Consider the following 243002-nt stretch of genomic DNA (forward strand, 5'->3'; position numbering starts at 1 on the left):
AAACGCAAACGCACAAAAAACGCATACAAACGCGCAAAAACGCTGCGTTTTTTTCCTGCATGCGCATTAAAATGCTGGAAAAAAACGCAGCGTTTGTATGCATTTGTATGCGTTTTTTTAATGCGTTTTTTTGCGGGAAAAACGCGCTGCAAAAAAAAGCAAGTGTGAAACTAGCCTGACACTTGTGCCCTGATTTTTTCCAGTGTATATTTGCTGAGCAGGACTGTGGCCCGCACCCTTGTCAGCCACTGCAGCATATGGACTAGGCTCAGCTGTAGGTACCGGAGACTGACTGCTGCCGCCAGAAGACGAGGCATTGATGCCCACAGGACCCCGTTGGAAAAGATATCGCGCCAACCGTTGCCGGCGCCATTAACTTCCCAGCAGGAAGCTTCACAGGAACCGCTGTTACCTGATCCTTTATTTTTTAACTCTGCATATCCTTTTGCAATTTGCTGTTTATTAACCCTGTTTAACCCATTACCTCCCTGCATGGAGTGTTCCCTGTTCATTAAAAATTGTTAACCTTTGCTCCACCTCCTGTCCATCACTGCATCCTACAACCTGCTCACAAGTACACCGATCAGCAATTAATGGTATTGGGTGTGACTGACTTGTGTCAGGCAGTCTTACCATGGTACACCAATCATTAATTTGTAATATTGAAATCAAACAGTATTCTGACTAAGTCATGTTAAACAAATGTGTTAATATCCAGGCGTGACTGTAGGGTTACCTGTAATAATCCAGTCACCCTATCCACCAGGCTGGCAGCATCGTCATATCAGACCTCATTAATTTGATTTTAAAAAGTGAATTATTTATTAGATTTTAATCCTGCAGTCATTACTTTACAGCCTATTGGGTTAATTGGAAGAAAAGCTGAAATGAAAGTATAACTCCTGATGTTAACTACTATATAGATTATAACTGGTAGGTTGCCGGAGGTCTGACCACTTGGACACTCAATGATTGACAGTCAAAGGTGGAGACAGGAGAGTAGAGTCTACTATATAGAATATATTTCCATGTACATCAGCTTTTGCATTTTCACCTACATTTAGACATAGGGATGGGAAAAAATTGCCCATTTGGCTTAGATCTCACTTTCAAGGTATGTAAACAATCCCTGTGACCACTGATAAAGAAGCTGCTGGGCTTAATGCATGCCAGATGTAGGTGACACTAGACAGACAAGAGACCAGGACAGCTTTATATGACAAGACAAAGAGAACTATTCGAGCTGACAGCTGCACCTCTATGCACTTTATACCACGCTGCTTCTCCTAATTAGAGGAAAAGTCATTGATCCTATAGAAAAATGCTGGCATTAGGATTATATAGTGCTGCTTAGTACATAGACTGTAGCACAAAGGCTTACAATCTAATTTCATGAAAAGGGTTTGACATTGATGGATTCTGCCTAGGTTAGGTCATCAATAACAGATTGGTGGGGGTTCTACACTCGATCATCTTTAGCAACTCCCACTGTGGTCACAAGTGCACCATGTACAATGCCAGAACAGCACAGCTCCATACATTATGTAGTGGCCATTAATGGGTACTGCAACGTAGCTCCTATTGAAGTGAATAGGAAATGAGCTACATAACCCATAACAGCCTCTATACAATGTGTAGAGTGGTAGTCAACCAATAACAAAACAATGGGAGTGCTGAATTCAGATATATAATCAGTTAGACATAATTTATTAATCACAAAAATAGACTTAAAAAAAAGTTTATTTAATGTGTACTGTAAACATAAAGAGGAACATATAGACGTAGGAGAAATTTCTTGGGCAAAAAGTTCTCAGATTCCAAAATATAAATCAAAACTTTCATCACATGACATAAGGAATCGAAAGATAGTTCAATATACCTGATGGTTAGAATTACTAACCTTATTAAATCTGTGAAGATATCTGCTATATAGAAGAATTAAAGTGCATGCACATCTAGCATGGCTCATGTCATGTATATCACATAATGTTTACTAATTGGTCACATAAATTGTATCCCAGCAACGTACAAGTATACATGGAGGTCATGATTAATGAGACTTACCCATATTAAAGTGCTAATGCGAGTTTAATCTCCCAGGGGTCCGCCTCGACGCGCGTTTCGCATTCAATTTCTCACAGAGGTCAGGAGCTTTTTCTAACGTGATCCATGAATTTAATATAAATATTTTCAACCTGTATAATTAATTTCTCTGTGAATTTCTTAATGTATAGAGCCATGCTGTTATGGCTTTGTACCCTGCCCTAAATGTCTGACCATTGATCTGATATTCATGACCTATCTTAAACATTTACTGTTGTTTTAATTCTTATTACAGAAATCAATACTGCACATGAAAATAAGAAACTTTGTAATACATGTTATCTGAGAAATCAGCTTCTTTCTCTTCCTGGACGGATTTTTCACACTCACGTCAAAATCTCAGCCAACTCCTTTATGGCCAATAAACATACTGAATTAGTAATTCCACAAATGATGGTTGGATAGCCAAGGGTCTGATTATGGGATGCCATCAAGCAGCAGAATCAAGGGGTATTAGATCCTTTTGACGAGCGCTACTCTTTGGACCCCAGTGATGCAAAAGTAACACACTTACTGATCTGTTTTAGTCCGAATGTTGGGATCTGCTGATCAGTGCAGGCCTTGGTGATCGGCTCAGCGCCGTCCGACAAGTTATCATTTTTCCTTGTGGATAAGTGATAAAGGGGTTGTCCAGTGCAAACTAGTTAAGTCCGTTTCAGTATATATATATATATATATATATATATATATATATATATAAAATAAGAAACGACAGCACAGGAAAAAGTAGGGTGCAAAGCCTCCCAGGCACATACCAGTCCTTATGAATAGAAAATCAAAAAAGATAGAGGCAGCACACCATATGAAATTTTAGAAAAAAGTGCTTTTTAATAGCCCATGTGGTGACGTTTCGGTCTCAAGTGCAGACCTTTCTCAAGCTTGAAAGGACCTCAGACCATCCTCATGGAGTCGGTTTCTAACCGTTTGTGCATACACATGCACATTTGTGGCCTGCTGGAGGTCATTTTGCAGGGCTCTGGCAGTGCTCCTCCTGTTCCTTCTTTCACAAAGGCGGAGGTAGCGGTACTGCTGCTGGTTTGTTGCCCTCCTATGGCCCCCTCCACATCTCCTGGTTTATCGGCCTGTCTCCTGGTAGCACCTCCAGCCTCTAGGCACTAATGAAAAGGAGAAAAGCGCTACCGTAAATATGCACACTACACCGTGATATGTGAAAATATGAATGAGCAACAGCTTTATTGGAACACAATGTAAATAAGTGCAAAATAAAACATAATTAAACACACAGACTCAATGCTGGGCACCTTCCAAAGCATGGGAAAAATGGAACATATATAAAAAATGTACCAAGTAATATAAAATAGATGATGAACAGTATCCAAAGTAATATATCATATGCGGTAAACCTAGAAAATAATGCTTGCAGGGGTTAAAAACATCCTATCACAAATGAGAGAAGCCCTATAGGTCATATGAGTGTATAACTCACAGTATAGGATCAATATAAGATAAATCATACATCAAGTCACATATAAATATAACTGAAGGGCTGCATAAGAGTCAAAAATAGTACCAAAATAACGGATGATAGTACATTAGGGCCAAAAAGGGTAATAAGTAGAGTTGAGCGAAACGGGTCGAAAAATTTCAAAAGTCGCCGACTTTTGGCAAAGTCGGGTTTCATGAAACGAAACCCGACCCTAGGATGAGGTCGGCCACGAGTTCGGCGACTTACGTGCCAAAGTCGCGTTTCAAAAGTTTGTTTAGCGCTCTTTTTCAGCCAATCAGGATCCACGGACACGGTGGGCAACGTGATGACATAGGCAGGGGTCACCACCATCTTTCAGAAGGGCATGCAAGTGATTGGCTTGCTTTGGTGGGTGTCACAGGGGGTATAAAAGGGCGTGCACTCCGACCGCCATGTTCCTCATGCTGATCTCAGAATAGGGAGAGCTGCTGCTGCTGCTGCTGCTGATTCTGTAGGGAGAGCGTTAGGCAGGTAAGAAGACACCAAAAACTGCTTCTGCTGCTAGCGATTTTGCCTGTACAACACACCAGTCACTGTGTGTGCAGTGCAAGGGGAGGCTATATTTTGCTGGATCAGCGGTGTTGGTTGTTAGGCTGCCTTCTAAAGCTTCCTGACGGCTGCATTGCTGTTTACCCACTGCTCTGCAAACTGCTTTTTTAAAAGCAATCCCAATTTTTTTTTTGTCCTGCTGAGGTACTGAGCGTGCATTTTTCAGTGAGTAACTAGTATTATGAAGTTAATTAAGGTTGACAAGCTTAAGTAAGAAGAATTGATGCTTTTGGCATTCAAATGAGCACTGTAGGTGTGTTTCCTGTCCTCTCACTGCCGACTTTTATTCCCCATTAACTTACATTGGGTTTCGTGTTTCGGGACGACCCCGACTTTTCCCTATAGTTGGCCGATCTTGCTCGACCCGACTTTTGGAAAAGTCGGGTTTCACGAAACGAAACTCGACCCTAAAAAACCAAAAGTCGCTCAACTCTAGTAATAAGGCCAAATATTACGATATATTAAAGGATAAACCCCAGCCCAAGGAGCAAGTGGACTCAATATAGCTCCCAAACAATAACCCCAAAGGTACAGAGCATGGTGTCAACCAAGAAAAAAAGAAGGTTTACCAAGATGAGCCCATCCATGCACAGTTGTAACAAGCAGGACCCAGAATAAGAGCCCAGATGAGTGGCCCCATGCGTATCGCTATAGCAAGTATGACTTTGTCAGGGGAAGTTGCTGCTAAATTTTTTATTCATTTGGCCCTAATGTACTATCATCCGTTATTTTGGTACTATTTTTGACTCTTATGCAGCCCTTCAGTTATATTTATATGTGACTTGAAGTATGATTTATCTTATATTGATCCTATACTGTGAGTTATACACTCATATGACCTATAGGGCTTCTCTCATTTGTGATAGGATGTTTTTAACCCCTGCAGGCATTATTTTCTAGGTTTACCGCATATGATATTGGATATTGTTCATCATCTGTCTTATATTACCTGGTACATTTTTTATATATGTTCCATATTTCCCATGCTTTGACAGGTACCCAGCATTGAGTCTGTGTTTCTAATTATGTTTTATTTTGCACTTATTTACATTGTGTGCCAATAAAGCTGTTGCTCATTCATGTTTTCACATATCATGGTGTAGTGTGCATATTTACGGTATCGCTTTTCTCCTTTCCATTATTGCATTCTTTGCTACTGGTTTTGCACCTCCCGTTATGATTATGATATTTGGTGTGCCCTAATCCTCACATTATTGCTCCAGCCTCTAGACACTACGCTGACAGACACAGCAAACCTTCTTGTCACAGCTCGCATTGATGTGCCATCCTGGATGAGCTGTACTACCTGAGCCACTTGTGTGGTTGTAGAGTCCATCTCATGCTACCACGAGTGTGAAAGCACAACCAACATTCAAAAGTGACCAAAACATCAGCCAGAAAGCATTGGTACTGAGATGTGGTCTGTGTTCCCCACCTGCAGAACGACTCCTTTATTGAGGGTGTCTTGATAATTGCCAATAATTTCCATCTGATGTCTATTCCATTTGCACAACATTATGTGAAATTGATTGTCAATCAGTGTTGCTTCCCATGTGGACAGTTTGATTTCACAGAAGTTTTATTTACTTGGAGTTATATTCTGTTATTTAAATGTTCCCTTTATTTTTTTTGAGCAGTGTAGGTCTCTATGGGTATTTTTGATATGGTGAACTGCTTAGACATATGTGTTGATAAGGCTATATAATGGTACCGATTTGTCTTCCCCATATGAATATTTTTTTCTTTAACTGCAGCAATACTTTGGGTACTGTATATTATGGCACTTGGTAAATAGTGATATGTCCTGTACACAGTCATTATCATAAGGGTATAATCAGTGGCTTGATAAACCGTAAGCACGTCCTGAGGATCTTTTCTAGAGGATCTATACTCACTAGTTGTCCTGGTCATATAGATTATATCCTCTATCAGAAACTACAAGCTCTTAGTCTACTGGGTCATGTGCAATAGGACCTTAGCCACTGTCAGTAGTTTATAACCCCCTTCCCCTTTGTTTCTTGTTTGTTGGTTTAGGGTCTCCCCTCCTTCACCGAGGTTCCCGTCCCTTGTTTATACACGTCAGTACATATTTTTACCAATACCTAATAAAGGTTAAGTTTTAATATGTCCACTTGCTACTCACATAAGATTGAATTTGTCCCTTTTGTGTTCTAACACCAGTCTATTGTAGCAGTCATTCACTTTTTACTTTACGTTGTATTACAGTAATTAACTAGAATTAGACCAATATGGTCTAGCCTTTTCTTTCCATTCCCCATTGGTGCCCACACTGGTTCGCCAGTTGTCCTTTCTTGGACCACCTTCACTAAGTACTTACGATTGTGTTATACACCTGTCTGGCTCCGTTCCCTTCCCCTAAGGCCACCACCCTTTGATGTGCTCCACATCAGGTTTTCCAAGTTGTCCAGCATCATCATCATTTTACAAGCTGTGACATCATCTTCCTAGGCCTCTTAAAGCCAGTTAGAGACACACCTGTGTCTTAGTATTGAGACTCACTGGAGTTCATTTGTTTGGAGTGCTCCACAATCCATTCATCTTGCAATTCTCCTGTGTTTCCTGCATACCCTCAATCTTGTCGGATAACTATCTGCTAGTCATCCACTGGATTAACCCATTGTTTGCAGGAAGCCTTACAAACTGTAATTGGCCTTCTTTCATATCTTTGCAAAATTCTGGGGTTCCTCTGCCTTCCTCTGTTACGCCTCGGACTTGCTATGTTCCTCTGGTCTGTCCTCCTAACCCTGCTTCGAGTGTGTCCAAGTCTTCACTCTGCCATGTGCCCTCCAGTCGAAACCCTGGTTGTGTGTCCACCATGACCTGCCGTTCCATGAGCCCACCTCGCTAGGTGAACCGAACACACTGTATGTAGAGAACACCCTACAAGACCTGCTATTTTGCTACCAAGGTTTGGTCATTAGCAATGTTTTGATGGTCTTTTACGCCTGGGCATCTTTCCTGCTTCCAATATTTCAATTCCAAGAGCTGACCACCTGGTGACTGATATATCCCAACCCCATACAGGTGCCATTACAGTTCTGGAAATATAGTCAGAGGTGGGAATGTGAACCTTCAGTGCTCAGTGGTTACTGGTCTATTCCTTTTCTGACTTATAGTGGTAAATGAAACTTCTTGCGCTCGGTCTTTGGTCAACGGTGCACTAGACCCAGCGATTTAACACATGCCATGCTTTGGATGATGGTACAAAAAGTAATGTTCCTGCTTTAAAGCTATCCGCCTGTCCAATAAACCTATCATATAGTGTAAGCACAGACTGTACCTTAGCGAATATTGTGCAAAACCACATGTATGTTGCTGTACATTGCGTACCTACAGCATTCTTAAGCTGGATTTATGAAGAATAGAGGCGCGTGTGCCAGCATTTGTAGCAACCCATATGCCTTGATATATACATGACAGATAACACCATGGCCTGATGAATGTCTATAAATTGTAGGGGAGCCCTACGAGCCGCCTCCTACCTGCCAGCATCCCTGGTGCTTTTTTTGAATAGGAGGCTCGGACCCACATCATTTGTTCATCACACCTATGACATCACACAGCGCCTACTAATCAGAAGAGGCATTTCCAATGGTTGGCCTCGGCCCCCTAGTTCAAGTGAAGGGAAACCTTAATGGACAATTGTACCTTCCAGTTTTTTGGAAACAGTTTGGGGAAGAGCCTTTTTGGTTCCCCATGACTTTGTCCAAGGTCCATAAAGCCATGGTTGGAGGAGTTTAGTAGAGAAGAACATGACCGGCTACACAGAGCCCTGACCCCAAGCCCATCCAACACCTTTGGTATGACCTTGAATGGGAATTGTGAGTCCAGCCTCTCCTCCACCATCAAGATATGGCCTCACAAATGCTCTTCTGGATGAAGGGGGAAAAATTCCACATACTACAAAATCTTATAGAAAACTTTCCCAGTAGTGATGAAGCTGTTCTCGCTCCAAATGGACCAACTCTTTAAACTAAAATAATTGAGAATGGAGGGGGTCAGTAAAGCTCCTGTGGGTGTAATGTGTAAGTGTCTAAGGCTACTTTCACACTAGTGTTTCCTGGAGCTGCGGAGGGATGCACAAGGCCGAAGCGAAGCTCTGCCCATGGCCGCACCTCCTCCGGTCAGCTCCGCCTATTGGCGCATGACGCTGCATGCGACCTGCCTACCCTATCTTTAGCATTGGGTACGTAGGCCGTGCGCAGGTATGCGTTTGACGGTGCATGCGTCCTTTTGACGGACAGACTCCGCAGCTCCACACAGCAGCTGCTCGACTTCGCAAACAGGCCCGGGTACCTTCACTTTCTTCCTTTAGCTAATTAACGTCCCTCGCGGCTCTTCCACTGTGGTTGCCCTAGGCCTACTACCACAGCGTTTTACCAGTCCGAGTCCATTCGTCTTATGGTACCCCAGTCTGTCTCTGTCTGCGGCCCCTCCTGTCAGGGCCACCCCCCGTGACCTGTTTCCACTGTCAGTCCCCTCCGGAGCTTCTTTTCTGTCCTCTCTCCTCAGCAGACCTTCCTGTCTCCTGCGCTCCTCTCACTGACTGACTCTTCCAGAACCTTCTCTCAGCCTTTTATCCGTCCCGTTCTGGTAACCCCGCCCCCCATGACTTGACATGTTCTGTAGCCAATGGCAGTTGTTCAGTCCCATCCTCACACTCTCCACTGCCCTCTAATGGTCAAACTCCAATATTACACTCTTCCTCTTTATCTGTTTCCCATCTTTCTCTCTAACAGTCCACACACAATACAGTACACCTCTGCCTTCCCTCTGCAAACAGGTCCGCCCGTCAATCCACCTTCCCTACACCAGGACATTTCCTCTGTTTAACGATCTCAACTAAGAGGAAATCTGTCATTATTTTCATGCATGGTATTAAAAACAAGTTGTGTATGTGGATTAAATGTTCGCTAGATGGCTCTGTCAGATTCTCTCCTGCCGGCTTGGCTTTAAAGGCATTATAGAGGTGGAATATACAGCTCTGGCAAAAATTAAGAGACCATTGCAAAATATTCAGTTTATCTGATTTTTCACTTTATAGGTATATTTTTGAGTAAAATGTAAATTGCTATTTTATTCTATAAACTACTAACAACATGTCTTCGAATTTCCAAGCACTAAATTTTGTATTTATTTTCAGAACATGAGAAATGGTCAAAATAGCAAAAAAATGCAGACCTCAAATAATGCTAAGAGAACAAGTTCATAACCATTTAGAAACAACAATACTAATGTTTTAACTCAGGAAGAGTTCAGAAATCAATATTTTGTGGAATAACCATGGTTTTTGATCACAGCTCTCATGCGTCTTGGCATGCTTTCCACCAGTCTTTCACACTGCTTTTGGGTGACCTTCTGCCACCGTGGTACAAAAATGTAAATGTAAGGTGTTCTTCTTTGTTTGATGGCTTGTGACTATCCATCTTCCTCTTGATTACATTCCAGAGGTTTTCAATGGGGTTCAGGTCTGGAAATTGGGCTGGCCATGACAGGGATTTGATGTGGTGGTCTTTCATCCACACATTGATTGACCTAGCTATGTGGCAGGGCGAACTGTCCTGCTGGAAAAAACAGTACTCAGAGTTGAGGAACATTCCCTGAGCAGAAGGAATCAACTGTTTTTCCAGGATAACCTTGTATGCGACTTGATTCATACGTCCTTCGCAAAGATTACCCTGCCCAATTCCAGCCTTGCTGAAGCATCCCCAGATCATCCCTGATCCTCCACCAAATTTCACAGTGGGTGCAAGACACTGTGGCTTGTACGCCTCTCTGGGTCTCCGTCTAAACATTAGACGACCAGGTGTTAGGTAAAGCTGAAAATTAGACTCATCAGAGAAGATTACATTACTCCAGTACTCTATGGTCCAATCCTTATGGTCTTTGGCAAACTTCAGCCTGGCTCTCCTTTGCTTCTCATTGATGAAAGGCTTTTTTCTAGTTTTACATGACTTGAGCTCTGCCTCTAAGAGCCTGTTATGTTGCCATGCACTTCACCCCAGCTGCTATTTGCCATTCCTTTTGTAGGTCACTTGATGTCATCCTGTGATTGCTGAGTGACAATCGAATAAGATGACGGTCATCCCGGTCAGTGGAGAGTCGTTTTCCCCCTCTATAGCTTTGTTGTCCCCAATATCTGCTGCTTGACCTTGTTGTAATGGACTGCCGTCTTAGAAATTTTAAGGATGGAGGCAACATGACACTCACTGTATCCCTCTGCTAGTAAAGCCAGAATTGAGCCCTTCTTTTCCTCATTCAAGAGTTTTCATTTCAACTCCCTTGGCATGGTTAAAAGTTATTTTTTCATTCCTACTACTTTTGGGACATTACTAGCTTGTCCCATTGTAAGTGAATTGTGAACACCACAGCAGGGTTTTTTATGCTTTCCTTCTTTAAATAAGATTTGGTTCAGGTGATAACCTTATCAGAAACACATTAAGTAGAATGAGGTGTACTCTACTTGGAATTCACCTGACACTGGAATGGAATGGCTGTCAGACATGTAGAGAAGCTGATTTTTATAAAATTGTGCAGTGGTCTCTTAATTTTTGCCAGAGCTGTATATTGATGACCTAACAATTTCAGATTGATGGGAATCCAACACCTGGCACTTACCCTAAACAGCCATTATAAACTCCAGTGGTGGCTGGATGCAAACAGTTTGAGCAATGCTGCAAGGTGAAGCTCTATTTGATGTGTCACAGCCGCTGTTTGGTATTGTAGAACAGCTCCTATCAAAAGAAAATGGCGCCCAATGGCTGATCAGTGGAGGTGCTGCATTTTGGACCCCCCACTAATTTGCTATTGATCCTAACTAGAGTTGGACGGATCGAGTCATGGGACTCCAATACATCGCCCGCTAGACGAGAGCTGTGCGAATCTCTTACCATCCAGCATCACCAGTGCAGCTTTGTACTAGCTGGGCTGGTGTGATGTCATCGGTGCATCATATCACAATGATGATGTCATGGCAGCCCTGCTAATTGAAAACCATGGCAGCGATTCTGAAAGATAAGAAATTCTCAGGCCTCCCAATCCAGCAACCAGAGACTATTGATCTGGGGCCGATGGACCGGAGTCTCACGAATCGATCCACCCTACTCTAATCCTAAGGAAATATCATAAATATGGGGTGCCCAGAAGACCATTTTAATTCTAAGTCTAGAAGCCAGATGGAGAACCGCCCAGCAGACTCTTCCTCCTGTGCCGAACACACTCATACAATGTTTTCTTAGACTCACCATAAATCATAACTCTCTACCATGGAGGACAATGTTGGGATTTTATCGCAGCAGAAGATTCACATCCAGGATATATCCCTCCAATGGTGAAATGATATTAATGCAAGTCACCAGACTTGTGTCTTACACATGACAAGACCCAGCAGATCCGCTCCCGGAGCATCATTTACATTACAACTCCCCATTTGCTCTTTTGCCCTTTTACTAAATGCAAATACAAATAAATCACTATGGTCTGATTCAACAACATGAGGACTGCCAGTTTCGGGAGTATAAAGGGGGCTGGCAGAAACCTCATTGAAATCCTAATGACTCAACTTACAGGAATTTGGTGACACAATACCTTATGGCAGCTTTATCGTAAGTCTTTGCTTTGTAGTTAAGGTGCATCATTTATTCATAGATGGTGGTTCTCTCCGTAATGTCGAAAAGTGTTAGCGGTGTAAAAAGATTAAAGAGATATTAAAGGTGAAGCTTCCCTTTAAGATGCGTGACTGCACATATACTGTAAGTAGAGTTTTCCCTCTACATCGTCACACAAGTCTCATGGATCAGTGTGACATGCATTGCAATTAATTGATCACTATCTGAAAAGAGATACATGAAAACAAAAGGCGTAACATATTTTCTAGCACACAGTAATGTCATTGCCAAAGAATCTTCTTTACAGAGTGGTAAGAAATAATATGCAGTGATGACATATGAATGGATCAACTTGTAGAACCCAGTCCAGAACCACAGACAGGAGGGAGAACCACTTCCCACTTGCGCCAGCCTCTTTTGATTGACTGGTAACATGATCGTTGCAACATGAAGAACACACGAAGTTTCGCCAGGCTGGCTAAGTCGCAGATGCTGGCAGGTAGGAGTTGATTTTCAGCGCTCCTGTTCAGCGGCCATGGAGTAATGACCGTGCTAATAGACCAGACTCCTGCGAGTTTATTCGCTCATCTTCAGCAGTAATCTCTAAATAAGAATAATAAATATAGTGATAGCACAGCTCGTATAATGGTCAAAAGGAAGTGACATTACCGATTCATCATGATGGCACATTGCACTAGACTTGGGATCAGAATGCAGAAGGTGACGTCACAAAACAAAAATATCAAACCATGATGAGCAAACACGCTCGGATAAGTTGTCATCCGAGCACGCTTGGGTGCTAACAGTATCTTCTGCATGCTCGAATAGTATGTTTCAGTCTCCGCGGCTGTATTTTTTTCGGATGTCGAACAGCCGCAATACATGCAGCAGCGGGGATTCAAACATATTAAGAGATTAGAGTGGCTGCCGCTACTTGGACAACCTCTTTTCAATTGCCATATTCCCCTTTTAAAAACAAACTAACGAAAAAAAAAGCAGCCTGCACTCTCCTCGGGTGCTGGTGCTGTTCCAGCAATGGCTGAACTGGCGCTCACATGACCTTCTGTCCCGCAAGCACTGGAGCCAATCAGTGGCTGCGTCACTCTCCCTTCCTTCGAAAGAAACTGTTATTCTGAACATGTCGGAGCTGCTGCTCTCTGGCTTTCCTTGAATGTCAGCTACATTCGACAAAAAGGGAGAGTGAAGCTGCAGGAAACCCTGGGAGAGTCAGTGCAGTAGGGCCGGCGTTACCACCTGGGCAAGTGCCAGGGTCCTAAGCAAGCAGGGGGCGGTCCACTCGCCGTTGTGGACATCGGAACGCACTGTGCCCCCCCATGCTTTATACTGTTTGAAATACTTACCTCTCCTCGTTCCCCATTGGCTGTGGGTCCGGTCTCTTCAGCGTCTCATCTCTGCAACGTCTGAGGGCGCAATGACGTCACTACAGCATGCCCACTGCATTGGGCAGTGCAGAGAGACAGAAGAGGCTGAGGACACCGGAGCTGAGGAGTCCGACGCTGCAGCTAGCGAGGAACGAGGAGAGGTAAGTATTTGATTATTTATTTTTTTTAAATGTATGGAGCCCATTCTCTATGAAGCATTATATGGTGCCCATCATTCTATATGGAGTATTATATGGAGCCCATTATTCTGCATGGATTTTTCTCCCTGAATCCCAGGGACAATTCCAGGGCAGTGGATGCCTTCGCTCAGAAATGGACCTTTCGGTTGGCCTACGCCTTTCCGCCAATCCCAATGTTGGTGAAGACTCTTCAGAAGATCCGGGAGGATTGGGTCCCAACCATCCTGGGGCCCCAGTGTGGCAGAAGAGAAGTTGGTTCAACTGGTCGAGCTGCATATAGACGGCCCAGTTTACCTACCAGTGAAAGCCGACCTTCTTCTACATCTTCATCCAGAACCTCAAATATTGAATCTAGCCGCCTAGTTACTGAGTCCTAGGTGCTGAGAGCTATAGAGCTTTCAGACACAGTAATTTCTCCCTTACAGAAATCTAGGAAGCCAGTTATGAATGCTATATATAGTAAGGTATGGAAGAAGTTTTCATCCTTCTATCTCCCAAATCTGCCTGATCCATTCCATCCCAATATTCCGCAAGTATTGGATTTCCTACAGAAAGGGTTAGATCTTGGCCTTAAACCTAGCACTCTGACGGTTCAGGTATCTGCCCTATGTTCCATGTTCAATCAGGATTTGGCCAACCACCATTGGATTAAGGGATTCACGACTTCAGCTCTCAGATTGCATCCCAGAAGGCAGGCTGTTGTATCTCCTTGGGACTTAAATATAGTCCTCAAAGGACTCACAAGGCTTCCGTTTGAACCCCTGTCTTCCTGCACTCCTCAATTTCTTGCATACAAAGCTGCTTTTCTTGTCACTATTACCACAGCAAGGCGTGTAGGAGAGTTACAAGCCTTATCAATAAGCGAACCTTATTTAATAATAAGAGATGACTCTATAGTCCTTCATCTTGATCCATCCTTCCTTCCTAAAGTTGTGTCCTATTTTCACCAGTCTCAAGAAATTGTCCTCCCCTACTTTTGCCAAAATCTAGCCAATCTGAAAGAGGAGGAATTACATACCCTCGATGTTCGGAGTACCATCCTGTACTACCTAGAACAAACTAGTTCTTGGAGAATTGACCAAAATTTATTTGTACATCCATCGGGTCGCAATAAAGGGAGGAAGGTGGCAAAGAGCACCATCTCGAGCTGGATCAAAAAGGCCATATCTGAATCGTACCTGGCTCAGGACATGACACCCCCGGCTGGGGTCAAGGCCCACTCTACAAGATCCACATCGGTCTCCTGGGCAGAAAAAGCAGGCGCTTCCACCGAGCAGATCTGCAGGGCTGCGAAGTGGTCTTCACTACATACCTTCGCAAAACACTATAGATTGGACATATTGTCCAATAGGGATCTAGTCTTTGGCCGGAAAGTACTCCAGGCCGTGGTCCCCTACTAGTGCTGTATTAGTTGGTATTCCTCCTATGCTGTCATGGAAGGTGACTAGAGAACATAAAATTAGACTTACCGGTAATTCAGTTTTTAGGAACCTTCCACGACAGCACTAATTCCCTCCCTATGTTTCTTGGATAATGCCTGGGAGCCTAAAAGTTCCCCATCCTGACACAGAGTACCGGCGCTGCGACAGGCTGGTGCTGCAGGTGATCAGAAGGGCAGGGACTGCTGTGCTGAGGGAAGCAGTGTGCCCAGCAGTAATCCAGAGCAGAGCCTTGCAGAGCAGAGCTGTGTAGAGCCATGCACACCGAGCAGAGCTGAGCCGGTGATTGAAGCAGCCACAGAGAGTAATGCTCCTGCCGGGAGCACCAGTGCTGAGAAGATCAGCGTTGCCCGCCGCCAACAGCAGAGACCAGGGAGAACGGGACCTGCAGTGTGTGTCCAGTGACCACCTGAGAATCAGTTGCCGTGCACTACGTGACCGTGAGTACTGCACATGCGCTGCCCAAGAGGGACCGCATTTTAGACTGACACTTGCGCCCTGCTGTTGTCAGCAGATAGTTGCCCTGACAATTGTGACCTGACTGGACCAGTGAAGATAGTTTAGGAGTCATGTTGGACTCGTACAGGGCTGTGACCCATGACTTTGTTAGTCACCTGCAGTATGTGGCCTAGGGGCAGTGGAAGGTACCGGAGACCGACCACTGCCACCAGAAAACGGATCATGGTCTACAGCAGTGGTCCCCAACCTTTTTTGCACCGGGGACCGGTTTCAAGCAAGACCATTCTTCCATGGCCCGGCAGGGCGGGGATGGAGGTGTGGCAGGGGCGGGGCTTTGGTCATAAGGGGGCGGGGCTATGGACACGGTTGTAGTGTAGCAGTGCATACTTATAATTAAATAACATTTATAATGTGACTCAACTCACCATAGGTTTTGAATAAGTGCTCCATCACCCCCTTCTCCCCATCATTGCCTTCACCCCATCACTCCCTTCTCCCCATCATTGCCTTCTCCCCATCACTGCTGTCTCCCCATCATTGCCTTCACCCCATCATTCCCCTCTCCCCATCATTGCCTTCACCCCATCACTGCCATCTCTCCATCATTGCCTTCACCCCATCACTGCCATCTCTCCATCATTGCCTTCACCCCATCACTACTGTCTCCCCATCATTGCCTTCACCCCATCACTGCTGTCTCCCCATCATTGCCTTCACCCCATCACTGCTGTCTCTCCATCATTGCCTTCACCCCATCACTGCCATCTCCCCATCATTGCCTTCACCCCATCACTGCCATCTCCCCATCATTGCATTCACCCCATCACTGCCGTCTCCCCATCATTGCCATCACCCCATCACTGCCGTCTCTCCATCATTGCCTTCACCCCATCACTCCCTTCTCCCCATCATTGCTTTCACCCCATCACTCCCTTCTCCCCATCATTGCCTTCACCCCATCACTGCCGTCTCTCTATCATTGCCTTCACCCCATCACTCCCCTCTCCCCATCATTGCCTTCACCCCATCACTCCCTTCTCCCCATCATTGCCTTCACCCCATCACTCCCTTCTCCCCATCACTGCCTTCACCCCATCACTCCCCTCTCCCCATCATTGCCTTCACCCCATCACTCCCTTCTCCCCATCATTGCCTTCACCCCATCACTCCCTTCTCCCCATCACTGCCTTCACCCCATCACTCCCCTCTCCCCATCATTGCCTTCACCCCATCACTCCCCTCATGGCCTTCTCCTCATGTCCCCATCTCCTCCAGGGCCAGGCTACACAAACACAGACCAACACACACACAGACATACATGTACACACATTATACACACACACACAGACAGACATACATATACACACAGACACCACCTCTCTCCTCTCACCTGCCCGCCGCCCGCGCTTCCTCGCTCTGACACAGCAGCGGCCATGCTCTCCTCTCTGTGTCAGTCAGAGACAGGAAGCGCGGGCGGCGGGCAGGAAGCTGGACGGGTCCTTGCAGCTCCGCTCCTGCTATTCCCTCTTGCAGGCAGCGGAGCTGCTTGATCGCTCCCTGCCCGCCGCTAAGAACTGCTGCGCGCCGCCCCAGCCCCCGCTACGCCACTGACCGCCCCTGGCTCACCTTGTGTCCGCGGACCGGCAAGGGCACTGCAGCGGCCCGGTGCCGGGCCGCGGACCGGCGGTTGGGGACCCCTGGTCTACAGTATACTTCTGGAAAAGACACTGCGCCCTCCGTTGCCGGCACAATTGAGTACACAGCAAGAATTACAGTTTAAGGACTTCCTGATACAAGTGCTATCGAGCTGCCCATATCTGAACTGTTGTTCTTCATCTCACCATATATTTTGCCATTCATTCTGTTTAACCCTTTACCTCCCTGCAGAGTATTCCTCTGTAAATAAACCTGTTAACCCTTGCTCTGCCTCCCATCCATCACTGCATCCCATGTTCCTGCTTGAACCTTACACATGTCTCGTGGCTGTTCGACAGACACAAACATGCAGGGATTGTCTGTTAGGTAATCCCTGCATGTGTTGCTGCTGTAGAACAGAGATGAGAAATGCAGCCGCGGGGACTGGAACATATTAATAGAGCATGCTGAAGACACTCTATTGGCACCTGAGGATGCTCCAATAACCACACCTTTTCCAACCATGTTTGCTCATTGCTAGAGATGGGCAGACACCTGGCTGTTCGGGTCCAGCAGGTTTTTAAGCTGGGGGTCACTATCCATGGCCCCTTACCAGCCTGAGAATACCAGCCTCCAGCTGTCTGCTTAAGAAAGGCTGGTTGTCAAAAATGTAAAATTATTTAAATGAGGGTTGAAGCCCCCAGCTGTGAGTTTTGCCTAACTGGTTATCAAAAATACAGGGGAACCCACACCGTTTTTAAAAAAAAATTATTTATTTTCAGCACGGGAGCCAGCTAATGAATACTCCCATCCGCCGCTCCTGCTCGCTGTTATTAGCGGCAGCAGGTGTCGGATGATGTGAGCGGTAGTGCCATCCACTGACACCAGTGACTGGAGGTAAACTTTATACTTCCAATCACAGCTGAGTGCTCTCATGCTGCCTTTTGACAGCGTGGGAACCGCAGCTTTCTGACCGGCGGGGATGATTTCACTGCCGATCAGGAGCGGTGTTTGCTGCACTGCCATGCACATGACAACATGACAAATACCTGGTGTTCGGGGGGTCAAACCTGATACACGGACTTCCTGATGAAGCTCGTGTTCGGTGTCCACACTGCACTTTACTGTTCGGGTTCGCCCATCTCTACTCATTACTAGAAAGTTGTTAAAACTTGGCCTTTAATCATACAGGATAAAAAAAATTGGGAGAATATGCACAGATTAAAAAAGAAAACGCATAATACTTAAGCATTTCAGGTAGAAAAATCTTTAATCTATAGCTGTGATTGCCTGAAACGCATAAGCATTATGGGTTTTCTTCTGTGCACATTCTCCCAATTTATCCTTACATTATCTTGACCCAAAGGAGCTATTTGACCTGGAAGTCAGAGGAGTTCATTCCCCATGCACCCCACCCAGACCATAGACTGTCTACCCTCAAAGTTTTGGGTGATACTTCTTTCCAGCACAGGAGTGGGAAGCTCAATTGACACTTTTCTATTTGTAGCTTATTTTCTGCATTAAAAACCAGAGTGATGGCAGAAAAAATGCTGCTTAAAATATTTTTATATTTTTTTATGTGTCTTTATGTGCATTTTTACTTGTGTTTTTTTTCTTTAGGGTAAAAAACAATTAAATTAACTCACTGTAGATTTAAAAAAAATGATTTTATGGTTCAAATCCCTTAGTGAGTGCTATACCTAATATCCTTGTAGTTAGTTCCATGACTAAAACAGAGTGCTGATTTCTAACTAACTGAAAGCTCTCAGGGGCAAAAAATACTATATTTTTTTGTCTGCTCCAGCCAGGGAGCTCAGAATGGCCTTACTTCTAAACAGAAGTTTTCACTAAATATCATTTTTTCTGTAGAGGACTTGTATTTAATGAATGTATGGTTTAAAGGGAATCTGTCAGTAGGTTTTTGCAACAACATGTTGCAGAGGAGAGAAACTGATTCCAGCGATGTGTCACTTATTGTGCTGCTTGTTGTTGTTTCAATAAAATCAGTGTTTTATCAGCAGGAGATTATCACTGCAAGACTAACTGTCCTGTGGTATGTAGCCCTCTTGCTATGTGTAACCCTGCCCTACCTAGTGATTGGCAGCTTTCTGCCTATGCACAGTGTACACAAAAAGCTGTGAATCAGAGGTGTTGGCAGGGTTATACATAGCATACATGGGCGGCACGGTGGCTCAGTGGTTAGCTGCAGCGCTGGGGTCCTGGGTTCGAATCCCACCATCCCATCTGCAAGGAGTTTGTATGTTCTTCCCGTGTTTGCGTGGGTTTCCTCCGGGTACTCCGGTTTCCTCCCACATTCTAAAGACATACTGATAGGGAATTTAGATTGTGAGCCCCATCGGGGACAGTGATGACAATATGTGCAAACTGTAAAGCGCTGCGGAATATGTTAGCACTATATAAAAATAAAGATTATTAAAGATTATAGCTCAGTATTCAGAGAACTGGGAGATCTGCAGCAGAGGAAACAGAGGTTTTATCCAAACAGCAGCAATGTAAGTGATACATCGTTGGAATCAGGGTCTCTACCCCAATACTCTCAGATAACATAGCAAAAAATGGTGACCAATTCCCTTTTAAGAATTATTTACATTGACCTCAGTGCTAAAAATGCAACTAAAGGGAAAAAAAAAAAGCAGCACCACTGACCATTAAAGGGGGGTGCACACCTCATTGGTCTGTGCCATAATCCACAAGATTGAGATTATGGAGAGTGTAGCAGCACAGCCATTGCAATGAACGCGTTATTAACCCATGTGACAATTCAGCTTCAGCATGATAATAAGGCTTTCTTCACACATCAGTATTTATATTCCAACCAGAAGAGTCGCCAGAACACAGAACAGGTTTCAGTCTTTCTATTATACTTTTCCTCTGATTGTTCCTCTCCCAGTTTTGGCATACGAACACTGATGGAAAATACTGACCAAATACTGCCGTAAAATTCACAAGTGTCTTTTTCATTTTTTCATTTTCGTTTTTTCCTCCCCTTCTTCCAAGAGTCATACCACTTTTTTCATTTTTCCATTCACATATCTGTATGAGGCTTGTAATGTCATGCATGGGGGTCTTCAGCAGACCTCCGACTGACATGACATACCATCGCCACCCCAGGATCACGTCATGGCTGCGCCGATGAGCGAGTGGGATGACTCGCCTCCATGCCGCCACATGGAAAATGCCAGCGATTGGCAGTGACATTTAAAGGGAATCGGTCACCCCTTTTTAGAAACATCATATAATGATATCATTCAATTGTGTGTCACATAAGGATTCTCTTAGTACTTTTGCTTCCCCCTGACCCTGCATAAATACCTTTTTTATATCGGTTCAGATGTATGTAAATAGCAGCGGTCCGGTCCGATGGGCGGGGCTTATTCGCCTGCTCCCCCCCGTCTTGCTCTACACATTTCTTCTTTCTTCTTCCTGCGTTCACATAGTGGACAGCACTTGCACATTGCAAAGGCCTCTGGCGCTTGCGCAGTATGCTTTGCCAAACTGTGGGCAAAGCATATAATCATTACTGCGCATGCGCCGGTGTTTTTCAGCATGGTCTATGTTCGGCTTCCTCAGCTTTCCGGGTACACAGGGCTTTCCTAGGCAGCTGACGTCCAGGAAGTGCGTCCTGCATGTGAAGACTTCCGGGGCATAGACAGCGCTGAAAAATACCGGCGCATGCGCAGAAACGATTATATGCTTTGCCCACATTTTGGCAAAGCACACTGCGCAAGCTCCGGAGGCCTTTGCAATGCGCAAGCGCTGTCCACTACGTGAACGCAGGAAGAAGAAAGAAATACATAGAGCAAGACAGGAAGGGGGGAGCAGGCGAATAAGCCCCGCCCATCGGACCGGACCGTGGCAATTTACATACATCTGAACCGATATAAAAAGGTATTTATGCATGAAAGGTGCGGGGTCAGGGGGAAGCAAAAGAACTAAGAGAATCCTTATGTGACACACAATTGAATGATATCATTATATGATATCTCAAAAAAGGGGTGACAGATTCCATTTAACAAGTTAACAGCTGCAGGGCAAGCCCCCTATCAATAGCACAGGCATGGCTTTTGTCTTACATGTACGTCAAAGGTCGTGAAGGGGTTAGGGGGTAAGTAAAGAAGTAGGGCTCCATACTGACAAAGCTGTTATGCAATGTGACCACTAGATGTCAGTGGTAGGCAAATATATAAAAGCAGCAGCTCCCTTAAAGGGTATGTGCTTACTTAAAGGGAATGTGGATACAAATAAAATGTTAGGCAGAAAATAAGCTAGCTGCCTGTTTTTGCACAGTACATAGTACATGCAGAGGTGAGCGTCTATGGTCTACATCCCACCGACAAGGGCAAACCACACACACATTTGATTCAACTCTCAGACCCCAAAGATGGTGGGAGCAAGGGTGTAGTACTGAAGAATACCTGGGGGGGTGCATCACATTGGTGAACAGGTATTCCCCCAGATAACAGGGGTCCCCCTATTCTCTTTTTTTGGGGCACAAGGTCTGATTTACGTCAGACTAAAAAATAAAAACCGTAGAACCTTCAGTTATCTCGGACTGTCCACTTATGCATCGCTATGTGTATATAGACTATCCGGAGAAGCGTGGGCTGCCTTTAAGAGGGAAATGAAGCTTAACAGAGGAGATGGAGAATGATTGCTCAGAAGATATACACATTCCACAAAATTAATTTAATAATCAAAAGAATCTAGAAGATACAAAGTGAAATCATATCAAAGGAATACGATAAACGCCTTATGGATGGCGCTTTAGGATTCTTCATATGGACAGGTCTGAAAGAGCAACTCGAGGAGCCGTGGGGTTCAGTAGAAGATTTCAAACACATCCTAGGATGAGAGAAAAGGAGAAAAAAAATCATTATATAGGGACTGCTGCCATTTTTAGGATCATCTATCAGAAGGTAACCAAAATATATCAATGTTTAAAGAATGCAACAATTGTGTATATAAATGTAACAAATCTATCCACACACTGCTTTGCTGGTGTTTCCATACATCAGTGGATTACTTCTGAGCAGATCACGCTAGGAGTGCACAGCCGTCTACCCCCAGAAAGCGTGAAATCTGGGGGCAGAGGAGCGACATGCTCCTGATGAATGATCATCAGAATAACAGTTCAGTAGGAACCAATGACAAATGATAACCCAAAGCCATGACTAAGGAGAAACCGTCTGTCAGCCAGTCAGTAGTTCGGACACTTGGTGACAAGCCTTACACGGTCACATCTATTTTTTATTACTTTATATCTTAGGTTTCTTTTAGCTCGGATAGAAACATTACTGCACTGAAGAACAGTCACAATTTGCTTAATGCTTTCTTGGTGGTTGTGTGAGGATGTGACTTGTTTTTGGGTCTTTCAAGTGGAATAATGCAATCACGTCAGGAATTTGGATCGCTCGGTAAATCCTTTCCTTCAGTCTGAGATTTCTGTGCTTGATACTCAATGTATATGTCCCAGAACATTTAATGTAGTGAAGGTAAATGGACAGAGATGAGCAAATTGATTCGATGTTAATCAAATTCGTGATGAATTTGGGGAAATGAATTGGACCCAGCACATTTTGGCATCTTTCTGTTCAATTAGCACAAAAAAAAAAAATACCCGCTTGCATTTTACCCCTTGCAGAATTGACACATTTTGTTAAAGGGTCCACCGGCATGGAGTAAAGCACAGAGCAAGTGATGTAAAGGTTCAATAAAGTTTAAAGTGTCAAGATCATGGAAAGTTTAAGTATGTATATAATTTACTTAACTGGGCAGATTTGACCCAGAATTTCTAACCAGGGACAAATGCTGAGATTAATGAGCTTCTAATGGCAGCAGGGTGGCTCAGTGATTAGTACAGATGAGCGAACCTTTTAAGGTTCGGTACGTCTATGTTTGCCGAACAGATCGCCAAATATATTTCAACACCATACAAACTCAATGCAAGGCAAAACCAAATGCATAGCCAACACCTTCAGGGGTCCCAAAAAGCTGCCAAAACAGCTCAAATTACGGGCAGACACCAGGAAAAGTGGCATCAATTAACCCATCAATTGCGCTATAAATAATTTTAAAAAAATTGGTATTGGTTCCCCTGTATTTTTGATAACCAGCCAAGAGAAATTGACAACTGGGGGCTGCAACCCTCAGATAGCTGGTTACCAAGAATAGAGGGGTCTCCATGCTGTTGTTTTAATTTTATTTTAATAAATAATTTTTAAAAATGGTGTGCGACCCCCCCCCCCATTTTTTGACAACCAGCCAAGCCAAAGCTGGGGGCTGGTATTCTCAGGCTGGTAGGAAATCCCATGGAATCCCTCCCCAGCCTAAAAATAGCCATTAGTCAACCCAGAAAAGGCGCATCTATTAGATGTGCCAATTCTAATGCTTTGTCTGGCTCTTCCCACTTGCCCTAAAGTGGTGGCAAGTGCGGTTCATATTTGTGGGGTCGATGTGACCTTTGTATTGTCCGATGACATCAAGCCCATGGGTTTGTAATGGAGAGGCGTGTTTGTGTGGGTTTCCGCTGTGTTCTCCGGTTTCCTCCCATACTCCAAACACATACTGATAGGGAATCTAGATTGTGAGCCCCAATGGGGACAGTGATGATGACAGTGTCTATAAAGCACTGTGGAAATAATGGTGCTATATAAGTGAGTAAAATAAATAAAATAAATCAGTATTTTTATCATCCAAGTGGGTTCTACAGAAAGAAAAAAAACCGTAATGGAAACATTTACAATTCCTTATGTGGGTTCCATTCATTGTTTTGGCTTAACATGTTAACTTAGGTTCATATAGAATGAAAGAAAACTTTTTTCATTAATTAAATTGAAAAAAATTGCATTTTTAACCAAAACGAATGCTGAGAAATAATGATTCTCCTTTCATGCTATTTAGGTACAGATGTAGGGCGGCACGGTGGCTCAGTGGTTAGCGCTGCAGCCTTGCAGTGCTGGGGTCCTGGGTTCGAATCCCACCAAGGACAACATCTGCAAGGAGTTTGTATGTTCTCCCCGTGTTTGCGTGGGTTTCCTCCGGGTACTCCGGTTTCCTCCCACATTCCAAAGACATACTGATAGGGAATTTAGATTGTGAGCCCCATCGGGGACAGTGATGATGATGTGTGCAAACTGTAAAGCGCTGCGGAATATGTTAGCGCTATATAAAAATAAAAGATGTAGCATTTGCTACGTTATCTCATTCAATTTGGGTGCCACCACTCTGATCAAGTTGACGACTGCTACAAGGAGGGAATATTGGGAGAAGTAGAGCAAAATCCAAATGATTTGGGATCAGAATCACTGATTTAGTGAAATTTAAAAACTGCACAAATGTTGCGTTCATACACGTTACAGTATGACTATATGTATTAAAAATAAAGAATATTCTCTCAGGCTGCAGCCAAGTTTACCTCTACTAGTCATGAAGAAAATTCTCAGTCATGTGAAGTCTTCTCCACACTTTGTGTAACTCCTCTTAAGTCCCTTCCGGGAAATCCAGCCCAGTATTTAGTCCTATCCAGTCCCAGAGTGTCAGGCATCACAGTCTCTGTCCACAACAGTAGTGCTAGTCCCAAACCTCAGCTCAGCCAGTCCAAGCCTCCAGCACACAGCCCCCTGACCCTATAACCGAGGCGGCCACTCTACTCTTTCATGGTTAAGGATTTTTCTCCTTCCAGAGCACACATCTGCTGCTTAGCATGGAGTTCAGGAGAGTTAATCACTGCTTACAGAGGACCTGTACACTGCTGCTCCTCTCTATCTGTGCACATGGTAAGCCTATCATCACCCTAACAAGGTATTTTATTATTCCGTCTTATTCTATACCTGATGTGACCGTTAGAAACCCAACAGGTACCATCAAATAAATTTACAGATGTTGCGTGATGATAATGCAACAAGGTGGTTACAATTAGATACCACTTTGTGACATTGGTAACATTTTTTTATTTATGCAACTTTGGAAAACTATTTACAAATACTGAAACAAGTGCAACAATGTAACATTTTATATTTGCAAATATGGAAGAAATACTTACAAATGCTGAAACAAGTGCAACTTTTTTTTCCTGGTTTAATTCTTATCAAGAAATGATTTGATAGTTTAATTTATGTTGTTTGTTTTTTTGCCTTATTTTCTATGCCCGTCTCCCGCTTGTACGCGGAGCCTTCAGATTTTCACCATTGTCTGGTCTGTGATGGAGGCAGCAGGCGTTCTTTTGTCACCAGTAACCTTGGAAACTTTCTGAGCATGTGAAGTATCTATCAGCCACCAGGACTCCTTAGTCCCAGCACACAAAAGGAAAGTTTTCACTGAAGTGAATGTTTCTTACCCCTTTCCCCCAAAAAAAAAAAAACAGATGGGTGCACATTGGGTTTTGGTGATCATGTTGTTCTATTCATTAGGATTTCAGGATGCAGTGAGCGTCATCTCTGTGCTGTGACCCGTGATTACACATCTCGTCATATGTAGATAAACCGGGTACCACTGCCCTATCGGCGCTCGTCACCTCTGGTGCCATTTTCACTAAGATTATGGCAGCACTAGCCATAGACAAAACGATGATCATCAAAAAAGACAATGTTTCGGATGTGATCGAGACAGCAGAGACCTTATCAAGCGATCCTGATTTATTGTATCTTATTTTGCACCATTTATGCGCTACGCATCTACAATATGGCGCTATAGGTAATTGATACAGAATGGCTACTATATCTGTAGATAATTGTCAACCCTGGTCATGGGTTTGCCAAAAAACATCAGCGGCACTTTTAGGGTTCGTGCACTCAGGTCATTTCCACACAAGACGTAAAGACGGCTGTGAATTTGGCTGCCAATTATGATGCAGCAAAGCGGCACATTTTACTCTTTGCCTTTGCAAATTCATAAAGTTGCTACTGTCCATAAAAATGTGCTGCGTATTTGACCTTGTGCACATAACCTGATCATAGAGATGGAAATGAATAGAGAGATGTTAGACAAGGTGTTGCTACCATGTGCGTCACGCAACCGGTACAGCCGGTGATTTGTGGTTATGGCAATGTGCACGATGTCATTGCTGTAGGGCAAGTGAGGACCACCGGAATATCAGGGCTGGAGCGGTCCTGGATATTATGAGTAATGGTTGGTTTGTTATTTTATAATCTATTCTGCAGGTACTTTCATATATTATATTCATGGACCACCTCCTTTTAAAGGGGGTTTCCATTTTCAGAAAAACTGTCCTTTGCAGAAACCAAACTTTGCATCACCCATCGTCAGCAGGTTCAGCGCTGCTCCCAGTGCCTGTTATTGTCTGCAGCGCTGCACTCACACTGACAGCGCTTCATTCAATCAATTAACTCTGTGGCTCTGCCTGAGTTGACAACATGAGCCGCACAGCTCACTGATTGGCTGCAGTGCTTTTGACATGACATGTGTTGCTGACAATGGCAGGCAATAGGAGCAGCAATGGAAAAAGGATAAATGGGGTGATGGATAAAGTTGTTTTTTTAAAAATGAACAGCAGTAGAGAGACCCTTTTATTACAATGTTTATTGATTTAATAGAGTTTGATGCATTTCCATAGGCCATTGTGAGTAAGACAGCCTGAAAAAATGGGTTGCACCGCATCTTATTCTGGAAATGCTTCAGATTAGTAAGTGCCAGGAGATCTGGTAGATCTCTAGTGTGAGAATTAGCTGGCATACACAATCCATAATGATTGTCAATGAAAAGTCATTGTCCTGGCATTTTGTTAAGTTCTGCACCCATGCCCATGACTCTTTGTATGATCTATACCCTCTGACATTGAGCTCTTTCATGCTTATACTTGTCGACGATAAGGAATTAGATATATTGAAGAGGTCATGCTTTTCCATTTAGCTGCTGCAAAGCAAAAAATCAAAATGCACAAAATTCAGTGAAGCTCATGTAATCCAGCAAACCAAGCAAACACCAGAGACTAGCTGAAACAAAGTACTTGGTGGAATATTTTTTCACACTTATAAACAATATCTTAGCCAGTATAATTTACATATAATAAAGGACAGGTCATAACACAACATTGTACAATGAACCTGACCGGTCCGCCAAACGTGCTCCTCTATACCTATGCAGTTTGCCTTTCAGTTATATGGAAGGATCTCTCATGGTATACAGATAGTGGTGAACTATCATGTTTTGATTGGGTGCATTACTGAAATCTACCATGAAAGGGGTCCCCTCATTTGTGCCCCTTTGGGTAGATATACTCTCAGCTTTGTTTCAAATTTTGTCTCAGTCATTGAATGAAGAAAACCTGCAATAAATGGACAATTCTGCAGATCAATATCCAGCTCCGTGAGATTTGCAATACTCTCTGGACAGAAAATCCACAGGGATTTAAACTTTTGCTCCAAAATATTGTCACCTTTTGGTGTTCTAAAAACAGAAGTGCTTGCACACACTAATGAGCAGCTTATTAAGCAGCTATGTCCTTACAGAACCGCCACCATCACAACATTATACCTGGAGACTTGTCAGATTTGCACAGATTAGGGTCGTTCTCTCTGCTTCCATCTAATCTCGTTAGCAGGTCCGCATCACAGATGCTTAAGACCATGAGAGCCACAAACACATTCCACAACTTGAGGACATTTTTTCTAAGCTTTAGCTTTACATACAAGTTATAAAGAACAGCACAGCAACAAATGGTTAATATAGACATCAGCTAAATTTGTTTTAAGGAAGCAGGAGGTAAAGTCCTAAATGGCAGGTATGTGTCACTGAGGTGGTTGGCCTCGGGGATGTAAGTCCCAGAAGAGAATACACCAGTAACGGTAGGTTACTGAGAGGATTTTGAGACCGGGTTTTGGGTCCAGGATTTAGGTGTGACCAAAAGAGCCTAGGTGGGAAATGTTGATCCCATACTTCCAGTCCAAGGTTTGTAGGTCCTATAAAATGAAGCTGGATTGGCTCAGATGTGTGTCTGACATGTTGGAGCTGGAAAATGACCATTAATGGTGATCAGACTGAGCCTCACGAGTGCCTGTATTGCTGTATGTGTTAAAAAGACTGTGTTTGAACTGCTGTAGTTGCCTTTACCCAGGACATTCAGTCTTTCCACTTTAATCACCTGTGCTCTTTGCGTTTTAATGCCCGCATTCTCCACCAATTGTAGTGCTTCACAGTCTCTGGTAGGTGCTAAGGTACGTAAAGGCACAGACCTTTTAATATTAAAACAGAGTAAACTTTATTTTTCTTCATAAACTTAACCTGTTTTGATATTAAACCTCCGAGCCTGTAAGTACCTTAGCACCTACCAGAGAACATGAACACCTACACTGAGTACACCAACAGCCTTTATATTCCCTATCCATATTTATAAGTATGGAAACGAAATAGAGCACCAAGCTTGTAACATCCGATCTGTCATAAACAAATCACATTGTGGCTAACAAACGCTGGATAAATCCATAAAAAGTGGTCAATCTTTTGATGGAAAGTAATTCTGGACACTCTCATATTCTACATTACTTAATTTCAGTGCCCCTCCAGTCAGATTCATGTTGCATCTCTGAACAACATCATCAGCTTGTGCCCACCGCTTCAGATATCTGACAACTGGTGTCAGCACAGACTGCTGAGCCCATTCCAAAATGTGACCAGTCGGACAGGTCGTATTCTCAAGGCCGTCTGTCATCATCACCCCTCTCTGCCCCATGATTACGCTGCTTGAATTTAGATACTAGAAAAACCTTATAGGGGAAGGTTTGTCAGGATTTAATAGTTATTCAGCACTGTTGCCAAATCCAAAGTGACTGTTCACCTGTACAGAGCGGATCAAGTTGAGGGTTGTCGAAATGTATTATACCCAATGTTTTAGAGGCACAATCCAATTGACGTTGCCTTGGTCTGGCATCCATCTGGTCCTGTGGCAGCTGGTTTTCACTTCTGCACTCAGCATCCTTGCACTTACTAAGCCCTGTAATTTCATGACCTGTGTTGGGAAGCCTAGCACGATGCACTTAGGACTTAGAAGCATGTTGTGCAGAAGTGAAAACCAGCTGCCATGGAGGACTGGACTGGATGCCGGACCAGGTCAGCGTGGATTGAATTGCTCACTTCTACCCAGTATGTAAAAATTCTTTCATGGAAGAAGCTTTTCTGTTCTTCATGTTGGACAATTTCCTACCTGTTGGAAGGGTGCCATAACAATTAATTTATCAGAAAGGGTCTCCCTCTTAGAACCCCTCAGTGATATTTTTTGGAAACCTGTAAGGAAGTAAGTGTTCAATTTCCCTGCAGCACCACCACAGGGAAAATGAACCATTACATAATTTCTATTCAAATCAGTGGTTTGTCTGTGTGATTACAAAGCGAAACGGGGCCAATTTTCCATAGACTGAGACCCTCTTTATTACCAGGCTCTAAACTTGTGAAGAAATGCTGATTCTAAACTGAGAAATCCCCTCTAGTGTCAATTAATAAGTTTTATAAAACTGGGTGCTGAAAGGTGAAAGAAAGCCTGGTTATGTCTCTGTGAAGAGGTTGGGTAACAATTGTTTCATCATATTTTGGTTTATGGAAGCGAATGACTTATCACCATCTCCCAGAACCTCTGATACAAATATAATAAGCAAATCATTGATTGCACACAATGACCGTTTACTCCACTATGATCAGGGTGGTGATTGTGGGCAACTTTGTTGCTGTGTAAGTATGTCAAGGCCGCTGAGTAAGAACGTGCAGCCCTTGTGATTTTCATCATATCCTCACTATGTGTGATGAATGATGTGTCCGGATCCACAGTAACTGCAGCCTCATATAAAGACACACAGTTGTATCGTGCCCTCGTGTCCATATAATACATTTCTACTGAAAAGTTTTGGGGACTTTAAAAATTGACCTGTAATGCAATTCTTTATTCATTCCCCCCCAAAAAAGCACTTCGCTACTATTTAAAGGACATTGTTTGCAACCAGAGACTTCTGCAAGACTTTTCATACTGTTGTTAAGGTATACTCCCACGGTCAGTAAACGTTGCGGGTTGGACGCTCCATACATCCGCAGCGTCAAACCCGCAGCGGCCAGATGTTACAGCATAGTGGAGGGGATTTCAAGAAATCCCATGCCCCCTATGCATGCACGGCCGCCTCCGGCTTCCAGACCGCAGCACGTCAATTTATCTTGCGGAGACGTGAGTCTCCGCAAGATAAATATCACCAGTGCAATGTATAGGATGCGATGATTCCGCACAGTCACTGGCGTAGCGTGGGGGGGGCGGGGGGGGCGGTCCGCCCCAGGCGGCATGTGTGTGGGGGCGGCGCGGCAGCAGCAATTCCACCCTGCAGTGCAGTGCAGCGGCGGGCAGGGAGCGATGCGATCACGGCAGCTCCGCTGCCTGCAAGAGTGAATAGCAGGAGCGGAGCGGCAATGGTCCGTCCTGCTTCCTGCCCGGAGGCCGCGCTTCCTGTTTCACACAGAGGAGCGCCGCTGAGTGACGTCATCATTCAGCGGCCGCTGCTGTGTGAGGGAGGAAGCGCGGGCGATGCTGCGGACAGGTGAGAGGAGAGAGGTGGTGTCTTGTGTGTATGTATGTATGTATGTCTGTGTGTGTGTGTGTGTCTGTGTGTATGATGGAGCAGGCAATGATGGGAGTGATGGTCTAGAAGGCAATGATGGGGTGATGGAGCAGACAATGATGGGGTGATGGAGCAGGCAATGATGGGGTGATGGAGCAGGCAATGATGGGGTGATGGAGCAGACAATGATGGGGTGATGGAGCAGGCCATGATGGGGTGATGGAGCTGGCAATGATGGGGTGATGGAGCAGGCAGTGATGGAGCAGGCAATGATGGGGGTGATGGAGCAGGCAATGATGGGGTGATGGAGCAGGCAATGATGGGGTGATGGAGCAGGCAATGATGGGGTGATGGAGCAGGCAATGAGGGGAGTGATGGAGCAGACAATGATGGGGTGATGGAGCAGGCAATTATGGGGTGATGGAGCAGGCAATGATGGGGGTGATGGAGCAGGCAGTGATGGGGTGATGGAGCAGGCAATGAGGGGAGTGATGGGGGTGATGGAGCAGGCAGTGATGGGGTGATGGAGCAGGCAATGATGGGGGTGATGAAGCAGGCAATGATGGGGTGATGGAGCAGACAATGATGGGAGTGATGGGGTGATGGAGCAGGCAATGATGGGAGTTATGGGGAGAAGGCACAGTGATGGGGTGATGGAGAAGGCAGTGATGGGGAGAAGACAATGATGGGGTGATGGTCGAGAGGGCAATGATGGGGTGGTGGGTGAGAATGCAATGATGGTGGTGGTGGAAAGGGCAATAAATGGGGGTGGTGGAGGAGGAGGAAATGATGGAGGTGGTGGAATGGGCAATGATGGGAGTGGTGGGGGAGAAAGCAAAGATAGTGGTGGAGAAGAAAATGATGGAGGTGGGGGAGAGGACAATAATGGGATGCGAGGGGAGGAGGACAATGAGGGGTGTGGGGGATTGGGATGGGAGGAAGGGGGACTTATAATGGCCTTAGGAACAGGGGGAGGTGGAGGAAGACATTATCGTTTATTATGTCTAACACAGTCCCTTAGTATATAGTGTACTCACTAATTCTGTATAACACCATCCTTAGTTACATAGTTTCCTCTTTTATTATGTATAACACCGCCCCTTATTACCTACCATCCTCTCTAGTTATATATGGTGCCGTCCCTTATTATATAGCTTCCTCTGCTGTTATGTATAGTGCTGTCTCTTACATAGTGTATTTTTGTTATTTTTGTTATTCACAGCGCCCTCTTTTATTACATGGTCCCCTCTCTTGTTAGATATAAAATGACTGCTGATCGAGGAGCCGGTGACCAGACGACCAGTCCATCAGCTCCTCCATTAGAAAGGAAGCTTTCCCATGCTCCATCAGCCATCATTGCATTATACAGCTAACAAGACAGGACGGTATGTAATAAAAAACAGGGCTCTATATAATCCAATATGTAAGGGACAGAACTGTACATAACAAGAGAAGGCACTGTGTATGGGACAGCAATATACATAATAAAGGAGACTATGTAATATATACCTGTATGTGTGTGTGTGGCTATATAATATCAATAATCTATCTATCTATATATATATATACACACACACACGTAGCTTTGACGCCATAAAAGGAGGGGGGCCCGGACACATTTCTTGCACAGGGACCCCAAGCTGTCAGTGTCCGCCCCCTGTCCGCCAAAATAATTTGTACTTTCTGGTTTTTTTTCTGTCACATTATTAAAAATTATTATTAAAAAAAGCCATTAGGTCTTCATCCAGCATCATCAAGCTAATACATACATATATATAGAGAACTGCAAGAAGTTGAAAGTCTAGAAATTTAGAAATAATAGCAGAGTTAGTAGCAGACTAAAAATTAGATCTTTGAGTGTAGTGTGGGCTCTTCGGATGCTTCCGAATTATCAACGACCAAAGGGGCGGCAAATTTTTCGACCGCCCCGGGCGCCACAAACAGTTGCTACGCCACTGCGCACAGTTCAATGTTACCTGACCAGAATCACCGCATGTACAAAAGCAGCGCTATGGCCGCAGCGGACGTGTGCTGCGTTCAGAGAGCTGCCACTTACTGACCGTGTGGACATAGCCTTAGATCTGTATCCAGAACAGGCAATTCTAATATATGCCATGAGTGTCTGATCGGTGAGGGTCCATCTGCTGAAACAAAGCTCTTGTGGGGGTTTTTTTCCCAGGGTATTTTCAGAACAGACTTTTTGACCATGAAGTAAAAAAAAGCTGCATAAGGCTGGTTTCACATTTGCGTTAAAACAACGCTGCGCCCTGCGTCGTTAAGCCCCGCCCCGAGCCGTCTCCCTGCCCGCCCCATCCGGGATTACCGCCTACTTTCGCATTTGCACGCATGCGATCGGCGCACCCTATCTTTAGCATAGGGTGCGCAGATCATGCGCTGCCAGTGTGAAAGTAGCGTGCTGCGCACTTTTGACGGTGCGCCGTGCGCGCCGAAATGCAACATGCTGACGTGCAGTACCTGGAATTGACATTAGAGGGCAGGGAGGAGTGTGAGCATAGGACTTGACATCAGCTTAGGGCTAAGAAACCGTTGGTCATGGGGGGCGGAGTTACAGGGAACCGGGAAAGCTATAAATTTGACAGGAGGGTTCCAGAACATTCCAGTCCCCAGGGGGAGCTCAAGTGACGAGGAGACTGTGACAGTTGCTGCACTGTGAGGAAAAACCTAACCAGGGGACTGAGGAGAAAGGAAGTCAGGGGGGTGGTCCTGACATGAAGTACCGCAGTACAGACGAGGCCCCAGGGAAACACATACCGAGTTGAAGACGATACCTGACCAGAAAAATTACTGTTGGTGTACGGGCCTAAGGCGGCCACAGTGACCGAGCTGACAGGAACGTCGTTAAGCAAAAACGGACGGTACGTGTATTTACGTCCCTGGTGATAAGTACAGTGTGTGTGTAACGGGGCCTGGACACGGAGGGCCGTGAAGAGAATTTGCGGTGTATCGTGAGGGCCGTCAGTCGGACGGCGGGAAATAAACTTGGACCTGTTGCACTCGAAATCTGCCTCCATCTTTTGTCACTGCATGGTATACAGAGGGACCACCCCCCCAGCCCAGCCTACCAACCCTACATGCCCAACAGAAGGCATGACGTCACCAATACTTGCCCATTGAACATGTGCCCAGCAGAAGGCATGACGTCACAATACCTGCCCATGGAGCATGCACCTGTAGGAAAGGTGACCTGATGGACGGACGGACCTGTCAGTATAGAGACGGAAAGGTTTGCACAGTTCAGATAGTTGTCAGTTACTACAGTGGGGAAACAGCTAGGAAAGTGTAGTGGACGTACAGTACCTGGGTTGACCATTAGAGGGCAAGGAGGAGTATGAGCAAAGGACTTGACATCAGCTTAGGGCTTAGGAAACCGTTGGTCATGGGGGCGGAGTTACAGGGAACCAGGAGAGGTATAAATACTGAGGGAGCGTTCCAGAACGTTCCAGTCCCCAGGGGGAGCTCAGGTGACAGGAGGACTACGACAGTTTGTGCACTCTGAGGAGAACTGAACCAGGGGGACTGAGGAGAGAGAACGTCAGGGGGGTGGTCCTGACAGGAAAGTACCGCAGAAGAGACGAGACACCGGGTGTGGGACACCGTATTTGACACGACGCCTGACCAGTAAAATTGCTGTTGGTTTACGGGCCTAAGGCGGCCACAGTGACGGACATGTCAGGAGCATCAAACAGTGAAGAAGGGACGGTATGTGCATGTACGTCCCTAGTGTGAAGGTACGGTGTGTAAACGGGCCCTAGAAACGGAGGGACATGAGGTGAAGAGAAGTGCGGTGTACTGCAGAGGCCGTCAGGCGGACGGCGAGTGGAATAAACTTGGACCTGTTGCACCCAGAACCTGCCTCCATCTTGTCTCTGTTTTGTCTCTGCGCGGTCTATCGAGGGACCACCCCCCAGCTCGGCCCACCAACCCTACACGCCCAACAGAAGGCATGACGTCACCAATACCTTCCCATCGAGCATGCCCCCAACAGAAGGCATGACGTCACCAATAACTGTCCATCGAGCATGCGCCCAACAGAAGACACACATGACGTTACCACTCCTCACTCGATGCAGAACTAAACCATTTATACACGGGAGTTTACACCAGGAAAAGGTGCCCAACAGAAGGCATGATGTCACCAATACCTGCTCATCAAGCATGCGCCCAACAGAAGGCATGACGTCACCAATACCTGCTCATGGAGCATGCCCCCAACAGAAGACACACATGACGTCACCACTCCTCTCTCGATGCAGAACTAAACCTTTTATACACGGGAGTTTACACCAGGAAAAGGTGCAAATTTAGCAGTGGCACAGAAGGCCAAAGATGCAGCATCACTTCACTAAAGGGGTTGTCTACTACTATGGTACTGCTGAGCCATCGATAGGCTAGTTCATTGATATCAGATTGATGGTGGTCCGACACCGTTGTTCCCACTGATCAGTTGTTATTCAGGTAAATAGAAGCTGATCTGCACAGGGGCGGCCACTAAACTGTGCACAAATCTGTGCTGTTCAGCCCCGTACATAGTTTACATCCGGCTGCTGACTGCCGAAGCAGATAACAATTGCACAATGGTGGTGCCTGGTCCTGGACTCCACCGATCTGATATTAATGACTAGAGTTGAGCGACTTTTGGTTTTTTAGGGTCGCGTTTCGTTTCGTGAAACCCGACTTTTCCAAAAGTCGGGTCAAGCAAGATCGTCCGATTATAGGGAAAAGTCGGGGTCGTCCCGAAACACGAAACCCAATGTAAGTCAATGGGGAATAAAAGTCGGCAGTGAGAGGAGGACAGGAAACACACCTACAGTGCCCATTTGAATGCCAAAAGCATCAATTCTTCTTACTTAAGCTTGTCAACCTTAATTAACTTCATAATACAAGTTACGCACTGAAAAATGGGGGTTATTTGGCTAAAGTTGTGGGGGGGGAGGGCTGGCTGCAGGTTTTCATGTGCCCTGGGCGAAAGAGCGCCCCTTTAACACATACCACAACTCATCATGCTCCGATACGGCAGAGAAATAGCGGTATAGTACAATGAAAAATACCTCACTTTTTACATCTCATGACGAGGCCCATCTATTTCTCCATACAGAATCATTGGTCCCATATAATGTTTGAAACAGTATATGATGAGCTCCACATAATGCTACAGTATATGTTGGTCCCCATGGATGAAGCTCCACTGTCTTATGGGCCCAAATAATGCTCCAAACATAATGGGCCCCATTTCTAATGCTCTAGTGTATAATGGGCCCTGTAAATGCTGCTCCAGTGTCTGATGTCCACCTTTGGAATGTTCCAGTGTATGGTGGGCCCCATCTATCATTCTCCAGAGTATAGTGCTCCCCAAAAATTGCTGTCCCAACATTGAAAACAATCAAATAAGTCTCCTCGCTAGGGAATCCCTGTACTTGTCTGGACTCCTCGTCGTCCCCATCTTCCATCTCACTGCACAGTATTTCAACTTTGCAAGTGCTGTGATCCTGGGCATGCAGGGAGGGCCCCTTATAGTACGGTGGTGTGTCTGATGGCGGGTGGGCCGAACCTGCACTTTCATCTGCAGCTTCCTCTTTGTCACCGTGTAAGATGGAACTGTATATGGGAAGGGTAACCTGAGTTTCATCAGGGTCAGATTCAGGTCGTGTAGCGTGCGAGGGGAATGTAGTGGTCTGGGTCAATGTACCAGCAGATTCATCGAGCAGTGGCTGGGCATCAGTGCACTTGTGTCGCCCCCAGGAGTACGGTCGCCACAGTGGCATTACCTTCTTCCTAGGGAGTGTGATGTCATGCTTGGGAGCAACGAAGGATCTCTCTAGCAGGTTAACTGATTGGGCGGCGTTATTCCCACGAGTCATGACCCTCCAAACAGCATTCATGAAGGCAAAGTGTTTGTTTTACGTGGGCAGTATGGTTGCAAAGCTGAACCTTAAAGGAATGTCCAGAAGGGCACCACCAGGAGTGGAGCCTACGGTTAAATTCGACTCCACCTGGGAAACCTCAACCATGCCAGCTACAGAACAGATGCACACATTGCAAGCTTAATTCCGTTAACGAACGAGACTCCGTCATGCCCCGCGGTCCGAGTCCGGCTTACTAGAGGGACACGTGAGGCTCTGGCACATGAGATTGGCCAATAACTGGTGTGTCATGCCCTTACATGTCCGTGGCTGCATGTGCGCTACACTGAAAAGGCCAGCGTTTGTCGCTTACAGGTGCAGATAACCCGCTGAACAAAGTTAGTGATGGGGATCACTGATTACAATTATTACCCGCGAACAATGATTTCCCAGTAAGTGCAAGTCAACCACAGTTCCGGAATTAGGCCTAACCGTCATTCCTGAAAAAATGAAAAACTTACGTGTGCAAACCACAGGTGCTGTAGCTTGCTTAACAGCTCGCCAGCCGTTCTCACACCCAGTATGGATTACACGTGATTGCACAAAGGTGAGAAAGGGTACCGTATCCCCAGATAACATGTATGGATAGCGTACACATTCAAAATATATGTCTATACATCAGGAGGCAGGCTCAGACGGTGTTAGGCCCAGTATGGACTGCACGTGATTGCACAAAGGTTAGAAAGGGTACCGTTTCCCCGGATAACATGTATGGATAGCGTACACATTCAAAATATATGTCTATACATCAGGAGGCAGGCTCAGACGGTGTTAGGCCCAGTATGGATTGCACGTGATTGCACAAAGGTTAGAAAGGGTACCGTATCCCCAGATAACATGTATGGATAGCGTACACATTCAAAATATATGTCTCAGGAGGCAGGCTCAGACGGTGTTAGGCCCAGTATGGATTGCACGTGATTGCACAAAGGTTAGAAAGGGTACCGTATCCCCAGATAACATGTATGGATAGCGTACACATTCAAAATATATGTCTCAGGAGGCAGGCTCAGACGGTGTTAGGCCCAGTATGGATTGCACGTGATTGCACAAAGGTTAGAAAGGGTACCGTATCCCCAGATAACATGTATGGATTGCGTACACATTCAAAATATATGTCTCAGGAGGCAGGCTCAGACGGTGTTAGGCCCAGTATGGATTGCACGTGATTGCACAAAGGTTAGAAAGGGTACCGTTTCCCCGGATAACATGTATGGATAGCGTACACATTCAAAATATATGTCTATACATCAGGAGGCAGGCTCAGACGGTGTTAGGCCCAGTATGGATTGCACGTGATTGCACAAAGGTTAGAAAGGGTACCGTATCCCCAGATAACATGTATGGATAGTGTACACATTCAAAATATATGTCTCAGGAGGCAGGCTCAGACGGTGTTAGGCCCAGTATGGATTGCACGTGATTGCACAAAGGTTAGAAAGGGTACCGTATCCCCAGATAACATGTATGGATAGCGTACACATTCAAAATATATGTCTCAGGAGGCAGGCTCAGACGGTGTTAGGCCCAGTATGGATTGCACGTGATTGCACAAAGGTTAGAAAGGGTACCGTTTCCCCGGATAACATGTATGGATAGCGTACACATTCAAAATATATGTCTATACATCAGGAGGCAGGCTCAGACGGTGTTAGGCCCAGTATGGATTGCATGTGATTGCACAAAGGTTAGAAAGGGTACCGTATCCCCAGATAACATGTATGGATAGCGTACACATTCAAAATATATGTCTCAGGAGGCAGGCTCAGACGGTGTTAGGCCCAGTATGGATTGCACGTGATTGCACAAAGGTTAGAAAGGGTACCGTATCCCCAGATAACATGTATCGATAGCGTACACATTCAAAATATATGTCTCAGGAGGCAGGCTCAGACGGTGTTAGGCCCAGTATGGATTGCACGTGATTGCACAAAGGTTAGAAAGGGTACCGTTTCCCCGGATAACATGTATGGATAGCGTACACATTCAAAATATATGTCTATACATCAGGAGGCAGGCTCAGACGGTGTCAGGCACAGTATGGATTTGACGACCCAGATTACACAGCAGAGGAGCAGGGAGAGGTAAAGACTGCAAATGCTGGGGCCCTGCCCAAGCAAGGGGGGCCCACTCGTGGGCGTCGGTACTGGCACTGGGCCCCTCATAGTACAGCGGTGTGTCTGACGGCGAGTGTGCACCACCACCGTCAGAGACACTTGATTGCACTATGAGGGACCCTGTGCCAGTGCCCGCGCCCAAGAGTCGGCCTACCCACCTGTCCAGGGAAACGGCACTCGCACGGTGTCGTGCGCTAGGTGGTGACCCCGGCCATGGGGGGGGGAGGCAGCACAGTTAGGGAGTTTTAGAAAGTGGCATATGTTGATGTTGGACATTCAGCTGATGCAAAAGGCGAAATAGGTGAAGTCCCAGGAAGAGGTGGACCAAAGCAAGCCATTTTTCTGTCACCCTATGTGTCATCAGGGGAAGGTGGGACAAAATCCTTGGAAACCCATGCATGGTTCATTTTAATGAAGGTTAGATCATCCACATTTTGGGTTGACAGACGGGTCCTTTTTTCTGTCAGGATTGATCCAGCTGCACTGAAGACTCCGATAGCACACTTGCAGCTGGGCAAGCGAGCTCCTGTAAGGCATATTGGGCCAATTCAGGCCAGGTGTCCAGTTGAGCGGCCCAATAGTCAAAGGGGAATGACCTGTGTGGGAGAACATCGATATGGGAGGAAAAGTAGTTTGTAACCATAGTTGACAACTGCTGTCTCCTGTCACTTTCCATCGATGCAGTATTACCAGTTGTGTGAGCGGTATTTGAAAAATCAGTCCACAACATTGTCATGAAACCCCTGTCTCCAACGCCACTTCTGCTGTGTGCACCACGAACACCTCTGCCAAGCTGCCCCCGGCCCGTACGGCTCGTGTGAGAACAATCACCGCTGCTGTGTGCTGGGAATGCCTCAAGCAACCGATTTACCAGAGTTGCTTGTTTATTAGCCAATATTAGGTCAAGGTTCTCCTGTGGCATGATGTTTTGTAATTTGCCTTTATAGCGTGGATCCAGGATGCTGGCCAACCAGTAGTCGTCATCGTTCATCATTTTGGCAATGCGGGGGTCCCTTTTTAGGATCTGCAAGGCATAATCTGACATGTGGGCCAATGTTCCCGGTGTCAATGATGCACTGCGAGTGCTGGGTGGAGGAGCACTTTCTGGCAAATCCACATCCCTCCAGTCACGCACAAACCCTGTACCAGACCTTGCCACGCCAACATTTTCACTTGCCCCACGAGATGCATCCTCCTCCCCTAAGTAATCATCCCCATCATCATCCTCCTCCTCCTCTTCTTCCTCCACCTCGTCCAGGAGAGGTCCCTGAGCAGACAATGGCTGAATGTCATCAAGGATTCTCTCCTCCTCTTCCTCCTCATCAACATTGGCTGCAGACGCCTGCTCCTTAAGGTGCGTCAAAGTTTGCATGAGCAGACGCATAAGTGGGATGCTCATGCTTAGGATGGCGTCGTCTGCGCTTACCAGCCGTGTGCATTCCTCAAAACACTGAAGGACTTTACAGAGGTCTTTCAGCTTCGACCACTGCACACCTGTCAACTCCATGTCTGCTCTCAAAGTGCCTGGCCGTGTATCCTCCCACAAATGCATTATGGCCTGCCTCTGCTCGCACAGCCGCTCCACCATGTGCAGGGTGGAGTTCCACTTTGTTGCAATGTCGATAATGAGGCGGTGGTTGGGAAGGTGGAGCAATCGCTGCAGCTTCTGCATACGAACGGAGTGTACAGGCGACCGGCGGATGTGCGCGCACAGTCTTCGCACCTTCTGGAGCAGGGCTGTTAACTCCGGATAATTTTTGAGGAAGCACTGCACCACCAGGTTCAAGGTGTGAGCCAAGCAAGGTATGTGGCTGAGTTTTGAAAGGGCTATGGCTGCCACAAAATTACGGCCGTTATCACTAACTACCTTGCCTGCCTCAAGATGTACACTGCCCAGCCATGACTCAGTTTGTCGCTTCAAGTACTCGGCCAGCACCTCGGCGGTGTGTCTGTCGCCCAAACACATCATCTGCAACACAGCCTGCTGACGCTTTCCACTAGCTGCTCGATAGGGGGACACCTCGTGTGCAACAGTGGCAGCTGCAGATGGAGTGCTCGTACGACTGCGCTCTGTGGACGAGCTTTCGCTTCTGGAGGAGGAGGAGGAGGAGGGTCGAACTCCTACAGCCAACTGTTTCCTATACCGTGGGCTAGGCAGCACTGTCCCACCACCGCTGTCCCCTGTGGACCCTGCATCCACCACATTAACCCAGTGCGCAGTGATGGACACGTAACGGCCCTGGCCATGCCGACTGGACCATGCATCAGTTGTGAGGTGCACCTTTCCGCTCACTGACTGCTTGAGTGCATGGACAATGTGGTCTTTCACATGATGGTGGAAGGCTGGGATGGCTTTGCGAGAGAAGAAGTGGCGACTGGGTAGGTCATAGCGTGGTACTGCATAGGCCATGAGTTCGCGGAAAGCTGTGCTTTCCACCAACCGAAAGGGCATCATCTCAAACGAGATTAGTTTGGCAATGTGGGCGTTCAAACCCAGTGTACGCGGATGAGAGACTGAGTACTTTCTTGACCTACTCATAGTGTCTGGGAGGGTGAGCTGGACTTGAGAGCTGCATATGGTGGAAGTAGCGGTGGACAGGGCGGACTGAGAGAGGGTTGATGATGGTGATGGAGTTGGTGTTCTTTCTGATGGCCTAGAATCAGTCTTTCGTTGATATAACAGTGGGATTCCCTGACTGCTGTGGCCTTGCAACGACACCTCAACATTTGCTGCTGTGCTAACCGGTGGGCTTACAGTGGGGGAAACAATGTAGCGTTGCTGACTACCTTCGTTGTGATCAGTTGCACATGTGGCACTTGAGGTTTGGTGTTGTGTCCACGCTTGCAAGTGCATGCTGGTTAAATGTCTAAGCATGCAACTGGTATTCAAATTTTTCAGATTTTTCCCTCGGCTAAAGGTCTTTGCGCACTTCTTACAGATAACCTTGGCCTGATCATGAGGATTTTGGTCAAAAAAGTGCCACACTGCACTCTTCCTACTTTGGCAGACATTTTGCGGCCTAGCACGCTGTGATCTTTTGACCCTCTGGACAAGCTGTCCAGCAACTCTTTTGATGTTTGGAACCTGTCTTTGGAGTGCTCCGGGCCTGCCAGATAACAGCTGTTGCGATGTCGATGTCTGCTGTGGATGCTCCTCATCTGAGCTATTGGAAGCAGCACCCTCTTCCCCCCAATGGATGCCAATCTGGGTCAACAACTGGGTCATCCATCACCTCCTCTTCTATGTCATGTGCACCTTCCTCTGTGTCACCGTGTATGGTGGTATAGTGTGCGGGAAGGGGCACCTGAGTCTCATCAGGGTCAGAATCTGGCTCTGTACACTGCGAGGACAATGTAGTGCTCTGAGTGAATGTACCAGCAGAATCATCCATCAGCGGCTGTGCATTGATGCACTCCATGTCAGATTCATCTTGGCCTGGGTAATTCACCATTTCACTTGATAATCCAGGCATGGTATGTGAAAACAGCTCCATGGAGTAATCAGTAGTATGGCCTGCGTCATCCTTCAATCTTGGTTGGGGTGAAGGACACAAGGAAAGGTGTGGTTCATGAACATGAGCCTCCAATGACGACTCAGTGCTTTTACTTTTTACAACTGAAGAAGAGGAGGCGATAGAGCTGGAGGCTGAGTCAGCAATGTAAGACAAAACTTTTTCCTGATGCTCTGGCTTTAAAAGCGGTTTGCCAACTCCTAGATAACTAAGCGTTCGAGGCCTCATGTAGCCAGACGATGATGCAGGCTCAACACCTCCTGCATTCGGTCCTATTTTGCTCTTGCCACTACCATCAGATCCACCACCAACACCATCATTACCAGCTGCCAACCCCCGCCCAATTCCACGGCCTCTTCCACCAGCCTTCCTCATTTTTGGTAGAAATGTAGACAAAATCCAACAAACTATATAGTAATGTAAAACAAGGTACAAGGTGTCTATAGGACAGGGGAGATTTTGAATTTCTGCAGACACTTGTGGACACTGGACACTTTTGGATTGTGTGAGGCCCACTGATATCTGAGCGCTATGTCACAGGCTCGATGGCACAGCTGTGACCAAAGTGACTAGAGGATAAGGGAGATTTTGAATCTCTGCACACACTTTTGGACACTGGACACTTTTGGATTGTGTGAGGCCCAATGAATATCTGAGCGCTATGTGACAGGCTCGATGGCACAGCTGCTGTGACCAAAGTGACTAGAGGATAAGGGAGATTTTGAATCTCTGCACACACTTTTGGACACTGGACACTTTTGGATTGTGTGAGGCCCACTGATATCTGAGCGCTATGTCACAGGCTCGATGGCACAGCTGTGACCAAAGTGACTAGAGGATAAGGGAGATTTTGAATCTCTGCACACACTTTTGGACACTGGACACTTTTGGATTGTGTGAGGCCCAATGAATATCTGAGCGCTATGTGACAGGCTCGATGGCACAGCTGTGACCAAAGTGACTAGAGGATAAGGGAGATTTTGAATCTCTGCACACACTTTTGGACACTGGACACTTTTGGATTGTGTGAGGCCCACTGATATCTGAGCGCTATGTGACAGGCTCGATGGCACAGCTGTGACCAAAGTGACTAGAGGATAAGGGAGATTTTGAATCTCTGCACACACTTTTGGACACTGGACACTTTTGGATTGTGTGAGGCCCAATGAATATCTGAGCGCTATGTGACAGGCTCGATGGCACAGCTGTGACCAAAGTGACTAGAGGATAAGGGAGATTTTGAATCTCTGCACACACTTTTGGACACTGGACACTTTTGGATTGTGTGAGGACAATGAATATCTGAGCGCTATGTGACAGGCTCGATGGCACAGCTGTGACCAAAGTGACTAGAGGATAAGGGAGATTTTGAATCTCTGCACACACTTTTGGACACTGGACACTTTTGGATTGTGTGAGGCCCACTGATATCTGAGCGCTATGTCACAGGCTCGATGGCACAGCTGTGACCAAAGTGACTAGAGGATAAGGGAGATTTTGAATCTCTGCACACACTTTTAGACACTGGACACTTTTGGATTGTGTGAGGCCCAATGAATATCTGAGCGCTATGTGACAGGCTCGATGGCACAGCTGTGACCAAAGTGACTAGAGGATAAGGGAGATTTTGAATCTCTGCACACAATTTTGGACACTGGACACTTTTGGATTGTGTGAGGCCCAATGAATATCTGAGCGCTATGTGACAGGCTCGATGGCACAGCTGTGACCAAAGTGACTAGCGGATAAGGGAGATTTTGAATCTCTGCACACACTTTTGGACACTGGACACTTTTGGATTGTGTGAGGCCCAATGAATATCTGAGCGCTATGTGACAGGCTCGATGGCACAGCTGCTGTGACCAAAGTGACTAGAGGATAAGGGAGATTTTGAATCTCTGCACACACTTTTGGAAACTGGACACTTTTGGATTGTGTGAGGCCCACTGATATCTGAGCGCTATGTGACAGGCTCGATGGCACAGCTGCTGTGACCAAAGTGACTAGAGGATAAGGGAGATTTTGAATCTCTGCACACACTTTTGGACACTGGACACTTTTGGATTGTGTGAGGCCCAATGAATATCTGAGCGCTATGTGACAGGCTCGATGGCACAGCTGTGACCAAAGTGACTAGAGGATAAGGGAGATTTTGAATCTCTGCACACACTTTTGGACACTGGACACTTTTGGATTGTGTGAGGCCCAATGAATATCTGAGCGCTATGTGACAGGCTCGATGGCACAGCTGTGACCAAAGTGACTAGAGGATAAGGGAGATTTTGAATCTCTACACACACTTTTGGACACTGGACACTTTTGGATTGTGTGAGGCCCAATGAATATCTGAGCGCTATGTGACAGGCTCGATGGCACAGCTGTGACCAAAGTGACTAGAGGATAAGGGAGATTTTGAATCTCTGCACACACTTTTGGACACTGGACACTTTTGGATTGTGTGAGGCCCAATGAATATCTGAGCGCTATGTGACAGGCTCGATGGCACAGCTGTGACAAAAGTGACTAGAGGATAAGGGAGATTGGATTGCTTTTAAAAAAGCAGTTTGCGGAGCAGTGGGTAAACAGCAATGCCAGCCTGTCAGGAAGCCTTAAAAGGCAGCCCAACAACCAACACCACTGATACACCACAATATAGCCTCCCCTTGCACTGCACACACAGTGACTGGTGTGTTGTGCAGGCCAAATTGCTAGCAGCAGAAGCAGTTTTTTTTTCTTCTCAGCAGGACAAAAAAAAAAAATTGGGATTGCTTTTAAAAAAGCAGTTTGCGGAACAGTGGGTAAACAGCAATGCAGGAATGTCAGGAAGCCTTAGAAGGCAGCCCAACAACTAACACCACTGATACACCACTATATAGCCTCCCCTTGCACTGCACACACAGTGACTGGTGTGTTGTGCAGGCCAAATCGCTAGCAGCAGAAGCAGTTTTTTTGTCTTCTTCCCTGCCTAACGCTCTCCCTACAGAATCAGCAGCAACCTCTCCCTATACTGAGATCGGCAGAAGTAAGATGGCGGTCGGCGTGCACGCCCTTTTATACCCCCTGTGACGCCCACCAAAGCAAGCCAATCACTTGCATGCCCTTCTGAAAGATGGTGGTGACCCCTGCCTATGTCATCACGTTGCCCACAGTGTCCGTGGATCCTGATTGGCTGAAAAAGAGCGCAAAACAAACTTTTGAAACGCGACTTTGGCGCGTAAGTCGCCGACCTCGTGGCCGACCTCATCCTAGGGTCGGGTTTCGTTTCATGAAACCCGACTTTGCCAAAAGTCGGCGACTTTTGAAATTTTTCGACCCGTTTCGCTCAACTCTATTAATGACCTATCCAAAAGATATCATAGTAGTGGACATCCCATTTAATAGACCTGTAACAGGTTTGCATCTCTATGCCACCTTGCTTCCCTTTTCCTCCTCCTCCTCCTCCTCCTCAGTGAACACCTGCATAACTTCTATAGTCAGCACTGATGGCCCAGAGCCCAATGCGGCCATTGTGTGGTTACTAAACTGTGGGAGGCTCAGATAAGGGACAAGATGAGGTGTCAGAGACTGATGCAACATTCCAGCCAGGGGAGGAGGGGGCATGCAATCTGTGACTCAGGAGGGACACGAAAGGATTCATACCAAACAGCCACATTCACAGCCCCTGCATTCTAGGTCTCCTTCTAGTTATATGACGTTATCCCCTATTTGCGCTTATTTTCCATCGCTCTTCTTCACTCCCACATAATATCGTACTTTGTGTTATTTTTGCCATCAGTAGTTTGGAGCAACCGAGTGGATACTGTAACCTGTTATGTAAGTAAACTCAGAAGCCGCTCATTCCAATTGGCACTGCATGCAGGTGGTCAGATCGGCCTCCGACAGCAGTGTGGACACTGCCATTCTCCCATGTACTAAAGTCCACTTTGGACTATACTTTTTGTTAGATTGACCCCCAGGATCAAAGTGTCATGCTGCTTGGACCCCCAACTATCATGTTATTTGATCCTGGGAATTACAGTTTTCGGTGTTACTGCCTCTGGTTCACTTCTGTTGCAAAGCTCAGATTTAAAGGGAACCTGTTACGTGAAAAAACAGTATTAACCTGCAGATATATTTTTAATCTGCAGGTTCATAGCGTTCTGAACCTAAACGGCGTCCGAACTAAGAACCCCACTGCCGGGAGAAAATGGACTTTATTCTTTCGAGCAGCGTTCCATGTTCAGATAAAGAGGTCGTGCCAGCGTCCCCGGTACTGGCTGACATGTGATCCTAATGATGAGCCTTCTGTCAGTCAGTGCCGGGGACCACAGATACAGCCGCTGCTTTCTATACGCATAGTGGCGACTGAAACCGTGTCGGCGCCGCCTCTGTGACTGAACGCTGCCTGGGAGAAAAAGTTAATTTCATCTCAACAGCAGGGTTCTAAGTGCCAGTAGCAGCTTTAGAACACTATTAACCTGCAAACTTAATATAATTTTAAAAAAGTTGCACTCTGTAGTGCTAAAGTATGTCAATATGAAATATGAATACCAATACTGCTTCCTGATACTAGGAAAAAAATGAGACACTTAGCACATAATTTGGCCAATTCATGCATGCCTAGCAGCCATAAATTCAGTCTTTGAAGAGAGGTATTCACACCTACCCAGAAATTCCGACTTCAGTCTTAGGCCTCATACCCATTGGCGATTAAAAAAACGGTCCGATTTCTGGACTGGAAAAAAGGGTGGAGTGTTATGCCAGTGTCATGCGATTTCTATGCGATTTTTTAGTTTTCCATCCGTTTTTCATCCATTTTTTTTTCCCAGACACTCTTTTTCTACAGTCATTTACAGGACCATTTACAGTGTTCTATACCACAGAATGGTGATGTATCCGGTAAACATGGATGGAAAATGGATGGTCCATTTTTGGTCCGTTTTTTTAATCGCACCCATTGACTTCTATTGGGGAAAATCGCTGCACATCGCAGCATGCTGCAATTTTTTTTTCTCAGACCGATTTTGGCTGAGAAAAAAATCGCAAGTGACATGTCACCCATTCACTAACATGGGTCAGAGTGCAATCCGATTGAAAATCGGATTTCAATTGTCCGATTTTATCGCCAGTGAGTATGAGCCCTAAGAGAGGTATTCACACTAGACACGTAGGAGATGGCTGCTCCTAGTATGCACCTGTTCACATTAGCTTGTAAGTGCCAGTCTGTCTTTTGTCATTCATTAACCTGCAGATTTACCACATATCTGCAAATTAAGGCTAGTTTCACACTAGCGTTTTGGGCCGCAGCGCACAGCCGCCGCTAAGCCCCGCCCCCTGCCCGCCCCCTCCGGTCATCTCCGTCTAGTATCGCACACGGCTGCCTGCGATCTGCACACCCTATCTTTAGCATAGGGTGCGCAGACCGTGCGCTGACCATGCGCTAGTAGAATTTTGCATGCGCTGCGCCCTTTTGACGGTGCTCCGAGCGCACCAAAATGCAACATGGTGCATTCGGCGCACACCGGCGCACTGTCAAAAGGGCGCAGCACATGCAAAATTCTACTAGCGCAGGTCAGCGCACGGTCTGCGCACCCTATGCTAAAGATAGGGTGTGCAGATCGCATGCAGCCGTGTGCGATACTGGCATGATCTGAATTGATCTGACAGTTTTAAAAGCACTGTGTGAACTTTTTTTCCTTTTGGCAAGTTGCCAAGGTGACTTGACTGTCCCCGCTGGTGGTTAGTGGTATCACACCTTAGGTTTCAGTTAATGTGCACGTAATTAGGAATCAGGTGTGGGGCTCTATAAAGGAGTCTCAGGGTGTGCAATCACTGCTGGTGATACTGATTCATTTATTCTGAGTTTGTGAGAGCCTGGTGAAAGGATGGAGCTGAGGAGGAGTCCTGCGCAGCTTAGCCAGGGGGGACGTGTGTCAGCGATGGTGTCTGGATGAAGGGCTGGCATGGCGTGGTGGAGTCGCAGTGATGGTGTCAGCGGGAAGTGTCTGCATGGTCTGGTGGAGTGGCTACTATGGAGAGTGGCACTCACCATGTGGGACTTGGCTGCTGAGCTGGACTCAAGCATGCTTGACTTCGTGGCAGAAGCTGAACTCATCCTTGGGACTCTGTTATTAAGCTGCAGCAACTGGTGGTGGACTCTGCTCCTAGGCAGCACTATGGTGCAGGATCCTGTTATGGTGATGGATCCGGGTGGAGGAGAAGACGCACGCAGGAGGAGGGCTCTGTTGCAGGAGCATAAGCACAGAGCATAAAGCTAAGTGGTGTCCCCCTGTATTGTCTCTTTCCCTCATGTGTGTTATTAGTGCAGTGGTGGGATTAGTTTCCGCACCGACCTATTCCCTAGTGAGGGTTTAGGGTCAGGGCGAGCTAGGGCGTTGAGGTACGCGTGCGGCGCCCGGTGCGAAACCGGCATAGGGAATGTTAGGAGTGCAGGGACACTGGCTCAGGGGAGCTCAGGAGGTCTCCAATTCCCTTTTCCCTATCGCAGGGCCCACCACTGTTAATGTTTCCCAGGTCCCCCTTATTATTTAAATTCGCCGTACTGGAGGCGGGGTTTCCAGAATGTTTATTAACGTGTAATACCTAAATTCGCCTGGTGGAGGCGGTGTATCCATCTGCACGTATTATTATTTAAATTCGCCCCACTGGAGGCGCTGTATCCAGGGTCACGTGTGTGATGGGTTCGCCTTGCGGTAACACCTGCGCCCAGACACACAGTGACCATGACAGATACTAGGCGGAGATGATCAGAGGGGGCGGGCAGGGGGCGGGGCTTAGCGGTGGCCATGCGCTGCGGCCCAAAACGCTAGTGTGAAGCTAGCCTAATAGCTTTTATTCACATGACAGGTTCCCTTTAAGGTTCATTCATACATCTCTGTATCATGATCTGTGTTCGGACACATATAGGTTGTCAAGTTTGGGTCGGATGACCTGCTGCCAATCCATTAATCACGGTCCATACATAGACCATGATAACCGGACATCTGAATTGGGCTTAAGTCTACTTCTGCTAGTCATGTCCTTGACCCCATCTTCTTTGCAGACTATCCTACTATCTTACAATTTTGTTCCTGATATTTCCCTTTTGGTGCTGACCTGGTATTGTGACTATTCTCTGCCAGAGAGCTCCACCAACCAAAGGCTATTCTGCAGACTCAACCCATGGGTCCTTGTGTAAGTCCAGATTCCTCTACAGGGTCTCAATGATGAAAACCATGGTTTCCTGGGGACCTGCTACATGAAGTGGTTTGTGCAAAGCCTGTCCATGGAAGCTCTTTTTAGAGCTGCTAGCCACCCACTGACAGTGTTCTCTTACACCTATGTATGTAGTACAGAGGGGTTCCTGGGTCCTCCTAATATTTAACTATAAATTGCGTTTTCTAAATCTAACATGTATCAGTTTTCTTAACCTAGTTTTCAAATAACCTGCTTGGTACGTGTTAATTGGGTTTCCCTAGACGTTCATATTTTAATCAAAGGTCATTAGCAAAGTGAGTCTCTCTCCATGAAGACAGCATCTTCACAGAGGATGTGAACGGGGTCTCTAGGGCCACCTATTAGAAGTAGCAATCCTATAATTCGGTATGGACCATTTAGGGTCTGTCAGGACAGCATGACTGCTCAAACCGAATACAGTCTCTTGGTGCACCCTTGGCATGGTCAAACAGTTCAGTGCACCTTCCCACCTACTTGTTGTCCCTCTATTTCAAACCCCTTACTCTTCTTTGATTGACAGCTCTGGCTTGTTAGAGCCAGAGAAGAGTGGAGATAGATGGAAAACAAGAGGTGGGAAGTGGATCTAAACTGCTCAGCCACAATAAGGGTGCACCAAGCGCGTGTCCTTTGTTTGAACAGTCATTCATTAAAGAGCCTTCCACATGGCTCAGTATATAAAGCCCAACCATGGCATACAATTATTTTACACTGCTCAAAAAAATAAAGGGAACACTACAATACCACATCCTAGATATCACTGAATGGTATGAGAGCAATGACAAAATGCAAAAATGACCAAAACAACAGCCAAAAAGGATGAGAACAGAGAAATGGTTTGTGGTCACCCCCTGCAGTACCACTCTTTTATAGGGGTTGTGTTGCTAATGTCTATCGTTTCTACCTGTTGTCTGTTCCATTTGCACTACAGCAGGAGAAATTGATTTACAATTAGTGTTGCTTCATAACTGGACAGGTTGAGTTCACAGAAGTGTGATTGACTTGGAGTTGCAATGTGTTGTTTAAGGGTCCCGTTTCACATAGCGACGCACCAGCGATCCCGAAAACGATACGACCTGTAAGGATCGCTGGTGCGTTCCTAAATGGTCGCTAGTAAGCTGCCAAACAGGCAGATCTCTTCAACGACGCAGCAACCATACGGCGATCCATATAACGACCTCAGCGGTCGTTGGTACCTTGTCACACAACAGCGATTCTAACGACTCCCGCCTGCGTCCCGGAGTTCTGAGTCGCCAACGAGGTCACTCGTTGTTGTTACGGCGTCAAACACAGCGATGCATGCTGGCCAGAGGGTCACCAGTGATCAATAAATTGCCTAGGACATTTGAGCACAATCAGCGACATCGCAGCGGGGGCCTGGTCGCCGCTACGTGTCACGCTTCAGCGATCTCGCTAACGATCTCGCTATGTGAGACGGGGCCTTTAGTGTTCCCTTTATTTTTTTTGAGCAGTGTAGAATTCTTGCTTCTTTTCAGTGAACAATAGGATACTGGTTGAGTGGCCGTTGATGACTGCCAGGAAAGGAGACTGCCAACCTGGTGTATGGAGACTTATAATGTAGGCCATGCGATGCTCCTTGGGAAATAAAACATGGTGGGCTTCTTAAGGAATAACTTTATCCCTTAGATCTTGCTCTGCATGTAAAGCACATCTATTGGGAAATTAGTAATATTTAAACCCCATAAAGTGAAAATGAACTAAATACTTGTTGATGGTTTCCCCAACAAATCAACTTATCAGGGACCTTTAAAAAAAAAAAAACTCTTCAGGGAAAATAACCCCTTTAAACAAATCCCTATATTACTGGCCTGCATTATCTTAACTCATTCCTAATATGCTCTTTTGTGAACTACTTAGAGATGAGAAAGTAAATGAAGTGGTGAAAATTTCACTATTAGCCTCATGAACCTTTCTAAAGCCCCCCATACACTCTAGATGACTGCTGGCTGAATAATGGGTTGGCTGGAAACTATCCTGCCTATCTCTTTCATACACGGGAGCATGTATTCTGCCGAGCGCTTATATGTTCTCTATGAGAGAGCCGCTGCCAGACATCTCTAGTGGTAGCTTATCTCCAAAAAACAAAAAGATTGGCAGTCCAAAATTGAAGTCTGATCCTGCAATCTCCCAAAATCATCTATTGGGGGTCAATCAGGAGGCCTGCAAACACATTAGACCGTCGGCTAAACCCATCGATATTGGCAGGTTCGGGTGATGGCAGATTCAGGTGATGTTAGTTTCTATGTGTAGTCTTGTTGCAAGACTCGTTAAAGGGCTGATAATGACTTGTAGGGTTGCTTCTTCCCACAGGTGGCGCTACAGAGTTCAAGTCCTCTTCCTCTCTGAAAGCGCATATGAAATTTCCCACAGGAGCATTGCACGGTGATTAAGTTTCCTTACCTTAACAAGCCAGAGCCGGTATGCCACTATCCATAAGGAGAAATGTTACCCCATAGACTCTAGTCCAGAGCCTCTCAACTAGCCACATCAATTCTCATACTTTACACTGATGAGGAGCAATACCCCGAAACACCGTGTCTGCAAATTGAGATTCTGATTTGGCTTTTGTCCTAAGTCATATTGCAAGACTCGTTAAAGGGTCAATAGTGACTTGTAGTATTACTGCTTCCAACAGGTGGTGCTATAGAGTTCAAGTCCTCTTCCTCTCTAAAGAGGCAATTTGCATATGTGTGTGGGAACAAGCAGGAACCCGGGATGCAGTGACAAGCATGAGGCAGATCAAGTGTTAAATGGTGTTTAATAAAGGGAATAATCCACACAGGGAGAGAATAAGGGAGGGATGGAGGTTAAGGTTCAAAATGAGAATAAGTGTTCAATAAACGGGTAAACTTATCAGTCTGATGTTTCCAGAGGATGGAGACTTGAAGATCCCATGGTGGCGCCATAAGTGACGAGTGAAGTCTCTGGCCTGGTCCTGGAGGAATGTGAGGCACTGTCTCCTGACAGCTGCAACGTATCCTGGCTCTCCTAGGCGTTGCCTTGTAGTCCCGGTGCGAAGTGTCAGTGGAGAAGGCGTCTGTGACACCGGCTAGTCGACTCTGCGTGTTTCCCCCGGTCAGGTCTACTGCACGCATTGTCTACAGTCAGCGGAACAGTACGGGACGTCTCCCCAATATCGGAGGTAAGCGGGCCTACAGTCACACGCTGCTCAGTCTGTCTGTGCGTGTGGTGATAGTCGGCAATGCGGCCTGGTCTCCTGGCGTCGCACTGCGGAGAGCGAGTCAACCTTCTCCTGCTGGGCACTCTGTCTTCCCACGAAAGACCCTGCTTTCGCACGCTCCGTCCTTTTTATCTCTGAGCCGCCCCCTGCAGTCAGGTGCAAAGGTCTGTCCAGGTCAGAAAGTGCTCCCCCCGGCAACAATGGTGACAGCCCCAATAGTTCCGGCCCTGATGGGAAAGAGGTACCACTAGCCAAGTCCATCTCCCTACATGTGTGTGTGTTGCATGAAACCCTAAAACTTTTATGGCAGTAAATGAATTTATCGCCTATCGTGTAGGTATATAATCACTTGTTGGACAGGCCTGTGGGATCCTCACCGATCTCGAGTCTGCTACGGCAATATGCGCAGTATACTTCTATGAGACAGACAAAGTGACTTTTTCCATCTCATAAAGTAAATGTAGCTGTCCCAAAACTGCTTTACCCCCTGTGGTCATATACTTTTCACCTATATTATGATGTGATAAATGTGTAAGGTTGAAGTCTGTTAAGCTGGATGGGTTCTGAATAGGGGAAACAAGCCCAGCCGGCCAGGCAATCAGTCTCTGAATACTTGCAGTCACAGGTGATGGACCCCAGGGCTTCGGATCTTGGTGCTATGACCTCTGAGGGTGTTGTCCTATCTCTTTTAGACACGTATATTTTCAGAAGTTGTTTTTTCCACTATTATTACCCTGGATGAGATCACAAGTGAGAAATAGTGCAGAGTGCTATCTACAAAGTGGCATATACTCAGAGCGCAAGAAAAACATCCCTTTCAATGATGTGCTACACGCTCCATTGGCGTTGTGTGGGATAGAAGTCCTTGTTGACTTAATGATTCGGTGTGCATCGGATGGCACTTGTACAGAGGGTGAAATCATCAGCCACCCAAAATCCAAACGCGGTTTGTAGAAGTAATGTCCAGACTTTTATAACTAAACCCTTGTGTTGCACTTTTTCCCTTTTTGTGCCGACCCAGGCATTTTCCTTAAAAGTGGCTCTATTAAAAGGGCTATGTTGCATTAGAAACAACAAAAATAAAAACAATAATAAAAATATTTCATAATATACTGTCAGCATATCATGCAGCACTTATCACATCGTAATCAAAACAAATCAAATGAATAATAAGACAGGAAAAAAAGAAAGATCATTATCTATAAATGCTTAAAATCTAATTGAAAAGACCTAAATAATTTTAGCTAATTAGATATTGGTCTAAGCTAACTACCTAAAGGCCCCATATAATAAAGCAGTGTTGGGCCACCCCCTCCAATTTCATCCACACCTATTGACTATCCAATGTCTATGGGTCTCCCAACTCAACCTCTGATTGATCATGTTGGAGAAAAAAGACTTAGTATTGACTTTTATTGGCTCAATACATTTATTTACCTGGTGATAAATTACTGCCTGATATGTCTGGCAGCTCTTTTTTCTCTCTCTGCATACAGAACACCTGATGAAATGATGAAAAACTAAAAGTCCAACTATGATTGGCTTCATGTGCCTCAGACCAGGCTTACCCTAGATGGACGTAACTAAGCAGCTACCTGGTCTTCACTAGAGCCTCTGATGGTGAAGTTAGGCTTGAGCTGCAGGTAGCGACCAGGTTCCAGGACAGTCCCGGGTACTGCAGCATCTGACTCTGAGGGTCCAGAATGCAGGTTCATACCCGGAGTGTCAGGCAGGATGGGATCCGAGTCACAGGACAAACTCTCATACAGTGACGCAGGTATGACCTCGGAGTAGCAGGCAGGACTGGATCAGGATTACTGGCTATATGGATATTGGTGTTGGTCCAGACACAATGGCAGGTTTGACAGGACAGACTCGGGGTTTGGACAGGACAAGATCAGGATCACTGGACAGGTACTGGTGTGTGAGGGCGGCACAGAGCGGTAGTCGTGGCTGATAGCGTTTGCATTAGCACACCCTTCCCTCCCATCACATACACATACTGTCCATAGCTCTGCATACCTGTGGCTTCTTCACCGACACTGTCTGGGTCCTCTGAACATTTCTGAAGGCTTCCTCGGTCCGGTTCAGTACAAATTGAGCCACAGTCCAATTCAACTTTCAAACAGGTAACTTTACTGATTCTGGTACACAGCATATTTGTATTCTTTCCAGCATCAACATCAGGTTTCACAATGTGCAACTCCTCCTCTGTCCCTGAACTTCTCTCTCTGTCACTAAGCTCGCTTCCGGCACGAACCGTACTTTTCGATCCCTCAGCATCCTCTCTGTTCAGCCTTACTCTGTTTGGGGACTCCCTCAGCCATTTTGCCCCGATTCCCAGGGCATGAGCCCACCCAATAAGCTGCCCCGTGATGAGCAACCTACCCGTACTGCTTAGCATTCTCTAGCAACTGCAGTCCAACTAATAATGCATCGCTAGCACTGTTGCTGTTGCTCCTTCTGATGAGGTCCTGGCAATGGATACTATATGGCTGGGCCTTAAACTTCTTTAATGACCCCAACTGACACTATAAGGAAGTCCTCCCTGCCTTATCCACCATACCCCTCCTATATTAACTACTTACAATCCTAAATATGGAACTAGAACGTACGCCATCTAGTGGCTAAGTTTGGGTACTACTCTTTCTCTATGTACATCTTAGACCGAATAGCAGTAGTCAAAGGTATAACATTCCAATTTACATAAATATACACTATAATATATGGTACCAGGACGGACAAGGGCAAAACATACATTTATAAAAATACAAGTAAAAAGAGTGTTTACACAGTCCCGGTACATCCCTTACATTCACTCTTCCGACCAAGTAACACCTTATATACATTCAATACTCCATGCAGGGAGGTAAACGGTAAAGAGAGGTAGAACTAAATGAACTCAATGTGATCTGGATCTGTCCACTATAAAAATGTCCTTGTTACCAAGTATACAGTCCTTTAGAAGAAGGCGTCCCCCTTCCTTTGAATATGGTACTACAGTACCCATAGCCCTGCGACACAGTCCCAGAGCAACATCCTGCTTTCCAGCAGAAGGGGCGCAACAAGCACAACAAAAAGGGGAAAAAAATCAAAGAGTCCATGCTCTAAATGGGAACGACTGGTTTACAGTCCTCCAGGTAAACAATGCCAATTTTCCGAGGTATACTATATTTATCTAATAGATACACACATTTTTTTATTTAATTATTTTTTATAATGTCAACCTTTGGGGAGTGATCGGGTCTTCCCTCTGCCCTTAAGGACACAAAACAGTCCTTAAAGCAAATGTCTCCATACAACGAGCATAACTGTGTACAACAGAAAGTTGTTTTGCTTTTTTTTCCAATTTAACGGCGCACGTCCCGTGTCGCGTTGTTCCCTTCAGGACTCCATGCTCGGTTGCGGGCTGACGCTTCTGTAGCTGCAGGCATCGCTGGTTGCCAGGAGGTGGCAGAGGCAGTGTGGGACTGAGATGCAGAAGAGGCATAGGGCACCGAGCGTTCCTGACCCGGGCCCGCATGCAGTTCTTTTTCCTCCTGTGTACACAGGGTTACTGTCACCGCGAAGTAACCCCTGGGACAGTCCTCTTTGTAAAAGGAGACCCAGTCCCCATCCACCAGGAGTCTCCCAGATTTCATCAATGGTGGCGTTTACGTCTATTTTATCGTTTGTCCCAACTTCCCTTATGAAGCCGTACCCCTGGTCGACGTTGGTTTGAACCGTCTGTGAGGGCGGTGCCCTGCCATAGCATCTTCTCAATATTGCCCTCAACTGGGCCCAAATTTCCTTCTCCCGCTGCTTCTTCTTTTCTATTATGTCCGCAATCCAGGTGGACTGCCCGGGGGTTGGGAAAGGGCCCTCTGCTGAGTGATGGAAGCGTGAGGCCCCCAGGGACATGGCCTTGCTGACAATGGGCACATCCTCTGGGGTATGGGGTCGAGATGTAGGGCACTCATCAGGGGCAAGGGATTGGGCAACAGCTCCCGCAGTAGCGGCAGAGGCAGGGACCATCCATCTGGGGTCAAGGGCTCTGGTGCACTCACCCTCTCCTGCTTGCTGTCGCCAACCTCACTCGTCATGGCACATTGTATTCTTCTGTGATTGCGGCTGCGCACTCCAGTGGTGACTGATATAGCTCCGGCTCTGATCCCATCTCCATCTCAAGTTCCTCCGGGGCGGTCGCTACTTCCGGCTCTCACAGATACTATATGGCTGGACCTTAAACTTTAACATTACGTGGCACGGTGTTGCCCGGGGCTAGTTAGCCCAAGTGAGCTGAATGGGCGCCCTGGCACCAACTGACACTATAAGGAAGTCCTCCATGCCTTATCCACCGTACCCCTCCTATATTAACTACTTGCAATCCTAGGTATGGAACTAGAATGTACCCCATCTAGTGGCTAAGTTTGGGTACTACACTTTCTCTATGTACATCTTAGACACAAAAGCAGAAGTCAAAGGTATAACATTCCAATATACATAAATACACACTATAATATATGGTACTGGGATGGACAAGGGCAAAACATACATTTATACAAATACAAGTAAAAAGAGTTTTTATATGGTCCTGGTACATCCCTTACACAGGTAAAGAGATGCAGAACAGGTTCAGGACAGGGACCTAACAAGATGTAAGGAGTTACAATGTTTAGTGTACTTCCTTAAACCCTTAAGTGCAGTATTAATGTTTTCTTTGATGTGTGTGTGTATATATATATATATATATATATATATACTTATGTATGATGTGTAGTGTAATGCTATAATTCTTCTGCACAGTGTATTTAATAGGGACAGTGCAGTTTGTTGTATGGCTATTAGATGGGGCACACAGTTCAGTAGTATGTAGTATGTGCATAGTAGTGAGCAGGGTTGATATAGTTAATTGAAGGAGGGGTTAACTAAGGAGTAAGACAGGAAGGTCTTCCTGGTTATACTCAGTCAATGGGGTATACCCCTAGGTGCTCGGGTGGGCTATAGGCCCAGGCTGCCCAGTTCCCGCGTAACTTTGAAGCAAGTGCCCAGCCATCCAGGGTACACAGAGAAGAGCAAGGAACAGCAGATCTGTTGTGAGTTCATTTTCCCCTTCGTCACTGAGGTCTGGTGAACTCCCTATTCTGATGAAGGAAGGTAATGAGCCTGATTATCAGGCACCTGAACCTGATGAGGATGACTGGCTGAGTGGAGTCACGGACTGGATATAAGGCTGCCGACGCCCTTCTGCCCTGCGGGTGATTTCTCTGTGGACTTCTAGGACACCAGTCTGATTCCTGCTCCTCTAAGCTAAGTTTTTCTGCTTTGCCTGTTTGCTTTAGTGTTTTGTTTTTGTTTTCCTTGCTTTTCTGGATTCTGCCATTCCCTGCTGGGGTGAGCTGAATCTCCTTTTGCCTGTAGCTCTGTCTTCAGAATATTCCTGAGTACTGACATAGCTTTTTTGAAGCCTAGCGTCTTCAGGGCCTTTTTCACTGTCAGTCTGTTGGCTCTTATTTTCATAGGGTTTTTTCACGGATTGCAGACAGCAGCCTTCCTGTCCTTTTCTATCTAGCTAGATTGGGCCCCGTCTTTGCTCAGTCTATCTTTCTGCCTGTGTTAGTGTTTTCATCTTGCTTCACCGTCATTATATGTTGGGGGCTGCCTATTGCTTTGGGGTCTGCTCTGGGGCAGTTTAGTTTTCCCCTTTCTTTCTTTAGGCCTAGCTATTTCTCCGGCTGTGATCGAGGGGTCTAGGGCATCGTAGGAACCCCCCACGGCTACTGCTAGTTGTGTTGATAGGTTCAGGGGTCTGCAATCCGATAGCTGCCAACTTCTCTGGTTTTCTGGACTTAGCTAGCATTTCTGTTTTTGCCTCCTACGGTGACTCAATCATAACAGAATCACCCGCCATACTGCAGATCCTAGGGTACTCAATAGCAGGAAAGAATTGTGTTTAAAAAAAAAAAAAGGTGTGTGTATATTCTTTCCTCTATATCTCTGAGGCCGTAGGGGGAATTTTTTTTTTTCTCTCAATGGAGATAAAGCAATTGTCTGATCGTGTGGAGCAGCTCGCTGCAGAAGTGCGGGGAATTTCTGCCTACCTTGCTCGTTCGCATGCTGTTGAACCAAAGATCCCTGCACCTGATGTATTTTTTGGGGATCGATCTAAATTTTTGAGTTCCAAAAATAATTGTAAATTATTTTTTGCCTTGAAGCCTAACTCGTCAGGGAGCTCCGCGCAACAGGTTAAAATTGTCATCTCTTTGCTGCGTGGCGATCCCCAGGATTGGGCGTTTTCTTTGAAACCAGATGGTCCTATTCTGACTAATGTGAACGCATTCTTTCAAGCTTTGGGGTTGTTGTATGACGAACCTAATGCTATTGATCAGGCTGAAAAGACCCTGTTGGCATTGAACCAGGGTCGAGATTCTGCAGAGTTGTACTGTCAAAAGTTCCGAAAGTGGGCGGTCCTTACTACCTGGAATGATAATGCCTTGATTGCTCTCTTTCGGAAGGGTTTGTCAGAAGCCGTAAAAGATACTATGGTGGGATTTCATGTTCCCTCTGGTCTGGACGATTCTATGTCATTAGCCATTCAGGTTGATTGGCGTTTACGTGAACGCAGGATTGCACGAGAGGTGTTGCCACCGGTTGAACAGACGTCTGAACCTATGCAATGTGATAGAGTTTTGCCTAAGGCGCAACGTCAGGAGTTCAGAAGGCGTAATAAGCTGTGTTTTTTCTGTGGAGATGCCTCGCATATTATTTCTGTTTGTCCTAAATGAGAGAAACACTTTGCACACACGTTTTCTGTTGGTGGTGTTCAACCTAAGTTTCTTCTGGCAATTACTCTGATCTGCTCCCTGTCCACATTTTCCGCCAAGGCTTTTGTGGATTCGGGAGCAGCGCTAAACCTAATGGACTTGGATTTTGCTAAACGTTGTGACGTTGTGACGCCTATCCCTTTGAGGGGGATTGATGCTACTCCTTTGGCTAAAAATAAACCTCAGTTTTGGACCCAGGTGGTCATGCGGGTCGCCCCAGACCATCAAGAAAATTGCAGATTTTTGGTGTTGCATGGTCTGCATGATGCCGTTGTTCTGGGGTTTCCCTGGTTGCAAATTCATAATCCAGTTTTGGATTGGAAATCTGTGTCTGTGGTGAGTTGGGGTTGTCGGTGTACCTTTAGTGAGGCTCCGGTTTTTTCCACCTCTCCTCAGTCGCAAGATGTTCCTGACTATTTGGCGGACTTTTATGATGTATTTAGTGAGAATGAGTCTGCGTCCTTGCCTCCTCATAGGAGTTATGACTGTGCAATTGAACTAAGCCCGGGGTGTAAATTTCCCAAGGGTCGGCTCTTCAATTTATCTGTACCCGAGCACGAGGCTATGCGGTCCTATATTAAGGAGGCGTTGGAGAAGGGTCATATTAGACCATCCTCTTCACCCTTAGGTGCCGTTTTTTTTTTTTGTGGCCAAAAAGGATGGTTCTTTAAGGCCTTGTATTGATTATCGTGCCCTCAATAAAATTACTATTAAATATCAGTATCCGTTACCCCTGATTTCGGATCTATTCTCTAGAGTTAGAGGTGCTTGCTGGTTTACCAAGCTTGACCTCAGGGGGGCGTATAATCTTATCCGCATTAAGCAGGGGGATGAATGGAAGACGGCGTTTAATACTCCGGAGGGACATTTTGAGTACCTGGTGATGCCTTTTGAGCTCACTAATGCCCCTTCTGTCTTCCAGTGCTTCATGAACGATATTTTCCGAGACTTTGACGATAAATTTTTGATTATCTATCTGGATGATATTTTGATCTTCTCCAAGGATTGGGATTCTCATGTGGAACATATTCGGACTGTGTTCCGGATCTTGAGGGAGAATTCCCTGTATGTCAAAGGATCGAAATGCCTTTTTGGAGTACAGAGGATTTCATTTTTGGGATTTATTTTGTCTCCGTCAACTATTGAAATGGACCCGGCCAAGGTACAGGCCATTTATGATTGGGTTCAGCCCACTTCTTTGAAGGCCCTCCAGAAGTTTTTGGGTTTTGCTAATTTTTATCGGAAATTTATAGCAAAATTTTCTAGTATTGCCAAGCCATTGACTGATCTGACTAAGAAGGGTGCTGATGTGTTGAATTGGTCTCCGGAGGCTGTTGCTTCCTTTCAGGAGCTGAAGCGAAGATTTACCTCCGCCCCGGTTTTGTGGCAACCTGATGTCTCACTCCCATTCCAGGTAGAGGTGGATGCTTCTGAGATTGGTGCAGGAGCTGTTTTGTCCCAAAAGGATCCTGTAACAGCTAAAATGAATCCCTGTGCTTTCTTTTCCTGAAAGTTCTCTCCATCTGAACGTAACTATGATGTGAGGAATCGGGAATTGTTGGCCATGAAATGGGCATTTGAGGAGTGGAGACTTTGGTTGGAGGGAGCCAAACATCAAGTTGTGGTCCTCACTGACCACAAGAATTTGATTTATCTAGAGTCGGCTAAACGCTTGAACCCTAGACAGGCTAGGTGGGCCTTGTTTTTTACACGTTTTGATTTTGTGGTCTCTTTTCTTCCTGGAACTAAGAATGTCAAGGCAGACGCCCTCTCTAGGAGTTTCTTTGCTGATTCTCCTTTGGTGACCAAGCCTGCTACCATCTTAGGCGAAGGGGTAGTTCTTTCTGCCATCTCGCCCGATTTGAGACTTGCTCTGCAAGAGTTCCAGGAGGACAAACCTGAGCGTTGTCCCAGTGGAAAGTTGTATTTTCCTGACCAGTGGAAGAAGAGAGTGATGTCTGAAGTTCATTGCTCTGCATTGGCTGGCCATCCAGGTATTTTTGGTACTAGAGATCTGGTGAGTCGCTCTTTTTGGTGGCCCACCTTGTCTCATGATGTCAGGAATTTTGTGCAGTCCTGTGGGACTTGCTCCCGGTCTAAATCTTGTTCTCGCTCTAGTGGGTTGTTGATGCCTTTGCCTGTCCCCAGGAGGCCATGGACCCATATTTCAATGGATTTCATCTCTGATATGCCGGTCTCTCAAAGAATGACTGTTATTTGGGTGATTTGTGATAGGTTCTCTAAGATGGTTCATCTTGTACCACTCCCTAAGTTGCCATCTTCCTCTGAGTTGGTGCCCCTGTTTTTGCAACAGGTGGTTCGCTTACACGGGATTCCTGAGAACATTGTATTGACAGAGGAGTTCAGTTTGTGTCTAGATTTTGGAGGACTTTCTGTTCCAAGCTGGGAATTCAGTTGTCCTTCTCCTCTGCTTTTCACCCTCAGACCAATGGGCAGACAGAGAGAACAAACCAGACCTTGGAGTCGTATTTGAGATGTTTTATTTTCGCTGATCAGGATGATTGGGTTTCATTTTTGCCCTTGGCCGAATTTGCTTTAAATAATAGAGCTAGTTCTGCCACTTTGATGTCACCTTTTTTTTGTATCTTTGGGTTTCATCCTCGATTTTCTTCAGGGCAGGTGGAGCCTTCTGCCTGCCCAGGTGTTGACACTGTGGTGGAGAGAATGCACCAGATCTGGTACCAAGTGGTGGATAAGTTATCTCTCTCCCAGGAAAAGGCCCAGCGGTTTTCCAATCGACATAGGACCATTGGTCCTCAGTTTAAGATTGGTGATATGGTGTGGTTATCATCAAAAAATATTGCTATGAAGGTGGCTTCTCCTAAGTTTAAGCCTAGATTTATTGGACCTTACAAGATTTTGGAGATTATTAATCCGGTCTCTTTCCGTTTGGCTCTTCCTGTCACATTTAAAATCCATAATGTGTTCCATAAGTCCTTGTTGAAGAGGTTTGTTGAACCAGTTGTTCCTGGGGTGGCACCTCCGGACCCTGTATTGGTTGAAGGTAACATGGAATATGAGGTAGAGAAAATACTGGATTCCCGTCTGGCTAGACGGAGACTCCAGTATTTGGTTAAGTGGAAGGGTTATGGTCAGGAGGATAATTCCTGGGTCTCTGCCTCTGATATTCATGCCAAAAGATTGGTGCATGCCTTTCATCGGGCTCACCCTGATCGCCCTGGTGGTGTGGTTGAGGGTTCGGTGACCCCTCCTCAAGGGGGAGGTACTGTTGTGAGTTCATTTTCCCCTTCGTCACTGAGGTCTGGTGAACTCCCTATTCTGGTGAAGGAAGGTAATGAGCCTGATTATCAGGCACCTGAACCTGATGAGGATGACTGGCTGAGTGGAGTCACGGACTGGATATAAGGCTGCCGACGCCCTTCTGCCCTGCGGGTGATTTCTCTGTGGACTTCTAGGACACCAGTCTGATTCCTGCTCCTCTAAGCTAAGTTTTTCTGCTTTGCCTGTTTGCTTTAGTGTTTTGTTTTTGTTTTCCTTGCTTTTCTGGATTCTGCCATTCCCTGCTGGGGTGAGCTGAATCTCCTTTTGCCTGTAGCTCTGTCTTCAGAATATTCCTGAGTACTGACATAGCTTTTTTGAAGCCTAGCGTCTTCAGGGCCTTTTTCACTGTCAGTCTGTTGGCTCTTATTTTCATAGGGTTTTTTCACGGATTGCAGACAACAGCCTTCCTGTCCTTTTCTATCTAGCTAGATTGGGCCCCGTCTTTGCTCAGTCTATCTTTCTGCCTGTGTTAGTGTTTTCATCTTGCTTCACCGTCATTATATGTTGGGGGCTGCCTATTGCTTTGGGGTCTGCTCTGGGGCAGTTAAGTTTTCCCCTTTCTTTCTTTAGGCCTAGCTATTTCTCCGGCTGTGATCGAGGGGTCTAGGGCATCGTAGGAACCCCCCACGGCTACTGCTAGTTGTGTTGATAGGTTCAGGGGTCTGCAATGCGATAGCTGCCAACTTCTCTGGTTTTCTGGACTTAGCTAGCATTTCTGTTTTTGCCTCCTACGGTGACTCAATCATAACACAGATCCATCTGTAGAGAGAAAGCAGAGGAAGGCAATAGGTCTCCGTAAAAGTGTACGGGCAGGTCGCTCCAGAATGTGGTGGATAACTTTGGGGGCTGAATCTCTGATGTCTGGGGCAAAACAGATGAAAGAGCGCTTCACCATGGTGACGCTGTACAGGGAGGAAACTGAGGTGCTGTCTGAGACGATCTATCCTACGGAAACACTTAGTGACTATGGAAACAGTGAAGGGAACAATGAAGTGATATATCTACTGTGATGGGAATGCTGTAAACTACTTGGATGTGTTTGTTGTGTGGCTATTAGATGGGGCACACAGTTCAGTAGTATGTAGTATGTGCATAGTAGTGAGCAGGGTTGGATATAGTTAATTGAAGGAGGGGTTAGCTAAGGAGTAAGACAGGAAGGTCTTCCTGGTTATACTCAGTCAATGGGGTATACCCCTAGGTGCTCGGGTGGGCTATAGGCCCAGGCTGCCCAGTTCCCGCATAACTTTGAAGCGAGTGCCCAGCCATCCAGGGTACACAGAGAAGAGCAAGGAACAGCAGATCCATCTGTAGAGAGAGAGAGAAAGCAGAGGAAGGCAATAGGTCTCCGTAAAAGTGTACGGGCAGGTCGCTCCAGAATGTGGTGGATAACTTTGGGGGCTGAATCTCTGATGTCTGGGACGAAACAGATGAGAGAGCGCTTCACCGTGGTGACGCTGTACAGGGAGGAAACTGAGGTGCTGTCTGAGACGATCTATCCCACGGAAACACTTAGTGACTATGGAAACAATGGAAGTGATATATCTACTGTGATGGGAATGCTGGAAACTACTTGGATGTGCTGTGCCCTGAAGTGAATAAAATTGTTGGGTTAAGAGTTACCCTGGACTGTCTCTCTATTCTTTGGGATTCAGATGCCGCTTCATGCTAGCGCGGAAAAGGGGACACGGACAGCACAGTGAGTACTGATTGCAGAATAAGAGCACCTTTTTCATTTGGAAGGGAGGCCAGGGTATACAATGCCTGACAACCTCAGCCATGACTACTGCCCTGGCCGACCTTTACAATTGGCGTAGTTGGCAGGATGCCAACACCTTACAGTGCGGAGGAGCCATATGAAGAGTTGAAGATTTAAGTGTGACCAGTAAAAAGGTCAAAAAACATGCTGATTAAGAATTGGATGGGACAAATTTGACTCGAGGAGTACAGGTTGAAGAAACTGGAAATGGTAGTAAAATACCGGATGTGACTGAAGAACTAGATTTGACAAAGACTGTAATTGAGACGGACAGTGTGAGTGACAAGATGGTGACAATGAAGATGGAGGACTTTGGCGCCAAAAGGGACTGTAATGACACCCTTCATGGGCGTGATGGTGCAGCAATGGCACCAACAGTTTGCTGTCAACAACTCCTGGCCCGCCCATTGTGGGAACGCCAAAGAAAGGGAAGGACTCGCCCCGTGCAGCAATGACCAGAAAATGGGTGGAGCGGCTGGAAGCGACACCACCCTGGAACAGGTGGGGCACAGAAGAGAGGCCTGTGTACAGTGGCACACGACAATACGTACCGGAGGAGGTCAACAATCTGGAAGAGGGTGATCCGGAACGTCTTCTTCAGGAGCCGGAACATCAGCGGGGGTTGGAACTTCCTCCTACAGAGCCGAGGTTGCAATGTCATCCGGAGCACAGATCTCGTCGACGGGAGCCGCCACGCTGGGAGATGAGATCTTCCCATTGGAAGCCGGAACCAAGATGCTGGGAGTCATAGACCAAAGTGACCGGAAACTGCAACCGCCCCGGAGGAACCCGTGATGGAAGTGGGGGCTGAACCGGTACTACATCTTCGGAAGACAGACCGCACAGCTGTAGCTGTGGAGGAGTGCAGCAGTTGCGGGATGGGTGTGTACAGGATGCTGTATCAGGAAGTGGTGAATACACCTCGGCCTTTGTCCCTAGAAAATTGGCCTGTTCCTCAGTCGTGTGTTTCGGAAAGTGGGCCCCTTGTTCTGTCATCTGGCCCCCAGGTCCAGGAGACTGTACCCACAGCCAGCACTAGTGCAACATTGGGTGTCTTTATTCCGTACAGGCAGCAGAGAGCCCATTTCTTTCTACCTCTCAGTCTCACGCTGCCTCCGGTGCATCGTTGCAACCCATGGATTCTGCGGCTGCAGAGTCCTCCTCAGCCCACAAGCAGGCATGGAACCAGGATGAAAAGGAGGTACGGAAAGCGAGCCGCTGAAAAGATGTCTGTTCATTAAGTAAAAGAACTTGGTGCTTGTTGCACCTTAACTAAGGAGGGACTGTTCTGCATCCCCTCAGGCAAAGGAGCCCTGATGTGCTCTTGAGAAAAAGAGCAGTGCGGCCGGAATGGCCTAAAGTAATCGTTACTCTGTAAATATGTTTTGTTCCACCCGTTGTGCCCCTTTTGCTGAATAGCAGGACTTGGTTCAACGTAATTACGGGTTCATGGACTATGAAACCCAATGTCGCTGCAGACACAGACTGTATTTTATTATCAGGCGGCCTGCATTTGTAGCACAGGAACGTGCTATCCCCAAAGGGAGTGGGACGCCTCCCTGAAGGACAGAGTGCTTTTGCTCGTATAGTGTTGTTCCCAGACTGATGGTGCTTACAGAAGGACTGAATCCGCGCACCCGCTTCTATATTTCGTAAGAAGGTAGTGCTTCCCTCAGAGGAAGGAAGATCACCCTCAAGGATTGTAGGCCCAACACGGAGAGTCACTCATTTGTTACATTGATTCAATGGACACCACCTAGGACTGTCTATACAGACATCTGTCTTAAAGGAGAAGTGGACATTTACTTCATACAGACTTGGCTCACATTTTAGCCACTGTAGATATATGTTCTCCCTGCGTGGAGTATTCTTTGTAAAAAAAATAATAATAATAATTATTCAAGTTTTAGTAAGTGTAATATTGTAGCAATAGTTAAAGGAAGGAGAATGTAAGGGGTTACATTCCTTAACCCCTTAGTGTACTTCCTTAACCCCTTAAGTGCATTATTAATGTTTGCTTTGATGTATATCTAATATATAAAGCTCAAAGTGTGTATGTGTGTATGTGTGTGTGTGTGTGTGTGTGTGTGTGTATGTTTGTTTGTATGTCCGGGATAGGCATACGCACCGTCGCAGCTACAGCCACAAAATTTGGCACAGTCACACGTCTTGACCCCGAGAGCGTCCTAAGCTATGTTGTGAGGCGAAATTTTAACCCCGCGTGTTCCAATTCACCAAACAATTTTGCCCCTATCTACATACTGGGGGAAAAGTGTGTGCGCGTCAAGCCCCGCCCCTCATTGTGATGTCACAATGCCCCTATTTGCATACTGGGGAAGCAGTGTGTGTGTGCCAAGCCCCGCCCCTCATTATGATGTCACAATGGTTGCCATGGCGACGCTGAAGTCATCAAAGGTTGCAAGCCCCGCCGCCGCTCATTATGATGTCATAATGGTTGACTATGAGATGGAGGATGTGTGATGAGTATATGGGCACGGGACTATGGGATGGAGGATATGTATGATGGGTATATGGGAACGGCACTATGGGATGGAGGATATGTATATGGGCACGGGACTATGGGATGGAGGATATGTATGATGGGTATATGGGAACGGGACTATGGGATGGAGGATGTGTGATGGGTATATGGGCACTGGACTATGGAATGGAGGATATGTATGACGGGTATATGGGCACGGGACTATGGGATGGCGGATATGTATATGGGTACGGGACTATGGGATGGAAGATGTGTGATGGGTATACGGGCACTGGACTATGGAATAGAGGATATGTTTAACGGGTATATGGGCACGGGACTATGGGATGGTGGATATGTATATGGGCACGGGATTATGGGATGGAGGATGTGTGATGGGTATACGGGCACTGGACTATAGGATGGAGGATATGTATGACGGGTATATGGGCACGGGACTATGAGATGGCGGATATGTATGATGGGTATATGGGCACTCGACTATGGGATGGAGGATATGTATGATGGGTATATGGGCACGGGACTATGAGATGAAGGATGTGTGATGGGTATATGGGCACTCGACTATGGGATGGTGAATATGTATGATGGGTATATGGGCATGGGACTATGGGATGGAGAATATGTATGATGGGTATATGGGCATGGGACTATGGGATGGAGGATGTGTGCCCAGTACCCAGCCATCCAGGGTGCAAAGAGAACAGCAGATCCGTCCGTAGAGAGAAAGAGGAAGCAGAGGAAGGCAAGAGGTCAGAGGTCACCGTAAAAGTGTACAGGCAGGTCGCTCCAGAATGTGGCGGATAGCTTCGGGGGCTGAATATCTGATGTCTGGGGTGAAACGGACGGGAGAGCACTTCACCATGGTGACGCTGTACAGGGAGGACACTGAGGGGCTGTCTGATACGCTCCGTCCCGCGGAAATACTTAGTGACGAAGGAAACAGTGAAGGAAAAGATGAAGTGATGTGCTGTATCTACTGTGATGGGAATGCTGGAACTACTTGGATGTGCTGGGTCCTGAAGTGAATAAAATTGTTCCGTTAAAAGTTACCCTGGACTGTGTCTCTACTCTTTGGGATTCAGAAGCCGCTTCATGCCAGCGCGGAAAAGGGGACACTGACAGCACAGTGTGTAGTGATTGCAGAATGCAGAAAAAGAAGCACCTGTTTCATGTAGAGGGAGGCCAGGGTATACAATGCCTGACAACCTCAGCCACGACTACTGCCCTGGCCGACCTTTACAAAGGAACTAGTCAGTAGCAAACTAACTAGGTCTACTGTTGCTCAGCTATCTCCCTTCAAGGGAGAGTGCCTTAAATACATGATGCCTCCCAACTATAAGCTGGGGACACATATGGAGTGCGCACGCTGTCCTTTTAAGAAGCAGGGTGCATGCCCCCTAATCGCATAGTGGGGACTTGAGCAGCGTGTACAGGTTCAGGGACCTGGGAGCTGTGGAAGAAATTGGTGCTGGAGGCACAGCTGGGCAGTCGTGACAGTGAGCATGTCGGTGTTCCTGTCTGTGAGGGGGAGAGGAGCCATGCAGGGATGCCGGCGTTACTCCACCATTACAGGTCTAGTCATTGATCTTCTGACCTTAGCTTGACCACCTCATATATGCCAATGAGACTGTTGAGTTCAGGTCAGGAGATAAGTGGCCAATTGTAGATCGTGGTCCACATATGGACTGTGAAACGCGAACATTTGAAACCAGCCTAATCCTGTACATTATTTTTTACTTTAACCGGGAATTAAAAGGTGACAATAGATTGTTGGGCAGTGTCTGTATCTCTACCTGGATGGACAATAATCCACAATTGCCATTCCATCGCCTGGCATCCTCTACCATTATCTGGCATGTGCAATTGTAGATTGAGTTTTGCATGCTTCTCTGCATACTTTTAGTTGGTATTTGTTCTGTAACGATTGCAAAACATGAGTCTGGAGATACAGACAGCTTTTTTCTTAAGTTCTCAGAAGGTGTTTTCTTCCAGCTTTAGCCCACTGATAACCTCAGCCCCTGATTTCTTGGCAAAGAATGTTAAGTGAGGCTTTAGGTCCTCTTATCAGTAGAGCTGTCTGAGAAAGTTATATGGCAGGTACATCTCATGCATGGTTAATGTATGAGGTTGACATGAACATGCACACATCACACAGAACCTCCAATGAATCATCTCAAGAAGAAATAGCTCTTGAGAATTAGAGACCACTTTTGAGTAAATGGCATTAAATCCTAAATACAGCAAACTAATGATCTTCGCTGACTTATTTGGAGAACATTTTCCAGTCTTAACCTGCTCAGAAAATCTACAGGCTGCAATTAATTCCTTTTCATCATGGAGGAATATTAAGGGTCATATATGAAAGCGATGGTCCTACAAGAATCAAAGCAGGAGAAAATGGTGCAAACTATTTTTTCCCTGTCTAAGACAATGAAGAGAGGGTTATTGTAAGGATAGAGAAACAAACCAATGAATTTAGGGCCATCCTTATTTTACAGCCACAAAAGAGCATTTCTGAAATGGAAGACGCTTGAGGGGTACAAGAAATAGAACTTTCCGAGAATGTCAATCCGGGCAGTGACACTTGTGAGGGCTTTTTTATTTCAGTAACACTTTTAATCTCATTCTTAGCATCACTGTTTGAGGAGTATTGAGATCCCAACTATAGTAAAATTTCCTCAAGCTCTGCACTACAATGCCAGGGTCCTCCTCGTAGTCCTCCCAGATTGGCAACCGTCGGCTCCATCCGCAGCTCCCTCATGTCTTTTCTCAGCTACGATTTTATCCTCAGACCCGCTGATCCCAATCGACAGCAATGCATTGACCATTATAGAGCATCCATCTTCAGACAACGACCAGATGATACCGTGTCAGTGCCCGTATAAATCTAACCAACTCCAGCAAGGTGGCAAAGGCAGTCCCTTATATTAGGTTGGCCACATATTACGTCAATGCAATTGTACCCCCTATGAAACCCACAGATTCTGTTCCCCCTTCCGTCATGGCTCCTTGGGTCGTCTTCCCTTGTGCTATATGATTGAGACCGCTCAAAAATCAGTGTGTTTTCATAGATTCTACGCCAAGGTGACAAAATGTTTATTTTTATGGCAGCAAAGTAACAAGAAAAACAGCTCTCACCTATTTCTTCTTTCAAGATGTGGTTCTAATTTGTTACATGGGTGACATTAATATTTGTGGAGGTGCAGGTGGTCAGGCGAGTTTTTTCATGAAAAGTAAGACCTGGCTGCCGGACAGTTCTTACTTTTCATGAAAAATTCCCCTGACACCTGCACCTCAGCAAATATTAATGTCACCCATGTAACAAATTAAAACCACAACAGTGAGTGCTGTTTTTCTTGTTAATTTGCTGATACAATACATGCACCTTTATGCATGCTCCACCCATAAGAGTTCCGACGAGGCTATTTCTGAGAACTTAGGTTACAGCCACACACAGAATAACACGACTTGGTGCCCGGATTACCCCTTCTATCTTTGAATTAATGTTTATTTTTATATTCACATTATAGCTTATTTTTCTAGGATTCATTCAGACTCACTAGATGTAGTGACAAATCTTTACTACATTATGCAAATTTTGGTGCAGCTTTGCTTCTGAACCAATCAACATTAAAAAGAAAATAAATATATATATATTCTCTTCTCCTCTGGTACTTCCATGATTACACTAGTCCCCTGCCAGCGTTGTCACATGTGGCTTTACTGCCTGTTATTAGCAGATGGAATAAATACAGTGGGGAAAAAAAGTATTTAGTCAGTCAGCAATAGTGCAAGTTCCACCACTTAAAAAGATGAGAGGCGTCTGTAATTTACATCGTAGGTAGACCTCAACTATGGGAGACAAACTGAGAAAAAAAAATCCAGAAAATCACATTGTCTGTTTTTTTTTTTCATTTTATTTGCATATTATGGTGGAAAATAAGTATTTGGTCAGAAACAAAATTTCATCTCAATACTTTGTGATATATCCTTTGTTGGCAATGACAGAGGTCAAACGTTTTCTGTAAGTCTTCACAAGGTTGCCACACACTGTTGTTGGTATGTTGGCCCATTCCTCCATGCAGATCTCCTCTAGAGCAGTGATGTTTTTGGCTTTTCGCTTGGCAACACGGACTTTCAACTCCCTCCAAAGGTTTTCTATAGGGTTGAGATCTGGAGACTGGCTAGGCCACTCCAGGACCTTGAAATGCTTCTTACGAAGCCACTCCTTCGTTGCCCTGGCGGTGTGCTTTGGATCATTGTCATGTTGAAAGACCCAGCCACGTTTCATCTTCAATGCCCTTGTTGATGGAAGGAGGTTTGCACTCAAAATCTCACGATACATGGCCCCATTCATTCTTTCATGTACCCAGATCAGTCGTCCTGGCCCCTTTGCAGAGAAACAGCCCCAAAGCATGATGTTTCCACCACCATGCTTTACAGTAGGTATGGTGTTTGATGGATGCAACTCAGTATTCTTTTTCCTCCAAACACGACAAGTTGTGTTTCTACCAAACAGTTCCAGTTTGGTTTCATCAGACCATAGGACATTCTCCCAAAACTCCTCTGGATCATCCAAATGCTCTCTAGCAAACTTCAGACGGGCCCGGACATGTACAGGCTTAAGCAGTGGGACACGTCTGGCACTGCAGGATCTGAGTCCATGGTGGCGTAGTGTGTTACTTATGGTAGGCCTTGTTACATTGGTCCCAGCTCTCTGCAGTTCATTCAGTAGGTCCCCCCGCTTGGTTCTGGGATTTTTGCTCACCGTTCTTGTGATCATTCTGACCCCACGGGGTGGGATTTTGCGTGGAGCACCAGATCGAGGGAGATTATCAGTGGTCTTGTATGTCTTCCATTTTCTAATTATTGCTCCCACAGTTGATTTCTTCACTCCAAGCTGGTTGGCTATTGCAGATTCAGTCTTCCCAGCCTGGTGCAGGGCTACAATTTTGTTTCTGGTGTCCTTTGACAGCTCTTTGGTCTTCACCATAGTGGAGTTTGGAGTCAGACTGTTTGAGGGTGTGCACAGGTGTCTTTTTATACTGATAACAAGTTTAAACAGGTGCCATTACTACAGGTAATGAGTGGAGGAAAGAGGAGACTTTTAAAGAAGAAGTTACAGGCCTGTGAGAGCCAGAAATCTTGATTGCTTGTTTCTGACCAAATACTTATTTTCCACCATAATATGCAAATAAAATGAAAAAAAAACAGACAATGTGATTTTCTGGATTTTTTTTCTCAGTTTGTCTCCCATAGTTGAGGTCTACCTATGATGTAAATTACAGACGCCTCTCATCTTTTTAAGTGGTGGAACTTGCACTATTGCTGACTGACTAAATACTTTTTTTCCCCACTGTATGTGACTACATGTTGCAGGATGCCAGGTTCCCAGAGGCTGTCGAGGGACCACAGGAGTATTTCCATGGTACTGCCAGAGGAGGTCGCAATAGCGTTTTGTTTGTTTTTAAACTTTAATTAACTGTTTTTCCCCTAGACTTACAGTTATATACTCGAGTATAAGCCGACCCGAGTATAAGCCGACCCCGCTAATTTTGCCACAAAAAAACTGGGAAAACTTATTGACTCGAGTATAAGCCTAGGGTGGAAAATGCAGCAGCTACTGGTAAATTTCAAAAATAAAAATGGATACCAATAAAAGTAAAATTAATTGAGACATCAGTAGGATAAATGTTTTTGAATAGCCATATTGAATCAGGAGCCCCATATAATGCTCCATACAGTTGATGATGGGCCCCATAAGATGCTCCATACAAAATACACCCCATAAAATGCTGCACAAAGGTTAATAATGGCCCCATAAGATGCTCCCTAGAATAATATGCCCCATATGCTGCTCCATAAAGGTTATGGCCCCATAAGATGCTCCATAGATAATGCCCCATAAGCTGCCCCATAAGATGCTCCATAGAATATGCTGCCCCATAAGATGCTCCATAGATTATGCCCCCATATGCTGCCCCCATAAGATGCTCCATAGATTATGCCCCCATATGCTGCTCCATGGATTATGCCCCCATATGCTGCTCCCATATGCTGCTCCATGGATTATGCCCCCATAAGATGCTCCATATATTATGCCCCTATATGCTGCTCCATAGATTATGCCCCCATAAGATGCGCCATACATTATGACCCCATATGCTGCTCCATGGATTATGGCCCCATATGATGCGCCATATATTATGCCCCCATATGCTTCCCCCACAAGAAGCTCCATATATCATGCCCCCATATGCTGCCCCCATATGCTGCCCCCATAAGATGCTCCATACATTATGCCCCCATATGCTGCCACTGCTGCTGCTACAAATAAAAATAAAAAAAATGACATACTCACCTCTCCGTCGCTGGGCACCAGGTGTCAGTGTCGCTGCTGCCTCAGGACCTGGCACCTGAGACATTCACCTGTCCTGCGTCCATCGCTGCTCGCCGGCCGCCGCTGTCTGCCACGTCATCTGTCAGTGACGTTCAGGCAGCAGAGGGCAGAGCCCGCACTAACCATGTCACTGCGCCCTCTGCTGTCTGAATGTCACTGACAACTGACAAGAGGACACATCAGACAGCAGCAAGCATCGATGGACCGGGTACAGGTGAATATAGCCTATACTTACCCCATCCTGGCTCGGTCTCTGCAGTCCCGTTCTCCCATGATCTTCCTTTACTGCCTTGAGCGGTCATGTGGTACCACTCATTAAGCTCATAAATATGCGCATATTCATGAGGTTAATGAGCAGTACCATTTGACCGCTGAAGGCAGGAAGGGAGACCGTGGAGAAGCGGGGGGCCGCAGAGACCGATCCAGGACAGGGTAAGTATGATCTGTGACACCCCTGCTACCCCTCCCCCACCGACCCCCAGGTATATGACTCGAATATAAGCCGAGAAGGGGACTTTCAGCCCAAAAATATGTATACAGTATATACACTGCTCAGAAAAATAAAGCCCACATCTGTGGACAATGGGCACTCAGACCATCCTCATGGAGTCGGTTTCTAACCACTTGTGCAGACACATGCACATTTGTGGCCTGCTGGAGGTCATTTTGCAGGGCTCTGGCAGTGCTCCTCCTGTTCCTCCTTGCACAAAGGCGGAGGTAGCGGTCCTGCTGCTGGGTTGTTGCCCTCCTACGGCCCCCTCCATGTCTCCTGGTGTACTGGCCTGTCTCCTGGTAGCACCTCCAGCCTCTGGACACTAAGTTGACAGACACAGCAAACCTTCTTGCCACAGCTCGCATTGATGTGATATCCTGAATGAGCTGCACTACCTGAGCCACTTGTGTTGGTTGTAGAGTCCGTCTCATGCTACCTCGAGTGTGAAAGCACAACCAACATTCAAAAGTGACCAAAACATCAGCCAGAAAGCATTGGTACTGAGATGTGGTCTGTGGTCCCCACCTGCAGAACATAGTAACATAGTTTTGAAGACTGAAGGAAGACCTTATGTCCATCTAGTTCAGCCTGTTTTTAGTGCAGCTGTTCTGCATTGTTGATCCTGGGGAAGGCAAAAAACCCACAGAGTAGAAGCCAATTTTCTCCATAGGGAAAAAAATTCCTTCCCCTAAGCTGGGTCAACCATCTACCTATAATATTATGTTATTCGTAACCTTCTATACTGTTAGTCACAAGAAAAGCATCCATTCATTTCTTAAATTCATTCAGTGAGTTGGCCATCACCACTTCCTCAGGAAAGAATTCCAGAGCCTCACTGCTCTTACCGTGAAGAATCCTCTTCTATGCTGGTGCAGAAATTGTCTTTCCTCCAAACGAAGAGAATGCCCCCTTATTCTTGTCACAGTCCTTGGTACAAACAGTTCAATGGAGAGATCTCTGTATTGCCCTCTGATATACTTGTACATATATACAGTATTAGGTCTCCCCTAAGTCTTTTCTTTTCTAAAGTAAATAGACCTAATTTTGATAACCTTTCTGGGTATTGTAGTGAACCAACTCCATTTATCATTTTAGTAGCCCGCCTTTGAACCCTTTCAAGTTCAGTAATGTCTTTCTTGAGCACCGGCGTCCAAAATTGCACACAATTCTCCAAGTGTGGTCTGACGAGTGATTTGTACAGAGGGAGAATTATGTTTTCATCTCGTGTCCCGAGACCTCTTCTAATGCATCCCATGACCCTATTTGCTTTGGTGGCAGCTGCCTGACACTGGGCACTCCAATTTAGCTTCTTATTGACTAAGATGCCTTAGTCTTTTTCCATGTTTGACTTCCCCAGCAGTTTCCCATTTAGTAAGTAATTGTAGCATCTGTTTTTCCTTCCCATGTGCATAACCTTACACTTATCTGCGTTAAACCTCATTTGCCATTTTTCAGCCCAATTCTCCAATTTACTCAAATCTGTCTGTAGTTGCAAGCTGTACTCCTTTGTGTTAACTACCTTACATAGTTTTGTATCATCTGCAAATACAGATATTTTACTGTATAAGCCATCCACTAGATCATTAATAAATATATTAAATTGTAGGGGGCCCAATACAGAACCCTGTGGTACCCCACTAGTAACCCTGGCCCAATCTGAGTATGCCCCATTAATAACCACTCTTTGTTTTCTATCACTAAGCCAGCTACCTACCCATCTACACACATTTTCCCCTAGCCCAAGCTTTCCCATCTTACTTACCAATCTTTTATGTGGGACAGTGTCAAATGCTTTAGAGAAGTCGAGATAAATGACATCCAATGATTCTCCTTGGTCCATTTGAGAGCTTACATCCTCATAGAAGCTGATCAGGTTAGTTTGACAGGAGCAATCCTTCATAAATCCATGTTGATATGGAGTTAAACATTTATTAATATTGAGATATTCCTTAGAAACCCTTCAAAAATTTTACCCACAACAGATGTTAAGCTTACCGGCCTATAGTTTCCAGGTTCCCTTTTACACCCCTTTTTGAATATTGGTACCACATTTGCTTGCCGCCAATCAAAAGGAACAGACCCTGTTTCTATAGAGTCTTTAAATATAAGGAATAGAGGCCTGTTTATCACATTACTTAACTCCCTTAATACCCGAGGGTGAATGCCATCAGGGCCTGATGATTTTTCAAATTTAATCTTACTAAGGCAGTTCTGCACTTCTTCCTGAGTTAGGCAGGTAATACTTAATGGGGAGTTTACATTATCACTCTGCATTTCCCCTGGCAAATCCATTTTCCTGTGTGAACACAGTTGAGAAAACAGTATTTAAAACATTTGCTTTTCCCACATCGCTCTCTATGATTTCACCCTCATTGTTCTTTAAGGCTAAGTTCACACGTACCGGAACTCTCGCGGAAATTACCGCTAGAATTCCGGAATTCCATTCCGTGGGAAAATCGCATTTTAAATTCCCGCGATTTTCCCGCGGAAAAACTAGCATTTTGCAAGCGTACTTAGCTTGCAAAATGCTAGCGTTTTCCAAGCGATCTGTAGCATCGCTTGGAGAACTGATTGACAGGTTGGTCACACTCGTCAAACATAGTGTTTGACAAGTGTGACCAACTTTTCACTACTGAAGCCGCCTATGCAGCATCAGTAGTAAAAGATAAAATGTAAAAAAAAATAAAAAATTGTGTTATTCTTACCTTCCGACGTCCCGCGCAGCCCTTCCCAGTAATCCTTTGTGAAAATGCCCGCGATGACGTCCGTTCTCGCGGGATCGCGATGTCTCGCGGTCATTCGCGATGACGTCGCACGAATGACCGCGAGACTTCGCAATCCCACGAGAACGCACGCCATAGCGGGCATTTTCGCAAAGGATTACTGGGAACGAGAGCGTGGAGAGAAGCCGGAAGGCTGCGCGGGACGTCGGAAGGTAAGAATAACAATATTTTTTATTTTAAATTCTATTTTTTACAGGGATATGGTACCCAAAGCCTGGAGGACAGTCTGCTCTCCTCCGGACCGTGGGTACCATCCGCAAATGTTCTGCTTACTTTCCGCATGGTGTGCACAGCCACATGCGGGAAGTAAGCGGAACAATGCATTCCTATGGGTGCGGGATCGCCGCGATTCCGCAAAATTAATGAGCATGCTGCGGTTTTTACCGCGAAGCGATTCCGCCGCAGTATTAGCACAGCATTGCGGAATCCCATAGGAATGCATGGGATGCTTATTTTTCGCGTTTTCGGGGCAAAATCGCGCGGTTAAAACCGCCGCGGAAACGCGAAAAAAACGCCACGTGTGAACTCAGCCTAAAGGGCCGACACCATCAATTTTAATCATTTAACTGTTTATATCATTAAAGAATAGTTTGGGGTTTGTTTTATTTTCCTTAGCAATGAGTCTCTCAGTTTCCACTTTTGCTAAATGTATTTGTTTTTTACACATTTTATTTTTTCTCTATAACTTTTTAATGCTTCTTCATTGCCTTCTTGTTTTAGCTTCTTAAATGCCTTGTTCTTGATATTTATTGCCCTTTTTACATCCTTATTTAGCCACATTGGTGTTCTCCTGTTCCTAGCCCTTTTATTTCTGTACGGTATGGCTAGCTCGCAGTGGGTGTGTAAAACTGATTTAAATATTTCCCATTTATTTTCTGTGCTCCTATTTTTGAGGACATTGTCCCAATCAATTCGGCGAAGGTCCTCTCTAAGCTGATCAAACTTTGCTTTCCTGAAATTCAGCGTTTTTGTAACCCCCTTCCAGGGCACCTTACTGAAGGACAAGTGGAATTGTATTATATTGTGGTCACTGTTCCCTAGGTGCCCATCGACTCGTACTTCTGTTATTCTTTCTGGCCTGTTGCTTAAAATTAAGTCCAGAAGGCTGTCCCTCTAGTTGGGCCCTGCACAAGTTGTACAGATAAATATCCTTGGTCACTGACAGAAATTGGTTTCCTTTCTGAGAAACGCAGGTTTCAGTTTCCCAGTCTATGTCGGGGTAGTTGAAGTCCCCCATAATAATCACCTCATTGTGATTTGCTGCTTTGTCTATTTGTTTCAATAATACATTTTCAGTGGTTTCTGTTATATTTGGTGGCTTATAAAAAATCCCTATGAGGATTTTATTACTTTTCCCTCCTTGTATCTCTGTTGTGAGCTCATCTGTTCATTCATCTTTTGTGTCCGAGGATCTCCCTCTTCTGGTGAAGGAAGGTAATGAGGCTGATTTGGATGAAAGAAATCAAACACCTGATCAGGTGGATCGTGATTGGGTAATGGGAACTACAGACTGGATATAAGGCAGCCGATGCCCTTCTGAGTCGCTGGTGATTTCTCTGCTGGATTCTTGGAGACCAGTCTGATTCCTGCTTCCCAAAGATAAGTTTTTGCTCTGCTATTGAACTTATTAGTTTTGGTTTTGTTTACCTTGTTTTTTGAGTTCAGCCATCCCCGGACGGGGGTGTGCTGGATTCTTTTTCCTTGATCAGTGTTCTCTTTTGCTCTGCTTCCAGAATATTCTGAGTGCTGATATAGGGTTTGAAGTCTAGTGACTTCAGGGTCCTTTTTGCTTATCAGTTGTGTTGGTAGTATTTTTTGGCAGGGTTTTCTCGGATTGCAGACAGCAGCTTTTCTGTCCAGTCCTTTTTAGTTAGCTTGGGCCCCATCGTTTGCTCAACCTATCTTTCTATCTGCGTTAATGTTTTCATCTTGCTTCACCGTCATTATATGTTGGGGGCTGCCTATAGCTTTGGGGTCTCCTCTGGGGAAGTCAGTTTTTCTCTTTTCTCTCTTTAGGCTTGTGTAGATCTCCGGCTGTGATGAGGTGTCTAGGATCACCGTAGGAACACTCCACGGCTACTGCTAGTTGTGTGATAGGATCAGGGGTCTGCAATCCGCTAGTTTCCAACCTCTCTGATTTTCTGGGCTGAGCTTGTGTTTTGTTTTTTCCTCCTCGGTGACTCAATCATAACAGAATCACCAGCCATACTGCAGATTCTAGGGTACCCAAAAGCAGGAAGGAATTGTTTAAGAAAAAAAAAAAGAAAAAAAAAGGTGTCAGAATTTTTTTTTTTGTGTATATTTTTTCCTCTTTTTCTCTGAGGCCGTAGGAGGAATATTTTTTTTTCTGATGGAGTTTAAGCAATTGTCTGATCGTGTGGAGCAGCTTGCTGCTGAAGTGCGAGGAATTTCCGCCTATCTTGCTCATTCACACGCTGCTGAACCAAAAATCCCCACTCCCGATGTGTTTTTTGGGGATCGGTCTAAATTTTTGAATTTTAAGAATAATTGTAAATTATTTCTTGCCTTGAAGCCTAACTCAGCAGGGAGCTCTGTGCTGCAGGTTAAAATTGTCATCTCCTTGCTGCGCGGCGAACCCCAGGATTGGGCGTTTTCTTTAGTACCAGATGATCCTATTCTAGCTAATGTGGACGCATTTTTTCAGGCCTTGGGGTTGTTGTATGATGAACCTAATGCTATTGATCAAGCTGAAAAGACCCTGTTGGCATTGAGCCAGGGTCAAGATTCTGCAGAACTGTACTGTCAAAAATTCCGAAAGTGGGCGGTCCTCACCACTTGGAATGATGGTGCCTTGGCAGCTCTCTTTCGGAAGGGTTTGTTGGAAACTGTAAAAGATACTATGGTGGGATTTCCTGTTCCCTCTGGTCTTGACGATTCTATGTCATTAGCCATTCAGGTTGATCGGCGTTTACGTGAACGCAAAATTATACAGGAAACGCTGCCACCTGTTGAACAAATGTCTGAACCTATGCAATGTGATAGAGTTTTGTCTAGGGCGCAACGTCAGGAGTTCAGAAGGCGTAATAAGCTGTGTTTTTTCTGTGGAGATGCCTCTCACATTATTTCTGTCTGCCCTAAACGAGAGAAATGTTTTGCACACACATTTGCTGTAGGTGGTGTACAACCTAAGCTTCTTCTTGCAATTACTCTGATCTGCTCCCTGTCCACATTTTCTGCTAAAGCCTTTGTGGATTCAGGAGCGGCCTTGAACCTAATGGATTTAGATTTTGCTAAACGTTGTGGTTTCCCTATGACACCCCTGCGGACGCCTATTCCTTTGAGGGGTATTGATGCTACTCCTTTGGCGAAGAATAAACCTCAGTTTTGGACCCAGGTGGTAATGCGGGTCACCCCAGACCATCAAGAAAATTGCAGATTTTTGGTGTTGCATAATTTGCATGATACTATCGTGCTGGGTTTCCCCTGGTTGCAAATCCATAACCCAGTTTTGGATTGGAAATCTGTGTCTGTGGTGAGTTGGGGTTGTCGGTGTGCTCTTAGTGACACTCCTGTTTTCTCCACCTCTCCCCAGTCGCATGAGGTTCCTGACTATTTGGCTGATTTTTATCATGTGTTTAGTGAGAGTAAGTCTGCGTCTTTGCCTCCTCATAGGAGTTATGACTGTGCAATTTAGCTGAGTCCGGGGTGTAAATTTCCCAAGGGTCGACTTTTTAATTTATCTGTACCCGAACATGAGGCTATGCGTTCTTATATTAAGGAGTCGTTGGAGAAGGATCATATTAGACCATCCTCTTCACCCTTGGGTGCTGGGGGTTTTTTTGTGGCCAAGAAGGATGGTTCATTAAGGCCCTGTATTGACTATCGCTCCCTTAACAAAATTACTGTTAAATATCAGTATCCGTTACCCCTGATTTGACTTATTTTCTAGAGTTGCAGGTGCTTGCTGGTTTACCAAGCTTGACCTCAGGGGGGCGTATAATCTTATTTGCATTAAGCATGGGGATGAATGGAAGACAGCGTTTAATACTCCGGAGGGACATTTTGAATACCTGGTGATGCCTTTTGGGCTCACTAACGCCCCATCTGTCTTCCAGTGCTTCATGAATTATATTTTCTGGGACTTTGTGGATACGTTTCTGATCATCTATCTGGATGATATTTTGATCTTTTCCAGGGATTGGGACTCTCATGTGGAACATGTTCGGACTGTGTTCCGGATTTTGAGGGAAAACTCCCTGTATGTTAAGGGATCGAAATGTCTTTTTGGTGTACAGAGGATTTCATTTTTGGGATTTATTTTGTCTCCGTCAACTATTGAAATGGACCCGGCCAAGGTACAGGCCATTTATGATTGGGTGCAGCCCACTTCTTTGAAGGCTCTCCAGAAGTTTTTGGGTTTTGCTAATTTTTATCGTAAGTTTATAGCTAATTTTTCTGTTATTGCCAAACCATTGACTGATTTGACTAAGAAGGGCGCTGATTTGCTGAATTGGTCTCCAGAGGCTGTTTCTTCTTTTCAGGAGCCGAAGCGGAGGTTCACTTCTTCTCAGGTTTTGCGACAACCCAATGTCTCACTTCCATTTCAGGTGGAGGTGGATGCTTCAGAGACTGGTGCAGGAGCTGTTTTGTCCCAAAAAGATCCTGTAACATCTAAAATGAACCCCTGTGCTTTCTTTTCCCGAAAGTTCTCTCCTTCGGAACGCAACTATGATGTGGGGAATCGAGAACTGTTTGCCATGAAGTGGGCATTTGAGGAGTGGAGACATTGGTTGGAGGGAGCTAGACATCAAGTTGTGGTCCTCACTGACCACAAGAATTTGATCTACCTTGAGTCGGCTAAATGCTTGAATCCGAGACAGGCCAGGTGGGCCTTGTTTTTCACACGTTTTGATTTTGTGGTCTCCTTTCTTCCGGGCACTAAGAACGTTAAGGCTGATGCCTTCTCTAGGAGTTTTTTGGCCGATTCTCCTATTGTGACCAAGCCTGCTACCATCTTAGGTGAGGGGGTGGTTCTTTCTGCCATCTCGCCTGATTTGAGACGTGCTCTGGAGAAGTTTCAGGAGGATAAGCCTGAGCGTTGTCCCAGTGGTAGGTTATATGTTCCTGACCAGTGGAGGAGGAAAGTGATGTCTGAGGGTCATTGCTCCGCGTTGGCTGGTCATCCAGGTATTTTTGGTACTAGAGATTTGGTGAGTCGGTCTTTTTGGTGGCCTGCCTTGTCTTGTGATATCAGAAATTTTGTGCAGTCCTGTGGGACTTGCTACCGATCTAAGCCTTGTTCTCATTCTAGTGGGTTGTTGATGCATTTGCCGGTGCCCAGGAGGCCATGGACCCATATTTCAATGGATTTTATTTCTGATCTGCCTGTCTCTTAGAGGATGACTGTTATCTGGGTGATTTGTGATAGATTCTCTAAGATGGTCCATCATGTACCACTCCCTAAGTTGCCATCTTCCTCAGAGTTGGTGCCCTTGTTTTTGCAACAGGTGGTTCGCTTGCACAGGATTCCTGAGAACATTGTATCGGACAGAGGAGTTCAGTTTGTCTCTAGATTCTGGAGGACCTTTTGTTCCAAATTGGGAATTCAGTTGTCCTTCTCCTCTGCATTTCACCCTCAGACCAATGGGCAGACGGAGAGAACAAACCAGACTTTGGAGGCTTATTTGAGATGTTTTATATCTGCTGATCAGGATGATTGGGTCTCATTTTTACCCTTGGCCGAATTTGCTTTAAATAATAGAGCTAGTTCTGCCACTTTGATGTCACCCTTTTTCTGAAACTTTGGGTTTCATCCTCGATTCTCTTCAGGGCAGGTGGAGTCTTCTGCCTGTCCAGGGGTTGACACTGTGGTGGAAAGAATGCAGCAGATTTGGGACCAAGTGGTGGATAAGTTGTCTCTTTCCCAGGAAACGGCCCAGCGGTTTTCTAACCGGCATAGGACCATTGGTCCCCGGTTTAAGGTGGGTGATATGGTCTGGTTGTCATCAAAGAATATCTCTATGAAAGTGGCTTCTCCAAAGTTTAAACCTAGATTTATGGGACCTTACAAGATTTTGGAGATTATTAATCCTGTCTCTTTTCGGTTGGCTCTTCCTGTCACATTTAAGATTCATAATGTTTTTCATAAGTCCTTGTTGAAGAGGTTTGTTGAACCAGTGGTTCCTATGGCGGCACCTCCTGACCCTGTGTTGGTTGAAGGTAGCATGGAATATGAGGTAGAGAAGATACTGGATTCCCATCTGGCTAGACGGAGACTCCAGTATTTGGTTAAGTGGAAGGGTTATGGTTAGGAGGATAATTCCTGGGTCTCTGCCTCTGATATTCATGCCGAAAGATTGGTGCGTGCTTTTCATCGGGCTCATCCTGATCGGCCTGGGGGCTTGGATGAGGGTTCGGTGACCCCTCCTCAAGGGGGAGGTACTGTTGTGAGCTCATCTGTTCATTCATCTTTTGTGTCCGAGGATCTCCCTCTTCTGGTGAAGGAAGGTAGTGAGGCTGATTTGGATGAAAGAAACCAAACACCTGACCAGGTGGATCGTGACTGGGTAACGGGAACTGCAGACTGGATATAAGGCAGCCGACGCCCTTCTGAGTCGCTGGTGATTTCTTTGCTGGATTCTTGGAGACCAGTCTGATTCCTGCTTCCCAAAGATAAGTTTTTGCTCTGCTATTGAACTTGTTAATTTTGGTTTTGTTTACCTTGTTTTTTGAGTTCAGCCATCCCCGGACGGGGGTGTGCTGGATTCTTTTTCCTTGATCAGTGTTCTCTTTTGCTCTGCTTCCAGAATATTCTGAGTGCTGATATAAGGTTTGAAGTCTAGTGACTTCAGGGTCCTTTTTGCTTATCAGTTGTGTTGGTAGTATTTTTTGGCAGGGTTTTCTCGGATTGCAGACAGCAGCTTTTCTGTCCAGTCCTTTTTAGTTAGCTTGGGCCCCATCGTTTGCTCAACCTATCTTTCTATCTGCGTTAGTGTTTTCATCTTGCTTCACCGTCATTATATGTTGGGGGCTGCCTATTGCTTTGGGATCTGCTTTGGGGCAGTCAGTTTTTCTCTTTTCTCTCTTTAGGCTTGTGTAGATCTCTGGCTGTGGCGAGGTGTCTAGGATCACCGTAGGAATACTCCATGGCTACTGCTAGTTGTGTGATAGGATCAGGGGTCTGCAATCCGCTAGTTTCCAACCTCTCTGATTTTCTGGGCTGAGCTTGTGTTTTGTTTTTTCCTCCTCGGTGACTCAACCCATAACATATCTCCACCCATAGAGACTCCACCTCTTCATTTCCCTCTTGTATATCTTCACTTAGTGTGGGCTTTAAAGTGGACTTTATATATAGACAGACTCCACCCCCTTTCCTTTTTTTTACGATCCCTCCTAAACAAATCATATCCTTGCAAGTTAGCCGCCCAGTCATAGCTGTCGTCTAACCATGTCTCAGTTATTCCTACTTTGTCGTATTTTTCCTCATACATTACAAACTCCGGATCTATAATCTTATTGGTCAGGCTTCTTGCATTGGTCAGCATGCAGGAAAGAAGTTTTGCTTCCTTTTTCTTAGCTTCCTTCTGAGTCCTCTTTACCACATCTAGTATCCTTGATTAGTTTGTCCTTCAGCTGCATGTTCTTGTCTGCTGTTTTTCCTCCCATCCCCTCTTCTAGTTTAAAGCCCTCCTGATGAGTGTGGCCAGGGGCGTAACTAGAACTGATTGGGCCCCATAGCAAACTTTTAAAAGGGGCCCCTTCAAGACACACCCCCTTCAAGACACACCCCTTCAAGACACACCCCCTTACCGATAATGCATACTAGAGTCACATTAAGTAACAGAATTAGAAATAAAGTCAGATAGGGAGCCCGGCAGAGAGCACACAGCACCACCACACAGCCGGGCCAGCACTCTCCCGCACTGCAGGACAGCGGTAGTCGGGAGGCGGCAGAGCTGCATGACCGAGGAGGAGGACACTGGACGCACTGAGCAGGCTGCATGGCTGCAGGAGTCAGACAGGGAGCCCGGCAGAGAGTCTACCACTACAGTCCACCACCACACAGCCGGGCCGGCACTCTCCGGCACTGCAGGACAGTGGTAGTTGGGAGCCGGCAAAGTTGCATGACGGAGGAGGACACTGGACGCACTGAGCATGCCGCATGGCTGCAGGAGTCAGACAGGGAGCCCGGCAGAGAGTCCACCACCACCGTCCACCACCACCACACAGCTGGCAGAGCAGAGAGAGTCCCCCACCCACCACCACACAGACACAGCCATCAGCCGAGGACATTGGACTAGTCTGTGTCACTGTGTGACTGTCTCCCAGCCCAAGTGTCCCCTGCTGGACCCTTTCCCCTGCTATTTTATACATTGATCGACTGACTAGTCACTAGTGTGACTCACTCACTGGACCCGCTGACAGGAGGGCTCAGGGATGCGGTAACACTACAGTCAGACACAGGTGCGGAAGCAGCAGCAGGATGAGCGCCGACGACGTCCTCTGCTCTGTGTGCTGGCGCTGCTATTAGCCAGGCAGCAGCCAGCTACAGAAGAGGAACCGCCCACACGAACCACTGCAGACAGCACAGTAGGACCAGGTCACGCGGCGGTCAGGGCCCAGGAGAGTGACTCACCGTCACGTGACCAGACAACAAACAGTGAGTCAGGAGCCGCTGCCTCTGGAGACAGCCAGTCAGGGAGCCGCCACCCCACCGCGCGCACAACCTAAAGTAAAGTGCACGCGCGCTCTTTAATTTAAAGGGGCAGGAAATCTAAAGGGCCCCCCGCGACCCTCGGTGCTCACCGGCACTGGGCATTTACCCGGAAGCCCGCCAGGCCAGACCGAGCCTGCCCCTCAGCCTCCCTCCGTTATACTCAGTCACCTCTCTCTGTCTCTTGCAGCCCCCTGCCAGTGCTTGTTCCATCTTCTCATCTCAGCGCTGTTCACTTCTTCCTGCTTTCAGCATCCACGTGGTGCCACTCATTACATATGCACATATGTAATGAGCCGCTCATTACTTATGCGCATAGGTAATGAGCGGACGCTGAAAGCAGGAAGAAGTGAACAGGATAGTTGGTATCCTGTTGGCCACATCCTTGATTTTTACTCCTGGGGGTCAGCATACTTCTCGTGCGGCTATGTCCGGCCTGCAGATAGTTGACTCCGTGCCTCTTGGTAGTGAGTCGCCCATAACTACCACTCTTCTTTCCGGACGCACTGCTTGTTGCTCGTGAGTGTTTTTGAGTGTCATTTGTTCCGCTTTTGTTGACAGAGTAACTTCTTTTGTTGATAGTGTGTCTTCTCTTGTAGATACGGTATCAGCCTGAGCTGTGCCATTTTTCGTTCTCCAGCATGAGGGCTTCATATTGGTTGCTAAGCTGTGTGGGTGGTGATGACCACTTGATCCGTTTGCTTCTTTTCGTCACATGGCTCCACTTTTCAGCCTCTGTATGTGCTCTGAAGCTTTTCTCACTTTCCGTATCCTGAATGGTTGCTTCCGCTTCATCCAAGAAGTCCTCATGTTCTTTAATTACCTTCAATGTTGCTATTCTTTCTTCCAGTCCCTGCACCTTTTCCTCTAAGAGGGCAACAAGTTTGCACTTCTGACAGGTAAAGTTGAGTTTTTGGGCCGGAAGATCCATAAACATGTAGTATGTGTTGCAGGTGACCATGTGGATTTTCTTCTCATCCATATTGCTATTGCTGATGCAGTCTATGATGGGTTTTGCGATGTCCTCAAACAGCGAGATCCGGCAAGTCCCAGCGATCGATCAGCTTAAGGCGACTCTTCTCCTCTTCCCAGAATGCACCGGAAATATGCAGATGAGCTTCCTGCTTCTCCAATCTCCTTTATTGAGGGTGTCTTGATAATTGCCAATAATTTCCATCTGTTGTCTATTCCATTTGCACAACAGCATGTGAAATTGATTGGCAATCAGTGTTGCTTCCTAAGTGGAAAGTTTGATTTCACAGAAGTTTGATTTACTTGGAGTTATATTCTGTTGTTTAAGTGTCCCCTTTATTTTTTTGAGCAATGTATTTTGCCATGGATCTGGGAATAATCCGCCACAACAATTAGGGTTTGCTGCAGATTTTGATCTCTCTATTCAATTCAATGGGAAATATCTGCAAGTAAGGCTTCATTCACACTTCCGTATCTTGTTTTTTTTTTCATGCATTTAAAATGGACCATTATTCTTTCATATGTCGTCTGTATAACATCTGTATTGCTTCAGCAGTCTCTTTAGCTTGATTGATACCTCATGGTCTGATGTCCTTTCCTTGTCAAACAGACAGCGAGATATCAATCAAGCTAAAGAGGGTAGTGCTGGGCAAAGAAACAACCTCATTTGGCAGTGGCTTATTAAGTGCTCCATTACACACAGAGCACTTAACCCTTCATTTGCATATGGATTAAAACGCTGATTACTTGGGAATGTAGCTGTCATAGGTTTACTGCCACAGAGTGGAGTCAGAAGACCACAGCCTTTGATTTCTCTTACTCCTGCACTGATTTGAAGCACTTCATCTTCTTATTAAACAATGTAAATTTCTTTTAGCAGTGCAGGGGTTAATCTGCTCAGTTGAGAGCTCCTGCAGCCCTAAGGGTACCGTTACACTTAGCGACGCACCTGACTGGCCCCAGAGGCAGTAGGGTACTCGGTGCCCGGCCCGTTAATTTCAATGGGAGATGTCACAGTGGCAGTGACCCAGTCTGTGGCCTCAGGCAGTCAATGTAAAAGGGGTAGAGTGATGGGGATAAAGTTATTGAGATGATTCGTGATGCCACCTGTGGTTTCTGATCAATTTGACCAGCGCTGCATGGTTGCTTCTCTGGGACAGATGGTGTGGTGCAGTAATGATGTTGAAGCTCCCCACAGGTGGAGCTGTAGTCCCAGGGCAGTAAGAATAGGTGTTGAGATAGATGGTGTAGTGTTAGGCACAGAAACGTAGCAGTGCTGGATGAGTGGCGCAGGAATAAGTGGAGGACACAAGGGCTTGTAGTTCCAAGGCTTGACCACATATGGCGAGTCCAGTTTTCTCCTTTTTCCATTATCCAATCCTACCGACTACCTCCGATATCCCCACTCCTAAAATAACACACGCTACAACTTGAATTCTTTGGATAATTTTTGGCCACAGCGGCCAAGTTTATTAACAAACAATAACATTTTAACAATAAGCATTAATATATAGTCATAATGCAAAATATGAGGGGAGGGTTCTTGGAGCTAAAAGATCTGGCTAAAACCTTTTGGCCAAAAAGTCAATGGTAAAAACTCGACCATCATATTACCCTCAGCCGTCCATCCCCAGCTCAAGGGCACCGTATCTCCTGTTCCGGGAGACTAACCACCAGAGCTCCTGAGGTAAAACCCCGTCCAGAGCCCATAACCAAAAAGCCAGATCCCCCATACCATTTGAAAACTGCTGGGAATTTTACTTCCAAATCCTTCCCCGACCAATCATCGTCAACTCCAAGAACCCCACCCCCCGCCAACCACGAACAACCCTGACCACCTCAGGCTCGTGAGTGCCCCAAAGCCACCAAGGCCCTCTCTATCCCCTCCTGTATTGCCAATGCCCACAAATCAATTCCAATAGAATTTAAATGAACCCCGTCGTTCCACCAAAAATTACCGACACCCGATTCCAACTCAAAATGCCTAAGGCTGGTTTCACACTTGCGTTTTTTTGTGCTGGATTTTAGCGCTAAAAAACGCATGCGTTTTTTCCCCTATATTTTGCATGGGATGCGCTTATGTGCGCATACACATGCTTTTGTATGCGTTTTTCCGCGCATGCGTTTTTTTGCGGTATGCGCTCGGGCGCACAAAATGCATCCTGTTGCATTTTTTGGGCGTCCGACTTGCTTCAAAAAAGCATGCGTGCGCAATGCGTTTTTTTACAGCAAGACACCCATTATAAGGCTGGTTTCACACTTGCGTTTTTTTGCGCTGGATTTTAGCGCTAAAAAACGCATGCGTTTTTTTCCCTATATTTTGCATGGGATGCGCTTATGTGCACATACACATGCGTTTGTATGCGTTTTTCCGCGCATGCGTTTTTTTGCGGTATGCGCTCGGGCGCACAAAATGCATCCTGTTGCATTTTTTGGGCGTCCGACTTGCCTCAAAAAAACGCATGCGCGCGCAATGCGTTTTTTTACAGCAAGACACCCATTATAAGTCTATGGGTGTGCATATGTGCGCATTGGCATGCTTATGTATGCGTTTTTTTGCGCATGCGTTTTTTTTTTTACCATTAGTTAGACAATGGAATTTAGGGGTTTGGGTTAGAGTTAGGGTTAGTTAAGGTGGTTTAGGGTTAGGGTTAGGGTTAGCTAGGGTTTAGGGTTAGGGTTAGGGTTTGGGTTAGGGTTAGTAGGGTTTGGTTAAGGGTTAGGGTTAGGGTTAGTATGATTTGGTTAAGGGTTAGGGTCAGGGTCAGGGTTAGGGTCAGGGTTAGGGTTAGGGTTAGGGTTAGGATGAGGGCATGGTTTGGTTAAGGGTTAGGGTTAGGGTCAGGGTTAGGGTCAGGGTTAGGGTTAGGGTTAGTAAAGTAATGGTTTGGGTTAGTGTGAAGGGCCACCTAATGTTGGAAAAAAACGCAAACGCGGTAAAAACGCACTAAAAACGCATTCAAATGCATAAAAACGCTGCATTTTTTTCATGCATGCTCCTAAAAATGCTTGAAAAAAACGCAGCATTTGTATGCGTTTGTATGCGTTTTTTCAATGCGGTTTTTTGTGGGAAAAACGCGCTGCAAAAAAAAGCAAGTGTGAAAGTAGCCTAAGTCTATGGGTGCGCATATGTGCTCATTGACATGCTTATGTATGCGTTTTTTTGCACATGCGTTTTTTTTTTAACATTAGTTAGACAATGGAATTTAGGGGTTTGGGTTAGAGCTAGGGTTAGTTAAGGGGGTTTAGGGTTAGGGTTAGCTAGGGTTTAGGGTTAGGGTTAGGGTTTGGGTTAGGGTTAGTAGGGTTTGGTTAAGAGTTAGGGTTAGGGTTAGGGTCTGGGTTAGGGTTAGGGTTAGGGTTAGGATCAGGGTTAGGGTTAGGATCAGGGTATGGTTTGGTTAAGGGTTAGGGTTAGGGTCAGGGTTAGGGTCAGAGTTAGGGTTAGGGTTAGTAAAGTCATGGTTTGGGTTAGTTTAAGGGACCACCTAATGTAGGAAAAAAACGCAAACGCGGTAAAAACGCACTAAAAACGCATACAAACGCATAAAAACGCTGCATTTTTTTCATGCATGCTCATAAAAATGCTTGAAAAAAACGCAGCATTTGTATGCGTTTATATGCGTTTTTTCAATGCTTTTTTTGCGGGAAAAACGTGCTGCAAAAAAAAGCAAGTGTGAAAGTAGCCTAACACTAATGCCCCAATGCAGCGCTGGGGCCAGGCAGGATGTCCTCATACTGCCCCTCCTGCCCGCTGTGCCGTTCTGTCTGGTGCCTCGTCTGGCAGGCCCCCGGAGCGGACCTCCCCAGGAGCACCCGCTATGTAGCCCACCGTCGCCATCCTCACCGTCTCCGCCTCTGCCCGCTGTACGCCTCGCCGCTGCGACGCAGACCTGCCGCGGCCTGCTCCTGCGCCTAGGGGCCGGCCTGGTGCCGTCACGTCCCGAGATGCTTCGGCTCCAGCCCGCGACGTCCTCACTTCCTGCCTGGCCTGTGGTTCCGGCGCGGCTCCCGCCCTCTGTCTTCATGCGCCCGCAGGCCGGCTGGGCGGATTCCTGCCAAGATGAGCACTGAGGGGGGAAAATACCCCGATTCTCGCGCTGCCCGCAGGGTCCCTGGAGGGGCTTCGCAGCTGGCGCCTGCTGCGCACAGTCACCTCCGGTGACAACCTTTCAGGGGGCCTTGTCCTTCTGCCTCGCTGGCTGGTTCCCGGTGCGTCCGCCGCCCTGAGGAGAGAGGACAGCTGGGACTGAAGCCATCCTCCCCTCCTGGACTGGACCACGTCCTGGAGCCTGGACATGAGCACATCCACGGTCTCCATCCTTATATGTGCTGTCAGGTGGGTCTTCAGTTTTCTGGTCCCTGATGACGAATGCGGTTTTCCCGCACTTTCTCCCCACTACCCCCTGGCCGTCCCCACCCAGAACTCCTCCCATAACCCCATGCCAGCCATTCAGGTCACCGAGGCCCAAACAAGTTTGAAAAACTTGCCCGCCCATTGCAGTCATGGGGGGCTTCCTCTCAGTGTCATGATCCATGCTGGATCAGGAGGACTGATAAAAAGCACAGGTAACCTTTTTTTTTCATAAGCTGTGCTTAAGGTTGGTTTTTGCCCCCAGTGGCCATTAGGATTATTGCACTGTGGTGTCATTTGTTCAAGTTTGCCCCGGTGGTGGTGAGCGTCATTGCACTCTAGTTTCTTTAGTTAAGTGCACATGATTATAATGCAGGTGTGATTGCTGGCTCTGCTATAAAAGAGTCACAGGTGTTGCAATCAGTGTTGGTGATAGTGTTCATTTCAACCATCCTTGGTGGAGGAAGGAGCTGGAGAGCGTTCCTTGCAGCACTGTCTTAGCCCTGGTGTGGAAGGAGTCATAGGGGATTTCCTTGTAGCTCTGACAGAGCTTGGTGGCAGCGATTCAGGAGGAGAGCTGCATTCTGGTGGTGGACTCTGTTGCCAGGAGCAAGTGCAACAGAGTAAAGCTAAGTGGCGTTTCCCCGTTTGAGTTTTTCCTTAGTGTGTATTAGTACAGCAGTGGGACCAGTGCCTGCGCCACCCAGCTCCCTAGCAAGGGATAGTTGTAGGGTGTGCTAGGGCAACAGGTTCCTGATCGGCGCCTTGTGCGGAACCGGCATAGGGAACGTTAGGAGAGTTAGGGACACTGACTCAGGGGAGAGCAGGAGGTCTCCACGTCCCCTTACCCTATTGCAGGGCCCACCGTTTTAACTGTTTCCCTTTTCTCTGTCTTGTTGTTTTAGTTACTGTCCTGCAAGCCGTGTCACACAGGACAGTATCACGTGCTGTGTCTTGTTGTTGTAGTTACCGGCCTGCTGGTCGCGTCACACAGGACGGGTCCTTGTGACATTATCACCAACCAACAATTTTTTTTTCTGCTGAGCCATGGACCCAGTTCAGACCTTTGCCCAAATGCTGCAGACCCTTACTGATGAGATTAGGGGGCTGCGCGGTGCAGCAACTGCAGCAGTTGGTGGGCTTTGGGGGCTTGGTTCAGAGACAGGCTCAGCCAGAACCCAAGATATCCCTCCCTGACAGATTTTCTGGAGGGAGAGATCAATTCTTGGTGTTTCAACAAGCCTGTAAATTGTATTTCAGGCTGAGCCCTCGTTCATCAGGGAGTGAAGAGCAATGGGTGGGAATCATTATGTCCCTTCTTAAAGGGGATCCCCAATCTGTGACTTCTCCCTAACGGACGATTCTCCATCTTTAGAGTCCGTGGACAAGTTCTTTGCGGCTTTGGCGCTTGTGTATGTAGATCCTGATGGCGTCTGTTGTGAATTCATTTTCCCCTTCACCTTTGATGTCTGATGAACTCCCTCTGCTGGTGAAGAGAGGTAGTGAAATTGATTGGGATGGGAAGAACCTGTCATCTGAACAGGCGGCGTGTGATTGGACATCTGGAATTTCTGATTGGATATAAGGCAGCCAACGCCCTGCAGGGTTTGCTGGTGATCCTTTCTGCTCTGAGCTCTGGCATCCAGTTTTAGTTCCTGTCTACTAAAAGCTAAGTTTTTGCCCTGCTATTATTCCATGAGATTTTGTCTGGTTTCCTTAGTGTTTGTATTCAGCCAGTCCTGGTTGGGGCTGGCTGAATTCCATTTTTCTCTCTGATCAGTTGATCTCTTTGCTCTGTTTTCAGAATATACCTGAGTGCTGATATAGTGATTTTGAAGTCTAGCGACTTCAGGGCCTTTTTCCCTATCAGACGGTTGGGACATTTTTGGTAGGGTTTTTTGCGGATTGCAGCAAGCATCTTTTCTGTCCTGTCCTATCTAGTTAGTTGGGCCCCATCGTTTGCTTAGCCTGTCTTTCTGTCTGTGTTTGTGTTTTCATCTGTTTTTCACCGACAATACATGTTGGGGGCTGTCTATTGCTTTGGGGTCTGCTCTGGGGCAGTTTAGATTTCCCCTTTCTTTCTTTAGGCTTATGTAGTTCTCGGGCTGTGACGAGGGGTCTAGGGCACCGTAGGAACCCCCCACGGCTACTGTTAGTTGCGGTGAATAGGATCAGGGGTCTGCAATCCGATAGCTACCAACCTCTCCGGTTTTCTGGACTTAGCTTGTATTTTTGTTTTCTCCTCCTCCGGTGACTCATTCATAACAGAATCACCAGCCATACCGCAGATTCTAGGGTACTCAATAGCAGGAAAGAATTGTAAAACAAAAAAAAGTGTCAGAATTGTTTTGTGTGTATATTTTTTCCTCTATTTCTCTGAGGCCGTAGGAGGAATTTTTTCTCAATGGAGATTAAGCAATTGTCTGATCGTGTGAAGCAGCTTATTGCTGAAGTGCAGGGAATTTCCGCCTATCTTGCTCATTCACATGCTGCTGAACCAAAGATCCCTACTCCTGATGTGTTTTTTGGGGATCGGTCTAAATTTCTGAATTTTAACTCATCGGGGAGCTCCGCGCAGCAGGTAAAAATTTTCATCTCTTTGCTGCACGGCGATCCCCAGGATTAGCCGTTTTCTTTGAAACCTGATGATCCTATTCTGACTGATGTGAACGCATTTTTTCAGGCCTTGGGGTTGTTGTATGATGAACCTAATGCTACTGATCAGGCTGAAAAGGCCCTGCTGGCATTGAGCCAGGGTCAGGATTCTGCAGAGTTGTACTGTCAAAAATTCCGAAAGTGGGCGGTCCTTAATACCTGGAATGATGGTGCCTTGGCAGCTCTCTTTCGGAAGGGTTTGTCAGAAACCGTAAAAGATACTATGGTGGGATTTCCTGTTCCCTCTGGTCTTGACGATTCTATGTCATTAGCCATTCAAGTTGATCGGCGCTGGCGTGAACGCAAAACTGTACGAGAGGTGTTGCCACCTGTTGAACAAATGTCTGAACCTATGCAATGTGATAGAGTTTTGTCTAGGGCGCAACGTCAGGAGTTCAGAAGGCGTAATAAGCTGTGTTTTTTCTGTGGAGATGCCTCTCATATGATTTCTGTCTGCCCTAAACGAGAGAAACATTTTGCACACACATTTGCTGTGGGTGGTGTTCAACCTAAGTTTCTTCTGGCAATTACTCTGATCTGCTCCCTGTCCACATTTTCCGCTAAGGCTTTTGTGGATTCGGGAGCAGCTCTGAACCTGATGGACTTGGATTTTGCTAAACGTTGTGGGTTTCCTATGACACCTCTGCGGACACCTATCCCTTTGAGGGGTATTGATGCTACTCCTTTGGCGAAGAATAAACCTCAGTTTTGGACCCAGGTGGTAATGCGGGTCGCCCCAGACCATCAAGAAAATTGCAGATTTTTGGTGTTGCATAATTTGCATGATACCATCGTTCTGGGGTTTCCCTGGTTGCAAATCCATAATCCAGTTTTGGATTGGAAATCTGTGTCTGTGGTGAGTTGGGGTTGTCGTTGTGCCCTTAGTGACGCTCCTGTTTTCTCCACCTCTCCCCAGTCGCATGATGTTCCTGACTATTTGGCTGATTTTTATGATGTATTTAGTGAGAATGAGTCTGCGTCTTTGCCTCCTCATAGGAGTTATGACTGTGCAATTGAGCTGAGCCCTGCGTGTAAATTTCCCAAGGGTCGACTTTTCAATTTATCTGTACCCGAGCACGAGGCTATGCGATCCTATATTAAGGAGTCGTTGGAGAAGGGTCATATTAGACCATCCTCTTCACCCTTAGGTGCTGGGGTTTTTTTGTGGCCAAGAAAGATGGTTCATTAAAGCCTTGTATTGACTATCGTTCCCTCAACAAAATTACTGTTAAATATCAGTATCCGTTACCCCTGATTTCTGATCTATTCTCCAAAGTTAAAGGTGCTTGCTGGTTTACCAAGCTTGACCTCAGGGGGGCGTATAATCTTATTCGCATTAAGCAGGGGGATAAATGAAAGATGGCATTTAATACTCCGGAGGGACATTTTGAGTACCTGGTGATGCCTTTTGGGCTCACTAATGCCCCTTCTGTCTTCCAGTGCTTCATGAATGATATTTTCCGAGATTTTGTGGATACATTTTTGATCATCTATCTGGATGATATTTTGATCTTTTCCAAGGATTGGGACTCTCATGTGGAACATGTTCGGACTGTGTTCCGGATTTTGAGGGAGAATTCCCTGTATGTCAAGGGATCGAAATGCCTTTTTGGTGTACAGAGGATTTAATTTTTCGGATTTATTTTGTCTCCATCAACTATTGAAATGGACCCGGCCAAGGTACAGGCCATTTATGATTGGGTTCAGTCCACTTCTTTGAAGGCCCTCCAGAAGTTTTTGGGTTTTGCTAATTTTTATCGTAAATTTATAGCTAATTTTTCTAGTATTGCCAAACCATTGACTGATTTGACTAAGAAGGGTGCTGATGTGCTGAATTGGTCTCCGGAGGCTGTTTCTTCCTTTCAGGAGCTGAAGCGAAGGTTCACTTCTGCCCCGGTTTTGCGGCAACCTGATGTCTCACTCCCGTTTCATGTAGAGGTGGACGCTTCTGAGATTGGTGCAGGAGCTGTTTTGTCCCAAAAAGATCCTGTAACATCTAAAATGAATCCCTGTGCTTTCTTTTCCTGAAAGTTCTCCCCATCCGAACGTAACTATGATGTGGGTAATCGGGAACTGCTAGCCATGAAATGGGCATTTGAGGAGTGGAGACATTGGTTGGAGGGAGCTAAACATCAAGTCGTGGTCCTTACTGACCACAAGAATTTTATTTACCTGGAGTCGGCGAAACGCTTGAATCCTAGACAGGCTAGGTGGGCCTTGTTTTTCACACGTTTTGATTTTGTGGTCTCTTTTCTTCCGGGCACTAAGAATGTCAAGGCAGACGCCCTCTCTAGGAGTTTCTTTGCTGATTCTCCTATTGTGACCAAGCCTGCTACCATCTTAGGTGAGGGGGTAGTTCTTTCTGCCATCTCGCCGATTTGAGATGTGCTCTGGAAGAGTTTCAGGAGGACAAACCTGAGCGTTGTCCCATTGGAAAATTGTATGTTCCTGACCAGTGGAGGAAGAGAGTGATGTCTGAGGTTCATTGCTCCGCATTGGCTGGTCATCCAGGTATTTTTGGTACTAGAGGTTTGGTGAGTCGGTCTTTTTGGTGGCCCGCCTTGTCTCGTGATGTCAGGAATTTTGTGCAGTCCTGTGGGACTTGCTCCCGGTCTAAACCTTGTTCTCACTCTAGTGGGTTGCTGATGCCTTTGCTGGTGCCCAGGAGGCCATGGGCCCATATTTCAATGGATTTTATCTCTGATATGCCTGTTTCTCAGAGAATGACTGTTATTTGGGTGATTTGTGATAGATTCTCTAAGATGGTCCATCTTGTACCACTCCCTAAGTTGCCATCTTCCTCAGAGTTGGTGCCCTTGTTTTTGCAACAGGTGGTTCGCTTGCACGGGATTCCTGAGAACATTGTATCTGACAGAGGAGTTCAGTTTGTTTCTAGATTTTGGAGGACTTTCTGTTCCAAGCTGGGAATTCAGTTGTCCTTCTCTGCTTTTCACCCTCAGACCAATGGGCAGACGGAGAGAACAAACCAGACTTTGGAGTCGTATTTGAGATGTTTTATTTCTGCTGATCAGGATGATTAGGTTTCATTTTTGCCCTTGGCCAAATTTGCTTTAAATAATAGAGCTAGTTCTGCCACTTTGATGTCACCTTTTTTTTGTAACTTTGGGTTTCATCCTCGATTCTCTTCAGGGCAGGTGGAGTCTTCTGCCTGCCCAGGTGTTGACACTGTGGTGGAGAGAATGCACCAGATCTGGGACCAAGTGGTGGATAAGTTGTCTCTCTCCCAGGAAAAGGCCCAGCAGTTTTCCAACCGGAATAGGACCATTGGTCCCAGGTTTAAGGTGGGTGATATGGTTTGGATGTCATCAAAGAATATCTCTATGAAAGTGGCTTCTCCAAAGTTTAAACCTAGATTTATTGGACCTTACAAGATTTTGGAGATTCTTAATCCAGTCTCTTTTCGATTGGCTCTTCCTGTTCCTGTGGTGGCACCTCCTGACCCTGTATTGGTTGAAGGTAATGTGGAATATGAGGTTGAGAAGATACTGGATTCTCGTCTGGTTAGACGGAGACTCCAGTATTTGGTTAAATGGAAGGGTTATGGCCAGGAGGATAATTCTTGGGTCCCTGCATCCGATATTCATGCCGAAAGATTGGTTTGTGCTTTTCATCGGGCCCATCCTGATCGCCCTGGTGGCGTGGATGAGGGTTCGGTGACCCCTCCTCAAGGGGGAGGTACTGTTGTGAGTTCATTTTCCCCTTCACCTTTTAAGTCTGATGAACTCCCTCTGCTGGTGAAGAGAGGTAGTGTAATTGATTGGGATGGGAAGAACCTGTCATCTGAATAGGCGGAGTGTGATTGGACATCTGGAATTTCTGATTGGATATAAGGCAGCCGACGCCCTGCAGGGTTTGCTGGTGATCCTTTCTGCTCTGAGCTCTGACATCCAGTTTTAGTTCCTGTCTACTAAAAGCTAAGTTTTTGCCCTGCTATTATTCCATGAGATTTTGTCTGGTTTCCTTAGTGTTTGTATTCAGCCAGTCCTGGTTGGGACTGGCTGAATTCCATTTTTGTCTCTGATCAGTTGATCTCTTTGCTCTGTTTTCAGAATATACCTGAGTGCTGATATAGTGATTTTGAAGTCTAGCGACTTCAGGGCCTTTTTTCCTATCAGACGGTTGGGACATTTTTGTAGGGTTTTTTGCGGATTGCAGCTAGCATCTTTTCTGTCCTGTCCTATCTAGTTAGTTGGGCCCCATCATTTGCTTAGCCTGTCTTTCTGTCTGTGTTTGTGTTTTCATCTGTTTTTCACCGACAATACATGTTGGGGGCTGTCTATTGCTTTGGGGTCTGCTCTGGGGCAGTTTAGATTTCCCCTTTCTTTCTTTATGCTTATGTAGTTCTCCGGCTGTGACGAGGGGTCTAGGGCACCGTAGGAACCCCCCACGGCTACTGTTAGTTGTGGTGAATAGGATCAGGGGTCTGCAATCCGATAGCTACCAACCTCTCCGGTTTTCTGGACTTAGCTTGTATTTTTGTTTTCTCCTCCTCCGGTGACTCATTTATAACAAGCGTCGCCCTGGCGGAATCCAGAATCCGTAGGTGTAAACAGGGAGCCCGGGTCGCTGAGGAGTACAGCTCAGAGTTTAGGAGATGGGCCACTAATACTCAGTGGAATGACCCTGCACTTAGGAGTCAATTTGTGCAGGGTTTGTCTCCAAAGTTGCAGGATACTCTGGTGCAGTATGCCGCCCCCAGGTCGCTGGAGGCCGCCATGTCCCTTGCCATCCGGGTGGATAGACGCCTTAGGGAAAGACATACTGTATACAAAAAGTGCCCCCTGATGTCCTTGCTAGGGAGGAGGACCCACCAGTGCGGACGGAGGAACCCAGACAACCCAGTGTTGTTGATACAAAAAAGGGGGTGTTTGCGGCTCGTCGTGGTGGGGGGGTATGCTTTTCCTGTGGGAAGCCTGGCCATTTTATGAGAGCCTGCCCAGTTCATGCCAAGTCTCCTGTCGAACCTATGGAAGTAGGAGGAACTAGTTTGTTTTCGGAGCTGCCTACGGTTCGGGGAGTGGTGTCGGCATGTTTGTACTGTGGGCAGACTGGCCATGTCCTGAAGGCTTGCCCATTGCGCCCCAAATTATCTGTGCCATCTGAGAAGCTGCATTCCCCTGGTCGCTTGGAGGGAGGCGACCAGGGAGTATACATTTCCTCCATTTTGCCCTCCCAAAGTACCATGTCAGCAGAAGTCTTGGCTGGCGGGGTACCGGAGGTGATACCGGTGTTTGTGGACAGCGGAGCAGGAGTGAGTCAGGTGGATGCTCGCTTTGTCCAGACTCATGGTCTGAGGTATCGGACGCTAGCCCAGCCTATAAGCGTCCAGGCCATAAACTCTGTTCCACTGAGCCAGGGGAGCTTGACCAAGGGTGTAGAGAATATCCATCTGCGTATAGGACATCATGAGGAGTCCTTGTCATGCTACGTCTTGGAGGGAATGCCAGTACGTATTGTTTTAGGCCTCCCTTGGCTGAAGAGACACAACCCGGTAATAGATTGGCGGGCGAGGGAAGTGGTCAGCTGGGGGCACACGTGTGAGGGCTGCTGCCTAGGAACTACTGTCTCTGCCGTCTCTCTTCAACAGACCCCTTCCTCTCCGGTGAGGGCAGCAGATGTGCTGCAGGAGAGTAGGAGCAAGTCTCAACCCTCGCCATTGGCCAACCCTGGGAGGCGCAGACCTCGTGGTGGAAGGGATTGGAGGGTGGTGTACCCCTTGGTGAGGTGCGGGGGTGTGAGTGTGGGGACACAGGGGGACGCCTCTGTTGTCAATCCCAGAAAGAGTTCTCCAAGTGGTGACAAACGAACGAGTGGCAATAAACGTTCAGGTCCGGACCTGTGTGTGAACGAGCATGTATGGGTGGCCACCAAAAAGCATCCAGTGGAAGTGTGTTGTGGTGTGTTACTAGCTCATACCAAACATACACATACACAACCCGTTCCCCAGGTCAGCGCTTCGGAGATGTGTGCTGCCTCCAGAACATACGTTGCCAATACCAGCGGGCTCGTTTCTCATCAACCTGACATGCAGGTAGTTGCTGGGGTGAACTCTGGGTCTGGGTGTCCCCGCTGTAGGTGGTTCCCTGATGGGGAGCGGTCTTGAGGGTCCAGAGGCCACTCATTAAGGGGAGGGTACTATCATGATCCATGCTGGATCAGGACTGATAAAAAGCTCAGGTAACGTTTTTTTTTCCTAAGCTGTGCTTAAGGTTGGTTTTTGCCCCCGGTGGCCATTAGGATTATTGTACTGTGGTGTCGTTTGTTCAAGTTTGCCCCGGTGGTGGTGAGCGTCATTGCACTCTAGTTTCTTTAGTTAAGTGCACATGATTATAATGCAGGTGTGATTGCTGGCTCTGCTATAAAAGAGTCACAGGTGTTGCAATCAGTGTTGGTGATAGTGTTCATTTCAACCATCCTTGGTGGAGGAAGGAGCTGGAGAGCGTTCCTTGCAGCACTGCCTTAGCCCTGGTGTGGAAGGAGTCATAGGAGATTTCCTTGTAGCTCTGACAGAGCTTGGTGGCAGCGATTCAGGAGGAGAGCTGCATTCTGGTGGTGGACTCTGTTGCCAGGAGCAAGTGCAACAGAGTAAAGCTAAGTGGTGTTTCCCTGTTTGTGTTTTTCTTTAGTGTGTATTAGTACAGCGGTGGGGCCAGTGCCTGCGCCACCCAGCTCGCTAGAAAGGGATAGGTGTAGGGTGTGCTAGGGCGACAGGTTCCTGTTGCGGAACCAGCATAGGGAATGTTAGGAGCGTTAGGGACACTGGCTCATGGGAGTGCAGGAGGTCTCCACGTCTCCTTTCCCTATCGCAGGGCCCACTGTTGTAACTATTTCCCTTTTTCCCCGTGTCTTGTTTTAGTTACCGGACTGTGAGCCGTGTCACATAGGACAGTATCACGTGCCACGTCTTGTTATTGTAGTTACCGGCCTGCTGGTCTCGTTACACAGGACGGGCCCACGTGACACTCGGGCTGTGCCGCCCCCATCTTTACTCAGTCTGTTGCGCATACAGATGCCCGTTTCAGTACTGAGTCCTCCGGGAAAGGGGTCCAGATAGCTTCCAGATAGGATGCAATGCACCTTCCCAACCTTCCCTGTCAGTGTGTTCCTTTCCTGGCCGTCTCCAAACAATACGCTTGTTATACTCCTTCTTCCACTTCAGCGCCTCACAATTAGCAGTCCGGGCCAGCAACTGCGAGTCCTGTTCAGGCAATAGCTCACTGTTCCTGTGACTCTGTGTAGCCACCTTTCCGGTTAGACTAATGTGGATGGTGCCTGTGGCCCCTAAAGTGACCACAGCTGTCGGCTTTGCTAGTTAAGTCCTTAGTTCTCCTCCACTAGGCTAAGGGGCCGAGTCCCTTCTGCGACCAATGCAGCTTCTTCCTCCACCTAGCGATGGTCAGCGTGGAATGGGACCCACGGGATCACTTTCCAACCGTGGCCCTGGAAGAACCACTCTTCCTACTGAAGAATCTATTCCTTCGTCCAATCTGTCTGGCACTCCCCATGCAGTTGGGAGCTGCACAGACCATGTCCTTCTCCTTTCCTCCCTCTCAGGTGATCTGTCTCACCTCAGCCTAAGATTCTCCCTTCTTGCTACGCTCCGCCCACCTCCCAGCACACTTCGTGTTCTAAGCAGGGAGCCATGAAGGGTGCTCTGCTACACGACTGTGTGTGGAATGTGGGGTGTGAAGTCTGGTCAGGTGCATCCACCCTACCTGGTCGTGGGGTACCACACCTCTGGTTGAGGTGCAGTACCTCTGTGGCATCTGGACCCACAGGGGTGCCACACACCAGCTTACCCGACAACGATACGACCTGGTAAGGATCGCTGGTGCATCCCTAAATGGTCGTAAGCTGTCAAACAGTCAGATTTACCCAAGGACGCAGCAACGATCCAGCGATCCATATAACGACCTCGGCGGTCGTTAGGACCTTGTCACACAGCAGCGATTCTGACGACTCCCGCCTGCGTCCATGATTTCTGAGTCGCTAACGAGGTCGCTCGTCGGTGTCAAATACAGTGAAGTGCGCTGGCCAGCGGGACACCAGCGATCAAAAAATGGCCCAGGACATTCGAGCACGATCAGCGAGGGGGCTGGTCGCTACTAAGTGTCACACGTAACGAAATCGCAGGCGAGGTCGCTGTTGCGTCACAAAATCGGCTATGTGAGACAGGGCCTTTAGGCTCTGAGCTGTGCACTGTTAGCCACTCACATCTATATAATCTGGACCCTGGCTAGCGCTCATTGTCAGAGAAGCTTATGCTGCATGGCTAGAGGTTATTGGTGGTTATTGGGAAAGGAGTTTGGTGGATTTATCTCTGACTGTTGCTAGGTTTTGAGTATGTGACAATTCCCTTTCTTCTCCTACTTTGGTTTAACCCTATCTTACACTCCCCAATGCATTCCTCTGTTACATGTGTGAGTATATTTGTATGTTTGGTATTTTATATTATCCCTGTTTATATTACCTTGTTAGTCTAGTTGGTGAATTACGGTACACTACTACTCCCCTCTTCCCTGGGTGGAGGAAGGGTACAGACTGAGGGTGATTCAGGAGTTAAGGCTAGGTACGTGGCCCCGGCGTCTTCACCATCTGAAGTAATCTGAGGAACAGTGTAAGCCAGAGCGCCCCCTAGAGATAGGGAGAGGGAAGGGGCCCCTGGTCCAGGAACACCCGACAACAGAGTCGTGGATAGAAAATATAAAGGTGTCAATGGATTTAGCTTTTAAAGACCTGCATGCCTATATCTGCAGTTTGGAGATGTTGATCTTACTGACAGATTCCCTTTTATGCTAAAGATTACATAAAGGGGATAAATAATAGACTCTGACAGCAGATAAGAACAATCTCCTTCACTTCACAATCCCTTTTTATCCTTCATGCAAACTGTCAGACCTGATTTGACTTGACCTAATAGTTGCCCTAAATGCTCGGTGAACTTTATCACTCTTCTTTATGGGACTTTAACATCCCAACAATAACATATGGGATAGAACAACACTGAAAAGGAACTACAAAACCTTTTTCTCCGCTTGTTGCTTTTGTTTCACCTTTTAATGTTTTTTTCACGTGTTGGTGACGACCAAGTTCATTGTAACCCGCTCCTATATTAGGTTGTTGTCAACCTATAGACCAAGGAAGAAAAAAGATAAAGTTCTCCTCTGGAGAAAATTTACAAGAGATGGATACAAACTCCACTAAGGATCAAAAGCTCTACAAATCATCAAGTGGCTTTAGAAGATTATATGGTTAATCTAGACATGTCCTTTTAAGTTCTGTATAAGGTTTCATTGTAAAGTTTCTGGCCAGGAATATTGATCACCCAGATCACTGACCTTTTCAGGGTCTGTGATGACCATTATGGCACAAATACGTAAAATGGTGTTCTTAGAGTAGAAAATTAGGCCGTGTTCTGATCTGGTTTTGTACAGAGAGGGTTTTACCACATCTCTATACTGTACACCTCTTATGTCATCCATTACATGACCTATGTACACCACATAGTGCCATACAGATAGCACCCAATGGAGCCCATGCCACTGTGTGCAGTGAGGTGGCAGAGTATTTTTAGGCTATGTGCACATTGAGCTCTTTGGAGCAGGTCTGCTAAAAAAAAGGCATGAGAGACTCTTCCTATTTATTTCTATTGATTCGCTTTGCTAATATTAATATTTATCTTTGGAGAACCATTGATTCACTGGTGCTGTACATGAGAGGGTTTTTTTTAGTATTTTTCTCTACTTCTGGTTTTGAAAAACAACTAGTGAGGGGTATAGAATCATAGAATCATAGAATCATAGAATCGTAGAGTTGGAAGGGACCTCCTGGGCCATCTGGTCCAACCCCCTGCTCAAAGCAGGATTCGCTAAATCATCCCAGTCAGATGTCTGTCCAGCCTCTGTTTGAAGACTTCCATTGAAGGAGAACTCACCACTTCTCGTGGCAGCCTATTCCACTCATTGATCACTCTAACTGTCAAAAAGTTTTTTCTAATATCTAATCTGTGTCTCTTCCCATTCAGTTTCATCCCATTGCTTCTAGTCTTTCCTTGTGCAAATGAGAATAAAGTTGATCCTTCTACAATGTGACAGCCCTTTAGATATTTGTAGACAGCTATTAAGTCTCCTCTCAGTCTTCTCTTTTGCAAACTAAACATTCCCAAATCCTGCAACCTTTCCTCATAAGACAGGGTTTGCAGACCGGTCACAATTCTGGTCGCTCTTTTCTGAACTTGCTCCAGTTTGTTGATGTCTTTTTTAAAATGTGGTGCCCAAAACTGGACACAATATTCCAGATGAGGTCTGACCAAAGAGGAGTAGAGGGAAATAATGACTTCACGTGATCTAGACTGTATGCTTCTGTTAATACATCCTAGAATTGCATTTGCCTTTTTTGCTGCTGCATCACACTGTTGACTCATATTCAGTCTGTGATCTATTAGTATACCCAAGTCTTTTTCACATGTGCTGTCACTTAGCCCTATTCCTCCCATTCTATATATGCTTTTTTCATTTTTATTGCCCAGATGTAGTACTTTGCATTTCTCCCTGTTAAAACCCATTCTGTTAGTTGCTGCCCACTTCTCCAGTTTATTTAAATCTTTTTGAATCCTCTCTCTCTCCTCTCTAGTATTAGCTATCCCTCCTAGCTTTGTGTCATCAGCAAATTTAATCAGTTTACCCTCAATTCCTTCATCTAAATCATTGATAAAGATGTTGAACAATACAGGGCCCAGGACAGAGCCCTGTGGTACCCCACTTGAGACATTCTTCCAACTGGATGTGCAGCCATTTACGACCACTCTTTGGGTCCGATCACTAAGCCAGTTATGAATCCACCTAACAGTTGCCTTGTCCATTCCATACTTAGTCATTTTTTCAATAAGGATTGTATGAGAGACTTTGTCAAATGCTTTGCTGAAGTCAAGATATACTATATCTACAGCATTTCCTTGATCCACCCAATCAGTGATACCGTCATAGAAGGAAATTAAGTTAGTCTGACATGACTTATCAGTTACAAACCCATGCTGACTCTGTTTAATCACTTCATTCTTATCCAGGTATTGACATACATGTTGTTTAATAATTTGTTCAAAGATCTTTCCTGGTATAGAAGTCAGACTCACCGGCCTATAGTTGCCTGGGTCCACCTTCTTCCCCTTTTTGAAGATAGGAACAACATTTGCTCTTCTCCAGTCTTCTGGCACTTCTCCTGTTCTCCAAGAATTTTCAAAGATTATGGAGAGGGGTTCAAAAATTTCTTCTGCTATCTCCTTCAGTACTCTGGGGTGTAATTCATCTGGACCTGGAGACTTGAATTCATTTAGGTTAGCTAAGTGTTTCCTCACTATCTTTCTGTTTATAGATATCCTGGATTCTTCTATTCCCTTAATAGGACAGTGAATAACAGTTGATGTTGCATTTCCTTTCTGAGAGAAAACAGATGCAAAATAGGAATTTAAAAGTTCAGCCTTCTCAACATCCTGTCTTACCATTTCATCATTTTCATCCTGTAAAAATACTATAGCATCTTTGACTTTTCTTTTACTTTTGACATATCCCCAAAATCCTTTATTATTGCTTTTGACATCTCTTGCAAGCCTCAGTTCATTTTCAGCTTTAGATAATCTGATTTGTGCCCTGCAGGTTCTGCAGACAGCATTATATTCTTCTTTAGATATGCCTCCCTCTTTCCATTTTATAAACATTTTTTTCTTCCTTTTTAGCATGTGCTTAAGTTCTGTGTTCATCCATCCTGGTTTCCTTAAATGCTTCCTATTCTTCCCTCTTTTCGGAATTGTTAACAACTGTGCATTGAGAATTTCATTTTTCGAGATTTCCCATCCTTCCTGGACATTTTTGTCTTTAAGGATATCCAGCCATTGGATCCCTCCAATTCTCTTTCTGAATCCCTTAAAATCTGCCTTTCTGAAATCTAACCTTGACGTCTGAGTCTTCACAGGTCTTCCACCTCTAGTTATCCAAAATTCTAAAATAGCATGGTCGCTACCTCCTAGGGTCCCAGCCACTTTTACCTCCTCAACCATTTCCTCCCTGTTTATAAGGATTAGATCCAAGGTAGCAGTTCCCTTTGTTTTCTCCCTTACCTTTTGGAAGATAAAGTTGTCAGCAAGAGAGGATAAGAATTTCCTTGACCTGTTAGTTTTGCCTGAGAGAGATTCCCAACAAATGTCTGGATAGTTGAAATCTCCCATGACAACCATGTCATATTTTTTGGAGAACTTGGCCATCTGATGCATAAAGAGTTCATCTATATCTTCGGCTTGCACAGGCGGCCTGTAGTAAATGCCTACAATGGTGTCCTTTCCATTGTTCTGTCCTTGTATTCTTACCCAAACAGTTTCCACAGAACTCCCAGTCTCTGAAGCTTCAATCTCTGTGCAGATATACGCGTTTCGAACATACAATGCGACACCCCCTCCTCGTTTATCAAGTCTGTTTCTTGCAAATAAGTTGTATCCTTCTAGTCTTGTATTCCAATCATGTGTATTGTCCCACCTAGTTTCAGTGATTCCATAAAAAAGTTTCAGTGATTCCATAAAAAAAAAAAAAGAAAGAAAATGCATATGGCTTCTTGGGAGCAGTTGCTGATGGAATTCACTCCAAACTAGACATTGTCCAATGAGAAGGCTGCAAAAACCACGTCAGGGAAAAAAACTGTTCCAAAATAGCTTTATGAACCATTATAAAATCCCTTCTAAAAACTCTTCAAAAGAAGCAGAGTTTCCTGAAGCAGTTTTTATTAGAAAACTCCTAAGGACAGAGTTAATAAAAACTGTATAAAGGAAAATATGTCTTCTAGAGATGAGCGACTTTGACTTTTTTGGGTCGAGTCGGGTTTCATGAAACCAGACTTTCTCAAGAGTCGGGTCGAACGAAATCGGCCGATTATCGTGAAAAGTCGAAGGCCGACTGAAACATGAAACCCAATACAAGTCAATGGGGAAGAAAAGTTGGCAGTGAGTGGAGGACAGGAAACACACCTACAGTGCCCATTTTAATGCCAAAAACATCATTTCTTATCACTTAAGCTTGTCAACCTTAATTTACTTTATAATAATAGTTAGGCATTGAAAACTGGGGGTTATTTGGCTAAAGTTGTGGGGGGGTAGGGCTGGCTCCAGATTTTCATGGGGCCCAGGGCCAAAGAGTGTCAATTGGCTCCTTTAACACATGCCACAATTCATGATCCTCTGATACGGCAGAGAAATAGCGGTATAGTACAATGAAAAATACTTCACTTCTTACATCTCATGACTGATATCCATTTTAAATTCTCCAATAGCTCCAAAAACGGACAGTATATTAAACCATACAGTATTATGGCCACCGCATAGTGCGCTATACAGAGTAATGAGGCCCATATATTTCTCCATACAGAATCATTGGTCCCATATAATGTTTGAAACAGTATATGATGAGCTCCACATAATGCTACAGTATATGTTGGTCCCCATGGATGAAGCTCCACTGTGCTATGGGCCCAAATAATGATCCATATATAATGGGCCCCATTTCTAATGCTCCAGTGCATAATGGGCCCTGTAAATGCTGCTCCAGTGTCTGATGTCCACCTTTGGAATGCTTCAGTGTATGGTGGGCCTCATATATCATTCTCCAGAGTATAGTGCTCCCCAAAAATAGCTGTCCCAACATTGAAAACAATTAAATAAGTCTCCTCAAATAAGTCTCCTCGCTAGGGAATCCCTGTACTAGTCTGGACTCCTCGTCGTCCCCATCTTCCATCTCACTGCACTTGGACTGTTTATGCAGAGGGCGTACAGACGTGATGTCATCGCGCTCTCTGACCAGAATGTCACTGTTAGGAAACGCGGAAGACGTCATGGGGGTGGAGCAGGGAGAGGTAAGTATTTCAACTTTGCAAGTGCTGTGATCCTGAGCAAGCAGGGGGGGCCCACTCGTTGGCAACGGCACTGGCACAGGGCCCCTAATAGTACGCCGGTTTGTCTGACGGCGGGTATGCACCCGCACCTTCAGAGACACTTGATTCTACTATGAGGGACCTTGTGCCAGTGCCGTTGCCAAACAGTGTGCCCACCCACCTGTCCAGGGCAACGGCACTCGCACTGGTGCGTGCGCCAGGTGGTGACCCCGGCCCTGTGGGGGTAGGCAGCCCAGTTAGGGAGGTGGAAAAATTGGCATATGTTGATGTTGGACATTCAGCAGCTTCAAATGGAGTAATTGGAGAAGTCCGCGGAAGAGGAGGACAAAAGCAAGCCATTTTTCTGGCAACCTACGTGTCAGCAGGGGAGGGTGGGACAAAATCCTTTGAAACGCATGCATGGTTCATTTTAATGAAGGTTAGATCATCAACATTTTGGGTCGACAGACGGGTCCTTTTTTCTGTCAGGATTGATCCAGCAGCACTGAAGACTCGTTCAGATAACACACTAGTAGCAGGGCAAGCGAGCTCCTGGAAGGCATATTGTGCCAATTCAGGCCAGGTGTCAAGTTTACTGGCCCAATAGTCAAAGGGGAATGACTGGTGAGGGAGAACATCGATATGGGAGGAGAAGTAGTTGCTACCACAGTTGACAACTGCTGTCTTCTGTCACTTTCGATTGATGCAGTATTACCAGTCGTGTGAGCGGTACTTGAAAAATCAGTCCACAACATGGTCATGAAACCCCTGTGTCCAACGCCACTTCGGCTGTGTGCACCACGAACACCTCTTCCATGTTGCCCCTACGGCTTTTTGGAAAAACATCACCACCGCTGTGTGCTGGGAATGCCTCAAACAAATGGTTTACCAGAGTTGCTTGTTTGTTAGCCAATATTAGCTCTAGGTTCTCCTGTGGCATGATGTTTTGGAATTTGCCTTTATAGCGTGGATCCAGGATGCTGGCCAACCAGTGATCATCATCGTTCATCATTTTGGCAATGCGGGGGTCCCTTTTTAGGATCTGCAAGGCATAATCAGACATGTGGGCCAATGTTCCAGGTGTCAATGATGCACTGCGAGTGCTGGGCGGAGGAGCACTTTCTGGCAAATCCACATCCCTCCAGTCACGCACAAACCCTGTACCTGACCTTGCCACGCCAACATTTTTTCTTGCCCCCTGAGAAGCATCCTCCTCTCCAAAATAATCATCCCCATCATCCTCCTCCTCCTCTTCCTCTTCTTCCTCCACCTCGTCCACGAGACTTCCCTGACCAGACAATGGCTGAATGTCATCAAGGCTTCCCTCCTCCTCTTCCTCCTCGGCTGCAGACGCCTGCTCCTTATGTGCGTCAAAGTTTGCATGAGCAGACGCATAAGTGGGATGCTCATGCTTATGATGGCGTCGTCTGCGCTTACCAGCCGTGTGCAGTCCTCAAAACACTGAAGGACTTTAGAGGTCTTTCAGCTTCGACCACTGCACACCAGACAACTCCATGTCTGCCTGCAAACTGCCTGCCCATGTATTCTCCCACAAATGAATTACAGCCTGCCTCTGTTCACACAGCCTCTGAACCATGTGCAGGGTGGAGATCCACCTTGTTGCAACGTCGATAATTAGGCGGTGCTTGGGAAGGTGGAGCAATCGCTGCAGCTTGTGCATACGACTGGAGTGTACGGACGACCGGCGGATGTGCGAGCACAGTCTTCGCACCTTATGGAGCAGGGGTGTTAACTCCGGATAATTATTGAGGAAGCACTGCACCACCAGGTTCAAGGTGTGAGCCAGGCAAGGTATGTGTCTGAGTTTTGAAAGGGCTATGGCTGCCACAAAATTCCGGCCGTTATCACTAACTACCTTGCCTGCCTCAAGATGTAGACTGCCTAGCCATGACTCAGTTTGTCGCTGCAAGTAGTCGGCCAGTACCTCCGCGGTGTGTCTGTTGTCGCCCAAACACATCATCTTCAACACAGCCTGCTGACGCTTACCACTAGCTGTTCGATAGTGGAATGCCTCGTGTGCAACACTGGCAGCTGCGGATGGAGTGCTCGTGCGACTGCGCTCTGTGGACGAGCTTTCGCTTCTGAAGGAGGAGGAGGGTCGAACGCCTACAGCCAACTGTTTCCTATACCATGGGCTAGGCAGCACTGTCCCACCGCCGCTGTCCCCTGTGGACCCTGCATCCACCACATTAACCAAGTGCGCAGTGATGGACACGTAACGGCCCTGGCCATGCCTACTGGACCATGCATTTATTGTGAGGTGCACCTTTCCACTCACTGATTGCTTGAGTGCATGGACAATGCGGTCTTTCACATGCACGTGGAGGGCTGGGATGGCTTTTTGCGAAAAGAAGTGCCAACTGGGTAGGTCATAGCGTGGTACTGTGTAGGCCATGAGCTCGTGGAAAGCTTTGATTTCAACCAACCGGTAGGGCATCATCTCTTACGAGATTAGTTTGGCAATGTGGGCGTTCAAAGCCAGTGTATGCGAATGAGAGGATGAGTACTTTCTTGTCCTACTCAGAGTCTCTGGTAGGGTGAGCTGGACTGGAGAGCTGCATATGGTGGAACTAGCGGTGGACATGGCGGACTGAGAGAGGGTTGGTGATGGTGATGGTGTTGGTGGTGCTGCTGATGGCCTAAATTCAGTCTTTCGTAGCAACAACATTGTGATTCCATGACTGCTTTGCCCTTGCGACGACACCTCGACATTTGCTGCTGGTGGTGTGCTAACCGGTGGGCTTACAGTAGGGGAAGCGATGTAGCGATGCTGACTACCTTCATTCGGAGCAGGTGCACATGTGGTACGTGAGGTTTGGTAGTCCGTCCATGCTTGCAAGTGCATGGTGGTTAAATGTCTAAGCATGCAACTTGTATTCAGATTTCTCAGATTTTTCCCTCGGCTAAAGGTCTTTGCACACTTCTTACAGATAACTTTTGCCTGATCATTAGGATTTTGTTCAAAAAAGTGCCACACTGCACTCTTCCTACTATGGAAGACATTTTGAGACCTTGCACGCTGTGCTAATTTGACCGAATGGCCAAGCTGTCCTGCAACTCTTTTGGTTTTTGTTACACGTTTTTGGACTGCTACGGTCCTGCCAGATAACAGCTGTTGTGATGTCGTTGCCTGCTGAGGATCCACCTCTTCCTCTTCTGAGCTATTGGCAGCGGCACCCTCTTCCCCCAATGGATGCCAATCTGGGTCAACAACTAGGTCATCCATCACCTCCTCTTCAATTTCATGTGCACCTTCCTCTGTGTCACCGTGTAAGGTGGTATAGTATGTTTCATCAGGGTCTGATTCTGCCTCAGTACACTGCGAGGGCAATGTAGTGCTCTGAGTGAATGTACCAGCAGAAAAATCTAGCAGTGGCTGTGTATCAGTGCACTCCATGTCAGATTCATCTTGGACTGGGGAATTCACGATTTGACTTGCTAACCCAGGCATGGTATGTGAAAAGAGCTCCATGGAGTAATCGATAGTATGGCCTACCACATCCTTCACTTTTGGTAGGGGTGAAGGACACAAGGAAAGGTGTTGTTCCTGACCAGGAGCCTCCAATGACGACTCAGTGCTTTTATTTTTTGAAACTTCAGAAGAGGAGGTGAGAGAGCTGGAGGCTGTGTCAGCAATGAAAGCCAAAACTTGTTCCTGAAGCTCTGGCTTTAAAAGTGGTTTACCTACTCCCAGAAAAGAGAGCATTCGAGGCCTTGTGGAGCCAGACGATGACGCAGGCTCAACACCTCCTGCATTAGGTGCTATTGTGCTTTTGCCACTACCAACAGATGCAACACCACCACCATCGGGACCAGCTGGCAACCCTCGCCCACTTCCATGGCATCTTCCACCATACTTGCTCATTTTTGTGAAAATATACCCAAAATACCACCAGCTATATGGTACTGTAAAACAAGGTAGGTGTATCTACTATTGGTGAGAATTTGAATCTCACTATAGATTTGAGGACGCAGAACTATTGTCTCAGGCCCAGTAGAGATTACAGCTCAATGTAACAGGCTGAAATTGGATGGTGAATGACAAGGTGGAGGGTGTCTATAGGATTGGTGAGAATTTGAATCTCACTATAGATTTGAGGACGCTGAACTATTGTCTCAGGCCCAGTAGAGATTACACCTCAATGTAACAGACTGAAATTGTATGGTGTATGACAAGGTGTAGGGTGTCTATAGGATTGGTGAGAATTTGAATCTCACTATAGATTTGAGGATGCTGAACTATTGTCTCAGGCCCAGTAGAGATTATACCTCAATGTAACAGGCTGAAATTGGATGGTGAATGACAAGGTGGAGGGTGTCTTGTTGTGAGTTCATTTTCTGGTCTACCAGTTGTGAGTTCTCCTTCCACGCTCCCTCTGGTGGTAACAGGAGGTAGTGAGGCTGATTTAATCAGTAGAGATCTGCCACCTGATAATGAGGATGACAATTGGACCTCAGGAATCTCAGATTGGATTTAAGACAGCCGACGCCCTACTCTGGTGCCGGTGATTCCTTCTGCTTGTCAGGTCTTGGTTCTCAGCTCTGTTCCAGTCAGCTCAAGCTAAGTTTCTCTGCTAATGTTCACACTTGATTTTGTTGTTCTATTCAGTTTTTTGTGTTGTCAGCCAGCCCCGGCTGGGGCTGTGCTGAATTTCCACTCTTATTTATCTGTATTTGCCAATTTGCTTTTTGTCCCTTATTAGATTGGCCTCTTTTTGCTCTGTCTCAGAATATTTCAGAGTGCTGATATAGTGGGAGAAGTCTAGTGACTTCAGGGTTAATTTTGTTATCAGAAGTGTTGGACATTATTTTGTAGGGTTTTGGGCAGATTGCAGACAGTGTCTTTCCTTTCCTCTCCTTTCTATTTAGTTTGGGCCCCATCGTTTGCTCAGCCTATTTTCCTGCCTGTGTTTGTGTTTTCATCTTATTTCACCGTCAATACATGTGTGGGGGCTGTCTATTCCTTTGGGGTCTGCTCTGGGGCAGTTAGTTTTCCCCTTTTCTTGCATTAGGCTTATTTAGTCCTCCGGCCATAACGAGGCATCTAGGTTCATCGTAGGTACGCTCCACGGCTGCTGCTAGTTGTGTGGTTAGGATCAGGGATCTGCAATCTGCATTGTTACCAACCTCTCTGGTTTTTCTGTGACTTAGCATGTTTAGGCTTTTTCCTCGTCGGTGACCCATTCATAACAGAATCACCAGCCATACCGCAGATTCTAGGGTACTCAAAAGCAGGAAAAAGTTGTTAAAAAAAAAAAGTGTCAGAATTTTTTTTTATATATATTTTTTCCTCTTTTTCTATGGGTCCATAGGAGGATTTTTTTTTCCCTAATGGAGATTAAGCAATTGTCTGATCATGTGGAGCAACTTGCTGCTGAAGTGCCGGGAATTTCCACCTACCTCATTCAGTCACATGCTGCTGAACCTAAGATCCCAACTCCTGATGTGTTTTTTGGGGATCGGTCTAAATTTTTGAATTTTAAGAATAATTGTAAATTATTTCTTGCCTTGAAGCCTAACTCATCGGGGAGCTCTGTGCAGCAGGTTAAAATTGTCATCTCCTTGCTGCGCAGCGATCCCCAGGATTGGGCTTTTTCTCTGACACTTGAAAATCCTATTCAGACTATTGTGGATGCATTTTTTCAAGCCTTGGGTTTGTTGTAAGATGAACCTAATGCTGTTGATCAAGCTGAGAGAACCCTGTTGGCATTGAACCAGGGTCAGGATTCTGCAGAGTTATACTGTCAAAAATTCTGAAAGTGGGCGGTCCTTACTACATGGAATGATGTTATGGTGGGATTTCCTGTTCCCTCTGGTCTGGATGATTCTATGTCATTAGCCATTCAAGTTGATCGGCGTTTACGTGAATGTAAAACTACACGGGAGGCGCTGCCACCTTTTGAACAAACGTCTGAACCTATGCAATGTGATGGGGTTTTGTCTAGGGCGCAACGTCAGGAGTTTAGAAGGCGTAATAAGCTGTGTTTTTTCTGTGGAGATGCCTCCCATACTATTTCTGTCTGCCCTAAATGAGAGAAACGTTTTGCACACACATTTGCTGTGGGCAGTGTACAGCCTAAGTTCCTTTTGGCAATTACTCTGATCTGCTCCTTATCCACGTTTTCCACTAAGGCTTTTGTGGATTCAGGAGCAGCGTTGAATCTGATGGATTTGGACTTTGCTAAACATTGTGGTTTTTCCATGACGCCTCTGCGGACGCCTATTCCTTTGAGGGGTATTGATGCTATTCCTTTGGCGGAGATTAAACCTCAGTTTGGACCCAGGTGATAATGCGAGTTACCCCAGACCACCAAGAAAATTGTAAATTTTGGTGCTGCATAATTTGCATGATACTATTGTTCTGGGTTTTCCCTGGTTGCAAACTCATAATCCAGTTTTGGATAAGAAATCTGGGTCTGTGGTGAGTTGGGGTTGTCAGTGTGTTCTTAGGGATGCTCCTGTTTTCTCCACCTCTCCTCAGTCTCATGATATTCCTGATTATCTGGCCAATTTTTCTGATGTATTTAGTGAGAGTAAGTCTGCATCTTTGCCTTCTCATAGGAGTTATGACTGTGCAATTGAGTTGATGCCTGGGTGTAAATTTCCCAAGGGTCGGCTTTTCAACTTATCAGTACCCGAACATGATGCTATGCAATCCTATATTAAGGAGTCGTTGGAGAAGGGTCATATTAGACCATCCTCATCATCTTTAGGTGCTGGCTTTTTTTTGTGGCCAAGAAAGATGGTTCATTAAGACCGTGTATTGATTATCGTTCCCTTAACAAGATGACGGTTAAATATCAGTACCCGTTACCTCTGATGTCTGATTTATTCTCCAGAGTTAAGAGTGCCTGCTGGTTTACTAAGCTTGACCTCAGGGGGGCGTATAATCTTATTCGCATCAAGCACGGGGATGAATGGAAGACGGCGTTTAATACTCCGGAGGGACATTTTGAGTACCTGGTGATGCCTTCTGGGCTCACTATTGCCCCTTCTGTCTTCCAGTCCTTTATGAATGATATTTTCCGGGACTTTGTGGATAAGTTTTTGATCATCTATCTGGATGATATTTTGATCTTTTCTAGTGATTGGGATTCTCATGTGGAACACGTCCGGACTGTGTTCCGGATTTTGAGGGAGAATTCCCTGTTTGTTAAGGAGTCGAAATGCCTCTTTGGTGTACAGAGGATTTCATTTTTGGGATTTATCTTGTCTCCATCGACTATTGAAATGGATCCGGCTAAGGTACAGGCCATTTATGATTGGGTTCAGCCTACTTCTTTGAAGCCCCTCAAGAAGTTTTTGGGTTTTGCTAATTTCTATCGTAAATTTATAGGTAATTTTCCTGGTATTGTCAAACCACTGACTGATCTGACCAAGAAGGGCGCTGATGTGCTGAATTGGTCTCCAGAGGCTGTCTCAGCATTTCAGGAGCTTAAGCGGAGATTTACGTCAGCTCCAGTTTTACGGCAACCTGATGTCTCACTTCCATTTCAGGTTAAGGTAGATGCTTCTGAGATTGGTGCAGGAGCTGTTTTGACCCAAAAAGACCCTGTGACTTCTAAGATGAATCCCTGTGCCTTCTTTTCTCAAAAGTTCACCCCATCTGAACGCAACTATGACGTGGGGAATCAGGAATTGTTGGCCATGAAATGGGCATTTGAGGAGTGGAGACATTGGTTGGAGGGAGCTAGACATCAAGTTGTGGTCCTCACCGATCACAAGAATTTGATTTATCTGGAGTCGGCCAAATGCTTGAATCGTAGACAGGCTAGGTGGGCCTTGTTTTTCACACGTTTTAATTTTGTGGTCTCTTTTCTTCCGGGCACTAAGAATATTAAGGCAGACGCCCTTTCTAGGAGTTTCTTTGCCTATTCTCTTAATGTGACATGACCGAGCCTACTACCATCCTAGGTGAGGGGGTAGTTCTTTCTGCCATTTCGCCCGATTTGAGACGCGCCCTGGAAGAATTTCAGGATAAACCTGAGCGTTGCCCTATGGGAAAATTGTATGTTCCTGACCAGTGGAGAAAGAGAGTGATGTCTGAAATTCATTGCTCTGCATTGGCTGGTCATCCAGGTATTTCTGGTACCAGAGATTTGGTGAGTCGGTCCTTTTGGTGGCCTGCCTTATCTTGTGATGTCAGGAATTTTGTACAGTCCTGTGGGACTTGTTCTCGGTCTAAACCCTGTTCTCGTTCTAGTGGGTTGCTGATGCCCCTGCCGGTGCCCAAGAGGCCATGGACCCATATCTCAATGGATTTTATTTCTGATCTTCCTGTCTCTCAGAGGATGACTGTTATCTGGGTGATTTGTGATAGATTTTCGAAGATGGTCCATCTTGTACCACTCCCAAAGTTGCCATCTTCCGCTGAGTTGGTGCCCTTGTTTTTACAACAGGTGGTTCGGTTACATGGGATTCCTGAGAACATTGTGTCCGACAGAGGAGTTCAGTTTGTTTCCAGATTCTGGAAAGCCTTTTGTTACAGTCTGGGAATTCAGTTATCCTTCTCCTCCGTGTTTCATCCCCAGACCACTGGACAGACTGAGAGAACAAACCAGACCTTGGAGTCTTATTTAAGATGTTTTATATCTGCTGATCAGGATGATTGGGTCTCATTTTTGCCCTTGGCCGAATTCGCGCTGAACAATAGAGCTAGTTCTGCCACTTTGATGTCACCCTTTTTCTGTAATTTTGGGTTTCATCCTCGATTCTCTTCAGGGCAAGTGGAATCTTCATCCTGCCCAGGTGTGGACACTGTGGTTGAGAGAATGCAGCAGATATGGGACCAAGTGGTGGACAAGTTGTCACTCTCTCAGGAAAAGGCCCAGCAGTAAAGATGCAGGGCACCACATTCCCCCCTAGTTAAAGGTAGCACATCCTCGGGCTACACAAGGAACATAAGCATATAACAAATGACACAACATAAATCCAGGGCATAGGTGAACAGTTCCAATAACTGAGTTGAGCCGTGGATGCTTGGTTGGATCGTCCCTGAGTGCAACTGCAGGGCACACAGACCATAATATGAAATTCACTGCACTGGCTGTTTTAGAAGGCTTCCTGCCAAGGCACAATGAACAGTTTTTTCTCAAGTTTAAGAGTCTTTACAAGAGTTCTTGTAGTACCAAAAAGGCATATTAACTACTAAAATCTCACATTAGTCCATGTGGGCACAACTTCTTTAACATTTTTAATAACGTTACCTAAGGCAAAGTTCAATATAAGTACAACTGAAAACTAACTTATTAATCTTAGAATATTTTACAAATCATTTCTATAAATCATTTCTATAGCAAGAAGGGATGTTACACTGTGATCTGTGCAAGATAGGAATACTAGACGACTTCCTATGACTCTTTGAACCTACCATGGGTACAACAGGTTCACTGCTGACTGTGGGCAAGTTTTCTGATTCTTCCTCATGCACAGCGTTAGTGGTTGGCATTAGCAATTCATTGCTTCAAGAACAATTTGGTGTCTCTGGTAAAGATATTTGTGGGAACACCATCACTGGAACTACCACTGCATTGTTAACTTGTAGCCAATTTGTGTCCAATTGGCTTGATAAGTTTTCAGGAGTTAGGACTTCCATGTCCAGGTCAATGGGGAGTTTACCTGGACGTGCACGCATCAACTAAGCTGGGGCATACATATCCTGTTGCGCTGGTTGTACATTTCAATCAAATCAGGCAATTTCTCAGGCCATTGGTTCCTTTCTTCCACTGGTAGGATCTGCAATAAATTGATCACCAGATGATTCAGTTTTTCGCAAAGACCATTGCCTTGTGGGTGATATGGTGTAGTTCTGATATTTTTACATCCATAGAGGGAGCAAAATTCTTGGAAGACCTCTGCTTCGAAGGCTGGACCTCTGTCTGTCAGCACTTGATCTGGGTAGCCATGGGGTCTGCAGAAATATTCTTTGAATGCCTTTGCAGCAGTTCTTGCTGTTTGGTCTTTCACCGGAATGACCACTAAGAAACGGGAATAGTGATCCACGATTGTTAAGGCATGGGTATTCCCTGATCAGCTTAGGGGTTAGTTGCACGTGGTCTAGGGCCATGGTTTCAAGGGGGGCCCTTTGATTGGCAGAATTCTTTCTTCTGAGATTACATGGGCCGCATTCCCTACACCACTGTTCAATGGACCGTCTCATACCTGTCCAGCAGAAGCGGTCGTGGATGACTACTTCCAGCTTTTTCCAACCAAAGTGTGCTGCGTGATTGTGGTAAGCTTCCAAGACCATGGGCACGTCTTTTCTGGGGACAACAATCTGCCATACCAGTTCATGCGTACGTGTCACAATCCATGTTTGGATTTTGGCAGATCTGTCTCCCATATAATCTTTTTTTTCTTCAAGCCTCTGGCTTAATGTTAATTTTGTCTCCGGTGGCCGCTGGGGTTATCACAACCTTGGTTGTTGCTAAAGGGTTGCCCCCGGTGGCCGCTTGGATTACTACATGTGTAAATTAGCCAGCAGGTGTTAACCCTCCCCTCCTTCCTACAAAAAGGTGTCAGGTGCTCTGAATCACTGCTGGTGATATTGTTCATTCCCCAACTAACGTTGGAGTAGAAAAGAGCTATTGGGAGCAGTGCTTTGCAGCTCATCCAGAGCTTTGGTGTATCAGCTGTTCAGGTAGAAGCTGTGTCCGGGTGCCGTACTTGGTTTCCTCAGAAGCATTGGCAACAGAGAAAGCTAAATTGTTTGTTTTTCCCTGTTTGTTGTTTTCCCTAATGTTATATTAGTACAGCGGTGGGACCAGTGTCCGCACTAACCAGTTCCCTAGTAAGGGATAAGTGCAGGGCTAGTGAGGGATTCAGGTATCCTGGTCGGCGACAGGTGACGAGCCTGTTTAGGGAACGTTAGGAGTACACAGGGACACTGCCTCAGGGGAGTGCAGGAGGTCTCCATGTCCCCGTTCCCTATTGTAGGGCCCACCGTTGTAACTGTTTCCCCGGTGTTCCCTTGTTTGTCTTGTTGTTTCAGTTACCGACCTGGGGGTCGCGTCACTCAGGACAAGTCTGTGCAACAGTATGTGGGTTAATAGCTCTTCAGATCAACTTGCCTTCAAAAAGGAACAGCTTCTTTCTCTCTTTCCACAACTGTTGGACATCTGCAGGCGCATCAGGAGCTGGAGACGAATCTGCTTCACCAAGGAGTTCTTTGACCATACATATAGCCGGGTCACTGCTCTGCGTCTCTGCCCAAACATGGTGAGGTAGTGGATTAAGGGAAACTTCATGAACGGCAAGACTTCTTCCTGTCACGTGGTTAGAGTCTTGGGAGGCACCATGGCGGTGGAATGCTGGCATCTCTATTTCTTCCAGGTCTTCTAGATCTTCTGCTGGATCAGGAGCATTTGGCATACAGGACAAAGCATCAGCATTGGCGTTTTTAGTGCCAGCTCGGTATTTAATGACAAACTCATAATTGGACAACCGAGTCATCCATCTTTGTTCCAAGGCACTAAGCCTGGTGGTCTCCAGATGGGTTAGCGGATTGTTGTCTGTGTAGATGCTAAATTTGGATGAGGCCAAATAGTGCTTAAACCTCTCGGTCACTGCCCAAACGATAGCCAAGAATTCTAGCTTGAAGGAGCTATAGTTGGTAGGGTTCCTCTCAGTAGGATGAAGCTTCCAACTGGGATAAGCAATGACGTTCTCCTTACCCTGCTGCACTTGAGATAGAACAGAATTATGGAATGTTGCCTGGGAGATATGAACTTTGAGACTGTGCTATTGTACTTGGTCGATGTGATTGTATATTCCAGGACCTATGAGGAACATCTGCAACACCTGGCAGAGGTCTTGGAGGCGTTGTCCAACTTCCACTTAAAGGTAAAACCATCTAAGTGTCATCTAAAGCCCAAAGTGCAGTATTTAGGCCATGTCTTGAGTTCAGAAGGAGTAGCACCCGACCCAGACAATGTGACTGTCATCAGAGACTTGCAAGTATCCAACATCCAAGAGGTCAGACAATTCCTAGGCCTAGTGGGGTACTACTGATGCTTTATCAAAGACTTTACTAAATTGGCAGCTCCTCTTCAAGATCTCCTAATTGGCCAATCCAAAATGGCGAGAGGCAGGAGTCCCCTGATTGAGTGGAATGATAGATTGGATGAGTTATTCAACAGCCTTAAGCAAGCACTTACTGGAGAAGAGATCTTAGCATATCCAGACTATGATCAGCCGTTTATCCAGCACACCGATGTCAGCAAAGTTGGGTTAGGAGCTGTTCTCCCAGGAGCACTGCTCAATCCGAAATGCATGTAGTTAAATTCACATAGCCCCATAGGAGTAATGAACAGTTTTTTCTTTGTCTGCCTCAGCAACAGGAACCTGCCAGTACCCACTGGTTAAGTACAAAGCGGAGAAATACCTAGCTGATTTTAACGCTGTGTAAGGTAGCGCTGTTATTCAAGTAGGGGACACTCGCTTAGCAGCCAAAAAACCAGATCCGGCACAGGTTTTCCATAAAGAATCATAGTCCATGCAGTTTATTTAGCATCATAAACCCACAGCAGCAACAAACTTCGTAATGTCAGCATAGCGTCGATGACAGTGTTCAGCTCTGTAATCCCTGTGGTCACACAGGTTAGGCATACACAGGCTCTTCAGCCTCAGTTATCTCACCCATGTCAGGGTTTCCTCATAGTTCCTTCATCACGTTACAGATGTCCATTCCCTCCAGGGAATCATCAGGCACGTGCAGCCATTCACCACAGCGTTCCTTGCTGTCAGGAAGACAGCCCCCATCTCTCCCAGATGGGGCCTTCCAAAACAGACCAACCAGGTCCCTGCTTTCACCCCATGTGACCTACCCTGGCCACCTTATATGGTCCATAGCCACGCCCACCGGGTCACATGGCTATGACCTCATCACAGGTCCTTGAATCATTCACACACATTTTACAATAGCGTTCTTAACCACACCCCTGGGTGGATTTGTAGGTAACTCTCCCTAACCCATTGGCATGAAACCTCAGCAGTATCACTGCTGATCAACACATACACAAGTCTTCATCTCAAGGCCACCCACCTTGAGATACATAACGGTCATTCAGTATTCTGCCATTCATCCCTTCTCCTGGGACATCCATACAGCGCCCCCTAGCGGCCACAGTGGTCACTACACCACATACCTCCCCCCTCTGTTCAAACTTGTGGGGTTGAACACACAACATTACCCCAGGATCTCGCGACCGGGCACTCATTACACCTTGCCCCACAGGTCGAGAGAACCATCTCCATCTGTCATACGGCCTCATCTCTACATTAGGCCTCCCCTGCCCCCAGCGGTCAGAATATAGGCCCTGATCTTTGGCCCTCCAGTCACAGTCTGTGTCATCAGACACTGTTTAGTCACCACATTCCTCTCCGTTTGTTCCGTTCCCAGACTAGCTCCCTCGGTTGGTGCGGTCATAAGTCGAAGTCAAGCCTACTGTCTGACTTGAGTCTGACTGATTCAGCGTCTCACAGGAACTTCGGTCTCTCAACTTCGTCCTGCCAGTCGAACTACCATTTGCTGACATTCTTCGGCCACCTGCCATGTCACTGCTTGGAGGAACCCTTCGGGTCCTTACATCTTGGGTTGAAGGCGGCCGCCACCTGGTGTTCTGTACCATTTTATTGATTCGCCGACGGTCCAGCCTCAACTGCTCAATCTCTTGCAGGTATCCCACTCGATACTCCAAGAGCATCTGAAAGTTTCTCAGGCTTTCCACGGAGCCACCCACCAGGACGGGAATCCTACCCTCTTCCCTGGATATCTGGTCTTCATCATCAGGAGGGATCCTTACCCTCAACACACCGGAGATATTTACAAGGTCTTGCATTACCTTCCCAAATCTTCCAATGATTCTCCCAATCAGACCTTTGGGAGCCGGAACTACATCTTTCCGCAAACCCAGCCATAGCTTGCTAACTCTAGGCATCGAGCAGCTTTCATATTACTCCGCCTAACTAGCTGTTTGGCGTGAAGACATTGCAGATGCATTTCTTTCAGGACAGCTACTTGGTTTGATGTATCTTCTCTGGCTGATATTATCACCAACTGCCGAGTCTCAGGCGCCCAGTGCACCTTACACGCTTTGACCCCCTCTTTGAAAGCCTCATGCACATCTTCCTCAGCACAGGCTTCTTGCATGTCTTCTGGTACATCAATCACAAACTTGAAGGTCGTGGCCTTGCTCTCTTTCAGGCCAGGAGGCTCTGGCTTTATCACGGACACTTCCCTCACTACAGTTGACCCGACCGGGTGACTGTCCTCTTCAGCTCTTTGCTCCCGCAGAAAACCTCTTACAGTTTCTTTGAGCTCCAAGACTTCTTTCTCGAGCTCCTCGACCCTGTTCTCGGCCACTTGTCTCAGGACTCTTTCCTGTTTGACATGTTCTTCCATTGTCTCTTTTATCAGTTGTATCTCATGATCTTGTTCTCTTTTGGCCAGTACGTGCCACACTACGACTTCTTCAATTATATTGTCAAAGGGTACCACTGGGTCAGCCCTGTCAGTCGAGTGACCCCTCCAGTTACCGTCCACCAATGTGTCTAGTCCAGTCGTCTCATCTCCAGCCCACCATCCGTCATGTCACGAGACGTCAGGTCCGTAAGTTGGGCAGATGTACCTCTTCTTCCAGTCAGTTCTACCTCTGACCTGTCCACTTTAGGAGGAGTCACTGTCTCAGTGTCTGCTTGCCCCACAGTCGAAACGTCTTCATCATCTGACCATACGTCATCAAACATGACAAAGTCTCGGCCCCTCTCAAAGGTGTGCACTAAGTTTGGTGACATACTGCCACCTTGACACTTCCCCTTTGTCATCTCAATCATAACTCTGTCCACCATATAATTTACAATGACCCCATAATAATAATAATAATTTTATTTCTATAGCGTGGACATATTCCGCAGCACTTTACATTTCAGAGGGGATTTGTACAGACAATAGAAATTACAGCATAACAATAATCACATAGATCATAACAGATACCAAGAGGAATGAGGGCCCTGCTCGCAAGCTTACAATCTATGATGAGATGGTCGCAGTGAAACCTGACGTTTTTCTCGGTCAGAGATAAAACAAGAGGAGTTCCTGTCAGAGTCACCTGACTCTTTGAGTCCAGCCTACCAGAGACTCCTTCCCGATGCAGCATCATGGTACACACCTGTGGCCCATTGTTATCTGGAAAATGCATGCCGCACTCCTCAAAAGACATACACACACACTGCGGTTCCCCAGACATGTCCACTGAGGTACCCAGTGCTGCCCCTTTTGCAAACTCGGCCCCTTTCTGGACCACCATCTCAATTTGGGCCACCGCCTCCCTCTGGGACTCCACCCCTTTTTGGGTTACCACCCCGATTTGGGTCACCGCCCCCTTTCGGGATCTCCCCATGTCCATTATACCGGTCTTCTCAGACCACAGTTCACACCACACAGTTTATGTCTCTTACGATACCACACAAGTTCCTGTTGGCACCACCACAGGTCCTGCTGTCACCGATCTTCAACACCACCGGCGGCCGTTCACACACAGCTGCTGGTGTCACCTTCATAACCCCGCCGAGTTACCGGAAGCCGCTTGTCCCCTTCGCAACCCCGCCGAGTTACAGGAAGCCGCTTGTCACCTTCTTGACTCCCACTGAGCCATCGCAGGCTGAGTTGAGAAAAGAAAAAAAAACACCACACAAAACTCACGTGTCCTGTCTGTGTGCTATTCAGGACGTTCCATCTCCGCCTGAGACCGTCCAACACACAGGGCGCACCGGGTGCTATTCAGGGAGCCGACCCTCCTCCCAGGGTCTCCCAACACACCAGCCTCACCAGGTCCAGTGGCTCGGCGGGTGCTATTCAGGACATCCGTCTCCGCCTGAGACTGTCCAACACTTACGCCTCACCAGGTCCAAGGTCATACCACGTGTTCCAGGGATGCGACTCTTCTCCTAGAATCTCACAACACTCACCCTCCAGGACCTTGCTCACTGAACCCTCCAGGTACACAGTCTCTCTCACTGACCCAGGTCAGTACAACACGAACACCTGTCCGTTACCTGTGTCGGCCACACAGGTCCTTGGGTACCTCTTATCCGCAGAGGCACCCTAGCAATCACCAGTCTCTTTCTCTGACCCTGGTCGGTACAACATGTGTTGTGAGTTCATTTTTCCCTTCACCAGTGAGGTCTGATGAACTCCCTCTTCTGGCGAAGGAAGGTAGTGAGGCTGATTACCAAACAGCTGAGCAGGTAGATGATGACTGGGTCACAGGAACTGATGACTGGATATAAGGCAGCCGACGCCCTGCTGCCTTGCCGGTGATTTTCCTGCTGGATTCTTGGAGACCAGTCTGATTTCTGCTTCTCAAAGCTAAGTTTTGCTCTGCCTTTTGTACACTTTAGTTCTGGTTTTGTTTGCCTTGATTTTTTGGAGTTCAGCCATCCCCGGCCGGGGGTGAGCTGAATTCCATTTTTGTCTCTGATCTGTTGATCTCTGGCTCTGTCTTCAGAATATACCTGAGTGCTGATATAGTCTTTTGAAGCCTAGCGACTTCAGGGCCTGTTTCTCCTATCAGTCTGTTGGTACATTTTTGGATAGGGTTTTTGCGGATTGCAGACAGCAGCTTTTCTATCCTGTCCTATTTAGTTAGCTTGGGCCCCATCATTTGCTCAACCTATCTTTCTATCTGTGTTAGTGTTTTTCATCTTGCTTCACAGTCATTATATGTTGGGGGCTGCCTATTGCTTTGGGGTCTGCTCTGGGGCAGTTTAGATTTCCCCTTTCTGTCTTTAGGCTAATTTAGTTCTCCGGATGTGATCGAGGGGTCTAGGGCACCGTAGGAACCCCCCACGGCTATTGCTAGTTGTTGTGGATAGGTTCAGGGGTCTGCAATCCGATAGCTGCCAACTTCTCTGGGTTTTCTGGACTTAGCTATTATTTTTGTTTTTTCCTCCTTCGGTGACTCATCCATAACAAAGATGGCTTTCACGACCGTCACCTGCTGGCCGTACTGGTTCTCGGACCCCTCTACCACAGAGGTGTCCTATAAGTCTTTTCCACTGACCTGCTGTCAGTATATCACACGGCTTTCACAACCGTCAGCCCTCCTGGCTCAGCGTTGCCAGCACTGCACCATGTGCTTTTGGAAACCGTTGCCCTTAGCAACCGAAACTTTGCAGTCCTCTTCCGTTGCTCCTAGCAACAAGGCTACAACACTGCCCATAGCCTTTTCCACCAATTGTAAGGTAGCGCTGTTATTCAAGTAGGAGACACTCATTTAGCAGCCACAAAACCAGATCTGGCACAGGTTTTCCATAAACAATCGTAGTCCATGCGGTTTATTCAGCATCATAAACCCACAGCAGCAACATGAACTTCATAACGTCAGCATAGCGTCCATGACAGAGTTCAGCTCTGTAATCCCTGTGGTCACACAGGTTAGGCATACACAGGCTCTTCAGCCTCAGTTATCTCACCCACGTCAGGGTTTCCTCATAGTTCCTTGTTGTGGGACCTCCGGACCCTGTATTGGTTGAAGGTAACATGGAATATGAGGTAGAGAAGATACTGGATTCCCGTCTGGCTAGACAGAGACTCCAGTATTTGGTTAAGTGGAAGGGTTATGGTCAGGAGGATAATTCCTGGGTCTCTGCCTTTGATATTCATTCCAAAAGATTGGTGCATGCCTTTCATCGGGCTCACCCTGATCGCCCTGGTGGCGTGGATGAGGGTTCGGTGACCCCTCCTCAAGGGGGAGGTACTGTTGTGAGTTCATTTTCCCCTTCACCATTGAGGTCTGATGAACTCCCTCTTCTGGTGAAGGAAGGTAGTGAGGCTGATTACAAAGCACCTGGGTATGATGATGATGACTGGGTGATGGGAATTGCTGACTGGATATACGTATACGACAGCCGATGCCCTTTTGCCTTGCTGGTGATCTCTCTGAAGAATTCTAGGAGACCAGTCTGATTCCTGCTCCTCAAAAGCTAAGTTTTTCTGCTCTGCTTTTTGCATTTGTGTTCTGTTTTGCTTTGCCTTGTTTTTTCTGGATTTCTGCCATTCCCTGCTGGGGTGAGCTGAATTCCTTTTTGCTCTGTCTTCAGAAAATACCTGAGTGCTGATATAGTCTTTTTGAAGCTTAGCGTCTTCAGGGCCTTTTTCCTATCAGCCTGTTGGCTCTTGTTTTGATAGGGTTTTGGCAGATCGCAGACAGCAGCTTTTCTATTCTGTCCTATCTAGTTAGCTTGGGCCCCATGATTTGCTCAGCCTATCTTTCTATCTGTGTGAGTGTTTTTTCATCTTGCTTCACCGTCATTATATGTTGGGGGCTGCCTATTGCTTTGGGGTCTGCTCTGGGGCAGTTTAGATTTCCCTTTCTGTCTTTAGGCTATGTAGTTCTCCGGCTGTGATCGAGGGGTCTAGGGCACCATAGGAACCCCCCACGGCTACTGCTAGTTGTTGTTGATAGGTTCAGGGGTCTGCAATCCGATAGCTGCCAACTTCTCTTGTTTTCTGGACTTAGCTAGTATTTCTGTTTTTGCCTCCTACGATGACTCATTCATAACAGAATCACCAGACATACCGCAGATCCTAGGGTACTCAATAGCAGGAAAGAATTGTAAAAAAAAAAAAAAAGTGTGTATATTTTTTCCTTTATATCTCTGAGGCCGTAGGGGGAATTTTTTTTTTCTCTCAATGGAGATAAATCAATTGTCTGATCGTGTGGAGCAGCTCACTGCGGAAGTGTGGGGAATTTCCGCCTACCTTGCTCATTCACATGCTGCTGAACCAAAGATCCCTACTCCTGATGTGTTTTTTGGGGATCGGTCTAAATTTTTGAATTTCAAAAATAATTGTAAATTATTTTTTGCCTTGAAGCCTAACTCGTCAGGGAGTTCCGCGCAGCAGGTTAAAATTGTCATCTCTTTGCTGCGTGGCGATCCCCAGGATTGGGCATTTTCTTTGAAACCAGATGATCCTATTCTGACTAATGTGAACGCATTTTTCAAGCCTTGGGGTTGTTGTATGACGAACCTAATGCTATTGATCAGGCTGAAAAGACCCTGTTGGTATTGAGCCAGGGTCGAGATTCTGCAGAATTGTACTGTCAAAAATTCCGAAAGTGGGCAGTCCTTACTACCTGGAATGATAATGCCTTGGCAGCTCTCTTTCGGAAGGGTTTGTCAGAAGCCGTAAAAGATACTATGGTGGGATTTCCTGTTCCCTCTGGTCTTGACGATTCTATGTCATTAGCCATTCAGGTTGATCGGCGTTTACGTGAACGCAGGACTGCACGAGAGGTGTGGCCACCTGTTGAACAAGTGTCTGAACCTATGCAATGTGATAGAGTTTTGTCCAGGGAGCAACGTCAGGAGTTCAGAAGGCGTAATAAGCTGTGTTTTTTTTGTGGCGATGCCTCGCATATTATTTCTGTCTGTCCTAAACGAGAGAAACGTTTTGCACACACGTTTTCTGTGGGTGGTGTTCAACCTAAGTTCTTCTGGCAATTACTCTGATCTGCTCCCTGTCCACATTTTCCGCCAAGGCTTTTGTGGATTCGGGAGCAGCCTTGAACCTAATGGACTTGGATTTTGCTAAACGTTGTGGATTTCCGATGACACCTCTGCGGACGCCTATCCCTTTGAGGGGAATTGATGCTACTCCTTTGGCGAAAAATAAACCTCAGTTTTGGACCCAGGTGGTAATGCGGGTCGCCCCAGACCATCAAGAAAATTGCAGATTTTTGGTGTTGCATAATTTGCATGATACCATTGTTCTGGGGTTTCCCTTGTTGCAAATTCATAATCCAGTTTGGGATTGGAAATCTGTGTCTGTGGTGAGTTGGGGTTGTCGGTGTGCCCTTAGTGAGGCTCCGGTTTTTTCCACCTCTCCTCAGTCGCATGATGTTCCTGACTATTTGGCAGACTTTTATGATGTATTTAGTGAGAATGAGTCTGCGTCTTTGCCTCCTCATAGGAGTTATGACTGTGCAATTGAACTGAGCCCGGGGTGTAAATTTCCCAAGGGTCGGCTCTTCAATTTATCTGTACCCGAGCACGAGGCTATGCGATGCTATATTAAGGAGGCTTTGGAAAAGGGTCATATTAGACCATCCTCTTCACCCTTAGGTGCTGGGGTTTTTTTCGTGGCCAAAAAGGATGGTTCATTAAGGCCTTGTATTGATTATCGTGCCCTCAACAAAATTACTATTAAATATCAGTATCCGTTACCCCTGATTTCGGATCTATTCTCTAGTGTTAAAGGTGCTTGCTGGTTTACCAAGCTTGACCTCAGGGGGGCGTATAATCTTATCCGCATTAAGCTTGGGGATGAATGGAAGACGGCGTTTAATACTCTGGAGGGACATTTTGAGTACCTGGTGATGCCTTTTGGGCTCACTAATGCCCCTTCTGTCTTCCAGTGCTTCATGAACGACATTTTCTGAGACGTTGTGGATAAATTTTTGATTATCTATCTGGATGATATTTTAATCTTCTCCAAGGATTGGGATTCTCATGTGGAACATGTTCGGACTGTGTTCCGGATCTTGAGGGAGAATTCCCTGTATGTCAAAGGATCGAAATGCCTTTTTGGGGTACAGATGATTTCATTTTTGGGATTTATTTTGTCTCCGTCAACTATTGAAATGGACCCGGCCAAAGTACAGGCCATTTATGATTGGGCTCAGCCCACTTCTTTGAAGGCCCTCCAAAAGTTTTTGGGTTTTGCTAATTTTTATCGGAAATTTATAGCAAAATTTTCTAGTATTGCCAAGCCATTGACTGATCTGACTAAGAAGGGTGCTGATGTGTTGAATTGGTCTCCAGAGGCTGTTTCTTCCTTTCAGGAGCTGAAGCGAAGATTCACTTCTGCCCCGGTTTTGCGGCAACCTGATGTCTCACTCCCGTTCCAGGTAGAGGTGGACGCTTCTGAGATTGGTGCAGGAGCTGTTTTGTCCCAAAAGGATCCTGTAACATCTAAAATGAATCCCTGTGCTTTCTTTTCCCGAAAGTTCTCTCCATCTGAACGTAACTATGATATGGGGAATCGGGAACTGTTAGCCATGAAATGGGCATTTGAGGAGTGGAGACATTGGTTGGAGGGAGCTAAACATCAAGTCGTGGTCCTCACTGACCACAAGAATTTGATTTACCTGGAGTCGGCGAAACGCTTGAACCCTAGACAGGCTAAGTGGGCCTTGTTTTTTACACGTTTTGATTTTGTGGTCTCTTTTCTTCCTGGCACTAAGAATGTCAAGGCTGACGCTCTCTCTAGGAGCTTCTTTGCTAATTCTCCTGTGGCGACCAAACCTGCTACCATCTTAGGCGAAGGGGTAGTTCTTTCTGCCATCTCGCCCGATTTGAGACGTGCTCTGGAAGAGTTCCAGGAGGACAAACCTGAGCGTTGTCCCAGGGGAAAGTTGTATGTTCCTGACCAGTGGAAGAAGAGAGTGATGTCTGAAGTTCATTGCTCTGCATTGGCTGGTCATCCAGGTATTTTTGGTACTAGAGATCTGGTGAGCCGGTCTTTTTGGTGGCCCGCCTTGTCTCGTGATGTCAGGAATTTTGTGCAGTCCTGTGGGACATGCTCCCGGTCTAAACCTTGTTCTCGCTCTAGTGGGTTGTTGATGCCTTTGCCGGTCCCCAGGAGGCCATGGACCCATATTTCAATGGATTTCATCTCTGATATGCCTGTCTCTCAGAGAATGACTGTTATTTGGGTGATTTGTGATAGGTTCTCTAAGATGGTTCATCTTGTACCACTCCCTAAGTTGCCATCTTCCTCTGAGTTGGTGCCCCTGTTTTTCCAACAGGTGGTTCGCTTGCATGGGATTCCTGAGAACATTGTATCTGACAGAGGAGTTCAGTTTGTGTCTAGATTTTGGAGGACTTTCTGTTCCAAGCTGGGAATTCAGTTGTCCTTCTCCTCTGCTTTTCACCCTCAGACCAATGGGCAGACGGAGAGAACAAACCAGATCTTGGAGTCGTATTTGAGATGTTTTATTTCCGCTGATCAGGATGATTGGGTTTCATTTTTGCCCTTGGCCGAATTTGCTTTAAATAATAGAGCTAGTTCTGCCACTTTGATGTCACCTTTTTTTTGTAACTTTGGGTTTCATCCTCGATTTTCTTCAGGGCAGGTGGAGCCTTCTGCCTGCCCAGGTGTTGACACTGTGGTGGAGAGAATGCACCAGATCTGGGACCAAGTGGTGGATAAGTTATCTCTCTCCCAGGAAAAGGCCCAGCGGTTTTCCAACCGACATAGGACCATTGGTCCCCAGTTTAAGATTGGTGATATGGTTTGGTTATCATCAAAAAAATATCGCTATGAAGGTGGCTTCTCCTAAGTTTAAGCCTAGATTTATTGAACCTTACAAGATTTTGGAGATTATTAATCCAGTCTCTTTTCGTTTGGCTCTTCCTGTTACATTTAAAATCCATAATGTGTTTCATAAGTCCTTGTTGAAGAGGTTTGTTGAACCAGTAGTTCCTGGGGTGGCACCTCCGGACCCTGTATTGGTTGAAGGTAACATGGAATATGAGATAGAGAAGATACTGGATTCCCGTCTGGCTAGACGGAGACTCCAGTATTTGGTTAAGTGGAAGGGTTATAGTCAGGAGGATAATTCCTGGGTCTCTGCCTCTGATATTCATTCCAAAAGATTGGTGCGTGCCTTTCATCGGGCTCACCCTGATCGCCCTGGTGGCGTGGATGAGGGTTCGGTGACCCCTCCTCAAGGGGGAGGTACTGTTGTGAGTTCATTTTCCCCTTCACCATTGAGGTCTGATGAACTCCCTCTTCTGGTGAAGGAAGGTAGTGAGGCTGATTACAAAGCACCTGGGTATGATGATGATGACTGGGTGACGGGAATTGCTGACTGGATATAAGGCAGCCGATGCCCTTTTGCCTTGCTGGTGATCTCTCTGAAGGATTCTAGGAGACCAGTCTGATTCCTGCTCCTCAAAAGCTAAGTTTTTCTGCTCTGCTTTTTGCATTTGTGTTCTGTTTTGCTTTGCCTTGTTTTTTCTGGATTTCTGCCATTCCCTGCTGGGGTGAGCTGAATTCCTTTTTGCTCTGTCTTCAGAAAATACCTGAGTGCTGATATAGTCTTTTTGAAGCCTAGCGTCTTCAGGGCCTTTTTCCTATCAGCCTGTTGGCTCTTGTTTTGATAGGGTTTTGGCAGATCGCAGACAGCAGCTTTTCTATTCTGTCCTATCTAGTTAGCTTGGGCCCCATGATTTGCTCAGCCTATCTTTCTATCTGTGTGAGTGTTTTTTCATCTTGCTTCACCGTCATTATATGTTGGGGGCTGCCTATTGCTTTGGGGTCTGCTCTGGGGCAGTTTAGATTTCCCTTTCTGTCTTTAGGCTATGTAGTTCTCCGGCTGTGATCGAGGGGTCTAGGGCACCGTAGGAACCCCCCACGGCTACTGCTAGTTGTTGTTGATAGGTTCAGGGGTCTGCAATCCGATAGCTGCCAACTTCTCTTGTTTTCTGGACTTAGCTAGTATTTCTGTTTTTGCCTCCTATGGTGACTCATTCATAACAGTTCCTTCATCACACTGCAGATGTCCATTCCCTCCAGGGAACCATCAGGCACGTGCAGCCATTTACCACAGCATTCCTTGCTGTCACGAAGACAGCCCCCATCTCTCCCAGATGGGGCCTTCCAAAACAGACCAACCAGGTCCCTGCATTCACCCCATGTGACCTACCCTGGCCACCTTATATGGTCCATAGCCACACCCACCGGGTCACATGGCTATGACCTCATCACAGATCCTTGAACCATTCACACACATTTTACAATAGTGTTCTTAACCACACCCCTGGGTGGATTTGTAGGTTACTCTCCCTAACCCATTGGCACGAAACCTCAGCAGTATCACTGCTGATCAACACATACACAAGTCTTCATCTCAAGGCCACCCACCCGCCATTCATCCCTTCTCCTGGGACATCCATACAGCACCCCCTAGCTGCCACAGTGGTCGCTACACCACAGCTGCTAGAGACTCCTCTATGAGCGGTAAGGGGTATGCATTTTTGTGAGTAATTTTGTTAAGTCGTCTGTAATCTACACACGTGCGCATTGTACCATCTTTCCTTTTGACTAACACCAGGGGAGCTGCCCAAGGACTGTAGCTATCTCTGATTACCTCTGCTTGTTTCACTTCTCTTAGCATACGTTTTGCACACTGATAATGAGCTGGAGGTACAAAGCGATACCTTTCTTTGATAGGTGGGTGATCTCCTGCGGGGATGTTATGTTGAAACCCGTTTACCTGCCCAAAATGCAAGGGATGCTTACTGAAAACCCTCTCGTATTCTTGTACCACTTGCTGCACTCCATTTCTCTGATGTACAGGAGTGGAGTCGGTGCCAACATGTATCTTTTGGAACCATTCCTCCGTCTGAACAGAAGAGCCATTGCCATCTGTCGCTTCTGACGGATCCAAGGGTTCTACAGCCTGAATATCATTGTTGCTGACTGTGAACAGTTTGGCTACGGTTGCATAACGGGGCAAGCGAGCTTCCTCCTCTCCACAGTTCAGAACATGTACTGGGACCCTGCCCCTTTTAACATCAACAATTCACCTGGCCGTCAGCACAGTAGGTCTGCTATCTGAGTAGACTGGTTCAAGGAGAGCTTGGTAGTCCTGTCCTCTGATGCCTATGGCTGCTCTGCACCAGATGAGGGTCTCACTCCTAGGGGGTCCTCTCTGTGGGGGAACAAGTCTGGAGAGTCTGAACAGTTTTACATAGACCAGTCATATTTTTAGTCAGTTCCTGTACTTGCAGCCGTAAATCTGCAATAGAATCATCAGTTGGAATCTGCACATGCTGTACTGCAGGCACCTGGGGTGAGGATACTTCCCCCTGGTGGTACGTAACTGCTGGATGTTTAACTGGCTCAGTGCAGACATAGGTAGATTCTCTTAAGATATGGATGGATCTGTCCTTAAACTGAACAAAGTCCATATCAGGGTTCTGCAATGACATCATGCGCAGTTGAGCCTTACTGGAATCAGACATAAGACCCTCAATGAACTGCTCAGCATTTTGTTCTCATCTCTTACACTGTCTGGATCAATTTGTTTAATGGCCTGCAGCGCCTCCTGCAGGTTAAGGGCATAGTCTTTGACAGTGTCCTGTGATTTCTGTCTGCAGCTGAAAAATCGCATCTTTATTTCTGAAGCAGTACGGGTGTCAAAAGTATCCCTTAATTTAGCAAAAATGTCTTTTACAGTCTTTTTATCAGTTGCTGGCCAAGATTTAACTTCTCTCTGAGCAGCGCCACTGAGCTGACTTGTAAGTATACCGACTTTCTGCTCCTCTGACATAGGGTAAATTTCAAACATGCTGCACAGCTTCTCTTTGAAGTCACTTAAGGTGTGCGATTCGCCAGTGTACTGTGGCAGCCATGCCGCACCCGGTATATAAGACATGGTGAGAGGCAATATGGGAGCTGCAGCTGCTGCACCCTGAGTGTCGCTGGGATTAGACATCTTCCCCCCCTAGTTAACCCTTGCAGGAGTGCGACTCACCAGTTCAGTTGCTGCAGGTCGTTGCTCCTGTAGGACTTTAGGCACACATGGAATCCTGTTCGAATCCTGTTCGTGACGCCAAAATGACGCGCCCCAGAGGCCGTGGGATACTCGGTACCGAGCCTGTTAACTTCAGTTGGGGATGTCACAGTGGCGGTGACCCAGTCAGTGGCCCCAGGCGGTCATGTAAAAGGGGTAGAATTTTATGGGGATAAAGTTTATGTAGTGATTCATGATGCCAGTTAGAGTGTTCAACTGTAGTATAACCGGCACTGCAGATGATCCCTGGGGGAGTAGATGGTGATGGCAGTGCAGATGTTAAACCCTCTCCAACCAGGGCAGACCCCCAGAGATTGTGATGCAAGTAGAAGGCACGGAGTAATAAAGCAGGAGACAAGGAAAGTCACTTTATCATTTACTGTAGTGCAGGTGCAGTTCAGAGGAGATATTACAACTCTCACCAGGTTACAGTCTGCTCTGGAGAAAGGGAGTTATCTTTCCCTCTCTGATGTGACTCAGTGTAACTTCCTGCTATTCTAATCCCTTTTGGGACCAAGGCTTCCCAGAGTTTAGAACTTCCCAGCATTGCTTCTACTCACGGTGTATTTCTCCTTTGGCAACTTGCAGCATGGATCCTGTGTGTGAGCAGCTCAAGTTCCCACTTGCACTATCCTTCACTGATCCTAGTTCGCTGCAGTTTTCCCGGGGAAAAACTTGATGCTGTTGGTGGTATAAACTCACACAGTCTCTCAGCTTACCACCCTGCTCTGAAAGCATGGATGGTCTAGGGGCTGATTCCCTGATGCTTCTTAGCTTTTGCTCCTAGAGGGACGACATGTCATCATGGCTGCCAGGAGCGTTCTCTTCCTCCTTCTTCACACTAAGAACAAGTCTGCTCCTCCCCCTCTCAGTTAGGGTGTGTCTGCAAAGCTCTAAGCTCCAGACAAGTGAGGGAGTGAGGTAAATTGTGTGTGTGTGTCGTGGTCTCTAGCAGAGAAAGCATAACTCCCATTACTCACAAAACACATGCAAAACAGTACATATTTAACACTTTTATGATGGTAAAGATGCAGGGCGCCACACATCAATACCCGGCACTTGCAGCTCAGTGTGAACTTACCCCAAGCTTTTGTGCACATGACTTTTTTTTTTTTTATAATTCAGATGAACCCGCTAAATTTTTAAGACATTTCAGGAAAACCTCTTTTTATTGATTTATTATGGTTTTCCAATGTGTACGTAAAAAAATATTGTTCATCCATGATTTTTTGATCAGCTGTCCAGAAAAAAGAATTTGGCAACTCGGCCTTGGAGTATACACTATGGACTAGTTGGAAAGTTCTAATCACTTCTACGTTGCACATATTAGATTTAGTACATGACTGTAGGAAAGAAGAAAGCATAGGAAATTTTGACCACAATCCGGGAGCAGGCTACATCATCCTTCCCATCATCCAATGATAAGTGCGTTGCGCTTTTTCTGAAGCTGCTGCACTTCGGACTTACGCCAGACCATTACGCGGCACTTAAAATTGGCCATGACATTGACATGCCATTTAATTTATGTTGTGGATTTTCTTCACAGCATTTGCATATCATATCATAAATTTCATCTAAAATGCTGCTTCAATAATTTGCAGCGGATTTTAATTTTGTAAGCCATGACGCCCTGCAGTCAAGTGTGACATATCGTGACTCTGTGACTCCCCCCTAATACAATAGTTACCTTGTGAATGGGAAAGGAATGCCATTCTACCTCTTGATTTGCATTATCTCAGCCATGTCATCGGGAGGCTGCAGGAGTCTGCCCATTTACTGAGGTCACTTGTTAGACACATAATGGGAGTAAATTCCCGTAAACGCCCGGCTTTGTCTTGAGCAGAGCCTCTATGCCCTCTCAGCACTAATTGCTTCTGCATTCCCAGTGCCCCCTCTCATAGCAAAACCTTCAATTGGAAAAGCTACTAGAGGACCAAGACCTTTCATATTTCAGGTTATTAGTGCAGCATGACCCTCATTTAGCCGCTTCTTGCTTCCGTTCTCTCTGCCCTATTGTATAAATCATTACCGTTAACTTTTTATTTGCATTATAAGGTATAAAACGCCACGTAGCAGGTAACATATGCAATAAAGGGTTTGTTATCAGGTTTCTGAGATGACAGAAATAGTCAAATAAAAAAATGTAATCCTAAAGGTCTTGTGGTTCAGTATTAGTTCTATAAGGGTTATCACCAAGGCTATATAGAATCCTGACCTAGAAATCTGCCTAGAATAAAGTTATTGTCCTGGAGGTTGACAGTATTGTAAACTTATTATTTTACTTAATGCAAATGTTTATGATGTATAATAGGGGGCGTGATTGACAGTGTAATAACAGAGCTGTCTGAAGACACACCCCAGAGGATCCTGTGAACCACACCCATTTATTAACCCCTTCCTGACATCAGACGTACTATCCCGTCCATGGGACCCGGGCCCCTATGCCCATGGACGGGATAGTACGTCTAGCGCGATCAGCGGCGCGCACGTGGTGAGCGCCGCTGATCGCGGCCGGGTGTCAGCTGATTATCACAGCTGACACCCGGCACTATGTGTCAGGGGCGGTCACGGACCGCCCCCGACATGTTAACCCCTTGCACACCGCGATCAAACATGATCGCGGTGTACCGGGAGTTAAAGGGAAGCATCGGCAGGGAGGGGGCTCCCTCCGTGCTTCCCTGAGCCCCCCACGGCAGCGCAATGTGCAGCGCTGCTGCGGGGGACTCCTTTCCTCCAGGCCCACGGATCCAAGATGGCGACGGAGGCCTTCGGGGGCCTGGAGGAAGCTGGCTTCCTCAGTGCCTGCAAAGCGCAGGCATGAGGAAGCCTTGTGCACTGCCTGTGACAGATTGCTGATCTGTCACAGTGATCTGTGATGTGACAGATCAGCGATCTGTCACAGGACAGTGATGTCCCACCTGGGACTATGTAATAAAGTAAAAAAAAATTAAAAAAAAGTGTAAAAATAATTTTAAAAAAATCGCGAAATAAATTAGTAAAAAAAAAAAAAAATATTCCCCAATAAATTCATTTTTTGAAAATAAAAAAAACCCAAAACAATAAAAGTACACATATTAGGTATTGCTGCGTCCGTAACGACCCGCGCTATAAAACTGTCCCATTAGTTAACCCCTTTAGCGAACCCCTAAAAAATTAAAAATAAAAAACGAAGCAAAAAATAATGATTTATTATCATACTGCCAAACAAAAAGTGTAATAACGCGCGATCAAAAAGACGCATATAAATATCCATGGTACCGCTGAAAACGTCATCTTGTCCCGCAAAAAACGAGCTGCCACACAGCATCATCAGCAAAAAAATAAAAAAGTTATAGCTCGCAGAATAAAGCGATGCAAAAATAATTATTTTTTATATAAAATAGTTTTCATTGCATAAAAGCGCCAAAACATAAAAAAACGACCTAAATGAGGTATCGCTGTAACCGTACTGACCCGAAGAATAAAACCGCTTTATCAATTTTGCACTCCCCCAAAAGAAATTCATGAAACGCTGGTTTTTGTTCATTCTGCGTCCCAAAAATCGGAATAAAAAGCGATCAAAAAATGTCACGTGCCCGAAAATGGTACCAATAAAAACGTCAACTCGTCCCGCAAAAAATAAGACCTCACATGACTCGGTTGGTCAAAATACGGAAAAATTATAGCTCTCGATATGTGGTGATGCAAAAACTATTTTTACAATAAAAAGCGTCTTTTAGCGTGCGACAGCTGCCAAAAATAAAAACCGCCATAAATAGTAAATCAAACCCCCGTTATCACCCCCTTAGTTAGGGAAAAATAATAAAATTAAAAAAATGTATTTATTTCCATTTCTCCATTAGGGCTAGGGTTAGGGCTAGGGTTAGGGTTAGGGCTAGGGTTAGGGTTAGGGTTAGGGTTAGGGCTAGGGCTAGGGATAGGGCTTGGGTTAGGGCTGAGATTAGGGTTAGGGGTGTGTTGGGGTTCGGGTTGGAGTTAGAATTGGGGGTTTCCACTGTTTGGGCACATCAGGGGCTCTTCAAATGCAACATTGCGTCTGATCTCAATTCCAGCCAGTTCTGAGTTGAAAAAGTCCTATGGTGCTCCTTCCCTTCCAAGCTCTGCCATGCGCCCAAACAGTGTTTTACCCCCACATGTAGGGTATCAGCCTACTCAGGACAAATTGCAAAACAATTTTTGGGGTCCAATTTCTCCTGTTACCCTTAGGAAAATAAAAAATTGGGGGCAAAAATATCATTTTTGTGGAAAAAAATTATTTTTTTATTTTCACGTCCGAGCGTTATAAACTTCTGTGAAGTACTTGGGGGTTCAAAGTGCTCACCACACATCTAGATAAGTTCCATGGGGGGGTCTAGTGTCCAAAATGGGGTCACTTGTTGGGAGTTTCAATAGTTTAGGTACATCAGGGGCTCTCCAAACGCACATGACACCCGCAGACCATTCCATCAAAGTCTGCATTCCAAAACGTCACTACTTCCCTTCCGAGACCCGACGTGTGCCCATACAGTAGTTTTCTCCCACATATGGGGTGTCAGCGTACTCAGGACAAATTGGACAACAACTTTTGCGGTCCAATTTCTCCTGTTACCCTTGGGAAAATGAAAAAATTGGGGAATAATTGATCATGTTTGTGGAAAAAATACGATTTTTTTATTTTCATGCCCGGGCATTATAAACTTCTGTGAAGCCCTTGGGGGTTCAAAGTGCTCACCACACATCTAGATAAGTTCCTTAGGGGTTCTCGTTTCCAAAATGGGGTCATTTATAGGTGTTTCCACTGTTTAGGTACATTAGGGGCTCTCCAAAGGCAACATGACACCCGCAGACCATTCCATCAAAGTCTGCATTCCAAAACGTCACTACTTCCCTTCCGAGCCCTGACGAGTGTCCATACAGTAGTTTTCTCCCACATATGGGGTGTCAGCGTACTCAGGACAAATTGGACAACAACTTTTGGGGTTCAATTTCTCCTGTTACCCTTGGGAAAATAAAAAAATTGGGGACTAATTGATCATGTTTGTGGAAAAAATACAATTTTTTTATTTTCATGCCCTGGCATTATAAACTTCTGTGAAGCCCTTGGGGGTTCAAAGTGCTCACCTCACATCTAAATAAGTTCCTTAGGGGGTCTAGTTTTCAAAATGGGGTCATTTGTGGGGGGTTTCCACTGTTTAGGTACATTAGGGGCTCTCCAAAGGCAACATGACACCCGCAGACCATTCCATCAATGTCTGCATTCCAAAACGTCACTACTTCCCTTCCGATCCCCGACGTGTGCCCATACAGTAGTTTTCTCCCACATATGGGGTATCAGCATACTCAGGACAAATTGCACAACAACTTTTGGGGTCCAATTTCTCCTGTTACCCTTGGGAAAATAAAAAAAATGGTGACTAAAAGATCATGTTTGTGGAAAAAATACGAATTTTTTATTTTCACGCCCGGGCGTTATAAACTTCTGTGAAGCACTGGGGGGTTCAAAGTGCTCACCACACATCTAGATAAGTTCCTTGGGGGGTCTAGTTTCCAAAATGGTGTCATTTGTGGGGGGTTTCCACTGTTTAGGTACATCAGGGGTTTTCCAATCGCGACATGGTGTCCGATCTCAATTCCAGCCAAAAACGTCAAATGGCGCTGCTTCCCTTCCGAGCTCTGCCATGCGCCCAAATAGTGGTTTACCCCCACATGTGGGGTATCAGCGTACTCAGGACAAATTGCACAATAACTTTTAGGGTGCTGTTACCCTTGGAAAAATAAGAATTGAGGGTGAAAAGATCATTTTTGTGGAAAAAATATGATTATTTAATTGTACGGCTTTATGTTATAAACTTCTGTGAAGCCCTTGGGGGTTTAAAGTTCTCACCACACATCTAGATAAGTTCCTTAGGGGGTCTAGTTTCCAAAATGGTGTCATTTGTGGGGGGTTTCCACTGTTTAGGTACATCAGGGGTTTTCCAATCGCGACATGGTGTCCGATCTCAATTCCAGCCAAAAACGTCAAATGGCGCTGCTTCCCTTCCGAGCTCTGCCATGCGCCCAAATAGTGGTTTACCCCCACATGTGGGGTATTAGCATACTCAGGACAAATTGCACAATAACTTTTAGGGTCCTGTTACCCTTGGGAAAATAAAAATTGGGGTGAAAACATCATTTTTGTGGAAAAAATATGATTTTTTAATTGTACCGCTGTACGTTATAAACTTCTGTAAAGCCCTTGTGGGTTCAAAGTTCTCACCACATATCTAAATAAGTTCCTTGGGGGGTCTAGTTTCCAAAATGGGGTCACTTGTAGGGGGTTTCCACTGTTTAGGTACATCAGGGACTCTCCAAACGTGACATGGCGTCCGATCTGAATTCCAGCCAATTTTGCATTGAAAAAGTCAAACGGCGCTCCTTCCATTCTGAGCTCTGCCATGCGCCGAAACAGTCGTTCCCCCCCACAAATCAGGTATCAGCGTACTCAGGACAAATTGCACAATAACTTTTGCAGTCCAATTTCTCCTGTTACCCTTGGTAAAATAAAAAAATTGAACCTGAAGTATTTTTTTTGTGAAAAAAAGTTAGATGTTCATTTTTTTTTAAATATTCAAAAAAATTCCTGTGACGCACCTAAAGGGTTAATAAACTTCTTGAATGTGGTTTTGAGCACCTTAAGGGGTGCAGTTTTTAGAATGGTGTCACTTTTGGGTATTTTCTATCATATAGACCCCTCAAAGTGGCTTCAAATGTGATGTGGTCCTAAAAATAAAATGGTGTTGTAAAAATGAGAAATCGCTGGTCAACTTTTAACCCTTATAACTTCCTAACAAAAAAAAATTTTGGTTCCAAAATTGTGCTGATGTAAAGTAAACATGTGGAAAATGTTAGTTATCAAGAAGTTTTTTGTGAGCCGTATCTCTGTGATTTAAGGGCATAAAAATTCAAAGTTGGAAAACTGCGAAATTTTCAAAATTTTTGCCAAATTTCTGTTTTTTTCACAAATAAACGCAAGTTATTTGAATGAAATTTTACCACTAACATGAAGTACAATATGTCACAAGAAAACAATGTCAGAATCACCGGGATCCATAGAAGCGTTCTAGAGTTATGACCTCATAAAGGTACAGTGGTCAGAATTGTAAAAATTGGCCCGGTCATGAACGTGCAAACCACCCTTGGGGGTGAAGGGGTTAAAGACCAGAACAACTGGCACCAAATGAAAAGGCTCATATGTCTGGAAGAGTTTGGCGGATCTACAAAAGACAAATGGAAATTTTAAGTTAAAAATGCATGAAGTATTTTTAAAAACAATTAACATAAAACCTATTTTAAAGAATGTATTTTTTTGGTGACAGATTCCCAATTAAACTGTTTATATGCTTATGTAGCCCAGCAAAAAGTAAACTCATTTGTGCCTTTTCTATTGTCACTCTGTTCGTTAATCTTAAAAAAAATCCACATTTTTTTCAGTATGAAAGTTAGCTGTTAAGTGCAATGGGTGGGATAATGCACTTACCAAAACCCTGCCTCCTTGGGTTTATTAGCATTCTTGGTGCCGTCCCCTGATCGATAACTGATGTGCATTTGACGTCAGGTTGCAGCCAGGAAATTGCACAGTAACAAAGATCAGGGGTCTGTTTGCTTCTGAGCAATGACTCTGCCTCTCTGAGGGCAAAAGCTTCAGCATTCGCAGCAGCAACTAAACTTTTAGATATTTTTTTAAATAACTTTGGAAAGTTAAAAAAATTTCAGTTCACTTTGTTAAGGGATTTGTTGTGATATCAACACAGCTAAAGGCAGACAAATACACTGGGAAAAAAGCAAAGGTGTAGAAGTCACTTACATGCAGTTTTTCTTTTTTTACAGGAATGAAGATAAATCCCCCAATAAAGTGATATTCAAAATAAAAAATATAATTAATAGAAAAAAAAGTAAGAATGATTAGTTACTCTTTTAAAGAAACTCCATCTTCCTACACCTTCAAATTAATGGTGACGCCACAGACTAGTACCTGGAGGAGGTGACGTAGGGCATCTGTAATAGATGCCATCTTGCTATATTTACTTTCTAAGACTGTGGTTACATTGAGGTCTTGGCTGGGTATAAGACTTGCAGGTTTAATATACAGTTTTGCATTACATCTCCTCGTCATAATAACTAATTTTCTTTCTTTGCTCTCCAGGCCTGGCACAACACTGCATACCCAGCCCCTGTCTGAATGGAGGGACGTGCCAGGAGGCATCTGGTGGGTTTATATGTCTCTGTCCCACAGAGCCTCAGATCTTCACTGGACCAGAGTGTGGACTATTATATAATGCATGTACAGTTTATGACTGCCCTAATGCCCACATGTGTCTCAGTGTCTTGGGATACCCAGACTACCAGTGTGTCTGCCAATTTGGATCTAATTGCACCGTTACGTGTGATACTAACCCATGTGCCCTTCCAAACGCCCAGTGCACAGATGATGTTGGGTTATTCACATGCAATTGCCTAGCTGGATACAGTGGTCCACAGTGCCAGAATAAGGTGTCGCCCTGCACACCCAACCCTTGTGACCACAACGCTCTGTGTGTGGAGAACATTGACAACTACACATGTAATTGTCGTCCAGGCTACACAGGGCAGCACTGCGAAACGGTCATAGACGAATGTGCACCAAACCCGTGTCAGAATGATGCCATCTGTGTGACCAAGGAGAACAAATACCTTTGTTACTGTGTGCCAGGTTTCCAAGGACATCATTGTGAAATAGACATAAATGAGTGTGCATCCAAGCCATGCCAGAACAATGGCTCCTGCCTCAACCAGATGGATAGATACGTGTGTGAATGTGCCACAGGCTACACAGGTAAGGATACAAGATATCAGTCACTGCATGTGTTTTATGCCCATACCATAATGTTTGCTAATTATTACATATGACCCCCTCCACATCTCCCCCCAACTCAGGGGTTGCAATCCCACTTGGGTCCTAAAGTCTACGAGGGGCATATGAGAAGACCAATTAAGGTGACAGTTGAGGACCTGTTTGGAGATTTTACACTGGGGTCCATGCGCTTCAAGTTGTCTTCAGTTGAGGTTGAAGGGGTATTTCCATTGTAGTTATGGCATATTGCTGGTTTATGCCATTGCTTTAAAGGGAATCTGTCACCCCATTTTCGGCCTATAAGCTGCAGCCACCGCCATCAGGGACTTATCTACAGCATTTTGTAATGCTGTAGATAAGCCCCAATGAAACCAGAAAGATAAGAAAAACAAGTTAGATTATACTCACCGGGGGGCAGAGTCGGGTGCGGTGGGTGTCGCGGTCCACTCCTGCACCTCCCATCTTCATACGATGCCGTCCTCCTTGCTTCTCCCTTGGCTCCTGCACAGGCGTACTTTATGTGCCCTGTTGAGGGCAGAGTAAAGTACTGCAGTGCGCAGGCGCCAGGAAAGGTCAGAGAGGTCCCGCACCTGTGCACTGCAGTACTTTACTCTGCCCTCAACAGGGCAGATAAAGTACGCCTGCACAGGAGCTGAGGGAGAAGCAAGGAGGAGGACAGCGTGGCGCCCTGCGTCTTTACCGCCACAAAAGGGTTAAATATGTACTGTTTTGTATGTGTTTTGTGAGCAATGGGAGTTATGCTTTCTCTGCTGAGGACCACAACACACACACACAAATTTCCCTCACTTGTCTGGAGCTTAGAGCTTTGCAGACATACCCTAACTAGGAGGGGGAGGAGCCGTGAGTTGTTGTTTCAGTGAAGAAGAGGGAAGAAGAACGCTGGTGGAAGCTATGATAAAACATGTGCTCGATCCAGGAGTACAACTAAAGAAGCATCAGGGAACCAGCCCCTAGACCATCCATGCTTTCAGAGCAGGGTGGTAAGCTGAGAGACTGCGTGGGATTATACAACCAGCAGAAAAAGTGTTTTCCCTCGGAAATACTGCAACAACCTAGGATCAGTGAAGGGTACTGCAAGTGGGAACTTGAGCTGCTTCACAAAGGATTCAAGCTGCAAGTTGCTGATGGCGAAATACACAGTGAGTAGAAGCTATACCGGAATTTTTCGTTTCCTGGAAGCCTTGGTCCCAGAAGGGATTAGAATAGCAGGAAGCTTACACTAAGTCACACTAGAGAGGGAACAATAACTCCCATTCTCTAGAGCAGACTGTAACCTGGTGAGAGTTGTAATATCTCCTCTGAACTGCACCTGAACTACAGTAAATGATAAAGTGACTTTCCTTGCCTCCTGCTTTATTACTCCTTACCTTCTGCTTTCATCACAATCTCTGGGGATCTGCCCTGGTTGGAGAGGATTTAACATCTGCACTGCCATCACCATCTACCCCCCAGGGATCATCTGCAGTGCCGGCTATACTACAGTCGAACACTCCAACTGGCGTCATGAATCACTACATAAACTTTATTCCCATTCAATTCTACCCCTTTTAAATGACCACCTGGGGCCACAAACCGGGTCACTGCCACTGTGACACATCCCTTTAAGACGTCCGGCCCGGTACCGAGTATCCCACGGCCCCTCGGGGACGTCAACAGCATCGTATGAAGATGGGAGGCGCCGGACGGGACAGCGACACCCATCGGACCGGACCGAACGCCAGGGTGAGTATAATTTAACTCTTTTTTCTTATCTTTCAGGTTACATCGGGGCTTATCTACAGCATTACAGAATGCTGTAGATAAGCCCCTGATGGTTGTGGCCGCTGCTTATAGGCCAAAAATGGGGTGACAGATTCCCTTTAATGATCCAACCTCTGGGACCTGAGTGCTGTGTAAAGTGGACAATAGCAATAGTCATGACCGAGCTTCTGTAAAGTTACGCTCTGGCACTTTACAGGAAAACAGTGTACCAGTCCCAGTGTATTGTCAGGTGTGGGATGCATCACAATCACATGTAGGCCGCTGGCCTCCTCTGTCTTCAGGCCTCCATCTTCAGGAGATTCTGCACACAAACACAACTCGGGGGGGCATCAAGTTTTTTGCAACAAGCAAACGTTTACTGGTCAGTTCAAGCTCATCAGGTTGTAACATGTGGAGGGAACAACACTTTGTATTCCTTACTTCCTTAGCACGACACATCGCCAGCCCTACCAGTCAATCCTCTTGGACTATACCTAAGCTCACTGACTCAGTCAGCCCCAGAAATTTCCTGTCCAGTTCCACAGTGCCCTTCTTCTCCTGTGCGCCAGAGGACACCATGCGCCCATCAGCCCCCACACTGAGCTTTGGGCTTCTGACGTTGTCAGAGTGTCCGCAAGGCATATCAGTATGGCCTCCCACTGCCTTGAGCGATTGGTACATGCTGACACTACGCAATTGTGGTCTTCAGCGAAAGGAACACAGCAATTTAGTCCACACTCTTACAGCTGCTTTGGGGCCCCTGCACACAGGGGCTTCCAGTGACATGCCTGTGCAGGGACCTGCAGTCGGCCTTGATCATTTGAATAGAACTTGGCGTTAGCAGGAGGTGAGCACTCCACTGTGCAGAGTAAAAAAGGGACACAGGGCTGCAGTCTCTTCATTCTCATCATCGATGTACTATCCTAGTGCTGTGTCATCACTTCTTGGGTTCAAAAAATACTTTCATATGAACATATTGAAAGACTTTTAAAAGTCAAAATTACATTATTTTTTGCATAACTGAATGGTCCAGTTTACACCTCCGATTTATTGGAATATTCTATATTTCTAGGTTTCTTAATTCTGATCCTTTTAATGTGAAGATTGCTTATTTCTATATGCACATATTTTTCAAAAACATACATTTCTGCAGGTTAAACGGATTGTCCAGTGAAGAAAAGTGTGCTGTGCATTTTCATCCAGCATCGGGAACAGCTGATCAGTGGGGGTGCTGGGTGTTGCACCTCCACCGATCAGATATTGATGACCTATCCTAAGGCCATGTTCACATGTTCAGTATATGATCAGTATTTTATATCATTATTTTTAAGTCACAACCAGGAGTTGGTGAAAAGTGCAGAAGTGGTGACGGGTTTCTATTATACTTTTCCTCCTGATTTTGGCTTACAATTATTAACCAAATAGTGAACGTGGCCTAAGGATAGACCATCAATGTAAACATCCCAGACAGCCTTTTTAACCCCTTAAAGACTGTCAAAATGCCTTTTAATGGCAGAAGTTAAAGGTAGTTATTCCTCAGTGCCGCTTTTTAACGGCGCTGAAAAATAATGGTATAGCGCCCCCCAGCATGGGAAAATCTCCAGGGGGTAGCTGAGACACTAGAGAACATGATCAGGACCAGTTTTTATGGTCCCACCGAATAACAATGATCACAAAAAAAAGTTTGATTCAAAATTCATTTCTCTGCTCTGATATGATCCAACATAACAGAAAAGAGAGAACTGTGGTCCCCGTGCCCCTCTCCCAATACCTCTGCCATCCCTGAGCCCTCCTGATCTGTCCCCTGGCCCACAGTGTCATCTCCCTCAAAAAAAATGGCGGGCACATTGCCAGTGCACCCACCAAGATCTGCCGGACGGTGCCCAGCAACAATAGGGAATTTTTCCTATTGGTTCCTTTTGATCACTGTGATAGACCTTATCACAGTGCTAAAAAAAAAGTAAATTAAACTCCCCTTCATCACCCTCTTAGTTAGATAAAAATTATTTTAAAAAATATATTTTTTTCCATTCTTTGCTGTTAGGCCGGGGTCACACTGGCGAGGAATACGGCCGAGTGAGAGGCGCTAAAAGCACGCATTAGACACGGACCAATGATTCTCTATGGGGTCACTCGCACCAGCCGTATATTTCTCATCCGTAATCTACGCTCCGTGCCAATCGCAGCATGCTGCGATTGTCAGCGTACTACGCCCGTAGTACGCCAATGAAAGTCTATGGGTGCGCAAAAAATATGGATTACACACGGACCACACATGTGACCTGCGAGAAATACGCACCCGGTGTCTTTTAGCAAAGCCGGCAATTCAGTGCGCTATACAGTAAAATCACACTGATATGTTTAATAAAGAAAGAAAGAATAGATATATACACATAGAATACATATATATATATATATACTGTATATATATATGCATTCTATGTGTCTATATCTATTCTTTGGTTTCTGTTAGAAACCCTGTCATAGGGCTCCATTATATGTCCATTTTGCAAGCCTGCGAGAAAATCTCGCTATACGGATGCCGTACGGATTACATACGGATGCTTACATGCGCAAAATACGTGACCACACCTTGATTACGGATGACATACGGAGCACTGTTTAGGGGCCATTCATCCGTATTACGCATGTAAAATACTGACCGTATTTTGCGTCGGTTAGTGTGACCCCGGCCTAAGGGTTGACGTTAATAGGGTTTTTTTAAAAAACTTTAAAAAAAGTGACAATATGATGGCTAGTGTTGAGCGCAAGTGCTGGCTACTCGAGTTTGCATCAGCTTTTGGGTATGCACGGATTATTGCAGATCCCCACATGTTTTTCTTGGGGTATCTAACATCAGCGAAACATGCAGGGCAGGGACTCGAGCATGTCACTCAAGCAGCTGCGATATTTTGTGCATATCTGTGCACTCGATGCAAAGTGGAGTAGTGAGCACTTGTGCTTAACACTAATGACAACGTATCTATATATATATAAACGCCATATCATGTCTGTCTGTAACCGATATCCAGCTACGCTGACTGGTCGCGGCCGCCAGGCCCCCGCCAGGCCGCAACCAATCAGCAACATGCGCAGTGCGCAGGCGCAGTCCGCAATTAGCAGGACGCACTCCACTGTGCCGTCGGGAGATCAGCAGGTCATCTCTGGGCGCACAGGCGTCAGCGGCGACGCAGCCGGAGATGCCCGGCCCTAGCCTTTACCCAGGGTTCAGAGAAGAGACTCCTTCAGACCCTCGGTACCATAAATGTGTAAAAAATAGAATTAAAATAAAAAATAGTGATCTACTCACCTTCCGACGGCCCCCGGAATCTGTCCCTCCTCTCCACGCTGCCGGCATCTTCTGTTCCCTGTACTGCTTTGCGCAAAATACCGCTGATGACGTCGCGACGTCAGCAGCAGTCTTTGGTGCAAAGCAGTACTGGGAACGGAAGATGGCGGCAGCGTGGAGAGGAGGGACAGATTCCGGGGGCCGTCGGAAGGTGAGTAGATCACTATTTTTTATTTTAATCTGCCGCTGGCCATATTCTAGAGTAACCGATGCTTTAGAATCGGGCCAGCAGCTAGTTCAATATAACGACCTAATGTTATCAAATTCTGTGTCGTACCTGTGGGTTCAAAATAGCTACTATACCCCTGGATAAAATCCTTGAGTGTTGTAGTTTCCACAATAATGACGCTTGTGGGGAGTTTCCACTGTTTAAGCGCATCAGGTGCTCTCCAAACGCGACATGGCATCCGCTCTCGATTCCAGCCAATTTTGCGTACAAAAAGTCACAGTGCTCCCTCCCTTCTGAGCCCTGCCATGCGCCCAAACAGTGGCTTTCCCCTACAAATGCGGTATCGGCCTATTCGGAAGAAATTGTACAACAAATTATGGGGTCCATTTTTCCTGTTACCCTTGTAAAAAAAAAAAAGTTTGGGTCTGAAGTAAATGTTTTGTGAAAAAGTTAAATATTCATTTTTTGCTTTCACATTTCTTCAGTTCTCGTGATACAACTGAAGGGTTAATAAATTTCTTGAATGTGGTTTTAAACACCTTGAGGGGTGCAGTTTTTGGTGTAACTTTTAGGTATTTTCTATCATATAGGCCCCTCAAAGTCACTTCAAATGTGATGAAGGTTTAAATCCTGGCACTGCTTAGAGATTTTTATTACGAAAAATCTAAATTACACTATTGTAAACTGTACAGTGTCGGCCTGTGGCAACCAAGGGAAATTGTAGCGTTAAAGTGTTCAAACAACATTTTAATAAGAATGAGCCTTATAGAAGCTGCACCTGTCTGCACGGATCGGAAATGTTACCTTGTCTCATCCACTGAAAAATATGTTCACACATTCAGTATTTGGTCAGTATTTTACATCAGTATTTGTAGCCAAAACCAGGAGTGGGTGATAATACAGAAGTGGTGATGTGTTTCTATTATACTTTCTTTTATACTTTACTCAACGTGGCCTATGTGGAGAATTACAGCATACATACTAATGCCAGTAGCCACCTGTAGTAGCCTCACTGTGGAATCCAGTCCTTAGTTTAGTGCCAGCCTTCACCACCCCCCCACCAGCCCCAGACTACCGCCTGGAACAAGAAAATGACATCTCTACAAGTGTGTGGGAATGCGAGGTGCACGGAGGAATTTTTCTTGTGATCAATCACTGTTTGTAACATTTCTGTCTGCAAGCTGTAAGAAGACCCCCACAGCCTGCTAGAAAACTAGCATAATCCTATTAGGCAAGCAGATGGAAAGACACAGCAGAGACGCTGGTGTGGTCATAATTAATGATAAGCGAATGTGCTTGGATAAGGCATTATCGAAGCATGGTCGATTGCTGAGTGTCTTCGGCGTGCTTGAAAAATATGTTCGTGTCCCTACGGCTGCATGTCTCGTGGCTGTTCGACAACACATGCATGGATTTCCTGTTTGTCAGGGAATCTCTGCATGTGTTGGGGCTGTCGAACAGCCATGAGACATGCAGCCGCGGGAATTCGAACATATTTTTCAAGCACGCCGAAGACACTCAGCACTCGACCATGCTCCGATAATGCCTTATTCAAGCACGTTTGCTGATCACTAGTCATAATATTCAGGCTGTATAACGTCTTCTCTGTGTTATTATTATCCAGAGATGCGGAATAATAGTCCCCAAGGCCAAGCACAGAATTGCCAATAATCTCCAGTTATAAGGGAACGCCATCTGTAGAGCAGCGGAGAGATGGCTTATTAGGGTGATATTGGGGCCAGGTCCACACAGGTGTATAAAAAATTGTCTGATATTCATCTAGAAAAAAATCTGATCTTTTTTGTCATCTGTTTTTATACATCAGCAGTAATTCCAATTTGCAAAAACAAATCCAGTTTCCTTTGTTAAAAAATTGCAAGGTATCTGGAAAAATCAGATGCAATATGATTAATCCTTAAGAAATCTGATTGTATTTATTTATTTATTTTAGCGCCTCCTTAAACTTGAATAGGCGAGTATCATCTGAATTACGGGAGAAACTAATGCACGCTGAGAGTTTATTTTTATTATTTTTTTCACGCGGGCATCTGAACAGAAATACGAAATAAAATTGGTCTGAATGCTGTCGGTTCTTTTCATGGACAGCTTAGACCAATCAGACGGTGGTGTGAATGTAGCCTTACTAGCAATTACAGAGGGTAAATCTGCCTTTGGATCAGCATTACTTTAACCTTTTCAGCCACAATATCTGATATGAAATTGCACCATTTTAAGCCATATTGCACTGCAGAATGTTGATTAAAATTTAGGGGGTGAAACTTTTTGCAAAGGTAGGAATATTAAAATCATAGTAAACAATAAAAAGTAGCTTAATAACAAGTTTTGACAATTTTTCTATTTTTTTATTATTTTGCAACCTTCTGGGGTTACGTGAATATCACATGAGAGCTTGGCGAGGGTGTGATTTCACAGAGATTGGCGAGGGTGTGATGTCACAGAGCTTGGCGAGGGTGTAATGTCACATGAGAGCTTGGCGAGGGTGTGATATCACATTAGAGCTTGCGAGAGTGTGATGTCACATGAGATCTTGGCGAGGGTGTGATGTTGTAAAGGATTGAAGAATGAAAATCCGTTTAATGCCACCTCCCCTTTAAGGAGTTCTAATGTTAATACATATTGTAAATAATGTACAGATCTTATGATGTTTCGGTACTGCTACACTGCGGTGTTTTACCTCCTGTTCATTGGTAATGCCACATTATGTGTTTCCATGATGTATTATATTATGTTGTAAGCCATATTATTCCTTTTTATTTCTGTATAGATTAGGGAAAGTTAGTGCATCCTTTGAGAACATTAGAGGAGGGCACTTGAAGTATATAATATTCATAGACTGGGTAAGTGTAGTTTTGCAAAGGGTCACTAGATGAGGGGGTACATTAGTGGGCCTTGTTAGGTATAGCTGTAGGAAGTTTCTAGATGGTTTAGTAAGAGCACACACATAGTTAATTGTAGGAGGAGCTGTTGTGGGTTAAGCTAGTGTAGGTTGTAGGAATAGTTCAGAAGGACGAGCACGCCCGACAAGTCCACAAGGGCTTTAGGCCCAGGAGGCCACAGCAGATGCGTGACGTTGTGGAGAAGCAGGGGCACAGGCAGTCAGGTGCTGTATAAGAGCAGAGCACCTGTAGAAATTACAGTTTGAGACAGCAGTGGAAACAGAAAGGAAAGAGTGGTCGTCCAAGAGTCGTGCAGGGTGCAGAGGATTCACCATGTGGAAGATCTTGAATAGGACTGAGGCCTGCATGTCTGAGGCGAAGCGGATGAATGGGATCCCCTATGTATTGAGGTCTCACTGGAATGATGCTGCAGTACCGCCTGGGGCGGTACTACCCCGGACTCTGCGTGAGGCCGTAAAAACTAAGCAAGGGAAAATGCATGAGGAAGGCTGTGTGAACTGTAATGTAACTGATGTGTTCAGATACGTTGAAGAAGAAAATAAACTCATTCGTCTAGCATCAGAACCAGTATCTGTGCCTGTTATTTCAACCCTGAGCACAGGAGCTGTGCAATACCACTGTGGAATCCCTGATGGTGGACCACTATCTCAAACTGATACGCCCACTCTTACAATGTCACATGAGAGCTTGGCGAAGGTGTGATGTCACAGCTTGGCAAAGGTGTGATGTCACATGAAAGCTTGGCGAAGGTGTGATGTCACATGAGAGCTTGGCGAAGGTGTGATGCCACATGAAAGCTTGGCGAGGGTGTGATGTCACATGAGAGCTTGGTAAAGTTGTGATGTCACATGAGAGCTTAATGAAGGTGTGATGTCACATGACAGCTTAGCGAAGGTGTGATTTTACATGAGAGTTTGGCGAAGGTGTGATGTCACATGTGAGTTTGGCGAAGGTGTGATATCACATGAAACCAGCGTCATTAGTGTTCCATCCGTGTGTCATCCATTTTTACTATCAGGACATACAGCACACGGATTGTACACCGATGCCATCCGTGTGCCGTTTGCATTTTTAATGGACCCGTATTGGCCCTTGCCTTCCGTGCTGTCAGGAAAAAACAGACATGTGATTAACACCATATTTATAATGGCTATGTGCAGTACCCATGAAAAAAAACACTGACATATGAAGTTGGCCTTATTTGTACTAGGTCAGGGTTTTATGCATTTTACACCAAATTTAGAGAAAACAAATAATAATTCAGCCCTGCTTTACGGAAGATTGAGTTAGCGGTAAAAGCACCTGGTCTTATAGAAAATGTATTTTTTATTTTTTTTTGCAATGGAAAGAAGACAAATGCCACCTGTGAGGGGTGTGTTGCACAGGCTGGCATAGAAGTGACCACACAGATTTCTCAAACCAGCGTGGGATCTGGCACACTTATCTGCATCTCTGGCCTGTTGACAGACTGCTCCCGATACTGATATTAAGAGCATTTGCACAGGACATCTTTTTCACCCGCCAAGTTTTTCAAGAGGAGGACTCATATTCAGGAAATACCGGCGCTTTATTTCTTTGTGAATCTTCATTTTTTTTTTTTACTCCATTTTATGTTGATGTTTCCTGAGCCCCTTTTCAATGTATTTGACCATTGGCACTCTTTCTGTTCGCCCCATACAGATGTTAAATGGGTTTCTCATTTTCATTTCCCAAAAATTAGGTGCTAAGTAGCAATGCCATACACTGTTCAATTTAGACCGACATACCGTATACTGGGCAAATAACAGTACCCTAAAGTGTCCAGAGGATGTATAGCTCTGATACAGCTCTAAATCTTATACACTGTTGAAATACTACCACTACATGGTGCCCCAAAACAAGGCCCTAAAGAGGCCACTTGTCACATATATTGTTTGAGGACTATAATAAACTTTGTATAATATTGTAACAGTACTATACAGCACCTAAATAACTGTGCAAACCAGTGCCGTCCAGTACCCAAATAACTGTGCCGTCCAGTGTCCAAATAACTGTGCCATCCAGTGCCAAAATAACTGTGCCGTCCAGTGCCCAAATAAATGTGCCGAATAGTGTCCAAATAACTGTGCTCAACCAGTGCCCAAATAATTGTGCCAACCAATACCTAAATAACTTTACTTCTTTTTTAATGCTTTTTTGTTGAGCCTATCAATTTATTTCACCACTGACGTGTTTTTTGTTTTTTTGCTTGTTTTTGTTTCTCCAATAATGAAAAGAAAACTTTTTCAGTGGTTTTTCAAGCCAAAAAAGGCTAAAAACATTAAGAAAGGTGCCCGGGCATTTTCTTGGCCTCTTTTGATCCATTGACTTGTATTCTAAAAGTATGGACCAGTGTAAGAGGAGAGGCCTCCGCCGAGTACCCAGGCCGGAACCGAGAGGACCGTCTTCCAGGTTCCTGGGGTATCTGTTTCCAGGGAGCAGAGCTAGGGGATGGACTGCTGAGACTGACAGGGCAGTTGGGGGAGGAGTCCAGAGAAGAGGGGCGGAGAGGGCCAGACTTTGTGATCAACAGAACAAGGGAGAAGGAGGTGGAGACTTGGGGAGGGCCAGAGAGTGAGAGCCACAAGCAGCTTGGAGAGAAGAGGACAGCGACAGGAGGGAGACTCTCGGTGGACCGCAGGGAGATGGCGCCGAGCTTACCGACAAAAGAAGACTGCTGCCTCACTCCAGCTCTTGGCTGCGGCCTACTCGCAGCTGTCCGCGGCCGACGCCGCCTCACTCCAGCTCGCGGCTGCGGCCGCTTCACTCCTGACCACGGCGGTGACTCCTCCTTTGCCACCCACAGCTGCCACCGCCCCGCTCCAGTCCGCGGTAGAGACTGGGCCTGTTCCCGCTGCGGATCCTCCAGTATGGCCTCAGACTGCGCCTGTGGCCTATCAACCGCCACTTATCACTGACGCTGCCAGTCCCTGTCAGGGAGTTGCGGCCTCTACTCTCCCACTCCCAGACGGTATCCCGCTGCCTCCGCTGGGGGTCATCCCACTAAAGAACTCTCCGCAGGCCTGTTGTGCCCCTGCTCCTCCTGGGCGTCGGAACACCCGAAGACTACGCCAGATCTTCAGCGGCTGGGCCCAGTGGCTGCAACGCAGACACACCGTGGAGCAGGACGCCGAGGGACGTCAGGATAGATAAGTGATACATAGTGACTAAGGACCCGTAGTCGGCCATTCTGCGGCCATATAGTGACCGGTCTTTGCCAGATTATTCGTGTTCTCCCAATCCTTGTTTATGTGTATTGGCTCTCTGCGAGGACAACTACTGTTATTCTGTTGGTTGCGTAACAATAGCCCTAACGGCATTTATTTATAAAAGTTAACGTTTAAAGTCATTTCTGTCTCTCGTCTCGTCACAGCATCCTGCTCACCTGCTATTACCACACCGTCTTCATAGCAAAAAATGCCTGTATAATGGTTAGATCACTTCATCTAGTAAGCACTTTTCAGGCAGGTTACAGAGCGGATTGTACCTGAATACCTGTGGATTTTGGAGTGGATCTACCAACAGTGTTACGTTCACATGAGGCAGATATGCAGCGGATTTTTTTTTATCCTGGTTTGACGATGGAAAATCAATTTATGGTGCATAAATTTCCAGATTTCATCTTATGCATTTTGAAGCGTTGATATGCTTTAAATGCTCATCACAAAATGGAGTTTAGCAGATTCCTTAATTAATTGCGATTGGAGTTTTCTGTTGTAGAAATTTATAGAACATTCAAGAATCAATTTTGACACTTTTTTTTCCTCCGATTCTGGCCAATTCTAGCAGCTTTTTGAAAAGTAGTCAGGGCTTGTCAGCAAGGGGCACACAAGACAAATTCAACCACAATTTACTCCAAAGTGGAGTAACACTTGTTACGCTGGAGCACATCTGCTGAAGGATGCGCCATGTTTTTTATGAGGTGCATGCATCTTACTCCAGTGCACCTTTCATGAAGACTGGCATGCAAAATTAATCGGGGCCAAAGAATATAGTCCAATTAGGGTTTTACATTCTGCATGAGAGAAGAGGTCGGCCACCTACATAGCGACATTTTCCTTTCTGAATTCTCACCGATTTAATGGTCCAGCAGAAGCCACCAATAAACAGGTTTATAGCCCACCATTGTTGGAGATTGCCTCCCTGATCTCTGCTTATACTGCAGCTTTAAAGACACTAGTCCTAAATGCATTTACCCCATTGTGTGGTTTCCTCTTTGTTAGGTCACGGAGCCAATTAAATTAACTGGCCAGTTACAATTCACAGCAGGCATAATCGCAAAAGGTTTTAGAAGCTGCCCCTGTCAGGACGAAGGGTTAATTTGGCATCGGGAGATCAAAAGTGTTGACAGCTCAACTAATGTCCGGCACATCAATGCAGACCCCCTTATTACAAGCTGGTTAGCAGCGGACTTGTCATTGACGTCAGTGATATCAAGGTCCAAAAAAAAGGGTAAAGTATCTGAAAATATATACGGTAATGGGTTACTTATCTGCAAATTATAGCAAAAAACTGCTATACAGTGCGCACAATCCGAGAGCCATGACTAATCATGCTATACAGATGCTACATAGCTGTATCATTTATTCCCAAAATTAGATTCTAAGTAGTAATGCCATACACTGTTCAAATCATCCCACCGTTTATTGGGCAAATAACAGTACCCTAAAATGGCCAGACGAGTTATACTGCAGCTCTGATACAGCTCTGAATCCTATATGCTGTAGAAATTTTACCACCACATGGTGCCCCAAAACAGGGGCCCTAAAGAAGCCACTTTTCATATAGTTTATTATAGTGCTCAAATAATTGTTTGTATAATAAAATAACAGTGCTTTATAGTACCCAAATAATGTGTCTGACTAGTGCCCAAATACTCACCAGTGCCCGAGTAACGTTGCTGACCAGTGCCCAAGTACTGGTGCTGCTGACCAGTGCCAAAATACTGGTGCTGGCCAGTGCCCAAATACCAAGCCTGACCAGTGCCCAAATAACGGTACTCTCTAGTCCCCAAGTAATGGTGCTGACCAGTGCCCAAACACCAGTGCTGACCAGTGCCCAAATACCCCTACTCTCCAGTGGCCGAGTAACAGTGCTGTCCAGTGCCCAAGTAACGGTACCGTCCAGCGCCCAAATTACGGTGTTGTCCAATGCTGAAATAACGGTGCTGACCAGTGCCCAAATACTAGCACTGTCCAGCGCCCAAATAACTGACCAGTGCCCAAGAAAAGGTGTGGTCCAGCGCCCAAACAAGGATGCCAACTAGAATCCAAATAATGACAGTCCAATATTGCTAGCTTAGAGCCCTCTAGACAGTTCCTATGAAACAGTCTACCCAGTGCCAGCTGCAGGTTTATGAGAGCCCTTGGCTGACAAAGATCCATGGGTCTCATCTTCACTTTTGTTTTTCCCATATTTCTTTCCAAAAGGTATAATTTTATTTTTGGCCTAGAGAGTTGTAAGAGGACTTGGTTTTTTTTTAGTTTTTGCTGTACAAGCTGTAGCTTTAATCACCATTTTGGAGTCCATACATCTTTCTGATCTCCTTTATATTTTACGTTTTTGGGGAGGCGAATTTGTATTATTTTTTGTTCAGTCAGTTGTGCTCACGGCAATAACAAATAGGTATTTTTTTTTTCATTTACATTCCGGGTGATGTGAACTTTTGTTTATTTTTTATGTTTCATTCTCTTTTACGTTTTTATTAGTCTCGGTTAGAAACTTGATCCAGCTATCAACTTATACCTTGCAGTACTAATTTTGCAGTGTGCTGTACGCGCTTCATACATACAGTGCACACAACTACGTGTACAGCAGATGGTACCAGTGGAAATCTGAACCAACCGTCATCTCTTATCTCAGAAATAGGAAAATCTGTCTTCACTGAGCACAAATTATACAGATTTTACCATCAAATTGAGAGTTGAGAGAAGAAAGAAGCAGATTTTCCAATAAGATATATTACAAATTTGCTTCTTTTCATGTGAACTGATGATATATGGAATAAAAAATTAAAACAGGTTATATTTTTAAGCTGACACTTATTAATTGCTTTGATTAGCAATGAAATAGCGGTTTAGACTTTGCTGCAAATATTACAGATCCAGCGAGGAGAATTCACAGCAATATACCATACTTTGATTTTTACCAGAAAAGGTATAATCACAGAGCTGACAATTCATGGCCAATCAAGAGAAAGTATTTTCACGGTATTGTGCTGCCCTCTGCTGGCAGAATATATGAACACAATTATTGCTATAACAAAAAGTTTTACACAAGTTGCAGAATTTTACCACCAGAGAAATGACGTGGATTTTGCTCTTGCATATTGAAAGGGATTTTATCAGAGTTGAAAATCTGAGACATTTCTTCAATTGAAATGTACAGAAGAACACCTAGTATATTGCATTATATCTGGGCACAAACCTATGGCAGACTTGGGTGACTACACATGGTTACGGCTACTGTACAAAGTCAGGACACTATGGTGCACAATCACAGGATAGATGATATGATTGCTAGATTGGGTTGTCCAGAGCCCAGCTTTACTCTAATGTGATAATTCCTTGTGTCTGCAGGTGTGAACTGTGAGACAGAGATTGACGAGTGTCAGTCAGACCCTTGTCAGAATGGTGCCACGTGCCAGGATCACATCGGCCTCTTCACCTGTGAATGCCCCCCAGGATATGAAGGCCACTTGTGCCAGCTAGATGTTGATGAGTGCCAAAGCCAACCATGCCAAAATGGAGGAACCTGCATTGATGCCATTAACGGGTATTCTGCTCCACATATTTCTCCATTATCTTTTATCTTTGCATGTTTGCACACCTGTGTGATAAGTAATAACTGATATCTGGCATCTTGCTTACTTTTGGGTCTGTATTACAGGTTCTACTGTAACTGCACGGACACGGGATTTCTAGGACAGACGTGTGAAGTCGATATTTTGGAGTGTGCCTCCAACCCATGTATTAATAATGCCACATGCCAGGAAGGAACCAAAGGCTACGACTGCCTCTGTTGGGCAGGTAAGTACATTTAGATTAATCATAAAATCAGCAATTTGGGGTGTACATACTATGCAGACAGCTACTATGGGGCCATGGAAGAGGCAGGCCAGAATCAGGATTGTCCACTGTTGCATGAGGTTTACAGAAACTATGACCCATTTCAGACCAAGACTTGGCCACTCTAGTGACCAAAAAGTTCAATTTGACCACAGCATCTTCCTCCATACATTTGTGGAGTCTCCCACTTGTCTTTTAGCAAACTCAAAATGAGCTTTACAATTTTTGTGGGTAAGTAAAGGCTTTTTTCTGCCCACTCTTCCATAAAGGCCACCTTTATGGAGTGTAAGGCTTATTGTGGTTGCATGGATAGATTCTCCAGTCTCTGCTTGGGAACTCTGACGCTCCTTCAGGGTTGTTATCTCTGTTGCCTCTCTGATTAATGCTCTCCTTGCCCAGGCTGAGAGGCCAAAAGGTGGGTGTGCCTCTCTTGGCATTTATGTTGTGGTACCATGTTCTTTCCATTTGATGATAATGCATTTGATGGTGCTCCGGGGGATCATCAGAGATTGGGAGAATTTTTATAACCCAACCCTGACTTGTACTCTCAATAACTTTGTCCCTGACTTGTTTGGAGATCTCCTTGGTATTTGTGGTGTTGTTTGGAGATCTCCTTGGTCTTCATGGTGTTTGGTTACTGCTGCCTCTTGTTAATGCTGCTGCAGCCTCTGTGACCTTTCAGAAAAGGCAAAGTGTATATACTGACAAACATGTGACATTAGATTGAATACAGCTGGGCGTCCTGTCACTAACCATGGGACTTATGAAGGGAATTGCTTGCATCAGAAATTTTAGGGGTTTCGTAGCAAAATACATGTGCACATGACAATTTTATAGTTATTTAATACCTTAAATTTAGTTTATGCCTAATATTTTTCTCACTTCACTTCACCAACTTAGTAGCTATAAAAATAACAACACATTAATTCAAGTAATATTGTTTCTAAAGTCCAGAAGACCAAACTTGCATCACATCTTAGATAGAAAATGAATTTAAAGAGAACCTGTCACTATGTCAATAATGTCCAGTTTCTGCTCTTATTTTATTCCTGCTTCTTCCCCTAGTATCCTATTTTTGTTATTTTTAAATCCATCATACGGTCTCAGAGATATGGGTGTTTTTAGTTGGTCGTAATTTTTATGGTCTTTACCAAGGCACTCACAGGATCCTCTGGGGTGTGTCTTTAGGCTTTTCAGCAGGTGAGCAATGCCCCATGATAAAGGCAATGAAAAGTAGCACTAAATAAAAAGACTCAAATCTCTGGGACTGTATGTCAGAAAAAATCAAAAAGCGCAGTACTTAGAGGAGCAGCGGGAATAAAATAAACCAAAAACCTTTCCCTTTTGACCCTTTAAGAGGTTCTCTTTAGGACAGATATTACTTCGTCATAGTCTGCCTGATCTTTCCACCTATTGATAAGACCACTTATAGGGTTATTGCCAACATTTTAAGTTATGTGGCCATAACTTGGTGAATTGGTGGAGCTCCGAATGTTGGGACCCCACCGATCCTCAGAACAAAACCCTGAAATTCCCCATCAGTATAAGAACTTGGAAATTCAGGGGTGCCACCGCGCTATTCATTCTCTACTTGACTGCTGGAAATAGCTGAGCACAGCGCTTGGCTATCTATGACTGCCCCATAGAGAATTAATGGAGTAAAGGTGCATTCCGAAGCCCTGTACCTTGGGAATGGTGGGTATGTCAACAGCTGGACCTCCACCAACACACAAGTTATCACCTATCATTTGGATGAGTGGCACTGGCAACTTAAAATGTTGGAAATAATTTATTGTATACTGCTCAAAAAAATAAAGGGAACACATCCTAATACATTGTGTTGGTTGTGTTCCCTTTATTTTTTAAGCAGTATATTTAATTCCAAGTAGTATCCAATGTAGTATTCTTACTAGTGATGATTGAATATGCTGGGATAAGGTGCTACCAGAGCATGATCGGGTGGTAACCGAGTGTCTTCAGCGTGCTTGAATAATATGTTCGAGTCCCTGCAGTTACATGTCTCGCGGCTGTTTGACAGCCACAACACATGCAGGGATTACCTGTTTGTTAGGGAATTCTTGAATGTGTGGTGGCTGTTGATTAGCCGTGCAACATGCAGCTGCAGGGACTCGAACATATTATTTGAGCATGTCGAAGTCACTCGGTTACCACCTGATTATTATCTGACAAAATCTATTTTAAGAAACTGGGTCTGAGCAGAAAAAGTAAATTAATGTGCATGCAAAATGTAATTGCATATGAACACATGACCTTTACACAGAGAAAACCAAAAACAAAACACAAAACAAATATCCTGGAATAAAAAAGTAAAAAAATATATTGCAAAAATTGCATGAAGGTAGTAATAATAGTAATAATAAGGGTATTTAGTTAACATAATTTTGATCAAAATAATGTAGAAGCCATCCCGCCACGTCACGGCAACCCTTGTGGGACAGTCCTAACTCTTGTATTTAAAACCTTTCCACTTGTCAAGTGACGTAAATGTGAACGAGGACAGAGGGACTGAACCACCAGTAATAGTGTAGGCCAGACAGGATGGATTTTCCAACTCAGAAACAGGGCGGTCACACCCTTATATGCACAGAATGCACAATGAAACAAATGAGAAACTGGGTCTGAGCAGAAAAAGTAAATTAATGTGCATGCAAAATGTAATTGCATATGAACACATGACCTTTACACAGAGAAAACCAAAAACAAAACACAAAACAAATATCCTGGAATAAAAAAGTAAAAAAATATATTGCAAAAATTGCATGAAGGTAGTAATAATAGTAATAATAAGGGTATTTAGTTAACATAATTTAGATCAAAATAATGTAGAAGCCATCCCGCCACGTCACGGCAACCCTTGTGGGACAGTCCTAACTCTTGTATTTAAAACCTTTCCACTTGTCAAGTGCCGTAAATGTGAACAAGGACAGAGGGACTGAACCACCAGTAATAGTGTAGGCCAGACAGGATGGATTTTCCAACTCAGAAACAGGGCGGTCACACCCTTATATGCACAGAATGCACAATGAAACAAATGAGAAACTGGGTCTGAGCAGAAAAAGTAAATTAATGTGCATGCAAAATGTAATTGCATATGAACACATGACCTTTACACAGAGAAAACCAAAAACAAAACACAAAACAAATATCCTGGAATAAAAAAGTAAAAAAATATATTGCAAAAATTGCATGAAGGTAGTAATAATAGTAATAATAAGGGTATTTAGTTAACATAATTTTGATCAAAATAATGTAGAAGCCATCCCGCCACGTCACGGCAACCCTTGTGGGACAGTCCTAACTCTTGTATTTAAAACCTTTCCACTTGTCAAGTGACGTAAATGTGAACAAGGACAGAGGGACTGAACCACCAGTAATAGTGTAGGCCAGACAGGATGGATTTTCCAACTCAGAAACAGGGCGGTCACACCCTTATATGCACAGAATGCACAATGAAACAAATGAGAAACTGGGTCTGAGCAGAAAAAGTAAATTAATGTGCATGCAAAATGTAATTGCATATGAACACATGACCTTTACACAGAGAAAACCAAAAACAGTCAGTCCCTCTGTCCTTGTTCACATTTACGTCACTTGACAAGTGGAAAGGTTTTAAATGCAAGAGTTAGGACTGTCCCACAAGGGTTGCCGTGACGTGGCGGGATGGCTTCTACATTATTTTGATCAAAATTATGTTAACTAAATACCCTTATTATTACTATTATTACTACCTTCATGCAATTTTTGCAACATATTTTTTTACTTTTTTATTCCAGGATATTTGTTTTGTGTTTTGCTTTTGGTTTTCTCTGTGTAAAGGTCATGTGTTCATATGCAATTACATTTTGCATGCACATTAATTTACTTTTTCTGCTCAGACCCAGTTTCTCATTTGTTTCATTGTGCATTCTGTGCATATAAGGGTGTGACCGCCCTGTTTCTGAGTTGGAAAATCCATCCTGTCTGGCCTATACTATTACTGGTGGTTCAGTCCCTCTGTCCTTGTTCACATTTACGTCACTTGACAAGTGGAAAGGTTTTAAATACAAGAGTTAGGACTGTCCCACAAGGGTTGCCGTGACGTGGCGGGATGGCTTCTACATTATTTTGATCAAAATTATGTTAACTAAATACCCTTATTATTACTATTATTACTACCTTCATGCAATTTTTGCAATATATTTTTTTACTTTTTTATTCCAGGATATTTGTTTTGTGTTTTGTTTTTGAAAATCTCTTTTAAGGCCAGGTTCATTTGAGGCATCTGTTAGTCCATTATGAAGAAAATATGCACTGCCTGAACAGAATGAAAACAGATACTGAATGAAAGAAACTTGCAGTCCTTTTATATAGTTTATTTTTTTTATATTCAATAGCAACAAAATCTGACAAAATTATACAGTAAAAAACAAAAACACAAAAACATAAAGCTAGATCACCACAACTGTTTTGCCAAAACTACACAAAAGTATCTTTCTTCACTGTGTTAACATGATCTGACCCACATGGCTCGCATCCGCATGCAGAGCCCCTACTATCATTTCCCTCCCCTCTTGATACTTTTTACATTTTTCTTTCTCCAGGATACTCTGGAAATCACTGTGAGTTGGATATTGATGAATGTGCTCACCATCCTTGCCTACATGGCGCCCTCTGTATGGACCGATCAGATCAGACACTATATGGAGCACAACCAGAGTTCAGCACAAACTTCAGCTATGACCGCGCCGCAGGATATGTGTGCAGGTGTCAGCCCGGATTCACAGGTAAGACGCCTGTGCATCGCCCACTAGGGCTGGGGGTTACTCGGTACTGGGCCGGTCAGTTCTTAATGGGGATGTCACGGCAGCAGTGACCCGGTCCGTGACCCTGGGTGCGCAATGGAAATGATGAAGATGATGATTTTAGGAAATAAAGATAGGGATAATTAGTGACGCCACCCGTGGTGTTTGGCAAGGAAGGTGATAGCCAATGCTGCAAAAGAGACCGCTGGGGCTGTTGGTGATGCAGCTTACAGCCTGCGCTGACCCCCTGGCAACTCAACACCACCGGAGCTGCTGCAACCCCCCAATCTACTGTCTCCTCCCCATTACTCTGTAGGCTGTAATCCCGTGAGGGCAGGGCCCTCTTCCCTTATTATTATTGAGCTGCTTCTACAAATATCTGGTTTCACTCCCTTGAAAAGCACACGCAAAATGCGAGTCAGGTCTATCTCTTGTGGGTGCACACAGTCTCCTATAATCATGGGTAAGCACTTCAGCTGTATGGCACTTTTATGAGCACAGTCACTTTATTTATAAAAACACTGCCTAACTGTTCATGCCATCTTTGCTGCTATAAGGCCTTTCTCTCTCTTTACTCTCCCATTTTATTTATTGGGATCTATTATATAAGGGAGATGGTTCATATACAAACCCATGTGTATTGACCTAATTTATTATGCGGTTGCACTTTTCCACTTAATACTATGGTTTCTTCTTTTTGTGACCTCTGTACAGTTTTGTTGATGTTGTATTTTTAATATTTGTTCTCAGTAAAATATTGTTTTTATTATTTCTATATGTCAGTAGTCCAGTTTCCTTTGAGTGCAAATATATCTTTGGGAGTACTCCACTATTTTATCTTACTTTAGGGGGCAGAATATACACTATTGATCCTGGCCCTATAGTGAAATGTGTTTTTTTTAAACATTCTGATACAAGTATCTGGTTTATGAAGAAGTGGACACACTCTAGTCTTACTGATAGCCAAAATTACAAAGTGCACCGATCTGCTTGCTTTACCTAGTATATTTCTCAGAATAACTTTAATAAATCTATATATAAAGTATTAGTGAATTTGAGCCAATTCCATTTTTCTGTATTGGATGATATAAAGTGGAGCTGGCATTGATGCCTTGATACTCCGATGAACACACCATATATTGCCGCTCACCACATGGACTTTATTTCTAGGGGAAAACTGTTCTGTGAATATTGACGAATGTGAGTCTGCTCCATGTCAGAATGATGGCTCCTGTGCAGATCTGATTGATGGATTCATGTGTGATTGTGCTCCTGGATACACTGGTAAGTCAGATATTTCTATATATCTAAAATGATAGATTTCTGACATACAATGTCCATATGCAATCCTCGATCTCCGTGCTGCACTATGGGGGCCGTGATTAGATGCCTGTGGTTGTGTGGTATTGGAAGTTACATGTGGGTGCTCTTCCTCCGCCGGCATTACTCTTCAGCCTGCCATGCTGTATGGACATTACAGACTGAATATGTGCAAGGTGACACTATTGTGTAGGTATTATGTACCTCGTCAGTGCCTGGAAGGTTACACCGGGATTTTATACCTGAGTAGTATAAATGCACAAGAAGGTTCACAATTTTTAAAGGGAACCGATCAAGATGATTTTCACTACTGATACTGGCAGTGTTGCTGTATAGGTCCAATAAATAACAATAAAAATAAAAAGGCTGAAAGCAGCCAATCAGTGATAGGGGGCGGGGTTATACACAACTCATGAATGTGGAGGACTACCTGGCGGCAGGTTTACTAGTCCTCTAGTGATAATCTCCTGCTGATAAAAATAGTAATTTTATCAAAACTACAGCAAGTAGCCCAGTAAGTGACACATTTGCTGTAATCCAGGTATCTGCCCCTACATTATGCTGCTTTTAGATTAGGTGGCGAAAACTTGGCGACAGATGATATATTTGGGACCCCCTTACCATGAAGTCTCCATCACTCCTTTCAATGACAATGTGGTTTTCACTGGAGAGCTAGGACTTTCCTGCTAGATTGGAATGTTGGGTCTTTCATTTCACCTTTACACCCTGTCATAAATGGATGTTCTAGGAAATGACCTTCAGGATTCAGTTTGGGACTGGCTGCATTGGTGAAATATCACTGCTGCAGCAAAACCATTGAGGAGAGAGGTTCGCAGGGTGGAGGTTGTTATTTTACAGGGCTGCAGTATATGAAATTTATCTGATCATTTACTTAAACTGGAAAGCCCCTTTAAAAAATAAGTGTTTTCCAGTTCTATAGAAAATAATAGCAAAAGACTGACCATTACTTCCAAACAGACGACAGGAGTGAACAGGTGCGTACTAAGAGTAGCCATCTCCATTTGCAACTAACAAATAAAGCAGCACTTCTGTAGTGCTATAGCATGCAAACATGAAATATCTGAAAAAAATGAATTTCATTACTGCTCTAGAAAATGAGAAAAATTGAGAATATTTAACGCACAAATTGGCCAATTCATGTGGACCCAGCAGCCACGATAAGCCTAGGAGAGGATTCACATTAGGCAGGTTCCCAACAAAGAGAATCGCCTTATCGCGGCTACCGGGTACAAATGAATTGGCCAATTTATGCACCAAGTATTCTCAATTTTTCCTATTTTCTAGAGCAGTAATGCAATTCAGATTTCATGTATTTTATGTTTTCGTGCTATAGCGCTACAGAGTGCTACTTTATTGGCTGTAGAAAATAATAGTCTGACCTTTGATCAGGGCATGAGCTACATAGGTGGCCATGTCCCACAATTTCCTACTTGCAGGTAGGATGGTCCCGGTTATGATTTCCTCCTGTAATCAGACATTTGATCCTACTGAAAGGAATATGGAATATCTGTAATTGATCAAGAAGATTCCTAAAATGTAACGGCGAACGCTATGTAATCACCCACATGTGGGATAACTATTTCACCTAGTCTTTGTATATGAGGCACAGGTCTTAGAGAAACATACTTTCTTTTATAAAAGGAAATGAGGTCTAAAGAACGAGGAATTTGGTTTGGAGTTTCAGACAGTGACCAGTGGAGGAGTCTGCCTTCCGTGCCCTACATTCTGCTATGTCAGCTTCCCTGGAGGGCAGCAGAGCTTGAGAATGTAGTGGGAGCGGCGAGCAATAAACAGTTCACGAGGTCTAGTGGATTAGTGCAATGGGCTGAGAAGGTCTTTCGGGTACCAATGTGGTACACAACTTATATGTATACTTCGCATCTGTCTGTCCTACAGGTGGAGCTGCACATAAGACCTCTACACACGAAATAACCTCAATATAAAGATTATAAAGATCTACTCCCGTTATAGGTGGTGTCCAAATGAAAGAAACATAGTTAAATGTTTTAAAATTGCTAATACAGGTTGGTCCAATTATATGGATACACCTAAATAAAATGGGAATGGTTGGTGATATCAACTTACAGTTTGTGGCACATTAGTATATGGGAGGGGGGAAACTTTTCAAGATGGGTGGTGACCATGGCGGCCATTTTGAAGTCAGCCATTCTGGATCCAACTTTATTTTTTTCCAATGGGAAGAGGGTCATGTGACACATCAAACTTATTGAGGATTTCAGAGGAAAAACAATGGTGTTCTTAATTTTAACGTAACTTTATTCTTTCATGAGTTATTTACAAGTTTATGACAACTTATAAAATGAGTTTAAAGTGCTGCCCATTGTGTTGGATTGTCAATGCTACCCTGTTCTCCCACTCTTGACACACTGATAGCAACACCGCAGAAGAAATGCTAGTCTAAGGGCTGTCAGATTCCTTGTAGGAGTGCTTGGACCTGACATCCATAATGTGGTGGAGCACAATCTTGCTGGAAAAACTCAGGGAACGTGCCATGTTCAGTGCATAAAGCCTGCAACACATGATCATGTAGCAATTTCAGATATCCAGTGGCATTGAGCTCTCCATTGATGAAGAATGGCCCCACTATCTTTGTACCCTATATACCACACCATACAATCAATTATGGGTGTCAGGTCAGAGCATTCCTACATGAACAGTTTCCTGGAAAGTGGATTGGTCGTCGTGGACCAGTTGAATGGCCACCCAGGTCTCCCGATCTGACCCCCTTAGACATTTATCTTTGGGGTCATCTGAAGGCAATTGTCTATGCTGTGAAGATACGAGATGTGCAGCATCTGAAACAATGGATACTGGAAGTCTGTGCTTGCAATTCTGCAGTGTTGCTATCAGTGTGTCCAGTGTGTCAAGAGTGGGAGAAGAGGGTTGCATTGACAATCCAAACACAATAAAGTTTCATTAAAACCAAGCACACCATTGTTTTTCTTGTGAAATTCTCAATAATTTTGATGTGTCACATGGCCCTCTTCCCATTGAAAAAAATAAAGTTGGATCCAAAATGGCCGACTTCAAAATGGCTGCTGTTATGATTGAGTCACCGAGGAGGAAAAAACAAAACACAAACTCAGCCCAGAAAATCAGAGAGGTTGGAAACTAGCGGATTGCAGACCCCTAATCCTATCACACAACTAGCAGTAGCCGTGGAGTGTTCCTACGGTGATCCAAGACACCTCGTCACAGCCGGAGATATAAATAAGCCTAAAGAGAGAAAAGGGAAAAACTGACTGCCCCAGAGCAGACCCCAAAGCAACAGGCAGCCCCCAACATATAATGACGGTGAAACAAGATGAAAACACTAACACAGATAGAAAGATAGGTTGAGCAAATGATGGGGCCCAAGCTAACTAAAAAGGACAGGACAGAAAAGCTGCTGTCTGCAATCCGAAAAAACCCTGCTAAAAATATTACCAACACAACTGATAAGCAAAAAGGACCCTGAAGTCACTAGACTTCAAACCCTATATCAGCACTCAGATTATTCTGAAAGCAAAGCAAAAGAGAACACTGATCAAGGAATAAGAATCCAGCACACCCCCGGCCGGGGATGGCGGAACTCAAAAAGCAAGGTAAACAAAACCAAAACTAATAAGTTCAATAGCAGAGCAAAAACTTATCTTTGGGAAGCAGGAATCAGAATGGTCTCCAAGAATCCAGCAGAGAAATCACCAGCCACTCAGAAGGGCATCGGCTGCCTTATATCCAGTCTGAAGTTCCTGTTACCCAGTCACAGTCCACCTGATCAGGTGTTTGGTTTCTTTCATCCAAATCAGCCTCACTACCTTCCTTCACCAGAAGAGGCAGATCCTCGGACACAAAAGGTGAATGAACAGATGAGCTCACAACAGTACCTCCCCCTTGAGGAGGGGTCACCGAACCCTCATCCAAGCCACCAGGCCGATCAGGATGAGTCCGATGAAAAGCATGCACCAATCTTTCGGCATGAATATCAGAGGCAGAAACCCAGGAATTATCCTCCTGACCATAACCCTTCCACTTAACCAAATACTGGAGTCTCCGTCTAGCCAGACGGGAATCCAGTATCTTCTCTACCTCATATTCCATGTTACCTTCAACCAACACAGGGTCAGGAGGTGCCGCCATAGGAACCACTGGTTCAACAAACCTCTTCAACAAGGACTTATGAAACACATTATGAATCTTAAATGTGACAGGAAGAGCCAACCGAAAAGAGACAGGATTAATAATCTCCAAAATCTTGTAAGGTCCAATAAATCTAGGTTTAAACTTTGGAGAAGCCACTTTCATAGAGATATTCTTTGATGACAACCAGACCATATCACCCACCTTAAACCGGGACCAATGGTCCTATGCCGGTTAGAAAACCGCTGGGCCTTTTCCTGGGAAAGAGACAACTTATCCACCACTTGGTCCCAAATCTGCTGCATTCTTTCCACCACAGTGTCAACCCCTGGACAGGCAGAAGACTCCACCTGCCCTGAAGAAAATCAAGGATGAAACCCAAAGTTACAGAAAAAGGGTGACATCAAAGTGGCAGAACTAGCTCTATTATTTAAAGCAAATTCGGCCAAGGGTAAAAATGAGACCCAATCATCCTGATCAGCAGATATAAAACATCTCAAATAAGCCTCCAAAGTCTGGTTTGTTCTCTCCGTCTTCCCATTGGTCTGAGGGTGAAATGCAGAGGAGAAGGACAACTGAATTCCCAACTTGGAACAAAAGGTCCTCCAGAATCTAGAGACAAACTGAACTCCTCTGTCCGATACAATGTTCTCAGGAATCCCGTGCAAGCGAACCACCTGTTGCAAAAACAAGGGCACCAACTCTGAGGAAGATGGCAACTTAGGGAGTGGTACAAGATGGACCATCTTAGAGAATCTATCACAAATCACCCAGATAACAGTCATCCTCTGAGAGACAGGCAGATCAGAAATAAAATCCATTGAAATATGGGTCCATGACCTCCTGGGCACCGGCAAAGGCATCAACAACCCACTAGAACGAGAACAAGGCTTAGATCGGGAGCAAGTCTCACAGGACTGCACAAAATTTCTGACATCACGAGACAAGGCAGGCCACCAAAAAGACCGACTCACCAAATCTCTAGTACCAAAAATACCTGGATGACCAGCCAACGCGGAGCAATGAACCTCAGACATCACTTTCCTCCTCCACTGGTCAGGAACATACAACCTACCACTGGGACAACGCTCAGGCTTATCCTCCTGAAACTTCTCCAGAGCACGTCTCAAATCAGGCGAGATGGCAGAAAGAACCACCCCCTCACGTAAGATGGTAGCAGGCTTGGTCACAATAGGAGAATCAGCCAAAAAACTCCTAGAGAGGGCATCAGCCTTAACGTTCTTAGTGCCCGGAAGAAAGGAGACCATAAAATCAAAACGTGTGAAAAACAAGGCCCACCTGGCCTGTCTCGGATTCAAGCGTTTAGCCGACTCAAGGTAGATCAAATTCTTGTAGTCAGTGAGGACCACAACTTGATTTCTAGCTCCCTCCAACCAATGTCTCCACTCCTCAAATGCCCACTTCATGGCCAACAGTTCTCGATTCCCCACATCATAGTTGCGTTCCGAAGGAGAGTACTTTCGGGAAAAGAAGGCACAGGGGTTCATTTTAGATGTTACAGGATCTTTTTGGGACAAAACAGCTCCTGCACCAGTCTCTGAAGCATCCACCTCCACCTGAAATGGAAGTGAGACATCGGGTTGTCGCAAAACCGGAGAAGAAGTGAACCTCCGCTTCAGCTCCTGAAAAGAAAAAAACAGCCTCTGGAGACCAATTCAGCAAATCAGCACCCTTCTTAGTCGAATCAGTCAATGGTTTGGCAATAACAGTAAAATTGGCTATAAACTTACGTTAAAAATTAGCAAAACCCAAAAACTTCTAGAAAGCCTTCAAAGAAGTGGGCTGCACCCAATCATAAATGGCCTGTACCTTGGCCAGGTCCATTTCAATAGTTGACGGAGACAAAATAAATCCCAAAAATGAAATCTTCTGTACACCAAAAAGACATTTCGATGCCTTAACATACAGGGAGTTTTCCCTCAAAATCCGGAACACAGTCCGAACATGTTCCACATGAGAGTCCCAATCCCTGGAAAAGATCAAAATATCATCCAAATAGATGATCAGAAACTTATCCACAAAGTCCTGGAAAATATCATTCATGAAGCACTGGAAGTCAGAAGGGGCGTTAGTGAGCCCAAAAGGCATCACCAGGTACTCAAAATGTCCCTCCGGAGTATTAAACGCTATCTTCCATTCATCCCCATGCTTAATGCGAATAAGATTATACGCCCCCCTGAGGTCAAGCTTGGTAAACCAACAAGCACCTTCAACTCTAGAAAATAGGTCAGAAATCAGGGGTAACGGATACTGACATTTAACAGTAATTTTGTTAAGGGAGAGATAGTCAATACAGGGCCTTAATGAACCATCCTTCTTGCCACAAAAACCAGCACCCAAGGATGAAGAGGATGGTCTAATATGACTCTTCTCGAACGACTCCTTAATATAAGAACGCATAGCCTCATGTTCGGGTACAGATAAATTAAAAAGTCGACCCTTGGGAAATTTACACCCCGGACTCGGCTCAATTGCACAGTCATAACTCCTATGAGGAGGCAAAGACGCAGACTTACTCTCTCTAAACACTTCATAAAAATCAGCCAAATAGTCAGGAACCTCATGCGACTGGGGAGAGGTGGAGAAAACAGGAGTGTCACTAAGAGCACACCGACAACCCCAACTCACCACAGACACAGATTTCCAATCCAAAACTGGATTATGGATTTGCATCCAGGGGAACCCCAGCATGATGGTATTATGCAAATTATGCAACACCAAAAATCTGCAATTTTCCTGATGGTCTGGGGCGACCCGCATTACCACCTGGGTCCAAAACTGAGGTTTATTCTTCGCCAAAGGAGTAGCATCAATACCCCTCAAAGGAATAGGCGTCCGCAGGGGTGTCATAGGGAAACCACAACGTTTAGCAAAATCCAAATCCATTAGGTTCAAGGCCGCTCCTGAATCCACAAAGGCTTTAGCAGAAAATGTGGACAGGGAGCAGATCAGAGTAATTGCCAGAAGAAACTTAGGTTGTACACCACCTACAGCAAATGTGTGTGCAAAACGTTTCTCTCGTTTGGGGCAGACAGAAATAATATGAGAGGCATCTCCATTAAAAACACACAGGTTATTACGCCTTCTAAACTCCTGACGTTGCGCCCTAGACAAAACTCTATCACATTGCATAGGTTCAGACATTTGTTCAACAGGTGGCAGCATTTCCCGTGTAATTTTACATTCACGTAAACGCCGATCAAACTGAATGGCTAATGACATAGAATCGTCAAGACCAGAGGGAACAGGAAATCCCACCATAGTATCTTTTACGGTTTCTGACAAACCCTTCCGAAAGAGAGCTGCCAAGGCACCATCATTCCAAGTGGTGAGGACCGCCCACTTTCGGAATTTTTGACAGTACAGTTCTCCAGAATCTCGACCCTGGCTCAATGCCAACAGGGTCTTTTCAGCTTGATCAATCGCATTAGGTTCATCATACAACAACCCTAAGGTCAGAAAAAATGCGTCCACATTAGTTAGAATAGGATCATCTGGCACTAAAGAAAACGCCCAATCCTGGGGATTGCCGCGCAGCAAGGAGATGACAATTTTAACCTGCTGCGCAGAGCTCCCCGATGAGTTAGGCTTCAAGGCAAGAAATAATTTACAATTACTCTTAAAATTCAAAAATTGAGACCGATCCCCAAAAAACACATCAGGAGTGGGGATTTTTGGTTCAGCAGCGTGTGAATGAACAAGATAGGCAGAAATTCCTTGCACTTCAGCAGCGAGCTGCTCCACACGATCAGACAATTGCTTAAACTCCATCAGAAAAAAAAAATATTCCTCCTACGGCCTCATAGAAAAAAGAGGAAAAAATATACACAAAAAAAAAAATTCTGACACTTTATTTTTTTTAACAATTCCTTCCTGCTTATGAGTACCCTAGAATCTGCGGTATGGCTGGTGATTCTGAAGTTCCTGTTACCCAGTCACAGTCCACCTGATCAGGTGTTTGGTTTCTTTCATCCAAATCAGCCTCACTACCTTCCTTCACCAGAAGAGGGAGATCCTCGGACACAAATGTGAATGAACAGATGAGCTCACAACAGGCTGCCATGGTCACCACCCATCTTGAAAAGTTTCCCCCCTCCCATATACTAATGTGCCACAAACAGGAAGTTGATATCACCAATCATTCCCATTTTATTTAGGTGTATCCATATAAATGGCCCACTGTTGTGAGCTCATTTTCTCATTCACCTTTGATGTCCGATGAACTCCCTCTGCTGGTGAAAGGAGGTGGTGAAACTGATTTGGATGGGAGAAACCTGTCACCTGAACAGGTGGATTGTGATTGGACATCCGGAATCTCTGAGTGGATATAAGGCAGCCGACGCCCTGTAGGGTTGCTGGTGATTTCTCTGCTCTGGCCTCCAGTTCAGTTCCTGTCTTCTAAAGCTAAGTTTTGCTCTGTTATTGTTCCATCAGATTTTGACTGATTTGGTTAGTTTTTTGTTCTGCCAGCCCCGGCTGGGGCTCTGCTGAATTTCCATTTTTGTCCCTAATCGGTTAAATCTCTTTTGCTCTGTCTTCAGAATATATCGGAGTGCTGATATAGGGATTTTGAAGTCTAGTGACTTCAGGGCCATTTTTCCTATCAGACGTGTTGGGACATTTTTGGTAGGGTTTTTGCGGATTGCAGCCATCATCTTTTCTGTCCTTTCCTATCTAGTTAGTTGGGCCCCATCGTTTGCTCTGCCTGTCTTTCTGTCTGTGTTTGTGTTTTCATCTGTTTTCACCGACCATACATGTTGGTGGCTGTCTATTGCTTTGTGGTCTGCTCTGGGGCAGTTTAGATTTCCCCTTTTCTTTCTTTAGGCTTATTTAGTTCTCCAGTTGTGAAGAGGCGTCTAGGACTGCCGTAGGAACGCTCCACGGCTACTGTTAGTTGTTGTGAATAGGATCAGGGGTCTGCAATCTGCTAGCTACCAACCTCTCCGGCTTTCTGGACTTAGCTTGCATTTTTGTTTTTTCCTCCTCCGGTGACTCATTCATAACAGCCCACCCTGTATGCAAACAGAGTGAAAGAAAACTTGAAATATACCCTACCTATTGGATGCAGCAATCCTAAAACTCAATATCGAGCCTTACCACATGACTTAAGAAAAGAAGGCAAACCAGAAACTCCCTTTGCAGACTCGTGTTTTGGATTGTTTACCGTTCATCAAAGCAGGAGATCTAATTTGTCTGGGTGAGAGGCCTCTGATGGGCGACATAAGGGATAACCTCTTTCCTTGTGCAAAGTGCCAGTGTAAGGAGACTTATAGGCCATTCAGTTGTCCTATGGGAATTCAAATATGCCATGTGCCTATTCCGAGATGAGGGGCAAACACCACGAATCATGTGTCTGCAAATTGAGTTTCTAGTTTCTCTTCTTATCCAAAGTCATATTACAAGGCCATTTTAAAGGGTTGATATTGACTTCTGGGATTATTACCCCCAATAGGTGGCACTACCATTCCTGTCCACTTTCTCTCTGAAGAGGAAACTTGCATATTTACATTTCAGAGGAGCATTGTATGGCCTATATGCCTACTTATGCTGGCTTGGTACTTTCAACAAGGAGAAACTTTACCCATTAGACCCCCTATAAATTGGTATTTAATGCATCTTTACATCTGAATAGTGTCTCTATATTGAGCTACAAGCCCCTGTCTTGGGTATCTATCCATCCCCTTCTGATTTATATCACCTACCTGAAACAGTATGATGCATTTGCCCATGATCAGAGCTGTATGCAGTCATTACCTTTTTTTGTCTGTGTTGGATTCTACAGAGGAGGGAGTTGGCTTGGCTAATGAAGTAGGCAGTCAGCCAGTCCCCTTCACACTCTGCTCATGTGCCATTGTCCAAGGTTGGACAGGAACCAGAGGAGGACCTAGGATTAGAAGAGTGGGACACCTTTCACTATAATATTTTTCCTCCTATAAATTGACATTTTTACCCAGTGGTCGGGGTCCCAGTTATTGGTCTAAAGCCTATATGAAGCATGTCTGATTTGCTTAGACCGTTATGTAGGACAATCAGTTCTGTGCCAGATTGTTCAGTGAAGACCCCTTTTCCTGGCATATAAACATTGATTTGATTCCCTCGCATGTATAGCCGAGCTTGGCTTCCTCTGGTAATACCTGCTGATCACCAGTGTTTGAGAAGCTGTTTCCACTGTGCATTCATGTGCAAGGGGCTCTTCTTGAAACTGTGGGGAAGTGGACTGACCTATGGACCTGTCTGAAGAGGAACAGTGAATGTAAAATGTGCAGTAAACATACTTGAAATGAATTTGTATGTATATGTGGGGAGACAGCTAGAAATTGTGAAAGATGGTGAAGTACTGGGTTTTGGCCACTAGGGGGAGACAAAGAACAGCAGGAGAAGGAGATGCTGCAGTACTAAGGTTTAGCCACTAGAGGGAGACAGAAGAAGGCAGGGAAAGGACTTAGCAGCTAATAGTAAAGAAACCGCAAAGTCATGGTGGGTGGAGTTACAGGGACTCAAGAGGGGAATACCCAGGGAGGGGAATAAAAGGGAGAGAGAGGGAGTTCAGGGGAGTCAGTCCAGGAGGAGGAGTTCAGCGGAGGGAGAGACTGAAGGAGGAAGAGACTGAAAGAGGAAGAGCTCTGGAAGAGACTGGAAGGAGAGATGGAGGGTGGCCCTGACAGGAGAGCCACAGGACAGAGGAAGCCCGGGGGTACCAGACGGACGGATTCGGACAGGCGAAGCGCTGTGTTGGTAGGCCTAGGGCAGACACAGCGATAGAGCCGTGAGGGACGTCAATTTAGGAGAGAGAAGTAGGTGAAAGGTACCTGGGCCTGTGTGTACGGAAGCTGTCGTGCTGCTGTGGTCGTCGGGAGGACGGCCAATAAAGAGGACCTGTTGAACGTACACCGATTTCTGTCTCCAGTCTGTTCACGGCGAAAAAGGGTCGACCCCCAGTCGGCTCACGCTCTTACAAGTGGCGTAGTCGGCAGGATCATCACTGCATAATCCACCAGCGCCAGCGGTGAGACCGCGCCGAAGATTGAAAGGACCTGCAAGGAGTGGGTTGAAGATCATGATTGGTGAGCTGTAATTGGAATTATCTGATTGGACTGGATGTGGACATTGCTGGATTTGACTACAGGGGCCAGGAAGGTGACTTTTGCAATTCTACAAATGGCGGCTGTCGGAGTGGAGGAATGCAGCACTAAAAGAGAATGCCGGGGTGAGCCGAGCCGAGGCCGCCCCTGGGGGGAGCAGTTGCCAGAGTAGCAGGCATTCACCTGTCCTGAAGATCTGCAGCAGACCTGCGGAGCTGGAACCGGAGGAGCGCTCGCCTGCGGCTCAGGCTGTGTCGGAGCAGCCGCTGGAGGAACTGTTGCCGACCCTCCCTGCGGAAACATGGGCGTGGCCTGGAGGCTGGTGCTGCCGGACGGCGGGATGAAGAACAGCGGCGGACACAAGACGACGGGACAGGAAGCAGCGGAGGAGCAGCAGGGACCAGCGACACCTCGGCCACGCCAGTCGCTCGGATGCACCGGTACCCAGAGGAAATGCAGGGCAGCCTGAAGGAATCCCTGGCGCTGGGGAAGGTGAGCATTCCCCCGGCCCAGCTGGCGGCACCGCAGGCAGTTCCCGCCCCCACACCCCATACGCAAGCTAGGCCCATGGGCCCCGACACCGGCCCTCAGCCTCCCCGCCCAGCCTCCTCTCATCCAGCATCCCTGGCTCCCGATGGATCTGCGGCCCATGCGAGGCAGACCGCTGACTGCACCATCGACTCCGAGCCTCCCCGCCCGGCGTCGCCCTGTCCCGTGTCTCCAGTGTGGGGGGGCCTGCATCCCGAGACAGGGGGCTACCTCTGCCGTGCTACATACCACGGCTGCGGCCTGTCCATCGAGGCCCACAGCCGCTCCGTCCCTGCTCCAGATCGCAGCTGCGGCTGGGTCACCGGGCTCCGCGGCCTATGCGGGGCCGTCTGACGTCCGTGCCATCAGGCCCCAGCTTCCCCGCTCCGCTTCCCACCGGCCAACATCCCTGGCCCCCTGCCTGCGGCTCGACCTGCAGGAGCTGAGGGCCGGACGGAGTGGAGCCACAACATCGACAGAGAGGAGCGCGCCTCTGCCGCGACCGGTGGTGAACCGCTGGGCTCCGACGCTGTCCCTCGGTGGGGATACGAGGCCTGGGGTCCTTGTCGCCGGCTGCCCGCGTTCCCACTGGGCATCCCCTGGGGCCGCCGGGCCCTCCAGAGAAGGTGTCGATCCACGCGCAGGGGCAGCTGAGGACTCCTCTGCCCCTGAGACTTTTCCGCTGTTTGGAGATGCTGCGGCGGTGGAGTTCTCTTCGGCCTGTGCCAGGGCCTGGTTATCAAGTGAAGATATGGTGCAGGATGCGCGCCACAGATCTATCCTTGGCCCCTTCTTCCCCTTTTAATGCATCTCTCAGGAGGGAGATGGACTCCTGGGTCTTGGGCAATAAGAATACTTGGGGCCCAGGAACAGTCAAGACATCCAGGGGGCTCCACGGCTGTGGAGTTCCTTGCTGTTGGCGGAACATCGGCCATTAGGAGACGGCCCGGAGCACCGCCGAATACGGACTACCGGGACTGCTGTGCGCTGTTGCGCAGCATAGGGACTGTTCCGCGTCCCCTTGGGGTAAGAGACCCCATCTCCTGACATGTCAGGGATGTGTGGGGGTGCTTCCCACAAAGGAAGGGGGTGCACCACTGTTTAAAAAGTTGCTGATAAATGTTTGAAACGTTGCATAATGATGCTGATTGTTACAGATGTAGATATGAAGGGGAATATGCCGTTGAGATAGTTAACATATATGTTGAAGAAAATAGTGAGTAGTTTAAATGTAGTATATTAAGATGATAATCAATGTAGAATGTTGCAGGGAATAGGATAAATGTTGTACCCATCAAAAGTAGTGTATGTTGAAACTATGTATAGTATGTATAGTTAGTTTAAAAATGTTAAGCGAGAATGATTCAACAGGTCCACAGTGTGAAACTAAAGAAAATGCTTGCCATGACTGATTATACTGGAAGGTACAAGATGGTTTATTGAATTGGAATAGACAGCGGTCCATAGATCAGGCCCTAAGTAGCACAAACACCCCAAAGTGTAAGAGGGAAGCACACGGTGACCTGATAGGCCAGAGCCTCGGTCATTCTGCCCCAGATTTGGAAACGGTTCTGAAAGTGAGAAAAGTGGGGGAGACCACCCATTGAGAAGTACGGGTGGTCCTACCCCAATAATAGAGAATTGTCATAGAGGCGTACGCGCCGGCGAGTAGCTGTAAGCTACTCGGAACATGATTGCTCCCGGCTCTGTTCAGCATCCCACGTAGAGCTAGAATTCTCCAGGCTCTGCTCAACAGCCGGTCACATGGACAAAAGAAAGTGGGGAAGTTCAAAGAGGAAAAACGAAGGGGACGAGATTGTCGGGGACGTCAATGGTAAAAGGAAGGGGGTATGTGGGGAAGTGGACTGACCTATGGACCTGTCTGAAGAGGAACAGTGAATGTAAAATGTGCAGTAAACATACTTGAAGTGAATTTGTATTTACATGTGGGGAGACAGCTAGAAATAGTGAAAGATGGTGAAGTACTGGGTTTTGGCCACTAGGGGGAGACAAAGAACAGCAGGAGAAGGAGACGGTGCAGTACTAAGGTTTGGCCACTAGAGGGAGACAGAAGAAGGCAGGGAAAGGACTTAGCAGCTAATAGTAAAGAAACCGCAAAGTCATGGTGGGCGGAGTTACAGGGACTCAAGAGGGGAATACCCAGGGAGGGGAATAAAAGGGAGAGAGAGGGAGTTCAGGGGAGTCAGTCCAGGAGGAGGAGTTCAGCGAAGGGAGAGACTGAAGGAGGAAGAGACTGAAAGAGGAAGAGCTCCGGAAGAGAGTGGAAGGAGAGATGGAGGGTGGCCCTGACAGGAGAGCCACAGGACAGAGGAAGCCCGGGGGTACCAGACGGACGGACTCGGACTGGCGAAGTGCCGTGGTGGTAGGCCTAGGGCAGCCACAGAGATAGAACCGTGAGGGACGTCAATTTAGGAGAGAGAAGTAGGTGAAAGGTACCTGGGCCTGTGTGTACGGAAGCTGTCGTGCTGCTGTGGTCGTTGGGAGGACGGCCAATAAAGAGGACCTGTTGAACATACACCGGTTTCTGTCTCCAGTCTGTTCGCGGCAAAAAAGGGATCACCCCCAGTCGGCTCCCGCTCTTACAAGACCACCACTACATACTGCTAATCAAGCAATAGCACAGATCTGATTGCCAGAAAGTTATTTATTAGCACTGGAGAGCGTACAGTGGCCATCAGTAGATCTGATCAGATTCACATCAGAACATACTGACCATAACTTTACTACGACTGAGCAGCCAAGACTGCAGAGTCTCCATAACCCTGCATCTCCTGTCCTCTATATAAATAATCCCACACCGGTCACTGTATGTGTGAAATATGATGAGAATTAAACAGAACGTTTCACTCCGCGAACGCTGAAACTGACAATAGCGGGGGTACTGTACCTTTAATAGGACATGCACCATTGGTTTAGTGAGCAAAGCCTGGCCTGGAATAAACAACATGGCCTGACGAGAAAATAAAGCCGCTAATCCCCTGCGCTCTGTGTATTAATCCCTTCAGAGTCAGCTTATTAGTTCATATTAGGCTCACAGGCCCTTCACCGTCACCGTGAGAAGAAAATGCAGCCCAGGCTGGGAGAGATCGTGACTTCGCTGTGACTCCATCGGGCACACACCCGATCACAGGCTCAACTGAACGAAAGCTTACTATTAAAAATACTGCCACACATACAGTGAGTTCGGAAAGTATTCAGACTCCTTTAAATTTTTCACTCTTTGTTTCATTGCAGCCATTTGATAAATGCAAAAAAGTTCATTTTTTCTCATACACTCTGTACACTCTGCACCTCATCTTGACTGAAAAAAACAGAAATGTAGAAACTTTTGCAAAACTGAGCAATCGTGGGAGAAGAGCCTTGGTGAGAGAGGTAAAGAAGAACCCCAAGATCACTGTGGCTGAGCTCCACAGATGCAGCAGGGAGATGGGAGAAAGTTCCACAAAGTCAACTCAAATTACTGCAGCCCTCCACCAGTCGGACCGTTATGGCAGAGTGGCCCAACGGAAGCATCTCCTCAGTGCAAGACATATGAAAGACCTCATAGAGTTGGCTAAAAAAACACACGAAGGACTTCCAGACTATGAGAAATAAGATTCTCTGGTCTGATGAGACGAAGATAGAAATTTTTGGTGATAATTCTAAGCGGTATGTGTGGAGAAAACCAGGCACTGCTCATCACCTGCTGAATACAATCCCAACAGAAAAACATGGTGGTGTCAGCATCATGCTATGGGGGTGTTTTTCAGCTGCAGGGACAGGACCACTGTTTGCAATTAAAGGAAACATGAATGCGGCCAAGTACAGAGATATCCTGGATGAAAACCTCTTCCAGAGTGCTCTGGACCTCAGACTTGGCTGAAGGTTCACTTTACAATAAGACAATGACCCTAAGCACACAGCTAAAATAACAAAGGAGTGGCTTCAAAAAACTCTGTGACCATTCTTGACTGGCCCAGCCAGAGCCCTGACCTAAACCCAATTGAGCATCTCTGGAGAGCCCTGAAAATGGCTGTCCACCAACGTTCACCATCCAACCTGACGGAACTGGAGAGGATCTGCAAGGAAGAATGGCAGAGGATCCCCAAATCCAGGTGTGAAAAACGTGTTGCATCATTCCCAAGAAGACTCATGGCTGTACTAGCTCAAAAGGGTGAATCTACTCAATACTGAACAAAGGGTCTGAATACTTATGACCATGTGATATTTCAGGGTTTTTATTTATAAATTTGCAAAAATTTCTACATTTCTGTTGTTTTCAGTCAAGATGGAGTGCAGAGTGTACATTACTGAGAAAAAAATGAACTCTTTTGAGTTTACCAAATGGCTGCAGTAAAACAAAGAGTGAAAAATTTAAAGGGGTCTGAATACTTTCTGTAACCACTGTGTATACAACTCACATACCCACTGAATTGTAAAGTGCTGCAGAATGTTTACATGAATAAAAACTGTTGTTATTGATTGTATTATTATTATTATTATGATATTTAATTCCTTAATAATAATCTTCTAAGGGCCAGGACTAAGATTGCATAGGACAAGATACATCACAATGCCACAGTATTTTTACTTATTCTATGCACATGTGTGGCGGCTTTTATTATGGCACTATAGCTGTCACTCCTATAGGGATATTGTGGGTGGCATTGTTATATGAGCGCTTTATCTGCCACGACTGGCGGTTCTATCAGAGGTGTCACTTGAAATGTCCAACAGGGCCCCAACTATCACAGGTCTGTGTTTAATGAACATTTGTTAGTGCTATGGCTAGCACTTAAAGGGAATAAGTCACAATAGGTTTGCTATGTCATCTGAGAGTGGCATAATGTAATGGAAGAGACCCTGAGTCCAGAGATGTGTCATTTATTGAGCTGCTTGGTGCAGTTTTGATAAAATCACTTTTCTCAGTTTGAGATCTATCAGTTCTCTGAATGCTGAGCTGGGCACAACCTTGCCCACATCACTGATTGGTGGCATTCTGTGTACGCAGTACTTTGATTGGTGGGGTAATAAAGCACTCATAAATATGAAGGACTACATTGCACAAGACAACTAGTCCTCTAGTGATGATGTCACGGGGTTACCTCAACAGAGTAGATCCAGAAGAACGCAGCGGCTGGTGGCTCCGCCTTCGCCACTGAGAAGTAGCACTTCTCCGGTGTATTAAATGTGTTTGCTTTGTTTCATCGGGACAGGGGTTAATTGGCCATGTGGTAATCCCTGCATTCAGCTGTGCTCGGTTAGCGCTCCTCTCTCCTATAAAAGCTAGACCTGCTGGCCAGGTCCTTGTCTGAGTTAGCACTTGCTACAAAGAGCTGGAGAGGGAGAAGCTGGTGTTTGGAGTGCTGGAGGAGTTTATTGTGCGACTGTTGCTTGGTTTGTACGCTTGGAAACTCCTCATCCTTTCCTGCTTTATTTTCTCCCCCCCCCACCCCCCGTCCTTCACACCCTGTAGTATACCTCTGTTGTTCGTGAGAGTATATTTTGTGTGAGTGGAATTTTCTTTTACCCTTGTCTCGTTCCCCTGTCTGTCGGGTTGGTGTACTGCGGTACACGGTAGCGCCTCTCCTCCCCGAGTGGGGGAAGGGGACAGACGCAGGGCTGCAGCTAGGAGACAGGGCATGGGCGGAGGCCCCGGCATCCTCGCCATCTGAGGAATCTCGGGGAACAGGGCGAGCTAGGGTGCCCCCTAGTGTCAGGGTCAGGAAAGTTGCTCCTTGTCCCAGTTTACTCGCCAGTCCTATCGTGCACAACCCCTAAAGGTGAGAGGCCGCTCATCCCGATCAATTGAATACACGTTGTTATTGGGTCCTTCACAAGTGCGCTCCTTGTTCCATCTTTTTTTGCACCTACATTATGCTGATCTCAGATTAAATGGCAAAATCTGCTGACAGATTCCCTCTAAAAGGTGGCAACTACTGGTGCAGTTGTGATGAATCATCAGAACTTGCATGTCCTGATGCCCATTAGATGAATTTTTTCCTTCACATATGAAATGATGAAGCTCGCATGGCTGCAGAATTGGGTGGCATCCTTGTCATTTCTCTGTGAATACATTAGGAGGTTGAAGTTGTTGTAAACTGTATCTGTCACTGGATTAACTTTGAATTCCTGTGATTTACACATAGGGTGGCGAACCTGCTAACTTAGCTTATCAAAGAGCCGCTCATAAATTCAAATGTGTTGTTCCTATAATATGTCATGGCAAAACAGGAAGCTTGTGAGTTTAAGCTTATCCAGAGCAGTGTGACAATATAGCAGTAGAGTGGAGTGAGTGGAGACTCAGCAGCTGCAGGGAGGAGAGACACTGAGAAGCTTTCAATAAGCCTGAGTGGGTGGCGATTCAGCAGCTGCTGGGAGGAAGAACACTGAGGAACTGTCACAGGTCGGGTGGCTAGAGATTCAGCAGCTGCAGGGAGAAAAGACCCTCAGGAGCTTTTGATCTGGCTTTTTGGGTGGAAAGTCAGCAGCTGCAGGGAGAAATGACCCTGAGGAGCTATTGATCAGGCTGCGAGGATGGAGATTCAACAGCTGCAAGGAGGAGGACCACTGAGAAGTTTTTGATCTGGGTGGGTGGAGATTCAGCAGCTGCAGGGAGAAGGGACACTGAGAAACTTTCCATCAGGCAGGGTGGGAGAAGATTCAGCAGCTGCAGGGAGAGGGGACACTGAGAAGCTTTCGATCAGGCAGGGTAGGTGGAGATTCAGCAGCTGCAGAGAGGAGGGACACTGAGAAGCTTTTGATCAGGTTGAGTGGGTGGAGATTCAGCAGCTGCAGGGAGAGGGGACACTGATAAGCTTTCGATCAGGCAGGGTAGGTGGAGATTCAGCAGCTGCAGAGAGGAGGGACACTGAGAAGCTTTTGATCAGGTTGAGTGGGTGGAGATTCAGCAGCTGCAGGCCCGAAGGACACTGAGGAGCTGTCACAGTCTGGGTGGAGATTCAGCAGCTGCAGGGAGCAGGGACACTGAGACGCTTTCGATCAGGTTGAGTGTGTGGAGATTCAGCAGCTGGAGGCCCAAAGGACACTGAGGTGCTGTCACAGGCGGGGTGGGTGGAGATTCAGCAGCTGCAGGGAGGAGCGACACTGAGAAGCTTTCATCAGGTTGGCTGAGTGAAGATTCAGCAGCTGCAGGCAGGATGGACACTGAGGAGCTATCATAGGCTGGGTGGGTGGAGATTCAGCAGCTGCCGGAACGAGGGACACTGAGAAGCTTTTGATTAGGCAGGGTAGATGGAGATTCAGCAGCTGCAGGGAGGAGGGACACTGAGGAGATAGGTGAGTAGAGACAGAGTTGAAATTTCAAAAGGATTATACAGCCATTTTGATTTTGAATATTACAGTAAATACATCAGGTCTACTATCTATATAATATAGTATACATTTAGTATTGTGAAATCTGGCAACAGATCTGCTGCTATAAATAAATGGTTGCGTATTCAGTATATTCAGTAATTATTAAAAAGGATGGTGAGTGCATCCTAAAACCCCCACCTTGGGTACCAAAACAATTGTCCCACTCTTGATTAATGAACACAAGTGTATATAGTTTTTCTTTTACTCAATATGTCGATAACCTTTTATGTTGGAGTGAGCAGGTTCCTCCCATTTGTTTCCCTGTGAAGCTGGGTACTGTCAGCGGACAGATCAGACAGGCATCCCATGAGTCAGCAATGACAGGAGCCAGCTGGTAGTTTGCACCAGGAGCGGATTAGATGTGTAGCTCTGTGGCTGGATACAAATCCAATCCTTTTTGCCTGACTGGTATGAGGGGGAGAGGCTGGTGCTCCCTCCATGCTGCACCCATCTCTGCCTCTCTTCTGCTTCTCACTCTCCCCAATGCCTGTGATCACACCATGAGAAGGAGAACTGCAGCAGCCATCTGGAGTGGGCTCTGTCTTCTTGCAGGTAATGGAGACTTTAGCCTGGAGGTACAGACCACAGGCGTCATAAGGGCTCTGATCAAAGGAGAACTAGAGGTCAAGGCAAAACTAGTGGAAAAAGTCTACTTGTAGCTCCTTCATAGTGTTAGGATCATGTGGGCAACTTGGTAAATCTGAAACGCGTCAACTGTAAAAATGTATTATATTTGCTTTGTATGGCCTAGAAATGTTGACAACTTACTGTAGATTAAGTACTTTCTAAACTTGTGCAATTGGAGAGAAAAGTTGAACTTGATGGACCTAGAACCTATGTAATATATCTACAAGCTGAAAAATCTAATCGATGGGGTCAGCGGAGCCCGCCAATCCGCAGATCTGCAGTGTAGTATTAGATTTATGGGGGATTATGTGGACTTTTCTAAGAATTATAATTGTGTTACGTACAATATTACTTAGTATTCAAACTGGACAGATTTGTGGTGAAAACCCCCCGCTGCTGTGCAAATCATGATCCAACAGTAAAGATGAAAGTGATGGTTTATTTTCTTTCTCTACACGTTTCAAAGTCACAAGGACTTCTTCAGGAGGTGATACCATTAATGATTAATGAGAAAACGAAAATATTTAGCAAAATGTGCAGAAATATTCAGCATTTCGATTTTTTTCCGATCCAGATATTCAGTGATTGCATGTTCATCTTCCAACCAGACCTGAGCAGTAATTATGGTCTAATTAGACTTTGCACGCTAATGAATTACCGCAGATACAGATTGATGATGACAATTTGGCTGAACCAATTATGGATCAGTGAAAAGCTTAAATTGATTTTCTCTACCATACGCTTTTCCAAGGGTCAGTAACCTGCGGCACACCAGCTGTTGTGAAACTACTACTACCAGGATGCCCTGGCAACCTGCAGCAGGAGTACTGTGTATACATTGTATCTACATGGTAAAGGGAGCATCACAATAGTACACATCTGAATCAGGAATTTACCCCGTCTCCATCATTACACCATCCACATAATGCACCAATAAATCCAATATTTCAGGGAACAGCACGATTGTATAGAAAAGTCATCATAAAAGTGTATCGAATAGACAATTCTGACTAAATGATACACATTGTAAGTAATATTGTACTATAAGATGCTGGAGAGATAAAAGCGCAAATAGGGTCTTATCCGGTGGGGAAGACGAGATATAAAATCAGATTGCACTCACCTTCTTTTCAAAGTATTGGGGTGTGTAATAGCTCATCAGAGCCGACAGCTGCAGCAGGACCACTGGTCAGGCAAACGACCAAACAATAGTTATTTAAACCTCCTGGAAATACAAGCAAAGTGGGGAAAACAATGCAACTTGATCTTTTTTTTTTCCTTTACACTTTTTGTTTTATATTTCGGTCTAAAAACCTCTAATTGTGAATGTAGGGAGGATGAGAGTTGTCATATTTAATGGGACTTTTATTTCCTTGGAGCCAGCGCTGCCTGGTACTGCCCTATGTATTGTGCTTGTCTTCAGTAATGGACGGCTTGTGTCAGTTCTGGGAAGAATTCGCCGCATTCCTGTGTGCGATCACTCCTGATGAACATGAAAAGGAAATTCTGGGGGAGGTAAAGCAGAAGAAATGAGCTTCAGGGATGAGGGGCATCTCCTTGGTGCAGGGTGTCACTAGAAGCTCAGGTTTTTCGCTCCCACAGAAAAATCCACGTAGAAAAAACTCTTCAAAAAAAGTTTTATTTTGTTTTGTTAATTTTTTTGTGTATGCTCCTATTGGGAAAACTCTGCAGATTTCACCACTGAATCAAGCAGAAATGCCTAAAGAATTGGCATGTTACCACACGGAAAAAACACAGCACCATCTAGAGTCGATTTCTCATTCAATTAGGTTATGTTCACACTGAGGTTTTTCATGTGGATTTTAAAGCAGCTTTTTTTTTATAAGACTTTTGAAGCAGATCTATATGAACATACCCTTAGATATGTGCACAGGGAGTTTCTGCTCCAAAAACTCAGCAAAACGACTCAAAGTTTTTCCAGGAGGACTTGGAAAGTTCCAAAAATTCCTCAAAAAACTAAGTGTGCACGTACCCTAATTCTACTCAGGTGTCAGTAACCTGCAACTCTATGGGTGTTGAAAACTTACAACTCCCAACATGGTCTCAGATGCTGGTAGTGTAGTCTCACAACAGCTGCAATGCTTCAGTTTTCTGACCCATGTTGCACCAAGAGTGTGCCAATTCCAAAATGAGTAAAAATAAATACTCATACTTTGCAAATGTGAAACCATCCCTCCATTCAAACAGGGGGCTCCAGAGCTCTGTTCTTTAAGATTAACGGGGTTTCAGAGGTCAGATTCTCAGTGATCAGGAACTTATCAGGTATCCTGTGGAGAGGCATAGCTCCCAACCATCCCGATTCTTGCGGGACAGTCCCGTTTTTTACCCCCCCTGTGTCCCACCCGGGACGCTATTTTTCCCGCCTTGCACTGAGCCACCACGCACCCCCCATGCACCGACCCCATCCTCGCCGTCCCAGAGAGATCCACCACAGCCTGAAATGATGTGGCTGGGCTGTGTGTTCTGTGCGCACAGCACCTGTGATGAGGTCACAGGATGGGAGGAGTCAGGGGTCACATGATCAGGAGCCTCCTTGTCTGTCTGCAGGACTCTGCTGTGCTGGTTGTCATGGTGCTGGATGGGGTAAGTTTCTGTGTGGGGTCAGGAGGGGTTTACAGTGTGGATGTAGCAGAGATGTGTGTGTTCGAAGTGTACGGAGCGGAGCCGTGCGTGTACGAGGTGTACAGAGCAGAGCCGTGCATGTACGAGGTGTACAGAGCAGAGTCGCGCGTGTACGAGGTGTACGGAGCGGAGTCGCGCGTGTACGAGGTGTACGGAGCGGAGTCGCGCATGTACGAGGTGTACAGAGTGGAGCCGCGTGTGTATGAGGTGTACAACGCGCGGTGTGCGGAGTGGAGCCGCGCGTGTACGAGGTGTACGGAGCAGAGCTGCGCGTGTATGAGGTATACGGAGCAGAGCCACATGTGTACGAGGTGTGTGGAGCGGAGCCACGTGTGTATGAGGTGTGCGGAGCAGAGTCGTGTGTATGAAGTGTACAGAGCAAAGCCACGTGTGTACGGAGCGGAGCCATGTGTGTACGAGGTGTACGGAGCAGAGCCGTGTGTGTGCAAGGTGTATGGAGCGGAGCCGCGTCTGAACGAGATGTATGGAGTGGAGCTGCGTGTGTATGAGGTGTACAGAGCGGAGCCGTGCGTGTATGAGGTGTACAGAGCCACGTTCGTATGAGGTGTACAGAGTGGAGCCATGTGTGTACAAGGTGTATGGAGTGGAGTCGCGTGTGTACAGAGCGGACCCGTGCGTGTATGAGGTGTACGGAGCCACGTGTGTACAAGGTGTATGGAGTGGAGCTGACTGTGTACGAGGTGTGCGAAGCCACGTGTGTACGAGGTGTACGGAGCGGAGCCACGTGTGTGTGTGAGGTGTGCAGAGCTGAGCCGCGCGTGTACGGAGCCACGTGTGTATGAGGTGTACAGAGCGGAGCCGCGCGTGTATGAGGTGTTCGGAGCCACGTGGGTATGAGGTGTATGGAGCGGAGCTTCGAGTGTACGAAGTGTATGGAGCCACGTGTTTATGAGGTGTACAGAGCGAAGCCACGTGTGTACGGGGCATATGGTGCAGAGCCGCATGTGTACAGGGCGTACGGAGCGGAGTCGCATGTGTACGGAGTGGAGCCGTGCATGTACGGAGCGGAGCCACACTGTTTATGAGGTGTACAGAGCAGAGCCGCGCGTGTATGAGGTGTATGGAGCCACGTGTGTATGAGGGGTATGGAGCGGAGCCGCGTGTGTACGGGGCGTACGGAGCGGAGTTGCATGTGTACGGAGCGGATCCGCGCTTGTACGAGGTGTACAGAGCAGAGTCGCGTGTGTACGGAGCGGAGCCGCGCGTGTACGAGGTGTACGGAGCGGAGATGTGTGTGTACTTGGTGTACAGAGCGGAGCCGCGTGTGTATGGGGTATGCGGAGCGGAGCCGTGTGTATACGGAGTGGGGCCAAATATGTACGGGATGTAAGGAGTGGAGCCAAGTGTGTATGAGGCATACAAATTGGGCTTTTCCCAAGGACACAGGAGTACACGGCAGAGCCCCGAGGAGCACTTTAAAACTCGCACATGATGGTCCACCAGAAGTGATGTGCTGGAAGCTGACCGGAAATGAGGTAATTTCATGAGGAGATTGTGATGGAACCAGGAATGCTTCAGATCCATCACCATGTCCTCCTCCGACAGCAGGATCACCTTGGAATCAGGGATACCGGCCATGTGAGCGGATCATGATATTGTCACGATCCATTTTTGGATCTGTGACAAAGTCTGGATTCTCTTATATAAGCTTTTTTCCTTTCAGGTCATCAGGGGTTAATATCAGTTTTTGCCCCCGGTGGCTGCTGGTGTTACTGCTTGTTTAATTATTCATTTGGAGACCAACCAAGGTGGACTCAGGAGCAGGCTGTGTTGCAGTGGAGCTCCAGCTATCCCCTTGTTCTGGTGCCTTACTCTGCTGCTCGGAGCATTAGCAGCAGAGAGAAGCTAAGTCTTGTTTTTTAGTTTATTTTACCCTTAGGTGACTGTCGTATCTTTCCTTGTTTGTTATTTGGTGCAGTACACGTTTTCCCTGTCTCACCTCCTGGGGAGGGGGTCGGGGGTTTAGCTCAGGGCTAAACAGGAGATAGGGACAGGTCGAGGACTGGGGCCTCACTACCATCAAGTGTACCCCCAAGTTAAGGAAAGTCAGGGTACCCCCTTAGCCTGAGGGGCAGTTCAGGGGCCCTGGTTCCACGTCTCCTGTTTTCCCCCTACTGCCCCGTGACAGATATGTCCAGCACCGGGAGGCTCAGGTGGGCATTACAATGGGAGCCGGGCTGCTATAGTATCTTTACAGAATCTTTCTTTCTCTCTGTTTCTTTCTTTCTCTGTTCTTTCTTTCTCTCTGTTTCTTTCTCATTCCCTGTTCTGTCTTTCCCTCTCTTTCTTTCTCTCTCTCTGTTCTTTCTTTCTCTCTCTAATCTTTCTTTTTTCTTTCTATCTCTGTTCTTTTTTTTCTTTCCTTTCTTTCTCTCTGTTCTTTCCTTCTTTCTTTACTTACTTTCTCTGTTCTTTCTCTCCCCTTTCTTTCTCTCTCTGTTCTTTCTTTCTTTTCTGTCTTTCTTTCTCTTTCTTTCCCCTCTTTCTATCTTTCTCTATCTGTTCTTTTTCTCTCTTTTTTCTTTATTTCTCTTTCTTTTGCCTCTTTCTTTCTCTCTGTTCTTTTTTTCTGTCCCTCTTTCTCTCTCTGTTCTTTCTCTTTCTATGTTCTTTCTATTTTTTCCCCCCTCTTTCTTTCTTTCTTTCTCTGTTCTTTCTTTCCCTCTCTTTCTTTCTCTGTTCTTTCTTTACTTGTTTTCTTTCTCTTTCTCTGTTCTTTCTTGCTTTCCCCTTTTTCTTTCGCTCTCCCTCTGTTCTTTTTTATGTCCCCTCTTTCTTTCTCTCTCTGTTCTTTCTTTCCCCTCTTTCTTTCTCTATATCTCTCTGCTCTTTCTTTCTACTCTTTCTTTATCTTTTCTCTTTCTTTCTCTCTCTCTATTCTTTCTTTCTTTCCCCTCTTTCTTTCTTTCGCTCTCCCGCTGTTCTTTTTTTCTGACCCTTCTTTCTTTCTCTTTCTGTTCTTTCTTTCCCCTCTTTCTCTCTCTGTTCTTTCTTTTTTCTTTCCCCTCTTTCTTTCTGTTCCTTCTTTCCCTGTCTTTCTTTCTCTCTGTTCTTTCTTTCTCTCTCTAATCTTTCTTTTTTCTTTCTCTCTCTGTTCTCTTTTTTTCTGTCCCCCTTTCTTTCTCTCTGTTCTTTCTTTCCCCTCTTTCTTTTTCTGTCTGTTCTTTTTTTCTTTCCCCTCTTTCTTTCTCTCTGTTCTTTCTTTCCTCTTTTTTGTCTCTCTCTGCTCTTTCTTTCGCTCTCTGTTCTTTCTTTCCCCTCCTTTCTCTTTCTGTTCTTTCTTTCTCTCTCTGTTTTCGTTCTATCTGTTCTTTTTTTACCCTCTTTCTTTCCCCTCTTTCTTTCTCTCTGTTCTTTTTTCTGTCCCCTCTCTTTCTCTCTGTGTTCTCTTTCTTTCTTTTTCTCTGTTATCTCTTTATTTTCCCTCTTTATTTTTCTCTGTTCTTTCTTTCCCCTTTCTTTCTGTTCCCCTCTTTCCTTCTCTCTCTGTTCTTCTTTCTCTTTCTTTTCTTTCTCTCTCGCACTCCTTTCTTTCTCTCTTTCTGTTTTCTCTTTTCTCTCTCATTGATTTCTTTCTTTCTTTTCCTTAGTACCAGTCAGTGTAATCAGCAGTGCTAAATGGGTGTGGTTGGGACATGGGTGTGCAATTTTTATCTTCCAGCAAGAACTGTGCAATAATATATATATAAATAAGACCAAAAAATGTCTTTTGAAAGAATATTTTATTCAGAAATTTCATGGTATAAGTTTGTTTTTCTATACATGTTGTTGGATGTGGCATTGTTTGTGTGGTTTCATGGTGGCTCTCTTGAAAGGATGTTCTCCTTGTAAGGCATTTCTCCTTTTTTTCCCCCGTTTTTGGAGGTTCTTGTCCCTTTCTTTTTAAATTTTCTTTTAATATTTTTTTTCCATTGATTACTGTTAATAAAGAAATGAATATATATTACTCATTTTATAATGCAAGTATAATAATAATTTTATAACAGAAATTTATATATATTTTGTCTATTAAGTGTATATCATGTGTTCAAGCAATGAACTTTGACATCCTTTTGAATCAGGTGATCTGTTAGACGCCGAGCACCTGAATGACAAGTGTACTGTTTTTTCTATTTAAGAACCTTTTCATAATACTTGCATGTGGTTTTTTCCTGAGGAAGGAGTTTTGTGAAACTTCGAAACGCGTCGAATAAAGACCACTGTAATAATAATTGTTCATAGTGATTTGCAGCGCTAATTTTTGGCCTATCAGCTGTGGCCACAGCCATCAGGAGCCATCAGGGGCTTATCTACAGCATTCTGATGTGTGTCGCAGTCTGGTCCAGCGCCTCACATCTTCATACGATGACATCTCAGTCCTACTTGCTTCTCCCTCGGCTCCTGTGCATGCGTACTTTCTCTGCCCTGTTGAGGGCAGAGTAAAGTACTGCAGTGCGCAGGCGCCAGCAAAGGTCAGAGAGCTCCGGCGCCTGCGCACCGTAGTACTCTGCTCTGCCCTCAATAGGGCAGAGAAAGTATGCCCGCGCAGGAGCCAAGGGGGAAGCAAGTAAGACTGGGATGTCATCGTATGAAGATCGGACGGCGACACCCATTGGACCGGACCAAACGCCGGGGTGAGTATAAACTCACTCTTTTTTCTTATCTTTCAGGTTACATCGAGGGATTATCTACAGCATTATAGAATACTGTAGATAAGCCCCTGATGGCGGTGGCCGCAGCTGATAGTCCAAAAATGGGGTGACAGATCCCCTTCCGCAGCCAATGTTGGATAATCCACAGCCATAGAGGCTCTGGGTCTCCCGACCTGAGCTATTTCTCATATCCATATCTGAAGGAGTTGGCTCAGGTTAGAAATTCCAGCGGTTGGGCCAGGTTTCCAATACGAGAAGGGTCTGTGTTTTACGGATGTATGAAATTGGCTTTTGAGTAGATTCACACATGGCAGATTATTTGCAGAACCTTCTGTTCCATGTAGATAAATATGGTTTGCAAAATACCAAACATCTAAGGATAAGTTCACACTGGGCATTTTTGCTTCATTTTTTGAATGCTTTTTTTCTGCTAATTTTCAGCTGCATTTGACAGTACCAGCCATGTCTATGAGATTTCAGAAATCTCATGCACACACATTTGTTTTGTTTTGCTTTTTCATCAGTATTTTGTGCTTTGTTTTTTTTTTACATAGAGCATTTCACTTCTTTCAGAGTTTTTTCACCCAATGAATTGAATGGAAAAAATGCATGAAAAAAAGCACCAAAAATGCAGCAAAACCAACATTTTTGTTGCAGCTTCTTTCCTGCCAAGCACTCTGCCAAGGTTTTGCTGCAGAAAAAAAACTCAACAAAAAACACCCAGTGGGAACTTAGCCTAAATGGGGCTGTGTCTGTAACCTGTGCATGGAATAAATAATTTTCCACATCCACAGAGATAGTAGTTAGACTGTTTTTGATGGCATTCCAAAACATAAGTTCAGACGTGGCAGCGGATACTGCACTGTAAGTCCATAGCCATTTCTTTCAAACCTCTGTCCTCATCTAGTAGAAAAATATGTGCGAAAATCAGATCTTTCTTGTGTTCAAAAAGCTGTGGATTTTACCTTTTGCAAAACCTGGTAAAATCCACTCCAACTGTGCAATAAAATCTACAGGAGTGGATTCACTTCCACAATCTGCAATAGCTGACTAGTGGGCATTTTCCAAGGCAATTTCTTCTCCTGAAACCTCCTCTAAATATTAGGAGAAAGATATCTTTGCTTGTACATAGATGGTACAAAGCAATTCATAAAAACAGAAAGAAACCCCAGATGACTTTTCCTTTTTTCAGGTATTGGCCATAAAGTGTTGAGATATTCAGGTGATGTAGAAATATTGTATCAGGGCAAATAGTTGGTGATGGTTGTAGCCACCACACTGTCTCATCTGCTACATCTAAGGCCTCCTTCATACATCCTGGTGATTGCTGTACAGGAGAAACCGTTGCTGGTGAGATCCGTGGTTCGCATCGGTGTGCCATCCGTATGTATGTATGTGACATCCGTGTGTCTGTTTTCTGTCCGTGTGTCACATCCGTGTGTCACGTACTGGCGCCTGGGAAGAAGCGGTAAACCGTAATTTGTGCTGATCCCAGTTGCCAGGTGCTTAAGGCAGCTCTCATCATTGTCGTTTCTTCTCCCTGAGATCAGCGTGACCAGACGATAATGATGGGAGTTATATTCAGCATCCGCTGTGTCCCTCCTGTGTAAAATAAAGAAATAAATTTAGAGCAGTGTGTGACGAACAGCCCACCGCCGTTCGTCTACTTACGGGCGACACTAACGGGGGTCCCGCTGCCACCAAAACGTGACGGACAGCGGACCCTGTGTCACCACTATGTCACAGTCCCACCACTGACACGGGTGTATCAGCGGACGGAGGGACGAGACACAATGCCGGCACACGGCTATCACAGGCGCAGTGGGGCTTATCTTAGTTATCCCAACACTGGCACCATGTGACCAAAAATATCCAGCAAGCTAATCTCGCTCTACAATTTGCCGCAGGGGGGTTTAATTTGGATGCCCCACCACTGCTATCAATCTTCCAAGTACTGCGGGGATTTATGTATATCCCACTTTCTCAGTTCCACTTTGGAACTTGCAGCTCTCCGGCGCCCCCCTGACCCTCAGGTCAGTCAGGGAACTGCACCTAGGATAATTGGTCGCCGGACGGGCTGCCTGTTGTGAACCGGCAATTAGGCTTCTGCAGTAAGGGAATTATGAATGCTGGAGCCGCAGACCCTTATTCAGCTATATAAGACCCTTCTAGACTGCCAGCAAGCCGCAATAGCCGTACACAACGCGCTGCCACCAGTCACGGTTACTTAATTCACAGTGTTAAATTAAGAAGGTCCATGGCAAACCCCTTGAATTAGTAGCGATTATCTATCAAAGGCGTATAGTTCGAGTCTTAGAGCATAGAGACAGATCTAAATAATTATTTTATTTATTTTCCGAAAGAGGACAGTGATTACAGATAAAAGTTGCTATAAAATTGAGACATAAAATATGTACAGTACAGGTATAAAATAAAAGTGGAGAAAACAAAGAGAGTACACTCACAGTTCCATATTGTTCCTTAGGCAGACCATGCGGCTAAGGTGGGTGGAGGCGGAGCTGCACTTCTCCGCTCATCTGGGTCTTTCGAGCACGATGACTTGAGCTGTTCTTCCCTGGTTTTGTCCAGGAAATGCTTTATAGACTTGCTATGTGACATCACGGAGAGATGCATGCTGGGTTAATCCCACCTCTCCCTTTTGGATTTAGAATTACACTAGAAAACTTATACTAATCATAACTCCGTGGGGGCAGCCCGCACAGACACATATAGGGCATCATTGGTTGTGATTTGTTGAGTACAATAATTCAAGACCAAATATGCAGTAGTTCTGATACACCGTTTAGCTGGAACACATATCTCAGGTTCTGAAAGGATTAGGCTTCGCAAGAACCACGGCAGCGACGCTGTGACCGCCCGGATTACAAAAATGTTATTTTCATATCTCCAGGGTATTTGGTTCTTATGGTATAGTCTCTCATAGTTTTATTCGTTTCAAACAAAGAAGTTTTTCCCGCTCTGAAGAGGAGCCAAATGGTGATAGCAGGAAGTATCCTATTGCTAGCTGGAGAGGTGATAACACTTGGGGGAGGGTAGGCACTGCTATAGCTTCAGTGTGCCATGTAACTCAGAAGGGAAGGGGAGATTTCTACCACATTCCAACAGAAAACATCATATTTTGTGGACAAAACCCCATACCTCACAGACATTGTACATCACACAGTGGCATGGGCTCCTGCATAATTTTCATAAAAACAGCACTGTAGATGTTGGATAAAGAATGATCTTCTTTAAAACGCAAATGTTTGGACTGCCATTGTCTTTACTAATTTTAAGATTCAAGACATAGTATGCCTTAGGTAGCATTCTCACATGCATGTGTCAATGTCCAAGCACGGACAGTGATGGACGGATCGGCTGTGTGTCTCCTGACCCAAATACAGCTGCCTCATATACCTCTGATTTCAGGACAGGAGTCCCGCGGCCGGTCTGTTCTCTGACCGCGACACACAGATACCTTAGATTCAGTAGTAAGGAGGAGGGTTGCTATTAATGGGGGTACAGCTGGTTACTATTTTAGGAAGGAGATAGATGTTAGAAAAGAAAATAATGGCTGCTTTTTTTTTCTACTAGACTTTGTACGGGTCAAATGTTGTTTTAGAACCAGAGTTAAACGTGGTAACCCTTCTAGGTCTCCAATATAGTGAAGAAAGTTTTTGCAAGGAACATTTTATACTAGTCCAATCAATTAAATGAAGTCAACTACATTTAAAACAAATGACATGAAGGTTGCTGTACACATTGGATGATCATCAGCTCTATCCCCCCAGTTTTAGAGAGACCAGCCAACCATCTTGTGTGTTTAGGGGACAGTTGGAACACCTCCATTGTAGTTGAACTTCGGCAACTTAACCCTTTCTGTTCAAGGACTTAAGCTTCCAGTAAATGGTGCCTGGCACCGACTCCTTTCCCACGTACCACCTCTGCCCTTTGGAAGGAAACCTGTATTTTCAATTACGTGATTGTCTACATGGGTTTCCAATTTCAGCTCAAGTAGAGATGAGTGAACGCAAACTTCAAAGTTTGGGGTTCTTAGGCTAGTTTCACACTAGCGTATGGTAGAGCTGCAGAGGGATGCGGACTTCCTCCGTGAAGCTCCGCCCACTGCAGCACCTCCTCCATTCAGCTCCGCCTACGTCAGCATGCGGCTTGCGTACCCTATCTTTAGCATTGGGTACGCAGGCCATGCCAATGTATGCGGATGCGCCGAGTGCAACGTTTTGCGTTTTGTTGCAGTCGCCGCAGTCAAAACGATGCATGCAGAGGCATCTGCATAAATCGGCATGGCCTGCGTACCCAATGCTAAAGATAGGGTACGCATGCTGACATAGGCGGAGCTGAATGGAGAAGGTGTGGCAGTGGGCAGAGCTTCATGGAAGAAGTCCGCATCCCTCCGCAGCTCTGCCATACACTAGTGTGAAACCAGCCTTACCAGACAGTTCGTGTCTGATGCTAAATGCCGAACATGGACTTCTACTGGCAGTCCATTGTAATGTTCGGAGTTCCGGGGGATGTGTCCGAGAGGGGAGAGAGATTTTCCAGCTCAAAAGTTCAGGTCCTCACTTTTTTCATTGGAATTCAGGTACAGTTACCTGCTACCTGGACCAAACTTTGGAATAAAGTTTGAGTCGTATACCAGAACCCGAACTTCCATGGGTCCACTCATCCCTAATCCAAAGCTCTAAAGGCATACCAATGTAGGAAGAAAGGATTTTATTTTGTGAGCTCCATTAGAGACAGACGTGTGATGACAATCTCTGTACAGACCTGCAGTTTATGTTGGCACTATATAAGAAACCTGGAAATAGTTTGGGCCATTTTCCTTTTTTTTCTTTACAGCGGAATAATGGTGGCTTTGTTTATACATGTGACTAAATTCTTCTTGTTTGTAGTTTAGTACAATATAACCAGCTATGTACAAACTTTGGATGATTTGGGTTACAGAGCTCTTTAGACTAGTGACTACATGTGTCTTAAGCCTGACTTTGAGGTCTGCGTCTGATTTTCCCTGAGCTCCTGTTCTTACTATATTACAGAAAACTTAGAATTTCATTAAAGTTGGATTAAGTTTTGCTTGAAAATATTTTCTGCATGCCAGCGTAGATCAGAGTGAGGCATACTGCCCTTCATCAGAATTATGATGTCCCTACAGATCCTAAATACATATAACCTGCATATTTACAGGTTACTGAGGATCACATTTGTCTTTCTGGCTCGCCGGTCAGTACAAACCTTGATACATGTGCCACATGTCATGTTTATCAGATTATTAGGGTAATCTGTACAAAGCTGAAACAGTGTGGGCTAGAATGGATGACAAAATGTGAGCCGGGGAAAATGAAGCAAGATGTAATTATTATTATTATGCATTTATATAGCGCCATTTATTCCATGGCGCTTTACATGTGAAAAGGGGAAATTTAGACAAGTATAGTAAACATGTGTAAGACAAGGGACACACAAGTACATAAGGAGAGGGGACCCTGCCCGCGAGGGCTCACAGTCTACAGGGATGGGTGAGGATACAGTAGGAGAGGGTAGAGCAGGTCGTGCTGTGGTTCAGTAGACCGAGGATCATTGCAGGCTGTAGGCTTGCCGGAACAGGTGAGTCTTCAGGTTCTTCTTGAAGGTTTCCGTTGATGGTGAGAGTCTGATGTGTTGCGGCAGGGAGTTCCAGAGTATGGGGGAAGCGCGGGAGAAGTCTTGTATGCGGTTGTGGGAAGAAGAGATAAGGGGGAGTAGAGAAGGAGATCTTGAGATGATCGAAGGTTGTGTGCGGGTAGGTACCTAGAGACCATGTCACAGATGTATGGAGGAGACAGGTTGTGGATGGCTTTGTATGTCATGGTTAGGGTTTTGAATTGGAGCCTCTGGGCGATAGGAAGACAATGAAGGGCCTGGCATAGGGGGGAGGCTGGGGAATAGCAGGGAGACAGGTGGATTAGTTGGGCAGCAGAGTGCAGGATGGACTGGAGTGGAGCCAGGGTGCTAGAGGGGAGGCCAGAGAGTAGGAGGTTGCAGTAGTCAAGGCGGGAGATAAGAGCATGCACTAGTGTTTTTGTGGTTGAGGAATGAGCGGATCCGGGAAATATTTTTGAGTTTGAGGCGGCAGGAGGAGGCGAGGGCTTGGATATGTGGTTTGAAAGAGAGCGCAGAGTCGAGGATCACCCCAAGGCACCGAGCGTATGGGACTGGGGAAAGAGAGCAGCCATTGACATTGATGGATAGGTCTGGTGGAGGGGTTGAGTGAGATGGGGGAAATATGATGAACTCTGTTTTGTCCATGTTCAGTTTGAGAAAGCGAGCAGAGAAGGCTGAGATAGCAGACAGACATTGTGGGATTTCATTCAGTAAGGAGGCGAGGTTGGGTCCAGATAGGTAGATCTGCGCGTCATCGGCATAGGTGATACTGCCAACCGTGGGATTCTATGAGCTGTCCCAAGCCGAAGGTATAGATGGAGAATAGTAGGGGTAATTAGCTGATGGTACGTCTAACACTTGGGTTGGTTGGTTATAGAAGGTTCTCCAACTTTATTTTTTTAAGGATTTCTGAAATAAAATGTTGGTGTATCAGACCAGAGTTCTTGTAATATGGAGCAGCAGTGCAGATGATCAGATGATCGATCACTGCTCCATTCAGACGGGGGTCTTCAGAGCTCTGGTTCTCAGGATAGGTGGAGGTTGCAGCTATGGGAAGTTATGTCACCTGTAACATTATAAATAGGAACTCTGCATATAGTGTAAGTATACAGGGAATACAGTGATCACCGGTGACATTATACACAAGAGCTCTGTATATAGTGTACAGATAGCACAGGGATCAACAGTGACATTACACACAGGAGCTCTGTATATAGTGTGACCAGAGGGTCCACATTCGGGTACCTTTTCTGTCCTCTTTCGTACTAGCAACAGCCGTAACAGCATGTCAACGCGTTGCCCACAGTGTGCGTCCTCCATCATTGGGTGAGAAAAGGCGCTGAAAGCATCTGGTGCGCTGATCGGCGACCTCATGGCCGACCTCACGCTAGGGTCGGGTTTCGATCGGCGAAACCCGACTTTGGCGAAAGTCGGCGATCTTTGAATCTAAAGGACCTGTTTCGCTCAAGTCTAGTCAGGGGTCACATGATCAGGGGCCTCAGACAGAGGCTCCTGATCATGTGACCCCTGACTCCCCCCTCCTGTGACCTCATCACAGGTCCTGTGCGCACAGAGAATCCCAGCGATGTCACTGCGATTGCTGGGATTCATCAGTGAGGGGCTGCGGTGGCAGGTGGGTCTCTGTGACGACGAGGATGGGGTCAGCGCATGGGGGGGGCGTGGCGGCTCAGTGCAGTGCCGGAAAAATAGCGTCCCCGGTAGCACACGGGTGGGGAGGTCAAAAACGGGACTGTCCCACGAGAATCGGGATGGTTGGGTGGTATGGGTAGTACAGTGATCACCGGTGACATTATACACAGGAGCTCTGTATACAGTGTCAGTGTACAGGTAATACAATGATCACCAGTGACATTATACACAGATGCTCTGTATATAGTGTGTAGTGTACAGATAATACAGTGATCACCAATGACATACGCAGGAACTCAGTATATAGTGTACAGATAATAGAGATCACCAGTGACATTATACACAAGAACTCTGTATATAGTGTACAAGTAACAATGATCACCAATGACATACACAGGAGCTTTGTAGATAGTGTACAGGTAATACAGTGATCACCTGTGACATTATACACAGGAGCTCTGTATATAGTGTCAGTGTCTAGGTAATATAGTGACCAACAATGATATTATACACAGGAGCTCTGTATATAGTATACAAGTAATATAGTGATAACCAATGACCTTATACACATGAGCTCTGTATATAGTGTATAGTATACAGGTAAGGCTGGAGTCAGACTACCATATAACAAGGCCAAGTGTTATGCGATAAAATATCAGATAGCACTCTGCCAAATGATATTCTGTGGGGCAGCTCAGCTGGGATGGATGGACTATTGAGTTTTGGAGATTGATTGTTCGATGGAGGGGTATCCATGAGCTACGGTCATGATATCCATCGTCCAGAGGAACATAAGCTGTGACTGCACACTATACCGGCTGGAGATACCAAAAGCTGTGGGCCAACCAATAGTTTGGAGACAGTGGGTATTGCCTGGTATCGGGCCAGTGGAACTACGAACTCAGATTGAAAATTTGTGAAATGAGGACATTGTATGTTGGCCATCTACATGGATTTGCTGTACAACCTGTTGGTCACTGTATTACCTGTACACTGACATATACAGAGCTCCTGTTGGTCACTGTATTACCTGTACACTGACATTATATACAGAGCTCCTAAACATGTCACTGATGATCACTGTATTACCTGTACACTATATACAGCCATCCCATGTATAATGTCAATGTTGGTCACTGTTTTAAAACTCAATAGTCCATCCATCCCAGCTCGGATCCTCTAACGTGAAAGTCACTCCAACAACTGCCTGATTCAACCCCTGTGACTTTTTCTCCCTCCTCCTTAAACAATTTTCTTTAGGTCACAAAACAAGCATATTCCATCACATGGGGCTGTATGTGAGACCCTCTGTGGTGACGGCTCCCCTGGGTCTTCTATCTCCATCCACACAATTTGCCTAGGCTGGGAGTACAATGGGGGAGACCTTGAGATATAGAGGGGTTTGATAGGATGATTGCTTTTCATTTACCCTTAGCAGTCTACTGTCTAGCCTTAGGTTTCCATAAGATCCAGCTTGTTCATCTTCCTCGGCTTAAGGCCCCTTCACATTTACCGATGCACCAGCGATCCCGACAACGATACGACCCGGTCAGGATCGCTGGTGCATCGCTAAATTATCGCTAGTGAGCTGCCACACAGGCAGATCTCACAGCGATGTAGCAACGCAGCAGCGGTCATTACTTACCTTTCAGACGCGGCGATCCTGACGCCCTCCTGCTTGCGTCCACGCGTCGCTCGTCGGCGCCAGCAGGAGGCCCAGCAGGAAGCGCCTGACGAGAAACGGAGCCGGACATTCTCGCGCGATCAGCGATAACCAGCGGGGGAGCCAGTCGGAGGTAAGTATCACACATAGCGATATCGCTGCTGCGTCACAAAATTGGTGACGCTTTAGCGATATCGCTATGTGCAAAGGCCCCTTTACTGTCACTGAATGGAAACATAGACTCCTGAGGATGAACTGATGAGCAAGCAAATCACTAATAAAACATAGCAAGAAAAAAATCTAATAAAACACAACAATATCGACGCAACCGATGCTCCGTGCTGGAAAAAGTCTCTATCTCGTAGAGCTGTGGACTTCGCTCTATGTCAATTTGTCCTATAGTCCTTAGTAAGCAGCCATATCCTCACAGTCACTAAAATCAGACCGGAGGGGATCCAACTCCCCTCACCCACCACAGATCAGCTGTTTTAGGGTACCGTTACATTTAGCGATGCACCAGCGATCCCGACAACGATATGGATCGCTGGTGCATCGCTAAGTGGTCGCTAGTGAGCTGCCACACAGGCAGATCTCACCAGCGACATAGCAGGGGTCGTTACTTACCTGTCAGATGCGGCGATCCTGACGTCCTCCCGCCCGCGTCCACGCGTCACTCGTCGGTGCCACAGGAAGCGCCCGACGAGAAATGGTCCAGGACGTTCTCGCGCGAGCAGCAGGGGAGCCGGTCGGAGGTAAGTATCAGACATAGCGATATCGCTGCTACGTCACAAAATCGGTGACTTTACAGCGATATTGCTAGCGATATCGCTATGTGTAACGGGGGCTTTAGGCATTGCCAGATGTAAGAAGTTGTGGAGCTCATTGATCGACGCTGATTGGGTACTGCAAATTTGCTCGTGTTCAGGGGTGGTCTGACCTATAGTTGCTTATTAAAGGAAGAATTCAACTCCAAGCCTTTGCTTTGTCTGCAGTATATCCTGATTAATTAAAAGCACTAGAACATAAGGAATATGTTTCATGTGTCTTCTCCTTCTAGTTGAATGTTCCAAGAGAAGGAACCTGTAGAGCCGGAAGGTCCAAACACAAGGGAAGGGTCAGGGGTTGGATTTGTAGATGCACCTTCTAACTAGGTAACACTTTTTACATTAAAGGACTGACTGAAGCATAGAATATTGCCATAAGATGGAAACTGTGCCATCTGCTGGTGTTTACAGGGGTCTACATGGTAATTTGCGAAATGCTCATTTTTAATTCTCTACCTGAGTAAAAAGGGGCTTTGAAAAATAATATACATTTAATATATATTCACACTTCTGTAGCAGTGTTCAGCAACATCTGTTGATGTTTATGATGGGGATCCATCACATTTTCGTTGTGGTGCTCAACATTTCGTAGTGATCTGATAAAAATGCCAAAACCTGTGATGGACACTCCAACGCAGCCAGGTACATGTATATTTACCCAGGAGGGGACCTGACTGTAATGCCATAATCCATAATGATTGATCTGAGAAACCTATTACAATAGTTAATGTAATCTTGCTGCAAGTAACCAAGTCTGTGACAAATTAAAGACACGCGCAGAATATAGTGAGAAATGTAGAGATTAGTATGCCCAAGTGGAGATTACTGTATATACCCGGTGTGGAAATGGCTGTATATACCTGATGTGGAATATAGCCGTGCACTCTAAGTATCTGCATTGCCAGGTTATTTTCACCCAATGCAGCAAAGCTATGTTAACCCAATTATAGTGGCTGAATACCTCGAGAGTTCTCATCGATGGACGGGTCCATGATCCTTGTGTTGTCCATGCTTGAAGTCCATAGAGAGCACTGACTTAGTATTTGCCTGTATTTTCTAGGTGTGCTTTGCACTATAAACATTGATGACTGCGAACACAATCCATGTGAGAATGGAGCAACCTGTGAAGATGGAGTTGCAAACTATACCTGTAAATGTCCAGCACCTTGGGGAGGTAAAAACTGCTCCATAGAGCTGCTGGGGTGCATAAATCATAGCTGCCAAAATGGTGCCATGTGCATTCCCACCTATGAAGAAGAGATCCATGCTCATTCCTGCAAATGCCAACCAGGCTTTTATGGGCAGGATTGTTCCATTCGCACCACATTTTCCTTCTCATCGAGTGGGTATGTGATCTATGAACTGGAAGTGTCCAATAGCAGTAGGACAACTGAAGACACGGTCCACATGGCAGTACGGTTTAGAACAACTCTGCCAGATATGGTTCTCCTGTATCGAGGTAATGAAACAAGTTATCTAATACTTGAACTCTTTAATGGATTGCTGCAAGTCCTATACAAAAATGCCAATAGCTCTTCAGTCATGGTTATAAATAAACGTTATGTACATGACGGTGATTGGCATAAAGCAGAGGTGACTTTGAATTCAGACCTTCATCTATTGCTTCACCATGAAAATTGCACCAATGGTACTTGTTCTCACTTTCAACCTTTACTCACTGAGTATGATCCTGAGCTTCCAAAGTCATTCACAAAGGTCTACATAGGTGGTCTTACCCAGGACTCTCTACTAGACAATACACAGAGCAAACAAAATTTTACTGGATGTTTAGAAGATCTTACGATTGACTCCAGAGTTCTGCTACCACAGCGTATTGGAGATGACCAATCCTATGATATCACTCTGGGATGTAACAAAACAGATTGGTGCCAATCCAATCCGTGTCACCATGGATCAAAATGCATTGACCGATGGATCAACCATGAATGTGCCTGTGTCAGACCGTATACAGGTCCAACCTGCTTAGAAGGTATATACATGTTTACTGATTCTTCTTAACTATAAGACTTTTTCAGCTTTGTGTTGTATATTACCACTTTATTTCAAGTTATTTTATAAAAAATAGTGACTTTTTCACACTTCAGTAGCTACAGAAAGAGCCATGGCATTTGTAGTTTTGGTGATATTTTTGCTAAATTTGGTTTGTGTAGAGAACCCCCAAAATAGCCACACCAGGTACAAGATGTTAAACATGAGTCACAACTTGGGTAACAAGTATAGTTACTCATACCTGCCAACTTTTTGAAATGCTCCTTTAAGAGGACATTTTTCCCCCATAGCAATGCGCTTTTTTTCAGACCACCCATTTTGATCACTGAGCATATCAACACCATACTTTCTGGGAGCACCCAGGAGATTTGCCAACTTTTCAAGTTGTCCAGTGGTGGTCGCCACCATTTTTACCAAGGAGCCTCCCAGATGTTTTTTAAGTTACCAAATGATATAGGTTGTTGTTCTCAAATTGCAAAAGCCTTTTATCCCTTGTATCTTCCCACACTTCACACTAGTCTTGTGGACTCCCAGTCTACTTGTCTCTTTTCTAGCTGTTTTGATTGAATGTACATTTATTTCTCTCTATTTCTGCAGAATTCACACCTGGGACATTCTTCTGGGAAGATATTCCTAGTTTTGCCAACTTCACAATCACCCAGAATTTAGGCGACACTTTTAATATATCTGCATTTGTTAGGACACTTAAACCAGATGGCCTGGTGATGCAGTTCAGTAATGGTACCACCGATTACTTATCAATCTACCTAAAATCTGGACAAATTCATATTAAGCTTTTGTCAGAAACAATCTCTTTCAAGGAATATATCAGCAATGGCAAAAAGCACATGATTAATATATTCTTTATTAAGGGGCTTGTCAAACTAAATATTAACCAGTTCGAAGAAGAGTTAGAGCAGCTCCCACCAATATCCATTTCTGCAGAAGACACCGTTCTCATTGGAGGAATGCCACCAGGTGAAAACATCACGCAGTGGGGTGGATATTTCAAAGGATGTCTCCAAGATGTTCGAATAAAGGAAAAGCGTTTGGAGTTTTTCTCACTGGATAGTGAAGATGAGGGAGTTTATCCAGCTTCTTCCATCAGTAATGTAGAGATGAATTGTGTGTCTGATGACATGTGTCAGGTGAGCATACTCTATCCGAAATTAGATGTTCCTGCCACATTTATTAGCTTGTTATATATTATATGCATTTTTCAATGCCATACTCTGCTTTTTGGACATTCTTCTACAAAAATAATATTTTAAATCTCAAATATTCCAGATAGTGATTGGCAAAGATCCTTTTTTGGTGGTTCAAAATAATATACCTGTTCAAGTCGTTTTCTTCATTGCTGGTGTAATGTTTTTTACAGAGGTTTTTTTTTATTATCATTTTGCACTTTTAAAATTGTTAAAGTAAATTTTCTGAATATTTCTGTATTACCTTACACAAATCATTGCATGCGAACATGTAAAACCTAATAGATCTGTGTTCCTTCTAACTTAGAGACTCACTCACTGTCTTCTTCTAAACTGGTCTGTCCTCAACCATGGCAAATAAATATTGCTCTAGAGCACCAAATAATGTGGCATGCTTAGTGCTGCTAGTTATAGCGGTTTTCCAGTGAGCCTCTCCTCTGCATTGGTAGGTAACATGCTGCAGATACGTACACAATACCTGACGATTGTGCAGGTATGTGCTCACCTCCCGATGCCAAAGTGAGCAGCGTTGGACAACACCTTTAATGGGGTTATGGGTTATGGTAACATCCATGGGTATAAGGCAGTGAAAATGTTAATATTAAACCTTTCTCTGGCTACCAGGGATACTAAGGTCTGCATCCCTAAAATGGATTTAGGGGTGTTCTAGAGTAGATTTTGAAGTAATGTTGCATATCTGGAGTCCAGTGTGTTACTCATTCTTGTAGGCTCAAGAGTTGGCTGCAGAATGGACAGATACTTCCCTCCCCACACACAATCATGCCCCTATCTCTTGTGCCCCTCTCCCTTACAGACTGATTCTGATGCACCCTCTTCCCCACACTTCTCTCTATGGTTTCTTACGTTGCATGCAGACTATATGTGCTCCTGCCTCCCATGCCCCTCCACACACTTCTCATCCTCTTTTTAGTGACTCCATGGTACATTGTTCAACTTTTTGTATCCTCCCTACACTGAGCAAACAAGGAGTTCTGTGAGATGGAGAGTCCTGTTAAGTCGTGAACACAACATTCGGCCAGCTTGATTCTTCTTCTGGTTCTTCCGCTTAATCAGCGTTCTGCATGATCATTAATACACGCTAAAATAATGGGAGTAGGAGTCTTCAAGCTGCACAGCCACACTGCAGAACAAAAAAGTGGCCAGTGACCTCTTCCCAACCATCCAGTAGCTCATATTTCCCATTTCCCTGTCTGCAGATTCCATATAAATAGAAACTTTTAGAGGAGGGCGTGAAGATGCATTGTGCATGCAAGCCTGCAACCACAGAGAAAGTGTATTTGCCAAAAAAAAAGTGTAAAATGCAGATTAATTACAATGTTTCTGGCTGCATTACAGCTACACCTACCTGTACGGTTTTTTGTTCATGATGAAGGGAATTAATAGATGTTCATCCTCATTTCTCTAGTCCAGTCCATGTAAGAATAATGGCACTTGCACCGTTACCTGGAATGACTTCACCTGCAAGTGTTCTGCCAACTTCACTGGACCAACATGTGAAGAGCTGGTGTGGTGTCGGCGGAGGCCTTGTCCACCAGAGTCCACCTGCAAGGACTTTACTGGAGGGTATACTTGTAAGGATTGTTCGTTTTATACCAGTTTTTATTTACTCATCTGAAGCATTTTACATCTTTAATCCTTTATTTGTATTTCTGAACCAACACTGTAAATTAAGATAGAATCAGAACAAGACACAGGAGGGAAAATAATATGATGTCTCGAAACAATTGCCCACAACAGCATGTGATTGGCTTGTGGTCATAGTCATGTCAGGACATCAATGTTTGATTGGGAAGTCGAGAGAGGACCAGAGAGCATAGAAAGTGGAGCGGTTGGGGGTCAGTAAGATGAGTATGACTTATTTTATTTATTTTACAAACTTTAATTGTTTTATGAGTTTTAGAGAATGTCAGGCCAAAGAGAAAATTTTTGCAAGGAGGACAAATATATTATACTCTGAATTGTGAGAATGTTCCAGTTTGAGATGATTTGACCTCTCTCCTATCTGCAGGTCTGGTCAATGCCACTTTTAAAGAAGAAAGCTCGGTGATATTTACATCCCATAATTCATCAGGATTTCAGGTTGCATCTGTTTCATTAGACTTCCGGACCAGAGATACAGAGGCTGTTTTGCTTGAAGCTTCCAAAGATCTGGACTATATCTCTATCTTCATTCAGTCCGGTCGATTACTGATCACTTTACAAAGTGGGAACAGTGTGGAAGGAATCCGTTTTGACTCAAAGACCACAATTTCTGATGCTTTATGGCACAGAGTTCAGATAACGACAACTGAGGCTACAAATGAGGCTTCTGAGTGGATAATAAGTTTAGATGGGCGCAATATAGCGCTGCAGGACAATGGTGGCAGCTTGAATTTCCTATTAGTAGACACTGCTGTTAACCTAGCAAAAAATTACACTGGATGCCTTGGACAAGTTTCCATCGGAGACCTATATCTTCCATTTGCTGATCAATCACTTCCTCAACATTTCATTAAACCTGAAGTTGTGTCACTGGAACTTGGATGCCAAGGAGAAGACGTGTGTAATCATTCCCCCTGTCAGCATGGAGGACAATGTCAAGATCTGTTCAACTCCTTCAGCTGTACGTGTCCATCTGGATGGGAGGGTGTCCATTGTGAGCTCAATATTGACGATTGTAAGTCCAAGCCCTGTGCACATGGTTCGTGCTATGACCTGGAGAACAGCTATCGGTGTGAATGTTCTTCAGGTTACACAGGCGAAAACTGTGACATTAACGTGGATGACTGTCAGCATCATCAGTGTTTACATGGAGGGTCCTGCTTAGACGGTGTGAATAGTTACACATGTCGATGTACATCCAATTATGTTGGGGCTTATTGCGAGTAAGTGTCATTAGAGTATCTAAAAGAACATATAAGATGAAGAAAAAGAAATAACCAAAACTTTTCAAATTTAACGGTGGTTTTGACATTTTTAACTTAATAGACTATTTCAAAGACCATCTATAGATTAACTCAATTGAGGACAGTTTCAGGTCTCCATAGGTCTTATATACCCCTATCCCTTGCCTGGTTCACATGGGCAATACTTTTCTCCACTGCTTCCCAATAAGACCCTACTATTCATTCCTGTGACAGCCAAAACCATGATAGACTGGTGAAGACCTCATAGACCTTGTCAGAAGGTCTTTGAGAAGCTTTAAATTATGTCTAGATGATAACACAGGAAAATGCTTCATAGATTATTATACTAAAAATCATATGACTTTCTTTTCTGACAGATGGCCGTCTGCTCCTGAAAAATGCAGAATAAACGTTACGTGTTTGAACGGTGGTAAATGCAACAGTGGAATCTGGGGGGCCAACTGTACTTGCAGGCCAGGCTTTAAAGGAAAACTGTAAGAATCGTGAAATTGAACATCATACCAGCCAAAAGTTATCATTTATTACAGGGTATTATGTATTTTTTAATACAGGTACAATTCTAGATAAATGATATTAGGAAATGTATTGTCAATACACATTGCATGGATTCTAATAGCCATGTTGAGGCCCCTTACACCCACCTCCTATGCAGAATATCCCCACACAGCCCCCATGCAGAATGATGACCCCACACAGCCCCCATACAGAATGATGACCCCAAACGGCCTCCATGCAGAATAATGACCCCACACAGAACCCATGAAGAATGATGTCCCCACACAGCCCCCATGCAGAATGATGTCTCCACACCATTCTCATGCAAAATGGCCCCACACAATCCCCTTACACATTAATTCCCTACACCTCCCCATATAGATTGACGTCCCCATGTAGCCTACTTACAGAATAATGTCCCCCACACATCCCCCATATAGAATGACGTCACCACGCAGCCTTCTTAGATAATAATGTCCTCCACACAGCCCCCTTACATACCTGTGTCCCCATTCAGCCCCCTCACTCCACACAAAATGATAGAAAAAAAAACTGCTCACCTAACCCGGTTCCCCACACAGCTCCATGTTCACATGTCCATCATTATGTTCACCGGTATCTCATTTGAAGGATGCAGTAACTATGAATGTGAGACTCTGTAGAGGGGGCAGAAGCACTTTGGCTGTTCTTGTCCACAGGCTGCACCACAACAGCTCAAGGACCTCACTTTTGCCCCTTTATGCTCCCAGGTAATAAACATCACTGGTAGTGTCTGACAGAAGCTTTCTCCACTTTCCATATTGTAAATGCACACCTGGTAATCCCCCTGCGAGGGTCTGGACAAGGTAGAGGGGCCTTCATCTTCCTTGTGTACAGGACAGGGTTTCCAAGTGCAGTATTGCCGAGCATGCACAAGATCCATCTGTCTGTAAATTGTATAATGCACACGATATATTTTGCATTTGGCTGAATGATCTCCTGTGTAATATTTTTGGTTGTGCAGATGTCAGATCAACATCAATGACTGTGAGCCCAACCCGTGTCTCAATGGTGGAGCCTGCCAGGACTCGGTCAACAACTACAAGTGTATCTGTAACGCCAGCTTCAGTGGGGTCCGCTGTGAGGTAGGTGAACGTTAATCTGCACATGATGACATATACCGACTTGTCACGTGTCAAAAAAATCACAATACTAAGCTTTCCCAATGTTTGTGACTCACTCCAGATGTGAGAACCCCCTGTCGGGACCACGTGCTAGCCAGAGTTCCTTCACTGCTGTTGCTTTGGTCAGGGATCTGCATGTCTTAAGTGTTTCTTAACCATCTGTTTGTACTTCATTCTGTATTTTCTGAAGCTGTGGACCCTTCATTAAGTGCTAATCACTCGCTCTGTACCTAGATCTTCTGCTAAGAAACCTCCACTCATCTGTGACTATGATGAGATTTACCGCACCAGGATGTATTCTTGCATGTTTCTTCTGATTCCACTTTTACTTCTTGGTGTAAATAAAGGGGTTACCCAGGAATTTATAACAATTGGAGATCAGCCATTTCTTTTAGATCGGTGGTGGTCTTCTCTTTGCATCTTCGCTAATTGAAGAAAGGGTCAGAGCTTTGCATTGGCTTCACTGTTTACCGGCCAAACGTTCCTGGCGTTGACTAGTTCTATTTACCAGAATGTCAGACCCTCACTGATCTAATCGTTTATCAATTTTAAAGTCTCGGATAACCACTTTAAGGTCTTGATTTCTTGTTTGATGTCCAGACTTTGTGTATAACCTGCATGTTTGTGTATGTGCTGCTCAAGTGTTTCAGGTGCATGTACCAATCGATCATCTCTGATTATCATGGACTTTGTAATACCATTGGTTTTGCACTCTTTTTATGTGTTTTTTTTTTTAAGTGGGCTATATTAACAAAAGAATAAAATGGTCTTTGGAATTTTGCAACTTAACTTTTTTCCCCTTTTTATCTGCTATTATTGTGCAAAAGTAGCAAAACATAAAAACTATACATATTTGGTATCTCTGAAGTCGTACCAACCTAAAGGTCATGGCTCTTTAAATAGGATTTCAATATTAAACCCACTTAGCTAAGGTAGCACTGACTTCACCCACTAGGTGGGATGTCAACCAGTACAAAGTAGGATCTTAAAGGGAATCTATCACGTCCAGAAACGCTATGATATGAGGTTAGTCTGGAGGAAAATATCATGTAACCCTTTGCATCTGGCTTACTGGAGCAGGGACTAATGGGAGAAAATGAACTTTTACTCTCTCTGCAGCCACTTGCTTACACTTAATCAGAGCAGTGTGTTGAGCTGTAATCCCTCCCCTGTACTTTGACAGCCAAAGAGCGATTTATTATTAACGATTTACAGTATATAGCACCATTGATTCCATGGTGCTCTACAAGAGAAGGGGTTACATCAAAATACAAACATCACATACACTAAACAAACTAACAATGACATACTAAGGGCCACGTCACACATAGCGACTCACCAGCGATCCCGACAACGATATCAACGTGTCAGGTCGCTGGTGAATTGCTACATGATCGCTGGTGAGCTGTCAAACAGACAGCTTCACCAGCGATCAGAACAGCGACGCCGAGCGCGCGGCGTCGCTGTGTTCATTAGTTACAAGCGCGCTGATGCAGGGAGCTGATAACTAACGTACACATCGGGTATCCAAGGGACGTGCGTCCCTTACATACCCGATGTGTAAATTAGTTACCAGCTCCCTGCATCAGCGCGCGGGTAACTAACGTACACATCGGGTATCTAAGGGACGCACGTCCCTTGGATACCCGATGTGTACGTTAGTTACCAGCAGATCGCTGGTCTCCCGCCTGTCACACGCAGCGATGCGTGCTGGCCAGCAGGAGACCAGCGACCAAAGAAAAGTCCAGAGGTTTCCCAGAGCGATCAGCAATGCCGGCAGGGGGGATGGTCACTGATCGCTGTCACACACAGTGATCTCACTGGTGAGATTGCTGTTGTTTCACAAAACTTGTGACTCAGCAGCGATCTCGCTAGCGAAATCGCTATGTGTGACGGGGCCTTAACAATGATAGACTGGTTCAGAGGGAAGAGGACCCTGCCCTTGCGGGCTTACATTCTACAGGATTATGGGGAAGGAGACAGTAGGTTGGAGGGTTGCAGTAGCTCCGATGGCGTTGAGGTGACAAAGCTGTCAGTGCAGGTTGTAAGCTTTCTTGAAGAGATAGGTTTTCAGGTTCCGTCTGAAGGATACAAATGTGGTGGATAATTGGACGTGTTGGGGCACATAATTCCAGAGGTTGGGGGATATTCGAGAAAAGTTTTGGAGGTTATTGAGTGAGGAGCGAAAAAGTGTGGAGGAGAGAAGGAGGTCTTGGGAGGATCAGAGATTACATAATGGAAGATATTGGGAGATTAGTTCAGAAATATACGGAGGAGAAAGGTTATGGATGGCTTTGTAGGTCAGTGTTAGTAGTTTGACCTGCGCTAATTATGCAAATTGCCTCTTCAGAGAGGTAGAGGACTAGAACTCTAGTGCCACCTACTGGATACGCTGGGAAATTGGGATCCAGTGAAGGGATTTGTGGATGGATTTTTCCATGCGGAATCTGATATTTTTGGCAGAATCCGCAGGTCAAAATCCACGTGTTTTTCCTGCGGATTTCCTACGGATTTAGTGCGGATTTTGTCCTGATTTGGCCTGCGTTTTTACACCTGAGGATTCCTACAATGGAATTGGTGTAAAAACGCTGCCGAATCTACACAAAGAATTGACATGCTGCGGAAAATAAACCGCTGCGTTTCCGCGCAGATTTTTCTGCAGCATGTGCACACCAGTTTTTTTTTCCATAGATTTACATTGTACTGTAAATCACTAAGAAATCTGCAGCAGCTTCGCAGCGTAAAATCCGCAACGTGTGTACATACCCTAAGAAGGTAGGCCACAGAGAAGGATGTTGCAGTAGTCGAGGCGGGAGATGATTAGGGCATGCACAAGCATTTTGGCAGACTAACGGTTGAGGAAAGGACCAATTCTGGAAATATTTTTGAGCTGGAAGCGACAGGAGGTGACGAGAGCTGGATTTCCATGACAGGGGAAAGTGTGATGTCATTTATTGTGATAAATCAGTTAGGGAAGATATGCGAGATGGAGGAAAGATAATTAGTTCAGATTCGTCCACATTGAGCTTGAGGAATTAAGAGGAGAAGAAGGAGGATATGGCTGATAGACATGGCTGGGATGCTGGACAGCAGAGAGGCGACATCTGAGCCAGAGAGGTAGATCTGAGTGTTATCAGCATATAGATGGTACTGGAAGCCATAGGACTTTGAGTTGTCCCAGGACAAGGGTATAGATGAAGAAGCATAGGGGTTCTAGGACAGAGCCTTGAGGGACACCAACAGAGAGAGAGCGAGATGAGGAGGTAGTGTGGGAGTATGAAACGCTAAATGTGCAGTTGCTAAGGTATGAGGAGATGTAGAATATAAAAAGGTCTTTGATGCCAAGGGACGAGAGGATCTGTAGTAGGAGGCAGTGGTCAACTGTGTCGAAGGCAGATAACAGGTTTAAAAGGAGGACTATTGCGAATTGTATGTTAGCTTTGGCTGAAAGTAAGTCTTTAGTAAGTTTGGTCAAGGCAGTTTCACTGGAATGGTGGGGACAGAAGCCAGATTGTAGGTTGTCGAAGAGTGAGTTAGATGCAAAATGAGAGGAACGTTCAGCGTGGACGTGATGCTCATGGAGTTTGGAAGCAAATGGGAACAACGATATGGGCAACAGTTGGACATAGTGCTCGGGTCAAGGGATGGCTTTTTGAGAATAGGTGTGATTGTGGCATGTTTGAAAGCAGAGAGGAAGGTACCAGAAGTTAATGATAGGTTGAAGAGATGGGTAAGGCATGGGATAAGTGTGGTGGTAAGGTTGGGGAGGAGGTGGGATGGGATGGGGTCAAGTGCACAAATGGTGAGGTGTGATTTGGAGAGGATATGAGTAAGCACTTCAGTGATTTTGGAGAGGAAAATTATAGGATTTGGGCATTGGTCTGGTATACAAAGGGGTTGTGGTGGTCGGACAATAAAGACTTGCCTTGTTTGGTCTATCTTATTATTGAAGCGCGTGGCAAAGTCCTGGGCAGAGATTAGGAAAGTCAGATGGGGCAATGGTGGGCGGAGGAGGTAGTTAAGTGTTGAAAAACTGTTTGGGGTTGTAGGATAAGGAAGAGACCAGGGATGTAAAGTAGGCCTGTTTAACAGGGGTGAGGGCTGATTTGAATGTGAGTGTGCTGCGGGGCTGCGCTAGCTGTTGGACATGGGTGGCAGGTGAGGAGGACAGTGATGAGAGCGTGAGTAGATGGTGGTCAGATTTGATTGCACTAACTATGCAGAGAGTGGGAATTGTAACAGCTCCCTGCACGAACCTAAAGACTGAGATTGGACGACTACTGGGGGAATAAATTTCATATTCTCCCTGTAGGCACTACTCCAGTAAGCCGTCTGCACAAGATTGAGATGCCAGTTACCTGCAAATTATCCCAATACCTTCAAGTAAATAGTGTCCCCGGATATGACCGGTTCCCTTTAAGACAAATTGCAAGGTACCCCACAAGTTTGGGTGCCTGGATAAAAAAAACACTCCATATCCCAATAACTGTAGAAAACTTTGGCACTTCATTTATATGATCTTTTGAAAAGAAGATGTGCAAGCAATCCAACATTATATATTACAGTTTTAGGCAGGTGTAGAAAAAAAATGGCGCAGAGTAAGAATGCTTTCAAAATAATAGTTTATTTTTATAAATTAACACTTTTAGCAAAATGAATGAAGAGAAATCTAAATCAAATCAATATTTGATGCTGTTGTAAAGGCAAAGTACAGTATCACTTCTCCCCGCTCTCACAGGGCAGGAGCTGTACCGAACAAGCACGCTCCTTGAAGGAGGTGTGTGACGGATGGCTTTCCCGATCAGCTACCATACCGACTGCCAGCTCCACAACCCCTTGGGTGAGAGCTGGAGATACAATTCAGAAGGAAAAGAAAAGGGCAAACATATTCCAGGTGCTGCGGTCCATCTCTGAAACACATAGGGCCATTAAATGTTTCACCTTGTGACTAGGCTGGCTTCCTCCATCACAATTCTTGGAACATATCTGCCCCCTTCATTTTCCTCTTGAATTTCATGTCATCCCAGACAAACTGGATGATGTGAGATCAGAGCTTTGCGGGGGGCCGGATCATCACTTCTAGGACTTCTTGTTCCTCTTTACACTGAAGATCATTCTGAATGACATTGGTTGTATGTTTGTGGTCATTTTTTTTGTCCTGCTACAGAATAAATTTGGAGCCAATCAGACACCGCCCAGTTGGTATTATATGTTGGATAATAACTGCCTGTATTTCTTAATATGGATGCTGCATTTCAACAAGCAGAGTTGAGGATATGGTCAGGATTATTGGTGTCCTCAATGCTGGGAAATACAATGACATATTATCTGCAGCGTAAAGAAAAACATAGCCCTGGAAGTGATGATCCGGCCCCCACAGAGCCCTGATCTCACATCATCCAGTCTTTGTATGATTACATGAAGAGACAAGGATCAACACAAGCGACTTCTACAGAAGACCTGCGGTTTGTTCTCCAGAATGTGTGGAAAAACCTCCCGGCCGAATTATTTTAAAAACTGTGCACAAGTACATGTACGGAGAAGTGATGCTGTTTTGAAGGCAAAGGGCGGTCACACCAAATATTAATTTGATTTACATTTTTCTTTTGTTTTTTCACTTAATAATATTCTTTATTTTTATATAGCGCTATCTTATTCTGCAGTGCTTTACATACACTTTATAACTTATTATTACCAATTAATAAAATGCTAACATATCTATTATTCAAACAGTGGAGGAATATACGTGTCTGAGTCTGCGCTGCTGAAAAATCCAGGATGCCGACTGCTTCTTGAAAAATTGTTTATTCAAAGTAGGTTTAAAAGTCAACCCGTTTCAAGGTCACACAGGACCTCTTCCTCAGGACAAAAACCCAATGTGCTCGGTTTTTGTCCTCTTGAAGAGGTCCTGTGTGACCTTGAAACGCATTTACTTCCTAGTTTTCTCCGCAGCGCAGATTCAGACATGTAATTTCCTCCTCTGTTTGAATATCCTCTCCAGTCTACGGATTCGAGTGCTGCTGCAGTTGGTCTATGCATTGTTGCTAATTTGCAACCCTACCAGGTGAGTCAGCATCCCTAGTTGGTTCCTCACTGTGTTATCAGTTAAGACCCTATTGCACTTGCTTTTGCTCCCCAGTTTCTACACTAACATATCTATTATAAAAACATTCTTACTTTGCGTTATTTTTTCTACACCTACTTAAAATTTGTGCACAGTACTGTACATGTGTGGTTTCGATCTGTATCTTTAAAGAGAACCTGTCAGCAGGATTGTGCACAGTAACCTACAGACAGTGTCAGGTCGGCGCCGTTATACTGATTACAATGATACCTGGTGATGAAATCCGTCTTGTGGTTGTTGTTTAATCTTTATTTTTAGTTTTCAGTTAATGATTTGCCCGTGCTCCGGGGCGGCCTGTGGGGGGTCTTCATGTGGTGCTCTGGTTAGGTATTCATGTGTATGGCTTCTGACAGGTCACTGATCCCTCACTGACCTGCCCCCTATTTTACATAGTGAATATTACATAGATATTGAAAAAAAGATCCCCTACTGCAGGCAAGCGCCTCTGCCATAGCCTGATCGCACGTGTAGTGTGCAGTTAATTATTTTTTTTAATGGTATACATTAATTCATTAAAAAAAATCAGTCTGAAAATGGCGCCTGCACAGAAGCAGCTATCGACGATCCAGGCAGCGCCATCTTGCTAGAGAAAAAAAATTTCCTCCTCCAAGATGGCGTCTGCTCAGTAGCAGATATCGGATCGCCGATAGCTGTTTCTGCGCATGTGCAGCCGACGTCATTTTCAGACTGATTTTTTTTTTTTTTTTTTTAATGAATTAATGTATACCATAAAAAATAGTTAACTGCACATTACATATGCGATCAAACTGCAGCCCCGGCACCTGCCTGCAAAAGGGGATTTTTTTGTCAATATACATATAACATTCACTGTGTAAAAATAGAGGGCACGTGACGTCAGTGAGGGATCAGTGACCTGTCGCATAAATACCTAATCAGAGCACCACATGAAGACTCTCCACAGGCTGTCCCGGAGCAAGGCCATATCATTAACTGAAACATGAAAATAAAGATTAAACAACCACAAGACGGATTTCATCACCAGGTATCAGTGTAATCAATATCACTGCGCCTACCTGACACTGTCTGTAGGTTTACTGTGCACAATCCTGCTGACAGGTTCCCTTTAAATCTTCATCAGACATATGAATTGCACAATACGTAGCAGCTTATCACAGTAACCAAAAACAGCATTATGTGAAAAGAGATTGCAGTCTCTGGAATTTTAATATAGGCAGACTGCCAACCGTCAGGAGACCATGACTATTCAGCGCAGCAGCACTGCCCTGGTGACTAGTGAGCGGAATACAATTTTTCCATCCTAGTAAAAATATAGAGACCCCTCCAAATGTATCTATGAGCCCTACAGCACCCTGGCAGTAATTTAATAACCCCAACTTTGACAACTGGTTCTCTTTAAGGCCAGTTTCATACACAGTGTTTATCTGCATTTTTTGCCATTTTATAAAAATAATGCAGCCAGATATTGATTAATGGGAATCTGTCAGTAGGACCGTCCCTCTTGAGCCGTCTATATGGGCACGCAGGTCATAGGAAGCTGAATTAAATGATACCTTGATATCTGCGATCTGATATCTTATTCCAGAGAAATCCATGTTTCTCTCAATATGTAAATGAGCTTTTTAGATCTATGGGCCGGGCATAGATCTCCCTGAGAATCCACCTCCAGAACTTATTTTAAATGAAAGGGGGAATTATCAGTGTGAGACATGTAGATCAGGAGAGCGGACTATCAGTCATTACATATTGCACACTGGTAACACCTTCTGTCATTTACAGTAAGCTCTGGAGGCAGAGTTTCAGAGAGATTTATGTCCGTCCCATAGATCTTAGCAACTCATTTACATATTAAGAAGAAATTGTATTTTTTTGGCATAAGATTTCAGATCGCAGATATCAAGGTGTCATTTTATTCATCTTTTTAAGACCTGTATGCCAATTTAAATGGCTTAGGACGCTGGATGCTATTGACACATTATCTTTAAGTAAAATATTGAAAAGTCTAAAGTCTACATGAACAGCATTTTTTGAGGATTTTAAGAAAAGAAAATCAGCTGTGTTTTTAACAAAACACAACATTCTTCAGGTATGGCTATTTTTTCTGGAGTTTATTCCATAGGCTTCTCTTTAGAATTTCAAGAATGCCAGCAAAAATTTAAGTTTATTAACAAAATAATAAAAGCCAACAAAAATTCACGTAAAGATACAAATAAAATAGCATCTTTTAAGTATTTTAAACATTGCAGTATGATCTAGATCAAGGGTGGGCAATTAATTTTCCCGAGGGGCCACATGAGAGACAGTGACTGTTGTGGAAGGCTGAACCAATTCTACTAAATATTAATATCGATATATTATATTATTGATAATTATATTAATATCAATTGTATCACTTAATATTGAGCATAATTAAGTATGCTGACATCCCCCTATATATCGTTTGAACCAGAATACAGCCCCTTCTGTATATCGTATGAGCTTCTCCACAACCCCTTATATACTGTAAGAGCCCCACACAGCCTTACCCATATGCGGCGTGAGCTCCACATCTTCCTCCCCAAATGTGGCGTGAGCCCCACATCTTCCTCCCCCACATGCGGCGTGAGCCCCACACCAGCCTTCCCCACATGCGGCGTGAGCCCCACACCAGCCTCCACTACATGCGACGTGAGCGCCAGGCCAGCTTCCCCCACATGCGGCATAAGCCCTACACAGACTCCCTATATATGCGGCATCAGCCACACACAGCCTCCCTATATACACTGTGTGAGCTGCACACAGCCTCCCCATATAATGCATGAGGTCCCCATAGCCTCCCCATGTGCAGCATGATGCCACCATAGCCTCCACATGTGCAGCATGTCAACCCCATATGGAGCACCATGCCCACCCAAAAATCCCATACCCATGAAAAAAAAGCATCGCATACTTACCTCGGTCCAGTTCCTTGGGTCTCTGCTTTTCTCCCTGCCTCCAGTCTGCTGACTCTCTGCAGTACACAGCCGATGCGCTGAAATGACGTCAGTTTCACACACTGGTTGGTGGAGGATGTGGCCAAAGGCTCCTCCACTAAAAGAAGTCAGCGCAGATGGAGATGGTTTCCAGCCCCATGGCTGTCTCTTTCCGCGGGCCGGACTGAGACAGCCAGAGGGCCGGATGCCCTTTACCCAGGTCTGATCTAGATGGATAGATCATACTGTAATGTTTAAAATACTTGAAAGATGCGTTTTTATTGGTGTCTTTTACATGTATTTTTGCTGGCTTTTATTACCGCATTTTGTTGTTATAATTTTTTTTCCATTTGTTAAAAAACATAAGTATAATAAGGATTTTTTTCTGCCTGAGATTCATGCTGCACTTAAATAGACTGCTAGGCTACCATCTTTAAGGTGCGAGCCAGTACTCTAAGATGACATTGGTTCCCTCTGGCAGCAGCTCATGACTGATAGATTTCAACACCACTGATGTTTGTCTTGCCTGCACGTATGCTACAAGAGGTAGCAGTTGGGCTCAGACACATACTCACCTCTACCCCACACACGAGATAGATGGTTTGGGATGACTTTTAGATCCCTGTTCAGGTCAAGTTAAGTCCAGACTATTGTATATTTCTATATTGTTTTTCCGTTTTCCACCCAGCTGTTATGCCCATCTGTATCTCTCAGGTAGGGCCTCTGTGATATAATATGCTGTTCGTTTCTTGCAGAAAAGCAATGCAGCCTGGGCCTTCCCATTCCCTCTCCTTGGAGTTGCAGTGCCTGTGTCTTGTGGGGTTTTGCTTCTGTTTGTTATTGTGGGCATTTTCATTGTGCTGACAGCAAGGAAGAGGAGACAGTCGGAAGGCACATACAGTCCAAGCCAACAAGAGGTGGCCGGTGCCCGGCTAGAAATGGATAGTGTCCTAAAAGTGCCTCCTGAAGAGCGATTGATATGAACTAAACGTCTGGTGGACGACTAATCTGCTACTGCAGAGTCTAAAAACAAGTTTGTATGGTGAATTATAATATCGGGCACAGCCCTAAAAGTACATTTGGCTTCTCTTTGTAATTGGTGGCTAGTCTTTTCTACTGGCCATTTAACCATCAGGACGAGGAATCTAAGACTTTCGGATATACTCCAGAGGAACCATTCTGCCTAATGTGTAGGTAGAGGCCATAAAGCCACTATAGGAGCCGTGATAAACTTCTGACTATGATCGGTGCACAGATAATCCCGAGCCCTTACCAGGAGAGGCATCTGGTATACTTGAACTATCCAGAATGCGAGTTTCTGGATGTGCCTGAGTTTTAATAATAATATTTTGATATTACTTTGAAAGTCAATGGAGAGACCACTATAACCTCTTTGTGCCTTTGGACTGCGCAGTTTTAGCAGTAGAGTAATGAAACAATGTACAGCGCCATTTCTCCTGCCTTATCTGTTGCACTGCCCATACACTGGTACAGAAAGTGACCAAACTTTTCAGCCACAGTACAATCCGCCACAAGGTTTTGCCAGCAAAATGGCCGTTTAATTACTATTTAATTGCTTAATTTTGATATATGCTGTAGACCCTTTAGTTGGTGAGAGTCCACGTCACGAGACCCTCATTAATCACTCAAAAGACCTCTTAAAAATGTTTCGCTCAGGAGGCAGAAGTGTATGCACATAGAGGAGTACGAATTCAATAGTCATTCTCTGTGCGCGCCCTTGGGTAGGAGCTGATACTTCTGAGAAGTCTTTTGAATGCTCGGTGGGGGTCTCTGGACCCGGACTCTCACTCATCTGCACAGAATTACAGTCCCTGCAACATATCAAAAGTTATCGAAAAGATTAATTACAATTTAAAGGACAGCCTGTCACCTGATTCATGGTGCCAAAACCACGGTCCGCATGAATCCGAGCCTGTCTGCATAATTGCATTACTTCGGGGCTCATATCCAGAGATGAGACTAGTCTGGTGCTGTCCTTGGCCGGCTCCTGATGATTAACAGGCTTCTCGCTATGGGATAGACCAGCCAGCGTTTCGAAGAATTGACTGGAGGTGAAGCCAGACTAACCTCTTTGGCTATGCTCCCCTTCCGGATTTTCTAACTACAGTACATTTTTGTATGAGCAATATACAGTCGGTCAATGGGTTACAAACTAGATGAGTTTTTTTGGTTACAAACTAGATGAGTTTTGTTGGTTCGCCCATAAGTTGAATTTGTATGCAAGGTGGAACAGATATAGGGCCCAGCATATGGTTTAAAAAAAACTCCGCTCTCTGGCAGTTCTGGCCTACAGTGGAGAGGCTGGAGATGCAGTGCCCGACACGGAAAAGAAGGCTGGATGGCGCCAGAAAGGTAAGTATCTAGTTATTTTTATAAAAAAACAAACCTTAGACTCTCACATTCTGTCTGACATTTGTACCTCAGGGGCTGCCTGTACCTTGTTGCACAGCCAGGGTCTGATACAGCCAGAGAATATGGGAAGCAAGGTGTGCCACAGTCCGCTCTGCTGAGTCCACAAAATCACCTGGGATGCAAGATGTTGAGGAAGGTGCCAGGAAGGGCGCCGAAACGCGTAGGAAGGAATAAAGAAGTACTTTGTTACAACATCTTGCATCCCAGGTGATTTTGTGGACTCAGCAGCGCGGACTGTGGCACACCTTGCTTCCCATATTCTCTGGCAGTTTTTCCACGTTGGAGTGGTCGGTGGAGGTCCTGCAGCAGCTGATACTGTGTTATGTCTTCAAGCCAGTTGTGGGTCACACAACTGGAATAGGTGAGTGGAACTGCATTACACCACTCACATCGTAGTGTCACTAGTGATAGGGCACTATTGCGCCTCTTGTTCCCCCACCCTTTTTGTATTGGGGTCTGATACAGGCGGACCATGGTTTGGGCAGCATGAATCAAGGTCAGGTTTCCTTTTAGAAGATCCCCACTGCTCAGGGCTACTGCGGCTTTAGCCAGCTGCTTGTGAACATATCCAGAGATTGCTCTAAGCATTAAATAATGCAGTTTATGTTTTTAAAAAACAGTCCTAATTTGTATCACTTATTGGGATTTTTCTTAAAGGGAATGTGTTAACAGAAACTGACCAATTGTCTAAATCACATTTTTGTGTTAAATGTATATATTTTTTTAATTTGTATAGTGCTTTTTTTATCTCACTGTCTATATGAAGAAAAAAAAATAAAACTTGCATTTTTCACTCTGACCACTAGTCCTAATGTTAGACTCCTACGTCCTGTTCTTTACATGGACATTATTAGCAACAATAACCCTATTTTTTGAACAGAGGTGTTATCTGAGCATGCACTAATCTGGGCAATGGTCATTTTGAAGGGAGCAGGAGTTGGTGAGCTGTGAATTCACCTATTGGGTACTATCATTGTTATCCTGTCTGCAATAACATTGCCCAAAAGTGATCTGAACATAACAGAAAATGAGTCTAATGTGAAAATGGCAAGGTTTATGATATTTTTGTTATATAGAGATAAATTAAGTATAAAAACCTGATTTAAACAATGGGCCATTTTCTAGTGACACATTCCCTTTAAGAATTTATGGGTTAGAAAGCAAAAATCCTACTTTTTGCCCAGAACCAGAGCCATTCCAGATCAATGGTTGTGTCTGCCAATCTGTGTCTCAGTACTTATAGGCCTCCCATATCTGACTGTGCACTAATCCAACCACTTCTATTTTTGGGAGATTGTTACATGGTCATATTACACTGGATTTTATATTGTGCTGTTTAGAGAGATGTTATGTTTCAAAACAAATTAGACTCAAAACTTTATGTCGACAAGGGATTTATCATCAGCGCCATTATTTAACACATGTACTTTCCACTAATGTTGTGTGCTGTCGACAGCCATGTGGTCATTGGTGTTAACTAGTTGAACTAAATTATAGGAGACCAAACAAATAAAGAAAAATGGGTCCACTATGAACCCTCGGGTCCATTTACTCACATCACATCACATTTTGTTGGCTGGGGCCCGACCTTTGCACCCCTCTACCTTGGATCATACATCAAGGAGTCTAACCAGTGCTTTGGCCAATATTTCAGAACACCCTAAACCGGCACAAAGCAGAGAGGATGCAGAGGTAATGTGACTCCACACATCTAATCTATTCTAAAATGCCCCTGGAGGATCACTTTAATCAGTTAGTGTATGGGACAACCCAAGGACAATGTCACACTGTGTCCTACTTACTATATGTCCCTGGTAATGTTTCTATGATAGTTTGGCGTCATGGACATAGTCACAGCCAGGATCTTTATTGCATGGATGATAGCTCAATACCATTCCGCCATCTGTCTCCAAATCTACACCAAAATGGATAACATGCCAGAAACAAAGTTGTGGCTAACAAACGTTATCGTATGATGGAGGTGAGACACCAGTGCCATATGGATAAACCATATTGAAAATTGCCATGTTCATGAGGCTTCACACTAGCACAGTTCAGTATACGGAAGTATTAGAGTATGTACACTGGTTGGCTTTCATCTCTGTAAATGCCTATGTATAAACTGTACAATAATAGGTTTGTATATTTTGTATTGTAAGAAAAGGGCAATGCCCACCGGTCATGTACCATGTAAATAAACTGCCAAATGCAACAGCAAATGAATGAACTCTATAATAAAATAAAAATGTAAAAAAAACTAACAGAAAATGCATTTCTCTAAGGCCCCGTCACACATCCGTTTTTTCACGGATACCACACATACCCCTTAAAATCTATGGTGTCCACGGAGACGTGTCCGTTTTTTACCAGCAACGTGGATGACAAGGGTCACTACAAGTCTATGGGTTGGTGAAAACATGCACAGCACACAGATGCCATCAGTGTACAGTCCGTGTGCCATCTATGTGCTGTACGTGTTTAACTTTGCAATGTGTAGAAGTTTTGGCATTTATTTTTCTTAAGCGATACAGGAAAAAAACAGATGGCAAACTGACACCACACTGATCCAAATCACTGATGACATCTGTACCTGCTGTATGATACCAATGTGTGAAGGGGCCTTAATCTGGATCTTCAATGCCGTTTGTCTAATATGATCTTTAATATTCTGGTTTCACCTGCTGGTGTTTGTAGAGGAGTAATATTTTTATAATACTGGTGAACCACCAAGAAGTATTCAATAAAAATATTTGCTGCAATTAGAGTTGAGTAAAAAGATTTGCACAACCCTGGCCCTGCGGCCATGGCAGTGGTCCATGGCCACCAAACTGTAGCTTCTTCTGATTAGTAGGCTACTACGACATCATGTGTGTGTTTCCGGACGTCCCGGAAGCCTACTTATCCGAGATGCCACAGATGGGAAGTTCACAGGGCTCTGGTCTGGTGGCCACAAAATTCCAACGTGGCTGCTGGACCAGGGTCAACACAAACTGCAGTGTATCCCAACAGATGGAGTGCAGCTCCTGAACTACAACAGCTTTTACCTGCAGTCAGCAACACTTTCCCATGCTGTCCGCCAGGTGGGTCATGTCCGTGCTACAGCCAGTGCAGGTTTCAGCTCCAGTAGAGGCAGCCTCTGTAATTGCAGAATTATGGTAAGTAAAATTTGGGGGCGATGCTGCGCTCAGTGTGTCTCGCCAAAAGCTAAATTTGACAGTTTTTTCAGTTTTGATAAATTCTGCAAAAATTTGAGAGGATGTTCAAAATGGAATCCAGCAGAATGAGAGACACACAATGCTCCCTAATTTCTTAAGTTTTGATGCGGCATGGGGAGCAATGTAGAGTTGAGCGAATTTTATCGGTATACATACCGATATATATATATATATATACACAGTTGTGGCCAAAAGTATTGACACCCCTGCAATTCTGTCAGATAATACTCAGTTTCTTCCTGAAAATGATTGAAAACACAAATTCTTTGGTATTATTATCTTCATTTAATTTGTCTTAAATGAAAAAACACAAAAGAGAATGAAGCAAAAAGCAAAACATTGATCATTTCACACAAAACTCCAAAAATGGGCCAGACAAAAGTATTGGCACCCTCAGCCTAATACTTGGTTGCGCAACCTTTAGCCAAAATAACTGCGACCAACCGCTTCCGCTAACCATCAATGAGTTTCTTACAATGCTCTGCTGGAATTTTAGACCATTCTTCTTTGGCAAACTGCTCCAGGTCCCTGATATTAGAAGAGTGCCTTCTCCAAACTGCCATGTTTAGATCTCTCCACAGGTGTTCTATGGGATTCAGGTCTGGACTCATTGCTGGCCACCTTAGAAGTCTCCATTGCTTTCTCTCAAACCATTTTCTAGTGCTTTTTGAAGTGTGTTTTGGGTCATTGTCCTGCTGGAAGACCCATGACCTCTGAGGGAGACCTAGCTTTCTCACACTGGGCCCTACATTATGCTGAAAAATTTGTTGGTAGTCTTCAGACTTCATAATGCCATGCACACGGTCAAGCAGTCCAGTCCCAGAGGCAGCAAAGCAACCCCAAAACATCAGGGAACCTCCACCATGTTTGACTGTAGGGACCGTGTTTTTTTCTTTGAATGCCTTTTTTTTTCTCCTGTAAACTCTATGTTGATGCCTTTGCCCAAAAAGCTCTACTTTTGTCTCATCTGACCAGAGAACATTCTTCCAAAATGTTTTAGGCTTTTTCAGGTAAGTTTTGGCAAACTCCAGCCTGGCTTTTTAATGTCTTGGGGTAAGAAGTGGGGTCTTCCTGGGTCTTCTACCATACAGTCCCTTTTCATTCAGATGCCGACGGATAGTACAGGTTGACACTGTTGTACCCTCGGACTGCAGGGCAGCTTGAACTTGTTTGGATGTTAGTCAAGGTTCTTTATCCAACATCTGCAAAATCTTGCGCTGAAATCTCTTGTCAATTTTTCTTTTCCGTCCACATCTAGGGAGGTTAGCCACAGTGCCATGGGCATGGAACTTCTTGATGACACTACGCACGGTAGACACAGGAACATTCAGGTCTTTGGAGATGGACTTGTAGCCTGGGGATTGCTCATGCTTCCTCACAATTTGGTTTCTCAAGTCCTCAGACAGTTCTTTGGTCTTCTTTCGTTTCTCCATGCTCAATGTGGTACACACAAGGACACAGGACAGAGGTTGAGTCAACTTTAATCCATGTCAACTGACTGCAAGTGTGATTTAGTTATTGCCAACACCTGTTAGGTGCCACAGGTAAGTTACAGGTGCTGTTAATTACACAAATTAGAGAAGCATCACACTTTTTCGAACAGTGCCAATACTTTTGTCCACCCTCTTTTTTATGTTTGGTGTGGAATTATATCCAATTTGGCTTTAGGACAAATTAAATGAAGATAATAATAACAAAGAATTTGTGTTTGCAATAATTTTCAGGAAGAAACTGAGTATTATCTGACAAAATTGCAGCGGTGTCAATACTTTTGGCTACAACTGTATATATATAGCGCTTGTTGATCAAGCGGCAGAGGGAACCCTGTGTGTTGGGCTCTCCATGAATGTGTTGTGACAGTGACACAGCCGCGACACATGCAGCTGCGGCTCGGAACAGCTGATCAGCCGGCGCGATCCATGTATCTGGGTTCCCTCTGCAGCTTATTTGGTAAGCACTATAACTTGACGAATAAGCAGGGACCCAATCAAATTCGCTCATCTTTGGAGCAATGGTAGTAATTTTTAACCCCTCAGGAGCCGGTTCCGCTCCATACATGCCGGGTGACTGTTTTGCTACACAGCTAAAGCCTTCCAGATGAGTTAATTAAAACTTTTATGTTTTACAATTTAAAAAAAAAATGTTACTAGTGGAAATAGTGATCAAGCAATAGATTGCAATCCTTCTGTACTGCAGTGTGGTGTCCGCTCAGTGATCTATCAGCCTTTGGCAGGGCTTAAATAGAACCTGTCAGCAGCTGATGAGACCCCAAACCAACATCATCTATGTAACGTCCCTCTAAGGCAGTGTTTCTCAACTCCAGTCCTCAAGACCCACCAACAGGTCAAGTTTTCAGGATATCCTTAGCATTGCACAGGTGATTTCAACACCTGCTCAAGCATTAATTCCATCACCTGTGCAATACTAAGGAAATCCTGACAACATGACCTGTTGGTGGGTATTGAGGACTGGAGTTGAGAAACACTGCTCTAAGGGCTCGTTCACATGACCATATTTTTTGTCTGAGTGCTGTTTGTGAAAAATAAAATCAATCTGTGTGTGAAAAATGGTAGCATGTAGACCTAGTTTCTTCAGTAAATCCGATAAGACTCGACCATTCAAGTCTATGGGTGCGTTAAAAAAAACCAATCTGATGCTATACGGAACCACAGTGTAGCGTCCGATTTTAGGCGGAAACATTGCAGTTCTATAACATGGGGAAACTGTAAATGGTTAATAGCTGCTGTAAAAAAATGGATTGCACTCGGATCACTAGTGAGAAAAAAAATCCACTTTTCAGGATGAAACTCTGAATGATTGTTTTATACACCTGTGTGAACCTAACCTTATGCTGAAGACATCCATAACTTTGTTTTAGAAGTCCATGCTTCCGCTTTATAGAAATTTATAGGCAAATTTTCATGTAAAGGAGCTGCAGGTGCAGAGGGCTTTATGGCCCCTTTCCCTACTCGCCACTACCTTCCTCTTGATGGCCTGTTCCTTTGCCCGAGACATCGCGCCATTCCCAGAGCAGTGCATGCACAGATCAATTGTCCGGCTCTCAAACATCATAAGGACTTTACTTACCGGGAATGACAGCAGATGCGCAAGATCTCAGGTGGTGGAGCAGGTCATGGAAAAGAGCGATCTGTCAGTCATTTGTAAGATTAAGCGGCCAGGGAAAGATGGAGAGAGGCCGGAGCACTGTAAGTGCACTTGTGCTTCATTTTCACGAAAAATTTAGTAATTGATTTCTATAAAACTGAGGCATGGAGTTATAAAACAAAGGTATGGACATCCATCAGCGTTACAGGGACTTTACATAGATGACTATAATTTGGGGTCTAAACACCCGCTGAGAGCTTCCTTTAAGCAGAGTACTGACATGACAGAGATGGAGGCTCTTACTGGGAGATAAGCAGAATACATTATGTCCACTAATGAGACCACAGACATTCTGACCAACATGAATTCAAATTTCCATGCAGCTGACCCGAAGCATTACAAAAATCATTGAACTATCCATGTGACACACCGTCACGATGGGTCCACCAGAGTGAGAGACCCCCCTTTGTAGCTGTCCTACCTTTGTGTACTGTGTGCCTATCTTCTATTCATTTGCTTGCTGTTTTTGGTAGTTGTATTCACCCTTCTATGTTCTATGCAGAAGCCACGTTTGATCCGAAAAGTCGAGGTCTCCACTCTGCTTGGGTCGGCTATAGGAACAGGGATGCTCTTCATATTACTAATTGTCATTGCGATTGTTATGGTAGCAATGAGGAAAAAGAGAGCAACGCAAGGGACGTACAGTCCAAGCCGTCAAGAAAAGGACGGAGCTCGAGTAGAAATGTGGAATGTCCTCAAGTTGCCACCCACAGAAAGATTGATCTGAGGAGAGGGTGAAAAAAAAACTTTAAAAAGAACCAACAAAAAGACCGAGAAAAAAGGAAAAGATATTTCATCATTGCACAGAAATGTCCTCATGCCGTGGAGGCACCCTGCCTCCATATGGAGGCCATGCGAATATCTCACTGCTATAAAAGGAACCGATCTCGTGGGTGTGAAATTTCCAACTAGAACCTTGGTTAGGAAACAGTGTTCCCAATGAAGTCTCATGGACTACGATATGATCCTTATAGAATATATTCCGAACACCTGCAACAAAAAAAAATGAACCAATGAAATAACTGAGACTCACAAACTTTATTGTCAGTGGGGTGGTCACATGTCCGTGTATTCTTTCGGACCAAGTGGTCAACTCCAAAACGCGAAGACATATTGGATTTTGATTCTCGAGTCAGGGGTCAAACTTGCCAATGTAACGATATCAACGTGTCAGGATCGCTGGTAAGTCGCTATGTGATTGCTGGTGAGCTGTCAAACAGACAGCTTCACCAGCGATTAGCACAGCGACGCCGAGCTCCCGGCATTGCTGTGTTTGTTAGCGCTGATGCCATATCCCTGTAAAAAAATAGAATTAAAATAAAAAATATTGTTATTCTCACCTTCCGATGTCCCGCGCAGCCATCCTGCCTCTCTCCACGCTCCGGTCCCAGTAATCCTTTGCGAGAATGACCGCGAGAATGTCACGGTCTCGCGGCAGCGCGACGTCTCGCGGTCATTTGTGCAAAGGATCACTGGGACCGGGAGCGTGGAGAGAGGCAGGATGGCTGCGCGGGACATCGGAAGGTGAGAATTACAATATTTTTTATTTTTTTAATTATTTTTTACAGCTGATCGCTGGTCTCCCGCCTGTCACACGCAGCGATGCGTGCTGGCCAGTGGGAGACCAGCGACGAAAAATATGTCCAGAGGTTTCTTGCAGCGATCAGCGATACCGGCAGGGGGGGCCGGTCGCTGATAGCTGTCACACACAGCGATCTCGCTGGTGAGATCGCTGTTGTGTCACAAAAGTTGTGACTCAGCAGCGATCTCGCTAGCGAGATTGCTATGTGTGACTCCCGCTTAAGTCTGTGGGCCCGTGAAAAAATTGGATATCATCCAGGTACTTTGCATTTTTCATGGACAGTATGGTAGAAGAAGCTGGAGAAACCTCCATCAGGTTAATTTTTTTGCATAATATAACTGATAACTACTGATAAAAATTGACACTGGCTAAATACTGATGAAAATCGGTCAGTGTTTATGAGAAAAATCAGACTCCAAATCTGCAAGATTGATAGGGTCCAACCTGTGGTACCGCCATTGTTGCTAAAAATTAGAGGCCATGTTATGGGCATACAGCATTTGTCTCCTGAAATGGGAGCATCCTGCTAGTTGGCCAAGAAATAGGACTTGGAGGAGGCCTTTTTTAATCGTGGAGGGGATAAACCCTACATAACTTACTTTCATAACCTGCCTGTAAATAAGGTCATAGGACAACTTCTTTTAATATTTATTTAGTGTAAAACATCATGACCAATGCAAATGTTCATGGAAGGATCCAATATATATACCTTGGTTACAGAGAAGTCACTGCAGTGTTCAGACTACATAGAGATTTGTTTGTAGTCTCTTACCATGGACACATACAATTGTATTTAGTCAAGACTGCCATTATTTTTGAGGTTTTTTTTCCAGAGTCTAATAACATTTTTAGCAAAGGTGTACTAAGGTTGGCCTATATTCAAGCTGCAGCCATATACATACTGTTAGATGCTTCAGTCCCCACTCATTTTTAGGCCGCATTCACACATCTGTATGTCACATTCTGTGATTCCTGGACCGACTGGAGGTCTCCAGATCCAAACTCAACACCCTCTTAAGCATATATGATGAGGCTGTCAAGTTTGGGTCAAGAGATCCACTGCCAGTCCGCGCATCGCAATCCCTTCTCGATGTGTGAATCCTGCCTTAGTTATAACAATCCTATACCTCAGCTTCCTTCCCCACAAAATGAGTAGCTGTAAGACAAGCTCATCCCTGAACTGGTGCTTATCCTTGCTTGGCGTAGATACCTACTGACACCAGCAGATGTGCAGTCTACTTTCTGTCATGCACTAAGTGCCTTAGGGTATGTGCACACGCTGCAGGATTCTGCTGCGGATCCGCAGCGGTTTTGGCTCTGCGGGTCCGCAGCTTATTCTGCTGCGTTGTACAGTACCTTTATTTCCTATGGAAATAAAAAAACGCAGTGCACATGCTGCGGATTTTTCCGCGGGTTACAATCTGCAGCATGTCAATTCTTTGAACGGATTTCCTACCTTCACCATTGTGAGGTGAGAAACCGCAGGGCAAAACCGCAGGCTAATCCGCAAGTCTTTAGAGCGGCGGATTTACCTGCGGATTTTACAAAATCCGCAGGGAGAAATCCGCTGCACTAAAAACTATGTGGGCACATAGCCTAATAGAATGGAACTTTTTAATTACCGGTAGCTCTCTAGTTATCCACCCCTGATTTTTTTTTAAAACAGTCTATATATTTGTATTCACCTTACTGACCTCTCATCACTCATCTTTCAGTGCGGTCTGGGTCTGCTACTGGTTTCTGTGTTCCCTCTTCAGGGTGGACAGCCGCAGAGGTGTCCAATGGTAAAGTAAAACTGGAGACTGGCGGGGGAACTGGGCAACACTGGAGGAGAAGTAACAACGGGGGATAGGTCAGTACAATTTATTTTTTCAAAGCCTCTTGCATGGTTTTTTTTTCCAAAGTTTAATCTCATACTCTATATAACTAAGTTGGAGAGTCTCCATGTATACAGCTGAACCTGTCTGGCATACATGCAGGTTGGATCATAGCAAATATGGAAACCAGATGTAGCACATCAACTATGAATGATAATCATAGGAAGAGGAATTACCGTATAGTTCAGGCTGGAGATCTATATTGTGCTGTGGTTGGGCCTTGACATAGATATAAGATCATCTGATCATCTTGTAATTTCCTGGTGTGAATGATTAAATTATTTCATGTAAATAAAAGATTTTCCTTTCTAAATTTTGTGTTCTGCATGCTCTGTACAGAAACCAAAGAATCCCCCTAATTAATTTATCCAAAGTGGTAAAAGGCTATTGGTTTGTAAGTGCACCTACACAGAGGTGTAGCAAGGGGTTCAGCACATCTAAGTAGGCCCCAAACCAGGTAACACATGCTAATATCGAAGGTGTGCCCCAATTATAGTGAGCAAATCAGCAGTCAATATACAATGTACGACATACTACAAAACAACAGTCCTGAAGTATATAGTTGTAAGTGTAGCAGAGTGTATCTTTTGAGAATCCACTGGTACACAGGAGAACTTCACTGAGCAAGTTATCTTGAGTAAACAGCATTTACTTCTTATGGGTAAACATGAGATAAGAATTCAGAAGCACACAACCTGTGCTGCTGGTATAATACAGTCAAAAACAAAAGTAAAAAGTACCAACAACAAGAGAGAACTTCCCTCCTCACAATACAGCAAACAATTAACTTCACACTATCGCCATCTGCTATCAGGCTAGTGTAAAGCCCTCCCTTCACTTATAATAAGTCCTGATCTGTTGCATATGCCAACAGTAAGTTCCTTTATTTGTGTGCATCCAGACAGCAAATAACTTTTTTGAACGTTTTCGGTCCTATACTGGACCTTCATCAGAACTTTACTTTCATACATAATAACTCAAAAAAGGAGCTGTGAAAAGAGCCCATATACTTGTGGGCTGGGTATCCAGGATGGGTATCCTATGGTGCTGGATCTGGCAAGATTTGCAATCTGATAGGCAGGGCACTTGGCAGCTAATAGCCCATTAAGGTGGATAGGCACTGAGAGATAATTTGCATGTGGAATGAGCCTAGCAGGATTCCATGGAAGACCAATATGTGAGCCTGCGCTTAATTGAGTGTCAACCGTGTAGCATAAGAACAGCACTTGTGTTGGGTCCAGGGAAGTATGCCGCTGCAAGTGGATTTAAGTCACTGAACATTTGGTTGGATACCTGACTTGGGCACATACTTCTCGTTTTTTGAGTGCCGTGTTCTCCCTATCCTAAAGTATATAGTTGTAAGTCATGGAGCACCAAGATGGTAGCCAAAGGCCTAGCCATTCGTACCCCATGACCTCACATTGTGGAGGATGTTGTGAGCCGAAGCCGATGCCCACGGCAATCATTCCATTAAAATACCGCTGTCATACTCTCTGCGGTGTCAGGATTCTCCAGTGCTGGCACCAGGAGTGCTAGGCATGTGACTGCAAGTATGTGATTTACATACATATGGTCAAGTGTCTGTAGACGTAATAGTGAATTGAGTGAGGCTGGACACATCTAGTCGAAATGTGGCAGGAATTATGCAAATTGCATACTTGCAGTCACATCACATGACCACTTGCTCCCAGGAGCGGGGAATCCTCACAGCATGCAGTGTGAAAATTGTAAGGGTGTGTGCACACGTTGCAGATTAGCCTGCGGAATTTTCTGCACAGAATCCGCACCTCTTGGCAGAAAACGCAGGTGCGTTTTTGATGCTGTTTTTCATGTGTTTTTTTTCATGCGGATTTGTATGCGTTTTTGTAAGCTAAATAAAGATGTTATTTAACAGAAAAAAAATTGTGATGTCATTTCTGTCCAACCTCCTCTTTTACATTTGTCCAACCCACATTCCATTACACAAACAGATAGACAGATATTATCTCTAGATCTATCTATCCCATATCTATTGATCTATGTATCTATCTATCTATCTATCTATCTATCTATCTCATTCCTTCTATCTATCCCATATCTATCTATAGATAGATAGGTATGGAATAGATACATAGATATATCTATCCATATGTCTATCCATAGATATATCCATATATATATATATATATATATATATATGTGGATATATACATAGATATATCCATAGATATATCTATAAATATATCTATCCATAGATATATCAAAAGATAGCTATATCCATAGATATATCTATAGATATATCTATGGATAGATATAGATAAATAATAGCAAGGCCGATGTTTATTAATGAACATGTTTAATTTAAAAAAAACAGGAAAATGGCAATTTTCTGCATCAGAGGGGGAAAGCCGACAGCCGGGGGCCAATATATGTAGCCTGGAAAGGGGTTAATACCCATGCATCTTCCCAGGCTATGAATATCAGCCCGAAGCTGTCTGCATAACCTTTACTGGCTATTAAAATAAGGGGACCCCCCCCAAAACATGACGTGGGGTCCCCCTATATTTTATAGCCAGAAAGGCTACGCAGACAGCTACGGGCAGAAATTCATAGCCTAGGAAGGGGCCATGGATATTGCCCCCCCCCGGCTACAAATACTAGCCCGCAGCCGCCCCAGAAATGGCACATCTGTACGATGCGCCAATTCTGGCACTTAAACCCTCTCTTCCCACTGCCTTGTAGCGGTGGCATATGGGGTAATGTCACCTTGCTATTGTAAGGTGACATTAAGCCCGGTTAATAATGGAGAGGCGTCAATAAGACACCTATCCATTATTAATCTAAGTAATAAAGGGTTAAAAACACACAAGAAAAGTATTTTAATAAAAATAAAACACAACACATTTTTTCATAATTTTTATTACACGCCTATCCATTCGAAGCCCCCGATCACCTGCAAAAAAAATTAAAAAACAAACCAACAATATAATCCCTGTCCCACGTAATCCCATTAATAACGATTGTGCCATGACGATTTCCCCTATAGAGCGGTCACATCAGCAGGTGTGACCGCTCTATGGGCCTCCGATGACACACTGACCGGAGATAAACCTCCAGCAGTGTGTCATTGGAGATAAGCCTCTCGCTTTACGGCACTACAGCGTGAGAAAATTCTCATGCTGTAGTGTCGCAAAGTGACAGGTGAACTCCGGTGACTAGAGTTGAGCGACTTTGGTCGGATCGGGTTTCGTGAAACCCGAATGAAACAAAATAAGTTTCAGATGAAACTCGTCCGACTAGAGCAAAACAAAGTCAGAGTTTCGTCCGAAACCCGACCCCAATGCAAGTCAATGGAAAATAAAAGTCGGACGAAACTCCGACTTTTTTTGCTCTAGTTGGACGAGTTTCATCTGAAACTTATTTTGTTTCATTCGGGTTTCACGAAACCCGATCCGACCAAAGTCGCTCAACTCTACCGGTGACCTGTTGGCGGCGGAGTGATACAATGTGAAGGATTATCTCCGTAATTGTATCACTGGAGCCCGTGGAGAGCGGTTGCATCAGCTGATGTGACAGCTCTCCATGGGAGATCGTCGTGGGACAATCTTATTAATTGGATTACGTCGGACAGGGAGTATAGTGCTTATTATTTTAATTTTTTTTCAGGCGATCAATGGGTTCTGGGATTAGCAGTATATGGTAAGTATGAACTATATGTGGTTTTTTTTTTACATTCAACACATTAGCCGGATGATGGGACTACTACCGTCCCATCATTGGCTAATGTGTCAATCACTGTCACTGTAGCAGGCATAGCCCGATGGGACTTGTAGTCCCATCGGACGATGTCTGCATACACATATACACACACACGCACAGCCCCGCAGACCCACGCACAGCCCTGGTAGACCCACACACAGCCCTGGCAGATCCACGCACAGCCCGCAGACCCCCGCGCACAGCCCCAGCAGACCCATGTACAGCCCGCAGACCTCCCCGCACAGCCCGGAGACCCCCCCGCACAGCCCCGGCAGACCCCCCGCACAGTCCCGGCTGACCCCCAGACAGCCCCGCAGACCCCCTACACAGTCCCAGCAGACCCCTGGACAGCCCCGCAGACCCCCTGCAGAGTCCCAGCAGACCCCTGGACAGCCCCACAGACCCCCCGCACAGCCCCGGTTGACACCCAGACAGCGCCCGCAGACCCCCACAGACCACCCGCACAGCACGCAGACCCCCATAGACCCCCCCGGACAGCATTGCAGACCCGCGGACAGCCCTGAAGACCCCCTGCACAGCCCTGGCAGACCCCCCACACACATATAGCCCACAAACACCATACATACCCCCCGCACAGTCACTGCCCACACACTATACATGCACACAGTCACCGTGTGACTGACCTAGACCTGCGGTTTCTAGACCTGCGGTTTTGCTGTGGAAGTGCCTGACTCAATACAAGTCAATGGGTGCAGAAACGCTGAAGATCCGCACAAGGAATTGATATACTGCGGAAAATAAAATGCTGCGAATCCGCGCAGTTTTTTGCACAGCGTTTTTGGTTTTCCCATTGATTTACATTGTGTGCACAATGCACTGCGGATTTGATGCAATTCCACGCGTCCAAAAACGCTGCGGAAACGCATCAAAAACAGAAATGTGTGCACATACCCTAAAGATTTACAAGTCTGCAGTCCCTCTGTGACTGCAGACCTGAAACCAATGTTGAACAGCCCCTTCAAGACCTATTCACATGCAGCAGATTCATTGCGGAAATTTCTGTGAATGCAAAAATCCTTATTCCAATGGGGCAGATGTGCAGCATGTGCCTAAATTTTTGCAAATCCATTCAGATAACAGCTGCAGAAATACAGAAATATCTTCAACAGATCTGCTATGTGTGAACATACATTATTGTACAGGTCTCTGGAATATAATTATGTGCTTGTTTAACACCTGATTCTGAAATAATTTCTTTACTTTAAATGAAATTTTAAATTGTAACACCATGGAATTTTTAGGTCAAACATTCTGTATTGAATCATTTTTTGATATTTCTTTAGTACAGAACTCAAATACACCAAAACAGATGTAGACTTATCCCCTTAGTGAGGCTAGTTTCACACTAGCGTTTATTTCCTGCAGCGCACGGCGCCGCTAAAAGCCCCGCCCCCTCCCGGCTCCCTGCCCGCCCCATCCGGTCATCGCCGCCTACTAGCGCACATGGGCACTTGCGATCTGCGCACCCTATCTTTAGCATAGGGTGCGCTGGCCGTGCGCTAGCAGGATTTTGCCGTGCGCTGCGCACTTCTGAAGGTGCGCCCGTGTGCGCCGAACGCAGCATGTTGCATTTTGGCGCGCTCGGCACACCTTCAAAAGTGCGCAGCGCACGGCAAAATCCTGCTAGCGCACGGCCAGCGCACCCTATGCTAAAGATAGGGTGCGCAGATCGCAAGTGCCCATGTGCGCTAGTAGGCGGCGATGACCGGATGGGGCGGGCAGGTAGCCGGGAGGGGGCGGGGCTTAGCGGCGCCATGCGCTGCAGGAAATAGACGCTAGTGTGAAACTAGCCTGACAGAGCCATTTTGCAGCTTAATGACCAGGCCAATTTTTACAATTCTGACCACTGTCACTTCATGAGTTTATAGCTGTGGAATGCTTCAACGTATCCCACTGATTCTGAGAATGTTTTTTGTGACATATTGCACTTCATGTTAGTGGTAAAATTTGTTTGATATAACTTGCGTTTATTTACAAAAAAAAAGGAAATTTGTCAAAAATTTTGAAAATTTTGCAATTTTCAAACTTTGAATTTTTGTACCCTTAAATCAGAGAATGGTGTCACACAAAATAGTTAATACACAACATTTCCCACAACTTATAATGTCAGCAAAATTTTGGAAGTATAATTTTTTTTAGTTAGGAAGTTTTAGGGGTTAAAGGTTGACCATCGATTTCTCATTTTTCCAACAAAATTTACAAAACCATATTTCTTAGGGACCACATTTTAATTTGAAGTGAGTTTGAGGGGTCAATATAATAGAAAATACCCAAAAGTGACATCATTCTAAAAACTGCACCACTCAAGGTGTTCAAAACCACATTCAAGAAGCTTACTAACCCTTCAGGTGCTTCACAGGAACTAAAACAATGTGGAAGGAAAAAATTAACATTTTAATTTTTTCACAAAAAATTTACTTTGTAACCAAATTTTTTTATTTTCACAAGTGTTTCCGGAGAAAATGGACCACAAAATTTGTTGTGCAATTTCTCTCGAGTACGCCAATACTCCGTTTGTGGGAGAAAGCCACTGGGCGCATGGCAGGGCTCAGAAGGGAGGGAGCACCGTTTGACTTTTGAACGTAAAATTGGCTAGCATCACATCGTGTTTGGAGACCCCCTGATGTACCTAAATTGTGGAACCTCCCAATTCTAACTCCAACCCTAACACCAACACACCCCTATCCCTAATCCCAACCCTAACACACCCCTATCCCTAATCTCAACCATAACCACAACCCTAGCCCAACCCTAACTCTAGCTATAACCCCAACTATAACCATAACCCTAACCCTATCCCTAGCTATAATCCCCAACCATAACCCTAATGGAAAAATGGAAATAAATACATTTTTTTTTTATTTTATTTTTACCTAAGGGGGTGATAAAGGGGGTTTGATTTACTATTTTGTTTTATTTTTATTACTGTGATAGGGTCTACCACAGTGATCAAAATGAACCAAAAGGAAAAATTTCCTATTATTGCCGCCTGCCATTTTCTTTCTGGAAGAAGACACAGGCGGACATCACGAGGGAATGCAGGAGGATCCAGGGACACCGGAGGTACTGGGGAGAATCGGAGGACCCCATTTCTCTCTCCTCTGATGTGCGATTTATGTTTATAAAGTATTGTGCCATTAAACAAGATAAGGGTTACTACATCTGTATTTATGTTGGGAGCATTTCCAGAGCATATAAAGTAGTGCAACATGCCAAACAGCTTGAAATATACTCACTGTCAGGATTCGACTCCTTGCCGGTTCCAGAAGATATCACATGATAACTCATGTGCAATTTTCATACTTCCTCTCATTTGCCGAACAGCTTCTCATCCTGTTTCTCTCAATGAAGCAGAGACAGTATTATTTCATTTTAACACTGAGAAAATTTGGAGGAGCAACTAGTTGGCATGTGACTGAAAATATGCAAACCGCATATGACCAGTCACATGACAACTACTCAAACCGCTTAAGCTGTTTATAGGAGGGGGCACCAAGCTATATTTTTGTCCCAGGTACAGGAAAACCTAAATTTGTTTCTGCAAAAATTAAATTGAGTCTAAAACTTTTTGCAATAAATTCAAGTCTTAAAATTTTTGCACAAAAATTTGTTGGCATTTAAACCGTTATATGCCAGTTTTCTGGCAAAAACTGTTTGAAGGTTTGGGACCTATGAAGATAATCTCTCCCAAGAAGAGGAGAGTACCTATGTACACACACAATCTAATGGGGTATGCCACGAGTCGAATAAAAATCCATTTGGTATAGGGCCCTTGTACTTCTATGGTGGCTCTATTACAACTTTGTACAACACTTCACTATAATACCGCCAGGCATATGAACTCACATTATAATGAAAGGATATCTGCCGACATCTGCAAATAACTCATCTTCTCTAATTACCTGCCCTCTGCTGTTTTGATAATTTGACTTGTATCATTTATAATCTTAATTTATTTTTATCCCCGTATCCTATCATGATAGCCTTCACCTATAACATCTTTATTTCAACTCATAATTAAGTGCGGTGGATATTTTGAGATACAAACTGAGAGTGTTTTTAGCTGTCTTGTGAGGTTTTGCACCCTACAATAGTGAGGCTTCACGACCAGTATAAACCCCACCAGACCTAATCCTGCTAATTAGTTATTAACAACGACTAATGAGTCCAGCTTCTCTCATTAGAACAAGGCAGGGCGTTGGGGGCAGTTCTGCAGTTTCTAGTTAGTGGCCATTGCCGTGACTGCCACTTGTCAGTCTTAGGTATGGAAGGTTGGGGAGGCTTATAAGCTCACCTACCACGACTGTTAGTAATGCACTATGGGAATACACCTGTGAGTTTGTCAAAACAATTAATAGTTTTTTTGCCCCTAGAAGTTGAGGGGTCACCAGCAGCAGGGGCTGTGCACTTATTAGAACTTTTCACTGTAATTGATGCATTTGGAGAGAAAAAAATTTTTATTTTAGGAAAAAAGAATATTGAGTGTTCTCGGAGGTTGGTCAGTTTTAGGGTACATATACGCTACGGACTCAGCCCAGAAAATTTTTTCCAAATCCACAGCGTAAATTGACATGCTATGCATTCCACATCTGCACTGCTGGTTCAGTTACACTGTTTTTTTTTTAGGAATCTCATGCGCACCTTGGGTTAAAAAATCTGCAGTCATTTGGTGGAACCATACACCAGTAGGCACGAGAAGCTTCAAGGTTTTTTTTAATTCAGTCTGATGGTTTCAGGTTTTACACCCTTCGTCAGGCTTAGAGGAGTCAACGAAGAAGAATGGATGACGATGCAGAAGAGTAGACAGTTCAGGATGAAATTCCCCAATGCAATACCAAGACTTAGATGACTCAAAGGAAAAAATGGATGGACCAGAATGGTATTCCCCTATAGAAGCCCAGCAGGTATTGCTTATCCAGGTCCAAAAAATGGTCACACCACTCCATCTTCCAGACCTTCTATTGGGGAATAACTCCTCAGTCAATCCTTTTTTTCTTTGATTCATCTAAGTCATCTTGGTCTGCTCTTGTAGAATTTTGCATTAGATCATCTACTCTTCCACAAGGCCATCCATGCTTTCTTGATGACTTTTCTCCTGTCTGATGAAGGGTATAAAACCCAAAACGTTGCTACCTGTCAATGTGCATCTACTTAGGCCTGTTTCACACATCCGTTTTTTGTGTCCGCCAAACGGATCCGTTTCCGTTTTTTGCCGCCAGCGGATGCTACCAGATCCGGTTTTTTTTACGAATCCGCGGTAGCCGCTAATGCAAGTCTATGGGAAAAAAAAACGGATCCGCCAAAAACATGGCGGATCCGTTTTTTAACGGAAAACGACAGATTTGGACCGATTTAAAAAAACGGAAGTGTGATCCAGGCCTTACTTGATGTGGTGTGAAATCTGGATATGAGAAAGAACTAATAAAAAACATTAAAGCTTATTTTGTGCCTACTGGTGTGTGGTAGCTCCAAGTGACTTTACAATATTGATGTTTGTTTGTTTTTTTGACAAAGTGGGTTTATTTCAGATTTTGAATTTCTATTTTTTGCTCCCCTTCTTCCCAGAGCAATAACTTTTTTTTTATTTTTCGGTCAAAATGGCCATGTGAGGGCTTGTTATTTGCAGGACAAGTTGTATTTTCGAATAACACCATTGATTTTAACATATCGTGTACTGGAAAATGGGAAAAAAAATTCCAAGTGCAGTGAAATTGCAAAACAAGTGCAATTCTTCAGTTGTTGTTTTTTTTTTTTTTAACTATGTTCACTAAATACTAAAACTGACCAGCCATTATGATTCTCAAGGTCATTTCGAGTTCTTAGACACCAAACATGTATAGGTTCTTTTTTATTTAAGTAACATAGTTATTAAGGTTGAAGGAAGACTTTAAGTCCATCTAGTTCAATCCATATCCTATCCTAACTTGCCCTAACATGCAAGTGGTGAAAAAAAAATTAAAAATTTGTGTTTTTTAAAAAAAAAAGGCACCATTTTCCGAGACCCTTAGCGTCTCCATATTTCGTGATCTGGGGAAGGGTGAGGTCTTGTTTTTTGCACACTGAGCTGACGTTTTTATTGCTACCATATTGGTGTAGATACGATCTTTTGATCGCCCATTATCGCATTTCATTGCAATGTAACGGCGCCCAAAAATTTTGTATTTTTTTCTCGTTATGCCGTTTAGCGATCGGGTTAATTTTTTTATTTATTGATAGATCAGGAGACTCTGAATGCGGCGATACCAAATATGTGTATATTTGATTTTTTATTGTTTTATTTTGAATGGGGTGAAAGGTGATTTGAACTTTTATTTTTGTAATATTTTTAAAAACTTTTTTTTTTTTTACTTTTTGCATGCTTTAATAGTCTCCATGGGAGACTAGAAGCTACAATGTTCTGATTGCCTGTGTGTAGCAGAAATGCTCACTTGCTGTGTGCACCGACCACGTAGTAGTCTGGCAATGACAACACTGCGCTTCCGGTAAGCACAAGTTAAGTGCCTCTGTCAGAGATTGACTGCGGAATATAACTAATTAACAGCCACGGGTGTATTGCGATTGTACCCGAGGCTGTTGCGGGCAAATGCAAGCTGTATAGATCAGGTGCGGTTTCCAGCGCGTGGGGAGTCTGGCATCGGCGTCCTATTATGCCCAATGTCGGAAAGGGGTTAAAAGGAATATGTTAGTAGGATCGACCCTCCTAAGCTGTCTATAAGAGCATGTAGGTCATAGGAATCAGAATAAAGTGATACGTTGATATCTGCGATCCGATGTCTTATTCCAGAGAAATCCAAAATTTTCTTAATATGTAAATGAGCTATTAAGATCTATGGGGCCGGACATAGATCTTCCTGACAATTTGCCTCCAGAGCTTATAGTAAATGAAAGGAAGCATTAATCAGTGTGAGACGTGTAGGTCAGGAGCACAAGTGGTCAGTAATTACATGTCTCACACCGATAATGCTTCCTTTCATTTAAAATAAGTTTTGAAGGGAGATTGTCACGTGAGTCTGGAAACCCCGCCTCCAGTAAGGCGAATTTAAACAATAAAGGGGGAACCTGGGTAACAATAACAATGGAGGGCCCTGCGATAGGGAAACGGGGAAGTGGAGACCTCCTGCACTCCCCTGAGTCAGTGTCTCTACACTCCTATCGTTCCCTATGCCGGTTCCGCACCGGGCGACGCACAGGAACCTCAAAACCCTGACTCGCCCTGCACCTAAACCCTCACTAGGGAATTGGTCGATGCGGAAACTAATCCCACCATTGCACTAAACACACATAAGGAAAAATGACAATACAGGGGGACACCACTTAGCTTTGCTCTGTTGCTTATGCTCACCGCAACAGAGCCCACCACCTGCATGCATCTTCTCCTTCAACAGGATCCATCACCATAGCCAGATCCATCACCATAGTGCAGCCTTGGAGCAGAGTCCACCACCAGTTGCAGCTGCCTAGTAAACAGAGTCCCAAAGATGAGTCCAGCTTCTGCCAAAAAGTCCAGCAAGCTTGAGTCCAACTTTTCTGCTAATAAGTCCAGCATGCTTGAGTCCAGCTTTCAGCAACCAAGTCCAGCATGCTGAGTGCAACTCGCACCATAGTCGCCACTCCACCAAGCCATGCAAGCACTTCCTGCTGACACCATAAACTGCGACTCCACCACGCCATGCCAGCCCTTCTTGCAGACCCCATCGTTGGACTCCACCAATCCATGCCAGCACTCCTTGCAGACTCCATAGCTGCCACTCGTCCCCTCTGGCTGGGCTGCCCAGGACTCTTGTTCAGCTCCATCTTTCACCCAGGCTTACTTGTGAATGACTAACTAAGACCAACAGTGATCAACACACCTGACACTCTTTTATAGAGCATCACACCAGTTTTATAATTATGTGCACTTAACCAAAGAAACTAAAGTGCACTACCGCTCACCACCACCGGGGCAACTTATAACAAACGACACCACAGTGCAATAATTCTAATGGCCACCGGGGGCAATCACACCACTTTGGCACACAGCCAAAGGAAAAAGTTTAATTTGTCCATTTAAACTGTCAGATCCAACGTGGATCATGACAGTACCCCCCCTTAATGAGGGGCCTCTGGATCCTCACGACCACTCCTCATCAGGGAAACACCTACAGCGGGGATGCCCCGATCCAGAGTTGACCCCACCACTACCTGACACTTCAGGTTTATGACAAACGCACCGCTGGTATTGGCAATGTATGTTTTGGAGGCACCACACATCTCCACAGCGCCGGCCTGGGGAAGAGTTACGTATGTGTATGTTTGTTATGAGCTGGTAAGACTCCACAACACACTTCCACAGGATGTTTCTTGGTGGCCACCCATACATGCTCGTTCACAAACAGGTCTGGACCTGAACGTTTATTGCCACGCATTCGATTGTCATTATTCGGTGAACTCACTCTTGGATCGACAACAGAGGCGTCCCCCTGTGTCACCACACTCACACCCCCGCTATTCACCAAGGGACACCACCCTCCAACCCTTTCGCCATGAGGTCTGCGCCTCCCAGGGTTGGTTAATGGCGAGGGTTGAGATTTGTCCCTACTCCCCCACAGCGCACCTGCTGCTCACACCTGGAGGAGAAGGGGACAGGAATATGGAGGAAATATACACTCGCTGGTCACCTTCCTCCACACAACCAGGAGGGGGCGGCTTCTTCGGTGGTATTGAAGATTTTGCATAAACCCAGCGGACTATCACACCAATCTGCACACCACAGGGACGTACCCCTTCACCTCGGGGAATACCAGGCAGCTTTGTGGGGCACCAACTCCTCCCACCTGCCTGGGTACCTCCGCGTGCATGAGCAAGTCCCGCTCCCCAGCAGCGACTCTAGGGGGCTTCATTGCCAGAGCCGCAACCGCTATTTGATTTTCTGGTGAAGCCAAAGGGAAGGCCCCAGACCCTGATAACTACTGCTGCAGCGGCTCTAACACACCATGCCACTCCTCACTCACCTCAGTGAGGCCCGGCAGCAATTATTCACAGGTCTCCACATGGCCAAGGCTCACCAGAAAAAAATGTAGGGTTTGGTGATAATGTCACAGTCACGCGTATCTGGACGCAGCGAGTACCGCAAGGCGAACCCATATGACACACATGACCCTGGATACACCGCCTCCAGTTGGGCGAATTTAAATAATAGCACGTGCAGCTGGATACGCTGCCTCCAACAGGCGAATTTAGGTAATACACGTGAGTCTGGAAACCCTGCCTCCAGTAAGGCGAAATTAAACAATAAAGGGGGAACCTGGGCAACAATAACAATGGAGGGCCCTGCGATAGGGAAACGGGGAAGTGGAGACCTCCTGCACTCCCCTGAGTTAGTGTCTCTACACTCCTATCATTCCCTATGCTGGTTCCGCACCGGACGACGCACAGGAACCTCAAAACCCTGACTTGCCCTGCACCTAAACCCTCACTAGGGAATTGGTCGGTGCGGAAACTAATCCCACCACTGCACTAAACACACATAAGGAAAAATGACAATACAGGGGGACACCACTTAGCTTTCCTCTGTTGCTTATGCTCCCCGCAACAGAGCCCACCACCTGTGTGCATCTTCTCCTTCAACAGGATCCATCACCATAACCGGATCCATCACCATAGTGCAGCCTTGGAGCAGAGTCCACCACCAGTTGCAGCTGCCCAGTAAAGAGAGTCCTAAAGATGAGTCCAGCTTCTGCCAAAAAGTCTAGCATGCTTGAGTCCAACTTTTCTGCCAATAAGTCCAGCATGCTTGAGTCCAGCTTTCAGCAACCAAGTCCAGCATGCTGAGTGCAACTCACACCATAGTCGACACTCCACCAAGCCATGCAAGCACTTCCTGCTGACACCATAAACTGCGACTCCACCACGCCATGCCAGCCCTTCTTGCAGACCCCATCGTTGGACTCCACCAATCCATGCCAGCACTCCTTGCAGACTCCATAGTTGCCACTCGTCCCCTCTGGCTGGGCTGCCCAGGACTCTTGTTCAGCTCCATCTTTCACCCAGGCTTACTTGTGAATGACTAAGACCAACAGTGATCAACACACCTGACACTCTTTTAGAGAGCATCACACCAGTTTTATAATTACGTGCACTTAACCAAAGAAACTAAAGTGCACTACCGCTCACCACCACCGGGGCAACTTATAACAAACGACACCACAGTGCAATAATTCTAATGGCCACCGGGGGCAATCACACTACTTTGGCACACAGCCAAAGGAAAAAAAGTTTAATTTGTCCATTTAAACTGTCAGATCCAACCTGGATCATGACACAGATTATCATAAATGGCTACTAAGATGAAA

At 45.3% G+C, this 243002-nt stretch overlaps 1 protein-coding gene across 1 annotated transcript; it reads left to right on the top strand.

The window, feature by feature from the left end:
- Positions 1-24516: 24516 nt before the first annotated feature.
- On the top strand, positions 24517-221832 carry CRB2 (crumbs cell polarity complex component 2). Its single transcript, XM_073590693.1, has 13 exons — positions 24517-24677; positions 140807-141475; positions 156287-156482; positions 156597-156736; positions 161377-161559; positions 162748-162861; positions 200847-201776; positions 202394-202944; positions 204428-204593; positions 205031-205886; positions 206285-206401; positions 207427-207547; positions 217396-221832. Exons 1-13 carry the CDS (start codon positions 24605-24607, stop codon positions 217621-217623), a joined length of 4344 nt encoding a protein of 1447 aa, XP_073446794.1. The 5' UTR covers positions 24517-24604; the 3' UTR covers positions 217624-221832.
- Positions 221833-243002: the final 21170 nt, after the last annotated feature.

The sequence above is a fragment of the Dendrobates tinctorius genome, unplaced genomic scaffold, assembly GCF_039654945.1.
Source record: "Dendrobates tinctorius isolate UK_male_01 unplaced genomic scaffold, ASM3965494v1 ptg000120l, whole genome shotgun sequence".
Classification (NCBI taxonomy): Eukaryota; Metazoa; Chordata; class Amphibia; order Anura; family Dendrobatidae; genus Dendrobates; species Dendrobates tinctorius.

Coding starts and splice junctions, on each gene's coding strand:
- CRB2 (XM_073590693.1), top strand. CDS start 24,605: ATGGAGTTCAGGAGAGTTAATCACTGCTTACAGAGGACCTGTACACTG. Junction 156,737..161,376: donor CGACTGCCTCTGTTGGGCAG/GTAAGTACATTT, acceptor TTCTTTCTCCAG/GATACTCTGGAAATCACTGT. Junction 204,594..205,030: donor CTTTACTGGAGGGTATACTT/GTAAGGATTGTT, acceptor TCCTATCTGCAG/GTCTGGTCAATGCCACTTTT.